The following is a 263,920-nucleotide window of genomic DNA, read 5'->3' as shown; positions in this document are numbered from 1 at the left end:
AAATTGATTATACCGATTTTGGTTTTCCCGAAAATGAGACAAATGTAATCTGATTAGGTATATGTATGTCAAATTTAGTACAATTTCATCTTGGAGTATTATCTACATCCTTAAGTAGGGCATACCATCACGTAAAAAATTGACTTTTTGGAAACAAAATTAAATCAGAAACTTGAAAACTTTGACCCAAATTTAATAGAATCACATTTGGAAAATTAATATAGAAAACATTCGAAGCATTGATATTAAGGCAGAACTCGTTTGAAGAAAAAACATGAACAGCCTTCAAATAAGGGACGCAGTTTCCATGCTCTGTTCATATCGCGGAAAATTTGATATTTGCTTCCAACTTTCTCCTTTGGATCCTGCATCCAAGAGGGTCTTGTGCTCACGCACAGGACTAACTTTTTTGTTTATTATTTTTAACAAAAAAAATTCACAGAAATATGTATTCATTTTTCCATATTGACTGCTTGACGTCAAAAATGATTTTTCTAATAATATATTTAAGAAAATTTTCCATTGCTTAGCAAATAGACTATTTGTTTATTATTTCTTACAAAAAAATAAAAATGTTCACAAAAAGAAAACCGACTTCAAAAAAAAAGTAAAAAAAAAAAAAAAACGATAATATAATGTAGTTAAAATTATTGTTATTTTTGGAGTTGGTCAGTCAGTCAAGGGAGAATATACTATAAACTTAGAAGATGCTATTGCGTTAAAAAATGCAAAGGATAAACAATATTAATCAGGCCTAAACATATAGGCTTTAAGGCGTATAGCCCCGTATAGGTACACATACTCAAGATTGAACATTGGAAATGCTTAGAAATTGTGATAAATTGATCTATTACATTAATTAAATAAGGTAGAAAAGCGGTGCTTTTTTTATTCTGAGTAAATATTCTTATAATCACTTACACCGAACTGATTGAGTAAATTTAGGTGTAGTACCGCCTTATCGGAGAGCTGGCCTCTCCGGAAATGAGGCTTTTAATGATTAATAGTTTTTTTTTTTTAAATTTCCTATGCAATAAACAATACTCCACCGACACCTTCAACTTTTGGCACCTTCAAAATTTTGTAGGAATTTGTTAAAAACTACCCGTTTTGAAAAAAGATTATTTTGAGGAAAATCAAGAGATGGTACGATTTAAATGGCAGTACGTTTTAGCCTACTCTGGTGTCATTATTTTAACTCTAGTAATATCTACTTCGCAATACTTTATATACAGGAAAATATTATAATCATTTAATTTTAAAATAAAGAATAAAAGTTCATTTAACCTTAAAAGAGATCAAAAATTAATTATGTACATAATTCACAGTTGGGGGGATCAAATAATTTATATTAGAGATAAACTTTATTATAAATAATAGACAAATTTTAAATTGGATATGAAATCGATCTCTAGGTTAAAGCTTGCTTAAACGATTGTTCCCATGAAATAACCACAATCAAGTGAAGGGGTGCGGTAAAATTGGAAGAATTTTACCGACGAATTATTTTTTGTCTAATAATTAGTGTACCTATTAAAATGGAATGTCAAAATTTCTGTCTGTTTGCACCCTGTATTTGACTGTTTGACACCTTGTTATTAACATCTCTTTTCTAGTTGGCTGAGAGATTTAAACCACTTCTATAGGTAGAAATATAAACTTCTTCAAACGGCTGAGCAGAATTTCTTAAAACATAGCTAAGATCACTTTCGATCAAATTTCCTTCAAAAAAAATAAAAATACAAAATCGGTTCAACCGTTTAGGAGCTACGATGCTACAGACAGTCACACAGATATACAGATACACACCATTGACAATACCTAATTACTAAAGTATATATAAAAAGTATTTATGAATATACAACTATTATATATTAACAACAGATTTTGTGTCGGGATTTTGTTTAAATTTTTATACCATGTATATATGAAATATACATAGCATATTAAGTTTCGTCCCAAGTTTGTAACGCTGAAAAATATTGATGCTACGAAAAAAATTTTGGTATAGGTGTTTATAGAATCACCTAATTAATCCATTTCCGGTTGTCCGTCCGTCCGTCCGTCTGTGGACACGATAACTCAAAAACGAAAAAAGATATCGAGCTGAAATTTTTACAGCGTACTCAGGACGTAAAAAGTGCGGTCAAGTTCGTAAATGAGCATCATAGGTCAATTGGGTCTTGGGTCCGTAGGACCCATCTTGTAAACCGTTAGAGATAGAACAAAAGTTTAAATGTAAAAAATGTTCCTTATAAAAAAATAAAAAACTTTTGTTTGAAACATTTTTTTGTAAACATCACTGTTTACCCACGAGGGCGTTAATTAGGTGCAAATTTTATAGTATGTATTAATATAGGAATATCTTTGTGTGTGTCTATTTAAAAGTGAATATCTTTTGTTATTTACGTGACGTCAAAAAAACAAACGATTGCGCATCAACACTGTCTATACATAGTATTTCAACAATTAACTCAGTCAATTGTTTGTTTTCACTTGTTAATTTGTGTTTTACGTACTACAGATTTTAATGAACTATGAAGAGAGTCGGTTTGCAGTTAATATACTTGAAAAAGTTTAAATTCCTAAGAAAACCATAGCGGTACACCTCCCCGTTTCTTCCATTTTCCATATCCCATTTTATGACATGTTCTGTACAATGTTTGTATTGTTAAAAAAAGAATGAATAAAAATTTAATATAAAATTATGGACAGAGAAGATTTTAAATTATTGATTCAATTTGTTTTAATTCAATTCAAGATTGAGATGTACGATAACAAAGGTCCTTTGCTTTATATATTTTTGTTATTTGCGAGTAAAGATATGAATAATTCACCCATTTTATGTCAGAATCACTAAGCTTATTTGAATGAAATCAAAAAGGGATGTTAATTATTTTAGAGACATCAATTTTGCTTATCAAATAAATAATACCATTTTGATGTATAGTATATCAAAACCTAGTTTTCGAACAAACATATAACGGTATTAGAACCTATATTTAACATTATAGGTTCTTAAGAATATATATTGATAAAAAGTAATAATAATTAAAAAATTAATTATTATATTAATTAAAAACAAGCGTAATAAATCATCGATATACTAATAAAGATATTTGAAATCGTGTGATTACAACATTTTGTGCCAAAATAAACATGATAAATATTTATAAAAAGAAATAAAAAGAATAAAAAAATTTATTTAAACATATAGTTAGTTATAACATATAGTTTTCTAAGAATAAAAATTTTTGAAATTTTCACAACATTATATTTACATTTATTAGCAATTTTATCAGCGCACACACAATTAAAATTGTTTACAATGACAACGATTTTATTTAAGTCCTAATATTAAATCGGTGAGTGACCTGTATGATACAAATATTTTAGAAAATATCACTAAACTACTTTACAAAGAAAAAAAACTGAAAATTATCTATTTTGTATAAATACCGATTTTATAAATACTAAATGGTCCAACAGAAATGAAATCTATTATGTCCTAGCATGTTTTAAAGATGATGTTAAATTTCCTTAAAATATTTTTAGAAATTAAAAAATTGGATTTGTTCTTAGGAATTAAGATAAAATAGTGGGATAAAAGTTTGGGTAGATGTGTGTAAGATGGTTAATCATAGGGAAAAGAGCTACGTATGTATGTATTTCTGGAAATATAGTCTTGTAAATTATATCGTAAAGTCATTCATTTAATTATATATATCAACAAAACACTTTTCAGTTTGGTAAAATAGGTTCTTTTAAGATAACATACAGATCATGATTGCATACTCAACCTCGATACTCCAAGTCTGGTCTATATAAAAATTTTGTGAAACAATCATAAGCTTAAAATTTATAATGATGACGATATTTATCTGTTCTCAGCTTTAAGAGTTGATTGTTAATTACATTATCCAATTTCGTGAGTCGTAAAAGTCAGATTGTAATTTTGCTATATATTTTAGATATTGATCACTTTTATTGGATCACTCTGTACACACAATAAATGTCAAATCATATCTACAAAAATAAGACATATTTTAATTCAATTATTATTTTTTATTTTTAGTATTCCGTCAATTCTAGGACAATACTCTTTAATTATCGATTTATTGATAAGACGAAAGAAAAATTTGCAAAATAGAATTTAAACTTGTTAAATGTTTTAAACTCCAGAAAGTTTCTTAAGGAAAATAAATTTCATGTGAAGTTCTATATGGGAGGTTTGAATCTTAATTATTCAATTATATAACATGTTGTGTAAATGTAGTCCTTAGAAAGTTTAATAATATCGAGCGTGATCAACCTTTTTAAGCATTGTGGTAGGAAAACTTTTAATTACCTACCAGCTTAAAATTTTTCCTTATATTAATTAAAAATCCGAATGAATCCGAATAAGAAGATCCGATCCAAATTGACTCTCCCACACTATCGATTCGTACCCGACACTGTGAGAACTCGAGACATGGAGACATGGAGAGTTCGAAGTCAGACACTTTGGAATTTTTGAAGAGTCCAACTAGAGACACACCCTAATTTTGTCTGCCCAACCAAAGTCAACAGTGTCGGAGAGTCGATTATTATCTTATAAGAATTAAAAAAAGATAGTCAAACATGGGGACTGTCGACGGAATTGAAAACTTAAAACTTAAGGAATTAGTCTTTGGACAGTGTCTATGAAAAATTAATTATTTTTGCTGAAATTTTTCAAAAAAATTATTGGTTTATGAGTGTGTTTATATTAATAAAATTTTTATATGAACAACTCACTTCAAAATTTGTGTGTGAATTCATGTAATGTAACTCATTCAATTCTCTTTATATATGAAATAAATCAAGGCATACTAAGTTTAGTCCCAAGTTTGTAACGCTTAAAAATATTGATGCTACGAACAAAATTTTTGGAATAGGTGTTCATAATATCCTTATTAGTCCATTTCCGGTTGTCCTTCTGTCCGTCTGCGATCACGATAACTCAAAAGCGAAATGAAATATCAAGCTGATATTTTTATACCGTGCTAAGGACTTAAAAAGTGAGGTCGAGTTCGTAAATGAACAAAATAAGTCAATTGGATTTTGGGTTTGTAGGACCCACTATATAAACCATTAAACAAGGAACAAAAGTTTAAATGTAAAAAAAGTTCAATATAAAAACAACTTTTGTGTGAAACATTTTTTAGTAAACATTACTGTTTATATATAATATGTTTGTGTGTTATATCATAGGAATATATTCTATATTCATTGAAGAAGTGAGAACAAAGATACATTTTAACACTGTCTATACATGGTATTTCAACAATTAACAATCAATTGTTTATTAGACACTTCATTCACACATTTGAACATTATTGTTGTAAATTACTATGATTTTTTAATACACATATTTTTATTCAGTGCCTACTGGCATCCAATTTGAGACTGTAATCGTACTTCTGTTTTATGCCACCGGTTGTTTCATGGCAAAATGATTTTCTCAATACTATTCGAGATTCGTCTTGTTCTCTTTTCTTACTATAGCTCAGTGATAAACTTAAACAGTATTTTTTTTTAAAATATGACCACAAGCCAAGAAATATTCTTGCAAGTCAGAATTATAAATAAAAGCTAAAAGAAAAATTATCGTTTACCCTTTAATTAAAGCCGTATAATAATGGAATGTACGTATGATAGCGTATGGGAAAATATTTTCTACCTCATCGTGATCTGATAAATTCACAGACAGTTATATAGTTGGCAAACAAAAATTAATGGCTAGACTTGATTTAAATAGTATTAAAATAAATATTATCTGATTTATTTTGTTCCATATAAACAGATAAAAACTTCACAAAGTTGACAACAACATTTTCATTAAAAAAAAAAACTTACTGAACCGTGTTCTGTTTTTCACAAAATTATAATTATATTTAAAATTAAATTCATAAATATAATAATAATAATAATAAAAACAATATAATGAATGACATCGAAATATAAAATATTTTAAAATTTCAACATTTAAAATCATGTAGTAAGCGCATGAGAATCGAATGACCGGTTATGTTTATTTACATTTACACATCTTCATAAAACTTTACAAGTATGAAATATTATTTTAATTACATGTGTGTATATGTGTGTATTTAACAGTACATATAGGGGACAGTTGTCTAGATTAGCCCCCTATCTAGGTTAGCTCATTGCAGTTCTTTTAAATCATTAAATGGCCAATAGATTTTTTGAAGTAAAAACTTCTTTAGCGACGTTGGACACTTTTTGGTAGGGGAAAATATGGACGCGCGCCGACATGCTTATAGCAGTATATCTGTACCTATACAGCTGACATATTGTGTAACATTAGTGCTGCGTATATTAATTGTTATTTCAATTGAATTGTATTTATATTTTGTCATAATCTTGTATAGCCCGTAATATATTTAAATAATAAAAAAAACCATATAAACATGCATATATTTGTTGCTCGGAGTGTCAATAGATGTGAAAACCAGATTGATGTTGATTATTTTAATTCAAATATTACGAAATTTAAAATTTTTATATTAAAAGTTCTAAGTTTTCACTTCTGTCGGCAGTCCCTATGACTGCGAATTTTTTTAAAATTTCAAATTACGATTCGTCTCGTTTTCGACAACATCTTAAAAAACCACTCCAATAAGAAAAGTACAAAATATTTTGTAATATTTATTATAAAAGAAAGATTGCCACCTCTCCAGACGGAAGACTCCCAAAATCATGTAGTCCTTCCCGAATCCTGATATGAACATAAATTCTCCAGAGTACAGTAACAAAAATATATTTTTGATTATTTGTTTCATTTTCAGTTTATTTAATTATGGTAAAACTGGGTACAAAAAACAAAATTATCGAACAGCATTATAATTCGGTGGGTAATTAGATTAATTTCATTATCTCTTGACTTCCTGGTTCATCTCCCGACTGTCCGGAACTTTGAGGTAGCAACCCTTCAAAACATCTTTTATCTTTATCAAACACCCCTTTTTGGCAAAAGTACTTTTTTCAAAAATGGTGGAATACCCTATTATGGCCAACCTTAGCCTCTTTCCCATATCACACCAATAACACAGCAGCAAAGAAAGACTTACTACATTAAATAAACTGACTGCAAATTCAAAAGTTTTATTTATAAAATTATTTCAACACATATTTTTACTATCAGGGGGTCATATTATGTTCAACTTTCAAAGTAAAATTAACATACACATTTAATAATAATAATAAACTTTTTTAAATCTGTTCGAATATTAATTACAAAGATCTAATTAATACTGTCTCATAGGTAGTAGAGCAGAAATTTAGTTAATAACACGATGATCAAAAGTTTTTTGTCTTTACACTAAATAATTTCTTTATCAACTTTTAAGCCTAAGTAATGACGGAAATTTATTTGACTGGCTATTTTCTGGTACGTGGATTTTTTGACAGCTTAGACAAAATAAAGTTACTTTTTCATTTAAAGAACATTACCAGAAAATTTTGGTCGCAGAGAAACTTCTATAATAATAAATACCAAATTTTCTGGCAGAGCTGATTAACATTTCGACTAATGGCTAGCCATTGAACTTATGCTTTAAAATTCACCCAGTCTAAGTTCTGATGTCAATACAAAAATAGGATATTTAGTTACATTTGGCGAGCTGGCAAGAAAAAAACAAACTGGCCTAGAATGTAAATTTTAATAAACGCGAAAGTAGAATAAACAACAAAGAAAATTAAATAAAATTTGTTAAAAAAAAAGAATAATTGGCTTTGGCGTGGCCTTCGTCACGGCTTTAGCCTTCAACAGTACATCATATACATATATTGAAATAGCTGTTCATAATTTAATAAAAATATGGTGGGAGCGCAAGTAAATACATTTGAATAGTAAAATGTAATGTAATATATATATTTATATGCGTTTCCACCATTTATTTCATGGGTTTTAACTTTTTGTTGCAGAACACTCAAAAACATTTTGTACTTGACCGAATTAAACGGTAGTGAATGTAAACCAACCTCGCATCCACTTGAACATACACACAAAATTTCATCAAAATCGGTCCATCCCTTTTATTACGAGTTCAATTACAAATACGTGATAACGTGAGTTCCATGATTTTTGTTCAGACAAAATGTGCTCAACGTGCAAAAAGAAATTTTCACTTCAAAAAATTAATTATAGAATGATTTTTTCGGCTTTAAGGCATTTAAAAAAATTAGAAATTAGGCTGAGCCTAAGAGTGATACGATTTAGAAAACTATAGCTGAATAATTTCTATTTAGAATTATATTATTCTGTAACACAGAATTGTACGAATTAGATCATTTCCGGCTACATCATACATTTAAGAAAGAAAACTCGCTGTGTATACTAATAATATTTAATTATTTACCACCTGATAGGAATGTTTATCAGTCACATACGTAATTTATAAATATCTTGTGATGTATGAAGTATGAACTTAACACCTGAAATACGATCCTCATTTTGTCTATTTTATCAATGTTTTTAAACTTATCGTTTGATCGAAAAATTTTTTTAATGAATGAAGAATTGTTTAAAAGACCTACCTATCTAAACTATCTAAAAAATCACGAAAAATTTGTGATAGTGCTTGGTCACAGTGAATTTTTGATAATTATTATAGTTTTTTTTTTTTGAAAATTATAATTCTTAATTACTATTAATTAAAAGGAAGTGGAAAATTTATGAAAAGGAACTAATAGGCGATGCAAGGCCCAATCGTTTTATCGTTGAAAAATTCACGTTTAAGGGAGCTAACTTCATACACCTCTGATTTACAAGTAGTTACATTATCCTAGGTCAGACAATTATGCTAATTAAAATGTATTTGCAAGATTATTGTAAATAGCTATTTTTATTTTTCACTACGGGCGTGAAAAGGCGTCGTCAATGTTCAAGGTAATCATTTATTGGCAACTTAATCGGATTTAAAACAAAACATGGATCTTCGCATTATTTTATTTGGTGAAAATTGTAAACAATTACTTTTTATTACAACCTTTTATTTAGTTTCATCTGTCCCGTTGTCTGTCTGTAATCAAATCTTGCAAGTCAAATTTGATCCAATTCCCGGTTTCCGATTAAGCTGAAATTTTGCATGCACATTTGTTTTGGATGACAATGCATACATAAGCTTGGAGCATCAAATTTTTGACGACGAGCACAAAATAATCTTGATTATTGTCAATAAAAAATTTTCTGAAAATTTTTTTTCAAACGCTGATATATCAAAAACGGTGAGTTTTAGCTAACACTATCACGAATCGAAAAACACTTAAAATCGTCCAACATATAATGCCAATGACTTTCAAATTAAATTTTTGATCGAAACAACAAAATAATCTTTATTTTCGTCAAAAATGGGTTGTCGGTGAAAATGTCATGGATAAAATATAAATTTTGGGAATCGTCCAAAATATGAAATCCAATTGTTTTTTTTTAATGTTAAATAAATATAATGTAGTGTCTGGAGTTAAAAGACTTCTGTTCCACCCTATGGTTGTAAATCGAAAAAGCACAATTATGCATGTATATGACTTTGTTGAGTACACTCAGACAAACACATTTTCCACTGGCTCCCATAATTTAAACTGACGAGGAGACAATTTTGTTCTTGGTCAAATGCTTCATTTCCTGCAGTATATGTCATTATTGCATATAATCGGAAGAAAATATGCTTGCTTTAGAAAAATGTTTTGGACGAAAGGTATCAAGGACAATAATTGTCATTCGTCAGTTTTAGGTAAATTAGTCAGGTAAATAAATCTTCAAGAATATTTGAACGAAACCTAATAGAGCTAGGTTAATTTTGACCAAAAATTTGAAAAGTATGGTCCAAATTTAGTAGGATTACATACTTGGTTTATCAAAATTGGATAAAATTTGGATGTGATAGAGCAAAATTAAATTTTTTGGATTCTGATGACGTCATAAAGTTCAAAAATTCGATTTTTTTGATAACACAGGCAATTTTTATCCGATCGTATTGTAATTTTTTTTGAAACCCACTAATTTTGGGTCATTCTTTTCAGCTGTAATGTCAGTTTTTCGCCAGCTATCACACATGTGCTTAATTCCGGAACCAGGTGACCACATTCTTGAAATCTTATAGAGCTAGGGTAATTTTGATCATAAATTTGAAAATTATGGCCCAAATTTAGTAGGATTACATACTTGGTTTATCAAAATTGAATAAAATTTGGATGTGATAGAGCAAAATTAAATTTTTCGGATTCTGATGACGTTATAAAGTTCAAAAATTCGATTTTTTTTATAACACAGGCAATTGTTATCCGATCTTCTAGGAATTTTTTTTGGAACCAACTAATTTTGGGTCATTCTTTACAGCTGTGATGTCAGTTTTTCACTAGCTATCACATATGTGCTTAATTCCGAAACCAGGCGTCCACATTTTGAAATCTTATAGAGCTAGGGTAATTTTGATCATAAATTTGAAAAGTATGGTCCAAATTTGGTAGGATTACATACTTGGTTTATCAAAATTGGATAAAATTTGGATGTGATAGAGCAAAATTAAATTTTTTGGAATCTGATGACGTCATAAAGTTCAAAAATTCGATTTTTTTGATAACACAGGCAATTTTTATCCGATCGTATTGTAATTTTTTTTGAAACCCACTAATTTTGGGTCATTCTTTTCAGCTGTAATGTCAGTTTTTCGCCAGCTATCACACATGTGCTTAATTCCGGAACCAGGTGACCACATTCTTGAAATCTTATAGAGCTAGGGTAATTTTGATCATAAATTTGAAAATTATGGCCCAAATTTAGTAGGATTACATACTTGGTTTATCAAAATTGAATAAAATTTGGATGTGATAGAGCAAAATTAAATTTTTCGGATTCTGATGACGTTATAAAGTTCAAAAATTCGATTTTTTTTATAACACAGGCAATTGTTATCCGATCTTCTAGGAATTTTTTTTGGAACCAACTAATTTTGGGTCATTCTTTACAGCTGTGATGTCAGTTTTTCACTAGCTATCACATATGTGCTTAATTCCGAAACCAGGCGTCCACATTTTGAAATCTTATAGAGCTAGGGTAATTTTGATCATAAATTTGAAAAGTATGGTCCAAATTTGGTAGGATTACATACTTGGTTTATCAAAATTGGATAAAATTTGGATGTGATAGAGCAAAATTAAATTTTTTGGAATCTGATGACGTCATAAAGTTCAAAAATTCGATTTTTTTGATAACACAGGCAATTGTTATCCGATCTTCTTGGAATTTTTTTTGAAACCAACTAATTTTGGGTCATTCTTTTCAGCTGTGATGTCAGTTTTTCGCTAGCTATCACATATGTGCTTAATTCCGGAACCAGGCGTCCACATTCTTGAAATCTTATAGAGCTAGGGTAATTTTGATCATAAATTTGAAAATTATGGCCCAAATTTAGTAGGATTACATACTTGGTTTATCAAAATTGAATAAAATTTGGATGTGATAGAGCAAAATTAAATTTTTCGGATTCTGATGACGTCATAAAGTTCAAAAATTCGATTTTTTTGATAACACAGGCAATTGTTATCCGATCTTCTTGGAATTTTTTTTGAAACCAACTAATTTTGGATCATTCTTTTCAGCTGTGATGTCAGTTTTTCGCTAGCTATCACATATGTGCTTAATTCCAGGACCAGACCTCCACAATCTTGAAACCTAATAGAGCTAGGTTAATTTTGATCAGAAATTTGAAAATTATGGCCCAAATTTAGTAGGATTACATACTTGGTTTATCAAAATTGAATAAAATTTGAATGTGATAGAGCAAAATTAAATTTTTCGGATTCTGATGACGTCATAAAGTTCAAAAATTCGATTTTTTGTATAACACAGGCAATTGTTATCCGATCTTCTTGGAATTTTTTTGGGACCAACTAATTTTGGGTCATTCTTTACAGCTGTGATGTCAGTTTTTTGCTAGCTATCACATATGTGCCTAATTCCAGGACCAGACCTCCACAATCTTGAAACCTAATAGAGCTAGATTAATTTTGACCATAAATTTGAAAAGTATGGCCCAAATTTAGTAGGATTACATACTTGGTTTATCAAAATTGGATAAAATTTGGATGTGATAGAGCAAAATTAAATTTTTTGGATTCTGATGACGTCATAAAGTTCAAAAATTCAATTTTTTTAATAACACAGGCAATTTTTATCAGATCTTATTGGAGTTTTTTTTGAAACCCACTAATTTTGGGTCATTCTTTTCAGCTGTGATGTCAGTTTTTCGCTAGCTATCACATATGTGCTTAATTCCGGGACCAGGTCTCCACATTCTCGAAATTTTGAAGATGAAGGCCAAATAACCTTGAAACTAGAATTGTAGGTCAAAATCATGGGTACAAGAGAACGTCCACTATTGCCTTGACAAATTTTGTCCAGACCATTTTTCTAAAGCTAGAGTATATTCTTTTGATTAAATGCAATAATAACATACTTTTAAGTTACATTTCCTCAGAAATCTAATGATTTTCCAAAAAATGTCAGTATTTTAATGATAATCAACTCTCTAATTTAAAGTGTTATTCTATCTCTTACTGTTTAGGATCTGAATTAACTATTAAAGCAACCTAGACAATTATGTCCAATCTGATGTCAGAACATGATGTTCCCCATCAAACTCTGCGGTTTTTATTAAAGTTATTTTTTGATTGGTTAATTACCAAACGAACTATTAACCATGATATATTAAAATGACCCACCCTGTACGGTTTTAATACATAATTTTAATTAAATTATGGTTCAGGACAATATAAGCTGTAGACAATAATGGATGACATGATTTAAATGGAACCAATAAAAACGCATTTGCAGTCATAATGTAATATATACTCTAATTGCAACAAATGCATTATTTATAAACATTTATTTTCGATATATGTCACATAAGTCAACGAACTATTATACCCTGTATATGAAATATACCAAGGTATACTAAGTTTAGTCTCAAGTTTGTAACGCTTAAATATATTGATGCTACGAACAAAATTTTTGGAATAGGTGTTCATAAAATCACCTTATTAGTCCATTTTGGGTTGTCCGTCTGTCCGTCTGTCTAACAACAAGATAACTCAAAAACAAAAAGAGATATGAAGCTGAAATTTTTATAGAGTGCTCGGCACGTAAAAAGTGAGACAAAATTCGTAAATTAGAAATATAGGTCAATTAGACCATGGGTCCGAAGGACCCATCTTGTAAACCGTTAGAGATAGAATAAAAGATTGTGTTTTCCTTATAAAAATAAAAAACTTTTGTTAGAAATTTTTTTTCGTAAAAATCACTGTTTACCCATATAGGAATATCAGTTATATGTGTGTGACTTGTGTGGATATCTTTCTTTACTTACATGACGTAAAAAACAAACGATTACGCAATCAACACTATCTATAAATGGTATTTCAACAATTGACTCAGTCAATTGTTTGTTTTCACTTATTATTTATAAGATTACCATACAGACCCGAACAATTTATCTGCTTTTAATAAGCTATTACAGCACGTATTATGAAAATTATGATAAACAAAATAGTTCAATAAAATTCATATCAGAGCCAAATGATTTTAGTGAAGATAACAGAAGATATATATAAAAAAAAATACTTTTAACAAAAAGAAAACCAACTTCAAAAGAAAAATTTTTCCAAAACAAATTAAAATGCACTAAAAAGTAAACAAATAATGATACTATAATGGAGTTAAAATTATTGTTATTTTTGGAGTCGGTGGCAGCCAAGGAAACAACTCTGACAGAAAAGTTTGCTACATTAGCTTGGCCGACACCGACTCCAAAAATAACAATAATTTTAACTACATTATATTATCATTATTTGTTTACTTTTTAGTGCATTTTAATTTGTTTTGGAAAAATTTTTCTTTTGAAGTCTGTTTTCTTTTTGTTAAAAGTATTTTTTATTTTGTGATTTTTAGTGAATCTGAAGTACACTAACTAATTTTTCACAAAAAAAGAATCATCGAATGTATATAGAGTTATTCGTCCTCTTGTCGTACATACTTAATGCAAATTTAAGACTTTCATGATTTTCTCATGGATGCCGTTGTCAGAACTAGACCTGACAACGAGAATAAAATGGGACCAAACGGGAAGCACCAGCTTTCTAACAGATACAGAATCATCAAAATCGGTTCACCCAGTCAAAAGTTCTAAGGTAACAAACATAAAAAAAAAATACGGTCGAATTGATAACCTCCTCCGTTTTTGTTTGAAGTCGGTTAAAAAAAAGGTAAACTGTAAATTTTGGTTCATTGAAAAATAATTAAATGTAAATTAAAGCGGACAAAACTGATTGAAATAAAACGTATGTGTTTATGTATTGAAGTACTTTCATTTATAAGTTACTATAAATAGACTTTTTATTTGATATAATATAGACGTATCTCTTGTGATTGACTGCACGAACACATGTACGCAATATTAATATTTAACGCTGCTGGATGATGATGTATTTTAAATTATCATTTAAATACAATTAATTTTATCAATTTAAAGGGGACTTACTTAAATAAATTCAATGGATTTGGATGAGTGTTTATTTAAAATTATGAAATTATTATTTCAATACTGGATATAATTTTAATCATACCTATAATTATATCCACAACAATCGATATATAACAGTGTTTTTCTAGCGTCAGGTTTCACTTTGGTAGCTCATTCAATCATGGACTAAGAGCCAGCGCCTGCCAGACATACGTTAAAGTATAAAAGCTGAAATTTTTTTTGCGTATTCTCACTGGTGTAGGGACCAATCTTTGGGGGCTACAAACCTTGACTAACGGTTCCTTCGGTAGGTAGCAGGTAATCAGGGGCAGTACTCGAGCTCTCTCACGTTAAAGTATAAAAGCTAAAATTCAAATGACCATTTTAAGTCAATATTGAAAAAGACAGATCAATTTGAAGGGGCTAACACTCCCCCAGACGTGGTAGAAGGTCAAATGCAAAAATACACAATTATCTACATTTTCTTCCATGATTTTGGACTTATTTCACTGCAAGAGTTATTTTATTATTTAAATATGTTCAGTATCACGTACTGAATGTAAAAGCACAAAATCCTTACAAAAATAAGCGGGGGAAGTGCCTCCATTTTAAGGAGAACCGTTTTAGGCTATATCTCCATAACCGTGCGCTTTAGACCAAAAATGGTAATAACTTTTATTTTAGATAATTAAATTACCTACTTTTTTGTAAACTAATTTTTTTTGTATCACTAACCGTTTATGACTTATACAACTATGACGATTTACTTATTGAATATTTGACCGATATGTCTTCTATAATGTTAGTTGGATGGATTGATCTGTCTTTTTCAATATTGACTTAAAATGGTCATTTGAACACTCTGTGTGAATTTCAGCTTTTATACTTTAACGTGAGAGAGCTCGGGTACTGCGCCCCTGATTACCTGCTACCTACCGAAGGAACCGTTAGTCAAGGTTTGTAGCTCCCAAAGATTGGTCCCTACAGAATACGCAAAAAAAATTTCAGCTTTTATACTTTAACGTATGTCTGGCAGGCGCTGGCTCTTACTCTACAAGAAAAGAAATAGAGGCTAATTTCAAAGATGCGTATTCAACCGCAAGGTTATTTTCAAAAAGTTGGGTCTTAGGTTAGTACGGACACCAAGGGTATTTTAGATTTAGGGTTGAAATTATCTGTACCTACATTATTTTCAACTTTGATGATGAAATTTGTTATAACATCATGAATGTAAACGAAAAATAAGATAAAAAATTTTTGATACCTGCCTTGGTTTTCGAAATATCGAAAGCCAAATAATTAAACAAAATTTTCAATTTTCAATATTTTGAAAATTACTCCAGATATCGAAAAATTTTATTCTTACTTTTCGTCTTGTATAATTCACCATCAAAATTGAAAAACTATATTTTTTTTTAAGTTTGTGTCTCCACTACCGTGCTTATACATCCATAACCCTCCCCGCTAAAATTTTCAGAATTGATTAAGACCAAGCCTCTAAAAACCAAGCCTTTTATCTAAAATTGCCCTGGCGCTCGTACATCCTTAATTATGTATTTATTTAAATACACTGTAGACACTATAGACTGTAGTTTATACTGTTTTACCTCTCGATTATTTCAGTATCTGATTTGATCAAAATCGAAATTTAAGAGGTTCTTGTCAGGGCCGAATTCCTTTTGATAAAATGAGATGCCAAAATGTATTTTATTGTAATATTGGCCGGACTTAGGGCATCTTTTTTACAGAACATTTGTAATAATATGCGTTATTTTGAAATCATTATTTGATTAGTATAAACAAATTAAGATAAAATGTAAATAAATAACAATAAATATGATATTTATTAATTGTATTTTGTATACAAATAAATATTGCAACTTGATTCACTTTCTCTACATATTAGTAAAATATCTGTAGCTTTTTTACCTCTATACGCAGGCTAGATATTATCACCCTTAGAAATAAGTAACAATAGCCCTTTTTCATGAAAAACAGAAATGCTTTTTGATAATTTTTTATGAAAATATAGGTCGAGTAGAGCCTGTAACTCAAAAATCACGCATTTTTAACAATAAATACACTATGAAAAAAATTGTTAAAAAGTCACAATATTTGAAATATTCATTCACATCGCACACGTGATCTGTGATGTCAATCCGACAAGCAATGACAATAAAACAGTGTCAACAGTTGTATTAATATATCATTATTATCAACTTTAAATGACGTCAAACCAACCTTGACGTGAAACATCGTGTGTTTCCGGATCGTTTTCGCCAATTTGAATTTTAATGATTTTCATTGTCCGTTTTCTCGTTCAAAAAAATCGGGGAAAAAAATTAGCCCATTTATCAAGACATTTACTTTCATTTTAAAAAAAGAAAAAAAAATGTGAAAAAGGTCTATTATTAATAAAGAAAATTCGTGAGTATAAAGCTCCATCGCTTGAGTCATATTTCACCCTCATTTAATGTTTCATACTATTATAGTTGCTTCTTATTGAAATGGAATTTTTGTCTTCTATCAAAACCATGAAATATCTTCAAACAAAACTGCTTAAAACTAGGATTTTAAGGTAAAAAGAGGGTTAAGGGGCTGATAAGTTGACAACCTCAAAAGGCACACCCTTTACTTTAAGCTTTCACTAAAAAAATATTTATCATTTTAGGTCTGAGTGAGTAGCTTTGAAAATTTATGTACGAAAAGAGGCCTTGCTCCTGGAAAACAAACATTTTCATCCGAAATTTATGATATCCGATTGCCTGTTGGTCATCTTCGATGTACAATTTTCTTGTACTCAATTGCAATCACCTATATAATCTAGTGGTTATATAGAGGTCGTGATGCTTTTAAACCATATTTTAATACATATTTATCAGAGTAAATATTTTAATATCAATTATTCTTATTTATATTATACCATGATATGATATGAGCGATGAGTGTCTAGAATCTAATACTTTAAGACAAATAAATAAATCAAACAGAAGTATTTGTCTGAATTCTTAGGTAATAAATATTTTGTCTGCATATTTTATTTACTTTCTCAAATTATTATATCAAAAAAAAATTTGTCTGTCAAAAAATTGCGGGTAGACAAATACTAGAGCCGATATAATGAAGTGAGTTTTGATTCTTTTTAACCGACTTCAAACAAAAACGGAGGAGGTTATCAATTCGACTGTAATTTTTTTTTAATGTTTGTTACCTCATAACTTTTGACTGGGTGAACCGATTTTGATGATTCTTTATCTGTTTGAAAGCTGGTGTTTTCCGTTTGGTCCCATTTCATTTTGGTCCAGTTCTGACCATGAGAAAACCATAAAAGTTTTAAATTTGCATTAAGTATGTCACTTTTTTAGTGACAAATTAGTTAGTGTACTTCAGATTCACTAAAAATCACAAAATAAAAAACTAAAAAAACCGGGTTAAAACTTTTCATTTTATTTATTACGAAACTTACATTTTTCAATTCTTTACCAGGCAGGTCATAATAACACGGAGAATTCTGCTTAATTATGAGTTTACGACTCTAATTAACCAATAATAATAAATTATCGATTTCAATGGATTATTGCAGTGAAATTGACGAAATAAAATGGGCCTAAATGGGCCCCTAGCTAAGTATCTATAAGTTTTTTTTTAAAACCAGCAGAATAACAAAACAAGTAACATGAATTTGAGGAGTATATAATTAAAATTTCAGAAAAATCAGCGTATTAAGATCCGAGATTAAATCATTCTAATCAAAACTTTAGTTTAGGAAGGTTTTGTAAAGAATATTGTTTATCTAACTTAGACAAAAAGCTAACTCAATGGGCGATATTTTTCATTACACTCAGGTTGCGCTTAATCAATTTCGTATTCGTGGTTGAATGACTATTTTCTACTTTTTTTTTTGGCACAATATACAATTATAGGACGATTCCTGAAATATTGACGTCCTTACGACCATTCTTCTCGGCTTTTGCATATTATACTGTTGATTTGTAAGTGGCATTTTTTGTTTTTATATATAATAAGCAAATGATTAATACAATACATGTGCGTATAATTTAATGAAGTTCTTGAGCCACTTGAAAAAAAAATTACAAAATGTAAATAATTTACAAGTGTATATTAGTGGGCTACAGAATTCATGGCCTTCGATTGGACACAAATAAATAATTAATTTCAATTAAGTCGTTGAGAAACTTACAGAAATGCATGTTTTGCGGGGATAAAATAATTCGTCATTTTATTTAATGTCGTCATAAGGATTCACTTTTCATTCCTATTGACTCATTTTTATATATGACATACCGTAGTGACCGCATTCAGACACTACAGTACATATACAATATACTATTAACCAAACTTAAGTTTTTATAATAAGCAAAATTGTAGAAAACAAAAATTGATACAATTTATCGTTTGCCTATTTGTTCTCTAATTTTAGCGTTTATGGAGTGAGATATATTACGTTGCTACAATACAAATGAATAAATTTTTCAAGCAATATTCATTGCTGACTGTAAAAATTAAGAGAAAAAATGGTTTAGTTAGATGGTAAAAACTTTTTTTATGACGACTTTGCAAGTTTATTAAGAATGGATGGCATATAATAATACGAAACTATCGACTTGATATTATAGCAGAATTCGAAGTTGCGATGCGAAGTAGAACTATGAATGTTGTAGGTGCAAGGAAGTCATATTCTTAGCTAGCGTTAGCATTAGGTTTATCCTCAAATTTAAAATGTCGTTTAAAAAAATAAAAAACCCGTATCATCATGTGGACTAATAAGCACAAAATAACTTTCATGTGTCTTTCGCTCAACACTCAAGGCGTTTTTGAAAATTGAAAGAATCAGGCCAATGTAGATGTATTTTTACAATTATTGTGATTAAACTACCTTCTTATTAAAATAACGAAAAAAGCAATTATTTATCAATTTTGTTATTTATCAAATGTACGATGGCTTTATACCTACAAAAATTTTTATTTTTAGCCGTTTTTAGAGTGCCAGATGACAGATGAAGGTTTCCAACAAAATGGTTTTTGCAATTTACAGATAGATTTTTATATTAAATTCCTGTTAGATTTACATGATTTTCAAAAAAAGGGTTAAACTCTAGATAAAATCTTAAGAATTACTAGATAAAATTTAATTCAGATAAAATTCTTCACACCATGTCCTCTTCAAAGCCTGGCGCAAGCTCAATAAATGGTATAAATTAATCTCGGCATTAAAAAATTTACGAATTTTAACGCTTGAGACACCATTTATTGGAACTTATCTCAATTAAAACAAATCATGTATATAATATAATATATTTGCATTTCAAAAATTCTACCATCATGTTAAAACAATGAAGGAAAATAATTTTTTTCTAAAAATGCCAAAAAAATAAAACCCAAATATCTAAAAAATAAAATAGGACAAAATTTTAAGCTCAACGTTGTTAAATTACAGCATTTTAAGAAAAGCACATATTTTGATCGCAAGTCACAACGTTTTGGCGTTTTTATAAATCATAAAAATATATACTTTTGTCGTTTTTGTAAACTACAAACATTGCGGTAAAAATTTTTGTAAGTGAAACCTACACTCACCCCTTAAAAAATAAATACAGAGAGTAAATCGGTAAAAAAAATGTGTCGTTATCATATTGGAATGTTACGAAACTTATGTATCAAGTCCGTGCACTTTTTTTATGGCATGTAACGGGCTATTATAGAGAATTTTAGATGAATATTTCAAACATGACTTTTAAGAATTTCTTTTAATGAAACAAATTACTTTACCTATATTATTTGATAATATTAAGCTGCCACAATATAAATTTTTATGACCAAAATGTCAATGAACACTACTGTACTTTAGCTAATTAATTATGCACAAAAAAAAATCAGAATAAACAAACTTGTTTATTCATTTAAACATTTTAGATTATGATTCATAATTATCGAGTACATTTTTAATTTAAGCAATTTAAAGCAATATTTGTAAACTTGACCTTATATGTTTTTACACAATCTATTTTTAATATGGCGCTTATCTTTCTTTATACTGACTGGGTGTAAAAAAATACTGATTACCCAAATTTATACTAGGAATATAATAGTTTTACAAAAAAAAGTTAAATAGAAAAGTCGAAGGATTCAAAGAGTTGCACAAGGTAATAACCTTGAAGTCTATTTTCAAGGTTATTTTAAATCCAACTTGAAAATTTCACATGGAAACGTTCCTTTTTGAAATAGAAATTGAATCAAGCATAAGTAAAAAGATGTACATGTGAAAGAGTAATATTAAATCTCTAGGTCTTGAAAAAGAATTGTACTAAGTGGTGGTTGGCTTTTATGTATAATAATTTTCGGCCTTTTATTATATTTAAAAAATTCTTCTTGAATTTTGCTCAAATCGTTGTGTCTAAGCACAAAAAAGGATTTCTACTATTTTCTAATTTACAGAATTTTAATTGTATAGAATTTAGAATATCTTTATTTCTTCTTATATACTTTTCAAATTTTTGATCTAGAGGATCTTTCAATAAGAATGATGAAAAAATTTGAATAAAAAGAAAACAACTGACGGTATCAAAGTAAATTGAAGCGTAGACATTCAATTTTTGTTGTGAAAAAAATATGTTGAAAATGTCAATCACTACCAAAAAATTGGACTAATTTAGATATTTTGCATTGGGCTATTTTCCTTGAATTTATCTGAAAAGTAAAAATGACGATAATAAAACAATTGAAGAACTAAAAATCAAAGTGCAATTCAGGTCAAAGAATTGGCGAAATTGAAACACTTCAAATGTCCTGCAAAAAGGCTATGGAAGATATTTGAACGGTATTTTGTGCACAATATAACTTATAAGCTATAAAATAATGTACAATTTGCTTTGAAACTTTGAAATGTTTCTTTTTATTCAAATTATAAAAAAATATCTGAATTTCTTATAAGACCAGCCCATGCTAGAATTTTTCGGGTGAAAAAACCCACCAAGAATCATGTTGAAAAGGAGGCTCCTACATGTAAAATACAAATTTAAGCACCATGGCGTCGGCTTTGCACGATACAAGTGAGAGTACAGATGATAATATAAATGTCACACTCCTTGATGTCTCACCCCTACAGTACTTCGATTCAGTACTTTAAAGGCTCAGAAATCGTTCAGGACAGGGTCTAAACTCTAAAGTGTTCATAGCATCATATCAATCATATCTGACTCGGAAAGGTCATTGATTTTTTTATGATTTCTCAGTTTTAATTTCTCAGGCCAGTTTCTCAGACCAATCTATGGAAATAACTAAAGAAGGACCAAATACGACCAGATTTACGTATGAATTCAAAGTTCAAGAATAGTGAGCTGCACGATAAAAATACAGACTTTTTACTGAATGTTTTCACACCTAGAAGCACATACAAAAATATATTAGCAAGTGAAAATTTCAATTTTTAGAATGATATGTGCAAAATATTATTTTGAATTTTTTTTAACAAGAAATTTAACAATGTGCATCGAGAACTAAAAATTAAATATGAAATCATTTTTTTATTTCTAACTTAGACTAAATTAAATTTACTACCTACACTAAATTTTCTTGGGCAAAACAACTCGCAGATGCTATTTAGCTATATGAACTGTTTTAGACTTTATCTATTATTTCTTAAGTGTTATCAAAAATGAAGCTGATACCATAATAATACCCATGCATACACACCTACTGTTTATATTTGCGAGTACAAAAGTGTATCATAATAAGCCATCAAAATAATTATTGATTAAAAAACTAAATTAATTACTGATTAATTAATCCATAATCTTGGTCATTGAAATTAACTACATACCAAGAGAGTCATTAATATACAAATACGGGGTCATAGGATGTGAAATTATTAACATTTTACTCAGCAACATTATTTTTTATGTTGCAGAATTTTAAGAAGCGGGTTGGATTCTACCCTAGCTCTTTATTTAAATCAGAAACGTAAAACATCAGCAGAGAGAATTATGTCAGAAACGATAAGTTTTTCTAACATTAGGGCTACGTGCACCATAAATAGAGCCCAGTCTGCAAAATGAGAAACTGTAGAAAAGTTTATGTTCGGAATTATAAAATAGAGATGCATTTCAAGAAACATTAAATGACAAGATCTTGCGGGAATACAATGGGGGCAATGAGATATGGTTGGCAAACCATGAAGATTGTGCTCTATTTTTTTGAACCAATAATAAAATTTTTCTGACAATAAATATCTGCGAAGACGTTGGGGAAATAGATATAAAGAAAATAATACACTTTTCAAAAAATGGAAATGTTCCTAAGCAAAAGTTTAACATAACTTAACAATTTTAAATCCGTGGTGGGTCTCAAGTTTTCGAAACTAGACACTGATTATCAAACTCTTTAATCTAACTTAATATAAGTATACTTAAGCGTTAAATTTACAGTGTCCCTTAACAATTGTAAAATCAAAACTCATGATTAACCTACGGCATCAAAATCCAAAAATAGATTCTTGTAAAGATTAGCGAAAGTTGAAAACATTCAAAGTCTTGATTAGTTTTCCATATATCGAAACCGAATATTGAAAATTTAACAAAAGATTCTTACAAGCAGAAATCTCAAAAAAATATGTGTGTAGGCGCTTTAAGTTAGAAAGTTGTTCTTTATAAATACGCAACCATTTTTTGTTTGAAATATTTTTTGTAAACCGAATAGTTTGGTAGTAATTGATAGAAAAACATTAGCTTTTGTTCATTCAATTTGAACAAAAATGGTCTTTATATAAAAACAAACCACCAATTCCAATTTATTGGAAAATTATTTTCGAAGAGTCCCTAAATTTCGCAGAAACAAATATACGAAATAACAATTTTGGGGTAAAACTTTTCAATCCGTTTTTGTCTAAACTTAACGGTAATTTAAAGTGTTGATTTATCGATTACCAGTTATGGAGTAAAGTGAGCTTTCATTGAGCTAAAAAACCTATACGTCAAGTTTAATGTCTGCGTAAGGTGTGCGCCTACACAATTAAAGTTTTTCGCTTGAAGCATTTTTATCGATAAAAATTATTTTTCGAGTTTCAAGCATATGTAAACTTGAAAAAGCATCCTGTATTGACAGTGAAAATTGTGTATAAGGTGAGCCCACAAAATTTAAGCAAAATGTTCCTAAGCCCAGGCCAGATCCTTTATTAAACTGGGATATTTCTCTCCGGATATAGTAACTTTTTCAGCGATATTTCTTATATTATCATACTGTTATAAATATCTGGGACTTGTTTAAAAATCAGTCACTATTCGAAAACTCAGCGTATTCTTGAATTTACAAACTTTACTCTCACCGATTGTGGAGCCGTACAAATCAAATACAGAAACTTAAATTCACAAAAAGCACAAGCGAAAAAATTGCAATAATAAATGATAATTAAATAAATAATTAATTAAAAAATACATACCGCATTATATTAAAATCATTTATCATCATTAATCAACAATACATATTAAAAATTATTATTTATTTAAAAAAAAAATAAAAATATTTTTTTTTAATATCTTTAAAAAACAACAACAATTTAAATTATATAAATAAATTAAAATATTTTAAATTCACACAACAATTTTAATAAACATTCATTTATTAAATATATTTAACACAATTATTGTTGAGATATTTAGTTTTTAGTTGAGATAATGTTGACTATATGTAATATTGTGTGTGTGTAATGTTATTATGTTTTAAAAGGATTGAAGGAAAGAGAATTGAAGCGTTTTAAGACCGGCTTTACAACAATAATAATATAATAATCATAACAATAATTAAGAGAGAATATAAATACTTTGCATAAAAATTTTTTAAAATGATAGCACGATATATTTATTTACGTATGTATGTGTTCTGTATTCAACACTGTGTAGTACGTGCAACATTTTATATTATTTTATTTAGCCAGTTAATATTTAGTTGTTGAGTTGAGTATTTGTTCACCAACAGTCAGTAATATGGAATTTATTTTAGTATGTATGCACTTGTGAACACTTCTCTGTGTTCATTTTGTCACAGAGGCGTAGTCTAACACTTTTAACGTCCAGAGACAAGGCAAAGGTTACAGGTTATCCATATTGGTTCAAATCTGGGAACCGATTGTTATGGATTTGTCCAAGTTTTGTAGTTCAGTCCCTCTATCAGCCAAAAAACGAAATTAGCTTTTTTGTGGTACACACTTTGAACCATGGGGGATGAGTTCTTAATGTTATCAAAAACAAAATATTTTAAAAACGATCTTTTTTGGCGGATTAATCAAAGGTTTTGAAAAAAGGCGGTTTTTTGGGAAAAATATTGTTTTCGCTGATAACATTAAACAAGAAAGTTGAATATAATTCAAAAATACGTATTTTAAGCCAAATTTCGATCCTGTATCTTTAGCTGTTATCTGTTGAAGTTTTGAAATTGAAATTTTTTTCTCGGAATCGGCGGGGGTGGAGAATAATAATGTTATGAAAAGATAGGACTTTTAATGTACTATTTATGATATTTTTTTCGAATATGTATTAATAATAGAAACGGGTCTATATATTTGTTTTTGAAAATTGATTGACCGTCGCTGACAATTGAGGGGGTTAGCGACCGAAATGAACCCTCCCCCCTCAGGTCGATGTATGACTAAATATCTACAAAATATCAAAAAATCATTTTTTTTACTAACTTGCCTAGCAGTAAACGCAGAATTAACATTTTGGGCACTTTACAAAATTAAATTACAGCGCCTCTAGCGTCGGATGGAAACAAAATGGTACATTTAAGTGCATTTTTGGTAAGCTTTACCATTCTTATGTATTATAACCATATATAATCTTTATATGGAGGTCTCGTGGCACCCACTTTATATTTTTCAAATTTCTCTAGCTGAGCAGTACTTTTAATGGATAAGATGGTACTCTCTTAATGGATAAGTTCCGAAAACTTTTGATAGATTAATCTGTTTCTGGACGTTAAAACACATTTCACGCCTGAAGGATAATTTAATATTTACACCGTTCCTAATATTACATATTTAAGACGATTCGACCAATGCTATTACCGTTGTTGGATTGAAATTGAAAACACGTTGTATTAATTTAGCAAATCATACAATGCTGCCTTAAATTTGCCAGTACATGCCAAATAATTTATTACAATACTTTAAATATTAAAATAGGTAAAGGTATAGAAATAATTTTCCAAATTTTGTTTTCGAAGCAACTTTTTGCCCAGGTTTTACGCAATTTAATTAAGTAATACCCATTATGAAGTAAAAATTTTATCAATTACACTGAAATTAAAATACAGGTTTTTTCAATGGATTCGGTTGCGTAGTTATAGAGGGTTGCAAAAAAAATACAGTCAGTCATGGGGGCTGTTGACGGAAGTGTAAACTTAAAACTTTGGAATAACTGTGTATTTTTAAAATTTTTTTAAATTATTTATAGTATAAATAAAAAAGCAATAACATACAGTGTTTTCAAGCGTTCATCCATCCTAGAACTAAGTGTGCGCCGTGTTGCTTAACTTCAGTGATCGGGTGAGAACCGTTCAAAAATTCTATTTTGTGAGATTTTGCAGTACTTATTTTTAATATTTATTTTTCGTAATATTCATTGAAGGTAGAGCTCAACTAGTGCTATAGTTGGCAAATAACATTAGAAAAGTTTGAATTTGTGGAATATATTTAACCCTATTTTTTTCATGCATGGTAAGTAGAAGTAACTATATTAAAATTGGGAAAAATTCCTACAAATTCTATTAAGATACTAAACTAGTAATTAATCATAAAAGGCGGTAGGCTACAATATTTGCTTTTCGGGAAAGTAATAAATCAATTCATACTATTAAATAAAGTCGCTTCAATCTGCCTTTCTGTCTCTAATCCCTATGTATGCTAGATCTTTACAACTACGCAACGGATTTTGATGCGATTTTCGGTATACCCGATTTTCTAATAAATTGAGTGATTCAAGAAGAAGGTTTTTATGTATAATACATGCATAATTTATAATATAGTAGAGTAAGAAGTTGAAATAGGGGTTGAAAGGGATGTGCTTCAAAAACTTATACAAATATTGACAAAATATACAACCAACTTCAAGGATTGTTTGTATCTATTTTTAACCTTTGGGGAGAGGAAAAGTGGAGCGAGAAAGTGGGAATGAATAATCGAATATTTTCAAATATACCCAAGTAGGGTATCAAATAAAAGAGCAGGACGTGTACATAACTAGTGTCGGGATAAACGGAATATCAGAATTACCCTTTACTTCATTAGACTTCTCGCCTTCACTACAATATTACTTATATTCTTGAGGCAATCTCTACTAGATGCGAGAGCGAAATTGATATCTTTATTATAAAAGATACAACCATCCGTATTTATGGGAACTTACGTGAATCAAATAATTTTCATCCCGCCTGTGTCTTGTTGCTAAGGACATTTTATAGGAATTTGTACTCTAACCAAAAGCAACAAAATATCATTCACATTGCTACATAAAATAATAGAAAAAATCAAATTATAAATATTTATTTAATTTTTTTTTTAATGCAAATAAAATGGAAAAAACCAATACAAAATTATTCACAAAAAAGAATTATTGATAAATTGATAATAAGTTCATCTCTTCAATTGACATTGTAAACTTGTAAAACAATAGAATGTCCATAAATACAAGTTAATTATCATCTAATTAATTTAGTTGAATATCCAATGTCCAATATCCTAGGGCCACTCAATCTTTTACTAATAAAATATCAATAAAATCTAATAAAATTATAAGACAGGTTGTTGCTTTTTTTCTCCGAAAATATAAACTTATATGCTGTATCGAATGCTTAAAGGGGAGGGGGGGCAATGGGAGTTTGTTATATCACCTAGCACCCCGCCCTCGAAATATTATGTTTTTTTGCGGCTTTTATGGCTTTAAATATCTGTACAACCTCTCTTAATTAAGTCAGAAAATTGAAACTTGGTATGTAAGTTGGGCTAAGTATGGGTCAAGGATATGCTTTTTGGAGGTATCTTTTCAGCCTCTCTAAGCGCTTTTTAATGTAAATATTAGGTACATGTTTTCAAAAACTTGAAATATATAGGTAAATTCCATTTCAAAAAAAAGAGTTTTTTTTTTATAGAAATTTATCATGAGAGAAACTTTCGTGATGGAGCTCACGATTTTTTATTCTTAGTTGCAAACAAAATACCTAACTTTAAAAAAGTCTTGAGCTGTCAATCGTAAGCTAGTTAAATCCCATCGCCTTCGCTAATATTTAACAAAAAATTTTTAAATTGTTCTACTCGACGGCGGATTGAAAAATATGTTTCCAAATTAAAATTACACCAATAAAAAGATTTTCAGAAGACATAATAATATTTAAACACAGTCTTAAACTTTTTGAAACGAATTCGTTATACCCTAAATTGGAATATAAAATTTTATAATACTTTGCCAATTTCCATTTAAAATATCAGACATAATTAAATTTAAGAAGAAAACATGATAAAAGTAAGCAAATTGTCTTGGAAGTCCCTATTCATTTTAATGATTTTTTTTTTTTTGTACAATCCTAAATGTACTCCTATTTACATATTTGAGATAAATAAAGATTATTATGATTAATATTAGCTAATAAAGTAAACAAACATCCCTATTGTTAAAAAACCATAACTAAGCAGTTAGCTTTTCAACGGATTTCATTGATAAGATTAAATGACTAAAAAAACTTGCTAAGTTCGTTTGCTCAAATTTTCATTTAATAAATCTGATGCGCACGACACAATTTCGCTCAGTTTAGTTATAATAATCTTAGCTTTGGTTTATCTGCCAAAAGATAGGTTGTATTATTTAATAACGTATTTGGTTAAGTATCGATGAACCCCCATAAACCTCCCGTATTCACGGACATCTCAAATCACCTTATGTGCAATTATTGATACAAAATCAAGCGGCCCATTAGCTCAGTTGGTTAGAGCGTCGTGCTAATAACGCGAAGGTCGTGAGTTCGATCCTCCCATGGGCCAAATCTTTTAAATCAGTATAAGTTTATAATTTTAAGAATAAATTTTTTTTCTCTAAATTTTTGAAAACGTCTTTTGGTTTTCATTTATTTACACGAAGTTTCTCAAAAGTTTTTATAATCAGTTGAGTAACTTCTTATTTGATAGAGTCTGGAACAGCATGACTGACTCTTAAGTCCAGAACCACACAGAAACTGCTTAATATTGACTTGGAAATTTTGGATCTTTAATAATTGACCAATGGGCTATGGTTGTCTAGAAGATCGTCCCCCATTGCTCTTATTTATAGTCAAGTGACGGGAAAATGATCTTAATTTTGCATTCCTTATTGTAAAAGCGTGATGAAATAAAATTGAAAAAGCACGTTTAAACAATATTGCAACCCACTTCAAGGTAGCAATATCAAATATAGGATCAAATTTGGGTTTATTTTTAAAAAAATTAAGAATTTATTTAAGTTTTATAGAATTTTCTTTTAGTCAACAAATTTTCTATTCGCACCGTGTGTGAGTTTTATTGGAGGTTTCCATGGTAACGATACACTACTTTAATTATAGAATTTGTATGTATGCATAATTATAGAATTTGTATGTATGTGATAATTTACATTTGAAAAATAATATTTGTGCAATTTGATTTCTTATTTTCACAATTTTTAATGCATTAGTGTTTAATTAATTAGTGTTTTTCAATAATTTAAATTTGACATTTTCTATAAGATTAACATGTCAAAAATTGCAAATTAGCCATAACAGCCTCCTTTATCGCCAAAATTTTTCCCTGGAAGCGTTGGCATCGATTTTATTGTCGCTACCATGACACACAACGAATAGTTTAATTTGAATTTTTGTAGAAGTTGTAAATAAATGGTGGAAGCGCAATTAAGTTATGCAAGATATCAAATCTTAGCACACAATATACTTTTATTTGCACTTCCACCATTTTTCAAATTTAATAGAATTTTATAGAAATATTTTATTTATCAAAATCTCGTAAAATTTCATGTGAACTATATCATACACTCCGAACTTCACCGAAAATTAGATTGATGCAACTGAAGTTATATGTAATTGCAACACAGGAGGAAAAGACGATATCGAAATGTCTTTTAAGTCAGTATTGTTAACACTGATACTGAACAATTTTTAGAAACTTAGAAACAGTATAAAATGTTTAAAACTTGTGATATACTTAACATTTCTTTCAAATATCAATTGCATCTGTTAATTTTTCGCAATCAACATAAATTTTGTCGATTACTAAAAGGATTGCAAAAGTAAAACGATTGTGGGTATTGCACGGAAGCCATTATCGTTAACTAAATAAAAAATTTTTAAATAGAAATAAAATACTTTGCAAATAATGAATGTCAAACATTATAAATTAATTTTTTCAAGGATAAGTTTGTTTATAATCATAAATTACAAAAAATTACGTATTACAGAGAGGAATAAACCATTTAAAGTATGAGCCTTAAATGTCAGACCAATAATTGCATTCTGGTTTATCTTCCTATACTTCCGGGAACTTTGAGATGGCAGCCCTATATGAAACTCCAGAATCAACCAAAAAATTTGACATCTACAATGGCATTCAAAATTACAAACCTTAGATATTCAAAGTTATTATCAATAAATTTTCAAATTTTAATTTTCGGAGTCAACAAAAAACTTTCTGCTACGATTACTACAATTTCTTTACGCTATCGATTTCTTTAACACGAACAACAAATTTTTTAAATGTGTATCGAACCTCACCATAAAAGTTCTTATATATATAGTATCTAGGTACCAAGTAAGAAATCCTATAATTTAAAAATATGTTCGTACATCTGCAAGACAAATTTTTGGCCGAAGGGCCTGCCCGTTGGGATCCCAGGTATATTTACGAAGACTAAATAAAAAAGAAAAATAGGCTTAATTCTGACTGACATACAATTTGTCAGGTGCCGTGTTACCATAAACTTTATTTATACATTACGTCACAAAAATGGCTGACAGCGTTTTTGCGAAAATATAAAAGGTTTAAAATTTAATTTAACTTTATGGCAAGAAAGCGTGTTTATTTTACCGAAATAAATATTTTGTGGCTTTTTTTTATTAAAATCAATATTTTAAGTACTTTTTCAAAAATAGTAGACTACCCTATATTTTAAATTGGTCGATGACTTTTGAGTCATCTTGTGTTTAGAACATCTTTAAACAATAAACTCAGTTAATTATATTTATTATGTGAGTATATATCTAGTGTTTGATGCTTATTCCAATAGCTCAGTCTGAATTGAAAGGATTCTTCCAGCTTAAAAACAATATATCATTTTTAAGATTTATATCGTAATGATCACAATAAATCATCTTTAGATTCTAGTGAATACTTCATCCTAAACAATAAAAAATTTTGCTAGCCATATTCATTAACTTACCTACTCAACCTAAATGAAACTTTCAACGATCAATTGAGTCAGAAAATTGATCATTATTATCTTTCAGTACAGGATTTTAGTAATTATTCGTCATACTAAGGAGCGAATACAGTTTGTCCATCATATTAATTATAAAATGTACAATATAACTTAAGCAAATTTAATCAATTGAATCTGAAAACTACAGATAAAAGTAGTTATTTACCTAGATGGAAAATTACTCATCAAAGAGGTCAAAAATGTTTGCAATAAGTTTGAAACACAAAAATTCATGCTTCGACTTTAACATATATCGTAAACCTCAAAAATAACATTTGAAGAACTCCATAAAGAACCCGTGAGACTCGCCTGACATTTGTATTGAGCAATTAACTGGCCAGCCAGAAAATTCAGGGAGGGGTTACCATGAGAATGCCCCGCGATTTAAATTTAAATCGCAAGGGAGTAAAAAGCTCACGTCTTTTATATTTTAAAAATTCACATTTGTAGTACCTGCAAAGGTCACGCTTCACGAAAGTACGAGTACTTCGCACTAAATAATCAGATTGCTTACATACTAAAAAACATTGGCTACTTCAAATTTAACATTACCTCCGACAAAAAATCGATTTTAAAGTAGTATAATGCGCAACAAGGGTAAAATTTTCGTTTGCCAATGCAAACGAATTGTATAAAATTTCTTCTCAAACAATCCGCACAAATTGATACGAACAAAATTTTGGTATGGGTGTTCATAAAACTACCTAATTAGATCTTTTCCCTTTGTCAGTCCTTCTGTCCGTCTGGAAACACAATAACTCAAAAATGAATAGAGAAAATGAAATTTTTATAGCGTGCTCAAGCCATAAAAAGTGAGTTTGAGTTAATAGGTCAATTGGGTCTTGGGTCCGTAAAACCCATCTTGTACCTAAATCATTAGAGTTAGAACAAAAGTTTAAATAAAAATATTACCTATAAATAAATTCACAACTTTTGTTTGAAACATTTTTTCGTAATCTTTGTTTACCCGTGAGGGTGTAAATTAGTCAAGGGCATAAGTTTCCACTTTCTCCAAAACTATACGATAGATAGAAGGTTGAAAAATTGTAGATAGCTTCAAATACTTAGTCTATTGATTCTAATTATAGCAAATCTGTCGGATACTATGGAAGAAAATTTCGAAATAGCGTAAAATGGCTATCATTTTATTTGACATAAATGTTTTTGCTTTTTAAAACTTATCTAATTTATAAAACAATACAAGATCTGTTAATGAACACTGTCTATACAGGGTATTTCAACAATTAAGTCAGTCAATTGTCTATTTTCACTTATTTTTAATACAAAAACGAAATACGAGATCTGTTTGGGTTCGCTTTCTTTTGCGTGGACAAATAATAACTGATTGCATGATGCAAGACCCAAATTTAAATGAGGTACGCAATAACAGAAAAGAACTTTTCCTGCAAGAGTACTAAAAAATATTTTACATTTCAAAGACATAGCAAAAACCTTCAAAAGTATTAAAGAAGACATTTCTTAAAATATAATAATTATGAAAACAAAACCACTCATTGTCTATCTATATTAATTAAATTATTTTGTTGTTAATTAATTACAAAAAATGAACAAAATAGTACAAACATACTAACCTGAGTGGAAGGAACTATTTATTATAAATTGTAATTGTTTTAAAACAAAAAGTTATATTTTTAAAATGAAAAACTACGTTTTATTATTTTTATAAAAGAACATTTAGAGAAAATAAGTATAATATATTATTTATTTAAGAAATAGAATTGTGAAAATTTTATTATATTTAAAAAAAAATAAAATAAAAAATTGGAACACTGTGTCCGTTCCTTAGAAATGAAATACCTAAATAATAATAATAATCATATGATCTAGTGAAGGGCATACAAGGTCGTTAACGATGAATATAAAATACATTAGCGAGACGTAAAGATGCGCACTCATTCAAACAACGACGTTACATATTACTTAATAACCGTTGTATTGTGTATATGTTTGTTTTGTATACTGTGTTCTGTTTACTGTGTGCTGTTTTAATAAATTAAAGGCATATATAATAATCGTATAGCATATAATGACGATGATTCTTGTAGACGCCAAACTGTGTATAGACCGAGCGTTTAAGATTTTAACAGAAATAATGGATTGGCAGAATACAGTTTATCTACGCTCCTGAGATAAGAAGTACTTTTCTCACTCAGTATGCGTGGGACAAAGCAGAAAAAAGAATCAGAAAAGCCAAGGCAGCGTTTGCGCAGCTTCTGGAGATTTGGAGATCCCATCTGGAGATCACACCAACTCAGAAGACACACTAAATTGAAAATATTTGAGAGTATTGTCAAAAGTGTTCTTCTGTATGGATGTCAAACCTGGAAAGTCTCGCAAAGCATCACCAGACAACTGCAAGTCTTTATCAACAGCTGTCTCAGACACATCCTAAACATTTATTGGCCCAACACGATTTCCAATGAAAACCTGCTGGACACCTGTTACCAAACTACAGTAGCACACACCATCAAGCAACGCAAATATGGTTGGATTGGTCACACACTCAGGCGAAACAACAGCATTGCCAAAGAAGCACTTGAGTGGAACCCCCAAGGAAAAAGAAGGGTGGACCGACCTCGTTCATACCTGGAAGAACCCTGGAGTAAGAAATTACTGAAGAAGGCAAATCCTGGAGAGAAGTCAAGTCCATGGCACAGAATAGAGTTCGTTGGCGAGCATTTTTTGAGGCCCTACGCCCCCCTCGGGATCACAGGAGATAAATATAAATATATGCGTGGGAAAAATAGCTCATTTCCTCACTAGGGTGGTAATGAATTCATTCCCGCACTTGTAATGAATTTATTACCGTACTCCAAATTGCTGCCAAACTCGACTTCCCTTTTTTACGTCCTGAGCACGCTATAAAAATTTCAGCTTGATATCTCTTTTCGTTTTTTAGTTACCGTGTCGACAGACAGCAAACAGACAGACGAACAGATAATCGAAAATGGACTAATTAGGTGATTTTATGAACACCTATACCAAAATTTTGTTCGTAGCATCAATATTTTTAGGCGTTACAAACTTGGGACTAAACTTAGTATAACTTGATATATTTCATATATACTTACATGGTATAATTATCGTACTATTTCCGCATTTTCGAGCCGTAGATCGTACAATAAACGTGTAATAACGCATTATTAACATACTTCTGCGATTGTCCAACTCGTACTACGCACTCGTTGTGCAAATTTTGCAGGCGTATGATAATAATGCTGTTAGCCCACTGGTATCGTAAATAACTATCACCTTGCCTTTTTGAATACAACAGACAAGAAAGACTTCTGAATGTAAAATGCGAAATTTTTTATCATTTATGGGTGTTAAGTAATTCAGGGGGCTAAAAATATTATGTTTGTGACGGGTAAATTGAATTAGATTTGAGTAAGAAATAAGTCTTATGATATACCTTATACTGTAACCAGTTTGATCTATTATACTTCCTTTGCTTCCCAAAGGACTCCAGAAGTCCTACGGCTTTAATAAATTTCAGGATATTCCTGGGCAACACTTTGCCTCAATATTTTGCCTCAACATTGCGTTGTATAACACCTCAAAAAAATCATATGGAAGATGTATGCAGCCATTCCATTATTTTTGCTAAAATCGCTCGGCCCAATGTAGCACTATTTCATACAGACGTAATAATTATCATATATACAGAGTGATCTCTTCACATAGTTAAAATATGGTCCCCTGGTTATTAATTATTGAAACTTTTGATTTTTAATACATAATTTATAAGAAAATTCGGAACTTTTACTACGAACCCAAGACCTAATTGACTTATGTCGCTCATTTAATTTCAGCTATAAAAATTTCAGCTTGATATCTATTTTCGATTTGAAGTTATTGTGGTTAGAAACGGACAGACAGACAACCGAAAATGAACTATTTAAGTAATTTTATGAATTACTATAGCGGAATTTTGTTTGTAAGATATTTTTAAGCGTTGCAAACTTGGGACTAAACTTACTTTCTATACATGGTATAAAAATGTTAAATACTGATTTCGAAAAATAAATTCGTTTTTATATTTTATCAAGGCGTGTTTATAATTCGGCCCAAAACACATTATCTTACCTAATTTTTTACAAAAAACGAACAATGTGTGTTTCTTGAGGTATTCACTTTATGCCCAGCCCGTATATAAAAGATATCAAATTAAAAATACCACACATACAACACATAAAGTGAAATAAAAATCATTTACGTATCTTCACTATGAAAACTAGAATTTTTGTAATTAATAAGTTCTGGATGACGGTTAACAATTTTTATGTTATTAATCAAAACAGATATTAGTCTGGCGGCCAACTTGGAATTATCAATGTGAATGTCTTGTTTATAAATACACAATTTAGTATTAGCCCAGATACATACGAGAAGAACTTTTCTCCAGTAGTCTCCCGTAATCTAATTTTTTATATTAGATGACTGTTGTATCTTTGGATTTTGGGAAAATAAAAACTTTCTGTCACGTGGTGTTACTATAAGGCGCAATAAAGCTTATGATTAATTTCTACATGGTTGAGTGTAATAATACCTTATTAAATGTACAGAGTTTTAATTAAACTTAAAAATTAATTGATAAGCAAAATTAAAAGAAAATAAATTAACTTTCCTAGAATTTTTTATAGTAAATGTTGTTAAAAATAGTATATCCATATTTGTAAACATGATAAATATTTATTCAATAAATAACATATTCCAAGAGTAGACTAGAATGTGTGGAAAAAAAACTATTAACCAAAGTAAAGACGAAAATATTATTTCCATATTTCCTTAGTAAATTTCCTGCCGTTTAAAATTAAGAATATCTTGTGAACAATAAAACTTCTTAAGGATGTAGGACCAAATTGGCAACTTTCAGTCAAAGCCACAAGTTAAAAAAATGATTTTTCAATTTTGATGGTCTTGAGATATGAGGTCTTGATGATAAGACGAAAAGTAAGAATAAAATTTTTCGATATCTGGCGTACTTTTCAAAATATGGAAAATTGAAAATTTTTTTTAAACATTCAATTTTCGATATTTCGAAAACCAAGGCAGATATCAAAAATTTTTATTCTTATTTGTAATCCAGAATCATGAAGTTGTAGCAAAATTCATCATCAAACTTAAAAATAAGATAAAAATAATTTCAACCTTAAATCTACCCTACTCGATCATCCCTTATACGGACGCAGACACTTGGATTTTTTCTCTTCTATGTCATTTTAATATGTTTACTTTCTATTAAAAAATTTTTGTTTATTCGTCTTTTTTATATCAAGTGAAAATTATAAAAAAACTTTCAAATTATACCGTTTTTTTAGATTTCTTCATAAGAGCAATGCATTAAAACTCGAACTTTAACATTGAATAATTAATTAAAGCCTTGAAACTTTGATAATTGATTTGTATATATTTCAACTACATATAAAAAAACAACCCTTAATCTCTAAGTAAACCTCCCGGTTATGAATGCTAATAGCCCATTTTAACAACCTAATTTTCCATATATTTTTGATTGCTTAAGAATCTTTAATAAGATAAGTAAAACTGAATATTTCAATACTTAAATAACTAGTTTTCAATATTTCCCTAAATTAACTCTTTCAGTTGAAATTTTCCAACCACAAATTCTGGCTGTCCAAGTTCTGGCAGCAAGCTTCCCTGCTTGTTTGGTAAATCCGGGCTTAAGAAGATTTTAGTTCATACAAAGAACGGTTAGAGAATTTTATTAATTTAAGAGGAGTTAACGAAAATAATAATAAGTTCACAGATATTAATAAATGTTACAGAGATGAAAGAGATGAATCATAGATATGTATATAACAAGCCTATTAAATGTCTCTATACATATCTTATGTAAAAAAGTTGTGATAAAAAACTATTTTCCTTACTTACCAATACTGTACAAGATTACCTCTGATCTCCATGTTACTTCATTCGTTATGAACTGGGGTTGCATCTTAAAGTGTTTCATCGATTTTTTTTTAAATTATATAATTTTTTCAAACTTTTTATTTATTTTTTATTATAAAGATTCACTAATTTACTCCAAAAATGGAATTTTTAAATAGAGCATTTCTTTGCCATACTTTATTTACTCTAATCCTACGAATCAATAGGTAACAAACATCCCTTCTAAAATGAAATTTTAAAATCATTCTGCAAATTACGTTTTCAATTTTATCTTTCTCAGAGAATAAGTTATTGTTTTCATCCCGAAAATCGAAACAAAAAATTTTATGATAGGTATCTATGCCTTTGGAAGTGTCGGACAATTTAAAAAGGCATGTGTGACTGGCTGTGGTCAAATTCGTCTATGGCTTCTATGAGACTTGAATCTTAATAGATGCATAGTCAACTTGGCGTTTCGAAAACAGGCTGTTTAGAGAGAGTGGCATTCAGGCCTAGATTTACATATTGGGCCTGATGGATCATGGCTTTAAGCGACAAATTGATCGAAAAACGAAAAATGTTGAAAAAAATTTTGAATTTTGCAAACATATTCTCAACCAAACCTGAAATAATGACGAATTCTTAAGCATGTAGCATCGATAAAAACGATTTGCGTGGAATTTTTCACTTTAGTTCAAATTGTATATGTAAGAACTGTATACTTTTTATTGTATCAGAACTAGCTAAAGAAAATTAGGGCGGTATTTTTTGATATTACCCAAGGGTGGTGTTTTGTGTAAATCCCGCCCTGGGGACATTGAATTAAGAAAATTAATAATTCTTCGGTTGCAAAGAATAGAAATTACATTTTTCTAAAATTTATCATCAGACCATTTTTTCTTTAAAAGAGCTGGAGAAGTTGAGCTGATTGAATGTTGAATTAATAAAATAAACCCCCGCCACCTGTATTCCCCTTAGAGTATGTTCTGAACGCTGCTCATTTCATCTTTGGATGTCACAAAGGGAGATTCTCCAAAATCTACTTTTTCTTTAACATAAATATTTTGTTGAAAAGTAAAAACGCTTAACGATAGCATACTCTTGTAGAAAATGAAAAATATATATTTTTTAACTGAAGAATATACCTAAAGTTATAGAACTGGTTTCTAAAGAACATATTCCTCATAGCTTGTTTAGCATTTGCGTTAATTAGTACGTGTTTGTTTAAGAAATTTACGCATTTTGTTTTTGTAATTAAAAATCACATTATTATTGTTTTATTTTCATCAATTTTTATGGAATCATTTATCGAATAGTTATTTCAAAAAATATAAATAATTTAAATATTTTCACGGCAATCAATAACAAATTTCGTAATCGTTGTTTCTATGTCAAGTTCAAGTTTAATGAATAAAATAATTGTATTTCATAATATTTTGGAAAAGTATGCTAGGAAAGAGCTTCTTTGTAAATTAGGTACTTATATTTTTGTGGAGAAAATTTTTTGAATGAATCTAATTAAATGCTTTACAAATAATAATTTATCTAGGTATTCCTTAAAGCATCCACAAAAATAGAAGCGGGCACAATCAGAGTTTCCAGATTTTTTATTGTCATAATTCGAGGAAGCAAGAACTATTGTTACCTACATATACACTTAAAAAGTTAACCAAATATTATTACAAGAAAATTATTCAATTGAAATGATGAATCACGCGCCAACAAAACATGATATCGACTTCGTTGAGGTGTCGATCCAAGCGTATTAACGACAATATGATCCGAAAGAAATTTCATTATTTCATTTCTGGGAAGTTCGATTTCGTGTGAACCACAAGGGTCGCACCAGACTCTATCCACGACTTGTTAATTTTAAATACATAACAACCACTTTCCTACCCATGAAGTTAAGAATTGACCCATTTACTGCTTAATACTACATACATCATTTGTTATGAAATTTTACCAATTTAAAAACTAGTTAAATTATACGCTATTACTACATATAGTTACCCATTACATTTCTATTGAATGGAAACATGATCATGCGCCGTCTAAAAGCGTCACGACGCATAGAGACGCATAAGGTATATATACAAATTATTATGTATTGCATTTGAAATTTTGACAAGAAAACTAAAAAAAATGATATTAAATGTATTACTTAATTTTAATGACACGTGATTTTTCAAATTCGATACTTTTGTTTCACAAAAATAAAATGAAACATAATAATTGCAGAAAACGAAATTTCAATAATAATTTATAAATAAATAATTGGAATATTATTAAATAATATTTATTTTTTTAATGTTACACAATGAATTTCCGAAGACTTCCTGGAATATTATATAATCATCGGAATACATTTTTAATTTTTTCTGCAGTTACTTTATTACTAACATGTATTCTTCTGCATTGGGGGATCATTTGCACTGATTTTTCACCATGGCGTTATGTGAAACAAGTTGTAAGTATCTGTTGTATACAGTAATCTATACTAATATTATAGATATGAAAGTATGTTTGTATATTTGTTTGTTTGTTGTTAAATTTTTGCGGATATTTTTTCGAACTTGGCAGCAGTGTCAATATCGGAATGCTGCGGGCTCTCTGGAGCGCCCATAAACGACTAAGGGCCGGTCATAGATTCACGATGACTAAAATAAAATTTTTAAATTCGTACCTTCCTTAAATTATTTTTTAAAAAACGTTTCATTTCTATGAAATTGCAAATGTCGCTTAATTTAGAGGCAAAAATCTTCATTTGTCATGCCACGAAACGGTATAATAATATTAAAACAAATTTTCATAAAATTCATAGTTGATTTTTCAATGGGTTTTTGTTTCGTTCTAAAGTACTTATATTATAAATTAATATTAATTTCTAATGGAATAGAAAATTGTTAAACAACGGATCAAATTTTGCGGTTTTTATTCTCAATTTATGACGCATGATCGATTTAATATGATATAGAAATAATCAATAAAATTTAGAATTCAATCAGAAATTTGATCATGTAAATTTATCATTCAATAATGAAAAATTTTTCGTAATTAATTTTCGAAAACTATTAATATATTGTGGTACTTCAAAACTTTTGAAAAATATTAGACCATTGATTTTCTAGTCTCAATTAACCGGACCATCAATTATCCGGACTATACTTACAAAATTGAGTGTGGACGAAAAGATCTTGTTTTTTATTATCTTAATCTGTAAAACTCTTCCAAACAAATTTCCACAATCTATTTAAACATTATAAAATTTATTGATTAAACCATTGAAAGGGCTTAAATTCGAAAGATTTAATAGTCTAAGTTATTATAAAATATTAGGCAACTGATTATTTCGAAAAACTGACTAATAAAAACCTTTGAAAGTAATAGATGATCTAATTGTAGAATAGTAGCTTGCTTCTTATAGGCAACTTATGTAACAAATATGTAATAATAAAATACAACTTAGTATGTTTTAATTATATACCAGGTGTATCAGAATAAATCGTCAAAATCTGGGCGATAATAGGTACAATATACAATTTGGTACAAGAAATACTTGTCCAGAAACGCTCCCTTTCAGAGATACAGACATTAGAAATTTTTCATATCGTATTAAATTTCTGTCGAATTCGTTGGGTTTTCGAAAAATTGTTGGTATTTTATATGAGAAATATTTATGCTACTTGAAGTTTTGCTCTATCTAGCTAGATAAAAAATATTTTTTTGTAAAAATACCAATCACTTTCATTTGAAACAATTTTTCGAAAACCCAATGTATTCAGCAGAAATTCAACATGGGATGACATTTCCTTTCAATTTTCTATTCAACACTGACAACCAATCCCGTTAATCGCAAATTCAACTATTTGAACCGTATCTTTTTAAACATAGTATCTGAAAGAACGAAGGACTCTCGAACGTCGAAGTGAATCAATTTCACGCGGAAATTGATGTATAAATTAATACTACATGTTTTACCTGCCCAAAAATCTGGATCACTCAAATTTAACACATAAGTTATGTATAATAGAAGTATGCAAAAATAAGCATAAGCTTTTACGTTTAACCGGGAGTTGAACTTAATTTATGTAACTTGCGGACAATAAAAGTGTAACACAATCTATATGTCAGATATATTTGGTAGTTGAATTATACACATTATTTAATGTATATTTTAATGCCACCAAATAGATCTGATGTACAGCAAAGTGTTGCAATTTTATTGTCCGCAAGATAAATATTTTCCAATTCTTTAAATATTTTCGTTCAAGACATCCAGAATCTTTTTTAAATGTACAACTGAAACTCTTGAATGTAGAATTTATGGAAGAACGCATTTTAGGGGGCCAAATCACCCAGTAAAGTAGACCAATTTTGTTTTTAAGACTGGTCTATACATATTTTTTACTAGCGTGAAATCATTCTTGAGTTTTGAAGTTTACTCAAGAATCTTCTTAAATATGCATTTGTTATGAAAATATGCATAAAAAAATATTATATGCATATGAAACAAATTTTTTTTAAGAAAAGTGGTTTCCCAGTTAAGAATCGTTAAAGCTACAATTGCCAATCGCCAATCAAGAATGTGTATAGAACAGCCTTAAAAAATAAATTTTGTGAGGTATTCATACCAGATTTTTTAGTACAAAACACTACAGATTTAAATTTAACATAAAATTCTTATTTCCAGTGTAATGAACATCAAAATGGTAACGCAATTGGAAATTTATGTAAAGCCCTGTGTACATCTGGTGATATCAATTCTCTTACATGTCAAACATTTCATAATGGTAAAGAATCCGTATTTATTGCTGAATGGCATGAAACAAAATTGGTATTTAAAAAAGTCAAAGATATATCGAAAAGTAATCCACTATATTGGATTGATACAAACACACAAACAAAACATTATCCGTCCGAGAATGAATTCAAAGTAATGATTCGTTACACAGTCCTTACTAAATTTAATATATCGATATCAAATAGTAATTTAATTAGATTAAGTCGATTAAAACCATCGTATCAAGAGAAAGATATTGTAAAACGGCGTAACGAAATGATGAATGCTTGGGCATTGCTACAAGATCACGAATATTTATGTTCCACATTATTCATAGATTATGATCTATTTCCACAATTAATTGGTACATGTGGTCCATATTTTGCCGTGGAATATGTGGAACCAATTCAATATTCATCATTATTTTCGTTAAACGAGGATAAAGAAGAATGGAGCAAACAAATAAAATTATCATTATTGGTGCTTAAACTTATCGAAGAATTAGAAAATACATTTATTGAGCCTTTTCATTTATGTGATATAAAATTACAACACTTTGGTTTAACTAAAGAAAAGAATCGTTTAAAATTTATCGATTTAGATATGGTGTACCCGAGATCAGTAATTAGTCGAATTATATCCGAAACGGATTCGTGTACAACCGATGATCAATGTGATTTCTTTGATTGTCGTGCACGATGTAATACAAAAACGAGAAAATGTGAAAATCGTGTTGCAAATAATAATTTACAAATTGTGTGTGAAAAAATATTCCTTGGATGGAAAAATCCCCATAAAATTATTGTGCCTGGCTTACTAATGTCTCAACATACACCATCATCCTTAGCCGCTGTTCTTAGACAATGTGCAAATCCAGCATCTGAAACCACAAAACCTAGAGAGCCCACATCGGAAGAGGTACAAAGTCGTTTAACAGCTATTTTGAGTGAAATGGATTCAGAAATTGATAATGAAATGCTGCTTTAACTATATTTTGTAAATGAAACTTTTTTTAAATTGTTTTTAAAAATAAATTTATAATTATGTCAAATTTTTATGAAACAAATTCAATTAAAGACACAATTCTAATGTTACAAAATATGTGAAATTTATTAGCAATAAATTATGTTGAATGAATTTTCTTGTTTATTTACTTATCGAAGTTCTATAGTCTACATAGAACTCTTATAGATTTAATCTCCCTTTAAAACCTTATAAGGTCACCGAAATATCTCTTTCTTGGTCTACTAGTGGTTTACTTTAAGCTCAATACTATAAACACTAGTGGTTTACTATTCCAATAGAGAAAACAGGGAAAAACTTTAAATATTCGAGATGTACCATGTTTTCTTTGTGACTTATCTACTTACAGAGGTTTAAAAACGAATAAAATGATAAACACACATTTTATAAAAGTATTTATTAAAAAAAATATTAGACGAATATTTTATCGATTATAAAAAATACAATACAGTCGTGTCCAAATAAAACAAACAAACAGGCAATGGATATAAATAATAATTAATAATAAATCATGCATTAAAAATTACAATTTTTGTATTCTGCCATTTTTGAACACAACGAAATGAAAACGTAATAATTACTTATCTAAATGGCTCAAAAATAAAACAATAGAACATTAAAGAAAACAATAATGGTGAAAATTAACATTAAACTTGTACTACTGAAATTATGAAGTTTATGTATCTTTCCATTTGTCATTTCTCGAATTTCGTGAAGGTACGAACATGGAGTTCGAAGTTAATTTGTTATTTGTACTTTAACAAGTTAGTTTCAAATTGCGCAATAAAATTAGCCACAAGTTTCTTTCCTTTTCTGAACATGGGCATCTTGGTTTATTATAAACTATCAATACACTTCTGTAAAACTAGTTAACAATTAAAAAATAATTACAGAAATTTTAAAAACAGTCAGAAACAAAGAATTTAAATATAAATTTCAAAGAAAAATTAATTTAAAAAACAATCCTGTATTTTTTTAAGTAATTTTGCGGCGATAAAGACATTCAAAAAGACACTATCCGGAACGATTCCTTCAAACAACCATTCTAGTTTACAACTAGAGGAACCGCCCGGTATCCTTATTCAAATGGATTTTAGTCTTCACAAAGGAATCTCCGAATTTGTTTACGAACTCAATTACTTATTGACTGTTGTATAAAACTATAGATTTTAAGAGAAATTTCAGTCAAAAAGCCAAAGGAACCTGTAATTTTAAATATCTTCAATATAACTCGCCATTGATTATTTCACTTCCCAGGAGTTATTCCAGTTTTTTTTTTTTTTTAAATATAATAACAGACTTTTTATAAGAAAATTTTACGTAAAAATTAATGTTTTAAATGTTACACATTTTTTATTGGCGAAAAACTTTATAATTTTTTTAAAGAAATTTTTTAAAGAATATTCATTGGTGGGGAAAAAAATTTATAAAGAAAAGCGGTTTTCTAGATAAGAATGGTTAAAGTTACAATTGAATTTCAAGCACTGCGATTATACCCTTTATTCAATCGATTTGAAATTTGGATATGTTATAGATATTCATATTCTATCTGCCTTTTATTTTTAGAAAATCTTTTTAATTTTTCCAATTTTATTGTTCCCATCCAGGTATAGTGGAATAAGAAAAAGTACTTGAGTGTAAACAATGAAAATTGGGAAAATTGCTTGGAATTTAATTGTGACTTTAACCATCCTAATCAGGAAAACCGCTTTTCGTATTTATGATGATTCTTAAAAAAGTTATAAAGAATGATTTCACCCCAATCAAAAATGTGTAACAGCCTTAAAATAAAATTTTAAAAAAACACAAACTTCATAATTTCTGTTTTTTTGTCGTGCGAATTAAAAATTAAATAATTAAAATATAGTTTAAAAATTGAAAACCTTAAATATAAAAATAAAATCGTCATCAGTCGCCCGCTTTATCTTTTGCTACTTTTTCCAGTTTATATAATACTTTTGTCATATCGGTATCCTTCGATAACTTAATAAAAACAGCCTTTCTTATTTCATGAAACACAATCCAACCAGGTAACAATTCACATAACAATTTCAACAAACCTTCTATTTCTGATGGAGTGAAGCTTGTCTTAAAACTGTTATTTAATTTATTAATAACACTTTCAATAGGCAACACCGATTTTTTCTCAGCAATAAAAATATTTCGAGTATATTTTGCAAGATCTGGCAATTGTGCATATTTACTAGCCTCTTTATCTTTGGCAGGTGTTCGTGTCATTGCTTCCAGAGCTTTTGCAGCTTGACGTGCACGTATTTTTTCTACTAAACTTTTAGGAACACCTTTTAATATACTATCAGTTTTGGTCTCTTCATTTTCTGTTTTGATTTCAGTCGATTTTTCTTTTTGATCTTGCATATCACTAAGTTTTTGTAAAGCTTTTTCCATCCTAGAATTACAACTAAATAAATTACGTGCTTTGGATAAAACATCTTTGGCTGATGAAACAGTCTCTACATTTGGTGCTTGAGGTAATGGAGTACGTTCAATTTCAGGTATTTTTTCAATATCGAATTCCGGATGCCAACGAACTATCTTATCTCTGGGTATTTCCATCGGTTTTTCTAATGATGATAAAAATTCTTGATGATAATCTTTTACTTTTTCAATAAGTAAGTTGAATAATTTTCTTCGGCGTTCAAGTAAAACTGATGAATTCATTCGATTTTGTCCGTTCGCTTCAATTATAGGAACAATAACTAATTGATATTTATCTTGTTTGGAAGTTGAACCGAAATTACGAATTTTTTCTTGACTGAATGTAAACGATTCTGGATAAACATTTTTTATTTGTTCAAGATGAATTTCATTGAAATTCTTTCGAAGCAATTCTTGTACAGCAGGTTTTATTTTTCTGAATGTTATTACTTCGCCACGATTTAAAAACATTGCACAAACAGAATCTAAACAGCGGAAAATTTCAGCTAAACATCTATATTTGAATGGTAAAGTGAGTGTAGATTTTCCAGGAGATGCTAAATGTGCATATCGTTGATACGCAGCCAATTTGCTGGGGCTTGATTGTTTGGTTGGTGATGTCAAACCCAATATAGATTTTGTTGGAGACGCTGTAACGGATTTTGAAGGGCTCAAATATTGTTTCTGCGGTGTACTGGGAAGTTTCCTAGGGCTGAAAAAAGAAATTACGATTATAAATTTTTTTTTTTTAAATTCCTTAATATTAAATTTTTGGGTTTGGTTAGGTTGGGTTTGAGTGCCTGTCGTGGGGTGGGACACACTTAGACCATAGGGTCCGTTGTGATACCGTAAATGGGTTGGCCCATCCCCGGCCACTACTCCATGAACGATTTGGAGCTGTTTAAAAACAGCAGGAGGGCTTTGACGTCGACTGACTTTAGGTCGGAGAGGTCGTCAAAGAGAGGCTGGCTCAAGTAAGTCCATCTCCTCATGACAAGAGCTGGGCAGTGACAGAGAAGATGGGACATTGTCTCCTCCTCGTCACTACTGTGGCAGCTCCTGCAGTATTCGTGATACATTGCCAGGCCTAAGCGTTCAGCGTGCTTGCCGTCCAGCCAGTGTCCTGTCATAGCCGCAACAACTTTGCGAACAGAGGCCCTTGGAAGTGATATGAGAACTTCGGAACGCCTGCGATTGTACTCAGACCATATCTGTCTTGTACTACCACAAGTACGTTCTTCCCTCCAATTTTTTGGTTAGAAATTAATGATTATTTTCACTTGTACCTACTTGTTTATACTCAAGAACAAAATCGAACTCAATTTTTAGATCGCTAAAGATAAAAAAATTTTTTAAAAAACGGCAGAAAAATGTCAACAATAGAATTGTGGCCTCAAAAATATATAATTTAGCAAAAAACTATGAAAATACTATATTTAAAAAATCAGTTTTCTCCAAACGCAAGCCTTTGACAAGCAGACTAAATGAATCTTCAAAACAGACAAAAAAATTTACCTTGCAGGTATTTGCAGGTCGATTTGATCGAAACTTTTTAATGTTGCACGTCCCGATTCTAATTTAGAAGTTTTATTTTGAATTTCTTCTAATTTTGCTGCTGATTTATTAATTTTGGCAAGAGAAGCTTTTAACTCTGCTAATCTTGAGCTACGAGTTAATTTCGATTTAATTTCAGTCAAAGATAAATTATCTGTATTTGAATTAATTTGTTCAAGTGTTGATTGCTTTTTGGTTGGCGTCGAAGGGTATTGTCCCGTTGGTACATTTTCTAAAGGATCGGTTTCTTCTTTGATTTCAGTTTTGGATAACTCTTTTTTATTTTCCATTTTTTGAAATAATTTTGTAATATCATGCTGTTTTGTATCCGTGGATGTTTTTCTTGAACGTGTCACTGCTGGAGTACTTTTTTTGAAAACTTTTGGTGATACCATTGTTTCTGCTGTATCAAATTTTAGTCTTGTTGTTACTTTGCTTCGTTTTAATGCAAAATCAGGTTCAGAAATTGTTTGAAATGTTATCTTCAAATTTGTATCGTTATTATTGAAGTTTTTTAGTGTATCACTTGAAGTTTCATTTTCATTTAAAAGTAAAACTTTAGAATTGCGTCCTATTTGCTCAACTGCTGCACGTTTGCGCGTGTTGAAAAATGCTGCGACCGATGGTTGAGCCATTTTTGAAGTGTTAAAATTAATATTTTTTAATAGATATGTAAAATTTTACATAACTTTATTACTAAACTTAGTTGTTGACATGTACTAATCACATATTTCCCTCCAAAACTAAACATACGTTTGAGCTACGAAAATCCAACACATATGTTTTTTACTGCTACGATTCAATACTACCAACCACAAAAGTTAAATTTTACTAGCTACAAATATGATTCGTGATTGATTGTATTGAAAATTATCATTTACGTCCTCTGTCCAATGTGTTCTGTCTAACTAAAAACATACTAACAAACTAATAAGAAAGACTGCTATAAATGCCAAATAAAAAAAACTTGAAAAGCTAGAAAGTATGTAGCAATGATCTATAAGATATAATAAAATAAGTGCGCAGAGGGAGGAGAGGAAACAGTTCTTAGCGTGACGTGACGTGATAAACATGACGCCTTATCTATGCATATATCAATAATTCTCTTATCTCGTGTATAAGAGAATAATTAAAGTTGGTATAGGTTGATGTAATTAAAGCCGTAATGGAATTCATTTAAAGTGATGTTTACTGTGGTAATTGAGTTTACGACAGCAACAACGTAATAACTATTCCGTCTAAACTAAACACAATTCCGAATTTTTTCGAAAGCTGGTAAGCGAATTCCACTGCAGAAGCGTTTAGAAGTTTGTGAGTATTTTATGCTCTTATTTGTATTTTGAATATAAAAATCCATAGATAAAATGAAAGTTAGCCGGTCGACAAATTTGTTACCTGCCAGAACGCTCACTTTAAATTTATCCCCAGAAGGGTGTGCTTGGATAGTTTAATTTTTCAACAGGTTTCATCTAATTTTAAAATTTATAACGGGAGTTAAATTAACAGAATGCGTGACCGCGTTTTCATAAAGTGCATTTTATACCTAATCGAACCCACGGTATTATGATGCAAGTAAAAATACATTATTCAACATCGCGATTTTCTTGAACAATATATAACGTAGAACATGCAACAGTCTATTATCTATTCGACAATTTTTAAATAAAAAATAAATTAATAGCTAGTTTGATTTCATGTTGCCTTTGTTTAAAATACTCGTTCAGAATTTTCTCAATTTATACTTTTGTCCAAATTTTATAAAAATTATAAATACTTAATAGACAATTTTTAAATACTATAGTTTCTTTTTGGAACGAATTATTTATAAAAAGAAATCGGCTTGTGAATTTATTATTATGACTTGTAATTCCATCTATGTAGTAAAATAATAATTAAAACGGAACGCAATACAATAAAAAAATGTTTTAAATGAATTCGATTAATTAAAATAATTAGAATAAAAACATCAGAGTATGCTTTTTATAAATTCTATTGTTCCATCGCACCGTTTATTGTGATTTACAGTTATTTAAATAATATTATATTGATGAGATTTTTCTTTTAATAATGTTTTTATTGTGTAAATTGTTATAAAGATTGACGTAGCTGTGTGTTGCCAACTTTTAAAATTAAAGTGTTTATAAAAAAAAAATAAAATTGAAAAAAGCATAATAATTTTAATAATAAAATATATATAAAATTAAGGACTATCAATAATCGAGTTGATTTTAAAAAATAGGTCAGTGTCCTACTCCTAGAGTCAGTAATCGTTTGTAGTTGTGTGTTCGTATAGAACTTTTCATCATGTCATATGCGCAAGTGCAGAGTTTATTTTTTCGTACTGACAGCAATAAGTAGGACTAAGATAGATGATATTTGTTATGCATTTTATCACATTGGTTATAAATCATTTAGTACGAAACAAATGTGAATCGTGATTTTAAAATGAAAAGCCCTATTAATAATGATATTATTGTGAGAGACGTAGCAATAGTTAGTGCGTTGCGCCACAACAGTCGGCATATGAACTGCCTGAATGTCCGACTTGTACCCCGCAAATGAGTGCTATTTGTTCCGAAGGCAGCCGCCATACTCAAACAAAAGTGATCGTAATGAAAAGATAGATTTTATACGTAACAAAACTTTTGTTAGTAATAAATTAACATTCTAATGAGTTCCAAATCAGATGTGAATAGAAGAGTACTCGCTATACAAGCGAAAAAGAAACGTCATAAGCCAAATAAAAAAAAGGGTAAAACGGAGGAACACGGTGGCGGTGGAGGTGGTCAGAGTACGGGAAATGGGAATCGAAACACAAATAATAGACTGGAACCGTGTCATAGTTCTAGCAACGAGACAGTGGAAGATAATGAAGATGAACCGTATACAAGTGAAGAGGAAGAACAAGAAGACAGCTCCGATTATTGTAAAGGTGGTTATCATCCTGTCAAAATTGGTGACATATTCCAATCCCGTTATTTTGTGACCCGTAAACTTGGTTGGGGTCATTTTTCAACTGTTTGGTTATGTTGGGATGTGATTGATCGACGATTTGTTGCACTCAAGGTCGTTAAATCGGCACCACATTTCACAGAAACAGCACAAGATGAAATAAAAATATTAAAAGCGGTACGTGACAGCGATCCAGCAGATCCAAAACGGCATAAAACTGTTCAAATGTTAAATGATTTTAAAATATGTGGTGTGAATGGTACACATATATGTATGGTGTTCGAAGTATTGGGACATCATTTATTAAAACTTATTTTGAAATCAAATTACCGAGGTATACCTCGAAATAATGTTCGTACCATTATTCGACAAGTATTGGAAGGTTTAGATTATCTTCATACAAAGTGTAAAGTCATTCATACGGATATTAAACCAGAAAATGTATTAATTTGTGTTGATGAAGTTTATATACGGAAACAAGCGACTGAAGCGATGGAATTATATAGTATGGGGCTACGTTTGCCAACATCATTAGTTAGTACTGCATCCAAAGAATTTCAAGAACAAAATCCAAACTCGAAAATGAGTAAAAACAAAAAGAAGAAATTAAAAAAGAAAGCAAAACGTCAATCTGAATTGTTAAAAAAGCAAATGGAACAAATTGTAGAATTAGAAGAACAGCAGCAGCAGCAAGCGCAACAATTGCAACAGCAACACATACAACAACAGCAACAACAACAGATATCTACGTCTACCACTGTAGATAATGCACCAGAACAAAATGAAAGCAATACCAATAATGCATCACCAGATGCTGCTGGCGATGATGGCCAAACAAGTAATGTAATGTTATCGTCAACTGAAGAAAATAATGTGCAACATGTGAATGGTTGTGAAAATGTTGACGTTGATGAAAGTGGTGAAGGACAACATCCAAATTCACCACCTCCCGTGCATACAAATACAAATAATGTAACAAAAGCAGGTGGTGAACCACCCATAAACACGACAAATGCGATTCCAATGGTTGAAGAAGAAATGCAATGTAGTAAAGTCCCTGACCCCGCTCTAGAAGAGTGTGATGTCGAGGTGAAAATTGCTGATTTAGGTAATGCTTGTTGGGTTGACAAACATTTCACTGAAGATATCCAAACACGTCAATATCGTTCATTAGAAGTGATCATTGGTGCTGGTTACAATACATCAGCTGACATATGGAGTACGGCTTGTATGGCATTTGAATTAGCAACTGGTGACTATTTATTTGAACCACATTCTGGTGAAGGCTACAATCGTGATGAAGATCATTTAGCACATATTATTGAATTATTAGGTGAAATACCACGCCGTATCTGGTCACAGGGTAAATATAGTTGGTTGGTATTTAATAAAAAAGGTGAATTACGTAATATAACTGGATTAAAACCATGGGGTTTAGTCGATGTGTTACGTGAGAAATATGAATGGAGTCAAAAAGATGCTGAAGAATTTGCTGATTTTTTGAAACCAATGTTAGATTATGATCCAAATAGACGGGCCACTGCGGCCGAATGCTTAAAGCATCCCTGGCTGAATTCTCAATAGTGTATTTGTAACTTGTACCTAATTATTTTCGTTTAATGTCTGCTATTATGATTAACAGCTTATATAAGTTTTTTTGTTTTTATTTATATAATTCCTGATTTGCTGAGTGTTTTTTTCTTTTTTAAATTTTTTTTTTATGTTACTTGATAATTTTCTTAAAATGATGTTTAAATACTTGTTTGACCGAAAAAATTATCTAGTAACTACTCGAAAAGGAATAATTATACAAGTTCATTTGCGCAGTCATTATACTACATTTCTCTCTAATATTGTCGGGTTTTTACAGGGCCTTTATTTAAATACAAAAACTGATTATCATCTTGTACAGTTCAAACAAGTTTTTATAAACTTATATAAATTGTGATGTATGTTTTTAAATGAATAGACAATATTATTATTATTATTACTATTATTATTCTAATTCAGCGTTTACACGAGTTCGATAATCGATTTAGAACGCAGTAATAGGAACTAAATGAGTGTGCTAACATATTGCGGTTAATTTCGTTTGATAACAAAGAAAAATGGATGATAAAAGATTGAAAATTGTTCAAGAAATATGATAAAATTGTCATTTTAATTATGGTTAACCTCACAACTGTTTCCTCTATGAAAATTCTAAACATGACGTTATATTTTAATGGTTCGAAAATTTTTTCATTGTACCACAAGTTACAAGTTGCCGAACATCCGTTTTATTTTTTAATTCTAAGGGAAAGATAATCGAATAACAAATGCAAGAATCACTTTGCCGAACACTCGGTAAAACGTGTTCGCCCAACTCCCTGGAAAATAAAACTTCCAGTCTGTCGGACGAAAACTTGTTTTGTCAGAAGAAGTTTTACGTTTGTTTAGTTATATTAGAATGACAAAAATTTGATATCGGTCAATTTTCAGCCTTGTAAAAATGTTCACTTATTTTTCAAGAGAAAATAGTTGATAACGTACTAACGCAAAAATATGACCCAGTTTTTATTTGCTTAATTCCTCATGTTTTGATTCACAGCTCTACTTGAAACAATTATTATCGATAATTATTGTTCATGAATTAAATCAGTGACGGGGTGTGGTCGAAAATCTGACTCGTGTAAAAGCTGCATAACTCATTATTATTCTAATTAGGTCGATATTCAACAATCTTCAATTTGATTTGTCCTTTTTTTTTTCTAACATAAAAAGTGTTTTAGATCGATCAACTATGGAAGCTCAAATCATATAAAGAATGCATATCATTGGAAATACTGCTTATCAAAATAATTGAATGGTTAAACGAAGATTTTTAAAATGATTATCAATTTTATACTATTGAATCGTATTTTTTAACATTATTTATAATCGTCGAATAATTCTTTCAAAAGTATTTTAATTAAAGATTTAAAAGTTTAAAAAAAAATTACGGGAATTTTTCAAAATTAGCAAATTGCTAAAACATCGCTTAAACGTCGAGTTTTATATTAGCTTCAGTTAACGACAAATTAATTCCAGTTCTTCAGGCTACAATTCTAGTCTAGGCCTTTGTTTGGCCATTTATACCAAGGATAAATAATACAAAACTAAAACTTGATAAATGACGTAGGTGTTGGTCATTTTACCTTGAATTTATAGTAAATTTTCGTTCACGATAAAAAAAGTCGGAAATTTATCTATATAAAAGGCGGCTATATTTAAAAATTCGCTTTCATAGTACAGTGACTAATTCGTATGCCATTTACCAATTTTGTCTTAGTTTTATATTGTTCGTTATTGATATAAATTCCGAGCGATCAGATTAGTATATTAAGTTAAAATTATCGGATTAAACAATTGTAGACCGCAGACATATTCCGAAGTAAACATCGATGTACTCCTCGAAAATTGACTGTAGCTAGCATTTTATCAATTAAAATAACATTTTTAACCAGATTTTAACTTCTACTTATTAAAATAATTTTGAACGAATATTATAATTCATAGTATAAATTTGTATGAACAGATAAAAAAGGACAAACCAATGTTTGAAATTATATAGCACGTGAGACAACCCAAAAAACCAAATCACAACATGTAGATGGTCGTCTTCGACAATTTAATCAGCAGCAGACATTTTTATTTAAATCCAAAAAAATCTGCCAGGTTTAACATACATCATTTTGTCCATAAAATTGTGCCTAAATATATAAAATTGCACAATAATTTGTACCGTAAAAAATGTACAAATACAAGTACTTAAATTTACGGAAGATCAGTATAGATCATTCGTGACGTCACGTTTGTGTAATAAACAAAAAATTATGTAAATATATTAAAAAAAACACAAATTTTTTTCAAATGTTAAAACTGACAGATTTTTATTTTTTATTTAAATTGAATACAACAAAAAAAATACTTTAGATCATAGTTTTCGCACGAATCATTCAATCTAAATTAAAAAGCGAACCTAAATATAGAACCTTAATAGGGATGGCAAGAGATAGTTGAGACAATTCCAGTTACGTATTTTATTAAAATAATGTTCAATGTCTTAGAAGCAGTTTTATAAATGTGTAAAAAAAAAACAATGGCATAATCACTATACTTGTACTATTTATAAAATTTACAAAAAAAAAAAAATATTTATAATAATCGTCCTTTAGTTCAACTCTTGAGGCATGTTGTTTTTGATAAAATTTTCAAATATTTTAATAGCAATTTAAAATTAGGAAAACAGAAGAAATTGATTTTGTTGTATTAAAAAAATTAAAAGTTATATCAGATGTATCATTTTAATGAATCATCATCGTCTATATTTCTTCGGAGAAGTTTTCCCATCTATGAAGTTGTTGGGTTGAAAGAGAGACTATCCTACTAAAACCAGTTCATGTTTATAACCTTCAGGAGATAGACAGTTCAAATTAGAAAGTTATTCCTTATAATATGGCTATGTTAACATTTTTCGAAAATCTAATAGGTTGGTTGATTAGAAGAAATCTAATTCAAAACTATTTATGTTTTGCATTCGGATTTGTGGAGTAAATAATATCTAAATTTTAAAGCCTTCTTCGAACCGACAACTTCTTTTAGCCATGGTGTAACTTAGCACCCCCGTAATTATAGTTAATTATTCAAAACAATCTGTTTTAAACCGCTTATTTTCGAATATTACTAAGTAGGATCAATTTGAAGAAATTTTTACTAATTTAAATTAATTTTCAGAATTTATATTCTAATTTTATTGAAATATTGTCGATTTCTTTTTAGTTTTTTATCTAGTGTGGCTTAATCGTAATTTTACTTAAATAAGAATTTTTAATTAGGGTTAAACTGACCGTGCGTGAATAGTTCAATTTAAATTCAATGTCATCTTTCTCTGCCGTAATATTGATGATAAATTAAAATAGCACACCTGATATATAATTGTATATAATTTAATAACTTTAATTGTTTCAATTTTAAAATAATGATTTTATGTATTTACCGTATTCATATTAACATTTTATAGCTCACCCCAAAACAAAAGGCCATTGTTTCCAAAATAAAAAATATAAATAACCAAATAATTTTAATGTCCTCTAGAGATTATTAATGAAATTTTTGATTCACAAAATATCTGGAAGTTATCAGACATCTCATGTATCCCAAATATAGAGTGACCTGTTTGTTATAAAAAAAACAAGCAGGGCCAAATGTATAGTTACTATTATAAAATTAGTGATATATGCTCGATATAATAATAATAATTATATACATATTTAGTAAAATATTGCTCCACGTGGCATTCAAATAAAAACATCAATTTATTCAGAGTAAAGAAAATTATTATATTTTGTCCTTAAAAAATTTAGTGAGCTCGGAATATTGGCACCAAAAAATGTTTACATTATTTATATATAAAAAAAAATTGACAAACGTTTGATTTCCCTTTCATTTTCCTTTTAGTAAATTTGCTAAACAATTTTACTTGCAAAATTTAGATAAATTTAATAAATTCCTCTCGTTCATTATTTGATTTGCTAAACGTAGAAGTGTTAATTTTCTTGTAAAATAAAATCAAATCAATTTATTTGCAATAATTAATTTAATATAAAATATTTACGATTAAATCAAATAAAAAAAAATTATAAATACATTTTTTAATTGGTTTAATTTGAAAAAAATAAATATTTATATTGTCTCTTTATGTCGAAGAATGTCTTTTTTGTATAGAGAGCTCGGAAATATTTAGCACTCATGTTTATATTAAGATTAAAAAAATCAAAAAATTTGACAAAAAATTGATTTTTTTTCGTTTTTTAGTTAATTTTACAAAGTAATATGCTAATTTATTTTATTTGCAAGACGTAGAAGCATTGATTTTTTATAATGACGAATCAATAAATTTCATAAAAATAAAATTGTTTTTTTATTTAAAATATCTTATTATTACATTTACAGCATCATCTCGAATTTGTTACTAAAATAAATATAAAAGTATAATAAAAGAACTTCTAAAATACTTTGTGCTTTTCCATCTGAAAATTCGATGATTAGTTTATATCGGATCTTTACGTTTTATGGTCCTATCTACGCCCTCTCGATCAAATAACCTAATTAAGAATTCATTAGATTATGAAACGGAAAAGAGAGCTATAAGGTAATTCATTCTTTTTACCTTTTTCTACATTTTTTAGCGTATACTCCTAGATTTTCTGAAGGGGAAAGAAAAATATTTGCTGAAAATTTCGCAGGGGTCTCAGATTATCCGATTCATTTTTTATTCTTTTCTCTCAAATATAAGAGGCGTTCACACCAGATTTTTTAAAAATTTTCGTGAAAAATCCTCATAAAAATCCTACTTGTTGGAGATATACCAAATAAGAATCTTTAATCAGTTTACAGGGTGTCCAGAAATTAACAATAAACGTAAATTAAGAAGAAATACACCCAAGGAATACGTGTACGAATATATAAGTATGTAAAATTGTTAACGGAATACGTCTCAGGGCATGGAAAAATTTCATACTTAAATAAGTAGGTACCGTTATTTTCAATTGACTATTTTTATTGTCATTTTAATAGACACGCAATAACAATTAAATAAGTGAGGTAAATATGTTTTTTTTTTTTTGTAATTGTAATTCAATATTTTCAATGATATAAAACTGATATATGATACTAAATATTGCGAGTACATATTAAAAAAAAAAATTATTATATAAATTACATTTTCTGTAAAAATTATACAATACTGTAAGTAAATTTCGGTCAGTTATGTTTATTGTATTACAAAAAACTACCACATTTTAATATAGTTTATATATTTATAACATTATAAAGGAAATCTTTCCGTAGGCCGTATGTAAAATATTTCTAATCATTCTTAAAGCCAATTTAACAATGAATACCGTGTGTCGTTAATGAATGCCAAGTCCGTCGTCAGTTTTATGCATGATCTTTGGATGCTACTGTATAAGTATACTGGAGTTGTTTTATCGACGCCAACATTTACAAAAACAAAGAACATTTTTAATGCACACTGTTTAATTTAAGAAGTTCGATCTGTTAATTCTGATTTAAAATAACTTATATTTAGCAAAAATATAAATTCGAACCAATTGGTCAAGGAGGCCAAGTTGGCCTCAATAAAACAACTAAGTATAGTCGAACTTCGAGTTTTTTAGCTTTTAGCATCATTACGATGCATTATAATCATAGAAGTAATAACATAGAACCGTAATGTGGCCATTCCAAACGGTTCATCGTTATAGCGAGAGACCTAAAAAAAGTACGCGTATAGCTGTCTTCCATAGACATATAATAATAATAATAATGGGGTTTAACCTCCGTTTTTATGGCATACGCCTTATCAAAGAGGCCACCCACATCCTTATTTGTCCATGGACATATAAGAATAGACTCAAGAATTGGGCGTGATCAGCCCAGACTCGATAAAAAGAGAACGATGCTCTGACGTAGGTTTTGTTCTTTTTATCTGCGTAATTCAAAATATTAATATTCGCGCTTTGTCAGGCTGAGAGACAAAGAGGGAAGACGGTCTCCTTTTTAGCGGTCAATATTTCAATAATTCACTTTTTGCGTTGCCCATGCTTATAAGCCTCTATGTTGTATAACCGCTTTGATTATAATGAATCTAGCCGAATAGAGCCAAGTATACGCTTCATTTTCGTATTAGCTTTGAAAATGATATGTGATGATTTATTGTCACCCGTTTTATAAAAATTGATTAAATCCGCCATTTCGTTACCAACTATTTTGTATTTTTGAAGTGCAAAATTAAAACACATAAATTTTTTTATTTATACATGTGGTGGAGAATGGAAACCTCTAGAAATCTCGTATAATTCAATACAATTACCAAGATCAAAACTTTGCTAATTTTCAAAGGCGATCTTGAACCTCATAAGGTCATTTTGAGGTTAGCTTTTGTTTTTCTAGTGGAATGTATACCAATTACCAATAAACAAAATAAAGTTTCAACTCTGCATTCGCGTTCCCTTATCTTGTGAGATGATATCCCTCCAAGTCGACTCACCTACTAAGGGCCACTTATGACCCCTTTAAAAATTCTAACCAATAACAAGTCAACTTCAAAATTGTCAAACAAACCAATGACATTTTTGATGTTTAAATGTGATTGGTTTAAAACTTAAAAAAATTAGGCTGAGATAAAATGGTAAACATTTCCGTTTAAAAACTTTTCTTACGACAAAATTGCATTTAAAAAACAATAAAGACGAAATTGAATTTGTTATTACTTTAATATACGATATAAATAGAAGCTTTTAGCGTATCTTCGTATCTTATTAGAATATATAAATTAATGCATATAGGGTGCCTCAAAACTACCGTATTAAATGAGCATAGTAATATTGAGGACGAAACACTAGTAAGAAAGAATTCCTTTTCAATTCAATCCGATATATCCTTTACGAAATACGGCTTCTTTAACTATCATTTTGAAGTAGTTCAATTGAAATTTTTATAATAAACAAAGTTGTAGATAATAATATTTGTTATAATTTATCTTTTAAATATTTTTCTCTAACTATAACAATACTAACAATAACAATATAACAGATAGTTTCAGGATGTCCCATATATCAAACTCGTAAATAATCAAACTAAAAAAGGTAAACCTAATAACAAATCATGTTTTGGCTAAACCTACGCTAGAGACGAAGGCGAAACCAAACAACAACAAAAATGGGCTAGTAAGCCTAGTACCAAACAGTATATGACATCGCAAAGTGAGTACAATCCACTCATTTTGAGATGTACATCTATTTGATACTTGTCTACATTTGATGTTGTTTGGTGTCCGCTTTCGTGTCTTAAGAGACCACCTCCTTTTTTAACAAGCTTTTAAAATTAGCTTGGTAAGCATATCTATGTAAAGGTATCTTTGAATGTGATTTTCACCCACTTCGAAATATCGGATTCATTTGAAACTTCGCGCACTTATCAAGGACCGATGACAATACATTAATTTAATAAGTTTGTCCGACTATCCTGATCAGGATCTTCAGGATTAACGATTTAGGTAGTAGAACTAAAAAGTAGAAAATAATTTCTTTCAAAAAAATAGAGTGATTATAAGAAAAAATCATTTTATCAAAAAAAGCGTGATAATGACTTTATTCTTACCAATATCTGCCAATAACATATTTACAATAATTGAAATCTAGCAGCCCCCGCTTTTTTACGATAAAATGATTTTTTTCTAAATCACTCTATTTTTTTTGAACTGGAAATTTTTTCTCCCTTTTTGTTCAGCTGGTTACAAATGCGTGTTCTTTTAGTTTTTTTAAAATATTATTTATTCATAAATTATCTGATTATGAAGTATATTATCTCTCAAAATAAATAGTTAAGCACTCAATACATATTAAATTTAGAAAATTGTCTTAGCCAATAGTATACAATAAACTAGGTATATATTATCTTTATAATTTATGATAAAGCTGGAAAACTTTACTCTCTATACAGATAATACTAATTATGGCACACTAGAATTGTTATTTTTGTTTTGCTTATAACTGATAATATGCGATAATTATACACTTTAAATAAAAATATAAGATTTTTGAATAAAATCCTTCAATTTAACAAAATAATTTAAGTAAATTAAGATATTAATTTTACATAATCATCCTTAAAACAATTTTAATTTTAAGAATATTTAATAGAATAAAGCATAATGAGTTTTGGAGTACTTGGAGCAGGAGTTGTTGGTATAACAACTGGTTTAGAGCTACAAAAACAATTCCCTGGAGCAAAGGTAACAATATTAGCTGATAAATTTGATAAAGATACAACTAGCGATGGCGCTGCAGGACTATTTCGGCCGAGTACGAGTTTTACAGGACCTAATGAATTCGTAACACGGTATTTTTAATATATTAAATACTTTGAACTTTCTCTAAAATGTAAAATTTGTTTGTTAAAGAAAATGGATCAAAGATGCATATGATCACTGGGACGCAATCAGGTGTACATCGGATGCACCTTTGGCTGGAATTGCACAAATTTCTGGATATATATTTTCTAGTGAACATCCACATGTTGTTCAGGTAATTCAATCGCTGATTAAGAAAATTTTATATAGGGCTTTTGTTAGTTTTTTTATGAAGATAAACTTTCTAAATTAAAGTGTTATTCTATCTCTTACCGTTTAGCATCTAAATTGGCTATTGGCTAGGTCCAATCTAATGTCAGAACATGATGCCCCCATCAAACTCTGCAACTTTTGTTTAAGTTATTTTATTATTGGTTAACGAGATATTTAGGTGTATAGATTAGGATGGCCCACCTTGAGTCTATATATTTAAACAAAAGTATAATTTTACATTAAAAGTTTGTTTAGAATTCTAGAATTGATAAACTCGTACCAATATATAAACGTGCTACTGAAAAGGAATTAACACTTTGTCCTGGAAATTGGAAATATGGTACTTTCTTTACTACATTAATGATCGAATGTGGATTATATTTACCGTGGGCGTACCAACAATTCCAAAATAATGGTGGAAAAATAATGAAACGCAAAGTAAACAGTTTCCAAGAATTAACATCAGAAAATTTTGATGTTGTAGTTAATTGCACAGGATTAGGTGCCCGTTATTTATGTAACGATACACAACTTGTACCTTTACGAGGTCAAGTACAAAAGGTAAATTTTCAATCAATTAAAACAGGATGCCGCAAAATGAACGATATGGTTTGAATTCTTTGAGGCTTTTGTATTAAGGCGAAAATTATAAGATATTTTTTCAGTCAGTGTTTCAAATTGCAAGTGTTATGGCCTCGATTGCATTGTTATATATTTGAATGGTTTTTGGTTTATTAAACGTCTTTCTTTCAAATATCCCGAAACGAAACAGTTAGAGATGGTAAAAAGCAATAAAAGGGCCTAATTGAAATAACTTCAACCTGAAATAGTAGATTTGCGAAAAATATTCCACTGTAATCATGTTTCAAATTTGTAATCATGCGGTTATTGGATATGACGGTTTTTTTTGTAGTTCGATCGTGTATATGTGTATATATTCATGGATTTCATGCGCTTAACGAAATCTTTTCACTCGAAAAACTGTGGTCCACTATGATAGCCTACATAACTCATAACTTCTTTTCCCTCGGTTTTAAAGTCTTTGGTATAACATGCCTCTACCTTTGGTATAACAATTTTTGATGTTATGGTCTTGTTCCCAATACGTTTTCCATTAGCCTATGGCCTATGGCTACTTCTGAATGGCTTATTGTTTTTCTTTACCGGCCTATTACTGCAATTAAATTTAAAAAATATAAATATAAGTTATAAGAAATTCAAACCATAACCATCATTTTGCGCCACTCTGTATTATATTAATTAAAAACCAATGTTTTTGCACACAGGTACACGCACCTTGGATAAAAACATTTTTCTTTGGTGATTATGATACATACATTATACCAGGATTTAAAGCAGTTACATTAGGCGGTTGTAGACAATTAGATAGTTATAATTTGAATGTATGTCCCTATGATTCAGCTTCAATCCGTTCAAGATGTGAATCATTATTACCTAGTTTGAAATCAGCAAAAACTATTCGTGAATGGGTTGGACTCAGACCACATAGAGCTGTGGTACGCGTGGAAAAAGAAAAACTGATTTACAATGAAAAAGCTTTGAAAGTAGTACATAATTATGGCCATGGTGGCTTTGGTGTAACTACAGCTCCTGGAACCTCGATATATGCTGTACAATTAGTAAGAGAAACGCTGAGTGGAAATAGTAAACTGTAGACAGGTTTCTTATTTAATGAGGGTCAGATTTGGAAGAAATGTACAAACAACCATCATCCATGTTATAGTCTAGGTGGTTAGATCACTGGTTCACAAATCTTGAATTCGATTCACCCAGATATCTTTCTTCATTATTTACGACTTTCCTGTAAATTAAAATTTAAAATGAAACGTCAAAAATGTTTTCTCAAAATATAATGAAGAAAACCTTTATTATAGTTCACTAAAAGCAAAGTTTGATCTTATATTTAACGAGACAGGCAAATTTTTTAAATATTACGTAGAGAGGTTGGTTATCACACGCTTAATTATTTTATCAGTTTAAAATTTTGAAAATACGTCCAATTTTAATGACAATACAATATTACGGTACTATCTATAAAAAAAACGCTACAAAATAGAATTTAAAATTTGGTGGAGGCTATAAAAATAATGTATTAGTAAATTATATTAATTTTTTATGCCTTGTTATCTGCCAACATGGTAGATGTGAAATTTTTGTCTGGATAATATATAATCTGTATGAATTAAAATTTTATTTTAATAATAACAAGCGTTTCATTTTAGATAGAAATTCTAAGTATAAAGAATTCTGGAATTAGAAACAAAAAATGTAATAAATTTTTAACGTTAAAAATATATTTTTTATTTAGTTAAACATTTCATTATATTACTTTATTTAAGTACAAATTATTTTTTACAATTTTCAAATATATGTTTAAAATAAAGATTTAAGTAAAAAGATATTATTAACCAGTAGTGTCATTTAAATTTACCGAGACAAAGGGTAGTTTTGATTTGATTTTTACTGCCCTAAATTGAATTAGCAGCTATTTTGAAAAAATGACTAATAATCAATAACTATTGTTAAAAATATTAAAGAAGTCACACGTAATTAAATTTATATAACTTTCTTTTTCTCGTAAGCGTTCACGAAGTACTGCCTGACAATTGGTTCATCACTTTTATAATTTCTTCAGTTTTAATGTGTTACAGCGGATCAATGGCGTAGTTCGCTTTGGAGGGGCGCTGTATAAAAGGAGTTCTTTTAAAATAGGATCATAATTAGATAGTAAACGTAAAATTGACATAAAATTTTCAGAATCAGAATCGTGGTCTGTTACGATGTATACAATGCAATACATCTTCCAGAATGTAATTTTACTATTGATTACATTTTTCAATGTATCGATGGTATTTGCTTCTAACCAATTATTATAAAATAGGGATGCATTAATATGTTGCTGTGAGTTTTCATGGGCAAATATGCGTTGCGAAAAATTAGCCCGGAGGCCCCGTATCATTGATACGGGTGGTACGGCGGTAACTACGCCCCTGCAGAGGATAAATTATTGGTGGCAGAAAAAGTTTACAGCATAAAACTTGCAGAGCATTTTCTTCATTATAATATCAAAATGGCAATCTTCTTTATTATTAAAAAAAAATCAAAAATACTCATTCATCTGCAAAGTAAAAAGCACTTCACTACCGGAATATTACGTAACATTTTCTTTTCACAATAATGATTATGAAAAATATCAGTCGTATCTTTTTTATAATATACCGAAGTAATAACATACCATAAATTCGAGAAAAAATATAATATTTTTCATTGACTGTAAAATGTATAATTTTAAATAATTATAAAATATAAAAATTTGATAAATATTAGGGCATAGATAGATTCATTCTTTTCTTTTTTAATTTAGTGCATGTACTTACACCGGAAGAGTACACCAAAGAACCTGATAAGGGTAGAATGAAATAGGTTTAATATTTTAAATCTCTTAATTATTATAAATAACTAAATAACAATATCAGTTAACCGCTAGTTATCAATTAACCGTTCATATGAGCAGCTACCAACTCTTCTGCCGATTACAAAGGATAGCCCCCATAAAAAAAACTCATATAAAAAACTCGATAGTGTGTGATGGCCCAATAGAATTTGAATATAGTTATTTAGATATAATTAACCAAAACTATTTATAATAAAATAATTATTATTAGCTAACTTTATTAAATGCTTCTCACGCCTATCGAAATTGAATTTTATCAAGATGAATTTTTTGTAGATTGCCACCTTTTTAACAAGCCTGTATATACATTTTAATATTTTTTGGTGAAGTACAAACTAAAGGGAATATCATTTGTATTTAGTTGTGCGTACTTAAATGCAAATGAAATCGTAATATCTTCAGATCTTTTTTCCTGTCATGCAGTATGTAAAGTGAGATTCGTTGATTTATTAAATTAATGCTAAATGAGAAAGTTTGAGCTTGAGCTTAAATTGCTTTTATAAACCGTATTATGTTTCAATAAACGAATAAAGAATGATTAAAATTATAACGTTCGATTATAGACTTTATATTATATATATGTCGCAGCCAACTAGCTTAATTAGCCGTTCTATTAACATTCTAGCCTTTTTAGTAAGCGCTGCCGTTCAAATAGCGAACGATAATAAATTCAATCAAAGATCTAGGCAAATTATTTTAGTTCCACTTTCTGCCATCTGGCGCTGAAACCCACACACTGTCAATATAGCGTCGGCAACAACAATATTGTTGGTGTTTCTCACAATTTTATTGTGTTTACGCAAAAAAAAGTACAATGGCAGAGTGTGGTGACAAAAAGTTTGAACTAAATATGGTACTATTAAAATCTGGTTTTCACGGCAATAGTTTCAGTGCCTGTTCGTCTGCTTGACGTATTTCCTTATAACAGCATTAGCAGTCTATATTTTAATACGAGTCTGTGTGTTCAATTGTTCATAAATTTGTTTATACCGATTAATTAAAAAAAATTGTTATAAAACATTTTAAATGAAAAATTATTAGTTTAAAGCCGTCTCTACCGAACATATATATTGGCTCTATGAACATTTTTTATTGAGTTTATTTTAAACAAGTTTAACGAGATCTTCTGTAATGTGTACCGACTAGCTCCCGGTATAACGCACTACCGGCGTGAATGTGATCCGAACATTAAAATGATCACGTGACACAGATGAAAATTTCTCCTCTTATTCCTCTTCTGAGGTATTCCGTCTTCACGGTTGGGACAGTTTGACGATAAAATTTCCATTCCTTTTTTAAATTATATTTAACGTAAGCAAATTTTTGTTTACTTAATTTTAAACGTAAAGATAATGTAATGGTAAATCAGTTGTAACATTTGCTTACTTTAAATAAAATCTGAAAAAAGGAACGAAATTTTGCTGAAATTTGTCCCATTTACTTTCAATGATAGAATTACACCTCGTATTAAAAAAAAAAATAAAATTTTCTGCAATTAAAATTTACAAAACATACCTATCTATTGTAGTAATAAAAATAAAATATTTATAATATTAAAAAACAAATATAAATGCATAATTTGATAAAATTATATTTGATTTTTTTTTATTTCTTTTTAAAAATACCTTGAAGATTTGTAAAACTATTTGGTACATTTTTAACAACATTTGGTGATAAAATTTTACTCATCCTTTGACGCATATCTTCAACACCTAAATTTACATTTTGTGTGAGAGTATTTGGACGTTCGTTATGTAAAGTATTCGACACAGTATTACTAGTATTTATTTCTAAACGAGATTCAACATCTTTTATCATCATTGTAATTTGTTCTTGATGTAAGTTTGTTGGTAAATTGATTTTTTCCAAGCCTCTGTAAAAAAATAATGATTACAGAATGAAAAGTGGTTATTTATTAAAGCCACAGAGGTAACTAAAAAATTTTATTTGATGAAATCCGAACACTCAAAGATTTTTTTGGTAACTCTTTCTAATAAAACAGAAATTAGTATAGAGTAGATATGGTCGCATATGGCGTAGTAGGCTCTGACGTCACAGATTATGTCAAGGGCGTCTGATTTTCACGTCATTATTATCTCTCTGTCTAATATCTGTCTACTAAGTAAGTAGTTTAAAATGCTTTATTCGTATTTCTTGGCCGATTTAATTTTAAATTCATTTGTTGTTATCTCTTTTATAGTATTTTCATATTTTGTTAAAAAAGATCATATATATCAAAAAAAACTCCATATATATACCCTATTCACAACTATAAATACAGACTGGAAATTTTTTATAAATTGCCATACCAAAATTAAAATTAAACATACATCACTGTCTCTAGAATTTCTTGGAGTCCGGGGATCTTAACCTATTTTAAATTCAACAATTTACAGCAGATGAGATATCACCTAACGAAATTAACTATTATCCTGACAGAGATTATTACTAAAAATTATGAAGATAGTACTTACCTTAAACCAGGTAACAAACATGTACTTAACGTTTGTCTTGACATTGGACAATAAATTATAATTGAAAATGACTCTAACAACTTATATGTTATATCTTTACGCCGTGTTTGGTTTGGTATTTCAGATGCAGAGGTTGCTAAATTAGCTAATTGTGGTAAAATAACTGAAAAAAATTATTAAAATTAAAACTAAAAAAAAAAAATGTTACGATATTTTTATTTACCTTCTTCTCTAAACCATGGTTCGGAAGCATTAGCTATATGCCCTAAGGTAGTAATAATTTGACAGAGTAAAGCATGGTCAGATTTCGTAGATTGATCGGACAAAACACTTTGTAATTGCATGTAAGCTTTATCATGTACTTCACGAATACTACATGATGTTATTAATGATCCTATACAAGGAACAGCAGCTATACGAACCGAACTAAAACAAAAGAAAAATTTCGTTGAATATAGATAAGCTTTTTTTAAACTTCAATGAATTTTATAAAATTTCTAGATATAAACATAACTTTCAAAAGACCCATACAAAAAATCAAAATAGGTACGAAAACTGAACGAAGAAAAGCATATGAAAAGCTATTAGCTATTGTTAAAAGCAAAGAATATACTTACACATCGGAATCACTAGATAACGTGACTAAAGCAGGACATACACGATTTATTAACAAATTCTCTTCAACTTTGCCAATTAATGACGCAAACAGTGTACATGTAGAACTACGCACAACAACACGTTGATGTATTATACATTCCCATAGAGTACCAACAATTACATTCTGTAATTCCTTATGATCGCAAAGATTTTTAATTGCTAATTCTAATGCGGTGACTGGTGTACCACTTAATGATAAGGCACACACAAACTTTTTTATAAAACTACTAATATCATCAATAAATTCAATATTATTTATAATGCCATTCAAATAGATTGGTATCAATGATAGTTTTGGTGATGAACTATGTAAATGTGCTAATGAATGTTCCAAATTTTGTATATGACTATCAAATAAACGTTTCAATTCAATTTTTGTAAAATTTTTACCAAATATTATAGCAATGCTGCGAAATAAATTTATTGTTGTTTGTAGAGCTGCCTCTTGATGAATTTCTACGTAATTTGAAACAGCAATTAGTTCTTGTAACCTTAAATAAATTAGAAATCTATTTATATTATCTGTTTTTTACAGTTTTTATAAATAAATCTACAGTGTTGTTCAATGAGATGTTCACACTTAAACGGGAGGGATACTTTGTCCAAAAATATCTTACCTCTTAAATGGGGCGTCTTATATTTAAAGAACATATATTAGGCTAGGCTAGAGTGGCTATCCTAGTGGGGCAGAACACAATAATAACAAAAATAGGGGTACTGCAAGTTGGTCCCTAGCACCTAGACCAAAAGTCCTCTGTGACCTCCTTGAGAACGACTTCTCACCCAAAGACCATACGTCGTTGGTATTAAGGGGCTATTAAAATCGGATGAAGCTATAGGCCAGTATGTTGTTTGTGTATATTAACTTACATAGTATCTTTAAACCAATCAAATTCAGGCCAACTTTCAACATTTTCTTTAATTATTAATTGGAATGTTATTATCAGCTCTCCCACAGACGGTTGTCCTTCGTAAAATAAATTCGGGTTGGTTAATGGTGAACATAATTCAACAAATTCCGGACCTGCAAAGTATTAAAATTTATTAAAATCGTTTTTACCTGTTTAAAGTCTTTAACAGCGAACACATTGCTAGGAGATTTGGAAAAATATATACAATGTCCTGTATACAGGAAGCTTTCAAAAAAGGTCAATATCAATTATGTTTTATCTTGTGATGGATAGATAAAATTGTGAATTGTATTTTGCGGTGTTGTTTCAAAAAGTTTTGCTCTAAATTAGTATTATAGGCAGTGCCGGATTAATCCATTTCGGAGTCCCTAGGTGATGTGAAAATCAAACGGCACAGTATATTTTATTTTTTTAGTCTTCGTAAATCACATTGATATTCCCTTGTGGTGCCCTTCTTGCACAAATTTGTCCTTTTCTCTTTTGAACTTTCCACGAAGTCCCTAGCCGTTTCGGGGCACCTGGACAGTTTTCTAATACACCTAATGGTAAATCCGTCACTGTTTGTAAGTGTTAAAGTTAGTTATTTAAAAAAGTTATGTTCTACTGACATGTTTTCGTTTGCGCCAACATTGTTAAATGAATACTTACGTAATGTAGCATTTTTAACACTTTCATCAAAATGGTTTATCACATAACTTGACTTAGCAATTGATAATATTGTAAAAGGTAACAATATATAAATTGAATTTAAACTTTGTATAATGCGTTCTTCAGATATTGTTTCCGTTCTTGTAAATACATGACGCAATTTTTTAAATAATTTTTTCATTAAATTTGTTTGAAATTTATCTAAAATAAATAAATATTTATTAGGTTATGTTTAAGGTCGTTTTTAAACCAAATCACTTAAATTTGACCCCCATTTTTGTATATTTATTAAATCGGTGCTAGTATTTTTTAAAAACGCTTGTGTATCAGTACTTTCAAAACTTGTTCATAACGTATTGAGAGTTTTTTTAAGAGTTTAGACTATTATTCATATGTTGATGAAACTAATCAAATCTTACCTGTATCTAAAGCCCACTTTGCAAGAACTGGTAGAAGTAAATTATTTGCTAAACTTACAACACTTGGTACAGAATCATTTAGTGCATGTACCACTAATTCTTCACATTGTGTATACTTATCAACATCTTCACATAAACCAATTATAAATGTTAACGCTTGTACTGTTACTTCTCTTACAGACGGTTCACGATCTTCAGTTAACATTTGTTGTAACATTGAAAGCATTAATGAATTTCGAATAGCACTCTAGAATTGAAATTAAAAATTTTCTTTAGCTCATTAAATCGGCCCTTCAAATATCAAAAACATATCCAGATATGAAATTTCATTCAAGTCGGGCTTTTTTGTGTCCGCTACAAAGGTCACAGACACATACAAACACTAACGAAGCCTTGCTGCGTGCAAAATATAAAATATAACACTTAATATGTAATTAAATATAAATATACGTACCGAAATATAAGGCACTAAAAGAATACAAGTTTCTACAACCAGTAAACGTCGTTCAACATATTTATGAGAAATTTGCTCCCAACATTGAGTTAATAATTCATTTTCTATTACATTACTATCAATATTTTTTACAAAAGCTAAAATTCCTGAAATATAAATTGAAATTATTTTAAAACAAGTGGACTTAGGGCTTAGTTAATCTACTTTACTTTAGTATTTATAATTTTTCTTAGGGCAAATATAATCTAAAATTAGTTGGGTAACCAACAAAATTCAATATTTTCTAGTAAGTAGGCTGGAGATGCAAATTTTCATAAAATGCAGGTGCCTTTCGTTAAGAAACGGCATGTCTACTTTTGTCAACCCGAAATTTTTGTTTGCTCACCCGTCAAAATAATGTTATGACAAAAAGAAAATTTTACCCCAGAATTCTCAAATTTAAATTTTTCTTCATTAACCGGTCAATTGCGGGTTGGTCTTACTTATTGAGAGTTCCGTACCATCGAACAATTTATAATACTATGTACTTCTTATTAAGTACTTTTGTAAAAGAGGAAAATTTACATTTGCTAATGTCATAATTTTTAATTGCATCGTAGCTTTCAATTAAGAGGTGGGCAGACCAAAATTTTAGTTGGGCAAATGATGGAGAAACGAATCCAATAAGATTGTTATGATAATTCGCATTTGGGGATGCTATTTTCAAACAGACTTATTAATAACGAAGACAAAATTATAATGTGAATATTCAGCTTAAACAGCACGAAACTCTACCCATAAAAAATTTAAGTTTTACTATTTCCAAATCTTTGGATTAAAGGGAGAGTAGATTGACCGAGTATAATTGACAAAGAATAGATATTACTTTAGAAACAAACCTGCTAATATTTTTTTTCTTTCTTCTGCCGATGGTCGTTTTTTTAAATTGAAAAGTTGATGCAATAAATTATCTCTTTGTGCATTATTTTTCGATAAATACGCTGAACATAATAATAAAGGAATTATTTCTTCTCGCTTATTTAAAATAATATTTGGTATAATTTGAGGAAGACAATTTGAAATAACAGACAAAAATTTCTCTTCTGTAAGACCATCCTTGAATGTATTTTCTAGTGTTGTATCAGATGTTGTACAAATATTTTTATAACATTGAGTTAATAATTCTTTCTTATATTCATCAGGTAATTTCCTAAAATTTGATAGTAAAGATTTTAAAAACAGATAATAGTTAATCTCACAATAATCATGGATGCGAAGTATATTTTAATTAGTGGTATTTTAAAATATGGTATTCTAATTAACTATTTTATTCTCTAGCTTCATTTGCTGTCAGGCCCGTGCGTAGAAACTATCAAATGGGGGAGGTTCAAACTTTTGCTCGCCATGTTAGGTTATAAAGTAAATAAAAAAAAGAAATTCTTTTTTCGAGTAAGAGAACATTTAATTAGGTCAAAATGTGATATTCATTTTTCATTTTGTTCAAAAGAGACAAACAAAATTTGATAAAATATTGCGATGATTCAAAAATCTATCTATAATTTTCAACTGAATCAGTCTGTATATTCGAGCGTCGAGTCAGTTATGACGCGAACCTTGGCTTCCCAAATTCTATTTTCCTAAACTCTTCTCCAGCGTTTCCCCTTCTTTCAATCAAAATATGTTTCGCAGCATCAGCTAGTTCGATAGCCTCGCCACGATTCAGGTTTTCTGTTTAAAGTACTCGACTCAAAGACAAAGTCAAGAATGTAGTACCGTGCTCAAAATATGCTTGGATATGGATATCTGACTCGTCAGTGAAAATGTGCCTCATAAATGGGTGCATTCACAGGACTATATTGTTAATTCAAAATGTATGTAGACAGATTCTCAAAGAAAATTTAAAAACTATTTTTTAGCATTTCGAATATACCAAGATAAACCAAACAGAAAGTTCAAATATGTTATGCTCACCTGTTTATTTTATTTAACGAAATATCAATTGAATCAGTTTTTAAACTACTTATACTCTCATTGTCCAGACTTCGTTTAGACTCTAACTGATTATGAATTGTTAATTTAACAGGTGACCATTCAATATCATTCTCATTAATACTGGTTTCTCCTGAATATTCATCTTCATAATTTAAAACATTATCTTGAACTTTATCAGTTATTGAAATCTTTTCAGGTTTCTCAATCATTTCAAAACGTTCTGGAGATTCACTACTATGTCCTGAAATTGTTTCTGCTTCAACCGTATTTAAAAAATATTGTTGATTTTGACTAGATATTAGTTTTTGATATTGTTTTTCCAATTCTTGTTTTTCATTTTCTAATTCTTCAACAAGTGTTTTGTAATTTTCCATTTGTGTAGTCTATTGTGGAAAAAATTTATTTTAATAATTTTTTAAGTAACTGAGTCTTTCATAAAAAGGAACATTTGATATTATTGAACCCAATAAACGCCAATATTTTCGGCTTTGTTAAGGAAGAAAGTCCCCTATAAAAAATTACTGCAGTAAAGCGTCAATAATCCGAATAAACAAGATTTCCACCCTATTCGAATTGGCGAAGCGTTCGGATTATATTATGTAGACATTTAAAAACACATTTTTATAGTACGTGGAAATTTTAACCACAAATAATAATCAAAGATCGACCCACTACAATGTAGTGGGTCTTAAATCTTATTCTACCACAATAAATCAAAGTCCCAGGGAAAAATATCTAACGGATTTTTTTTATTAAACTACATAGAAGTATTTTATTTTATTTTTCGTCCAAGCCAATAAAAGATTTGGAGTTGGGGAATTTTTTAAATGGCAATTAAACATAAAATATTAAATACCAAAATTGATATTCGCTCTTCTAAAATTTCATCTCGAACGGGTAAATTAACTTGACAACTTTTTTCCACCTGATTAAAGCTTGCATGCCTTATCGCATCACGATACAGTACGAGTAATTCATATGGCTTAGGAATATTAAGCCCAACATCATCCCAATCTTCAAAATCCTAAAAATTATACCAAAAAATTCTTCAATATAAAGGTAAACTTATTGATTAAAACAGTTTATTTCTGGTATGTTTTTGAATTCAAAACTCTTCCGCTTACGTCTCTTAAGCGGATAATAAAAAAAATTATTTCTACTAAACAGATACAATTTTAAAGATAAACATAAAAAGTGTTTTGTATTTACCTGATCTTCATTCTCATCTGCAAAAGTAATCGATGTCAATTTATACCCATAATTAAGCAAATATTCATTAATTAAAAAATTTAAGGCTCTTTGTTCGTGTGGTTTGATGGTATCAACAATAACACCTTTATTACTTTGTTGTTCATTGGAAGGAGAATTATCAGATTCAGTTGCTACCGTTAAATTTGTTCTTAATGCATTAATTGTTTCCTTCGCTTTTCTCAATTCAAATTCAAGGACAGCAACTCGATCATCTGCTGTTCGCTCTCCATCTTCCGAAAATCGAGTGAGATCTAATGAATCTAATGTTGCTTGACTACCCGATCGAGCTACAAATATCCTCCACATAAATTTCATAAATACGATAAAACTAATTTAAATATATACTTACCTATTGGTGAAAATTCTTCAAATCTAGCTTGTTCAAAATTCCCTGGATTAGAGAAAAATTCTTTAAGTTGAATGATTTCACGACCTGACTCAACTAATTCCGTATGTAATTCTAAAGCTGATAATAAAAATCTATCCTGTAGTAATTTCGAAGCAATTTCCGAGTATGTTATTTGTGGTGTTTGAGTTAAATCACTCTTTTCATTAGAATCATTTGTTGTTTTGGGCATATTTATGATTATTTTTAAAAAGTCATTGATATACTTTTCATTTTGCTTTACAAGCAATAGTTTAATTTCGATTTTTCTTTTTTATTTTGAAAAATTTTAACAAAAGTTTATTTGTTTGTGAGAACTGTCACTGAGTCACAATTGTCAGAAACGTCATAAATATTTTTTGCATACTTGTTTTCTTTTAAAAACCATAGATAATTCAATTTGCTTTGAAATCATAAATAATAATTTTTTTTCGTGTACAGGGATGTTCAAAAATGGCAAGTATTCTTCATTCCAGAAAAAACCCAACAAAAATGTTTCAAATAATGAGGGCTGTATAAAGCCTGTGAATGGGTTAAATAAAAGAATGCAATCAAAAAAGGCAGCCATAAGCAGGCTTAAATGTTAAAAAAAACAGAAGTTTTCTATGAATATGACTATATTACTACACTATTAAAATAGTAGACTATTTTTTATTAGACAATTAATTCATACATTTGAACAGCATTGTTGTAAATTACTTTCAGCAGGTGTTGAGTAGAAGGATGTTTAGAAACCATAGTAATTTCCAAAATACTGTTCAAATGTATGGACGAATTGTCTGATAACTGTGAGTTATCAGGGACAATAAAACGTATTAATTAAGATCGAAACTTGACGCATTTTGATTAGTTCCAATTTATACCACCAGGTGGCAATACTTATACTTAACATTTATCAGAGAAATGGGACTTGTAACTCCGCCGTTCAACTGGCGACAATAATTCGTACTAATAAAAACAGGAACCTGACCCGTTTTGAGTAGTTCCAATTTAGACTACCAAATTACATTCCATTTATCATTCTTAATGGTCTAGTCATTCTGTATATTGACTATTTGACGTCATTAGTCATTTTCCCAATATATGGATCACAGACTTATTAATAAATGTAGATTGCTTAATAAAATACCTCGAAATTTAATAAAACAAAAACGCTCTCAACTTAAATTACCATCTAATATTAATTATCGGACTTAAGTACAAGTTTAAGACAAAATTTCAATATACCGATTTGCAACGGCCGGTCAGGCGTAATTTTCCAATAAAGAGTATGAAATTATGATTGACAAATTTTTTAACATTTCTACTACTCATTTAGCGTCGTTCTTGTATGAATTCACTCTAAAATATAACTTGCAATATTTTAACGAAACGCCATAGAAGCTTACAAATAATACAAGTTAAATTTGAAATTCATTCCTGTTAGATATTAAACACCATAAAATTAAAAAAAAAAACATTAAACTCGAATATTATTTTACTGTACAATATTTATTTATTTTTTGTTTTAAAATTTTAATATTAAAATTCCACAAATTAATGTTCTTTTATGACTACAAAGATAAAAATCACAGTTTTGTTATAGTATTCGTTTAATTCTGTACATTTTCAACATTTTTATCTTGTTTGTCATTAATTATATTTCCTTGAGCATCGATTGCAAAGTTATAATTTACGACATTATTTAAAGCTTTTTCAATTGCAGCATCAATATTTTCTGGGGTGATATATGTTTTTGATCTTTCCTAAAAAATGAATATTTATTTATTATTATTTTGAATTAACAACCGTCAATTTCTACATCAACTTTTATTATAATAATATGTATTTCGAATAAATCTTCGTTTTAGTTTCTTTCTCTTTGTTTTCGTTAGTTGATAATGAATCGCGTAATTGTTCGAATCACGCGATTCTGATATTTAAAAGTATAAATCTATATCTGGTAGACCGTAAGATTGTTTCTATAGATGTAAAATGAGTGAAAGTTTGCTAGTGAAAAGCGTAGATAATATATTGAACAATTCGTTTTTCATTTTTTGATTGAGTCTTGGGGATGTTTTTTCCTAAGAATATCCACTTTCATTCTTTCGATTAGCAAAAACTTCTAAAAAGCAGAAAATTACCATATTTTCTATATTTCTTGCACCTTTAAGTCTATTGTTTGCATATGTTAATTACCAGACGAGTAACATTGGTACATTCTGTAATCAATTCTTTCCGAAGAATAATTATTAATTACGATTGCCCGTTTATAGGTACTAATGAATTTCGAATATGGCCAAAATACATATTTGCCTTTAACTAATTGATCTAGAAATTGGGAAAAATTGGACCACAACACTAATTTAATGTTGTAGCCACTAAAAAAATTGATGAATACCTTTTCAGCTCTTATAATTTGTTCACTAATATTTTGTTTCTGCCTTAAATTTTCTTGATGTGTAATCATGCGTTGCATAACGATATCTTGTGCTAATTTTTTCTCAGCTTGAATTCTAGCCTCTCTTATTGGTATAATACTTGAATTCCATTCCTCATTAATTTTTCTGCATTTTTCAAAATCGATGTCAAAATCTTTTTTTACTTGAACTTCATCTTCTTTTATTTGTTGAGCCTCAAATTCTTTGATTAAGAAATGTCTGTTAAAAGAATTTATTAACATCAATCAATTTTTAATTAAATCAATAAAATACAAGTTTGCTTGGTCTTTTTTAATTTTTTATTTTTGGAGGTTCAAATCTAGACACCTTAATTTGAAACATCTTTATATGAGTCTTTATAACTTCTTGGGACTCTGGCGGTTTATGGTTTTGCAGCCTTTGTAGTAACTTTTTAGTTTCTTTCAAATTTTCAATTTATTCGGTTTCAGCACCAATAATAAAAATTAACTTAAAAATTATAAAATATACAAATTTCAACACCTACCTAATTTATCATTCAACACCTAAAAAATGTTTCAAATTAGGATGCTTCGAATCGATTTTCCCGAACATTTGAAATTTGGTAATTCGGGCTTATTCTATAAGCATAACTATAGTAATAGATATTTTAATGTAAGTCTGTGAATTTTTGCATATACAAGTTCATCGTTTATAAACGTTTTAATCGTTTTTATTAGGGAAAACTTTCTATCACATTTACTTAGTATATCACCTTCATGCAGCTGTGGAAAATTCTCAAGCTCTGTTGTTTCTGTTAATAGATTGTATAAATCCGATAACTGCCCTTTTCCTACAGGATGTTTTAATTTAGAAAAGCTTCTTTCACCTGTTGCTGTTGTAATAAGAAATATGAAAAGCATTTTGCATAGCTACGTATTTGGTTACTTGGAAACTGGGAATTAAGTTCATTTTAGTATTTGATATTGTTTACTTATACATTAGTCGGTTATCGATCAAAGTTTTCTTCAATTCCTTTGATGTGTGGATTTCTTCCACACATTACTTTGAAGTTGATGTATTATAACAAACATTTTTTCTCTTCACAAAAGTGTGCCTGAGTTTAGATGACTAAGTACTAATTTTCCAGAGAAATGTAATAATAGATGTAAAAGAGCAAAACCAAGATATTCGTGAAATACACTTGTCATAGTAGCAGTTTAAGCAATCTAAGAATCGAAAATTTTAATTTTACTCATGAAAGAAAGATGCTTTCATTAGAAATATTCCTCGTATTCATAGAAAAATGTAAAAATGTGTCGAGAATTTAAACTTCCAGCCCAGATATGAGCTCTGACAGCCAAAAAACTGAAGTAAGTACTTATTACTCTATTATGGATGGCAGATCCATAATTATTACCAAAATGATATAGTACCATGGTAGTAGACATTTATGCACGCGTAAACAGTCTAATAGTTCACGTATCTTACGACAAAGAAAAAATAAAATATATACTTATAAAACAAAATATGAGATATTGAAAAATTCATTTTAAATTGATCTTTCAAATTTCTATTTTGTAAATTATGTAAAAATATCAATTTGTAATAAATAAAATATTTAATAAAATCTTAAACTAAATATTTACATAACAATTACAAAATTACTTTTATACGCTTTTTATTTAAATTTTATATATTTTTTTGTACGACTTTAACTTAATTATAAACAGTTATAAGTTTAAGGATGATCTTTAGTAGCATCAATCAACTTTAAAACGGAAACATCATATATCCAAAAATCACCCACAGCTAACGTTAGTGTCATTGCAAATACTAAACGTTCAAACATTCGCATTTTAAGTATGTACGAACAACCCTGCTTAGATAAAAACAATGGTGCACCGTATGATTCACAATCGTACATAAAATACTCATCTTCAGCACCTTTACCGAATGCAAGAATTCGTGTCTTCCGTGCATTATTTACAATTATAATACCATATTGCTTTTGTTTTTTATTAAAGAAAATTTTTAATGCATCACATAAATCGGGTTTGTTTGCAGTACTATACATTTTACCTTCCACAATAGGTTCGCATGATATTTGTGCGACGTACGGTGGTACTTGTACTTCAGGTATTAAATGTTCGATATTAAATTCCTGATTTTTATCTTCATTTGACATTGCACGCACACAATACACATAATATTGATTACCAGCTTTTAAAATGGAATCCAATAATATTGGATTCCATTCAATAAAATCATAAATACGTGTCATTATAATACAAACAACGCAATTACATAATGTTTGTTTACCACGTGTTTGTTTTGAAAAATATTTTGATTTTTGATGTAAAGTACCCCATAATGACCATAAATCATTTGGAAATTCTACATCCCATTCATGCCACATTGCAATTGGTGTACCACGTCTATCTCCAACATGATTTACAATTTCAAAACGATTCCAGGGAATTGGATCAATATCAAGCCAAGCTTTCTCTTCCCAAAACGGTATTTTATACGGTTCTTTTGTCTCTTTGCTCTTCAATTGTTTTTGTTGTAATTGATACGCTGAACGAGGATTAGTTACTAAAAATCGTTTTCGACGAATGTGACTAATACAAAATGAATAAAACGTGCAATAATCTTTGTCACAAACATGAGCTTTAAAATATTCTATTAAGAGTTTCCGTGATTTAAAACGTATCCAACGGGCGTTATCTTTTCCAAATTTATATGGATCAAATAAATGATGATCATCTCCAGTTACATATAATGCTACACATTTTAATGGGAATTCAATCATTAAATAACTGTGTTTTTGTAGAAAAAAATTCAATAATGAAACCATATCGTTCTGTTTAATTGTTATAGGAGCTTCTAATCGTCGAAGAATTACATCCATCGAAGTATTTTCAATAAAGAGGTTACTAATAACTCGTTTTGGATAATAACCACGAATTTTTGCACATTTAAATATTTCACGACCTAATTTTAATGCTTGATCTACAGTTGTTGTAGTCCACGTATCGATTGGATGATACATCAATAATAAAAGTGCGCTTAACGAAGCAAAATGGCAAACTTTAATTGTATTACTGGCAGCTGTATTCGGTTTTAAATAGTCTTCACCATTTATAATATACCTAGGTGGCTTATCTTTAAATTCGTATCCAATAAAATTAGGAAGTGTATTTGGAACTGCTTCATGTACTTGAATCGTATCAATTGAGAGTTCTTCAATAGCATTAACATCTGAATTTTTTGGTATTGGTTCAACCCAAACAAAGCATACAACAAATCGTTGAGCTTCATAGCTAATATCACTCTCACGTTTACTTTTGTTATATAATATGCGTGCAACTAATTGATGAGCATTTGTAAATCGTGCAAAAAAACATGTACCCGGTTGATTATCACCTTGGCATAATCCAACCAAATTTGAATTATATGGATCAAATAAATAATAGAAGAAATTTTTTTTAAACACCGCACATGAATAATTCGGTGAAATAAGTATAACATTTTCATAATATCGTAATAGTTCATCAAGTAGTTTAGGTTTACAAACAATACTGAAAATATATTGGCACAATACTTTAAAATCTGTTGATCCAAGAACAATACGTCGAAATTGTAGCTCAATGAATTCATCGAAACGAAATGGACAAACATCTTGTAATGAAGTCCCACAATTGATGATATAATCTAATATTGATTGATCCCATGTATCAACGGCATATTTATGAGATACAACTTTTGCCATAAGAACGATAAATGGAGCTAATAACGATACATTTTTATGTTGATAATTCATGATAGTATCATTACCATTAATGATTTCCGTGCCATTGGGCATTGGTATGAAATTTGTATCTTTGAGTAATTCTTTAGATAATGTTCTTGGAACATTATCAACATCAGACTTAATATCATTAGGATGATAACAAACCGCAGGTTGAACTGGCAATCGAGGTGGATTTAACACACGTTTCTTTAATATTTTTACTTTATGTGCCACCGTGTCACCCCCTGAAGTTTGTGGATCCGAATATCGAACTTCAACATGTGTTTCCTCCATATCCGAATAATCTTCATCCCTCCATACTCCCAGTTCATGTAACATTTTCCTTTCGAAATTCAACATTTCAATGTATAAATTACCAGAGAAATTATCATCTTCAGGTGGCATAAGTAAATCGTATAATGTTGACATACTATACATATCATCGGATATTATGCTAAATTTATCATCTTCATATGGACTTGGAGGACGAACAGGTTCTAAGTCCATTGTCGATAATTTTGATGAGTTTAAATCACAAATATGCAGTGATATTTGTGATGTAAATTGTTCTGGAAGTTTTGCATTCAACATATGATCATGTATTAATCGAGGAACATAAGCATCATCAATTGTATTCACTGACGATGAAACACTTATATTCGATTGACTAGGTACTGTGTTTATGTCAAACTGTTGAGCTGCTCTTGAATTAGGATCTATAAAAATTAATTTTTTCTTTGGTCTAGCGTTTTTGGGTAATGCACCACCTCCTTGTAATCGACCAGAACGAAACTCATCTCCACATAAATTTATTTTTAAGTCCTTCAACGCATGAATTGAAAATCTGTAATTATTCTGTCTACCTAGATTCATTTTTAAGGTCTGTTTAAGACTGTTAATTGAATTGTGCATGGATAAAATCGCGGTTCCATTCCATTTGCGAATACCTTCGGAATCTCTAGGATACGGATCAAACATATAATAATATCCTCGTTGATTCCATATGGCATACGTGAATGTGTCAATTTGAAAAATTCCCAATGAACAATTTTCAAAAAAAGTCACAACGCCTGCATCTATACTTAAATATTCTTCTTTTGCATAGGCAACTTCAGCAACTATATTGGTTAATATTCCAATTTTTATTAGATATGGACCGATTGAAAATAGTCCTGGCATATTTTTTAAACTTACTTTATTAGTGTTATGCGCAATCGCAATTTCACAATATAGCATATTGCCTAGTAAAATAATTTTATCCAATAAATTTGTATTCCAGGCAGCCGATGGTAAAATTTTCGAGAATATTAAAGCGATTATACATATTGGCAAGGCCTGTTTGTTGCTTGCCCATTCAAAACAAGGATCAGTTAAACTATAACTAGCATTAAGTACCGCTTTATCTTTGCCCAAAAGACGATAATCCTTTAACATTTCATCATTCGTTTGGGAAATAGCACTAACAATTTTAGTAACACATACATTGCGTAACGTAAATTGACAATTAGAAAGTTGGGTGCGATCAAGAAGCATTGATACAATTGTTTTTAAATCGAAGAAACTGATGATAGAAGCTGCACCGAATTTATCTGGATATAAATCTTTGGCACGCGATGTTGGATCAAACACAAAATAAAATTTTTTCTTCCATATAATTAACTGCACACTTTTTGTTTGTAGTAAAGCACAATTATAATGCTTAAAAAATATACTGAATCCTTTTGTTAAATTAAATACTCTTTTATCTTTGGATTTAGTGTAACCCACAATAATTGGATCAGATATATGATAAAAGAATTTTCGATTTTTAATTATTAAGACATTGGTTGTTAAACTATTGATTGGGATTTCTAATTTTTTTAGCTCTTCCAAGTATGATTTATCGGTGTCTTCTTTAGTTTTCGGACGAATTGTTTTTATTATGCTCAAGAAGTATTGATCACCAATCTCAAGAATATCGTCAATATCTTGAGAAGACCATTGGCAAGGATTTTTAAAAAATGAGAAACAATATGCCACTATTAAATTAGCTAAAGTTTGTCTATTTACAGTTTCAGGACTGAAATGTCCATCAGATTGGTCGTAGCTACCTAATTGTATACCATATTTATAATTCGCAACGGTAGGTTGATTAATGTTCGTTAAAGAATGACTTTGCAACGTTTTACGTTTAATTAGCATATCATCGGTGACATACGAATTACCAACTTTCGAACCTTGCGTAAGTTTTTTAAGCCAATTAAGAATTTTTTTTGGTGGTTGAATTTGATGAAATTTTTGTGCTCTATATCGGTGAATTGATATCTCACTTTGACTGTGTGTTTCAACTTCGATTTCAATATCAACATTATCCAAACCTTCTTGTTCATCAATAATATTATAAACTGTATGAGGAGACGCACTTTCACCGAGTTCTAAAGACAAAGAATCGAAATTTCCATATCTTTTAATTAAATCTATAGCATATGGTCGACTATAACCTAAACTTATTAAATCCGCTAATGTTGTTTCTATACTACCTTTTACTTGAATTCCACTTTTAGGTTTACGCAGTTGTAAATTTGGTGGTTCTTCATCCATCCAAGTTCTGTCATAAATATTTAGCTCGCTAGATTTTCGTGGTTTCACAACGGGTCCTATCAACACAGGACTTTTATATCGAATTATATTTTTAGTGATTTGTGTTGATATAGGTGAAGGAACTCGGCATACTGGTAAAGACACATCAATTTTCACTTGATTTTGTGATTTTAATTTATTTTCAAACCTTTGTCTACGTTGTTTGTTTGTATTATATACACTACATGGATCTTGATATTTTGGAAATGCACCACGAGTCTTTAATGGAGGCCAAATATCAGAAATACCAGACAATTGTTTATTTTCATGTTTTTTGGGGTTTAAAGCTTTCTGCCATCTTCTTCGCCTTTGACATTCTAACTTGTATTGAACAATGGGATCAACCATTACCTCATTGTTATAGGGGAAATGATACATGCATGGTGAACAGCATTGGACAGGGTCTTGCATTTTTCTGGACTACACTAAAAGTTCTTGTCGCGTAATTTTTACGTGAAATGAATGTTTGTAATATTGATGATTACATAAATTGTTTTAATGAATTAAAATATTGTATTTGAAATGAAAATTCTCACTGAAAATTTGTATATATAATAAATGAAGTCTTAATTATAATTAAAAACAAATGATTGATTCTAGTAACTGGGCATTATTAAACAATTTTTACCTTATAGATTTTACTTGAGTCTTGTAATTTGTATGAAGACGAAAGAGTTCGTTTCGTTCACTTTCTGAAATTTCAGGTCTTTTAGGTACTTTGTATAATTTACTTTTTGCCACCGGTAACCATCGTGGTTTTCTTCTCCATCTTACAATTTGTTGAAATAAATTATTTTCAATTACATTAGGTGATATTGTTAATTTACATAAATTCCACATTTTGTACAATTTTTTTATATTATATTTATTTATATTACACTTCAATAACCTTACTTTCTTTCTTCTTAACAACTAAACTTTTATTAGCTTAAATGGTAAAATAAATGGGTCAGTTCAAAGGTTTTTTTTTTTAAATGTAAGTCATAGGTAATATTCAATATCAGTAAAAATGGTCAATATTTAAAGGGGTTAATAGAATTATGCAAAGACGTGATCAAAACAAGAATTTTGATACAATAAACATAATCTAGAACCGATCCCCTTCGGTGATACAAACCTCAGAACTTTCCTCATGAATCTGAAACTTTGTACATCGTTTCGTGCAAATAATTTGGATATTTCTTAGAAAAAGTTACATTTAGAGCAGAAAGAAATACCTATTTTTTACAAAAAGTTAGAGATGCAGTCACAGATTATAGTTTTTAATTTAAAACAGATCTGCAACTCCCTGTAAAATTTTTACTATTTTCGTTCTCTGAAGGTACCTTTATTCAGGTGGCTCTACACGTTATATTCGTGTAAGTATTTTGGCCGTTTTCATTGTGTCCCTGTTTATTAATTAATTAGTGTAATTTAGTCGTTTTAATATTATTTTCCGATTTTTTTATGGTATGTACTGAGTTTATTTTAGCGCTTAGGTTTTCTTAACCGTGTTGATTACATTTATGTAGTGTTTATTTGTGATTATAATTGACTATTAACGAAATAAAATGGTTTTACATTGCATTTAACTTACATCAAACTAATAATTAATTGTTATTAATTTAATGTTAATATTAAAATAAATGCTATTTTATTTCAAATATTACAATAAATTATTATTTTATTAATATTTGTTTTTTTATTTAAAAAACTACATTTTATTTAGTAAGAAGACAAATAAATACAAAAAAATTTAATAAAAAATGATAAACTGAATAGAAGTATTTTGAATAGTACCTAATTCCCGCCATTTTTTAAAAAAAATAATTTATTGTAAGTGCCTTTCTCCAGGGGGATTTTGTACAACATTTAATGTACAGTAGAGTTGCCTATCTATTTATGTAATAAATTATACTCTGTGATTAGAACGAATCCTAATTTCATGAATAGAGTTTGTTGTAAAAAAGTTATATCTGTCAAATGATTTATTTCTTATGATTTCTGCATTGAATTTAGAACGTTGTATTTTCTATGTCCTTAATCCTGCGTGGACGAAGAAAAGAAGTTAAGTTAGCATTAAATCATTATCTTGAAAGCTAACGTTTTTTATATTATTAATTGTAATATAATTTGTTGTAAAAACATATTTTTAAAATTAACCAATGGATAAACATGAGTTACCTTCAGACAGTGACGCCAGTGATGAAGATTATGTTCCGAATGGTGTAGAAGCCGAATTGCTTTCAGAGGAAGAATCTGACGGTGTTGATGACGAACTTACAGAAAATGTACAAGGTAATAAAAAACGAAAAAGTCGAACAAAGAAAATTTCGAAAAAGCCTAAAATTGATGAAAACAATGCAGAAACTGAAAAAGCTGAGGCCGATAAGAAATTTGTTGAAATGTCAGAGGACGAAAAACGAAAGCATGAAGAAAATTTGTGGGCAAGCTTTTTAGGTAGTGATGCAGATAAAAAAGATAAAAATAGTTCAGAAAATAAAGATTCTAGACCTAAATCGAATGGAAATAGTGTTCCTAATGAAATATGTAAAAAACCTGTACCAAAACCTGTTACCATCTTAGAGTTTGCGGGCGAGGAAATTCGAGTTGATGAAACACCTCATGAAACTGTAACGAATCAGCCGAGTGATCCACGTGTTTCAAATGCTAGTGCATCAACAAGCAGTAACAATGAGATAAGTGTTCCAAAAACTAGCTTACCTAAAGGTCGTGGGAAAGGCGGATTAGGTGTGTCAGCGTTACTTAGCCAAATTGGGAAAAAAACTAAAATTAGCACTTTAGAAAAATCGAAACTGGATTGGGATAGATTTAAGAATAAAGAAGGATTAAACGAAGAAATAACAAATCATAATAAGGGCAAAGATGGGTAAGATACACGATTTTTGAAATTTCTTGCATTAGTTTTGGTTTATACGCGGGATCAGTGTAATGTTTATACAACCACTAAAATTTGTTAATATTAAAAATGTCTTGTACGTTCCTTGTGTAAAATGGCTTTCGCTCAAACTGAGCATTCCAGCATTTCTCAATTTGTAAATACACATTTCTAAATATTAGGCACACGGAAATTCATTAACCTGTCAGCACTCGCGTCAACCGTTAAGTAATCTTCAGTTGCGTGATGAGAAATTTTCTCACGCGTTCTGCACATGCGTCAAATATATAATCTCGACATAATTATACCATGTATATATGTAATATGCAAGGTATACTAAGTTTAGTCCCAAGTTTGTAACTCTTAGAAATATTGATGCTACGCACAAAATTTTGGTATAGGTGTTCATAGAATCACCTAATTAATCCATTTCCGGTTGTCTGCCCGTCTGTCTGTCAACACAATAACTCAGAAACGAAAAGAGATATCAAGATGAAATTTTTATAGCGTACTCACAACGTAAAAAGTGAGGTCGAGTTCGTAAATAAGCAACATTGGTCAATTGGGTCTTGGATACGTAGGACCTATATTTTAAACCGTTAGAGATAGAACAAAAGTTTAAATGTAAAAAATGTTTCTTATAAAAAAATAAACAACTTTTGTTTGAAACTTTTTTTCGTAAATATGACTGTTTACCCGTGAGGGCGCAAATTAGGCGTGAATTGTATAGTATGCATTATATAGAAATATCAGTTACAAATGTGTGAAATGTATGTATGTGTAATGTGGTAGAGTAATCAACACTGTCTATACATGGTATTTCAACAATTAACTCAGTCAATTTTGTTTTCACTTGTTCATGTTTTAAATCGAGCGAGAGCAAAATGCTCATAACGTAAGTGCTAATGAGTCATAACATTTCCATCGGCAGTGTATTTTCTGGTCTTGGGCACACTATCAGAACTTATAAAACCCTGTGGGCGTTTTTTAAGGACACTAAAAGAACCATGCATTCTAAACAAATTATTCTTTATCGTATTATCAAGAAGATTTTACTACGATCGTCTTTTGAACCACTTAAATTAAGAATTGTTGTAAAAAATTATTGGCTTGCAATTTTTATAAAGTACTTTAGCTACTATTTTATTCAATTTATTTTTCAGATATTTGGAGAGACAGGACTTCTTACAACGCACTGATTTAAGACAATTCGAAATAGAAAAACAACTTCGAACTGTTACCCGTAGAAGTAACAAATAAATTGAAGTGTAGTATTTATTAATTTTCATAATTATTTGTACGTTAATTTAAATAAAGTTTTTGTACGTATTTTTGTTACACAATATTTTTTATTTTGCTATATTTAAATAAATTTTTTTTTTGATATTCATCCTAATTTTCTTTATTATTTAAGAAAAATGTTTGTACTACTTTTTGAAGAAAAATATTAAATAAATTGTATGCATTTTTTTGGTAAAAATTTTTGCTCGTAGAGTATAATGTTATTTATTTTTAGAAAATATAAATTATTCATTTACAGTGTGGTTTGGATTGGTTTGGTTTTTGAGAATTGGGTAATTTTTGGCTCGCATATGGTTTACTTTGAGAAAAATTAGACGATTTAGTTAGAATAAAATTTTTTGAGATGCTATTTAGTGACTGAAAATGAAAGTTTGATTAATATTTATAGTGAGAGAGATGTACATATGATTTATTGATGGTCATGGTAACCGTCTGCTAAGCCTTAAATATGATAGTAGGTAATGTTCAAAGTCGTCCTGTAAGGTTCCTCGAATTTCTATGTGTCATATTCCCCACCAGGGGGAGATTTGAAAAACTGTCACTAAGTGGTGGTTCGGGAAACTGTCTGCTTGTTTCATAATTCATTAGATGTGATTCTGAACAGTCATCCTGCAAAGGTTGAGCTCAACAAGTCGTCCCATTCCCAAAATATTCCAAAAAAAAGCGAAAATGTCGTTACGCGGTAAAAAAATTTGAAGTGATGGTTCTGGAAACTGTGTAAAATTTGTTTGGTTGTGTTGAGGATGTCAAAAGGATCAGGAAAATATGTATGGCAGAAAAGCAAGTGGTCAGGGATTTATTTGGCAGCACTTTGAAAAACACGAATTATTCCCTGGGCACTTGTAACATTACCTACTATCATATTTAAGGCTCAGCAGACGGTTACCATTACCATCAGTAAATCATATGTACATCTCTCTAACTATTATGTGGGGTGTTTCAAAACTACTGTATTAGATGAACATACCGATATAGACAGTAAAATTTAAAGCAGAAAGTTCCTTAAAGTTTTTAAATCCGACGTACCATAAAAGAGATAAAGTTTCGTTAATTTTCGTTTACAATTTTGAGAAGAATATCTCGTTTAGTATTAATAAGTCCAATTGAAACTTTTATATAAAATGAGTTCTTAAAAATAAAGGATATTCTTCTTTTGTTAAGGAGATAATTGGATCTGTTGATTAAATGACTTTGAATGTACAAGATATCTCGTAACTACCACATTTGGATGGTACAGTGATGTAAAGTAATGAGTTGATTTTTTAAGGCCTTGCGAAGAATAAGACAAAGTCAGTTCTCTTCGTACACAAAATATACGTTTATTAATTTTTTTCTGGCTGTATATTTTATGAGATGGTATTTGGATCTGTCTATCAAAATTATCACTTTGCAATTTGTATACTATTATATAGAAGTGAAAATTATAAACAGGGAAGTGGTTTTTATCAAATATTTACTTGCTGATATGACCAAACTTTTATCAATAATTCCTTTGTCATATGATTTCGAATTTTTTCTGTAAAAAAGTAATGTTGTCAGTCTTAAAATACTTATAAATTGTATTATTATTGAGTGATTAAATTTAATCGATGTAAGTTTTGAATAAAATATTCTTTAACTAAAAATATAAAAGATAGAAAAAACTATGAGATCAGAAACTAATTTTTCCAAACATGTTATATTAGAAGAAAATATGATAGCGTGATTTAATTTCTATCACAGGTTGCCTATCAAAATTTTAAATATCTTTTTTAAATGTAGTAAAATTTTTCTTGTGAAAGCGAATTATAAAACATTTGTACTGGACTCACCGTAAATAACAGTCCAACAGATTATAAGTTTTCAATGTTACGCTTTTAAATTAAGTTTTCGAGGCGTTGAGTTTTTTTTCCTGTCTCAACTAAAGATAAAGAAATTTGTCGAGAATTCTAGAGCAGAAACCCTAATACAGTCTCATTTCGTTCAACAGGAACATAATATTGAATTCCTGTGCCTGATGTCATTTGCAAATTGATCTGAGATAAAAATATATGGATAAAAGACTCTTTTATATATACACTATAGTATGTTCCAGGAGACCTTTGCCACTCTTTAATGCGAACTTTATTGTATAGTTAGACTCAGAAAAAAGTTTAAAACAAAAGTTGTTCGGCTTAAAGGGGAAGTTCTCTGGAGGAAAAAACAGTCAATAGTATTCCGTAGTCAGTATTCCGTATTCCGTCAATTCCCCAGATACACTTTTGATAGTAAATTCATAGCTGCGGAAACTGATTGATATGTTTAATTTTTTATACATATCGGTTAGACGTTCAGATTCATCGAGCGGGCTCACCAGTGTATGGCCCACATAAGAAGAAGACATCCGGTATTTTTGAAATGTGTTCTGTAAAACCGAAATTCATAATTTTCGTTTTTTAACTTTTGTAGATGGTGGTTATAAAATTGAAATATATGTTAATATGTGTTATTGTTTCTTTTGAACTTACACAACAAACATCAATTGTTCAAAATGATGAAGTTTTGGATGCCCGTGTACCATGTAAGTCTTAAATAAAATCATCTGTTATATTATTTTTTTCCCAATTTTCTTTGATGTTTAAACTATTCAAAAATAATGGATGTAGCTGAATACTTGCGTTTTATTTTGATTAAAAGAGACAATTACTTACACTTATCCCGTGAAACCTTTCAACAAGTGATTTTACTTTTGTTATTAAAATTGTTATTACTATCGTTATTATTATTGATGTTGCTAATATTATTATATTATTGTTATTCATATTATTGTTATTGGTATTCTTATTTTTATTATAATCGATTTTCATATAAAGCGCCCGGTATAAAAAAAATATGAAGAGTAAAATCTAGTGATCGAATTACACACTTTTTAGTAATGCGTGTGTATAACTTGTATACTTGTGTGCTATCGACAAAGCATCTATTGTTTGAAACTGACAATATAGTGGCACAAATTATATGTAAGCTCTTCGTGTTTTTATTCTACTTGTGTGTTTGTGTATACTGAACACACAAACGTTTCGTACTATTATACAAGTCATACAAATTACATATTCTTAAAATGAAACTAAACTTCGAGTCCTACTCTTTTTCCTCAAGAAAAATATATTTCTGTAGTGTAGTTTTATGATAGCAAATTCAAAAAAAAACTCAATGACCTTTTCAGTTGGCTACTGTGATACTACTGTACAAACGCTTATAGAGGCCTTCAGATCGGTAATGCTAACAGGCTCTGAAAAATGGGGAATACCTAAATTATCACCATATGAAATTGATCATATAGGCGTAGATGTTACACACGAAGTTGGAAAGTAAGTATTATCTACAGGTAATCAAAAATATGTCACAAATTCTACACATATTATTATATCTAAGCGTTACAATTTATGGGTAAAGGAATAATGCAAAAAAATTATGCTCGAAAAATTAAATGCGATTTGAAATCAACACTGTAGCTTTCGAAGGCGTTAAGAATAATGATGGATGTTACTTTTGAGTCCATCCATAAGGGTCATACATAAATAACGTCACACCAATTTACAATTTTTTCTCTCTTGTCACAGATGGTCATATTTTCGAAGCCCCTCCATATTGTGTTATTTTTAGTGCTACTGGATTTTTTAAAAACTTTAAAATTGAACAGTTACATACATTTGAAACAACGAACACAAATTGTAAATTATTAACCTATAGAAAATTTCATGTGGAAATTAATGCTACTGTACCGACTGTTAATATTACTGGTGACTATGATCTGGACGGTTTTGTACTTGAAATGATACCTATGTATGGAAACGGGCCATTTAGGTAAGTTAGTTTTGCAAATAGCAACAAACGAATAATAGTAATTGCTTTTGTAATTGCGAACATTTTCGTTTTTTACTCGACTTTTTAGCTTTTAAATTAACCAAGATATGCCAATTTTAAGATAATAAAAGGCGTACAAATTTTATGTAGTCTGCATTTCGGCCAAACTTTTTCAAAATTTTGGGGAATGATAGTTTAAGTCATTTTGAATAAAAGTTCCCATGGTCACAAGTCATGAAAATGACAGGATTTCAAGTTATCGCTAAATTAAAATTGGAAAATGTACTCATTTATATTAAAATAACTATTGTAATTTAATAGTCAAAAATAATGTACGTATATATGTAGCTGAAAATATTGATCTTAACAATTCATATAATTGATCTGCTGAACATTTAACACTGCTTCTTCTTTGAACGTAACATATTCTTCAAAAAAACAAGAATTAAAAAACAACACCCTTACATTAAAAAACACACGTATGCATCTAGTTATACATATCTGTATATGGAATTGCCTACATACAAATATGTAAGTATATTTTCCAACTATAGCTATAACATGAAATCCTGTCATTTTCATGACTTGTGACTATTGTAGCACATCTATCTATAAATGTTTAAATTTTTCAGTGTAAACATAACTAATTTGCATATTGGAATAATTGCAAATGTATCAATAATGGGCGTAAATAAATTTAAAATTCAAGACTTATCTTTATGGTTGACTATGGACGAAACTCAGGTTTGTCAGTAAATTTATAATTCGTAAGAAAGATTTGAGCTGGTTTGCTACTTGCTATTTTTTAATTCCTTAAATGTGTTTGCTTTCCGTTTCAGTGATATTAAATCAGACAACAAACATCTATCTTGCCAGCTTTCAGGGCCGGATTTATATAAAGCGCCGCCCTTGGACAATGGCAAACATGTCTAATACCTAATACAATAGAACCTCGATAACTTAAACCTCGGTAACATAAAAACCTCTGTTACTTCAAAAAATACTATGTTCCCTTCCCATCAGAGCCCAAAACCTCTATAACTTAAAATACGCAACCTCTATAACTTAAATAAATAATCTCTGTATAGGCCCTCAGTAACTACATAGAAACATGTACATATACCTCTATATTAACTAGGGTACATAGAAACATGTACATACCTCTATATTAACCTTTACCTAACATAGACCCTTGATAACTTAAAACCTCTATAACTTAAAATATTTTGTGTTTCCCTTGGACTTTAACTTATAGAGGTTCTACTGTATCAAATTCACATGTACGCATAAATATTTTGAATTTTCGATAAATTTGCGTCTAGGGCCATGGCCCATGTGGCCTAATATGTTTCTTTAATTTTCTTTTGGTTATCTTTCTGAAATAATATTCTTTTTTCTCTCAGTCCCATCCAGAAGTTTGATTGATTGTTTAATTTTAGAATTATTTTTATTTGATTGTAGATGTTCTTCGATAATCTATTGAATGGCGATGAAGAGTATCAACCTTTATTTAACAAAATGTTTTCAGAAATTGGTCCACAAGCAGTTATAGATTTATGGCCTGATATAGAGCCAATATTAGTGCGAAAAGTTATGAAGGTTGGTATTTGTTACCAAAACAAAAAAATAAATTCCAATGTGTGTTTAAGAATCAATTTTTGAATTATGCATTTTTCTAGTCCTTTAGTTTTTAAAAAATGGATTTTATTTATTTTCAAACCTACGTTAATTATTTTTTACCATAAAAAATGTATTGTAAAATTTGTCAGAAATTTAATTCTCATCCCTATAATAATTAAATTTGTATATAGGGTGGTGAATTAATTTATAACTTATTATTCCTTCGTAGTTAAACTTTGCGAGACTTCCTTGCTTTTACATCATAAAAATTTTCTAATTTTCGTTACAAAAAGGTCTAATGTATTACGCCGAAAGTTTAAAACATTGCAAATTTTGTTAATTTCGTTATTTTATTTTTTGTTTTTAGGCCGTAAATGGGAAAAATGAAAAAAATAGTACTTTTTGATCGGTACTAAACGATATAATAATAATAATAATCTATTGTGCATTAAATTCTGAATTAAAGAATCAAATTATAAAAAGTTTTTAATTGAAATATGTTTGTAGTTTTATTTAAGCTTACCTAGAACCATTTTAAAGAGACTGATTTGTGTAAAGCACAGTCAAAATTGTCTGGATTGAGCCTATTTTTTTTTTAATATCAAACTAAGGAAAGCAAAGGTGGTGAAAAAGCGGATGAAAGTTTTTGGATACAATAATATAGGTGTACATTGAATACACCTATAGCTGTATTATCAGCGAGTAACATTGGATGTATTTTATTTTCAAAAAGAACTCGCACCAAAAAATTAAAATCAACGAAATTAGCGGGGATAAGTGATGGCAATTGCCATTGGCATTTAAATGAAGTGAACTTTTATAACGCAATAGTCTTTATTAGCCTTTGCTAGTTATTAATAAAAACAAACAATAATAAATAATGCATATTTAATATTTTTTTCAATTTATACATAAATATTATAAATAATAATAATGAAAATGTTGTGAATAATCGAATCATATACATACTTACAAGTGTTATCAAAATTTAAATAGTTTAAAATTACTAATATTTAATGCCTTTTTCAGTGAGTTTTACTTGAATTTCATAGAATAAAATGGAAAACTTTTCAAAGTAAAAAGAAAAAAAAAAGGTGATCAATTTTTTACTTTGTAAGAAAATAACAAGAGAACATTGACTTAGTTACAAGGATAAAGAAAAAAGGCTTAATTTTTAAAGAATAAAAATCCAACTAAATAATAAAAAAAAATGTTCACAATAATGCACTGAGTCCTTATTATTTTTTGTGAAGTATAGGCAGTAAATACACCCACTACCGTGAATCGATGTACTATAGAAGACATAATTGCAACTATTTTCGTGAAATAAAAAGAGACACTGGAAAACCGCGGGGATTGGCATGTAGCCCGGACTGTAATCAATAAAGATAAAACTGCTAAATTAACAGCGGATTAAGTGAAGCCAATTGAAAACTTATTGTGGCATTGAACAGAGTCGGAAATTAAACGCTCTATTATAAAGGGATTTGTTTTCTAAGCAATCGTAGATAAAGGTCACAAAGATCATGTAAAGATAATGTATATAAGTATCGTAATAGTTTCACAGTAAAAAGGACACGTATGGCGTAAGATTATTAAAAAATCTAAAACTTATGAGTGAACAAAGTGTCATTTAGTATATCATTAATTTACATAACAGGGCGTATTACCCAGAGGAGTTTACTTTTTATATTTACCTCAGCAAAAAGATGCAATTTACTTCAGCAAAAAACAGAAATAAAGTTTGGAATGCAACTCTCTAGTACAGGAATGAAGATATATTTATGGAACGCAACAAGGAAGAGTAGAATAGAGTATCTTTCTCCAGACCTAGAGATAGAAAGGTTTTGAAACGCAGCTATGTTGATGTAGATGTAACAAGTAAACTCCAGAAAATAAGTTTACGGAATGCAGTGTCCTAGTATAAGAATGAAATTATGGAAAACAGAGATTCTTTCTCCAGATCTATCAGATCTTTGAGTGTAGGGTAGCCTTCTGAAACGCAGCTATGTTGAAGTAGACATAAAAACAAAAACTCTAAAGATATCGTGTGGGACATTGAACCATCGCTAATATACCAGATAATTTCGTTCACTCCTTGATTTTGGAACATTTTAAAGAAAAATTAAAGTAGCCATTCGGATGATTTGTGATTGAGCAGTGCGCTATGGCAGGACACAGATATGTTAGTGACGGTAATACATTTTTATAACTCAAGCGTAACCTTTAACTGTCACATCACCACAGCTTGTATCAAGCAAATTAAGTAAAAGATTGGGCAGAAACGACGCGAAGGCATTCAAGTGTACTCTTTGCCAACTACAACGTATTCCTGAATGAAACTGTCCTAAAAAGGATAATAAGAGAGGCAGTTATTATTAGAATACAATCGAGTGCCTTAGATTTGATATAGATAATATTCGAATGTGACTTCAAATTAAATCAGAGATAAGGTGAGGATTACCGAGCGTAGGTCGCTAAAAAGATCTCAGTAATTTATATAATTTGTTAGGGGACAGTGCATATGTGAATTTGACAGTGAACTTTTTTTTCTTCTTCTTTTGACATAACACAAAAACAAAACTTATTTACAGGTAACTTATTTTATACAATTAAATAATTTAAAAAACTTCTTTTCTAAAACTGAATCCAAATTGGTCACATTTAACTCGAAGAATTCTAGCTAACTGCGGAGGTCCACAATAAAATACAGTGATTTTTCCTTTTTTCTGATCTTGTAATTGTTTAAAAACTTTATCCCAATTTGGACGCCCTGCATTTGTTCGAGTTTTTAATCCAGTGATAAGATCTCGTTTTTCCTAAAAAATTTTTTAGAGAATAATATGAAATAAGCGTAATTAAATAAATATAAATAAGTTTGTATACTTTTTCATGTAATAAATCCAGAGCTAATTGTAAACCAACAGCTTTCATGTCAGTTTTTTGTAAAGCACTGGTTATATACATGTGCATTTCTAGAAAACGTTCCATGGCTCCACCTAATTCAGCTTGTTCAATTTCTAGTTGGGATAGTAAATTTACAAACCATTCAAATGATCTTTGATCACGATTTATCCAGAAGAAATCCACCTATAAAGACAGTCGTAACAAACAATGAATTATTGGTAATAATTTTGTTCGATTCAACAGACCCTTAGATCTTACCTTTCGTAAATTCATAATTGTTGGTGGAATATCACTAGCCCATGAAAATTTACATTTTGGACAACAATGTCGTGCTTTCCAATATCTATGCATAATTGATTGTAATATAGAAGCAAAGGGTGTAACGCCAATACCAGTGGCGATCAGTACAGCATGTTGGGCACGGAATATATGGCTTGATGGTGCTCCATAAGGTCCATCCAAGAAAATCTGTTTCGAATAAATATCACTTTTTAATTTATAATTTAAATTTTTAAACCGTGAGTATATTTTGATAAAGAAATAAGGAATTTGATAAAGGAATAAGGAAAAAAAGGGTAGGACAGAAAAAAACTTGCTAGAGTAATAATAAATAAGATTGCGTAAGTACAAAAAAAAGTTTTATCACGGCTTTATGGAAAAACTCTTCTGTTTATATACTGCTTTATAGCTTTAATTATTTATTGTCTAAGACCTCTTTCCGGTTTGTCTGTTTGAAGTAATAATTCCGTGCTTACTTACTTCTAATGGTTTTCCAACAGGATAGTTCATTATTCTTGGTGAAGAGCTATGTGAATCCATTCCAAATTGCCCTTCTTCTAATGCCGTTTCAGGGCTAATTAAACGAAAACTGGGTCGTCCATTTCCTGCAAATTACAAGCAAAATTCTATGATATTGTTAAGAAATCTGTTTTTTTTATCGTTTTATGACGTCGCGCCAAAAGATTTGTAAGAAATGCATTGTAATAGATTTATACCTACCTATAGAAGAGCCAAAAGATGATGATGAATCTCGTTGTTCACAATTTTCTAAACTTGGTGTTTTAAATGCGATAATAGTTGGTTTATTACGCATATATCGAAAACTTTGAGCGAGCGATTTATTTTGTGGACTCAAATATGCCAGACCTAATGATTGCAATCTGGCTCGTCGTATTTGACATTCATCGAAACTTTTTTCGGATTCTGATCTTGTGTATTCTCGCAATCTAAAGTACAAATATTTATATTATTCTTAAATTAATTTTGTAGGAGGATGCCTAGGAAAAAGTGAAGTGTTATGGGTATTCGCAAAGTGGTGCAGATTTAGATATCTATTAAATTTAGTAATATATATCTATAAACAAAAATACATAAACATACTCACGCTAGTAATCGTTCTCGTTTCTTAGCTTTTGTTTGCATATCCGGCATGGATAAAGATTTTTCTAATGGTACTTTCTGTGATAATAATAACATACGCAATGTTTTATCAGATTGCATTTTTCTAGGGCGTCCTTGATAATTTAAAATGTCCACTAAAAATTGTTTAAATGCAAGTTACATTACTTAATCGATTCTATATTAATTTCTAATTATATGCGTTAAAATTCTTAAATAAATTGTAATTTTTTGGATTTCTATATGAAAATCCCCTTTTTTTTCTCAATATTTTATTGATTTTTGGATTTTCTTTTCTTTGAATTTAGAATCTTTTTCTTTGAAGATAGGTACACATTTTTGCTTAAAATAGAATAGGGATTGTCTTTTATATTTGTTTAGGGTTAGTTGTATCTTTGCCATATTTCCAGTGGTAAAAATGAAAGGCAAAATTAACTGTGACAAACAAAATATTTTATCTGCTCCAAACAACCAAGTTGCATTTAAACCTAGTTAACCAAAGTTTTATCAAAATCATTCAAGAATCCACAGCGAATAGGATATAAATGGTAAGCAGAAGAGTACCACTTTAGGCTAAATGATTGAAACCTTGGCTGGAAGCTGTAGGTTTAAAAGAATAAAGAGGCGTTTATTATCTGTGGGATAAGCAGGATGTTAAACCTCTCCATAGATGCTAAAGAGGTATGACTTCTTAGGAGCTTACTTTATTTGAGAAAGGAATCTCAAACAGATCAAATTGGTAGTTATATTTGCGCTCGCAAAAATATCGGGTTGAGTCGTTATAACTTTCAAGTATATAAACTCGAGTGTCTTTTTGTGAATTGGATTGAGGAAATAGCAGATAGGTCAGCAAAATCGAAAAAACATGAAGATAAACTTTTTCGTCTTTTCCCCCACTATTTCACTATTGTCGATATCAAACAACAAAGATGGACTTTTTTTCGATATAAGTAATAGAGTTCAAATTTAAGCTTATTAAAAATAACCATAGCAAAGATTTACATTTTGAAGAATTTCCGCATATATTTAGAAAAAAATGGTAGCAAATCGCAACATACCATTTGCATTATCATTAGAGCCACCGCTACGATGGTGATTATGTAATTCACCATCAGAAGCAGATACTGGAGGTATATCATCTGAACAAAACGAATCGTTACTGTATCCAGTCATACGTTTTAAACGATTACGATCATTATTAAATTTACGTTGTATTGACGCTTGAATCTTTTGCATAGGTGTTGATGATGTAGATATTGTTGATGGTGATATAGTAACAATGTTTGGTATTTGCATAGGGGTTGTTGGTGACATTGTTGAATTATTTCCATTATGTTCCAGGGAACTTAAAACAATGTCACCTCCAAGTGGTGGCACTTCACCTTTATGTAAACGTTCTTGTTCTCTTTCAAAATAGCTAAATAAACGATTAGTCCATTGTCCAACAGCGCGAATATGTAACCACATATATCCTAAAAATTAATTGAATTAATAGTCACCAGAAAGCTTTTCGACCGTGTATCAAAATTTACTTAATCCTACCTTCTTGTTCTGGTGCACTACTAATTGTGAATGGATGCCATTCATATTTGGCAATGGCAGGAATATTCACAAATATATAATCACCAGGATGATAATCAAAATTTAATGGTCGTTTTATAACAAGATGTGTAACCATCGATGGCAATAACAATCCAGAACTAATATACGTCTTTCCACGTTCTGTACGCATCCATATAAAACGATTTATTCGTTCAACAAAATATATAAAAACGGGTATTAAAAACCATTTCCAAAAATTTGGACCATGTAACGTAACCAAAACCCAAAATGGAACATATAATAAATGTGTCCAATAAAATATCTACAGAGATAATACAATTTTAGTGTTTAGTGTTACTTTATTTGATATCTAATATCGAATTTTTGATTTATACAGTTCCAAAAGTCAGAGCCTATTTTAAAATGACATAACTTTTTAAAATAAATAAATTTTAATATTTTGACTTTAGATTTTTAAAGCGTTGGCCTCAGATATTTTTGAGCCTTTGTTAGTAAAAATTTGTTTCAAATAGCCGCAAACGAAGGGTTTTTCGAGAAACAGGTATCCAAACGACTAAATGAAATTTCATTTATTAAGTCATCGTTCTTGACCCACTAAGCGCCAAGAAAATAAACATGCTGGCCGTATTATTTAAGGTATTTCGACACCCTAAAAAATGAAAATGGTACAAGTAATTTGAAATTAATCACCTTTAATAAGTCTTTTCTGAAAAATTTTATCGATTCTCTGTATGGTTTATGATAAATTAACTATCAAAGTCAGTGTTTTTACCAAAAATGAGCACATTTCTCATAAACCGTACAGAGAATAGGTGACAATCCTACTAGGAAGACTCTATCAACAGATTTTAATTAAAACCCTTTCTAACTGACCCAACTAACCCTTTCTCTGCGGTCAAGTAAAAACAAATTTAAACTAATATATGTTAAAACAAATCCCCAAGGCCTACGCTTTAAGAATTTGAAGTCAAAATATGAAAATTCGTTGTGGAAAGTTATATCATTTTAAAATGAATCGCTGAAGTTTGGAGTTCACAGTAGAATCAACAATTGAAGAAATTTTACCCAAACAATATCAATAGCTGCATTTTCTTTAAGAAAATTCATTAATAAAAATATATGACCACTTTCCGAGATGGCGTAATAAATTCTTTCTTACCTCAAAGCAACCACCTCTGCGAACAAATGCTTGAGAACATACAAACATTATAGTGAAAATTATGACTAATATAATTCCAGTAGGATTTGCGAATCCTGGTATTAAGCCAAATAATCCTGGTCTTGTTGTTACAAGCCACTCAGCGGTTGTATAATTTTTTTCATTAACCACGGGATCATTTACCACAATCAGACCTTTTGAAATAGAAAAATTACTTTAATTAAAACCATTAACATGATTGTTATTGATACAAATTTTTCCAAATTTGAATTTCATGAATATTCTCTATTGTTACACTTCTTCTTGAACATTTTCCAGTAGTTTTTTTTTTTAATGGAGAAAATTTGGAGGAAACTTTGTTGATTTTACTTACTGAAATTTAGTAGATGACTTATAGTATGAACGACACTATAAATTGCAATCAATGTACCAGTTAATTTATGAAAATAAATATGTTGATCTAATGGTAAATATGAACTGAATCCTCTGGTACGTAAAAATGTTATACTTTGCCGCAGCATTAGAACAAGAACAAACATACAATTAAAATTTAAACATTGCCCTAAAAAACATAAAAAATTTATATTTTTAAATTGATTAATCTCACAAGAATATTCTTATTAAAATAGGACAAACAAACGCCAATAATTTTCACTTATTTTTTTTGTATATAGGCAACTTCTACTTTTTATATGTTATACAATTGCCTGTAGATATGTACCTTTATAAGTTATTGTTGAATATCAGAATATTCAAAAATATATCATTTTATTTTTATTTTATTCGATTTATTCGAAAGGGTATATCAGATATTTCTATATAGAATAGTGCTTTTTATTACCAATTAAAATAAAATAATGGCATATTCCGGAAAATGAAATGAATTTATGATCACCTCATTTGTGACCGGATTACTTAAATTGGTAATTATTATTATTAATCGATTACCCAATCCGCATAGCAACTAAATTTGAGACACAACTATTTTAACTTTCATCAGACTAACACAAGATATATTTTTAAAAAATTGGTCTTTGACTGCGCCGTCTATGAAAATCATTTTAAAGCTAAATGAAAATTTCTGTAAAAATTGTGAACGAGATACAATTTATGGCCATCTGTTTTGATATACTTAATAAATTATGACTATTTTACATTTAAAAAAGAAATTGAAAATTGTGCATATATTTAACCTGTGTAAAACAATATGCTTATTTCCAGTGTTATGGAAAGGGGATAAGTGAAAGCAAGGGAAGGTGAAGGCTATAACGCAGTGGTCTTTACTTTTGAGCCCAGCAAAGCGGATCAAGCTAGTACGACGTATTATTAAATTTTAGCAGATAGACTTCATTAGCGTTTGCTGACCATTTGCTCGTAACAAATTACTCTGTATACAATATGTTCAACATATAAAGCACTAATGTTTTTGATTAAAAGGTTCAAGATAGTATCATGACATTCCTTTTAACATGGTCCAGAGTTTTCAAATTAATCTATTTACTTACCGCATGCACGGGCAACGATTACATAACCATTGGAGTTCTTGTATTGTATGGCCCTAGATACGAATAAAGCGATATTTACAATAAGAAAAAGAGCTAAAAATATTAAATAAATATAATTATTTTTCATATATGGTGTTGATAGTTGATATGGCCTAAGTGCGAGAATTTTTCCTAAAAACGATGCTGGTGGTGGCTTTGGTTTTGGTGGTACAAGCCATCTGTCTATACTGAAACATAAATATAAAATAATTTTATTAAATTAAAATAAACCGTATACAGTACAGGAAATTGGTCGGGTCCACGATTTCTGCTGAACTTATTATATTTCTGAAAAAATGTCTCTTACAAAAGTTGTTTGTTATTTTATGAACAATAAGTTTGTCCATCCTTTATCATTTCAGAACATGAGCTCAATTTAGAACACTCTTAAAATTTCAAGTTAAATTTACCAGAATTAGGTATTACACGAGAAATTTTCTTTAAAATTTTTGAAAAAATTTATAGAGTAGCCCACATTGTATTCTATAAAGAAAACACAACATTTCGACCGAAATAAAATATCCATATGACCTTTTTTTGAGAAGAAAAAAAATTAAAAAGAGATTGTTCTTTTACAAAATTGTTTAAATACACTCCTACATATCTCGGGTGATCTCTTGAAACGTTTCCCTTATTATCTGTTCAAAATAGTCTACACTTATAAACGGCCATTAACATTCCTATCTAACTTTCTCAATTTGAGGACACCCTGTTTATTCGATGTCAAAAGTGAATAGCTGAATGTTAATATTTTTGAAAGCAGAGCTTATGTTTTCCATATGTAGCCAACTTAGCTAGACGGCCTGTATAAAGCTACTACGCTTATTAAATTCCGAAATAATCGAATCTTTTCTGAATTATTGGCAATTTTACAAAAAATTTAAGTCAAATATTGAGAATCTTTAAATAGAAAAATCTACTTGCTATTGGGTATTTATAATATAATTACCTAATTGATAAATTTTCTAAAAGACCACCATGTTTTTCCAATTGATTTTTTAATGCTTCATATGTAATAGCACCACGGTTTGTTGGATCAGCATCTTCAAACATTGCAAATGTTAAATCATCGATTTGATCTTCACTAAATTGCATACCATTTTCTTCCATACATGCACGCATAACATGTTGCAATTCTTTTGGTTGAATTAAACCATCGCCTGTTAATGAATTAAAATGTCAGTAATCATTTGTAATAAAATAAAGTGTAAAAAATAAATAAATTTGGTTTTATCTTACCATCTAAATCATAAACTTTAAACAAAAATTTTATTTTATCATCCGGTGTTTGACCAGCAAACTGATGCATGGCATCAATAAATTCTTGTAATGATATTGAACCAGAATTGTCTTTGTCAAAAATTTGAAAAACTCGTTCAGTAAAAAATGGCTAAAACAATAAATAGTTCTTAAAATACTGTGAATATTTCCTGGCATGTTAATAAAAGGGAATGGGGTGAGTAAACCCCAGTACATATCTCCTAGAAACAGGGAAATCACGAATTACATTTTTTACAACTTGTATTAAAGGATTATCCCCTACTATTTTGAGATAATAGGGGATAATCCTGATTTCGAATTGGCCATATCACCCATAAAACTGTAAAACTAGACTTGACACCATGACAAAATTTGAAAGTGAAATTAAAATTGATTAAAAAAACGAAGTAGTTATAAGCAATCAAAGATTGCATTCAAAGGTTATCCATCTCCTTTTAGCAAAATAAAGTTTTATATGTAGTCTCTATGGCGATACTCACGTATGAAGTCACTAGTGGGTATCTTCCTCTCTGTTTAATAATTAATTTTAAACGTTCATATCTTGCATACTAGTAAAGAATTTTAAAAACCAACTTCACTTTTCTATTCGTTAAGTGAAAATTATTCATCTGAAGTGATTTTCCAAAATAATAATTTTTGAAAATGAAGTGAGGAGAAAGAAAACAATTGAGGGTGTTATCTTGACTACGGGTTACGTAAATTATAGCCGAAATATACGTCATTCATATTGTATTTAGAGTATACTTTAGGATACTGGAAAACATTTTGGAATTTTTAAAGAACCTATAATTTTATTGAAGCTTACATTTTTTGATAAGACAATTTTTTTGAAATCTTCACGTCGAATTTCACGTTCATTACCAACCGTTTGTCGAAATAGTTGTTCCAACCATTCAATACTCTTTTTATCGAACCCTGTACGTGCCCTAAATATAAATTATTAATAATTAGTCGTTTATTTAGAAGCAACAATCCTCCTGTTTAATATTTACCTTGTATTCGTAATATTTGATAAAAATTCCATAATTTCATCGTGGTATACAATTCCGTCCGCATCTTGATCAATAATACGAAACAGTTTTTCAATAATCTAAAATATTCAAATTGTATTCATTATAGTAAAAAGTAAAAACTTTTAAAATGGTTAGGTATTTTTTTAATGCTAATTAAAGCACAAGGGAGTATTTAATTATGAAATTAACAGTTTAACGTAAAATTAGTTTAATTTCATGATAAAATTTTTCTTGGTTGATTCCTATGTATCAAAAATTTGTACAAAAGTACAAAAAAAAAAAAAAAATTCATGTCCCATGGATGTTGCTAACATATCTAACTTTATGAGTAAGCATGCAAATGTATAGAATTGGATATATAAATAACCAAAACACCCCTCTTGGTAGATTTTGGGTCTCAAATAAATAAAAATTTCAAGTAAAAATCATTATAATAAACAGGTTTTCGAAATTTTGGGAAATCATTATACAGGCTGATTTTTTATCGATAAAAATGATTCAAGCGAAAAATGTTTGTGTGTATTCGCACATCTTACGCAGCCATTAAACTTGACCTAGGCTTTCAAACTCAATGAAAAGCTCACTCTACTTCAAAACTGGTAATCGATATATGAACACTTTAAATTAGATAGTTGTTATTGATTAAAAAAGTAACATTTTTTGTTCGAAACATTTTTCCGCAAATCATACAGTTTAGGCAAAAATGGACTGAAAAGTTTTCCCCAAAATTGTTTTTTATCAAAATTGTTATTTCGTATAATTGTTTTTGCGAAATCTAGACACTCTTCAAAAAAAATTTTCCAATAAATCCAATATAAGTAGTTTGCTTTTCTATAAAAGATAAAAATATATATCTAAAGACCATTTTTGTTCAAATTGAAACGCACAAAAAGCTAGATTTTTGCTATCAATTACTGTCTAAACGATTCGGTTTACAAAAAAATATTTCAAACAAAAATTGTTTACGTATTTATAAAGAACAACAGAGTCTCAATCATATGTTAACTTAAAAAAGCACCCTGTATATATATAATAATTAATTAAAATTTGCTTACCCCTTTGGCATTAAATATTTGGTAAAATTGTTGAATATTGATTGGATCATCACCACATAAAACATAAGCCACACTTTCCACTTGTTCAGCGAAATCAATTTGTATTTCATCTCTAAAAATAAATAAAATTATTGAAATACCCAATATTCTTGGATTCAGAAAAAGATATTGTTATGGCATCTGTAATATATCATATATAATAGAAAAATAGGTTTTTTTACATAAGACGATATTTAACTTCCAAATTAAGAGAAATATCGCTAATTTGAATTTTTACAAACGCGTTCTTATCCAAAATGCGATATTATGTGTAAAATAAATTCTTTCCAAAATCTCGAAAATTGTGGAATTTTAAAAATAAAACGCTTGTGAGAACAAAGACTTTATTTAAAATGGTATTCATTGAGTAGAAGTTTTCTCATTTTGGAGTATCTTCTTTTGCTTTCAAACTCAAAAATAGTTTTATGAAATAGGTTGAAATTTTTTTTTTTGGTTTGAAAGTCATAAAGTTTAAAAAATAAATTTTTTAGAGATTTTGGCCAAATTTTATCGTATTTAAATTAGTTTTTTTTGAAACCCACTGATTGGGGTCATATTTTTCATTTTTTGTGGTAGTTATACGTTTATATAAGCCCTTATACCAAATGTGGAAACAAGAATGCTGGATTTTCGTTATTTATTGAAGACATACGTTAAATATGACCAACTATTTAAAAAGTATGACCTAAAATTTGTATTATTACATAATTGATTGGTTAATTGATAAAATAATTTTTTTTTTTTGGATTTTTATGACGTCATAAAGTTCAAAATAAAATTTTTTTTAGACATTTTGGTCAAATTTTATCGGATTTAAACGAATTTTTTTTTGAAACACACTAATTTTGGGTCATATTTTTCATTTTTTGTACAATTTTATTTTTCATCAATAAAATGCATGACTTTAAACTAAAATCAATTTCTTTCATAGACGTAATAATTTTGTTTATTTAACTTCAGTGATTTTGTATCAATGAATTCATATTTTAAATAAAATCTCATTCTATTGTAATTGTTTGAAAGTATTTTTACTTTATTTCAAAATGAAAAGGCCAACTTCAGAATGAGGTTGTCATTATTTTAATTTTTTTTTTCAGTGTAGATGTAGTTGAAAAGTTAATAAGCATGTGATTGTAAACATTAAAAATTAATTGGAATCAGGAAGGATTTACAATGGTCAGCGTTTCTACTATGATATTTAAATATAAAAAAAAAGTAAATTTATGTTATTGCTTACGTTACTCGTTCTTTTAAAAATTCAATCCAATGATCTTGTTTTAATTGATTATCTCTGTCTTGATCAAATAAATGGAAAAGTTGTTTTAATAATTCCTGTAAATAAAACAAAAAAAAAGTTATTACTTTCATACTAGAATAACTAGCTTTAAACAAAAATATTTATTATTTAAAAAATATACTTTTTCTTATCTAAAATTTTAATATTAAGTTTTGTGAAGATATCAATGTAGAATTTCTAATGACAACATTTATTATGCCATTATATAACATAAAATATTACTTATTTTCATTTGAACAAATAGAAATAACCAAATAAATTTTACAAAAGCCGGAACTCGAACTCGGGCCCTATAGATATCCGCTCTAGGACATAAAATATGCCGTCATTCAGTTCTATGTGAGTGACTCAAATTATATGCAGCCTTTTCGTGTCTTTGTTTTATTTGCGTGTGTGTCTATAATAACATGTAAACGTTTCACACTGTATATAAGTGATACAAATTACATATTTTTTTTATTTCAAATTTTTAAAACTTTAGATCCAAGTCCAAGCGACACGTTGGAATTAGAGCAGAAGATTGAACAATGCAAAAATAATTTAAAGATACAAGTTTAAATTATCTATTTCATTCTGCTCAAAGTAGTCTTCAGTCAGCTTACATATTTTTTTTGCTGGTGGTAATTCGAATCACTGAACTCTTTCTTTGACTCCGCAAGGGTGAGAAATAGGGTATTCCACTATTTTTGAAAAAGTACTTCAAAATGTTGATTTTGCTAATAAAAAGCCAACAAAAATTTATTTCGGAAAAATACCCACACTTTTTTTGCCAAAAACTTAAATTAAATTTTAAACCTTTTTTAAACTGTCAAAAACGCGGGCATCCAATTTGATGACGTAATATGGGTATCATTATACGAAATAACACAAATAAGTTTGACAAATATATTCATAAACATCTGATTATAATAAATATAAATACTTATTTTCTATGTATATATTATACCCAGCTGTCTACACTGAACTAACTGATGGTCTATGACTCATACCGCTATGACATCACAGCAGGGCTTACCCGCGTTTTAGATCACGTGATATACAGTTTAAAAATTACGATTTTTACTTTTAATATTTTAAAAGAAAAATTTCCTTTTAGTACTCGAAATCAGAATATTTAAGTATATTTTTACATCAATTTTAACTTTTTTCAAATTTCATAATTTATTTTTGACTAACGATAATAATACCTTATTGAATAAAATAATATGTATAAAATGTAAGTGTTTATTTGTATGTAAGAACTTATATCGGCTATGTATTAAGTTTTTAAAATAATTAATTCAAGTCTTCTCATTTTAATTAACTGTTTGTATGTATGTATGCAGTAAGTACATTTAATGTGTTTTATTTCAGTTTTGTATTTAATAATAATAATAATAATAATAAACAAGCTGCGGTGAATATGATCTATGCCGGTCAGACCAGTACGTTTCTAATTATCTTTTTATATATTCATTACGAATCGATAAAGAGAAATAAATTTCTATAGTTCAAGTAATTCTAATAAAATCAATCTATCTCACAACCAATCTTTCTATGGGAACCATTATTATTAATAGAACCTTTCGGGTCATTACTTCTTTTTTTTTTCTATTCCGTGATAACAAAATTCGTTTATACGAATATTTCAGTTAAATCATTTAATTCAATTCAATTTATACATTTTTTTTAACAATAAAAGATTGTACAGAACATGTCATAAAAAGGAATAGGGAAAATTAAAGGAACAATCCCGGTATCTACCTTAGTGCAAACCCAATGAAAAATCATTGAAACCATAGGTAGTATAGATGGCACCTGATACTAATGATCAAATGACGAGTATCACTCATAAAGTGATTCGGTTAAGGATGTCGAATACATTTATTACATAGATGAAGTACATAAAATTTTAAACTGTAAATTACATTAAATTTAACGATTATTCCAGTTGAATAGATATGTAATATGATAAATCCAATAATTTATTTTTAACAAGTGAAAACAAATAATTGACTGAGTTAATTGTTGAAATACCATGCATAGGCAGTGTTGATTTCTTTCTCACATTACACATACAAACATGTGATACATACATAACTGATATTCTCATATGATACATATTACAAAATTTCAGCCTAATTGGCGCCCTCACGGGTAAATAGTGATGTTTACGAAAAAATGTTTCAAACAAAAGTTGTTTAATTTTTGATAAGGAACATTTTTTACATTTAAACTTTTGTTCTATCTCTAACGGTTTACAACATGGGTCCTACGGACCCAAGACCCAATTGACCTATAATGCTCATTTACGAACTCGACCTCACTTTTTACGTCCTGAGTACGCTGTAATTTCAGCTCGATATCTTTTTTCGTTTTTGAGTTGTCGTGTCCACAAACGGACGGACGGACGAACAACCGGAAATGGACTAATTAGGTGATTTTATGAACACCTATGACAAAATTTTTTTCCTAGCATCATTATTTTTAAGCGTTACAAACTTGGAACTAAACTTAATATACTATTTATATTTCATATATACATGGTATAAAAATGAAACCAATATGCCATTAGAATTATTACCTTAAAATTGAAATTATTTCTATAAATGGTCAGAATATTCAATAAATTAAGAAAAAGATAAGTTATAGATTTTTTTCCAACGCTTATATATCTCGAGGATAGATAAAAAATGCCAAAAAAGAGTCAAAAAGTGTTTAAAATCGTCCAAAGTATAACATCGTTTTTCAAATTTTTGATCAGAATTAAAAGAATAGAAAAAAATTTTCGTCAATAACGAATTTTCGGCAAAAACTCGTACTTTTCAAACGTTTGTATTTCAAAAGCAGTGAGGTTTGGTAAAAATTGCCAATAGTCAACAAATACTATAAACTGTCCAAAATAGAATATCTAATGAATTTTGAATTAAATTTTTCACCGGAACCACAAAATAATCTTTAATTTCATCAAAAATAAGTTTTCGGTAAACAAATATGCGGAGTTTTTGTCTGGGTCAGACTGTTTTTTTCGATTTTATTATTGATAATTAAATTTCGATTTTTGGGGGAACACAATTACTTTCTATCAAAAAGTAAATAATAATAAAAATAAAAATAAGAAGCAGTACCTTAACTAATAATGTATAGTTACCAATCTATAATAATGAACAATAGTATTATTAATTACATTTGATATTTATAGATAAAATTAATAAATCATAGTTAATGTTACAATCAATCAAATTTAATATGATTCAATAATATTATATTAAAACATGGATGGATGGATGGTATATACGTACTTACGTCTGTCTGTCTGTCTGGCCTACGTTACGTTGCGCTCTTTATAGATATAGATAGATATATTATGTGTCTTAAGATTAATTTTATTAATTAATACAATAGTATATTATAATTATTTTTTTAATCAATGTTCCATGTATAATGTTAGAAAAGTATATTGCAAGAAAGAAGTACTTCCGATTTTTATCTAATGGTTTCTTTAAATCGAAAGAAATAAGCAGAAAACTACGTTTTTACTAAAATAATGTATAAGACGTTTCGGGTAGAGTTTCAGTCAGACGAGAGTATATCTCTTGTATTGTATTCCTTTCTAAAAACTTTCTAGTACTTCGTTTTGCTTGACTTCTACAGTTGAAGATAAAAAAAAAATACAAAAAATCTAGTTTCAGTTCAAACAATTACTCTCGTCAACATTTGAAATGACACAATTTCAAGTTTTTAGCATCCTTTCCGGTATTCAAACAACTAAAAATCATGGAATTTGGATTACCCATAGATTATACAAAAGCTTGTACTTAAAATTATGTCCTAAAAATTTTATAATCTCCTATCACATTGTGTTTTTTATGGACTTTGAATGTGTATGTATAGGGGATGGATGTATAATTTTTGTTAATTTCTCTTTAAATTACGTTTTTATTAAGCTCTGAAGGAGCTTTTTTGAGTTTTTGGCTGTGAAAGCGAAATTGACATTTTTACGAAACAGCTCATATAAATTACCTTTCAAATCCTTTTATTCGATGTCTACCAAACAAATTTTTGCATTATCTGTACTCTTCCAAAGTTTGTAGTAAATTTATTTAATGTGATTGTCATTTCAATTTTCGGTGCATTAAATGAGAGAGGTTGATATTTGATTTGGAAAAAGAATTTATAAGATTTTAAATAAGATATGGGTGATTCAAGGATGGGTGATTTAAGCGGAGATATAAATTTTTGAATGTTGGCTAGCATATTAATGGTCAGTTCAAACAATAAACAAAATTAGATTTTACCACCCAAATCGATTAGTACATTTTAACAGATTAAAATTCTTTTATCAATCTCTGCGTCTATTTTGATATAATTTTTCACAGCGCTTCCACCAAATTTTAACCAATGTTATAAAGCTGAAGAGTTTATTTTGTTGAACGCGCTATTCTCAGGAACTACTAGTTCGAATTGAAAAACTCATTTAATTTTGGATAGCCCTATTTATCGAGAAAGTCTATACGGAATATAAAATCAAGCACTAGCAGGTACCCGCCTGTATTGTTGGACGATTTCGATTTTAAAATCAAAAAATTTGGTTTCATAATAAAAAATAATAAACATATATTTCGAATATTATGAATGGGGGGATAAGTGAGCAAAAGAGAGGCCCGACGAAGCGGACGATTAACGGCTAGTTTATAATAATATTAATTTATTTTGAAGTGCGTAATGTAATTATTTTCAAATCTGGTAGGAGAAGACATAACTGAAAGTAAGGGTCCTTGATAATAAAGCTTCTTAAAAATTCAAATTGATAAACTGAAGTTGAGCTTCCTAATAATAAAACATTATAAAAATGATGCCAAAACCAGACCAAATAGAGATTGAATGAAACGTGACTAGTTTTTTTTTTCAAATTTATTGCGCTCAGGAAAGCAGTATGGAATCATGAATTTGAAACATAAGTTTTGGAGCAGTATCTTGTGTTTTTATTGGTAATATTGTTAGCACAGAAGTGTTATTATACACTAAAAAAACGTAAAATAAGAAGTAAAGACTGCACGAGAACTGACTAAGTCGTATGTATAAAATAAAACAACTTTTAATAATGTACAATTTATCTTTACAATTCACAATAATGTAATAAATTTTATATAACGACATTTAAAATGTATGTTTCAACAATAGTGTTTACACTGTTTACAGACACACACACACACACACAAACTATCAAATTTGGTATATTATTGGATGGTGTTTTTACTTCTGTATACAGATTTTTAGCAGTTTTCAAGAACTTATTCGAAAACGAGAAGACCACAGTGGTGGTGTACAATTATTTTCAAAATTTAATAATTTTGTCGAATATTAAAGATTATACGAGCATCAAGACAATTTTAGATTTAGAGTCGAAATTATTTGTACCTTATTTTCAACTTTGATGATGAATTTCGATAAAATGAGAAAAATGTAGATGTAATAAGAATAAAATTTTTCGACATCTGTCTTGGTTGTCTTGGTAAGATGTTGAAAATTGCATTCTTAGTTTTCCTCTTAGATTAGTCAAGTTATAACACAATTCACGAATTCATTAAGGTTTTAGCTTTAATTTGAATAATTTTTTTTTTTAATTTCTACAGCCTAGTTTTGCAGAAATCTATGAAAAAATGTCATCCATCTACCATTTTATCATAGAACCAATGGGCAACCTTTGAATGCAATCTTTGATTGCCTATTACTTCTTCGTTTTTTAATCAATTTTAATTTCACTATCAAATTTTGTCATGATATCAAGTCTAGTTTTACACTTTTATGTGTAATATGCAAATTCTACTTGAAGATTATCTCTTATTCTGTATTTAGATAAAAATTTAGTTGTACAAAACATATTTTAATATTAATAATTTATTAAGGTTTACAAACTAGAAATTCTCTTTGAACACACTGTATTCAAAAAATATCCTGCAACTCATGCATTGAGCTTAACATTATTATAAAAATGGTTTTTTATTTTTTAGTCCACATGTTAATGAGAATGTTTTCTTATTATTTTAAACCCTATTTTAAATTTTAGACTGAAAACTATCGCTCACGATTACTAACTGTATGTTTTCTTACACCAAACAAGTTTCTCCTTCGGAACGTATTTTCGAATTAATTTATGATAACAATTGTATTATTGTATTATCTGGTTCGTAATTTAATCGAAAAATTTTAGATAAAACATGAAAGCTCGGAAGTGGCTATAAACTTAATTGAAAAATATCTTTACATTCATACTTATTTAGATAAAGACCAAGCCAAACTTTCGTTCAAATATTCACCTAAATATTGATGAAAAAACGAACACGATTTATTTTTTACACCCGAATAAAAACTAGAAATTTTCCAGTGAAGTATTATAACATAATGCCTGAGTTTTTCATTTCAACTTTTAGTATAAACTATACCTATTTTTGAATTATATACAGAGGTTGTGTAGCTTTTACCCTATCATTTTATATTTGCAAGCCACACATTATAATAGTCTGTACTGTCGTTTCAGATCCGATGATCTTTTCTTCTAGTCCATATTTTTTGGATTATGTAGGTTTGAGTATCTATTCCTTAAATATAGGCTTTAATTAGACAATTGATAAAAGTATTGTATCGCTATGAAGTCACATTTTTAACACGCATTTATTAGCTTAGTATGTATATCTATGTAACGGAATCTTTGAACATGATTTTCACCCACTTCAAAAAGTCGTATTGAAACTTCACACACTTATCAAGGACCGATGACAATGTAATAATTTAAGTTTTCCCGATTATCCTTATCAGGATCTTCACGATTAATAATTTTATAATATAAATAATTCATATAATTCTGGTGGAAGCGCAGATAACATTCCATCATATTATTATTATTAAATAATACTTAAATATATTAAAAAACACATTTTTATAGCGAGGTGAACTAAAAAGTAGAAAATAAATAATAGTGTAAAAATACTAAATAAAACACTGGCCTTTGTAACTAGCTCTACTCAACAGTAGAAAATAATTTTTATATAATTAAAAAAAAATCTTAAAAAATATAAAAATCTTAAAAAAAATAAATAAAGGGTTTTAAAGGATCCGTCTGAATAATTTCCACGGCATGGAAGCCACATATATGGCAAACATCGATTACCGGCAATTATCAAATAGGGTATATAGCAACGTAAATTAATGGATGGTAATCATTTTGCGATGTGATATACCTATTTGGTTTTTACAGATATTCGTTGTTTAATTTAAATTATATGATGTTTTCCGCAGTTTTTTAGGCACGTCTTTTAACGTTTTAAAGTCACCAGTAGGTTAAGAAATTATACAAATGGAGTGACAGTTAATAAAAAATTGAGGTGATAAGCCTTTGATGTAAATTCGCCATAATGAGTTTATTTGCTTCCTACATTCAGACTTCATAAGGAGAAATCATAAGGAGTAAAAGTTTATAAAATAATTTTAAAATACAGTTTTAACGAAGATGTGATGTATAGATTTGCGATAAATAAAATATGTATGAAACTTCAAGCTACTTTTTTTTAAATAAATGAATACATTAATAGTTGCTCAGATGATTATTATAGCTAGGGAGATGTTATAACAAAAATGAGACACGAAAGGTGCACTTATGCAGGAAATTCATTTCCCAAAGACCGTCCTGTCACATTCGCAAGAAACGATACGAATTTTTTACGAATGTTTTTGACAAAATAAAGAAATTATAACACCACAACATACTTATGTAGTTATAGCAAACTAGCCTAAAAGGTCGCTGTATTAAGTGAACCATAAAACCCATCTAGTATATTTGTCGATAACTGGAGCTTCCGCATGGTCAAATTAATCGTTCAACAAAAACGTTCGGCAAAAATCAATTAATCGTTCAGTAAAAACTAAAAGTAGGTATAAAATTCAATTCTTTAAAGAATCAAACAATTATTTGACTTCTAAAATTAATACCATAAATTTTCAGAAAAAATATCTTTGTAAATAAAAAGTAAGCGAAACATTTATAATATATCAAGGTACGAAAAAAAAAATTGTTCCTACTGTGTGTTCCACGGCACCTTTCGGTCTTTCTTCTTATAATATCTCCCTAGCTATTAAGTAGCAAGATACACGTGTAAGTTGAAGGTTTTTTGATACAAAAAAATTATTCTTGTCTCATACGTTGTGAATCAGTAATAACTACGTTCTACTTGTTTTATACGACACTACCAATATTACGGTATCAACTTTGAAGTAAAAAAAATGAAACAACACACACACAAAGATGATAGTTTGATCGAAATATTCGTAATAATAATTTATATTGTGATTTATACACATGATAAACAGGTGTATAAAATACAAAAATCTTATACCTTAGGTATGACTAGATTTATACAACGTACAGGCCTAGTCAAGCTTGTATTAAGCTCAATCACCATTGGTTTTGAGTTTATTTTATGTAAGTAATTGTCTACTTAGTGGTGTCAACGTTGTTTAGCCAATGTGTTAAATTTTAGAAGAATCGCGAGAAGGTACTTACGGAGAAATTAGAGAGAAAAAGAGAAATTATTAATAAATGAACTACTATCGGAAGATGTATACTTTTAAATATGTATGCTTTCATAGATTCATAATTTTAAATATTTCTTCTTTCAAAAAAACGCTACTCCTGTAAAATTCAATTCTACAATGTGTCACAAAGAAACTTAAAGTGTAAAATAAAAATTCGCCAGAAACAGATAATTATTTCTCATCAATTTATTAGCTTAAAAATCACCGCCAATAGTCTTACACATAAATGGCTTCAACTCCAAATATGTGACATTTGTAATAGAAAAGAGCCAGAAACCATTACTCACTTCATGTTAACTTGTCCGATCTATAATCCCTTAAGAAAATACTATTTAGAAAAATGCTTAGTCTTAAACCTCAATTTAGAAAACCAAATAATTAATCTTCTGACAAACCCTACAGCTAACAAACTAAATGACATATATTATTATGTGTGCAACGCATTAAGAATGAGAAGCTTCATCCAGTTTGAATAACTAAAAATAGAAAATAAATAAATAAATAAAAAATTATTCAAGTACAAACCCAGAAATTTAAACAAATTAAAAAAGGAATAAAAGGTATCCAAATAACATGCAAACGAGTCGGGTTACATACGGGGGTATGTAACCCGAGGTTACATACCCCCCGGGGTACATCGGGTTTTGCGATTTTAATGTAGTTTTTGACTGGCGTTAAATTGTAACTAATTAACTATTGTCGCTAAAGAATGTTGGATTTTTATCTTCCTCGTAAGATAAAAGTGTGCTATCCTTTCTAGCATGTATACATTTTCTTATTTTGCTAGAAAAGTCATTCAGGCCCTCTACGGTGTTTTATTTTTAGCAGGTGAGGTCTCCCATTAATTTTCGAAGCCCTAAGTGATTTATTTGTGTACCGCATTTATGTAATTCGCTTCGAATACTTATGCAGAGTTAGTATTACAGCAACGCTGTACATATTTTGATGCAAGGTTGAGATACAAAGTGGTGTGGCATTCAATTTTCATCTGTACTTTTACATATAGGAGCATCTTTTTTAACATGATTCCTGATGAGTCATTTTAACATGAGCTTATAGTCTATTATCCATTTGCAAAGATAGATTTCTCATCTCTTATGGATAGCTTTGAGACTGAATCCTAAAAAGTATCGACAAACACATACACATATAAAACAATTCAAAAAATAGTGGTGCATTCTCAATCGTTATTCGTTCCGTCTTTAATAACAGAGAGAGTTATCCAAGCATAAATAATTGGCATGCAATAAGCAGACAATGGATAACATCACATAAGTACATTGTAAATTTGCCGGAAGGTATCCTTCATCCATGTGTACGTACTGTGTAGTTTATAAACAAGAATAACGCAAATAAACAGACATGCATACATACATAGATACAATAGCCGTGTTATTATGAGCCGACATGAACGATCCACAAGCCTTAATATAAATGCGTGGGGTTTATCACCATAAACGACACATAAGTCGATCGACTTTATAGATTCGTGCACATTATATAATAAATATGTTTGTTGATTCATTTGAATAAAGATATTTTAACAAACAATATATTATTATTATTCATTTTCTATACTTTATTGGTAAATCTAATCATGGTCCGCTCAAAACTTATTCAAAGGCAAAGAAAAACTAAAAAAAGGAAGGTTTAGCATCTTTTTTAAGACCTTACTAACGCGCAGTCTCAAAAGTGCTAGGATTGCGTTACTTAACGCTATGTATACATAAATAAACGATTTTCGGTCAATATCTCGGAAATCATCAACTTTATGAAAAAAACCATCAACTTTATGGTAATTGCAGGTTATGGCATCACCAAGTGTTATTTTCCTTTCTATCTAATTACACATTTAAGTCCTTCATATTTTCGTAGGTATTGACTAAAAATTGATTGAACACGATATTTTGGCTCGATAACGAACGTCTTTTGAAGCAATGAAAAATTTTTAGAATAAAGCCCCAGTAGGAATAGTATAAATAAGTTTTTATATTCGCTTCAATTTAGTAGAAATATGTTTCTCCCGACTTTCTCAAAGTCCTATCCTGGCAACTCTAGTTGTACCGACCTCGTTTGTAACATTCACTATTTTTAGTCTTTTTTATTTTATTTTCAACCTTTTAAATTTTATTTTTAAACCAAAAAAAAATCACATATCAGTTATAGCGGTAAATCTTTAGCTATCGAATTCAAAATAATTTTTTTATTATTATTTTTATGGTTTTAAATGCAAATTAGTCTATATGACCATGTATCAATTAGATACCGGTTAACAGTTATCACGACTATCGCATACAATGACCATAATTGTACGGTTCCTTAAATTTTAATAGAAACGACTTCGAATATTTCCTAATGAAAAAATTTATCTTATTCATTTTATTTCATTTACTACTGAAAGTTCCAAATTTTCCGAAGGAAAAAAAATCAATTGAACTTTGAAACTGAATTTTAAAAACATTTTTCGTGGCACTTTATAAGTGTTTAGAAATCAGCAACTTCGTAAAATAATAAAATTGTGAAATTAAACTGGATTGTTATCAGGAACGGTTGACTACAATCAGCATTAACGTTCTAGAAGAAACAAAACCCTGCAGTTTGTCTCTTTGAAGATAATAAATAATTCAATGATTTAAACTTAATATTATGAAAAATTTACCATAAATACTATTCTTTTATCTATGACCATAAAATATATATTTTTAATTCTGAAACGTGAAACTTGCACATGAGTTGATACTACTACCGGGGTATAACCATCATCTTGGTTGGAAATGAGAGATAGTCAATTAAGAAAATTGGCAATAATAATTATTGTCAGTACAAATCTTCAAGTAGTTATCAAAATATCGAAAAACAAAAAGAAATTTCTTAGGTTCGATGTTAAAAATTAAAAATATTTTCAATATATCGCTACTATTTGAATCTATTGACAATTAGCCAATTTATTAGATTATTAAAAAGCGATCGATGAATTTTTCCAATTTGATTTTGAATTGATTTAATAAGAAATTATTTAAAAATGCAAAATTAAAAGCTTTTATTTATAATGAAACGCGAATTGGCCGTGTTACGGAATTCTATATTTATTGTAATTAAATTCTATTTAAATATAAAAATTGAAAAAGAAATAAATTGATTTGATTTCAAACACGATTAAGGTAAGTATTTTAAAGATAATAATTAAATATTTTTTGATATTAGATATAGAATTCATTCGATTATTTTTGTACAAGGAACCGCAAAAGTACCTACCCAATTTTGAATCAATGTTTTCAGTTTTGTAAGTGGCTTGAACTAAATATATGTTAATTTTTAAGAATTTAAGAAAAGCATGCCTCGTTTTTTTACGATTTTATCTTATAGAAATTATTTTCTACTTTTCAGTTTAGTTAGCAATGAAAGCGTGTGTGTAAAGTTTTTTTAAACTATTATTTACTTTCTACTTTTTAGTTCAGCTAGCAACAAAAGCGTGTTTTTTAAATTTTTAAACTATTATTTATTAATATTATGTAATGTTATCTGCGCTTCCACCATCAAAGATTTTTTAGTTAATCGTTAATCCTAAACATTATGATGAGGTTAATCGGAGAAACTATATTGTATTTGCTTCAATTCTTGATAAGCGAGTGAAGATCCAGTTTAAAGTGAGTGAAATTCATGCTCAAACATTCCGTTACCAAGCTAATAAAAGCGTTTTAAAAACATTCCGTTACATAGACACATACCAATCTAATAAAAGCGTGTTAAAAAAACATAAATTATCAAATTGTCAAGTTCCCCTAAGAATTTAGTTTACGTAATAGTAAAAATAGAGTTTGTCTTCTCTAATCAAATATAAAAAGTTATTTATTTTTTGCATAGCATCTAAAACTGTTCAGTAAAAATACACTTAATACCTATATCTTTCTTGTTCATGATAAGAATTCTTAGTTTTATTGGAGGTTTGTGACCTTAAGGGTCGGTTAATTAATTAAAAGATTGAAATCATTAGTGAACATTATTTTTCTTTTCTTCTAAATTAGGATTTTGAAAATGACCAAAATCGATAGTTTTTATATACTGCGAATAATGTAGAATCTATCTTTCAAAGTTGGGTAAATAGTTTTTCACCATCTTGTATTATAATATAAAGTCGTAATATGATATGTTTTGTATATAATATAAAATGATTAAAATCTAAAAGTTACATATTATATAAATTTTTTAGAATACAATATAATATTTAAAATATGATTACACAAGTAGTATCAAAGTACCTACAATTATCATCGAGAATTATTTATCTATTTATGTTTACAATGATAAAATTGATATAATTCATTTAATATTCAGTGAGATTCATTAATTTTTATAAACTAAGATTCTCATTTTAGTTTATAAAAAAAGTTTTTCTTATTAGATACGAAATGTACCTCTACAGTACAGTGGAGGGTATGCTTTCGTGACTAACACACTCACGAAATTTCGTAAGTGACTCCATTTCAGTGTAGTTTTCAACATTTTTATTTACGAAAACTGCGGAAATTGGGGCGTTAGCACAATAAAACATATAGTCGTTAAACTAACATGTTTAAGGCGTAGGTCAGAGAAAAAGGCTCATGAAATATGTAGGCCAGTATTCTCGTTTAATTTTACTTATATTTATTAAACAATTGGTAAAAATTAGCCGGTTGTTCATAAATTTTTGTACCCAAGTTTTTTGCCATGTTGGGGGTGGACGTCCTAACCAAATGGTCCAATATTTTTGTACGCCACTATTATTCTCTATTATTATATTCATTTAAATCGCATTCAATAAAAAAGCAAACGGTTGTTCATATTTTTTAATAGGTCGTTTTGATTGACATGTTTTCCGTCTTCCCCATATTGAAAACGCCCCAATTTCCAAAGTTTTCGTTAGTAAAAATGTTGTAGGCTACCCTGTACGTACTGTAGACTCTAAAAAATCTATCTAAGGATACTTATTTTTATTTTTATGAAGAGTTTTTGTTAGTTTAAGTAAAATCGAAATGCAATTTAACACCATTTTCATTTTATTTATCATTCTCCTGTCTTATTGGCCAATTTTGTAAGTGAACGTCTGATATGTCTTTACTCTATTGTGATCACATTGTCATCAAATATAGCTTTAAATTATCACCGAGCTATTACAGATAAATAAAAAAATTCACAAGTCTTCAGCCATGAAGATAGCAATGCTGTATAGATACAACTAAGTATACTAGCTTAAATATTCTGAATAACCTAGTTATGTTCTCAAATTTCTGATTTTTGTAGCATTAGCATTATTTATTCCTTACTGTTTTAAGGTTCGTATATCTAACATCTTATAGAAATCACAAAAGTTATCTTGTAAATTGAAAATTTACGTAGTTCTACCAATCAGAGGTTTTTCCTCTAAATTGAGCCTAAATACTACCTAATTAAATGATGATGAAAACTGTATTGACATCGATACTTAATGAAGTTTAGAAGAAATAAAGAATGAACAAAGCAACAGATGCTAAAAGTGCATCAGATTATAATTGTCATCATTTTAATATAGTGATGTTGTATCATTAATCGATAATGTTGCAACCGCTATTAAAAAATATTAATAACATAGCACCTGAGAGCAATACACCATGTGTGTGTGTGACCTTCTTAGGATTAATATAACCCAAAATAATGGGATTGTGTGTGATATTTGATCATTTATCAATTCATCTTTACTATTGTATAATATAATATACTATTTTTTACATAAAAAAGCTGGGCAAAACGCTTTAAAATGGGACATATTGTATATTAAAAATAATTATATTTTACTAACAATTTCCTGCTTACTTCGCTGGGCAATTTCAACTTTAGATTGAAAGGCAAGACTATCGCGTCTTAGACTTCAATTCCGACATAGAAAATCGACGACATATTATTGATAAAAGACAAAAATTTTTCGGGGTATGTAAGAAGTTATCCAACATTAAGAACGCTATACATATATTCTCAACGGTGAAATAATCCCAATATTTTTTACAATCCCAATATTTTCACATCATATTTTCTATCCTACTGACTAGGCCACGATGTACCCTACCTTTTTAATTAAATTTTGCCCAGCTATTATAATTATATCAGATAATCTATTAAAGAGGAATGTGTACATATCGATTTGTTAATATATTATTTGTGTTATCTATTATTGAAATAATTTGAATTGTTATTTAAAATTAACATATAGATTAAAATTAAAGCTATTTTAATATTATACAATTGTATTATATAAGGTGTATCATTTTAATTGCGTAGCCAAGAATTTCTTGCATGAAGTGATTTCGAAAAAAAATGTTCCAAATAAAATTATTTTATTCAAAAGGGGATATCTCACTCCAACCTTGAATTTAACCTGAGTGAAAGGATTTGAAAAGAAGACGAAACATCAACTCATGCTCGTATCCGATATAAGATAGACGAAACGTTTAAATTGATATTCATAATTTTCGATATTATTCGGGATATATTCTCTTGAAGACGTGTCTATGTTAGAGCTTTGATCTTCATGATTTTCAGGATTTTTTGACACAGAGGTAAATTCAATTTGTCTAACTAAAATCCATTTTCCATAAAAAGCTTATATTTGGCATATCAAAAATATGAATAATTTTAGTGATTCAAAAATTTGAATCCAAATACCTGAACTATATAAAGGAATGAAACTCCTATTTGGACATTGATCGATTGGTATTGACTGTTGATCTATAAATAAATAGTTGATTGAAGAAGAAATTTCTTAGAAATTAACATGTCAGACTTTTATATATTTATAAAATACCAGTTGATCGTAAGAATTTAATATAAGAATAATAACTGAAATAATTGACAAATGATTTTTATGCCTGTTTTAACATTCTAATAACTATAACTACAACGTAGACCTACCAATCAGTGAATCTATGCTGTGATGATGATACTTATAACAACTTACCTGCAATATCCAGATAATAGGTAGGTACTGATTATTTGAGATATAAATTGTATATCTTAACAATCATAATTTAAAGCATGACAGAGGAGAAAACTATATCCACAATAATTTATAGAAAATAACTTTATTTACAAATAATTTATAATTCAATTACAATGATTGATGTGCAGACAATGTGAATCAGAATGCAAAAGAAAACATTTTAATCAAAAATTCGCTACGCAAGAGCTGCGTAAACTATATACATTCCTTCAACTATAAAGCAGTAATAAATGTAACAGATATTTTCGTAAAATAAATTATACGATATTATAACATCTTTGTTATTAAATAATTATTGATATTCATCATACTGATTAATTATTTTAAGAAAGCTGCGTTCAGATACGAAGGCACACTATGAAAGTGGATTAATGAAAAATGGATATGCCGCAGTCAAATGGCTTATTTAGCCGTTCAATTAACAGCCTAACCATTTTACTAAACATCGCCGTTCAACTAGCAACGTGAATGATATCAATCGTTCAATCAAACAGCTAGCCAAATAACTTGGATCGTTTAATTACTTGCCTAACCAAGTTACATAAATCACATTGCGATATTGTATAAATTTTGGAAGTTGCCTATTTTCGTGATTGTTTGGTGTTCGCCTTCGAACTTGACCGTAGCATTATGGTCTAAAAAAGCTAGACCGCTTACACACACATTAAAATAATGTAAAATGTTTTTTAACTGCGTTTGGAGAGTTTGAAGCTTGTGTGACTTAAACAGAAGGTGTCTGAGTATTTAGTACATCGAGTAATTGAATTATTTTACCACTTTAGGTTTATAAGGTTCATCCTCCAAATACTCTTGAGAAATTGACTACCCTTACATGTAGTAGCATATTTATCCAAAAAAGGAAAATCACTAATAGTGAAAATTGGCATAATAAAAGCGCAACTGTTGTAACACACGCATACATATATTACATAGACAGTGTCTTAAGTAATGTACAGTTATTTAGCTATTTTTGCGGACACCCTTCGTATGACAAAAGTTGAAAATTGATGCAAACTCCGAAAAAAATTCTTTTTACATGCATTAAAAGCATTTCTAGCTTTCCCCGGTTTAATTATTCTAAGAATCGTAGTTTGGCCTTGTAAGAAGTTAGATAAATGATAATTTAATGGATTTGGTTGATTGTAAGAGAAGACGATTTTTGCTCGTTATAAGTCCTGTATATTAATTACTTTTTCTTTTTTTTTTAATTTTTCAAAACACACTCATTTAAAATTTCAATTCATAATAAAGTTTACGTTTTTCAAACTTATTTTTGTTGGAGAAAACTAGATATTTGCGTTTCTCTAGTCATGTTATCTACCATTTAGAGTCAGTTTTTATGCTCCTAAGAGCATTTTAGCACTAGTGTTATCCAATTAACGACCTATCAATCATTTATTCCATACAGAAACTATATAAAAGTACAAACCATATATAATGTCAATTGACAGTACATGTATTGTCACGTATATTTTACTAAAAACATATAATACATTCCAATCCAATATTACTATTTTTAATAACTATAAACAATAGCTTGTTGAATTCCAATCTTTGCTGATAATTTGTTATTATTTTGACACTTATAATTTATTGTTGATTATTTGTATTTGCTACGAAGTTTTTGAAAAACAAAACTAAATAACATGTTTCTATCATATTTAATATGTAATTTGATATTTTTATCTTGTTAAAAGAGTAAAAACTTTGTTAATTTCAATTCAGTAGTGAATATGATTATATATTTATACAATTTAAACCAAGATTTACAGTAGCACCACGATTTATTTTGCAGATCGTGACAACATGAAGTATATTACGTTAATGTATAGCGTGTTTCAAATTCTGTTGTTTTTCTAAACCCGAACTCAATTGAACTTATGGAAAATATTTGCAAGTATAATTAAAGTAGTGTCCAAAAAAGAATATTAAAATCGATACAGGGGTCGATATTCAACAAATAACCAGATGAGACCTATTTTCCTATTTTTTATAAAATTTTATTGATTTTTAAATACTCCTCTGATAGTTTTTCTTTCGAAAAGTGTTCATGGCTGTTTTAAATTAAATTAATTTTAATTAATTTTTTCCATGGACGGTTTTTTTAGACACGCCTACAAAATTATTTTTGTAGTTAAATTATTTTCCTTCTGATACCAATTTCGATTGGTTAACAGATGGGTGTAGTTACTTATATTGACTTACCTGTTCATATGGTATGAACAGATCTACACCGATCTGAATTTAATTACGAAAATAATGGTATAGGCTTGCCTGACAAAAACTATATCATGGAAAAAATTGATTTATAATTAAAAATAATTTCATTAAAAATTGCGATGAACTCTTTTCGATAGGAGTGTTTAAAAATCAATAAAATTGCATAAAAAATATGTTTCATCTGGTTATCAGATGGGTGAAAATTGACCTTATACTGTTTCTTGTACTATGGCACTAATCGAACATGAGAGTGAAACTTAAACTTATTCGAATGTTTACAAGGATGAGATTTAGAAAGTGGACCATCTTAAGAATATAACCACCTTAAGCTTTGGTACCTAATATAAAATTTTAATAGGCTTAAGTACATAATATAAAAATCGTTTTTTATCGTTTATTTTGTAAATCGTAATTATTGAATAAAAAAGCTAAGCGGGTTTTTATCCGCGTGAGTAATTTCATAATTGATACAGACATGGTTAAATGTTAACTACACTTGTTATTTAATAAACTTGCATAGCCTTAAGGACTACGGCTTAATGAAAACATTCAATTATCATGAATATCAATCAGCTTAGGTATATACTAATGAAAAATGTAGGTTAATCAGATCTACAATATACCTATTAAAATGAATGGATTTGGAGAAATATGATTTATATTGTATGTTAAAAAAAATTACAATAATTGCAAAGCTAATTAGCATAGATCCTGATGTCCATTAAAAAGATTTTAAATAATAATAAATCTAATATTTTCAATGAAACTTACTTAAAGATAGGTATGTGGTTTTGTTTATTTATATTTATTGATATTATTAAACTCAAACATATAATTTTCTAAATCAAATAAAAAATCAATAATTCTTGAAATTATATTTATTAAAAACGTGAGTTATATATTTATTAACTTACTTCATATGAAGTTTATTTACAATATATTTTTAGTTTAGTTAACGCGATCTATACCTACAGTATGGCAAACCAAATGAAACGGACAATCACAAATTAAATATTTAATATATTACTTATGGCTAGTAGCTCGTTTTGAAGTTAATCATTAAACAAGTGAAAACAAACAATTGACTGAGTTAATTGTTGAATACAAACATGTGACACATACATAACTGATAATCATGTATAGTATATATTATAAAATTTCCACCTAATTGGCGTCCTGGCGCCCTCACGGGTAAACAATTGACCTATGATGCTCATTTACGAACTCGACCTCACTTTTTACGTCCTGTGTACGCTGTAAAAATTTCAGCTCGATATCTATTTTCGTTTTTGAGTTATCGTGTCCACAGACGGACGGACGGACGGACAACCGGAAATGGACTAATTAGGTGATTCTATGAACACCTATAGCAAAATTTTGTTCATAGCATCAATATCTTTAAGCGTTACAAACTTGGGACTAAACTTAGAATACCTTGCATATTACATATATGCATGGTATAAAAATAAATTAAGTTGCAGAGCTTGACATTAATAAGCTAACGATTTTTATAAAAAATGTTAGTTTTTTATGAGAATCAATTTTCTAATTTAAAGTGTAAATTCCACTCCAACTAGCGCTAACTCAACACCTATTAACGAAAATTAACTCATTGCTTTATGTTTAGTTGTTTTGGGTCGAGTAAGCACGGGTTGGGATGGTTTTTGGCACTTTTTTTTTTAAGTCAATACAATTTTAATAGTAATTTTACAATCTGACGGAAATTACAATATTACGGTGACATATAGGTATGTTAAATTTGATAATTACGTTCTGATGAATGTTTCACTAGGCAATTAATGATAGCCACTTTGTATACACGGCAGAGGAATATATGAATGAATAAATAATATAATTTTTAACATCTCTACGTGTATGAAATGTTTTGTGTGCATAATTTACAATCACGATCATTGCTAATTTGGGTAATTCATCCAAATATACAGAGTGTTCTAGTGAATAATGTTCGTTTTTACTTTTTATGGATATTACGTAAGTAGTTAAATAGATAAACTAAACGAATTTGAGCTTTTTCTGATAAATCAGTGATATTGGCCATAAAATTTTCCTGAATTTCTCTTTTTTAGCTACAATTTTCAGTGAAAAGCAAAAAGAATTGCTAGAATTTTAAAAACAGAAAATCATGCTTTTAATCATAAATGAATTTAAAAAAAAAAAAAAATACTTTATTTAATATTTAATTTTTAGAAAGGAGGGAAGGGGGTATTTTAGGGTTTGTTCGGGGAGGAAATCTTAGGGGGGGAGTTGGAGTTAATTTTTCAGGAAGGCGTTCTTTAATGCTCGGTCACTCGGAAAAAGCGGAATGTCTTAACCAATTCGCGTTCTGTATACATATTTTAAGCTTATTGTAAAACAGTTATTGTAGAACAGTTGGCTGTTTGTTCTACAGTGTTTAAATTGTAAATTAAACTTCCATTTGTAAAACTAGTATCAAAAATATTGTCACAATTCTAAAATATTCCGTAATTTTACTAAAAATTTACTATAATTTAATATAAAAGTTATATACAGGATGGATTATGACTAACAGCTCATTTTGAAAATATCAAACAAAAGTTGCAAAGTTTGATGAAGGACATCATGTTTTGACATGATATTGGACCTCTGGGTTGCTTTAATAGCCAATTTAGATCCTAAAAGGTAAGAGATAGAATAACACTTTAAATAAGAAAGTGTTAGTCTATATCTTTACTTCTAGGATCAAAATTGACTATTAAAGCAATCCGGGAAAGTAGGTCCAATCGGAGTTCAGAACATGATGTCTCCGATCAAAATCTGCAGCAACTTTTTCTTTTTTGATTAGTAATTGGTTATTTTCGTAAAACATCATTCAGATTTATTAATTTATATATCATTTGGCTCGAACTTTTCAGCTTTGATGTCAGTTTTTTGCTAGCTATCATTTAAATGGCTTAATTTCGGGACCAGGACTCCAAATTCTTGAAATCTATTATAGCAAGGTTAATTTTGACCACAAATTTGAAAAGTATGACCCAAATTTATTAGGATTACATACTTGATTTATTAAAATTGGATAAATTTTGGATGTGATAGAGCAAAATTAAATTTTTTGTTTTAAACCCAACCCAACCCAACAAATATATAATTTCGGTATATAAATTCGATTTTTTTGATAACACAGGCAATTTTGATCGGATCTTATTGGAATTTTTTTTGAAACCCACTATTTTTGGGTCATTCTTTTCAGCTGTGATGTCAGTTTTTCGCTAGTTATCGCTTATGTTCTTAATTCCGGGACGAGGACTCCACACTCTTGAAATCTTTTATATCTAGATTAATTTTGACCAGAAATTTGAAAAGTATGACCCAAATTTAGTAGGATTACATACTTGATATATAAATGATATATATTTTTGGTAGCTCAGGGATATGCCGACATTACAAAAAAAGGTTAAATGAATCATATTAATCGTAAACTATGAACTGTTACATTCTGTACAAGTATGTTCAATAAAAGTGAACAAAAATCTACACACATACACATATTCACTTAATTAGAAATAATAGTGATTGAGTTTGCGAGTATAGGTAATTATTATTTACTATTTATTCAATTGAGGTCATAAAGAATATACATACATTACTTACCTATATTTTTTTAAAAATGGAAATGAAGATATTTATATTTTGAATTCGTTATAATTAAAATACATCATAAATAAATAATATTTTACTGTATAGAGAGTTCGTAGAACTTTGTTAGCCGAATTATTTCATTTTTAACAATAAATTATTTCCAGATATATACACATTAGACACGTTCTTTAATCTAGTATTGGGTAAGTAATACTAACATAACGTTTATAAACATTTGCATAAAGTTCCACAAATAAATTTTGCAAAAAAAATTGTGGCCAATTTGTGCTTTGCAGCTCGGAAATACTGTATTTTATAATAAGCGAATTTCCTCAGAGATTGAAAAAGTAACGCATTATTCTTAAAATCCAATATTGCATTTTTAATTTTTCAAGAATTTAACTTTACATAATGAAAATTATTTTTTCCTTAATTTCAACAGAGCAGTTTCAACATACTACATGCGAAAGGAAAAACAAATTTATTTGAAAATTTTTGTGGGAATTATTGGTTGTATGAAAAAATCTTTTAAACAAAAGTTGTTTGCCTTTGTAACAATTATATTTTAAAATAATTATATTTTTCTTTTAAAAGATCTAATAATCTAGTGATCGGATGCTTACTAGTAATGTTCAATATTTGACATTGTAAAGACCACTAGTGCAATTTAGGTATTGGGATTTTTTACATGTATTAAATCTTGTCGAAAGGGGATTAAAGTCTTAATCAGTGTAATTTTTATTAATTAATCACCCATTTACTATCGGTTTTGAATTAAGAATTGAGTAATGGTTTTATTAAAAATTTGTTCTCAATAATTTTTTCATTTTTTCATTGGGCCATTATGTTATCAATATTTTTGATATCCCTTTATAAACTATGTAAAATATTACATCATAAATATGTTTGTCGTAGATTGACAATTGACCTATAGATAGATTTATGGTAGGTTTTTGCTTTTGTAGAATATAAGGTGTTCATTGCAGGCGTCAGATTTTAACATGGTTGTGCCATTCTAGTAAGAAGTAAATTATTTTTATTCAGCAGAAAAATTTAATGCTGTATATAAAATAAGTTGTATTGATTTGTTATCATATTTGTCAATAATTATGGTTTAACAAAGATAATAAATCTATGGTATTAACTTTTAATGATATAAATATTAATTAAATCAGATATTTTATATTTTCAATCGAAGGAATGGGACACATTTCGAAATTTTTTTTTTTGAAAGCGTATCTTATACAGTGTGTCACATTAATGATGAAGACACCCTTTCATATCTTCGTTATTTATAGGATTATCGATTAGAAATATAAAAAAAAAACTATTTAAAAAAGTTTCTTAGAATATTTTTTTTATACCCATGAACTGGTATACTTTCGTTATTTTGGTTTTTACTCAAAATTATTACGTTAAGTTTATTGAAATATTTGAATATATAACAGTATTAAATTATCAATTTGTCCAGTTTTTACATTCCATTGCACAGTAGTTGTTATAATTTTGAGTGTGGAACAAAATGAAAAAAAAAAAATTAAAAATGCTCCATGAAAGTCGGTATATAAGTATAAAAAAATATTCTAAGCAACTTTTTAAAATAGTTTTTTTTGATGTTTCTAATCATTTCTGAAGCTAGACAAAATATTAAGAATCAGCCCTATTTTTCAATTTGTATTAGGCTGAGTTTAAAGTTCTGCTTTGGGCTAAGTATCTTAAAAAATGTGACTCATCACCTTCGACTTTTTCAAATCCATATTCCTATAAATAACGTAGATATCAGGGTGTCTTCATCTTAAATGCGACACACTGTATAAGATACGCTTTTCAAATAAAAATTTCGATATCTCATGATAAATAGCTCCATGTCCCATTCCTTCCATTGAAAATATAAAATACCTGATTTAATTAATATTTATATCATTAAAAGTTAATACCATAGATTACAATCTTTGTTAAACAATAATTATTGACAAATATGATAACAAATCAATACAACTTTTTTTAAATACAGCATAAAATTTTTCTTCTGAATAAAAATAATTTACTTTTTACTAGAATGGCGCAATAATCTTAAAATCTGACGCCTGTATATAGAATAGATCTATATTTATCTAGAATTCATTTATACGCATATCACGTGCATACACGTTCGTCCGTACACACACATACATATACCAACGTATGAACTTGTAATTTAAACATAATAATAAATATTTACTAATAAATATAAAAACTTGATTTATCTTTTGAATCATCAAGTATCTCTAACCTCCGACAAGGTATAACATTTTATCACTTTGGAGCGAAAAAAATTCATATCTGTTACGATCACTGAGAAGTTGTAGACAATTACATCGTATAGACAGTTGAAGACAATTATTTTTAAACTTTTATTACTTTCGAGTGACTATAAGAATGAGGAAGTTATTTAAGCAACATACAATGGTTTTTATGGCACAAGATTTTGATCGAAAGCAATATTTTTTTTTTTTTACTTTATGGAACTTCTTGTGTAAGATATTCGATGTGTAAAGAGTACACATTGAGTGCGGAATGTAGAGATTTAAGACCCAAGTTGGATAAACTCCGATAAATGATAAATATAATTGGCTCTTTGCAAGTAGGTGCATTATTATTTCAAAATCCAGCACGGAAAAATATAAATTCATTATTGAGGCAAATCTTACATTGCTTGTTAAGGAGGGTCTTTCCAGTAAAAGAAAAAAAAAATTAGTAGATAATGATCCGAATTTTGAAGTGAAAACTTTTTTAGCGACGCACTTTTCGGTAGGGGAAAATGTTATGGGTTCGTTACAGACATGCGGTGCGCGCGCCAACATGGTTATAGCAGTATTTCTGTAGCTATACAGTTGACGAGTTGTGTAACATTAGTGCTGCGTATATAACAAGTTGAAATTTATGTAAATACAAATACTATCCACAAATCATATGATTGTATATTAATATTGTTATTTCAATTGAATTTTATTTATATATTGTCATAATCTTGTACAGCCCGTAATATATTTAAATAATAAAAAACCATATAAACATGCATATAATTGTTGCTCGGAGTGTCAATAGATGTGAAAACCGGATTGGTGTTGATCATTTTAATTCAAATATTATGCAATTTCAAATTTTTATACTAAAAGTTCTAAGTTTTCACTTCTATCGACAGTCCCTATGACTGTCAATTTTTTTTTCCTTTACTAAAACTTTCAGGAGAAAATTTAATGAGATTTAAAGGATAAAAGGATAAATATTAGATAGTCCAAGTCTTCGATCGTTATATTCATGAATCATCTTGTAAACTTTTCGTATGGTTTCAGAATATGAACTATACATATACTGTACTTGACCTATGTTACTCAGTTACGAACTCGACCTCACTTTATACGTCCTGAGCACGCTATAAAAATTTCAAATAGATTTTTGTTTTCGTTTTTGAGTTATCGTGATGACAGACGGCCAGACAGACAGAAAAACAAACAGGCAGCCGGAAATGGACTTAGGTGAGTTTATGAACACCTCCTATGCCAAAATTTTGTTCGTAGTTTCAATATTTTTAAGCGTTACAAACTTGGGACTAAACTTAGTATACCTTTATATAAACTGCATATATACATAGTATAAAAATTTAATTATCATCAATCAAATTTAATTTCAACTCATAATTTAGTTAAAAATTCGGTAAAATGGTAGAACTATAAGGCTACTTCTATATGTCACATAATCCATTTTTAATCATTCACGAATTAATTTTCAATGGATATCTAAACAGGGCAAGATATCTCCCCAGCCTTTAGATACAATAAGCATGCCAATTATTAACTAAAATTGAAGCTCTTTGAAAAATATATTCATAAATAATTTAAATGTTTTGAAATTTTCTAACGATGTGGACCTGCTCGAATATTGCAAATAATTTTTTTTTGTAATGTTATGTTACAAAAAAAAGTAAAAATTTAATTTTTAATTTCCTATCTTTACTCATTTGTAATTTTTGTATTTTTCAATAAAAATATTTGAAATTTCGGGATTTACTACCTATTATAAAGATTTTCAATAACGAGCCAAAAGTTCATTGATCTGCCCAAATTCTAACAATAGATAGTCCTATAATTCAAACGGCATTTTGTAAAATATACATAAAACGTAATTTTTTAGTAATTTCTTTAATGGCTTTATTTTTAACAGTTGCTAATTTTATCAATTCAGAGTCAGGTATAGGATCTATATTGCAGTTGAGAGTCTTTTTTTCCGGCTTGTAGATTAAAATGCTTTCGCAAGTATCTAAACGATTGTGAAACCTAACAGATTTTAGTAATATTGCAGGTACATTTGGATTTTCATACTTAAAATATGATCTGCAATAAAAAATGTATTCCATACTTAAAATATCAAAAAATTGATTATTTTTGTTGTGATAAAATTGGAAGACATGGTTATTGAGTTTTGGTAATTGAATAAACATTAAAGTATATCAAAGGTTCCAAAGAATTCATCTAGTGGCACTAAACATTTATTTAACAGTAATTTTATTCGGTCGCTACGCTTTCAAATTTTAGCTAATTAAGTAGCTGAATATATTTGATTTGTACATTAATAAAGTGCGGCTGTTATAATTTCATGTTATAAATTTATGAAATTTGTGTCAAGATAAAATTATGGAAAATTATATATTTTAATAACCGTTAATATAATCTGATATAAAGTTATTTTTTTAAAGTTATATTAAATACAATATGTAATTGGCATTGAATATAAATATTTTTATTTTAGCATATAAGTGTGTTACAAAAATATTCGTCACCTGATACAAGTACATATGCCTTACGGCTCCATTCACGTTTAATGAAAAATAAATATGACTTTATTAATCATCAATCATCAAATTTGCATTCAAATAATGAGTTTTTTATAATCGACTTCAACAAAGGGTAAGTTAACGATTTCCATATCTGAAAATATATGCATCTCTTTGCGCTTCCACCATATTTATACTGAATTTTTGATAAATTAATAATAGTCTTAAAAACTAAATAATAGTTTTAACAACTAAAACTTTGTAACTGCTGAACTAAAACGTAGAAAATAAACTTTTCAAATTCAAAAAAATAGTTTTATAGTAAAAAAGCGTGGGGTACTTTTTGAGATATTTAATGACTTTACTTTTAAGAATATCTGCCTATAAAATATTTACAACATTTGAAATTTAGCACCTCACGCTTTTTTTACGATTAAATAATTTTTTTTGAATTTAAAGAAAACGTTTTCTACCTTTTAGTTCAGCTTGTTACAAAACCGTGTTTTTTTACTTTTTTTAAACTATTATTTTTATTTTGCAAGGCTTATTCTATTTTCATATCCATATCAAAACTAGACCAAACAGTTAATTTTTGTGGTTGTAAAAATGATTAATCAACAGTATTTTTAACTCCAAACCAGAAATTTCTTTTTTTCATGGAGGATCTGTGATGAATGCATCTGTTTGCACATAGAAATTATGCCCCCCCCCCCCGTTAATTAAAATAGGCATTTTTTATTTCTATAGTTTCTTGTTCTTTATTTCTTAGAAGCTGAAAAATCATCTCGTTGGTTGTTCGGGGCAGTTCTCCAGCTCAAGTTATAGTTGTTAAAAAGGATCGTAGATGGATTAAATCGATCAAAAAAGCACTTTTCTTAATCATCGAACACATCGTTACTTACATACTTGTTCTATTTTTAACGTTTTTAGTTTTCTAATTGATCATCATCCCCTTTTGAAGTTCAAGTCTGTCTATAATTACTAAATATTCTGTCAGTGTGAATTTTTCCCGACCAGATAATGAAGAAGAAATATCTTTGGCAGATTCATCTGCGGTTCCTTTTTATTAAAAATTTTCTTTTCTGCAGAAATTATATGAATTAGACTGTCATATATTTGAATAACTTTACAAATATTCAAATCAACGGACTGTAATCTTTTGCATAATAACTTCCAAAATTATTCCTTTCAAACTTCGCACCGGCAGGCACGTGCATTCTTTGCCTTCTGGATAATCCATCTCTGTTTTTCTGGAATCATTTGCAGTGGTTTGTTTATATAAATTTTTTATTTTTTAGTGCTATCTGAATCAAATAATGCATTTGTTACACGTAATCTGTACACGTCATCAATTGTTATCCTCAACTAGTATATATTTAGTTGTAAAACTTGAATTTCTTATTTTAATGAATTCTGAACAAAACAGATGGTCGATATAGTAGTCATCTATTTATTTGAATTGTATTTTAAGATCACGTAGGTAATTAAATTAATGTATAATTTATTTCGAATATTAATTGTTCTTTAATGTAATTAATAGAAGTCTTATATAATTCAAGTTTAGTAATACGTATTTACTTAAATTACTTGTTAAGTACTGAGTAGTATTTAATTCAATGTTTATTTATATATATTGTTAAAAACAAAACAATGGTTTAAATTTCAATTCATTAATAATTACATAAATATATTCAGGTTACTTGAATGTTGAACAACAAATGCATTGGAGAATGGTTCTGGTTATAAATATGTGTACAATGTACCATACATGATAAAAACTGCATTTACTTTTGGTTACTTTCAAAATGAAAAACTGAGTGTTAATTAGTTACATATATTGTAGTGCATTTTTATTATTCGATTATAAAATGAAATATGGATTTTTTATTACAAAAGCTTGCTTTATTTAATTTATACATTGATAAAATGTATTGGAAAGAAGTGATGCTGAGCAAATATTACAAGAAGTTGTACGCCAGTAAAATATTACAAAAAAAAAAACTACTAAAATGGCAAAAGCTGATGTAAAGATACCATTTTTGTTAACACCCGAACTAAAAAAGGGGTGTTATAAGTTTAACCGCTATGTGTGTGTGCCTGTCTGTGGCATCGTAGCGCCTGAACGGATGAACCGATTTTAATTTTTTTGGTTTCATTTGAAAGATAATTTAACGGAGAGTGTTCTTAGCTATGTTTCAAGTGCGGATCGATCCAGTTTAGAAAAGGCATAACATATAACTTTAACTTATAAATAATAACTATGGAAATGAATGGTCAAATAAACCTGGCTCACTTTATTTTGAAAAGTAAAATGGTAAAATAATTGGGAAATTCAAAACAATAATTCAAAAGAACAAAGTCAACTCAAATATTTCAATTAAAATATTTCCATATTTGTCCCAAAAAATGATAGCTGTCTAAGTACCTTTTTCATCTCATCTGATGCGCTTGACCATTACTTTGATATTGATTTAAGAAGGAGTGTTATAAATTTAAACTGTTTATCTGTGCGTCCGTGTGTTTCTCAGTGGCATCGAAGCCTCTAAACGATCGAACCGATTTGATTGAGAACATTTTATAGCTAAGTTTCCAAAAATCGGTTTACAAGAAATAAATCGCATTTAATCGGTTTTTTAAATTTTGTAAATTTCACTTGTATGTTATTTAGATCACCTAGGAGACTGTCAAACTACGTTTTGAAACCAAAAATAGGTTGTGCTACCTGCGTAATCCGTGAAAAACTGCAAAATTTTGAGACTTTTTACAGCTTTTGTAATTTAGTTCAAAAACTTTGAGCTTTTGACATTAGGTGCTACTATTATTTTGAAATTATATTGTTGAAACAATTTTAGCCAACCCACAGCTCCCTCCGTATGTCTAATAGTTTTTGAGATATGATGCTTGAAAAATTTACATGGTTTTCAAAATTTAAATGTAAAAAATGTTCCTAATAACAAAATGAAGAGCTTTTGTTTGAAACAATTTTTCGTAAACATTATTGCTTTCTTGAAAGGGAAATAACTAAGGCAAAATTTTGGTGTCCATTTTCTCCAAAAATATATTATATGGAGAGATGGAACTTTGTACGTAGCTTCAACTAGTGAACCCTTTGAAATTTTTTTGAAAAAAGTAAGAAAAAAGTGTTCTAGAAAAAACTTTCGAAAACTAGTACAAATGAAGGGCGGAAGGCAATGTAAAGCTGCTTTTTTGGTATGCTATTTCGGCCACTTAGGGGAGTGTGAAACTACTTTTTGCAAGCAAAAAGTAGTTGTGCTCCAGATATCGAAAAATTTTATTCTTAGTTTTCGTCCTATATTGTCAAGTTGTAACATAATTCGGTATCAAAATTGAAATATATTTATTTTTTAATTTGTGTTCCCACTACCTTACTCATACATCCTTAATTAGTCGTACGCCTTTTTTTTTTAAATTTCCACCGACCAATTTTGGAGAAATCTATGAAAATATCATCCATCTACCGTTTTCCCATAAGACCAATGTTAAATATGTCCACTCTAGAAAGCCATTAATTTTTTTAAATAATCGGGCCACCGACGTTTAATATTTCCAGAATTTATTTAGCCTTTAGTTCAAATATTAGAAAAATAATATATATTAGAAAAAAACCAAGCCGTTTATCTAATGATGGCCTGGCGTTCGCATATCCGTAAAATCATATCCAACTCTTATTATATTCAACTCTTATTATAAAAAATAAATATTCAATACCTATCTACTATTGCTCAGCTCTGATTTTCAATTACAAATAAACAAACAATAGCCTGATTTAACCAGATGCATATTATAAAATTTAATTATGATAAAAAACATAAATTTAATATAAAATATATTTGTGTAAATTCGTGACAGAAATGTATTATTTTATATTAATTATAATAATATAATCGTACACAGCAAAAGCAAGACTTAGTACATGCGTCTTGTAATAAATTATTTATATTTCTTATATAAATAATACAAAAATAATAAAAATTTAATAAATATAACATATAATGTTTGTCTTATAAATATAATATGTTAGTTTATAGATACTGTTATTTAAGTTCATAGAGACTATATAAGTCATTATATAGAGTTATAGATTGTATATTGCTGGATTATAGTTTATGAGACCGTATCAACAGAATCTGGTTTTGAACGCTACACGAGCTCGAATTGCTAATTAAATTTTAGACATGCAAGAAAAAACCTATAGTGCTGTAAAAATTAAGATTTGTTATTATACGGTCATTTAAACATACGAATGTACAAAAGTTTGCACCCAGCTGAAATTTACTAGTTCAAAACACCATTATAAATGAAATCTAATAGGTTTTCATCGATCCGAGATTTGGAAAAACATTTACGAAGGATCAAAGGTCACAAAACGAGCTTTTCGCGATTTTCTGCGAAACTTAATACTGTAGATAATTAAATATAAAAAATGTCTCAATACTTTTTTTTTAAGAGCCATCGTTTCCGAGATATAACGATTCAAAAAGTTGAAAGAGTTGTAATCTTGATGTGAATTTATGGATGGACATTGCAAATATTTTCTAACAAATTTAAATCAGTAACTATGTCGAATTTACATATAAAAAACATTATTAATACAATTTCATATCTCTTATTTTCTACAATTTCTAATGCAACAAGTTTAATTAATTGCTATATTTCAATAATTTTAATTTGACATTTACTATACCAATTACATGTTAAGAATTGAAAATTAGTCATGGCAGCCACCTTTACGCCAAAATTATCCATTGCAAGCACTGGCGTTGATTTGATCCCTACCATGACTACCCACCCAGCGGATATATGTAAGTAAGCATTGTATATATGTAAGTTACACTCAACGATAGAAAAATATTTTTACTTGTATTACAACTTCAGTGATGTACGTTGCGTGCTTATACATATTATGACGCTTGCAACTTTTCCAACTTTTTAAATCGTTATATCTCAGAAACGGTGTTTCTTAAGAAAAAAAGTATTGGGACATTTTTACATTTAATATTCTGATCTATGTCTTGGATCGATGAATACTTTTTAAATTTCATTTATGATGGTTTTTTGAACAATTCTACCAAAATTCAGCCGGGTGAGAATTTATGTACCTTCACTCATATTTTTTTGTTTAATTTGATCGGATAATTAACTTGGCTTTTAGGGAATTAATAAAGATTGTTTAGATAGAAATTTCATATTTTAACCGTGGCACGAGTATGGAATTTTCACTAAACCAGGTATATTGTCGGCTGTTTTCACAAAAGGAAAACCACTATCAATACATTACCTATAAAACATGACAAGAAATTTGCAAAGTTAAAAGGTTCTATAAACAATTCTTTAATCCTACCGATAGTTACAATCATAGTAGTTTAGTGAAAATTGTATGGATGTCTGATAAGCGCCATTGAAAAATGTATATTTATGTATACTGTATTTATTTTATATAATAGAAAAATAAAATTATATTATTAAATATAAAATGTTCTTAAAATGTGGAAAATTGATCGAAAAATTACTTAATATAATTAGAATTTATTTAATAATTATTTTAATAAAAATATTATATAAAAATGATAATCATCGAAGATTGCTGCTTGACAACCGTTTAATTTAGTCTAGACAAAGTATTTTTTAAGATCCATTGAGCTAGCATTGATCAGTTAATCAGACACAAATAACTATTCACTTTTAAGAAGGTTGTTCTACCGACCATTATTTCCGGAGTGTACGACTTATTGATAATTGTAAAGTTTGTCGAATTTTTCTACTCAAACATTTGAATAAAATAACTATTATATAAAGAGTGTGGAAAATTTGTACATCCATTTTCTCATAACTCCTAAACTATTTATCATCAGTTGATATATGAGGTATCGTTGGAAGCGTATTGGTCGTCCGGTAGTTATATGATATGGGATTATGACAACCATTAAAGGACATTAAATCATGTTAAACTAAGCAAAATTATAATTTAATGATACAGTGTTGAGCATCAAAAAAAGTGTCACAGATAGACAAACATATTATAACTGTAGTTTACGTCGGAGATTTACAAAATGTGGAAATGGTAGATCGTGGAAATGGTAGATTTTCCACAAATTTATGTATGACAAATCTATTTTATGAAATAGCCTACGATTAAGCCGATTATACTCTTAAATAAAAAAATCGCATTGAATTAAATACTCTTTACAGATACAAACTTATATTAGAAGATACTATCCAAATAACTGTACGATACTTCTAAGTAGATACATACTTCTGTACTTATCTCTGCTAGCTTTCTAGTTCTTATTTTATTTTATAGATGTTTCTATATTAATAATAATATGAAAATACTACAAAGTTAGTATCTATTGTGAAGGAATTCTTGAGACTGTCGTACGATGGTTATAGCAATTTCACACGTTTACAGTTTTTATTTAATATAATTGTAATTCAGTGCACATAAAATGCACGATTACTGATTAATTGCACTTTGTTTTTAACAAACTTTTCTATTGATTTTTTCCCAATAACAACAACGATCCTGATTGTCGCTTAAATGTCAACTATTTTTGTAATTATTGTCAATTACGATATGCGTAAACCTTCAAACCTCTTAACTGAAACTGAACAATTACTAATTAAATAAATTCAATCGTTATTAAAGTAATTTCATTTCGTACGTACAAATATTTAACTGAGTCCTCATCATTTGAGTTCTCTATTAAAATGGTTGAATTATTTTTTCTCAAAATTTTGATTTGAGAAAAAATGATTTTTAGGCAATTAGGAACAATTGTAGGTTAAGAATAATGTTATCTAGAAGAAAAACAATTATTTTCATTTATATAGAGAAAAGTTACTTTAAAAAAGTATTTTTGTCGAAAATTACTTAATGAGTCTTAATTTAAAAAAGTTTAAATTTACTCTAAAATTTAAAAAACATTGGTAAGTTTATTATTTTACAGTATGTTACATCTATGTTAATTAAAAAAAGAGAGCTAACAAGCTTGATTAAAAAGTAAAAACACTATCTGTAATTTTAAATTTTTAATCTTTATATTTTAAGTTATTGCTTAAATTGCACCTTACGTTTATGAATTATTTTGTAATTTTAAGACCAGATACTTCGATGAAAGCGTATGAATTGATTAATAAATTTTTAAAATTATGTTTGAATATCAATACTTTTCCCATCGCTTACATCAAATTAAAATTTCTTATGAATTTCTATTATTGGATTTTTACGATAATTGTTATTATACTTTAAAACAATCCGCAAGGGATGTGATCCTTGCGAGCCATGCCAATAACTTTCATATAAAGAAAACTAAATATTGTATACATTGATGACTGATACTAAATTTATTTTTACAATTTTGCTGTTGATAACTGCCTTCCATTCTTATGCATTCCAAATTATGTATTTTAGGATATTATTATTATTTTCGAATATTAAAGAACTTATTATACCATGTATATATGAAATATACAAAGTATATTCATATCGTTTGTCAAAAAAACAAACGATTGCGCATCAACACTGTCTATACGATTGCGCATCAACACTGTCTATACGATTGCGCATCAACACTGTCTATACATGGTATTTCAACAATTAACTCAGTCAATTGTTTGTTTTCACTTGTTTTTAAAATAATCATAGCATATTTATTTACATCTTATGATAAATAGGTACTTCAATATAATTGTTCTTAACCAAGAAATTTAATCGAATACAAAATCATTAATATCTCTTTCAATTGCTCAAAATAAGACAATAGAAGAGTTGAAATGAAAATGAAAACAAAAATTTAAAATTTTCTTTATCAATTAATTAAACTTGTATCGGTCTTTTGTGAAAAATTCATATCGATTCTGTATGGTTTACGGAAAATGTGTACTTTTTGGGTAAAAACAGTGACTTTGTTAGTTAATTTCTCATAAACCGCACAAATAATCGATGTCATTTTTTAAATTCTTAGAAGTATTCGCAATTTTCAGTACGTTCAGTACCTATACTTACATATTTTTGGAAATATTGAATGTATAGCAAGTATTTGTATTAAAGATACAGAAGAAGTTGATAATAATGGTTCATTATTAAGAAAAAATAAAATTTGTTAGAAAATTCACTCGCGATACAAATTTAACAAATTAGAAGAATGTTATTTTCGTATTATGGGCAACAAAGATATTCATCAGTCCATAAAATTAGATTAAACAAGTGAAAACAAACAATTGACTGAGTTAATTGTTGACATACCATGCATAGACAGTGTTGAATACTCTATCACTTTACACATACATACATGTCACACAAACATAACTGATATTCCCATATAATACATACTATAAAATTTACACCTAATTTGCGCCCTCACTAGTAAACAGTGATGTTTACGAAAAAATGTTTCAAAAAAGTTGTTTATTTTTTGATAAGGAACATTTTTTATGTTTAAACTTTTTTTCTTTCTCCAATGATGGGTCCGACGGACCCCAGAACCAATTGACCAATGTTACTCATTTACGAACTCGATCTCACTTTTTACGTCCTGAGTACGCTGTAAAAATTCAACTTGATATCTTTTTCGTTTTTGAGTTATCGTGTTTACAGACGGACGGACGGACGGTCGGACGGACAACCGGAAATGGACTAATTAGGTGATTTTATGAACACCTATACCAAAATTTTGTGCGTAGCATCAATATTTTTAAGCGTTACAAACTTGGGACTAAACTTAGTATACCTTGCATATTACATATGTGCATGGTATAAAAACATATGGTCTTTTTCAAGTTAAGCAAGAAACCATGTCACAACTTACAACCTACGCTTAGCATTTTTAGAATTTGGTACTTCGCTAAAATCTTATGCACTATACTTACAGATTTACCAACTTCTTGGGATACATGCCTTATTAAAGAACGTAGATAATCTTGATAAAAAATTTTTGCTTTCTCTTTTCGGGATGAAAACTAGCTTTTAGTTCAAAAAAGCTAACAAATCAATGTGCATAGGATCTTTATCTGACTTTTAATAAAATATACATTTATGACCATTTAAGAACAATAAATATAAATCATTTAAATAATAAAATAAAATAAGAAAACAAAATGTATTTATAACAATTAAATATTTTTTGTTATAGATTAGAAACAAAAAAAAAAGTGCAATATGTCTAAAATGTCAGTAAACTAAAAGTCATAATTTATATTATAAAAAGACGTGTACTACCTAATCATCGTATTAAAGATATATTGTGCGTTGTTTGATTTGAAAGGGTTTGACAGTTCTGATATGTTTTTCGTATGTAATATAATCAATTTTCTATTGTATCCCTTTTTTTATTGGCTATAGCAATAAATGTATCTAATTCAAGTTAAACATCTATTATATCGAACCATATTAGTAATCAATATATTATTATATACTTAGTTAGCCAATAATATTATATTAAGTGTCTCATGAATAAGGGCTACAATGTATCATCATATTGCACATAAATTCTGGGACGTAGAAATCGTCCGATATGACGAATGAAAGAAATGAAACCGCCATATCAGTCTTAACAATGATATAGGATTCCCACATCCATCAGAAAAGATCATGAACTTTTAATAAAATTGAATGAAAAATTAAGTTAATATATGATTTATTTCAAAGTTGATTTATAAATAAAAGTTCATCCCTTTTAAATAATTAAAGCGCCCAACTGTCTCAATACTATGGCAAAAAGTGGTCCAGGTAGAAATTATGATATGGGGCCATCATAGTCAGTTACACCACTGTATATAATTCACTATAATACTTTTATTTGACGCTTGATTAAATGCTCCGACATATTGGAAAAACATTTTACAGCCTATATTTTAGGTAATAGGTTATCTTGAAATAGAAGCATTTGAATAGTATACAGTGTGAAATTCTTAGCAGAAGAACCTCTAGAAGATTTTCGATACTTCTCAATGACATAAATTAATTAATAACATAATTAATTCCATTATTTGGTGTGATTGACTACGTGACCGCCACATTTGGCTATAGAAAATAATACTAGCTAAATGAAAAGAAGAAAAAACTGAATATCGGTCATTCTATTTCCGTATTTAAAAATGTACAAAAAATATACAATAATAATAATAATGGGGTTTAACCTCCGTTTCTCTGACATATACGCCTATAACAGAGGCCACCCACATCATTATTTGTTAATCTTTATTTATTTAATTACCAACATATTTACAATTACATTTTGATGTGGGTGGGGTCGGTAACTTCGTTCTTATCCAAGCGACGACAATGTGATCAATTCTATCGCCCTCATTAATCATAATTGTTCACACTGCCGCTGCCTGGATTCGAATCCGCAACCTAAGTCTAAGTAGACAAACGGTCAAGATTAGCGCCTTCGACCGCTCGACCACTTAGGCTCTAAAATATACAATAATGCAAGCTTGTAGTCGCATAGAGGAATACGTAAAATAGTCATTCATAAGTTGTCAACAGCGATTTCGATTATCTTTTTTTTTGGTTATATTTCTTAAAATCAGAAACCTTACAGAGGGGAGAAATAATCTGAATGGAGTAAAGGCAATGTCCCGACTGATATATAGACGACCAGGCTAAATCGCTTATGATCTAGAAGTTTCAAATTTCAAGAGGATATTTTCTCTATAGTGTAGATGTCATTTAAGAAAGGATTTTTTCGAAATTCGTCTCCTAATGGGGTGGAATAGGAGATTAATGTTTGTATGAAAATATATTCAAACCGTCATTTTTGCGTTCACTACTTTAAAAAAAAAAATTATCAAAATCGACGTTGCTATTGAGGACTTCCGAGTAAAAATATTCATTGATGCGACTATTGGTTAAGACGTGTATTTTTTTATGATCGTACGAGTGCCAGGGCAAGTTTAGACTTGTGGTTGAAATTATTTGTACCTTATTTTCTACTTTGATGATATTTCTCTGTACTAAAACTTTTAAGGAAAAAGTCAACTTGATAATATGTCTGACATATCTGATAAATATCGGATAGCTCCCAAGTCCTTGATCATTATATTCATGAATCATCTTGTAAACTTTCCGTATGGTTTCAGAATCAGAACAATGCATATACTGTATCTATTGATATCTACCTGTAGTGTTAACATTTCAAAGATAATTGGATAGTTATTATTACATTACCCTATTTCTTTACCTATAAGAATATTCAATCAATATAATTATAGCACTTTATATGGCTACATCTAGTTTATAAATATTGTTATTTTATTTTATCGATGCTTATTAATAATATATTATACTTATTGTATGAAATCAACAAAAAAAAAAAGAGTAGACATTGATACAAGTTGTTCACTATTGTGTACCATAAGAGTCGTCATAGTATGTGTATTTTTTTATATTCGTAATATTCTAATCAGTACGACAAGTGAAATTTACAAAATTAAAAAAAAACTCAAGACAAATGTAGTTTTCTTGAAACATTAGTAGGATAGAGATAGATAAAACATAATTAGGGAGTCCTCAATGACAGCTCCGATTTTGATGACTTTTTTTTTCAAAATGATTCGTTCTGTATATTATTTAAAATCAGAAACATTCCAGATGGGGGAAATAATCTAGGGGGGGAATAGGCAATTTCGCAACAGATATATCGACGCCCAGCCTGAATGGCTAATGATAGAAGTTTGAAATTTCGAGAAGATATTGATTTTATACTGTGGGTGTCACATGAGAAAATATTTTTCGAAATATGAAATAGGGGATGGAAGTTTGTATGAAAAAATATATATAAACCGTCATTTTTGAGTTCACAACTTAACCGATTTTAAAAGTTCTTTCACCTATAGAATGATACATTATCAGCAAATAAAATGGGCTGTATTTTATTTTCAAAAAAATTTACTCGTTTTATACTTCCCCTTTCTCTTCTATCTCGAAAATGGCCGCCCTGGCACATATATGTCCTATGAAAGAAAATGCACCACATGACTCGAGAGCTTATTTTTCACGGGGCAGAAAGTCAGGATTCATGAATTTTTTACATGCCATATAAAATGTGAAGCAGAAATAAATGCTCTGATATTTTACATGTTAAATGGAATGGCATGAATATAAAAACTATACTACAAAATATCATATAAATGTCACGATGCGATGTTCAAATGTATAAACTTTTTAAATTGAAGGCTACAAGGATCGTATCCAGCGGTGGTAGTTAAATATAATGATTGCTCTTCATTCTTCATCATAAATCGTATGATAATTGGCTGAAATGATGGTAGTGTGAAATTACACAGATATTTACCAAATATGACTAGCGGCAATAAAAAATTTTTTAGAACAATCTTGCTTTTTCCAAATTTAAATAGTATATTTATTTATTTGCTGATTGAAGCTCCCACTATCGCTAAAAGACACCCCTAAAACTACCCTTTTCATTTCTATATTCACACGAGATTGTTGGAATTTTTTCCGTTTAAGGAGGAAAAGGCTCGATTTTTTTTATATGAACTTGGAAGGCTAAATCAATTCTGAAAATGAAAAGAAAAGTAGGCATATTTAATATTGGTCTTATGGTAATGTAGGTGGATGATACATTTTCATAGATTTCTCTAAAAATTAGTCGGTGAAAATTAAAAAAAAAAAAACAATTTTAATTAAAGTTTCAATACTTAATAAATTATGGCAAAAATAGGAAATTATTTTTTTTTTTTCCATTGAACATTTTCTTTATTCCGTTTAATAAATTGTAACATCTTGAATAATTGGTATTGTTAATTGATTTAATAATATGTTTTTATATATAATGGTTCTATAGTCTATAGATAAAATCAGTTATATAATTAAATCGATAATCTATTTAGTATCATGTCATGGGAATTGTTGTTTTCTGATGGACATTTATGATGACAAATTAAAATGTGATAATTATAAAAAGTTTTACTTTATGCATTATATATTTATTAAACAATTATATCAATACAAAAACACTCCTCTACATTAAAGAGAATTGAAAAAAAATACTCTTGCACTAGGACTCGAACCCGGACTTCTTAGATTCATGCCAAGCGCCTTATCCACGAGCTGTAGACATAGAATGGAATTTTTTTCCATGATGGAAATTTAATTTTGATGTTTTTGTCTACATTCAATCATTTACTTACTAATTATGTATTTTTCCCTATATATTTTCTTTATTGATTTTCATCCAGTCTTTTTTACACAATTTTAATGATATTTAGAATGCATCTAATTTTTTCGATAGCTTTATCGATAGTGACAAGTGTCGATAGCTTTGATTCTCATTCTTTTACTTTTCGTACAAGCATTTTTTTTTTGTAATTTATGTCTTAAACCATTATTCTATACATATAAAATGCTTTGTTCTGAATGAATAATTGATTGACTGACTGACGGATCAACAACGAACAGCCTAAATTGCTGATCGTAGAGACTTGGAGGGTGTGTTCTTTGAATGACGTAGGTATTTGATAAGAAAATATTTTCCGAAGTTATATCGCTAAAAGGATGAAATTGGGAATGAAAGTTTGTATGAAAATCCGTTATTTTCGAGTCCACTTAACTGATTTTAAAAAATATTTCACCTATGGAATCATACCATTTTATTTTAATAAAATTATTGTCCGACCTAAAAAAATTAAAACTTATTAAAGGGTGATAAAAGGGGAATTAAGTGAGGATAGTAGGTTCTATGGTTTATTTGTTAAATAGTTTATTTTTTAAGACTGGAGCAAACCTCATAAACTTCTAAAGTTGGTCTGTAAATATGGACGGACCCAAAACCAACAATATTACGTAATTTTTAAATGGATATATTATATATTTTTATTACACGTTTTGTTCAAATAATTTGACTTTTTGATTTAAAGGCGGTACATACTACGTACAATTTACTGTATACCTATTTTTTTAAACTAAATAAAATAATAATAACTAAACGAAGTGTTTATAATAAAACAGGTGCTAGTTGGCAATGATTAAGCAAAACTGGATTTTGAATATTTTAGGTTGTTTAGAAAAGACCCACAAATTTATGAAAACTATACTGCGTATCTACTGCATAATCACTGGATCCATTTGCAGAAGGAAATCGAATGTCGATCGGAGGGGTTTAAATTGTCGATTTAGATATATTGCCTTTTTTTAAGCAAAAATTCAGTTTATTACATTAACATGGAAAGATCAAAATTTACTTGAGTCAATTTAAAAGAAAAATTTCAAATATTGTATATTACAACATTTAAAGAAAGTAAATATTTCTGAAAGTATTAACTTAGATAAAAAATGACCGGATGATACATTACAGAAAATTTTTAATTTTTACAATAATGTCTCTTAAACGGGTCTCGAGAATAGTGTATCGCATCCAAAGAATTCTATGATATTTGGATTTGGAATAGTATATTCTATTTCTATATGATCGTACTGATCAAATGCGGTTATTATGTATCAACCTATACAGTTATTCGAAAAGTTATTTGTCGTTTTATCAATGGCTTAAAGTTCTTTATTTCGAAAAGTTATGTCAAATGATTTGAACTGAAAATTAAACATTATTCAATAAAAACTTTAGGCTGGAAGGAATTATTTCGAATATTTTCTGTCTTTTTTCAACAAATTAATATTCAAAAAACAACTGGCATCAAAAATTCGCTTTTGCGAAATTTGGAACCATACTTACATTTTTATTATCATAAAGCATTGGCCAGTTTTCTTGAAATATTTTATAATCGTGAAATATACCTAAAAATTCTGTTGAATAAAACGATGCAAGACTAAATAGTCATAGTAACATAATATGAGTATAGATTAAGTAGGATTGGACCGAAATGGTTTATTCACCCTTATAAAAGGTCTTGTATTCCCGATCTTCAATTCTGGACTCCAAGACACTATAGGTGACTCTATAATGGCAGTTGATATACCATCTCCATGGTATAAAGAAACAAAAAACCATAGAACACATAATTTATCATCCACAGATCTATTTCGTACGTCAATAAGTAGAAATTTGTTCTTTATGCCATTTATGTTCTAAGATAAAGTTTAAACCCTCCTCCGTATTTCAAATTTTTAAATCAGAGTGTTTTGGAGTCAGGAATAGATGTTTAAAAGATGGCAGCTCAAAAAAATCAGCTCATCGGGCTTACTCTATGCGGTTTAGCGACTGCATTATTATAAACACAACGAAACAACTTAATTTAAATTTTGATTTATTTCAAACATTACAATTTATATATCTACACATTACATGAGAAAACACACCCAAAATAAATTTTTACCTTGCACAATACAAATCATTTTTTAAAATATGCATGTCAACATTTATTTAAGTAATATACAAAAAAAAAAATTATTCTAAGAGATTGTAATTAATGGTTTAGAATAGAAAAAAATTATTATTATTAATCAAACTTAGAGATGAGTTACCTCAAAATTATCAAGAGAACATTTACTTCAATTGTTTTCAAACAATCGTTGTTTGTTTTAAGCATGTAAGATCGCCAGGGCAATTTTGGATAAAAAGCTTGATTATTTTTTTATATGAAGTTGAACTAAGTCTAAATCAGTTCTGAAAGATTTAGAGGGGGTTTGCCCGATTATTTAAATATATAAATGACTTCAAAAGTAGGCATACTTAACATTGGCCTTAGAGGAAAACGGTAGATAGCTGATACGTTTTCATAGATTTCTCCAAAACTAGTCGGTGGAAAGTAAAAAAACTATTTAAATTAAAAATAAAATCTTAATAAATTATTGAAAACAAAAAACTTGTTGTCCCCGACTAATTAAAGATGTATGAGCACGGTAGTGGGGCCACAAATTAAAAAAATATATATTTTTAATTTTGAGGGTGAATTATGTTTTAACTTGACAATACACGAAAAGAGAGAATACAATTTTTCGAGATCTGAAGTAATTTTCAAAATATCGAAAATTGAAAATTTTGTTTAATTATTTAGCTTTCGATATTTCGAAAACCAAGGCAAATATCGAAAAATTTTATTCTTATTTTTCGTCTACATTCATGAAGTTGTAACAAAATTCATCATCAAAGTTTAAAATAAGGTACAAATAATTTCAACCACAAGTCTAAACTTTCCTTGGTGCTCGTAATACCATAATAAATCGACAAATGAAAAACTTTTGATATTTATATTCCAAAACTTGATGATCGTATAACTTGAAATTGTATTAAATTTTTGTAATAGAAGAAAGCTCAAGGAATTATACTTATCATTTTCTTTTCTTGTTCAAAAGCTGTATAATTGTCTCGAAAATTAAAGCCTTCAACCTTATGCTTCTTTGAGCGCGGCGTTTCATAATTTTTGTTCTAAGAACCCAATTGTATTTTTTGTGCAATATTTTGGGCACACCCGATATAGTCGAATGAAAACTTACTTCGGATTTGAGAATGAGTTTATTTTTTAGAGCATGTAGGTTGAAGAATAATATTGTGCTTCGTTCTGTAATTAATGTTTCGATGACATTGAATTTAGAATACCTATACCATACGTCATTTCTGTGAGAATGGCAAGAAATATTATCTAGTTAGAGAATTAATTATAACTGAGATATGATTAAGTATGATTGAATATTTACGTTACTGTCATTTTATTATAAAAAAAAGTTTTTGACGCCAAACAACATCCATATACAGACTAAAATACTAGATTAGATCTGTTTTAGTAAATCAGTCTCAAGATATCTGTAGATACAGAAAAGTAGTCTCGATAAGCGGGACTCAATAAAAACTGGCGGTTTTCTGATCACTGGAATTGTATGAAAAAATTCATTACAAGAAAAATTTACAAAATTTAAAAAACCTTCAGAAATTTTTCGGGTTCATAACCCTTAACTCACATTTGAAACATATCTAAGAACACTCTTCATTAAATTACCTTTTTCCTTAAAGCCTTTTCCAAAATGAACCGATTTTGAAGGTCATCGCCAATTTTGTATTTGTTTCGGGTACGGAATCCTTAACCCGCATTTGAAACATAGCTAAGAATACTATCCATTAAATTACCCTTCAAACGAAACAAAAAAGTCAAAATTGGTTCATCTGTTTAGGCGCTACGATGAAACAGACAGGCATACAGACAAACAGACAGATAGACAGACAGACCCACACAAAGAACTCAAACTTATAACAGCTCTTCTTTAGTTCGGGGGTTAAAAGCTAAAGTAAAACAGCATTGGATCTAGGGTTGAGGCTTACGATCATTGTAAACAATGCTTTTCAGCTATACTTTTGAATATTTTATCAATTCTTAATTTTTTGGCTCAAAGTCCACATCGGGTTTTTGTTGCTGGCTTGAATCGGGTTTTATTACTATATAGAAGTTAGTTAATTCCGTTCGTTTAATAATGTGCCAGTGATGATTTATAGATGATCTACATTGCACACATTAAATTATTATTAACGAATAGTTCACAAACTTATTTCTAACGACGCTTGCTACTATAGATTATCAATATATATAAATTCAATTAAAACCTGCTTTTCGATTACCTACAGCCACAAATCATAAATATAACGACAGTATGATACAGAAAAAAGAAGATGTTATTAGCAATAAACTGTCTACGTTTTTACTGCTGGATAAAGTTGTAAATCATTGTATATACATTGTATGAATAAACTGAAAATTTTAAAACGTAAATGTACCTCAAATACATAAAGAGTAAACTGTGCTAAGCGATCAGATTTCGAAAATCTCGATATTTTCAAAAGTATTTTTTTGTTTTTCTTGAATGTTTCACAAAACCACTAATTGAAGTTAATCTGAAAATTTTCAACAAACTATTTTTTATAGTTTTGGAGAAAATGCACAGCAAAGTTTTTTCCTAAGTTGCGCCCTCACGGATAAACAGTGATATTTACAAAAAAATGATTCAATCTATAAAAGTTGTTAATTTTTTGACAAGCAAACAATTTTTTGACAAAAAAAAAAAAAATAGTATATGACGTCAACTACTTATATGATCCGTATTTCATGGCCGATTTTGGTTTTAATTTTACTTTTTGTCAACTCTTTTTAAAAAGAAATTTTATAACAATAAATATTTATTATGCTGGGAAGTTATTCGAGTAGAATTGAAGGGTCGCACTATACCCTGCCCACGGCTTGTTTGTCCTTTCCTTGAATTTCCTTTCTCAATTTTCTTAATTCTTTATTAAGAATAAATATTAGTTTTTCAGAGCATTCCTAAAAAAGGTTTTAAGATTGCATGTTATAATTTAGTGCGCTTTAATTATAAATATCACGCTTAACAATTGTAATTTTTTTTAATCAAGTAAAATTTTACTAGATTAAATCTATACCTTAAACTGAAAGTTTACAGTCAAACCATCTTAACAAATTATATCAATATACATTTATTATATCCTTAAATTTCGTTTTGAAAACTGGATGATGTAATTTATTACATTTTTAAGAAGATCTAATTTTAATAAAATAGTGATATATTAATCAACTTTGATTCTTTTTAAAATATTGAAGAGTGTAAGACGTTTTTTTAATACATTCCATCTTGTTTGATTATGTTACTGATTGGTGATTATATAATTTGATAATCTAAATTTATAATTTAATAATAAAAAAATAGAACCTACATCAAAAAGGCACTAAAAAGTACACAAAATATTTTATAGTTAAATCTATTTTATAACGGAAAATATAAATATGTTAAATTGAAAATAAAATAACTTGGACTCGGAAAAGTTAGCTCATTTAGTTAAATTTTCTTATTTCGTATGAATTTGACATATAATAAGGAATCTTTTATAAAATTTACGTTCGTCACGTTAAGTCAAAATTTTCTGAAAAAGGTGTTAGTGGCGTCGAGGGATGCCATAAGACTCAATAAATTCTTGAACATGGCGCAAAAACCGGAACGGTTGGTAACACTTTAGGCAAGAAAATATTGGAAAAGTAAAATAAATATTTTGCTTTGACTAACTTAATATAAATGCATGAAGAGTAAATTGAGAACCTCCTTTTTTTTTAAATAGGTATGAAAAAATCTGATCACTGATGAGACGAAGGTTATATAGAGATATTATCGGAACTAATCCATCATCAAATTAGCACATAATATTCTCACATAAGATTTGAAAAGTTAATTATTGATTGATTCGTTTCGTCTTTCTTCATCATTCCAATTAAGGTAGTACGAGCGCCAAGACAAGTTTATTTATAAAAGCTTAAAATTATTTGTACTTTATTTTCAACTTTGATGATTTATTTTGTTATAAATTCATGAATGTAGAAAGCTAAATAAATTTGCAATTTTCGATCGAAAAAAATCAAGGCTTTTATCGAAAATTGCTCTGGCACTTGTTCATGCTTAATGCTTTCGACTATTAACTCAGAATCTATAGACCGCTTAGTTTGTAGACTAATAAAGTATTAACTTATAATATAGAGCTCATAAATAAGCGAAATTTCCATAATAATTTTTGTCTTTTCTTTTTCTTTTTCTTTTTCAAGTTATTAGCAACAACAAAAAAGAAAATGCCTGAAAATATACAATACCCAGAAGGGTTGAAAAACGGAATACAATAAAAAACAAAACCATTTTTCAGCCATTTGGACATTTGTTATTCATTTTTTGAACGATCTATTGTGTTGGTATTGAATTTCTTTTATGCACGTAGTCAAAAATAAATCATCGAAAGACTCGATTTCCAATAATTTGACGTTCGATACATATTACCGAGATTGTAAGTAGATCGAAGTCTAAACGACAATATTAAAATTAGTCGATAGTGAAAATACATCAACAACAGATCTACGACTACTGGGGAGAGATTAAATATTATTGCTTTAAATCATTGTAATAGAATCCAATGGCGTTGAAAAGCTTAGGTTCTTTGCGCTGACTATTTAACGTTAGGTTTAATGAAATTTAATTAAAACTGCATGTGCAATCAACATAAATTGTTTTCTGGAACTAATCGAGTAAAAATATAAAAGGAATTATTGTACAAAATATGTAACCAAACTTATATGTAGAGACGATATGATAAAATAGTTTATTCTCTATTAAGAACTGGTTCCATATACTGCAGTGTGATGATATATCGGACCGCACACAATGGGGGTTCCATACTTGTGATTCTAGAAGAGCACATACATAATATTTTTGTTTCAATGTTTTTTTAAGACCATATTATTATTTATTATCTAGTTCTATTCTAGAAATGGAATTACATTTAATTCTATTTATGTGTCTGTAATTTAGTATTCAAAAATACACTCCTCAAAAATGAAACCGAGACACTTTTTGTTTCGTTTATAGCGTTTTTGTTTATCTTTTGAAAATTTAAAAAAAAAATGTATGTTATTTTTTAATTATTATGAAAAATAAGAAATAAAAACAGTTTTTCTCATCAACTCAATTTACTCAAGCCTCGATTGGTTCTTGAAATTGAAAGCCTATTATTCTCATGTTTCATGTTTTGCATAACATATTAGACTTTTTTGCCATATATGTATAATGATCTCTTACAAAATCGGCCCTAACTTGGCAACGAAAACATACGACTAAAAATCGTATCTATGAAATACATACAAAATTATAGAAAAATAGGGTTCTCTAAATAACACTATGCCTAAGTAACGTTTGTAATCTGTGAATTCTTTTTTACATTTTATTTATTTGAATTAACTTATAAGTTAATATTTAATTATACATAGATTTTAAAAAAGTTTTCTTGGCGAAGTTCAATATTATTTATGGTAAATAATTAAAATAAAATACCAAAATTGATTATTTTTAGGGGAAAACAACTCATTTGTAGGGGAAATGCATCTTTATGGTCACTTCTTTATCCATGTAAATATTGTGTATTTTTAAGTGTTGCATTTTAATATTTCTGGAGTGTATTAATTTATACTATGAGAAATTGACAAAATATATAAAGAAGTTATTTTTTAATAAGGTAGAAACTGCTTCCGGTACACAAATCATATTATTCATATAATTTTATATTGTATAAACAAGTGCGTCAAATTAAAAACTTTGAATTTTAATGCAAATTTAAGTTAAACGACATTTTAACACTTTAAAAAAAATTTTCTTTGGATTTCATCGTGAAACTTATCGATGGTTCAAACTTAGATTAATAAAAGAATATAGTTTTAAGAATGAAGATATTTAGGTAATAGAAATCATTATATAATTCGTTAAAAAGAGATTCATCAACATCTCCTCATATATAAAAATTAAAAAGTTTCTTTCTCTTTTCTTAATTTAAAATCATAATAAAAGCACCTCTTTCAATTGGATCTGGTTGTAGTAGAGCTCTTTAAAACACTTTTGGCAAAATCTGGAAATGTTTGAAAAATAATCAAAATTAAAATTGCAATACTGCAAATGTAAAAATTATAAAATCAGATTATATAAATATATGACAACGCACATATAATTAATTAATGCATTAAAAAGCTCCCCTTTATACGTATAAAGTTGGTTATCTTTTATCTAGAAACGAATTAGACATTTAAATGCAGCCATTCAACACAGTGTCGAAACATTTATCTGTCTTTTCTTGTATCCACACGACGCATTGATATTTGAAACAGTGCGAGCATACCTTTATAGATTTTATCAATCGTCTTCGAAATACGAACACTCATTATCTTTCAATTGAATTATATTTTCGTAATTAAATATCTTTTACATTAGATCCATTGAATTCAAACTACCATTTACAATAAAATAAAATGATAATAATTTCATTAAACTTTGGAAACAATAAGTACTTGAATTTAATTTATAAAGTGGAAAAGTGATTTAAACAGCTGTAGTTTAACCGTGTAGTCAGTTAATTACAGTACAACCGACGCGATATATTTTCAATAACGTAGTGTAATAGTTAACTATAAACTAGAACTTCGTTAATTCAGCTTCAGTTTTTCTCATTTTCGGAGGAATTGCAACGAAAAAGTTAAAATTTGCATCGGTAAGAAAATCTGCCAGTGCATCAGCTTCAAACGAGATAGACTTTTGTCTACTTTCTATATCAGTTAAAGTTGAAAATATGAAAAAAAAGACGTGAAGATATTACACAAAAGACACTTAAGTTTGACTTACCTTCGTATAAACGTAGTGACGGAAAGATATCGTTCTAGATCTAGACCAAATAAAAATAGGACCCGGATTAGTTTTATATAGCTACTGTTTAATTTTATCCTTTATTTCTATTCTTTTAAACAAAGTATTGTTCTAGATCGAATATCTAGAGAACCCGGGTTTGATTCCCATAGCTACTGCTTAATTTTGTCATTTCTTTCTATTTTAACTCCCAAACTAAAAAAAGGGGGTGTTATAAATTTAACCGCTATTTGTGTGTGTCTGTCTGTGACATCGTAGCGCTTAAACGGATGAACCGATTTTAATTTTTTTGGTTTCATTTGAAGAGGTAATTTAACTAAGAGTGTTCTTAGCTATGTTTCAAGTGCAAGCTTAGGGTTCCGTATCCAAAAAAAATAAAAAATTGGCGATTATGACATATAATTTTAACATATAAATAATTACTATAGAAATGAATGGCCAAATAAACCTGGCTCCATTCATTCCAAAAAGTGAAATGGTAAAATAATTAGGTAATTCAAAACAATAATTCAAAAGAACAATGTCCACTCAAATATTTCAATTTCAATTAAAATATTTCCAAAACTTTGTCCCAAAAAATGATAGCTCTCTAGGTATCCTTTTCATCTCATCTGATGTCCTTGACCATCACTTTGATATTGATTTAAAAAGGAGTGTTATAAGTTTGTGTTTAGAGTGTTTACCTGTGCGTTTATGTGTTTCTCAGTGACAAAGTAGCCCCAAAACGGTCGAACCGACTTGATTGAGAATATTTTATAGCGAAGTTTCCAAGAATCGGTTTACAAGGAATAAATAGCATTTGTCGGGGGTTTTTTAAATTATATAAATTCCACTTGTTTTAAACAAAGTAGTGTTTGTATTAACGACGTTTAACTATATGAGTATATAAATTGATTATTACTATTCCAACTATACATATACCTAGTACCTATAGCTAGTTATAGTGTTGTGTCTACCTATACAATTGTTAGTAAGTACGTAATAGTGATGATGTGATTAATAATGCATTTATATTCCGTATTTTCACATAAATAAAATGTAAACAAAACAATAATATTTATAATATTGAAAATGTTATAAACTATGTAATTTTATTGATTCTACACGTTATTATTACTTATATTCAATAAAATAAATATATGTTTATTATTATTATTTATATAAAAATTTTGTGTGTATTTTAAACTATTGTATTCTGATATTTACTTACTTACTTTAACCAGTATTACACATACATATAATACATATATTATGATTTAATACTTATTACATAATTATATGTGTATTTAATGTACATTACATTATATTACATAAGATGCTTATTATATAATGGTAAATATATTCAACAAACTTATTGTGTTTATATCATAGATAAATCATTTTTCATATTTATTACATCTTATTGTTTATGTGTCTAAAAAAAGCACTCTTTATGGTTGTGAAGATATAAAAAAATGAAACAATCGTATGCAATGATTGGTTTTGATAGGCAACTAACTTTTTTCAGTTAGTTTTAAATTTCCAACATAACTAAAAACATAATAAAACCAGTGAAAACAAACAATTGAATGAGTTAATTGCTGAATACCATGTATAGGCAGGGTTGATTACTCTATCACATAACACATACATGCATGTCACATATATATAACTGATATTCCCATATAATACATACTATACAATTTGCGCCCTAACGGTTTAACAGTGATGTTTACGAAAAATGTTTCAAACAAAAGTTGTTTATCTTTTTACAAGAAATATTTTAACATTTTAACTTTTGTTCTATCTCTAACGGACTACACCCAATTGACCTATGTTGTTCATTCGACCGAATTCGACCTCACTTTATATGTCCTCAGGAAGCTATAATAATTCAGCTTGATATCTCTTTTCGTTTTTGAGTTATCGTGATGACAGACGGACAGACGACAGACATTATAGACATACGACAGACAGACATACAACTGGAAATGGACCATGTGGTGATTTTATGAACACCTATACTAAAATTTTGGTCATAGCATCAATATTTTTAAGCGTTACAAACTTGGGGCTAAACTGGTATAATCATAGCTATGAAATCTGTTTCAGTTATGTGGAATGTACTCTTGTGCTAGAGATTTCGTTTATAATTTTATATTTAATAATAATTATTCTTTCTTTCAAATAATTAAATTTTAGAAATATGGTGGAAGCGCAAATAAAAGCATTGTAGGGGTATTGCAAATAAACTCAAGAATAAAATGACAAGTTATCGACAAGTTTTAGAATATTTTTGAATTTATGCTTCCCTACACATCACTTTGCTATAGTAGGTTCATTTTTATTTAACGAGACAGTCTTCACAAAAGTGTATTAAAATTTAAAATTAAAAGTGCATTTTCGATGGGCGCCAGACTTCACTCTAATACCGTTGCAAAATACAAGACAAAAATTAAAATCCTCAATTGTCATTTACCTTGTGTCTAGACTTCATTATTTACTAAGGAATTTTGTGTTTGCCTGTAAATTTTATATGTGGAAATTTAGTTTTAATAAGCAAGTTCAAAACTGACAACTTAAAGACTAATCAAACTAATATCAAAAATTTCTTGAATTTTTTATTGTGAACAGATTTTTCGTAAACAGTTTAAAAAAAAATTTCAAATAACAAATTTTATTTGCTTTGATGATTTAACCTAAAATATTAGTATGAATAGGCAATAATAAATTCCATTCAAATATTTTGCCATAACTAACTATTGTTTGTTTTACATTCGTTCCTTTTGAATTATGGTCGAAGAGACGGCATAAGGTCGGTCTTCACTCATCTGATAACCAGAGGTTTTCTATCGAAAAGTGTTCATGGCTATTTTTAATCTAATTAATTTTAATTAAGTTTTTCCATGAACGGTTTTTCCCAGGCAAGCCTCTACCATTAATTCCGTAATTAAGTTATCTTTCTTCTGATACTAATTTCGATTAGATGACAGATTGGTGAAGCTACCTCATCAAGTGTGAACAGACAAGTCAATATAAGTAATTACACCGATTTGTTAACCACCGAAATTGGTATCAGAAGAAAGATAATTTTATAACAAAAATAATGGTAAAAATTTACCGGAAAGGAACCTTTCATGGAAAAAAATAATTAAAATTAATGAAATTAAAAATAGCCATGAACACATTTCGATAGAAAAAATTCGACCTTATACCGTCTCTTGTACTATTGGTATTAAATATCGAAATCGAATTTTTTCGCTTGAAGTAGAGCGCTGCTTCACATGAGTGGATGTCAAGTATTTATTCGTTCCTTATTTTATTTGATCTGCGAGTATAAGAAAAGTATAATATGCCTGGAGCTCAATTTTTTATGCAACTATCCCTACTTTCCTCTCTGTTTCCGCGACTGTATAAAGCAAAAATTTCAAATAAACATTTTTGCTCACATTAAAATTGTTTAATAATTTAAAAATTCTTGACTTCGTTAAGTAGACATAACGACGAAGTAATAAAAAAAGTAACTTACAAAGTAGGGTACAGTGTTGTACCTTAGTTAAAAATCTAGGTACTTTGAAAAAACCATTCAGTTTCTTCAAAGATATTGTAACTATATGATAAAAAGTTAATTTACCAAAGAGCAAGCGACCGAGAGACCACACACCTTGTATAACCCTGTTCCCTAGAAAGACCCGTTGTATTTGGGTCGAGCGTCACCAAGTACAGTTTATGGAGACTAATCAAGATATTTAAGAACGTGGCACTATGGTCAGGTACCATGGATTGCCTTTAGTCTATAGCTGTTTAATATTTAAATAAAGGAATAATTAATATATCAAAACATTAAAAGATTATTTTCCTTGCTTTCTTTAACAAAATTAAAAATGGGGATTGTCGATGAAAGTCTTTTAAAACTTAAAACTTTGGAATAACTGGCCTTTGGCCTGGTTTTCAGCCTGGCTGGAGCCTTCGGTAGTGGATCTCGCTACTCTCTCATAGCTCCAATTAGCCCTGAATTATAATAAATAATACCTTAATACTATTTAAATAGCTGTTCAAAATTTTAGATAAATATGGTAGAATTACAAACACATGCAATGACGGTGACGGTGACGATGACGCGAGTTCCATGTTTTTTGTTTACCCAAAAAGTGTACAACGTGTCAAAAGAAGTTTTCATTTGAATAATGTATATAAAAACCATATAGCTATATGAAAAAATTGATCTAAGGTACAACAGTCGAATATGCATATGTATATACATTTTATACAAGAAACATGAAATGAATGTTTGCAATAGACGTTTTCCTAAACGATTGGAATGTTTTAAGAAATTCTACACGACAACATAAAATTTAATAATATTCAATAAGAAGATCAACTCTTTACAACTACTATTTATACTTAACAACAAACACACAGTATCATCAGCATCGGTCGTTCTGTAACTGTTCGGCGTGTATTAAAACTATTTTATTATCGAATAGAAATAATCTTTACGTTACTTACGTTGGTCAACGTTGCTAATAATATTATTCTGCTCGTTATGAATGTGAACAACCGATAAATGAATATAATACTATGTGTTTAAAAGTAGATTGTTAAATAACATATTCCCTATTAGAGATTTGTCTTATTTTCTTAAAAGTTAGGTTAGGTTAGGTTATATTGGCTGTCCAGGAAGGACACACTAGGGCTATAGAGCCCATTGTGATACAATATGTATGTTTTACCACCTTTTCCGCTGATAATTTCATTTATCAGCTCCTCAATTATTTTCAGAGGCTGAGTGCACCTCCTTCATGCGTATACCATACACTACACCAGCCCATCACAACCATTAATTAAATTCACTTTTGTTGTAACGACGGGAATCGAACTCGCTACCCTAGGCATACCGCTAACGAAATTGGTAACGCTTTTACCAACTGAGCTACTATGGTTGACTTCTTAAAAGTTGGAGACATAACTTAAAAAAAAGTTGTAGGCATCAGGGATCCAGCACTAAATCCTGTTTCTTTTATCATTTAATATTTGTTTATTGAATGATTTTCTAAGTCAACCAAACTGGATGGAAATTATGTGTAAGATTGAAAATTTCCTAGAAGAGTAGCTAAAACGTACTAAAACATCCAAAGAAACTAAAAGATGCCAAAGGATTTAACAGACAGTTAGTTTTTTTTTTTTATTTCCATAGAAGTTTAGACAATTTATAGATTGGTTGAATTCATTGATTGCAAATTGAATAAATATACATTTGTAGTTCTTGATAATCGTAAAATATTCAAACATGTATTTTATTAACAGAATCCGAAATAAGTTTCAAAATAACGAATCAAACGAATTACTTTAAAATTATCCAATTGAATTAGTTAAAAAATTTCTAGTGATCCAAATACTTTTTTTCCGCCGTGTGATACATAAACCTTAAATTAAGGTAATATATAAACCTTAAATTAAATATTCCCGATACACCCTGATTTTTAATGAGTCCGGATTAGTGAGATTGTAATTACCTTCATAAGCAGGACAACGAAAAGAGATATTAAGCTGAAATTTTTATAGAGTGCTCAGGACGTAAAAAGTGAGGTCGAATTCGTAAATGAGCTACATGGGTCAACTGGGTCTTGGTCTGTAGGTATCCATCCGTAGTACCCATCTTGTAAACCGTTAGAGATAGAACAAAAGTTTAAATGTAATAAAAAGAAAATGTTTCTTATAAAAAAATAAACAATTTTTTTTTATCCGTGAGGGCGCAAATTGTATAGTATGTATTACATGGGAATATTAGTTATGTGTGTGTGACATGTATGTATGTGTAATGTGACAGAGTTATCAATACTATGCATGGTATTTCAAAAACTAACTTAGTCAATTGTTTGTTTTTATTTATTGAGAATATTAGGTTGTTTATCGAAGGCGTGCATTCTTATTTAAAACGCTAGATAGAGTATCTGTAAGTTTGAATGCTCAATTGTGTGCTTTAAGGATGTAGTTCTGTTTTAACAGCATTATTTTAAACATCTATTCGTTAGAAATTGCCTGTTTTAAGTAATTTTTAGTTTTGTCCAGTAAAAAGAATAATATTTCGTAGTTTGATGGTATTAAAGACATAACAATAAATGGTGTATCATCTATATTATAAGATTCTTGAGACTGTCGTACGATAGTTATTACAATTTCACACGTTTACAGTTTTTATTAAATTTAATTGTAATTCATTGCACATAAAATGCACGATTACTTATTAATTGCATTTTGTACTTAACAAACTATTCTATTGAATTTTTTTTTTATCAAACAACCGCGACAATGGCAGCTACTTTTAAATAACAAAGTGAAAATATTATTCTATTTTCATGATTATTTGTAGATAAGGTTTTATAATCATCATAAATGATTTTTAGATTAAAAGCAATACAAATGATTACACAAATAGTACAATCGAAGGGGTGTCTAGTAAAATAATTTACTAAGATTAGAGAATTGCTTCAAAATATAATTTACTAACAATTATAAAATTTATTTTTTTCAACGTCCTTCCTAAAATTTTTAAAATTTTTATTTCCAATCGTATTTCCAATTTCTAATACGATTGAAAAATATGATAAACAGGGATGAAATGAGCTATTATATTTCTTTACAATTTATTTAGGAGTGATTTATAAACTATTTTGAAGGGAAAAAAATTGTGTTTTATCCGAAACGAATATTTTCGAAAAATTCAAGTGGTTAATGACACTTCGGTAGTTTATTGATCTTTCGAATTAATTAATTTGACAATTCAATGATTCAAAAATATTTTTATCGCTGACATGTTCATTTACAATTTTACAAATAGATTCCTAAATTTCTAATTTGTTTTTGTGTTACTAATTTTGAGCTCTTCAGACTAAACTAACAGATTTAATTTACTTTCACGCAACTAATTTCGATTATTGATAAAAATATTCTATCATTGATAAAAATAAATAAATTTTGAAGTGAGGAAAGAAAAAAAGAAAATTTGAAACCCTGTGTGCAAAATAATTAATTTTAGTAAAAAGTAAAAGTTTAAAAAAATTTTCTATCCTTCTATTTCGAAAACTAAATGCAAAATCATAAAATGTGAAAACATATATCGACTAATTTTTCTCAAAGCTAATGAAAATACATTATTTCGTTTTTCGTTTCTTCGTTTCGTTTCGTTTTCGTTTTTCGTACAGGGGTGTCTTTACGGTCACACAAGGGTCAACTTTTGTTTTTTGAAATGAAATGAAACTTTCGGTGCCTGACTTGAAAAAAACATGATCTCTGTTAGACCATGAAGGCACCTCAGTATAAAAAAACTAATTGCGCAGGTGAACAGTGATGTTTACGAAAAAATGTTTCAAACAAAAGTTGTTTATTTTTTTATAAGGAACATTTTTTATATTTAAACTTTTGTTCTTTCTCTAACGATTTACAAGATGTGTCTTACGGACCCAAGACCCAATTGACCTATGTTGCTCATTTACGAACTCGACCTCACTTTTTACGTCCTAAGCACGCTATAAAAATTTTAGATTGATATCTCTTTTCGTATTTGAGTAATCGTGATGACAGACGGACAGACGACAGACAAACAACCGGAAATGGATTAATTATGTGATTTTATGAACACCTATACTAAAATTTTGTTCATAGTATCAATATTTTTAAGCGTTACAAACTTGGGACTAAACTTAGTATACCTTTATATATTTCATATATACATAGTATGAAAAGTAGAATATTTATATATAAATAAGCAATTAGTTATAGCTCATTAATTTAATTTAATATAAACAGAACTTGAACATCTATTCGGTATTCTTCTTAATTAAAACAGAATATCTTATTTCATACAATTATTTTAATGTAAACTTTAAATTTGAATAAATTCATAGAACTTTGGAATTATTATATGGTTTCATTGAATATTCACAGCTGAGCAAAGTATTCTTAGCTATGATTTTATGTACAGATACAAGAATGACTTTTCAATAGTTGTGTCAAATTGATTTACTAAGTAGAAATGGATGATCATATATTTTTGGGGTACCGATACTGGCACTTTTTTCTAGCGAACGTTTAGTAAATAAAAAAAATAACTGATCGGTCACTTTTGCTGGCAACATTCAATCACTTTAGACTGGTCAATTTACGAGCCAAAGCCAAGATACAGCAAAACAATACATGTAAAAAGTCGGAAATATTCCGTAGAAGTCAATGCACTATGATATATATTTTTTACACTTTAAAGTGCGGAATCACATTGAAAATGGCTGCCAAAACCCGCTCTCGAAACAGAATTTGATTGATAAACTCATTTTCTCTCCTATTTTTGGACGAAATATCTCCCATGTTCGTAGCAACATCTTATTAAACAACCCCATATGTTACAGTTAGCTTTCATGGCCTTACATAGTATTTCTATAATGCTCAGCTTTATTAAATAAATATAAACATAAAGATTAGATAATACACGTAGACCCATATATCCGTCATTCAAATGCCATGTCCAGTTTTTAAAACAGTGAAGTCGTCCTACTCCATTGTATCCAACTTTTTTAATGATCTAAAAAATATATCTATCTTTGTAATATTATGTAGATTCATTTCAATTTAAAAGAATATAATCTGGTGTTATTCCCTCATGTCGCCTCTATATGTACAACCAAATCTAATGTTACTGCGAGAAGAAACGGGGACTTCGAGATGAGACGAGAAAAAATTATTTCGAGGGACGAAAAAGATAATATTTTCCTGTAAAAGCAACGCTAGATTTTTAGTTTTAACCATTGTATCTTAAACAGCATGAATAATTTTTCTAAACAGAAATACTTAGTTTATAGAATAAGATAGATTTTAACAATAAACAGAGAAGCAAAATACAACAACGGGGTGGAAATAAACTATCGGGCTGAAAGTTTTCTTAAAGCTTAAAATTATTTCAAAGTTATCCCTAAAATTGTATGAAAATCCGCACGTGTCATTCAATTCTGTTTCAGCTTCGCAGTTTTATGGAGGATAAAATTATGTATAAATGGTGAACAGCACCATTAGTTTCTTTATTTACATAAATGTAGTTTTTTTTGCAAAGTTATCTTTTTAACCCCTGAAAACTAAAAAAAAAGAGTGTTATAAGTTTGACCGCTATGTGTGTGTGTCTGTCTGTGGCATCGCAGCGAATAAACGGATGAACCGATTTTAATTTTTTTGGTTTCATTTGAAAGATAATTTAACGGAAAGTATTCTTAGCTATGCTTCCAGTGCGAGCTTAAAGTTCCATACCCGAAAAAACTAATACATTGGCGATGATTATCAAAAACGATTCAGTTTGGAAAAGGCAAGACGTATAATTTTAATATATAAATAGTTATAATGGAAATGAATGGTCAAATAATCCGGGATCAATGAAATTTGAAAAGTGAAATGGTAAAATAATTAGGTAATTCAAAACAACAAACTCAACTCAAATATTTCAATTTTATTTAAAATATTTTCAAAAATTTGTCCCAAAAAATGATAGCTCTCTAAGTATCCTTTTCATCTCATCTGATGTCCTTGACCATCACTTTGATATTGATTTAAGACGAAGTGTTATAAGTTTAAAGTGTTTATCTGCAGTCTATGTATTTTGCGGTATCATCGTCGCTCCTAAACGGTCGAACCGACTTGATTGAGAACATTTTATAGCTAAGTTTCCAAAAATCGATTTACAAGAATTCGATTTGTCGGGGGTTTTTTAAATTTTGTAAATTTCACTTTTTATTCAATATATAGAGGCCTGAATAAGAGATTTACACGATGCGCACATGCAACTTGTTTGAGATGAGTTTTGTATTTTAACTTTGTAAAAAAAATTTGTTATTTACTAATCTGTAATGTTAAATAGGACATGTTATGTATGTATGAATTCTAAATTTTTGTTTTTTTTTGTTTTCATCATTAAAATACTTACTTGATCGTTAGACCTCTCTAACATTTTATTTAAAAAAAAAAATCATTTACTAGACAATAAATCTTTTCAAATAAGGAATTAGAATTTACTTACTACCTATATTTACTTTTGTATAGATTAATATACTTTACTAAACTACATTTACTATATTGCTTCAACGACAAAAATTAATGAAGGTTTATAATATATTATACCAATATTTACACAAACGGTATATATCAACAAGTTAGAAGTTGACTTCTGTTTATTCTACAAATATAGGTATTAACTAGCTCATTTATCCAGGTACACAGAAAATATTTTAATTTATAACAAAAGTGGAATATGATAATCGGTTTTTGCGTGTTTAAGGGTGTACGAGCATCAAGGCAGTTTTAAATAAAAAGCTTCGTCTTTTTTTTATATGAAATAATTGACTTAAAATTGACCTATTTAATATTGGTTTTAGGATAAAACGGTAGATGGATAATTAGTTTTCATAGATTTCTCCAAAACTAATAGGTAGAAATTAAAAAAAAACTATTTAAAATAAAGTTAAAACCTTCATAAATTATTTAAAACAAAAAAAAAACCGTTTTGCCCGACTAATTAGGGATGTATGAGCACGGAAGTGGGTAAACAAATTTAAAAAAATATATTTTTTCAATTTTGATGATGGATTGTGTTATAACTTGACAAAAAAATAATAGAATTTTTCAATATCTGCAGTAATTTTTAAAATATCAAAAATTGAAAATTTTGTTTAATTACTTAGCATTCGATATTTCGAAAACCAAGGCAGAAGCTATAACAATGTTCATATAATCAAAGTTGAAAATAAGGTACAAATAATTTCAAGCCTAAATCTAAAATTGTACGGGGCTTACAAATAATAAAATAAAAATTCACAAATTTGATGGACCCAGAATGTATTATTGATGAGCAAAGCATTGACCTTTTGTTTTTGCAAGGTTGTTGACAGGTACAGTAATGTACATTTTTCAACTTAAAATACAAAAACTTTGATTAAGGCAACTATAGCACTATAACGTTAAGTCAAATATTTACTCTCAAAATACTTTCGTGGTATTTGCATAAAATTATAAATTACACCTCATTTCATACTCCAAAATTTATAGCAAAAAGCTCGGCTTGTAATGAAGTTTCAAAAAAACGGGTTTATTGTCAAGGCTGCGATTTCGAGGAAATAGTTTTGCAGTTATGTATAAAAACATTAAGCGATTAAGCGATAAAGCTGTTTAAAATGTTAAAAAGACGCAAGTTGCATTTATATATTTCAAAAAGTAAATAAAATTTCCTTGACATTAAAAAAAAATTTTTAATCCATAAATAATATCTCACCCATTCAAAAACCAATATCTCACATTCTAAATTTTCTTCAAATACTATTTTCCTACCTCATTGGCATCTATTAAGGTAGTTCCTCCGCGACCGTCCAGTCAAAAAGTTTTGGACTAATACTATCATTCAGTGGATTAACTGTGCTATCTATTATACATATACCATATATTATTTTCAAAAGACTGTAGTTCCTCACTACTGATTCTAGTATACATATAAACACACACACTATGACATATGCCTTTAACATTAGTCTTCATATCTTTTCCACAAAAATCATCGCTAAAACGAGTTATTTATTTAAGTTTTTTATCGAAACTATATGGTAAATAATTTTTATTTTTATTTATATATTTTCTAAATATAGTATTCTACATTATATTAGTTTTTCATAGAGATGGTGAACGTCATTCATTGATAAATAAATATAATATTTGTAAATTTGTGTATTTTTATACACTTCTCCCATGTACACGTACAAATTGCGTCACTTTTAATTGCTAATATCCCATGTATGGCATGGTAAATCATCTTCTAATTTTAACAGCAAGTGTATTATGAATTAAATATTTTATATTCTGAGTTTTGAGAAATTCTTGGAATATCACTTTCGTGTAGGTACTACCTTAATACATAAATTATCTTACCTAAAACAAAGAAAAATCAATATTAATCGATAATTTAAGGTATATGGTTTTTACAAAATTATAAATATTAGATATTATCTAAAACCTGAATTAATTAGATACTTACAATTTATTTACTTTTTTCATTTTTGAATTGTTTAATATTTTTTTTCTTTTTATTAATTGATATTAAAAAAAATGTTACAACGTAAAATTAAAGAAAATTAAAAAAAAAAACTATAAAAAGTTTTATTTTTTCTTTTGTTTAAGTTTATAACGATGAGTTGTAACCTGCAAAATTTTCCTATTGAATTTCGACACTTTATGCAGGAACAAACCAATGATTCAATATTAGCTCAGAAAACAATATCAGACTTAGTGATTCATGTGAAGAAATAATATTTATTGTAAAAAAAAAATTTTATTTTCCAATTCAAAGATACTATTTTTGAAGACAGGCCAATTTAACCATTCGATCCAAGTTTTCAGGTTCAATTAAATACTTTGATTTATAATTTGTTATTTATATTTACGCAAACATTTTTTGTTTGAAACATCTTTTTGCAAACCAAATAGCTTAGATAGTAGTTGAAAGCAAAAGTCTAGCTTTTTGTCTTTATAGAAAAACCAACCATTTTCATTGGATTTATTGGACATTTTTTTTGTAAGACAATTTTTGTAAGAAAAAACAATTTTGAGTAAGACTTTTCAGTCCGTTTGTCTTAACTGTACGGTTTGCGGAAAAATAGTACTTTTTTTATCAATAAAAACTCTTTAATTTAAAGTGTTTATCTATGATTACCAGTTAAAGAGTAGAGTGAGCTTTTCATTGAGCTTGAAAACCTAGGTAAAGTTTCATATCTGCGTAAGATGAGCGCCTACACATGCAACATTTTACGCGTGAAGCATTTTTATCGATAAAAGTTATTGTTCGAGTTCTAAACATATGTCAACTTAAAAAGATACCCTGTATATTCCACCATTAATAAATGAATGCATATTTTGCCTTGAATACTAAAAATTATTTTTGTATTAGATACAAAAACATTATTGATGAATATTGATGCATGATCTTCATTAATCATTTATAATGTTCACTTACTTAATTCAATACCTAATAATAATGATATTTTTACCTACCACACACAGATTGATTTTGAACAATCTATAAATAATAATCATAATAATTTTAATTTAAATTATACTTTTATTAATAAATAATCTGTAAACATTATCTTGTTTTACATAAAACTTTTACAACAACAATCAATACCGTTCAACTTACTTACTTATAGGTACATATAACGTAATTATTAAAATGATTAATTATCTATTATTGTTTTATATAGTTTATGTATTAATTGTTTTTTATTTCAAATTTTATGTTATTTTTATTTTTTTCTATTCAGAGAATTCTACCCACATGAAATGAACTCAATAATTATTTAAATTTTTAAAATTAATTAATTATTGTATGTATATCCTTGCGAATATATATCGTTATTTGAAAAGGCTTATCGATTATTTAGAATTTCTATAAATTTAAGACCATCTTAGAGAGTTAATCTATTTAGTTGCAAAATAATTGGATAAATTTAAGTTAAAAAAATTACAACAATAAATATATATTATCATTTTTAAACGGTTTGTTCTCTTAAAATATCTTAGTACACTTAATAAGCCGGAAAATGTGGAAAAATGGTTTTCGAACAGTATTCGATTTCAAAAATTCTTGTTTGAAATTATTATGAAAAAGGAGAAAATGAGGGTAGTTTTCCCTTCCCTAAATATTACAGTAAAGTTATAGATTGTAGTCTGAATCAAATCTGGTAGTTCTGATTTTTTCGCAGAATTGTTTGTGATCCAAGTTTCTCAATAATCCAATGAATGAATTATCCAAGTTTCTGATATCGAGTGTCGAACGCAACGTTGTCAAAAATCGAAAAATCCGTGAAAATTTTGGAATTTAGCGATTATAACCCCAAAGGACTAGTTTTTTGATAAAACCTTTTTTGAACGTTTCTAAAGTAGTCTTTGAAAACTATTGGGTCTACAGAGACGATTTTAGTCTCACATTGTAGCAAATAGAGTCTACTTTAAAGAAATCGGTACATCGAAAACTATCCTTTTAGGGTTAAAATCGCCAAATCTGTAAAAAGCTGAAATTTTCACGGGCTTTTTCATTTTTGACAAAGTTAAAAAATAAGTCTGCAAAAAATCAGAACTACCGAATTTGATGCAGACGACCCCGTACTTTCAAACGACAATGTTTCTATATTAAAAGTACTCCAAATAGTAATAATAGTAGAAGATAACTTAAAATATGGGAAAACTACCTTCATTTTCTCATTTTTCATAATAATGCAGAGGTTAGTACGGCTGGATATTCCTGAAGGTCTAAAAAACACGTACAAACAAGAATTTTTAAAATTGGAGCTGTTCCACCACTTTTCCACATTTAGTGGTATTTTTCAGCTTATTTACTGTATAATCTTGTGGTGATCAATTTAGTCTAAATGAACGATTTAAACCAGACGAAGGTCATAATAGTAACGTGAGCGAAAAATCCTTTTAGTTCAAAAATACTAATTTAAGTTCAACAATTTGTTTGTAAAATTCCAGAATTTCGTGGGACGATCGATACCAACTATATAATATTTCATGAATTAACACACACTTGTAGCCACAAGAGCTATATTAAAATGTGATTTCTAGATTCTATTATTTCAATCTACGTCCAGTTTACGTGATAACGGGAATAATATTTCTTCGTAAAGGTTTTTTGATGCGAAAATCGAAATTAAAAAGCTAATCGCCGAATTTTCTGTTACTTAAATATTTGAACGCTAACTGCCAAGTTTCGGCATCTAATACTTTTTTATGATTTTATATTTTTTTAATACTTTGAACGGCTCTATTTTATAGATTAATAGATCTACCAATTTGTGTTGAGCTTTACTCTTAAAATATTTTTATAAGTAATTTTTTTCTTAAAAACCTTGCTTTCCTACACGTGTATTATGTTCCAACACTCCTTCATTGAATACAAGTACAAATTACATATAAATAATGTTAACACATCTCAAACATAAATTAAGATAATCATTATTATATTATGTATAACATGATAAATGAAAAATAATTTTCATCAGATGTGATAATCCTATATAACAAATTAATATGATACAAATTAATTCAATATATTATATAAAAACAATAAATCACAATATAAAATATTGAAATAAAATGTTTTTAAAATAATATTTTATTTATTTATGTGTATATTAAATATAAAAACGAGAATCGACACATTACTGGTAGTAAAAGTATTATAATCATATCTACCAATAGGGTAAAGTATTGCACCTTGATGTCATTGTATCTTGGATCAATTTGAAGTAGCATCTATATGATATTAATTTTGTCTAGCGTTAATTTGCGGAATTCATTTATAAATAAAAGCAAAATTAATTTTCAAAATCCAATATAAACAATTGTTTGATCATAACTGAACTAGTTTAAACAATTATCACAAAATGTAATTATTTTGGTTAACTATATATGATATAGTGGAGAGCCGTTAGATATAGACCTCCCGATCCAGGGACAGTCAATGAATCTTTATAAAAACTGTTCGACTGCATTGTTTAAAGCTTACTTAAAGAAGTTAAAAACAAATTTTTGTGCCCCAGATGGTGGGAGCCATTCCTTCTAGTGTGTGGAAAAATTTATGTTGAAAATGACAACCTGAATCGATTGAAGGATGAATTTTAAGCAAAAAAGTCATTTAAGTTTATTTCGAAAAGTCAATACTTTCCGAGTTGATTGAAATTCGGAGTATTTAACGTCAAATAATTGACTTTGAAGTTTTTTGAAGAAAGTATATCATACACTTTTTAAAGTACGATGAATTTACCACTGGAACTAAAATTAATGATTGCCGCATTCCAATTAACTTTACTTAGGTACTGTCAACATGCTCAAAAAGTTCTAGCAATTACGGACATATATTTTTTGAAATATTGCAATTTATATAATAAAATAAAAAAAGAAAACATACTATGTAGGAATATAAAAACAAAAAACATATTTATTAAATGTAAATTTTGATCAAAGGTACACCATTCTCCTATACCTATATCATAGGTATTATGTTTTAAATTTAGAGAAATATATCAAGAACACTGCATATATAATAAACCTTACTATTCTTATTATCAAGAATCTACCAATAATATAGCTAGAATAATATACCTCTAGTTAGGTATAGCCATAAGTAAACTAATAAATAAAATAAATAATGTATATTATAATTAATGGATTTGCAGATCGTGGCATAAATTTTATAACTTAAGACTGCAAAAATCAATAATACAATATACTATATTATAAATATACTTTATACGGGATGTGTATAAACTTCAGGAACATTAATCAAAAACATTAAACCAAATTTAGAATCATAACGTTACATTAAATTTTAATTAAATGCTTCATTATCCAATTACATAAAATAATGTAATACAGTCTCTAAATAAACAACTTTTTAGGATTATTTAACTTATTCTTATTGATTTTTATCCCCTGAAACTGGGTATCATATTAAAAAACTTTTGTAAATCAAAATTCTAGGAATGGGAATATTAGGAGGGAAACTTACTCAACGTTTCAGAAGAAAAAAAACTTAAAATTGTGTATAATTCAGATAAATTTTTTGATTAGTTGTCAGACAATTTAATAATACGTTTAGTTCGTTCATTGTAATAAGGACAAATTCGTTTAGTTTTAGTTATGATTAATTTACATGTTGTAAAATGAATAATTACGTAAAAAATTACGAACACAAATACTTTCAAGATTTTGTACACAATATAAAATTATACAATAATTTATTCAATAGCATAGTAAATTGGAAAATTTTATAATTTAATGGTTGAAGCGCTTTGAAAAAATATATTTTATGGAGGTGCAAGTAAATTAAAATCTATTAAAATAGTTACTTACGAGTTTTATTTACGTACGTAAGTGAAATTTGCTTAACGAGTGCGTAACATGAGTTGGGCAATCGCAGAAGTATATCGTATTTGTGAGTTATTGAGAAAACTAGAATATTAAAATAGTTAATACAGTAACTTGTTATTAGTTAAGATTAAGCCAGTACTGCGATTGATTGAAAATGCATATTGTAGTAAAAATATAAAATATGTAGTTCTTTTCTTATGCACGTAGATAAAAAATTCTTTACTAGTAATAGAAAATTTTTGAAGGTACACTTTACCTCGTAATTCATATGAAATTATGGGTTAAATTGCATATTGATATACAAATGCAAAGGTTGGAAAAAAAATTTGCGCTAAATTATAAATTTTTTACTTCAAATTTCATAGCGATAGATGTGCTTTTATCCACAGAGGTACTATACTCCAGAACATTGTGAGTAACTATCGAAATTAAGTTTTGAAAAAAAAGGAAGTAAAACCTATACAAGAGTCCCAGACAAACGCATGAATACAATAACTATATAAAAAAACTACCTTTTTCAAATTACCTACTTTTAGAAGCAATTTCATTGAAATTCAAAACTTGAAGGATTGTTTCGAATATAATTGGTTAAAATTCTTTTTAGGTGAATTTAAAAAAATAAAAATGCTTTTATTATTTTAAAGATTATCGATATTTCAACATTCATAAACACATTTTGAAAGAGTAATTCACTTTGATTATTTTTTTTGTAATACGTATTCTTCAAAAAAAAAAAGGATTTGAAAAATTAATCTTGTTTTCGAAATTTTTTACAAAGTCATTTTATTATTTTAGGATTCAGTTTTTTGGCTTCCCATAATTCTGTAAGAATATTTTCACACATATTTTAAAATTATCTTATTGGAATAACAGTATTTACTGATCCTAAAAACTTCATGTGCAATGTAATCGACCAACCTGTATGTATTGATTCTATTGTATTTGTGTAGTGTATGTGATTATTAAAAACCATTTGTTTAATTACCTACATGGTGAATAATAATGTTGCTCTAGTTTAAATAGACAAAGTAAATGTTTTTGAGATGTTGATAATAATAATAATAATAATACTTTATACCATGTATCATAAATTAATTGGCTAAGACATGCACACATATAAATTCTACATTGGGCGTTTTGATTTTTACATTTTTTTTAAAATAAGGTTCCACATTTCAGTTTTAGTCTTGGAGATACTGAAACAACATTTACTTGCTAACAGTATGACAACCCTTAATACGTCAAATTACGTAATTAATTATAGTTGTATTTGTTGTGGACTAATTACACTGGTCAACACAATTTTGGCACAGAAGCATGACTTTACTTTTTGAAAAGTACTTGACTTGCTGAATATGAATCTGAGCGCAAAATTGCTTCATCACGTCACGTTATCGAGAAATTCGTCCCTTAACATGGAAAAAACTTGTTCTTCTTCTTAATTCGAGGTCATATTTCACCGGTTAATAGTTTTTTCTCACGAAAAAATTTACGCCATTAGAAAATACCATTAATTCCCCCTCAAAAGCCTTTTTGAAATTTTCTAAAATTTAACTATAATTAACTATAATAAATGTGATATGATTTCTCGAAGAGCAAAAAGGATATCGAAATGATTTAAAAAGTATTTTGAAGGAAGAGGGAAAGAAAAGGAAGTCTTTCAAATTTTCATATGAGAAAAGAAATATATAGTGGTGTTACGGAATTTCGAATATAACAAAAAAACGAATTTTTTCCTCTTTTACCTAAAAATATTTTGAAAACCTTACGTATAAGAGAAATTCTCAATTCGAATTCAGCATCCTCAAAAACTATAAGAAATGTCTCTCGCATCAATGTGGCAAAAAAAAAACAAATTTTGGTCAACAAGTGTTATTTTAGCATTTATGAATAGTCATTCACGAAATCATCATATTATACTATTTTATGAATTAATACTAAAAAATAATTGTGTAATAGTGAGCAAACAAAAAAATGCCTGTAAAAATAAAATAACGCTTGTATGATCTTTGAATCGTTACAACTTTTTGGCTAACGCTTTAGCCAAAACCACCATCAAAATAGTGGATGGATTCATTTAAAATTTTGACAGATGGTTGCATTTATACCCAAGAATATTTATTCATACTTTGCTTTCCGAATTTTTCAAGGGAACGAATATTTAAAAATAACTGAAAACAAGTGAAAACAAACAATTGACTAAATTAATTGTTGAAATACCATGCATAGTCAGTGTTGATTTCTTTATCACATAACACATACAAACATGTGACACATACATAACTGATATTCAAGTATGGTACATACTATAAAATTTCCGCCTAATTGGCGCCCTCACGGGTAAACAGTGATGTTTACGAAAAAATGTTTCAAGCAAAAGTTGTTTATTTTTTTATAAGCAACATTTTTTACATTTAAACTTTTGTTCTATCTCTAACGGTTTACAAGATGGATCCTACGAACCCAAGACCCAATTGACCTATGATGCTCATTTACGAAGTCGCCCTCACTTTTTACGTCCTGAGTACGCTGTAAAAATTCGATATCTTTTCGTTTTTGACTTATCGTGTCCACAGACGGACGGACGGACGGACGGACAACTGGAAATGGACTAATTAGGTGATTCTATGAACACCTAGAGCAAAATTTTGTGTTTGGCAAACTTGGGACTAAACTTAGTTTACCTTGCATATTACATATATGCATGGTATAAAAGGAGTGAATCCCATATAAATATATGTACATTATATTTACTACTCTAATAATCAATATCAAACAAAGCCACAACGAAACGTGGCAGGGTTTGGCTAGTGTGTTTACAATTTAAATTTTAAAATTATGCAAATATAGCAGTCCCCATGACTTCCAATAATATTTTTTTCTTCAAATTTTAAAAAGTAAAATTATTATTTGAAGATATAGAGTGCTATGTTCGTGACGAAATAAGTATAATGTAGTTAAGGCAAATAGAAAATTAAAATAGTTGTAATAAAACTTAATCTGATCTATTGTTGAAATAAAAAAATTTAGGTACAATTCATTCGTGATAAATAACTTGCTATTTTATGTCAGTGTCTCCAAGTCTATTTTTTTCTATATTTAAAATTATTATTATTAAGTCACAATATAGATTGTTATTAGTCTATCAAATCAAATCCAAAAATAAAAAAAAACAACAAGAGATATCAATCATCATTAACTTTAAAATCCTGTTTCATTAAAGTTTAACTAATTAACTATATAATTTTATGTTTTTATATTCTCATTAGTAATATGTGTCCATTAATGGCTTTTAAAAAAAAATAATTTTATAATGTAATAAAATTATTAATTATCACCACTTAATAAACGACTCAAATTATTTCGTATATGAAATGACTATTGTAGGTATGTAGTGTAAAAAACGGTACTTTTCACAAAATCAGTGAATTTTAGTGGTTTTGAAATAAAAAATTATGATTTGATCCCAACACAACTTCAATATACATAAAAATTACATACGAGTGGTCTCTAGGTCTGTTAAGATTTTTTTTTTTTTGAATTGACAATCTCCGCAAGAAAATGATTAGTTACCGAGAAGTGCTGTCTTACATTTGTCCTAAATACGTGACAACAAAGTCTGTTTATGTTGAGTTTCTAGCAACAGAGATAGGTAACATAGAAGCAGACAAACTTACAAGGTTTGGAAAAGATCCTCGTGAAAATTCTGCAGAAGACAAACTGTATCTCACCACTAATCAAATTGCTGAAAGATGCCATTGACGAAATTACAAAGAAAACGAAAGGAGAGATATACCGGGATTGAGATGTTCGTGTTATTGCTCGAAAATTGATTTAAGATTGATCAGACATTAAGGCAATAGATAAAAATCTAGGTAAAAAAATTTTGATATGTTATTAATTGCTAACTTAAACGTACAAAATAATTGTTTGAACATGCTATGAATAGCATGTTCAAATGCTGAATGAACACATATACATTTTCGATGATGTAACTCCACCTTCTAGATACAAAAGCATTTGGCAAAATTTCCTTAATGAGTAAAATGTTATTAAAAATATGGTGGAAGCGTCGTGAAAATCGATTAAAATTTTAATATCTATACATTTTTACTTATCATACAAATCTGTTTGGGCAGAAAATTTGTATGAGCTCCAACTTTCCAACTTCTTGAACAAGATATTGTGCACATTTTTGCTTTTTAAGTTTTGGCATCTAAAACGGCAGTTAAATAAGATTTTCGTCGGGGTGTTTACTTTTCCCAAGCCCGAAGGTTATCAAGTAGTCATAGCTTTAAAAATTGAGCACAAAACGCTTATTAAGGTATCAGGCTGTTCAGAGAGCCTCTTAGAAACATGGCCACCTCTTGGAAGACGGTTACCCGACGTTTTCGGGAAATTATTAGCAATCTTCTCTGTTTATTAAAAGATATCAAACCTTCATCAAATTAAAAATGATTTATTTGGGATTTTATCGAACTATATTAATCGAAATCTACCTAACGATGGACAGTTTGTATTGCTTGAATATGTAAGCTGTGTACGAAAGTTCGATATATTTGCACAAATTAGTATGTTCAAATCGATTTATATTTTAATTTTCCCATATAATTTGAAAGAGATCATTTAAAAAAAGTTGAAATAAAAAACAATCATAATCTGAAAAGTATAAATCGGGAAATATAAAAAATAAAAAACCAAAATAAAGCTTAAAATTCACTCTTTTTTATTGTCATAGGCATGGTAGTCGAAAATCAGCTACCGATTTTTCTCATATTTTCCTCTTAAAGATAAGAAGCGAACTAACCACTCATTTAATTTATTCACTTTAAAAAATGTTTAACCTATTTTTTGAATGCAAAATAGATTTAAATTGAAAATAAATTGTAACATAATACTGGATGATGCAATTTGAAAGTTCAAATGTCATATAGATGTTAAATGCTACCACATCAGTGGTTACAACAATTTAACATGATGACCCAACAACAACTTGATTTCACATCTCAGATAGACATAAAACCATATGTTGGACATGCATATAGATGTAACACAATATGCAATAGATAACCTGTGATGATAAATAATTGAACTACTGATTCTAGATAATTTTTATCCGACAATACTATACTTGCATATATTAAATTGGATAAACAATATTTATTATTTTCTCGATAAAAAAAACTATTTGAGTAATTCGTCATTTTCTAAGTGGAAAACTGAATTAAACACAATCCTCAATGGGGATTTTGGAAAAAAAAATTTTAATTTTCTTTTTAAAAAAAATGGAAAGATCATATATAAGTTTTATAACAAAACTGTTTTATTTTTTATTTTTTCATGATGTTTTAAAGTTACAGGCAGTTTTAAAAGAACTTTTCAACGACAAACGAAAACGCCCGAAAAAAAAAGTTCGTAAAAGATCGTGTAACGTCATAATGTTAATTAATAATTGTATACAGTGTACAGTATGTTTTGTTGTTCGTTTCCGTTTATTTTCGAAAAGTTCTATTAAAACTGTTTGTAACTTTAAAATTATCATCAAAAAATAAAAAATAAAATCAGTATTCTTATAAAAATTATCTTTCCATTTCTGTCAAAAAAAATTTGGTTCAAAATCTCAATTGCAAAAAGTAAATAAATAAAATATTTAGGTATATTTGATGCACAACGAATACAAACAAATATAGGAGAATTTGTAGCTACAATTTGGAAGTGTTTGAAAATATTATAACAAACTACCAGTTAAAGTCTCAATCAATACATTTTTATCGTTTTAGTTTTACTCCAAGTCGGATTTATCTGGAGGGATATATTTTTCTTCTTTTTTTTTATATATAATAAATTTACTTCGAAGTAACTTTACGAGGAAAATCGGAAAATTAAAGTTTTCCAAATTAGCCCTCTACTCTTAAAACATTTAAATAGTTTTCCAGGCTTGTTACTATAATAATAATTCCGTGTATTTATTAAAAAATGTTCATAAACAATTGAAGCTTTTTTTCCACAGTAAGCTATTTGACAGTATTTAAAATATTGTCATAATCACTGTATACCTATATAGACAATTCATTTTGAAATCTATTTGCTGTAATGTGACATTAAATAATGGATTTAACAAAAAAATTCCGATAAAAATTCCTTTGCTCTTTTTCGGGTCTATGCCCTTTTTCAAGTTTATAAGGTACTAACTTGATACCCGCCAGCTTTACTGGACTTAAAACTATAAACCACCGCTTTATAGCCTCCACCTCTCTTGATCTCACGCATTTCCCTCCCATAAAACTCGAAGCGATTGTTTTACACAGCTCAAATATATGCAAAATAGTCAGAATTCATTGAATATATCAAAAAAGATGGCCATGAATTGTTTTATATTTACTATTGTAATTTTTTACAGAAATCTTTAATTTATGGTTCAAAATGATGATCGTAGATGGAGCAGTAAATTGCCAGATTAACTTTAACTTTTTATTTTTTTTTTAAATGTTTTTATAAATTATAGCTTATGTGTTATTCTCATGAATGAGCTATATTGTTGGACAGTTTCATTCAAATACATTCGATGGTTTTTGTGTGAAAGCGTAACAAATAAACAAACAAAGACACAAACATCCTTACTTTCACATTTATAATATAATATCTGGATGACCGAGCTTTGCTCGGTTATTCGTCAATAGAAGTCAGCAAGAGTCATATTTTTCACTTTAGACTACTCAAACGCCTCCTTTTTGTTATGTTATAATTTGCATTGTATTTCATTAACTACGTTATACACCAATAGATGTCTGATGAATTTTTCATGAAAAGATGGATAAAACGACATTTCTGATAAATAAACCTAGCTAGATCGACCTATCGCCCCAAAAAACCCCTACATACTCATTTTCATGAAAATCGTTGGAGCCATTTCCAAGATCGTTGATATATATATATATATATATATATATATATATATATATATATATATATATATATATATATATATATTTATATATATACAAGAATTGCTCGTTTAAATATATAAGATAGGGATAATTAAATCTGAATTGTTCTGAACTCATCTGCTGTAAATACAGCAAAAGTTCAGTTTGAAGTTCAAATACTTTTGTCTGTAAGTTTCCTATGAAGGAGCTTGCAAAATTGGTTGGTTAAAGCAATATCAAATCCACAAACGGTATGCCTAAGATAACTGGTTCGATTCCCACCGTCATAACAAATATTTATTTAATTCATGACTGTGGCTGTGATGCAGTGCATGGTATATGCATGAAGATGGTGTACTCAGTCTCTTGTAGGGCCGCCGTATAATATCTAAGATGGTTTCCACAAACCTATGAAATATCTTATTTAATATATATTTAGTTTCTGTCTTCGAAATTTCGGAAACTAGTTCAGATTCCTTTCCCATTTTGATTGGATAATTGAGCAAAACCACAATATGGTGCCATTGTTTAAGTACACAGGAATTTTTTGTTCTTCGCGACATTTAAAATGTATACATATAGTTAATTCCAGTGGTATATATTCGAACTAATACCTAAAGTCCTAAAGTAAAGTGTTAAGAATTTCGTGCAATCACTAAAAAATAATTATATTTTTATAAACTAGATAATTATTATGCAAAGTTTTTATGCAAACACAAATTAATATCAAATTTGTTACATTTTTTTTTTTTTTATTTAGCCATGAGATAATTATTTATCCACCAAAAGTAAGTATAGTTATATACCTAGTGTGTAAAATATTAAATATAACTAATTACAAAATATACACACATAACATACAGCATCATTAAATAAACGAGATTATTATTGTAATTTTATATGAATTTGCTTTGGGCATGAATTTTAAATTGTACATACACATACATTTTAAAACATAGTCTAGTTAAAAATATTGTTTTATAAGTATATTATAAAATATTCTTTCTGATGGTTAAGTTTGTTAGTCGAAGAGCCAATGGCAAAAAAATTCCGTGACTGTAATGAAATTCTTTAATTATAATAATTAGAAAATGTGTAAGCCACATTTTTTTATTAATACTAGTACCAAAAAATACCCTCAATACTCTATGAATTGAAATGTTATCATACTCAATGCTCCAATCGCATTGCGATACACTACTTATGACATATATATATATATATATATATATATATATATATATATATATATATATATATATATATATATATATATATTTAAAAATGTTATGTTCGTTTGTGTATTGAACTCAAATATTTTCACGATATGCAACCTGCTCCGAGGATGGTTTTTATCTATATTTAACCTCTACAGTAATATTTAAAAAACATAATTCAAATTATTATTCTTACGAGCAGTATATTAGGAATATCTCTTTATTAATCCAAAAACTGAAACTATATTTTACCATAGGTACAGTAATTGTAACATGTAACATACAATATTTAAAAATATGTATTCTTTTGCGCAGTATATTTTATCGTTGTATGAAAAATTTAAAAGAATGATTTAAAGCTATATATGTATATTTCGAACCGGCAGAAATTGGCAAACCATTGAAGATAAAAATAGATTTCTAAAGCAAATGCAGTATAAAATATTTTTTACAATCAAATATCATAGAATGAATATTTGGTACAGAACTACTAATTGTTACGGTTCTATAAAATATCTACTAAATTTTTTCTTTCCAGTCATGGACACCTATGTTCTTCCTATTCATGAACAATCGAATATTTTCAAATATACCCAAGTGGTAGGTATCAGAAAAATCAGTTTAGTAGTTTGAACGTTGTGAACAACTATTTTTATTGGGAGTTTATCAAATTTCATAAAATTTACTAGATACTTCTCATCGATTTGTATGCAACCATAATGTCTCACGGCGGGTTACAGCTAGTATTCCATAATTTTATTATTAATTATCGGTTTATTCAGTGATAACTATGAAGACGATGCTTTCTTTCTTTTAAGTTGAGGTTCGGTGGGGTGTTATATATCCGTTTTTTTAATCCTATGATAGTGTCATTGTTCTAGCCCCCATTCATACCGTTTTGCGAATATCATTTGTGTTCAAAAACGTGAATAGTCAAGAATTCTATAATACAATTAACGTAAGTATATTACAAAATCAATAAAATTTCTGGTAACTATAGTACTTTGGTACTTTTCAAAAGTACTATAGTACTTTTTTTACAGTGTATAATACTTCAGAATAGTACCAAGATTATCTTAATTTTTCCTTGTTAATATGGCATTGGATCGATTTGGATAGCCATTTACAGGTAGCCTTTTTACTAAACTTCTAAAGTTAATTCGTCTGCACTAGTCATTTAAAAAATAAAAAAATTAGATTTAAATCTTTCTTTTAAAAGTCGAAATTGCCGCCCAGCGAAGGGGCAGGGTAACTGCTAGGATATAATGTTACATTTTATAAATTCTCCTAAACTTTGTGAAACTCTCACTAGAGATATGCTGAATGTATTTTAATATAACTAAAAAAATCTTTTGACAGTGCCACATTTACCTTTTATTATATACGTGTATGCCTGCAATTTAACATTTACACAATTTTTTGTAAAGAGCTTCTTTTTTCGGTCATAATTATGGTCACAGATGAGGCTCGCTGAATAAATCCAAAATTAATTTATACCTACTTAATTAAAGCTGTATGTATGATCAAAGATAGGTTGTGAATTTATGATATTATAGCATTTGGGTTTCCGCTGTTTTTTCTTTCTGCCAATTTGTTCATGCTTCGTACGTGCGCAAATCGGCCGTTCAAATGAATCATCTCCAAATTATTACAATCAAATAATACAGGTTATATAGAAGCTAGTTACTCCTGTCCACATGCACTAAATTACAGGAGTTATTCTTTTTAAATAGGTAGGTTCAGAATGTGTAAATGCACAAAATCCTTACAAAAATAGGCGGGGGAATTGCCTCCATTTTAAGGAAAACCGTTTTAGGCTATATCTCCACAACCATGCACTTTAACTTTCTTGTAAATAAACATTTAACTTATTGATGATTATTTGACCGGTATCTCTTCGAATATATGTTTAAACAAGAAAATGATAAAAACTTATCTTTAAGACCAAGCTTAGAAAGACCTAGCCCAGAGCAAGAGTTTACTTATAGAAAAAGTCATTAGACTCATGTAGAAACAGTTTTCACACTTTTGCACTTTTTCTTATAAACTATTATCATTATTATGCCGGTTTTTTATTAAACGGACAAACAAAAGGAAAACTCAAGCATAAATAATAACTAAACTTTTCGCAAACTTTTTGAAGACTAGCGTATTTTGCGACAGTTTAAAAACTCATATTTGATTGTTATTTATATTATCCAACTGTCACAAAACACGCCAGTCTTCAAAAATTTTTCGAAAAGTTAAGTTATTATTATATTATTTGAGTTTGAATTGTGTTTGCCTGTTTAGTAGAAAACCGGATTAAACGGAAGTTAGTTGTTAAGAATGTCTATAAGAAGTTTTTCGAATGTGGATTTTATTTTAAGTTCATATCTGCGTTTATTATCTAAAAAAAATATTTCATGTAATTCCATTGTAGGGCATTTTTTAGCAATAACTCCCAAACTAGTAACAACAAAATTGTTATTCAAAGGAATATGTACTAATTTATAATATTTTTTGAAAAATGACAGAATATTATAAGAACTAAACTAAATTGTATATTTTAATAGAAAAATGGGTGGGTGTTAATCTACTTTTTATATAATATTTATTACAATATGATAATAAAATGTATTTTATTTAATTGGTTACGACTTTATTTTATGTATTTTATTGAAAATAAAATATCAAATATTCAATATTATCTATTCTGTTTTGAAAAATTGAAAATTATTTTGTAAACTCTAAACGTTATATTTATTCTAGGTGTGAATCCACTTTTAGCAACCGACGAATGTGTCTGAGAAAGTTGAGAGTGTTATTTGTCTAAAAAATTCAATTTTTCCATTAGTTTAGACAGGGTGAACAAAGTTATAACAGCAGAAGTTTGAAGATATCATTATAGTAATGAAAATTTCTTAAAACCCTTAGTCGGGAAAACGAAAAGAAAAAACTAATTTTATGAATAATTATTAAAACTCCTGCTTAGAAAAATTGGAAATTTTACAGTATGAGCCAAGGAACTTTCATAATTTAAGGCTTATATAGTAAGTAAAAAGCTACGAAAACCAGCGGTAGACATATGTGTGTGCTATCACAACATATCTCGCCGCTGATTTTAATTCAAATCCAATAACGTTGTAAAATACATCATGTTTGGGTCATTTTGTGGAAATTTTGCAATTTTTTTAAGCGTTCATTTTAGCAATATTCACAAGAATAACCTTTTTTTATTTCAACAGTCTGTATCTAAAAAGTGCATTGAGAAATTGATATTATTTTTAAATTATATATCCCATTTAATTAAGTCCTACTATTAAGAACTTTGAACGTAGCTTTAGAGCCAATATTTGAACATTACCAATGATAAAGAAGCCATATAGAATACAATCTCATATTGCATATTGTGTACAGAAACTATGGTTTGAATATCAATATTTCATTGGGATCCATAAGTCTTTGAACTGAGAATTTGTAGGATGAGGATGAACTATATTGAATTGTGACGAAGAAATCGTCCATACAAGTCGGTTTGCATTAAGACAGTCAAACGAAAGTTGATTCTCATAAAAAATCTTCTCAGAATGTTTATAATCGTTATTATTAAATATAATGAATAATTGTTGTTATACATATAATAAGTATAAGTTCATATTTCATAAAAAAGTCTTGAGGCATTTTTAAAGAAAAATTGTTGAATTTTAGACTCAGATGTTTCCTATCTTTTGAACTTTTCTTCTATTCATTACGGCGTAGTGTTACGATAATTTAGTCTTTAAATAATTTTCTGTAAATCCATTTTCGTTTAGAAAGTCTATAGATTTTCAACTACTGCTGCTTTTTTCTCAGAAATGTTACTCTTCTTCCGAAATTTTACTAGAATATATAAAAAAACGGTTTTTCATATATTCATGCCTAAATTGTACTCTATTTATGGACACTGAAATTTCTCGAAGTTTATAACCAATTTGATGTAAAGCTTTCAAGGTTTTAGATTTTGTGATCACTTTTTAGATATTTAAAGATTGGCTCAAACTAAGAAACCTTTTGGTTCAAAGCATCTTATATTTTAAAATGTTTTATTTCTGAAACGCTTAATAAAACAGTTGAGTTTTCTTAATTATAATAAAAAAAGACTACAAAATTTAAGCACTTAGTGATTCGAAGGGAATCATTTATAACATACTTTTCTTGAGTTATAACTGTTCAATCTCATAGTGAACACTCGATAAAATAAGTATAAAATGTTGTAATCCATCTTTGGTCAACTTTTAAAAAATGCGATAGATTAAACTATTTAAATTACAGCTACGCACATGCCTATTTTAAGAAGTTTTATCAAAATTAAATTAAAAATTATTTCATATTGTGTGAAATGTAGTCAAGCAAGAGCAAACAGATCAATAGATAAAAATTTCGATACTTGTCAATTATAATTAGGTATCCAATAAATTATATAAAAATTTATATTAATTAGCAAAAAAACTTTTATGAAATCATGACGAACAGTTAATATATATAAAAACTTAATCATTACAGGCTGCACCAAAAGTGCAGGATCAAATAATGTTTTAAATTTGCAATTAGATGTTAGATGTTTACAAATATTTACGAAGTTAGAGTAACGCACATATTACAATTGAATTCATAGATCAAAATTTCATGTTAGATTTTCAAAATATCTTTCGGTATTGGTGTGATTCCAAAAAAAATTTCGTCCGAAAGTTATGGTTGATTTGATGGTTTGATGACTTAACAACCATGAAACTGAATCGTCTAAAGTTTTTCAAAATATCCATTTTTTTAAACTGTTTTACCATTTAGCCTCATCAAAATTTATTATTTAGTTTATATTAGATTAGTTTTACCTCCCCCAGTATGTTAAAAACTTCGATATTAACAGCTTTTCTAGTCCACTGACCATTTGCAAAACCATCAATTTCATCTCTCCACCTTGTTGGTGGTCGGCCCCTTTTACGCGACCAAAATTTTTTCCAAGAATTCATTATTCTTTTTTTATTTTCAATGCTGTTCTGATCTTGGAACGAGACTATTTTTTCGACCTATTCAAAGTCCTGATGTTATGATTTTCTGTTATCATCAAAATCAAAGCTATGACTGAATTTTCATCCAGAATTAATTGTTTTCACCTAATTGTGGTTATGTATGTCATCCCTATAAAAGATGGCAAAAATTTGGTTCATATACTCTCGGTGAAAACTTTCATATCCTCAAAAACGACGTAGGTCCATAAAAACGTCGGGATATAGGGGGAGGTTGGAATATCACAGCCTGCCAAAAGTATTAGTCTACCGATATATTTGTTTCATTCTGTACATGTTTAGCTTACATAGTTAATATAAAACTGTAAGGTGTATAGAAATGAATATATTTGAATGAAGAAATAATATAATATAGCTGCAGGTTTCACAAAGCTATGTTAAATGCTTAACATCTTGTTATCTAGTTAAGATATTGTTAGATCTAAATAGTTAAATACGGTTTTTTTTAACAACGCATTCAATTTATAAGTGGAATTATTTAGATTTCACACTGTGTTTAGAAATAAAAATTCAATGATTACAGAAATTTTCAATTTTTATATAATTTTAAATTTAATTTTAATAAAAAATATTTTTATTAAAACTTTTTATTAAGAATTTATCCGGTATAATCAAAAAAATATAAGTGAAGGTGCAGAAATTGGGTAGAATTATTCAAAACATGGTTCCCACCAGATAATAAAATATAAAAATGTTTCAATACTTTTTTCCCTTTTTTCCTTTGTTAGTTATACTGACCGATAGAAAAATATTTATGTGTATTATTGCTTCAGTGATAAACGTGGCGTACTTATACATATTATGACGATTGCAACTCTTCCAACTTTTTGAACCCTTATATCTCAGAAACGATGACTCATAGGAAAAAAAAGAATTCACCTTAAATTAAAGAACCTTTGATCTTCCCGAAAATTTGTTTCCACATCTCGGATCGATGGGGACTTTTTATCCTATTCCATTTATGATGGTGTTTTTGTCAATCCTACCAAATTTCAACCAAATGAATTTTTGTACCTTCGGATGTTTAAATTGACCGGATAAAATATCACCGTACAATGAGTCTTTTCACATAAATGTATTTTATAAATCAAACGCAGTTATAGTTAAATAATGTTTAAACCTCTGTCTTCATCGATTTCTTGTTGCGTAGGTTTTTCAAATTCGTAATTCAAGTAGCTAATTGTAATATATTTAACATTATAAACCTTACAGTACAAAATTTTTAGATTTGAGCTATTAAATTTTGCATTTTTTAACATACTTCAAAGAGATTTTCGTATAAAAAGAGACAGATTATTTTCCTATTATAAAAAATTATAGCAAACAGTATTCGGTTTTCCTTAAAATACGTTAGTGTCGATTAATAGCATGTTTTTTCTAAATGGTCACTTGTAAATTGCCATACTTCGATTATCCTATGGTATATGTATATCGAAAAACTAAAAATTTTTCGTCGTCTCGTATAATTAAAATTTTCCCAAGCTCTAACAGAATGCATAATCAAAATTCGAAACGGAAATGTACACTCACTTTTGGAAAAATACCTTAATCTGTGATCTTGTCGTCGATCCGATAAACTGTGTCGATATAAACGATGGTAAGACACGCTTTCAAAACATATAAAAGACACAAAATTTGGTAAGGTCTCCTAACTGGATCTTGTTGAATATAAAATTATTGAAATGTGACGTGTGACCTGTTAAATTAATTAATGGCCAAATATTTTGGATTTTACACTCTTAATAAAAGTAAAATGTATATCAAAATTGATTTTTATTACTTTTGCATTTAAAAAATATTTGAATTCAACCTTGAAAAGAATTTTTAAGGTGGTGTAGTACTTACTTAATCAGAATAAAATTTATTATAAAAATATTGATCAAAAACAAACAAATCATATTTAAAATGGTGTGTTTATTTAAAAAATCGGGTTCGAATACCATACAACCTCTATATACAAAATATAATATTTCTATATTTAGCTAAAAGCTCACATCGAATTCATTGGGACCGTTTCTAAGTGAAACTTCCTTTCCAATGGAAGGTTACGCTTAATACAAAGAGGTTGTGTGGCTATTTACATTTTAAACCATATACTGCAGATATATTAATTCTACAATAAATTTAAATTAAAAAACGAGCTATTAAAAAAAGTTTTCTTGTATTCTAAAGTACAAAATAAATTTAAGTTAAGAAATGATAAGACACAAAAAGTTCTTAGAATAGGCCAAAAAATAATACGATAACCGTCAATTTTGTTGATGACAAAATTTTATCTTAAAAAATGCGAACGTTTATATTTTAAAAAAGGTAGTGAGAGGTAAGAGCCAAAAGACAAAAATTGTTTAAAATCATCCAAAATATGAGATACAATAAGTTTCAAGTAAAATATTTGATCGAAACCACACAATAATCTTTAATTTTGACAATATCAAATTTTCATCAAAATTAGGTTTTGTTTTTTTTTTTTTTTTTTCAATCACTTGTATCTCAAAACAGTGAGTTTTAGGAAAAAATATCATGAGACATAATATAGCTTATTATTGGATCTTATATCATGAGACATAATATAAGATCCAACGATTGCTTTCTCAAATTTCATGATTTTTCAGCATAAATAGCTTGGACGAACGTCCAAGCGGGCGCACGCGTGCGCATAGTAAAAGCACACTTTCTAATAAATATGACTTTCTTCTACACACTCATTAAAACATTTAATAATAAAATCTATATCATGTGCATATAGAGGTAAAAAAAATACATTTTTATTTTCAAAACATGATATATACATTTTTTAAATAAGAGACGTTACCTGTAAAAGTTAGTTCTTATATTTAAAGTGTTCTCTCATGGCAATGTATAAAAATATTGTGCCTGTTGATAGTTCTCAACCATTTACAGATACTTTGGTTTACAACAGTTCTTTAGTTTAATTCTATGCTGAAAAAGTCTTTACGAAAAATTCATATTTAAAAAATAATAATATTCGTAATCATAAAGCTCAGTTGTAAAAGCATTTCCTTATGAAAAGAATGCTATTAAAATATACTCGTTTCATTTATAACTACATACGTAATTACTTTAGAGGCTATGAACCTATAATCAAGCGAGAACTCTATGATTCGTTGGGGCTTTAACGGTGGCTTCTTCTTCTTGAATTCATAGAAATCAATTCTGTCGTAATGAAAACAGGTAGCAAAGAATTAACTTATGAAGGTCACTGTTTACAACTAGAAGAAAGTTTGAAATTATTAAAAGACTGAAAACAGTAGCAAACTTTCTTCTATTTTTACTCCCTTTCTATTAATTCGTAGTGTCTACGTTTCTGCTTGTCTATCGTAACAACTTTGGATCGATTTTTAACCCCTTTCCCGTGATCCAATCGAGCTCACACTTTGCGGACAGATTTTTTCATTAATGGAACGACTATTGCGCTTTAAATATTACGTAATTTTTCTTTTGATTCCTCAGTCTGACTTGAAGATTTTCTACTGAACTTTTGTAATCACGCCACTCATGAAACTCTTTTCTCTTTCATCTTTTTTTCGCTTTCTGAATTCTAAGAGCTTTGGGTATATCAAAAGTGATTTAAGATAAAAGTTAGACATTGATAATGCAACATGTAAGCACCAATTGTGGGAAGTTTGGAAATTTTGTAGTTTATAAATGATTATTGTGACAAGTGCAAGTCATTTTACAACTCTTTTCTCATTTTATTTTACTTACAAAACAAACCTCGAAAAACTTAATATCCATTTAACCAACACTCGGACCACGGTTAAGTCCCAGCTTTCCTAATTAACAATCTTCATTATACAGTTTGGACCAAGTGAACACAGGAGGACTTAAGAAAATGGTATAATGGTAATTCCTCAATACACTTATATCCGAGCAAACTTCCTTTTCTTAATACACGGTGCTGAAATTTTGGGGAAAGTTTGAAATTTGGCAAACAGTAAGAAGGATCCTTCATGACTTGAAGCCATGATCATAAATTACATAAACCAGAATTGAAGATATGAGTGTTCCATAACTCACTCATTTCAACTTGTGGGAAACATTCAATTTTCATAAGACGATAGACCCTTATTCTAAAATAATAATTATTGCAAAGATATCGAGAATTATCGACAAGAATATATCTGATGTCGGTATTTATTACTAGTTCACCTGTTGAACAGTTGACTATATGTGTTAAATACATACCTAAATGGACGGACGTAGGTGATCATATTTATAACGATGGAGAGAACTAGTTTTGAACTGAAGCGAAGTTAAGAGTTAAGAGTAATACCACCATTCAAAGTCCACACACCATAGTCACAATCACACAGACATACAGACACTCAGATTTTAATCTTTAAAAAGAAACACTCTTTAACGACAACATTACAAAATAAACATAAACCAAAGAAAAGAAAAGAATCATGGTTTTCATATTATTATTTATATAAAATATATATTTATTTGTGTATAATACGTTAATGTATGTTACACTACATTTAATATTTATAATGCATTTTAAAAGTTAATTTAACTGATGTTGGTTTGTTGTTGTTGTTTTTTATTTTTTTTTTTGTAGATATTTTATATTTATTTTAATAAAATGGTAGGTTCTATTCTTATCTACTAATAAAAATCCCGAACCGGTTTACATAATAATTATTATGAAAAAATGAAAAAATTATGTAGTTTAACAGAAATTTAATTGTAATAATAGAGTATACTAGCTGTGAACTACCCGCTTTGCTGGGCAACATCCCCACTTGCACCCCTCCCTCCACATTTCCTTGCGTGGGATAACAGTTTTGTAATGTACACGTCATGCTCTTTTATTTGATACCCTACTTAGGTATATTTGTAAATATTCGATAATTCCTTCCCACTTTCTCGCTACACCTTTCTACCCTCCGAAGGTTAAAAGTAGATAAAAACAATAGATCTTTGAAGCTGGTTGTATATCGTGTCAATATTTGAGCTTAATCGATGCACAACTTTTTTAGTTTTTGAAGCATATCCCTTTCAACCCCTATTTCAACCCCTTACTCTACTATAATATGGATGTATTATACATAAAAACCTTCCTCTTGAATCACTCTATCTAAAAACCGCATCAAAATCCGTTGCGTAGTTTCAAAGATTTAAGCATACAAAGGGACATAGGGACAGAGAAAGCGACTTTGTTTTATACTATGTATTGAAGTAATTTTTGAAAATTCATTGACATGAGACATATTAAGAAACGTCATCACACAAAGTAAGAATGGATACGAAAAAAGTGGTTAAAAATTAGTAAATGGTAAATCATGCTGGATTTGTAATGGGTAAAAAGCTGGAGCCAACAACGGAACTTATTCTCCAGGAATGAGAACTCTAGACCTCCAGGATTATATTTATTTGTTTCAATTGCCGGGAATTCCCCGAATTGAACATCGGCATATTTTAAGAAACCTATACAAAGCAGTGGCGTAGCTATTGTAGGGACAGGTAATCGCCAGGGCCCCGAAGCTCAGAAAATCCCCTAAGCTTTGCTTAAAAATTAGCAGCCATCTCCCGAAGCTAAGAAACCTCGAGTCTGCTCACTATAACTATTTGTTAATTTATTCCTATTTCCCTTCATTAAACCCATAGGGATTCTAGCCCTCATAAAGATGACGTATAGACTTATACTACTAGGAATAAGTTCAAATCACTGCATTAGTTTCTTATTTCTATCTATAAGATTGAGATTCAATCGGCCAATATAATAAGTTCAACCTACTTGAAAAAATTAGAAAATTTTGAGCTTTTTCAAAGTAAAAAATGTTTTTGAATTTTTTTATCAGTTTTAAGCAAAAAAGTACTCTTATTATTTTAAATTCTTGAAAAATTAAAAATGCAATATTCGATTTTTAAATTTTTCAAGAATTCTCATCTGTAATCTCTCTGTCGCCCGAGGGAATTCGCTTAGTTAACGCAGCTAAAATTTCCAGAAAGTATTTTTATTTTCAAATTTCTTCTTCTTATTTTGTCAAGAATATTCTAGACGTGAAATTTCTGAATTCGAAGTTTACAGTTTAATATTTATTTATAATTTTCATCAGATTAATTCATTAACTTCTACAACAATTTATATAATGCTTTGTTTATGTTTTTTTGTCTGAATATCTATATAAATACTAGCGGCCCCGACGGACGTTGTCCCGTAAAAACGTAACTCCAATTCATGAATACCTATACTACGTTTAGCCTGTCCGCTAAACCCATCCCGCTAAACCCCAATTTAACTCCTATTTATTGGAGTGGCCTGACCTTTGATAGTAGAGCTCGCTGCGCTCGCATATGGCTCTAATAAATGCCTATTGACAATACCTGAATACTATTAAAAATACATAGTACACATAGTATACATAATGTGATATGATTTATATGCGCTCCCACCATTTAATGAAATTTCATTTTTTTGGTACGGAGCCCTCAAAAACAGTTGTACTGGACCAAATTGTAAATCTAAACCATTCTCGAATCTCCACGAACACACACAAAAAATTTCATCAAAATCGGTCCAGCCGTCTAGGAGGAGTTCAATTACATACACACGCACACAAGAAATATATATATTAAGATTACAAATTTACAATTCAAATTCAAGATTACGAATTTACATGTACAATATCTAATATAAAAACGATTCTTAACACTAAAGATGGAAAATAGATAGTCCAAGAATATATTCCAGGTAAAAAATAGACAACAATCTGCTTTTGTAAAACGTATCGATATAGTTACGCAAATATGCGGGTGGCTAATAATGTTTCACATCGTTTCTATTCGTTGGGTGCGTAGTCATGGTAGGGAAAATAAAATCGATGCCAGCGCTTCCAGTGAAAAACTTTGGCGATAAAGGACGCTGTTATGACTAATTTGCAATTTTTTACATGTTAATGTTATAGAAACTGTCAAATTAAAATTATTGAAAAACACTAATTAATTAAACTTAATGCATTAAAAATTGTGAAAATAAGAAATCAAATTGCACAAATATTATTTTTTAAATGTAAATTATCATAATTATTTATTTAAATTTGTGAGATAATAATATTAAATTTTCAATGTAAGTGATAAATGGAATCCATACAATTATATTTGCATCCATACAATTCTATAATGAAAATAGTGTATCGTTACCACGGAAACGCCTCCAACAAAACTCACGCACGGTGCGAATACTGAAAAATAATTATTTGTTTTGTCAATCTTCCATAAATAAAAAACCAAAAATATTGCTACTTATTCGTATCATATTTGGCTCTGCCTGAGACGAGAAAATAATGTACGCATACATACTATATATTTTATTCAAAAGCATTTTTTGATATCCTAATAAATGTAAGTATATAACGATTATTTAAATACATCCATAATTGGACGGCAACTCTTTAATAAGTACAGATAAATAATATAATAACATGAATATAATCATGATTTAGTCAATATATTCATCCATTGACCATGTGATATAACTTTATATATATAATTGTATTCGCAATACATTGTCTTTTTTTTTTGCAGGGTTGGCTCTATAACATGCCTTTTTGTTTTCATTTGATTTGATTCACTAGCATAATATTGATCGTATGTGACATTCATCATCTACTTCGTACCCTACAAACTAAGCTAAAATATATTCTTTGAAAACTTTTAGCAAAAAAATTGAATCGTTTGGCGCATACAAATATTTTATAATACAAAAGTTATATAGTATTTGCCGTATATAAAGCTTTAATGTATGATTATTCTAAAAAAACCAATTTTTGAAAGTTCGATAAATTAAACTTCAGTTAAAAAATGTATATTTGTAAATTTTAAATTAAATGAAGGTAGTAAAATTTCATACAGAAGAAAAACAGTAATATTTTTGGGAACATAGGAACCAAGACCAAATCGTGAATCAAATGGCAGCCGGAAATTCACAACTTTTGGGTTCAACACTGTTGTCATTTTTAATCTTACTGGACGAATCTTCAAAAACAATATAATTATTTTTAAGACAATTATCTCCAAATCAAGTAGGTAATTAATTCTTTACTCTGATTAAAACTTAAGATATTTGTATGCAAACCTTACTTAAAATCAATATTATCCATTTTATAAATGTGAAAGTAAGATTGTTTGTTTTCTTGTTACGCTTCCACGCCAAGACTACTGAATGGATTTGAAAGAAACTTGACAATAATATAGCTCATAAATCAGAATATCACATGAGCTATAATTCATAAAGATATATTTTAAAAATGTATATATTATAAATGTGAAAGGAAGGTTGTTTGTTTGTTTGCTACGCTTTCACGCAAAAACTACTCATAATATAATAATCTTTGCTTTTAAAATTGAAGTTCCCAGCGAAGCGGGTGGTTCACAACTAGTCAAAAAAATCTTGAAAATAAAATTTCCGACTTTATCCTTTTTATCTGACGCCATGGCGAAGATTTATACATGTATATCCTTCAATAAGTAAAGTAGGCGACTTGCTTTTGTACTAAATTGCTTCGCTTTGAATCTAGACGGACTAAAAAACCACATAATAATTAAGCTTATCCACAATCCATTAGCTTAGAACGTGGGTTTTAAAATTGTTTGCCCCTTGAATTTTTACGTCCACGGAGAACAGCGCATATTTATACAAGTATATTCCTTCAATGATTAAAGTTGATGAATATTATACCGATTGTAAGCTATCTCCTCAGCCATATAAAATATATTCAGTAAGAAGAGTTTTTATGGACGTTATTATGTATAAAACAAAGAGGGAATGTGTACGGTATGTTATGGTGCGTTATGGTTATGTGTTACTGTGTGTGATTAGTATTGCACGTGTAAAACTTCAAGTAATGAGTCTGACCGACTGGATTAATGAATACACATATACAATCCTTCTTTGTTTTATTCATAAGAACTTACCCTAAGAACTATTCTTTCTTCATATAATATAAACGGCTAACGATATGATTTACAAATTGTATATCAATTTTATTAATTACAGTCATAAAAGGTACATATTTTTAGTCAATTATTTGCGAATTAAATCTGTATGTGTATCAGCGACCAAAATAAAAGTACACAACGATGACCTACAATATTCTTACACAATGGCTCATCAATATTCATCATTAAAGTTGTAGGACTTGCCCGTCCGCCCCTGTGAGCATGTATTTCACAAATATATAATATTATACTTGAAAAACTGATTATGTAGGCTTACATAATCTAGAAATGTATCTATATTTTGTGTTTTATGTAACAAAACAAATATGTTATTTACATACATAGGTATAGATAGGTACAGGTATGCATGCATGTGAATTACATAAAGTGACACTAAGATATAATATAGGCTTTTAACTTTAACATTGTTATTCTCATTCTAGCTATAGTTGATTGTATTGAATATGTGGGCTAGAAAACACTGATTCTTGCTTCTTATATGTATATATTATTGTAATGTAAATATACATTTATTTATTTAAATATTGTAAGCCTAATGAATTTAAGAATACAGATATATGACTGTAGTTAAGATCCATGGAACACGATACACGACATAACTAAGTCTGACATCCACAAAATCACAAAATCTGGAGTCGACTTTACCGAAGAAAAGTATCCGTTTTTAATTATTTTGAAGAAATATAGTTCTTGTGTACTAAATGAACCACTCCGTATTCATTTTAATAAACATAAGACATGAGAATTGTCATATCTAGTGAATAATTATCTACGCCGATTTCTTACATACATAGATACTGCATTCTAAAAAAAAAGAAAGAATTTAGTCGAATTTAAATTCGACTTGAAAAATTTCTATTGAATTATTGATTGTATGAAAAAAACTTCTTCCCTGTTTAAACATTTTTGTTCTTTGTATGCCTCACCGTGTACGAACACCTTGGTGAGTAAAAAAAAATGAAAACTTTGAGTTTAAATTAAAAGAAATATATAATAGTTATAGGAAAGGTCGCCAAAAAATTGGATTTTTTCAACTGTTGCCCTAATATCTCAATTTCGGATAGTCTAAAAGTTGTAAGTATTCGTTATTGTACAGGTAATGACAGAAAATTTTAAGAAATTTAAACGGAAAAAAGTTACTACTTTTTACATTTTTTGTTGTTTTTTTTTCGGAAATTTTACTTCAAAATACTATTAAACAAAAATAGTCACAAACAATTATGGTGCCGAAAAATCTTAAAATTATTTAGGCCATGGGGCCATAAGTTTTACTAAATTATGGTCTCAAAAAATCTCTCCGTAGAATTAATGCTCATTTTACAATACAATTTTCTCTTTTTGAAATCAATGTACTATTTCAAATACTATTATGCCGAAATTTTTTTGATTTCTTTCTAAAATAAATAGAAATAAATAGAAATATTTATGTATTTTGTATATTATTTATTTTTAAACCATGCAATACTCACAAATAAGATGCCCGATATATTACCGACTTCAAAAGTAAACACTTCAATTTTTTAATATTAAGTTATTCTTCTGTAGGTACTATTATTCTTTTAATGAGTATTCGTGTTTGGTCTAGGCAAAAAAATGATTAATAAATTTTAAAATACTGTCAAATCCTATTTAGTTAAATAAATAAAATATTAAAATTCTATTCTCTCTACTTAAGTCAATTGAAATAATAATATAATATTAAGAACGCAATCGCATATTGTATTGAATTTAAGAATAGGCAGAGTTAAATCGAGTTGTCATATCGTAAACTGTTTTATTTATGAAACACACGATCAAATAACTCCAGGATTTAACTAAGTCGTAATTAGGTGTATCGATATGAAAAACCCGGATAATTATTCCTGTGCCATTGAGACACGCAACGGAGATTTTTACTCTGCGAAGTAAATTCAATGAGATGAGCTACCGACTCTGGTATGGCAGAATTGTTTTCACATTCTCTTTTCCATTTGGCCAGAGTCGGTATTCATTTATAACTGTTGATTCATTGTCGTTAATAAATATGCGGTATATCTGGGCCACTTTTTTCACTGTCTCGATATCGATACTCTAGTTCCGGACAGTAAAATTAGGTAGTAAAATTCCTAACTTAAATAGATCGGGTACCTCCGGAGACAATCTCTGCCTCAAATCATTAATAAAGAAATCTAATAAATGTATGTACTCTTCTCATTAATAAAGGAGTCGAATAAACGTTTCAATGTTTCTAGAAAGCATGCATTAAAAATGTTGTTTCAAATTTTAAAATAACGTGAAAATCATCTTCCGATTTAAAAAATCTTTGTTTCTTGGAATTAGAATATGAATAACAATATTCTTCTTCTTATAAACTATATCGAATGTAATTTACATTCGTGCTTTGTAATTCAATACATAACATTATATCACGGTCTCGATATTAAAATCTGTCATGTCTAAGTCTAAGACCATGCTCTTGATAAAATCATGTCTTTTGTAGTAGAGTTGAAATTATAAATATCAAAGAATATGTATATTATGTAGAATTACAGTCAAACCCCAATAGTGCAAGCAGAGAAAAATTCCAAGGTACTGATCTTAGCGACTTAGCGATGCTTATATTGTTGCCAGGTTTGAGATAAATCTAACCATACGTTGATAGTAAATGATTCCTATGATATTATATGTTTAATAGCTGAGATGATAGGCCTTTACTTACTTTATCAACTAAGTTCTTGTCAACTTAGCTCAAGGTTCTTCTCAACTAAGCTCTTAAGGATATACAAGCACCAATGTAATTTTAGATAAAAAGCTTGATTTTTTTGTTTAAATTGAACAAAGTCTAAATCAATTCTGAAAATTTGAGGGGGGAGTTACCGATTATATAAATATATAAATATTTTCAAAAGTAGGCATATGCTTTTATAGATTTCTCCAAAACTAGTCGGTGGAAATTAAAAAAAAAAAAACTATTAAATTAAAGTAAAAAACCTTAATAAATCAAATTTGAATGAATAGAACCCAAGATATGGGATAAAACGTTAAATAAAGGCGGTGAAATGGTTAATTTCTCGAATACGAAAAATCAGATTTAAGGTCTATAAACAAACCCCTATTGAATGAATCAATAAAAAAAGCTAGTGTCTGAACTTTTGGGTCATTCCGTCCCAAATTCCAAGTGCACTAGACTTCAATGTTCGTACTACAGGAGTTCGAGTTATTGAATGAAGTTCGACTGTACTTTCAGAATCAGTATGTGAATATGATTTTAGTGTTGAATCTTAAGGCATGCATATTGTATAATTTATATTTTACATACAATTAGAAATAATAGTATAATCGTATAATCTGGGTGGCCGTTCAAGAATATTATAAGTTGACAATTTGTTGAGTATTGTCGACTTTTGTAGATTTTATTTATAGATAATTATTAAGTAAAATTATTTTCAATTCCATATTTACTCGATGCAATGCATACTCTAACATATAAAATATATTTTAAAAATTACATTTTGTCTAATATATCTTTGATGTCATATTGCATTTAATTATTTTCTTAAGTCGGGTACAATATTAGAATCAAAGACGTATGCTAAAGAACCGTTAAATTTTCCATAAAAAGCTTTTACTTAGAAACTTTTGCGTTTTACTCGATATCTGTAAAAAGAAGCACAAATTTTGGTGAGAATCAGATTTATAGAGAATATTTCGTTCCTCAAACTAGTGTCGTATAATTTTTTTATATTTTGTACATTTTTATAGACTTGTTTAACTTGTCTTACAGTACCAAGTTGCTTTTGAGAGCTAGATAATTTTGAAGTTTAAATTTTGGAATTGTGTTTTTATAAATTAACTCCACACGCGAAATGTTAACATTGTTTCATAGGACAAAAAGTATACATAAAAATTTAGTTTATTATTAATTCATGGGCGTAGATAGTGGAATTTTTAAATTTGAAACCCCCTGGATTATAAGATCCAAATGAAAATATGAAAAATTACGTTCAGCTTTAAAGCACTTTGTTGAGAATTGAAAATACATGGATTCATATTCGTATACTCATTTGACGATATTTTTAGATGTAAAAAATATCCGGGTTTAGAAGTTTGCCGTTCCTAGGCAGTTTCAAAAACTATTGCCTCCTCCCCGTTAAACTTTTTAAATGCGACAAAATGTAACGGGTGGGTTTAGTAATTTGAAAAAAGTATTGCACTATAAAAAATTGAAATCTGATCGTTAAAAAATTAAAAAATAGAAGATAAATATCTAGTCTAGTTAATGCCCAAAATGAAACGTTATTTACTGGTTACATAAACCTCATTTTTTTCACAATTTTTTATGGCACTACCGTATGTTCTAAGTGTCTGCAAGGTAAATTCAGGCCTGTCTGAAATAAATGAACGAAATTTCAACTCTATATAGTACACAATTTACTTAATTGAAATTAAACTCTTCCAGTCCTTTACGTCCATGGCCCTAGAGGTACGGAGGTTATGAAATCTAAAACCCACACTCTCTACGCCAATGAATTGATGATAAACTTAAATATTGCAAAATAGCATTTCGCTTATTTTAATTTATTTTCAAACGAATCAAATTGTTGCCTACTACTAAGATAATTTTTGCTAAATCGACTTGTTTTGGACTAGTAGAGTGTATCTTTGTGTGCGTAGTCATGGTAGGGACAATAAAATCGATGCCAGCGCTTCCAGTGAAAAATTTTGGCAACAAAGGAGGCTGTTATGACTAATTTGCAGTTCTTACATGTTAATGTCAAATTAAAATTATTGAAAAACACTAATTAATTAAACTCAGTGCATTAAAATTGTGAAAATAAGAAATCAAATTGCACAAATATTATTTTTCAAATGTAAATTATCATAATTATTTATTTAAATTTGTGAGACAATAATATTAAATTTTCAATGTAAGTCATAAATGCAATCCATACAATTATATATGCATCCATACAATTCTATAATTAAAGTAGTGAATCGTTACCATGGAAACGCCTCCTATAAAACTCAAGCACGGTGCGAATACAGATACCCTGCATATTCACACAGAAGTCCATTTTTCTTTCTTTTCAACGCTTAAAAATTACAGCTAATACAATGAAAATAAAAATGTATCCATATTGTTTTACAATTATATACCTACCTACATCTATAAATAGACAAAAACCATATATTTATTACAATAATTGAGAGGTGTTATTAATATAAATGTAATATTTTTATATAAATGTTAGTTTAGTAACGGTAAGTATTGTAAGGCAATCAACATTTTGATGTGACTGATTTAAATCAGCTGACGCTGACGATGACGACTGGTGTAATAGATTTTCTAATGGTTTATAGTAAATGTAATAATATTCTTATTGGCTACTGTTTTAATGGAGCACAAATCGTATTGGTGCAATACATTATTATTATTATTTTATTTTTTAAATATATTATTTTATAGTCTTTATGTAATACATATATACATATACAATTATACATAGAATCAAATATAAAACTTGATTATAATCAACAATATATGAGTGTACCGTACCGTTCTCTTTTTAAAATCATTGCATTCATCATATCTGTATCTGTTATACAAGGTGATCCGAGAAGAATAGGCGTAAAATCCACTATAGAATAGGACGGAAGTGATGAATAATACTAGCGGCTAGAAAAGGACAGACCGATTTGTAGGGAAACATACAAGGGTAAAATTGACTTCCATTTAAGAAGCTTTTATAGAAGTAGACTAAACTACATAAAATGCATTTAAGGTAGATAGTGCAAGCTCCAAGGCTAGTTTAGGATTGAAATTATGTGTACCTTATTTTCAACTTTGTTGATGAATTTAGTTCTAACTTCATGAATGTAGACGAAAAATAAGAATACAATTATTCAATATCTGGCTGGGTTTCCTCAAAATACAGTATAATTTGCTTAAAAACACAATTAATTAACTTCAGTACTTAATTATTGAAGTAAAAACTTCTTTTGGCACGCTGAGCATTTTTTGGGTGAACAAAAATCATGGAACTCATGTCATCGCTACCGTCACCGTTATCGCGTGTACTTTTAATATAAAGGACATTTAATTAAGCTCGACTTAACCGGTGTGTTTGTAATTGAGCTCCTCCTCAACGGGTGAATCGATTTCAATGAATTTTTTTTCTTTGTATGTTCAAGTGAATGCGAGGATGGTTTGGATTCACAATTCCATCCACAACGAAATGTTTTTGAAGGTTCCACATCAAAAAATTAAAACCCATGAAATAAATGGTGGAAACGCATATAACTTAATATTTTACATTACATCTTACTATTCAAATGTATTTATTTGCGCTCCCACCATATTTATCTAGAACTTTGAACATCTATTTAAATAATATTGAGGTATCATTTATTATAGAGCTTTATGTGAGGTGAGTAAATTCCACTGCCGAAGGCTCCAACCAGGTCGAATGCCAGGCTACGTAGGCCAGGTCAAAGGTCAGTTATTCCAAAGTTTTAAGTTTTCATTTCTACAGTTAGATAATTTTATTTTGAGATTTAAAGATAAATGTCCGTTTTGAGTATACCCTGAATCAATTTTGACTAGTTCTGGTGGTACGTATATGTGTACTTTAAGTGTACCTACGTAACTGAAAAATTATCAGCCGTAGTATATTTTAATTTTGAATCGGGTAATTTCAACATCCAGTTGAATTCTTACCAATTTTCTCAAAAGTAGAGCGTAACAAAGTACAATTTACAGAGTGATCAAAATGAATTTCAATACATTTCAACCGTCGAGTGATAAAATTGAATTTTTATCATATGTAAAATTGTATAAAATAATTTTAACTGCATTATTCAATATTTGAAGAAGCAATTAATAGTTTCTTTTATTATTTATGTACAAGGAAGTCATACGGTGTTCACATCTGATTTTTTATATAAAATCGCAATAATTTTATTTACTATACTGCATTAAAAATTGCACTTACCATATATTCTGTGATTGTATATACGGTATGGTATGTATATCAGAATTAGTAATGGTACAAGGCTACACAGAGACGCCCTCGAGAATTACCAAGAGCCTACTTCACAATATGCGATAATAAAATATCATATACATGAAGTATTAAAAACACACAATATAATAATATTAATAATAATAATATGTATTAATAATATTAACTGAACATACCCCACCTATTTTTTATTTAAGATTATTATTTATTCATTCAAATATAAATCACTCTCTTTTTTTATTTTTTAAATACTTAATTAAAATAAATTATTATTAAGTTTATTTATTTATTTTTTTATTAGTATTTATATTAAATTTCATTGATCCAATTTATTTAATTTATCAAGTGAGTCAATTTATTGACCTGAAATTGTTTTAAAGTATTTTATATTAATTATACTTAATGTGTCAATTAATAAAATATCCATCAATATACATGGTCAATAAGTTATCCGTTACCGCGTTGAGATATGCCTTCATGTAATTGGATGTAAAAGAAACTATCATCTAAGATTCGTCTCTGGAACTCTGTGAATAACACTGCTAGACTGATCTGGATACCGTGCCAATCTTCCGCTTGAAAAGGTGAGGAACCGGACCTCGTTGGCATGAGAGACGTCGTTTCAAACGTCACTTTCACATGAACCTGTCATTCCTATAGCAAGAGGCTCCGTAAATACGGCAAGTCCGTTTTGGTTACTGGAAACTTGCGCAAGGCATGCGCCAGTGCAAGCTGTACATAGCCACAATTAGGGTATATGACGGACTGTATTCGATTGAAACTCACTGGAATTTAGTTGAGAATGATGGTGGGACTCTTGACAGGACACTGTCGATTGAACTACCATCTTCATAACTTAGGGATCGGAGATTATTCTACTTGTACGACCTTCTTCGATAATATTATTTTCACCTGAAGAAATCTACAAAAAGTCAGGTAAAGAATGATTGGGTCCGAAATCTTGGATCCGCCAATCCTAGGAACAATTCTGATTGAGAGCCTCCGGCTTCCTGTCCCATGTCAGGCCTTTCATAATACTACAGTTGCATCTGATGAAAATACCACCTCTTACCCGGTGACGTTTTTTCGTTTGGGGAGCTGGCTATTCTCAAGGAAGGCACAACGAAGGCTCCTTAGCCTAGGTAAGAGGAACTAATTTGAAGTACGTCTCTCATCCATATTATTAAAGCGTTTTACTTAACAGCATTATTGTTCAATTATTATTAGTATTGTAAAAAATATTCTCCAGTTGAATTTTTTGTATAGATATTTTCCTCGTAAAATGACTGAGAAAAACGATATCGTCAAAAAACTGTTTTACGACGCCATTTTTGAAGTAGAAATTGGAAAAGAGCATGTCAAAATCTGTAAAATTTATTTTCAAAACTCTCGGAAATCTTTCTAAGTAACCCCTTCTTTTTAAACCAAATGACTATAGTATATGTGTTAAAATTTTTTTTTCTTAAGTTAGAATTGAGGAAAAGTAGATCAAACCGTTTATCGAAACCACGATCTCTGACATGTTATGAACCAAAGCTTCTGAGCAAAGCCAGCTCAGCTACCAAGTGGATGATAAGTTTGTAAAGTTTATTTCTGAACATTTATTGATGTGTTGAAAGATCACATTTTTTTCGAACTAAATATTGTTGCGTCGAGGTCAACTAAGAATGTTGACTACAGGATTCTACTTACGAAGGCATTTGTTAATGACTCCAACAAATAAATTTCAAAACAACTTCACTAAAACCATTATTACATTTCAATGTGTAGTGTCGTTAACTATACAGAATATTTTTTTAAATCCCTAGCTGACTGGGACCTCCCAGTTTGTTAAAAGATTCACAACGAGAAATATTGCATAATACACGAATCTCTAGAAATTCTTCCAACTATATGAGAAACTGTTGATACAGCTGAAGTAAAGATATCATTTCATTGGCCAGGATTCCGTACCCATTATAAGTGTCGAATAAATGAAACTGTATGATATTTTTTTATTGTTGGAGTAAAGCTCTCAAACAAAGAAACCAATAATTTTTAGAGCATTAATAGTTACTGAGATCACTCTAGAAAATCACACGTTTCAAAAAGATAAAATTGCAGTAGATCCATCTATTTGAGAGCTAGGTTACTACGTAGAGAAACGCAATCATCGAAATGTTTAATTTTGTAATATTATTACAGTGAAAATATAGGGTATATTTAGCTTTTTTGACACATGTGACCTTGTTTAATCGATTCTTAGCAAAATAATGTCTTTTATATTAACAAAGCTAGAGTAATTTGGTAAAATACTACCACTTACTTAAATTAGTTCTTTAAAATTGATAAATTAATAATACATACGTTTAAATTAATTAATAGCCATGAGACCTGCCTTAATTAAAATTTCGTGTTTTATTTTTCCCAAAACATTCGTATTTTTCTTCGTACTTATCATACAATTTCGCCAAGTACTCTTATTTGGAGGAATATACTCCAGATAAAGGGCTTACAAATAAAATTTTATTGTAGGAGATTGAAAGTTTATTTCCCTTTATTCAAAAAATGATAAGACATAACATCCAATAATTTTACCAGTGAGAATGCGCTGAAATATTTTCTCTGGAACTAACAAACGTATCGTGTTTGGAAGATCACCCTCGGCTTCGATATACTGTGTATAACAGAACCCTGGATGAATGGTCAATTTGACAGTTTTCTAACGTATTTATTTCTATAGAATAATAATTTATTTTACTTGAAAAATACAAATAGCTATAAATATTTATAGGTAAATTCCTGCAATATAATAATTATTTATGTAGATATTTTTATTACTCAATTAAATTATTAGTTCTGACTGATGGGCATAAAAAAACTTATTGATCGGAAAGATATTTCATGTATGTGTACATAATTACAAGTTATAATATTTTATGCTAGTGTAATTGCATCCAATAATTTTAATTAGTGCATTCTGGTGTTAGTCAAAGCAATACAGGAATTCAGGTACTTAACCAGATATTGATTCTCAGGAGAAGATGCAATTAAAATAAGCTAGTATTGAGAAAAAACAAGCAAAAACAAAACTAAGGAATATCGTCTTAAACATTCTTGTATTTATTTTACTTAAAAATAGTAAATTGAATCAAAATTAATAAATTATGAAAAATTAAATTGAACCGTTTTTGTCTTCATCCTTAAAAATAGTTATTCATTGTTCACAAATCAAAAATTCATGTGTTAATAATTATTTTGCTAGAAGAAGAGACTGGTCTCGTAGCAATAGCAATTAAATAATTTTTACGAAAAAAACAAACATTCATGTTTATTTTACAGTTAGTAATCAAGTTGAATAATGTTTTATCGATTATTTTTTAGTTATTTGCAAGAATTTGTTCATGATGGCATGTAAAATCCAATTTGGTTTTTATTTAAATCTCGTTCAATTCTTCGTTTTCAAGATATGAAAGTTTTTGCAAAGTTTATGATCTTAAACATACAAAAACATTCATCAAAGTTGAAAATATGGTACAAATAATTTCGACCACAAGTTTAAACTTGCGGTGGCGCTTGTACTACCTGAAGAATAGAAAGAGGAATTAAAGAGAATCAAATTGGAACCAAATGTGTGATTTCTACTATTTATCAAAAAATTAATTACCTTCTTAAAATAAATACTAATAAAATCTGTAAACAAGGATTTTGTCGTATGAGGAAGAATTCAAAAGAATTCAAAGAGTAGTACGCTTCTTGATTTTTTTCACACCAACGCAATCAATGTGAGACCATAATTTATCTTTGGTATTGTATTTAAACATAATTTTATTATACTAAATAGACAATTACAAAACGGCAAGTCAATATTCTTATGCGTACAACATTTATCATAGACTCCTGGGGCCTAGATACACGATTAAAATATGTGAGCTTAAATTAAAAAAATAATAAAATATTCAAACATTATTGTATAAAAAAAATTGCAGCAGTTGCAGAATCGCCATACAGCACGTATAAATATATTTCATTTATATTTTACTTACAATAATAATATTTGTCAATAATTACAATAATCGGTTAACTCATCAGGAGGTCAATTGCAAACCCATGTTGATATAAATATATTTTATGACCCTCTTTTGTCCACTTGGTATAATGTAAATGTCATATCAGAAATTGTATTGAATATTTTATTTTATTCATAATAATTTTGTATTCACTTTCAGACAATGCTGAGCAAAAAATAAGTAATAATAATAATAATAATAATAATGCTCCAGACGAGTTCGAGTCCGTCGTCAAGAACGAAAAATGCATTATCTTCTGGAATTTCTCGTTTCCAACTACCAGCCAGCTCTCCGCTATTAAGCCTGATATAGAGCTTCGGGATTTCTCAACCAAGACTATGTACGTCATCGAATTCTCTGCCCAAGAGAAACGAACATAGTCTAGAAGGAGAAGCAAAAACGGACTAAATATCTTGATCTCTTACAAGAACTACGACAACTACACCCTGGATACACAGTCGAAATGGTTGTTCTCATTCTCGTTATTAACTTCATTATTAACTTCATAAATATTTATTTTAGAAAAAATGTTTTAAGTAAATGTTTTAGGAAATTTGTAGATTTATAAGTTAAGTTATTATCATTTTCTTGTTTAAACAAATATTAGAAGACATATCGGTCAATTAGTCAATGAGTAAACTGTCATAGTTGTTATTAGTCATAATCGGTTGATGATACAAAAAAACTTATTTCACAAAAAAGGTAGGTAATTTAATTATCTACACTAAAAGTTCCAACCATTTTTGGTCTAAGGTGCACGGTTATGGAAATATAGCCTAAAACGGCCCCCGCCTATTTTTGTAAGGATTTTTTGCATTTACATTCAGTACGTGATACTGAACCTATTTAAATAATAAAATTGCTCCTGTAATTTAGTGCATTATGGACAAGAATAACTAACTTCTATATAAACCTGTAGTAAAAGCCTAAGATATTATTCTAATTTTTTAACATTTTGTAAAATATTAATGTGTTTTTTTACAATCAAGCTACATACTCAGCTCATTCAACTCAAGATACATACAGAGCAAATATAGAATACATTTAAGATAAATGGATGTATGTATATTGCCGGTATGATTATTATTTAAATTATAATGTCTCATATAATTTTTCAAACTCATTTGTTCAGATTTCTTTTTATAATATTTAATTTAATGTTTATTATACACGCAACATCATTTAGTCTTATGTAAATAAATGTATCGATTCAAATATGAAATATTGACTTTATAATTACTATAAAAAAATTGTTTTATACATTGACATTCCGGAATAAAGGAAAAAAATTATAACAGACAAGCATTTTTTGCACAAAATATATACTTATACCTCCATTTAGATTTGAAATGTTTAAATAACATTTATTCTAAAAGTTCACCCTGAACATTGTTTTTAGATTCACGGGTAAGTGCACATATTGTGTTATAAGCGGCACTTATAAGGACTTTTTAAAATAAAATAAGGCGCGTCGTAAATTCGCAGTGCAATGCCCATGGCTAAAAACATGCAAGAGAAGTAATATATAAGTGAGTAACTTACTTTATTTTATTAACACGCTTTTATTAGCTTCATACGTATGTTAGTATGCTAGGATGTAACGGAATACTTGAACATGATTTTGATCCCATTCAAAACGTCGGATTAACTAGAAATTTGGTATAATTATCAAGGACCGATGACAATAAAATAATTTAATAAGTTTATTTGATTATCCTGGTCAAAATTTTCAGGATTATCGATTTCCATACCTGAAAATATAAACATTTATTTGCGCTCCCACCAAATTCATACTGAATGTTTAATAAATAAATAATTGTCTAAAAACTAAAAAACACAAAATAAAAAAAAATTTAAAAAAACTTAAAAATACGCTTTTGTAACTAGCTGAACTAAAAGGTAGAAAATAATTTCTTTAAATTCAAAAAAATTATTTGATCGTAAAGAAGGTGTTTTTTAAGATATTTTACAATAACTTTACTATTACCAATACCTGTCTAAAAATTAATTTATAATATTTGAAATTTAGCACCCCATGCTTTTTTACGATTCAATCGTCGAATATCGCTGGCTGTACGATCGTAGAATCCGTTACAAATTACTTTGCATATAATTTTAATATGAAGCATTATCACTTTCGATAATAAATGAGCATTTAAAAATATCAAACAAAAATTTTTAAATCATAATTATTTTAATCGTTTTTCGAGATGAGGTAAACACAAAACATTTAGAGTAATTTTTTAGTGATAAGGACGTCACTAGCTAAACAAAACTTCATCTAATTATATGCAAGAATTAACCCTGACCATTTCAAACTATAAAAAAATAGAAACCAGTGTATTTCCATACTACTTTGGCTTATATGCGTGTTTAGCTTGCAGCTAGAAGAGTCGAAGATTAAAGATGGTTATGTTGTGTGGCTAAGGGAATATGAACTTCATGGCCACCATTGAATTTGTCATGCAAAAGGAATTCACCACCAACTACATTAAATAATGATATTGTTAAATTTTTGGGTTCTAAAAGAGAGGCTTGTAATGAATTGGGAGAAGCGTTTCCTCAAAGAGGACTAGAACAGGCTTAATCTATCTATATACTATAATCGATGTATACTCACTGTCAAAAAAAATGCCACAGTTAAAACATTCTAAGCGTACTCATCATATGTTATGTTATAATAGTAACACTTAGAATGTTTTAAAACGAGCATTTTTTTTGACATTGAGTATACCTACTTTGTATAAGAGACATATAATAGTTGACATATAAAATCATGCATATAAACGACTAGCATTAGTTTTATTTTTATACCATGTATGAAATATATCAAGGTATATTAAGTTTAGTACCAAGTTTGTAACGCTTAAAAATATTAATACTATGAATAAAATTTGGTATAGGCGTTCATAAAATCATCTAATTAGTCCATTTCCGGTTGTCCGTTTGTCTGTCTGTCTGTTCGTCTGTCATCACGATAACTCAAAAACGAAAAAAGTTATCAAGTTGAAATTTTTACAGCGTGCTCAGGTCGTGATGAGTGAGGTCGAGTTCGTAAATGAGAAACATAGCTTAATTAGGTCTTGGGTCCGTAGGTCCCATCTTGTAAATCGTTAAAGATAGAACAAAAGCTTAATGTAAAAAAAGTTTCTTATAAAAAAAGTTTCATTTGTTTGAAACATTTTTCGAAAGCATCACTGTTTACCCGGAAGGGCGCAAATTAGATTCAAATATTATATAGTATGTATTATATGAGAATATCAGTATATAGTATGTGTGTGTGACATGTATGTATGGCTGGCTATCTCTCTTACTTATATGACGTGAAAAAACAAACAACTCCGTAATCAATACTGTCTATACATGGTATTTCAACAATTAACTTAGTCAATTATTTGTTTTCACTTGTTAACCAGGTGTTGTGCGTAAAAAAAAATAAATGTTTAAATTTCTTTTTTTAGATATTTTTATTTCCTTCAAACAACTTTTCACAGCTAGCAAGCACATCGTGATTGTAAATTATGCACACAAACATTACAAACAGATAGATATACAAGAACAAGACCCATAGGAATATTATTTTTAAATGAAGTTATAATGTAAAATAAATGTACATCTCACGATTTTTTTTTTAAATAAGATAATTTCACAAATTATTGATTTTTTATTTAATTCAGAAAATTATATGTTTGGATATAATAAACATATTTTATTAATATTTTTATTGACTAGTAAATATTTCTATAATCACTTCTTTACTTATTTTATTACTCAATCCATGAAAATTTATTCATTTTGGTATAGATTATACAAAACACAGTTATACCCCATCTGAGCACAATACAAATAAAAGCGCTACAGGGATTTAATTTTGAATACAAAACAGTCGACAATTTTGCTCTTAATTTTCTTTTGAAAAGGTAATCGGCACTGACGAGTGAAAATTCACTGTATTTATGAGTAAACAAACATATCAGTGTATTAGAATTTTGATTTGTAAGACTACGTACTGGTCTTCGACTCCGAAAAGGAATTTCTATAAGACTTTACGTCAAATATTTGACTTTACAGTCTAAAAATGATTCTCATTTTTCTCGAAATTTCATAAAATACCTAAAGGCTTTCAAGGCAAGTCATGAATCTAGTTTATTAAACTTTCGTTAAGTATCCATACAAATATTTCAAATAAAACATTTTTTTAAATCGAATAGAGTAAGAGCAGCTAGGGGGCGAGTGTACCACCTAACAGGCAAATAGTCAAATGTGCTATCAAATCTGTTTAGTTGAATGAAACTGAACCATTTTAATTTGCTTTGTTTTTAGATCAATTAAAAATGGCTATATTCCATTTAAACGCTAAGATATGTCAGCGCTACGAACAATTCAGCTGATTTTTTCATTGGCTCAAAAGGCAAAAGATACCGACTTTATTATACATTTTAATGTGTTGTGCTCTTTTCTATATATATATGGTTTGCAATCAAATATTTCGTTAAATATTATGTATCTATGGGCGTTGCAAACTATAGGTAGGGCCTATCATATCCTAATAGATACTAATTGGTATCTTATCAACAATACGACGATTTTAAGCATCAAAATTTAAAAAAAATAATAATTTCTTTAAATTTAAAAAAAAAAACCATTTAATCGTAAAAAGCGTGGAGTGCTAAATCTCAATTATTGTAAATATTTTATAGACAAATATTAGTGAAAGTAATTCAGTCATTATTAAATATCTTAAATAGCAATCCACGGTTTTTTACGAAAAAATAAATTTTTTGAATTAATTAAGAAATTATTTTCTACCTTTTTGTTCAGCTAATTACTTCAGCTAGTTTAGTTCAGCATGTTTTTTAGTTTTTTTTAATCTATTATTTATTTTGTGTTTTTGATAAGACTGTTATTTATATAACAAAAATTCAATATAAATTATGGTGGGAGCGCAAATAAATGTATTTATTTACAGATATTCAAATCGTTAATTCAGGAAATCCTGATCAGGATAATCAAATAAGCATATTAAATTATGGTATTGTCATCGGTTCCTTTACATACAAATGTGCCAAGTTTCGAGTAAGTCCGACGTTTTGAAGGGGGTAAAAATCATGTTCAATGTTTCCGTTACATACTAGCATACTAACATACGCATGAAGCAAATAAAAGCGTGTTAAATAAATGATTTTAAATACACAAAAGCTTTGTTATTTTAAACAACTTGTGTTTGAAGTAAATTTTCATTTATGATTTAAATTTGTTAGTCATAAGGGGCTTTAAGTATATGAATAGTATAATTAGACAGTACAGGTCGTTTTATTTTTAATTAAGAAAGTAAAATTGGTAGAGTAGAATAAAACTACACCAGCAGACATAAACTGGATTTCAGGAGGCGTTGAAAAAATAGAACACTGCTACTTTTTTTTTTAATTTTAGCCTGTTTATGGCTTGTCTAATATAGTAAACAAAAATTTTCTTATAACTTAAATTTACATCATATCAGAACTCCTTGCTAGTGATATGTACCAGCACAATAAACTTAGAAAAAAAATATATTGAAGGTATTTCCATCATGAATGCACTTGTCGACAGATTTTGCCTATTATATTTCAAAGAATCAGAATTATGTAAACTGTGATATCCCGTAGTAGCAGGAAGTATTGAAAAAAAGTAGTAGAGTTGTAAGGAACGATTCTAGGATAAAACATCAAACAAGTTTTGATATAAATTATCGTGTTCGAGGTATTAATTTTGACCTTAATTAGTCAAAATTGGGAACGTAGGCTTAACTATCTTGTGTTTTAAACGGTCAGAATTTATGAAACTTTGGAATTTATTAGTTAGCATTAGTAATTTCTTAAATTTAATTTCTCAAACGCAAATGCTATGCTGAAAATACCTTAATAAAGTATGCATACTTTAATTCTACAAAGCAAACGTATAAGTAAATGACTATTTCTACAGTTTTACATATTCTTTTACAAAAATAAAGCTATTTTAAAAGATACCAAATATAGTGAATAACAAATTATTGTTAAATACGTAAACATAATGGATTTAATGGATTAGGTGCTATTTTCTTTTGTGTTATAAAACATTATTATTAATCTTTATACATTCTTTGAATCACCATTACTTACTTATATAATTTATGTTTCATTACACCATTAAGTGCTAAAACGTTTATCACTACTGTTCAAGAATATAATTGTATTCGTATTTGATGGTGTTGTAAAAGAATTTTTTTTACATTTATTATAAGAGGAAAAGAGATAGATAAGCTAATGCTTTAATATTAAGTATCAGTTGAAAATAATATTAAATAGAATATGTCGTAAAATTAGCAATATATTTAATTTGAAGACATTAGATTATTTGCATTTGCGTAATTTTTATAATGCGTTAATACTCTATTAACGATTTTATACGAGACTTACTCTACTGAGTACTTTCTTGTTACACACATCATCTTTTTACCCGACTGTCAATGAGTGGTTATGTTTTTCGGGTGTATCTTGTATGTATGTATATTTGTAAATTTCTTTATTACGTCGTATCTTCCTAACTGCTCAATGGAGTTCAACATTTAAGTTATCATTATATTTGTCTCAAAAACTCAAATGTTCTTAGATAGGTGTTAGAAAAAACAAAACAAAATGGCAAAGTTTTGGAGCGAAATAGTAATATATAAATTTTTTTTAAATAACAAAATCTATCGAGTAGATAGATAAAATATATATAAATTATAGGTTTAAATTTATTTAGGAATAATAAATTGGCTTTGAAGTTTTCATATAGTATAATAAGAAGGTTTTTTAAGTGCTGCGACACTAAAAAGTCTAAAATAAAATAAATAATTAAAAAAATAAAAAATCCGACTACGTTAAATATAGTCTAAAAAGAAAGAATCAAGTCCAGTAGTTTACCTAGTGATTTTAAGAGTCGGGGCCCATTAAAATCTAACCGGCTCAAATATTTCCTATGATGGGCCTCGTCTGTCAAAGTCGCTATGTAAATTACTAGACTTGTTTCTTTCTTTTCAGATTTTATTTAACGCCGTCGGGTTTCTTAATTTTTAAAATGATATTAATCCTATACAAAATTATACTGTGTTCAACAAGTTTTGGAGTATTGATTTGCCACAGCCCTATTCATAAACAAAAGCCCTTTCAACGTTTGCACAATTTATAATTAAATGTATATTGCTGTTGGTCCAGTACGGAAAAAATATGTCAGGGCGGCTTTTTTTTTATATTGACATTTATTTTATTTGAGGTGCATAGTTTTGGGACTACCAAATTCCAAATGCTCGACACTTTTAAATTTAGTTTAAATATAAATAAATATCTATTTATTACTGTATTACTGTAACAAAATTTTAAATTAAAGTATAAATTAGATGTGGAAAAAGTCAAAATAAGATTTTTTTTAAATTATAAATAACTTACAATAAGCATTTGACTTGTATTCTCGGACAATAATTAATTCGGAGTGTTTGTGATTCTTACCTGTAATGAAAGAAAAAAAAGAATGAATATACAAAATATATGAATGATGTTATTACATTAATATTAAATTTAAAAAGTAAAAATCAAATCCATGATAATACTATATTATGCGATTTTTTAAGCCTCAATCTCGATTAAACACTGGAATTCCTCATTTTTAAAATAGTATACAACCCACGATTAGAATATTACACATGCCAGGAAATTCAACTTTCTATACTAGGGTCCTAAGATACTATATTGGCGACAATCGTTTTGAGATCACAATCTCTTCTCTTATAAGACTCGAAACCATTGCCGTCTCACAAAATAATTTATCGAAAAATTCAATATTGTTTTTTATTTTACATAGATATAGCATTGTATTCGTTATAAATAAAAATATTTTTTAATTTATTCATAACATTTAAAAATTGGTAATTTATTTTGATATGTAATTGTTCAATTAAGTATTAATATTTTTCAAGTAGCACAAATAATAATAATTTGGTTTTGTATATAGGTGCTGGATGTTTGATGCTGGGTGCTGCTACCACAGTTATTTGATAATTATCTTACTTAAATGGAAATCGACAATAGATAAATTTAAATTCATACTTTTATAAAATTATTATACAATAACAATAATAATAACATTACTAAGCTAATTTTGACTATTTAATTCATACAAGAAAAAAAATTTATCAAATAATTTCTTATTTGGATCTATTTTATAAAAATACTGTGTGATTTACTTATAGAAGTACTTCTTTTTCAATACCATTACTTTTGTAATCGATACTTTCTATTCGATTCGCTTAGAAATAGAGAATATTGGGTGAAAAGGAAAAATTTTTGAATTCAAATGCTCAGTAATAGATAAATGAAACATTACTATACAGAGTGTTTTCTAAGTAAGTAGTTACAAAAATTATAAAGCATGTTTAATACAGGTAATATAGAAGCTCGTTACTCTTGTCCATAATACACTAAATTACAGGAGTTATTTTTTTATTTAAATAGATTCAGTATCACGTACTGAATATAAATACACAAAATTCTTACATAAAAAAAGAGTGAAAGTGCCTTCATTTTAAGGAAAACCGTTTTGGTCCTTATTTTTGTTACAGTGCATTTTAGACCAAAAATGGTTATTGTTCCTTTATTGTAGATAATTAAATTTTTTATCATTTTCGTAAAAAAATTTTTTTTTTGTATCATTAACCGTTTTTGACTTAAACGACACTGACGATTTACTTATTGACTATTTGACTATTTGACCTACATCTCTTCAAATATTTGTTTAAACAATAAAATGTTAACAATTACTTAACTTTTAATTCTACAAATTTCCTAACCACAGGGATTAACAAAAAAAGAAACATGTAAGGTGTATAACAACCTTTTAGACTGTATAAATAAAATAAGAAATTATTTCAACGTTTAAAAACTAAATCCCACGACCACTTCACTTTATGGCCACCAAAATATATACTCAATTTTATAATTGAAATCAAACAGAAACCATGAGTAAAACTATCATTCGACAAAAACTAGCTTAAAAACAAGGTATTTTATATCGAAATTTATCTTACCATAGATCAAAAACACTAAAATTAATATATTTTATCCACAAAACACCACATAGTTCTTCTATAGATTTTAATAGATCACTCAAAACAACCGGGATCATTTTAAGGAAAGTACTTTTCGACTAATATCGCTTTAAATACTAAAGTCATGATTGTGTGTTAAAAAAACGGGAATATTTTATAAATTTTAAATTGGCATAATTCTTGACTATATTCATTCGATCCATATATATTATTCGGCATGTTTGTTCACTACCTACAAGTTTCTACATGTATGTTATAAGCGAAAATTAATATTTTTAATGCTTATCCAAAATTCGAGTCGGTTGTAAATTCTTGTCTTAGCGAGATATAATATGACCTGACTGGTTTTATTAATCTAAATTGATCATTGATTGATGAAATCACCGATTAAATGTATTATTTATTCAAATGGTCAAGATGAAGGTACAACATCAAAGTATATAGCGACTAAGCAAAAAGTAGCCAGTGCCAAAGGTTAAATATTTTGGCAGCATATTATAGGTACTTGTTTAATTGAATCAATCAATTAAAATCAACCTGTATTGATTGATATTTAAATATAATAATAGTGATATCAATTATTAAGCTTTTAGCTAAAATGATGACGTTGCAATTTAATATAATAACAACTAATCAATAATATTGTATATCATTGATCAATAATATAATAATTGTTGCATCAATTGTATAAGGTATGTGTATAAAAGTAGCAACAAATAACTAACTAACTAACCACAAAGAAAAGAGTCAGTGGAGAATCACAATCAATCTTTGATGAATGAACAATTATTATTATTATTATAATATGCGTCAATTGTAACAATTTAATTTAATACTTATAAATTGTATGTAATGCTTATGTTTTCCTGTACCTATGCTTTTATCTTATTGCTTTTATTTCTATAAAATACTTTATCTTTGGGTAAGGTGTCGTACCTAGCTAGGGTCAACTGACGTTGAATAAATAAATGACTTCAAACATAGGCATATTGAAGTCTAAATCAATTTTGAAAATTTTAGAGTTATTTAAATAAATAAATGACTTCAAACGTAGGCATATTTAACATTGTTTTTATGATAAAACGGTAGATGCATGATTTGTTTTAATAGATTTCTCAAAAACTAGTCGGTGGAAATATTTAGTTTACGCCTGTATGTAGCATATTACATCAAAAATAATCGAATAGACCATGATGTAAATATCGTATGCATAATTATAAGTAAACAACAACAATAAGTAATAATAATAAATAAGTGGATAAACAAATTTAAAAAATTCATTGAGTTGAAAAAATTGCATTCGTGTCTAGAACTCGAATAGCCTAATTGGTAGGGCGCTTGACATGAATCCAAGAAGTCCGGGTTCGAACTCTGGTTCGAGTGTATTTTTTTCAATGCTCTTTAATTAAGATTACTAGACAAGATATTTGTCAATATTTAGTTTACGCCTGTATGTAGCATATTACATCAAAAATAATCGAATAGACCATGATGTAAATATCGTATGCATAGTTATAAGTAAACAAAAACAATAAGTAATGACATATTTATTGTCGCTATTTAAAAGTTTGTCATTCCCGGGATATAATCACTACTGTAAAACAGGTTTGTAAAATAGAAGTTCAATAGAAAAATTTGATTTTATTTCAAACTAAAAATTTTAATTTAATCAGAATTATTTATCAAGATTTTATCGCCCTACGAGATTAACTTTTAAGTTTAGGTAGTATAAAGAATATTCTTTAGAACAGTTTGAATAGATTTTTTTTAATATGCATAGCATAATATGCATGAATAGATTTTTTAATATGCATATAATTTATTTATAATTCAGTAGTTAATCACTTCTGAAACCATCAATTTTCTATTAACGATCTCTTTTTTTTAACTAGACAAATTTTTATAATTAAATGGTTTTAAAAAATAATATTTTTAATACAAATAAAGAAGCAGATTTTTAAATGCTTTATGTAGTTGTGTAGTGAACAGAAATAATTAATTACAGATAATTCTCGGTAAATAGGAACCCAAAAATAGCTTATTTATACTAACACGGTAAGACTATAGTATAATTTATATAACAGTTTCGCTTAAAAAGCGGATTTATATTTTCCAAATTATAATCTCCTGTTCGAATAGAAATATTGAGTCAAAACTCTTATGAAATTGTATAAACAATTGATTGACGGCAAAATAAATTTATAGGTTGAAATTTTCTGGGTTAGAAGAGTGATCAAATATTTGAGAAAATATACTAAGATTAGAAATGAATGGATGAAAAACACGAAAGTCGAAAAACTAGATTTTCATAAATTCTACACTAGTGGTACGATAAAAAAATTATTTCCCTTTATCTATTTGTTATTACCAAACTTTATCAATTCAAATAGCACACACAAAGATTCATCGATTTTGCTTCATTACGGGCTTACGGTTTAATATGGAAATAACAAATTATACTTTGTAATAAACCAATGGTTGATTATAGTGCCTGGCTGCTTAGGACATACTCTGGCTCATGCAAGATTAGTGACTTACTTTGCGAGAAAAAGTAATGAAAATTTTTTTAAATTTAATTTTTTTTTTTTTTTTTTTTTTGTTATGTTAATAAAAATACAATTTTTATTTCCCGGATATTAATTATTAAAGAAACTCGAATCGGTTTCTATAAATAATTTAATTTTTTTCCCGAATAGGCTTACGTAAGCTTTGAATAAGCCTTATATTCTGTATTTCTTCCCATATTTTTAATAACTTCAATAAATTACCCTTAGAAATCCAAACATCATTTTTGCTTAACTGCTGGTAACCTTTGAGTGATTCTATCTACCTTGTATTGTTTTCAAATTTTTGGACTCAACAGCTTCCAAGAGAAAGGGAAGAGTGGTCAATTTTCGGATATTTTCTTAAAAATTTTTCAAAGTAAACATTTTAAAATTTGGTTTTTTTCAAAATTTTTAGATTCAATATGTCACATGATATCATTCAAAAAAATTTTGAAGTGAAAACTTCTCTTGGCAAGTTGAGCACTTTTTGGGTCACCAAATATCATAGAAGTCGCGTCATTGCGTGTTTGTACTTGAACTCCTGCTAAACGGATTCCACAACAAAATGTTTTTGAAAGTTCCGCTCCAAAAAATTTAAAACCCATGAAACAAATGGTGGAACGCATATAAATAATAAATAACATAACATTTTACAATTCAAAAGTATTTTTTTCCCACACATTTTTTCTAGAATTGCGAACAGCTATTTCAATAGTATAGAAGTATTATTTATTATTATTCAGGTATGGTGAATAGGTACCGCACCGCAGGAAACTCCAGCCAGACCAGATTCCAGTTATTCCAAAGTTTTAAGTTTTCTCTTAAGTCGACAGTCGCCATGACTGACTATCTTTTTTTTTTAATTTTCGAAATAATCTCCGAAACTAGACTCCTAAATCAGTATGCTTTGCGTCCGTGGCTCAATCACCAAACTATCTGACTGACAAATACAAGAGTGATTCTATAATGGCTAATATTTTCATCATTGCCGACGACTCCAAAAGGGGTAAGTTAAAAAGGTCGGAAAGAAAAGTTGAATATCAAATAATAGAATAAAAATTAAACGGTAGGATAGTGTCGTTTGTGAAGGTTTGCTTGTATTCATCGGTTAGAAAAAAAAACTTGCGTTTTTGACGACATTCCTTTACATTTTGTTTGTTAATTTCCTAAATTCAGTGTTGAGTTAAATGTGAGGGTAGTCTAAGTTGGAGACGCCTATGAATAACAAATATTTAGAGAAAACACATATGAGTTTTAATAAATATGTAAGGTATAAAATATGATTTCAATTCAATGTTGATGGTTTTGACACATGAATAAAATTTAAAAAAATTTAAATATAATAATTATTATTGATATTATTAAAAGATTATTATCATATGTAATATTAAAAGGGTACTTAAGCACTTTCTGATTTAATGTTTGTATAAATATTTTGACGAGACTCGAGGTTATTATACATATATGCGTATATAATAAAACCATTTTCGTTTTCATATAAAAGGCTTTTTAAAAAAAGTGGTGATGATAATTATAATGCAGATGAAAGCATCAATATACATTATTGATTTCAATTTTTTGAAACATAATTATATTCATTATTGTATGTGTATGGGTGATATATAATTACGATAGACTTATTTGGCAATTGCAACTTGTAACATGTGCCCACAAAGATAACAGTAAGTTGAAATTTACCGATAAACGATGACACAACAAAATCACGACATGTATTATTGAATTGACCAACTTGGTTATCAATCTATATATACTCAGTTGCAAAAATAAATTAAAGTAAATATAGTTTATAAAGTACATACTTTTACTGCACTAAAAATCAAATTTTCCCTGATTGGGAATAAAATTGCTATAATGCCACTGTCCATATAGCCTGAGCACCTCAAGCTTTTCTTTACAGGATGTCTAGCGAATTTGGAAAGTAACATTTAAAGACATTTCAAGGGTTTCCAGGACTTAAGATATTGTTATTTTTAGGACACTTTTTTAAAGAAAAACCATTTTTTTAATTTTCCATTTCCTTCCAATATCAAACTTAATTATTGATCGTAGCTCTCTTGATTTATTTTCTTTTTCACTTCAAGTTTAAACAGTTTTTTATGTCGCCTTTTTTCATTTGCATTATCCAATGCTGCTTCAAAATGCTAGTTGATACCAGATGCTTCTAGATGGCCGAGATAAAAAAGCGAAAAATCTAACATACTCGTTTTTAAGTAAAAAAAATACAATTTTTCAAGGACGCAAAAAAAAGTCAAAGATATTTCCAGGTCTTCTAAGACCATATTAAAAATCTAAGGAATTGACAAATTTTATATATTTTCAAGGTTTTCAAGAACCGCAAGACACCCTACGTATATGAGGTGGCTCAAGGAAAAAATATTTGTCACTGGCAATAAAAACTTAAGGCCACTTGATTCTTAAACGATCTTCCAAGCATGGATCAAATTAAGGATATCACTAGGGTTAAAAATTTATCTGAGAATTAAGTTAATGTTAAAGAAGTGGCTTTTGGTAATATGGACTTTCCGGTCTCCTTTCAGCCCTTTTATATAAACACGGGCGAGACGAAACGATAAAAACAATCGACAAAATATAAGAAATATGCTACTAAGTCTTAGCCTCACAAGACTTCCCAGGCGAGTACTAAGACTATTATTATGTACTAAAACCAAGAAAGAATCTCGCAAAACTCTTGTAAATGTTTTTATCCTTTTTTCAATTTAAAAATAAGTGCATAATTAATTGCAAATTAATAAAAGAGCATGCCAATGAGCATGGTCAAAATGTATTATATTTTAGTATGAAATTCGAGATTCTTGAAACAATATTAAGAATAAATGTATAAATCAAGAATAAGCCCAAACCAAGACGTTGGAATCTCGTCGATTTTGCTCACCACTTTTCATTCTAATTCCACCATTGTACTTTTTTCAACTTTAGTCTCTTAATTAGTCTCCCGAAAGAATGTAATATTTATCACTACATAATATAAAACAAAATCGCTTCCCGCTGTCTGTACCTGTCATGTCCCTATGTATGCTTAGATCTTAACTACGCAAAGGATTTTTATGCGGTTTTTAATAGATAGAGTGATTCAAAAGGAAGGTTTTTATGTATAAAAGATGCATAATATAGTAAGGGGTTGAAATAGGGGTTGAAAGATATATGCTTCAAAAACTTAAAAAGTTGTGCATCGATTAAGCTTAAATATTGGCAAGATATACAACCAGCTTCAAGGCTTGTTTTTATCTATTTTTAAGCTTCGGAGGTTGGAAAGGTGGAGCGAGTATGTGAAAAACTCTAGCACCTACACAAAGGGGTATGGGGAAGGGGTGAAAGTGGGAATTTTTCTCAGCAAAGCGGGCTGTTTACAACTAGTTCAGAATATAATTAAACAAACATACAAATAAATAATTAAACTGACTTATAAAAGAAGAATCAATATTCATTATACGCACTGTATAAATAAATGCTAAAAAAAAAACAAATTATGAACTAAATCATGCATAACATTTAATTAATTGTACAAGATTTCATGAAATAAATTTGTTATAATTCTGCATGCATTTATTTTTATTTATCTATCTAAACTTTATAATAATATTGATAATTGATTGATGGTTGAACTCGTTATTTTTTTTATGTTAATTTTATGATAATGAGAGAGATTTAACGCAATCATAGTCTGTCTATATATACTAAACTATATAGTATTTAATATTAAGTAGCTTAGATAATATTTTTAAATATTATAAGAACTTAAAATATATATTATGTAAGATAATAAATTGTATTTTTTTAATTATCACGTGTTAATAAAACAAAATTTTTATATATGTGTTATATATTATGACATTGTAAAAATTTATATTAAAAACGTTTTCGTCAAGTGCGTGTCGTAACACATACATCCAATAAGATTTCGTAGTTATTTAATTGGGCCTCATGTATCAAAAACTGTTTGGGCATCTATTTTTTAAATGAAACTATATAGATTAACTAAATATTTTATTGATTTTTAGAGATTTTTATGGGTGATCAGGATAGCCTTTGTGCCAGAAACACTTATGTGATTATGTGCGATTATTATTTTGATCTATTGTCCTTGAAAACTTTGGGCTAAAGCAATTTTCTGTAGCTAGCGTGTTTTATTTCGATTAAATGCAATAATGACTCAATTTAGGTCACATTTCCTCCGAAAGCCGACGATTTTCGAAAAAATGTTTTAAATAAAAAATGTCAGTTTGTATGAGGATCAATTTTCTAATTTAAAGTGTTACTTATTCTATCTCTTTACCTTTTAGGTTATAAATTGACCATTAAAGTAACCCAGAGAAGTAGGTCAGATCATGATGTCCCCCATCAAACTCTGTAACTTTTGCTTAAGGTATTTTTTATTGAGTCACTAAAAAGCGAACTATTAGCCATAATAGATTAAAATGGTCCGCCAATCCAAGGTTGGTAAGTATATACTTCGAGTCCATAGGCTTTTGGCTTCATACAGCTAAATTTAAAAAAGAAAATCATTGATAATTTATAATTATCTCCAAAGAATGCTTTGATCTCTTTGATTATTTGTTCTCTTAGCTCTTGTCATCTTTTATAACGCTAGCGGCTTTAAGGATGGCATACCTATGTGTCCCCAGATCTAGCACTAAGGAAGTTCTCGCGGTTGAATGAAAATTGTTATTTATTGTTGTGTTTGGTTTTTCGATCCAGCCAATCGGATTCCAGATTTCATCCAGCCAATCGGATTTTCTCTACCTAATCAATCGTATCTAATTGAGAAATTCAAACAACAGTATTTTTACTAGCAGCACATTCTTAAGGTCACACACATTTTGAAAATTCTTTAGTACAAATTGAAGATATATCTTTCTTTATCACGTAAGGATATAATACTTAATACACTACATTTTCCATATATACAAAACGTTCCCAATTAACAAAAGCCTCTGAACACTACAGGTTTTGTCAGCTTATATCGATAAAGTTTGTCACTGTGCCTAGTTATTAAATGAAATGCTAGCTAGCATTTTCAAAGGAGCTTCGAACATTAAAATATAAGCGGTCTTCACCGTTCATAAAACATGTTGAATGAGCCCTCACCGACCAGTCTCAGAATGACCTGATCACTTAATATGTTTCATGAGCGGTTGCCATGTCTTACACCACTCAACATGTTGAGTGATCACTATTTTCCAAAACGCAGTCATTATTATTGCATTGAATAGCATTTTCACCAACAAAATAAAGGGAAAAGGAAATAAAGATCAGGCATCAAATATAGTTAAGACTCAAGCAAGTCAGTCTATTCATTTAAGAGATTGTTTTAGGAAATCTGTTTTGTAAACTTCATATAATCAACCAACCGTGACCCTTATTGGCTCGGGTGCACATAAATGTATTATTTATTTTTTCAAGCAATGAAAAATCGCACTTTTGAAATTTACCGTTAAAAAGGTTAAAGGTATTAAGCATTCATATAGGTTCATATACAGTAATTTTATGTTTAAAAAAAATTAAAAATGTTTTAATACAGTCAATAAATATATTAAACCAAATTACTCGTACAAATAAACAGATTACTAATGGATTTAACCTAGTTTATAATAACCTAACAACATACACTCTTAGCTCAGTCTTAGGTACATGTATGTACCTACTACATAAGTATAATTAAATATACTTAATAGATTTATAGTTTATACGGATTAACAATAATTTATACAGGATGTTGAATGATAAATAACACCACAAATCAATTATATAATTATTATGAAGGTACGATACCAAGCTGGGTAGTGTTTCAACAGACTAATAAAGTATTTAAATATAGTTTTATCTTTAGTATCAAGCTTATTTTTTAAACACAACAAAAGAAGGAAAGTGAAGCACATATTCAGTAAAGAAACAAAATTCCTTAAAATGTTTCGATACCAAAACGAAAGTGTTGCCAAATAACTGAAATTTTGTGTGCCAATTAATAAGTATTTAATACGACGGCTTAAATTTTAAGTCGATTCTCTGTACGGTTTATCATAAATTAATTATTAAAAACATCCCCTTTTACATGATGGTATATGAAGAAGTCGTAATAAATGTTGGTTTTCTAGTCAATAAGTACTTTTTAAAATTTTTTACCATTAACATTAAAAACTTTTATCAATATGCCTCAAGTTTTAAGTTTTAAACTCATACCAAAAAAAATAAAATTTCAAATCGCCCTAACGATTAATATAAAGATTATACATATTCGCATAAAGATGTACAAGGTAAGGTGTAGTATCAAGAATCAAAACTTACATTAACGTGTTTTTCAAAATCATCTATTAAAATATTACAATGGAAATGGTGTCTTATTTTTTTAAATAATAAATATTAAGAAAGTTGTTTCTTATAAACGTGGAAACCATATGACATGATTTGTGAACCATGGTACAATGTCCTAGTATGTCATGGTTCACAACCTAATGTACCTAGAATCACCCCTGCCGATTGTATCTGAAGACGCACTCTTCAATATTCAAATGTTACACCACAATGTTCACCCTAGGCAACAGCATCATAGAATCTATGCAATGCAAACATTGAAAACGACACATTTCTATTACAGACATCCACTTCTCTTAGCGTCTTGCAAAAGCTGCAACTGGAATTTTTCATAACTCAGGATGAATTGAATTGAAACCCATGTAAAAAGAATATAATTGTAAAATTTAATAAAGCATATTTCCATGTATCAATGTTAGACTATGTTATTAGATTCAAGGTACATCACCTTTCGTATTTAGAACTGTATCTCCTCAAAATTAAACGTTGTGTTTAAAACTGGGGTATGGTATAACAACTGACCAACAAGTTATCATTTACGTTGAGTGTAAATTATAAAACAAACGCCAAAAAATTTTAGTTTTAGTTAATTCGAAATCAAAACTACTGCCTGCATTCTCATAAAATACCCTTATTTCAATGCAAAAACTATATCCTTATTCAGGACTCAAAAAAAAAAATATTTTCTAAGCTATTGCGAAATTTACACATGCTAAAAGATATATATTTTATTTTTTTTTTAAATTTTGCCCAGCTCTATGATATACGAATCCCAAATACGTTTTGTGTAAATGAATTATTAGGTTAATTATACCGATATTTTTTCTTAAATATATAAACATAATACATTATATGATATAGAACGGATGTCATTTAGACTACAACGACTTTAGTTCTGTTCTCATAACCATCATATTCAATAATATTCATTTCAACATAGGTAATATCATTTTTCACATATTATGTATCATCAGGTGTCTCAAAATTTACGTAACCAATAAAGTCACAAATTAAAAAACTAAAAAAAATAGTAGAGTGAAAACTATTGAACTTTGAGATTTCAATAATTCATATATTTTAGTTTCCTGTTGCTATTTTGAAAGTAAATTTCAACTACTACTATTGCAGAACAAAATTATTAAGAAAATATTTTAAATTTCCCTAAAATGGCCATTAACATAAAAACTATATCGAATAATAGTGGACTGATTTCATTAATAGAATGTCCGATTGCTCTATATGGCTCTGCGATTAATTGTTACACACTTTTTCTTCAAGAAAATCTCAGTAAAACAGAATATAGCAAGTTTCACCTTCTGATCTTCCAAATCGTTCAATTCATGAATCAAAACACCATTGTATTACGATAGATAATAAATCATTTCCGTTTTTATCGTGAATTTTTCTAAATTGAATTTTGGCTCGAATTTGTAACTTTCCATGAGTAAATTTTCATACTTCCTAATGATAATTGCTAAACCCAGAAAACTAAAAATAAATTTGAAATATCTTTCAGAATACCGTGGTCGAAGCGTTAGGGGCATTCGGTTTTATGTCATAGCTATGTTCAATGCATATGTTGAACATTCTTGCCATTCTTTGAATAGTAGCCATAAGCTCAAAATCCTTAAATGGAATGGTAGATTTTCACCAAACATATTTAAAATCCAATAAAAGCAAAATTGTTAAAACCACCCATTTGATTCGATCGTTTCATGCACAGGTTAAGATGCCATAGATAGATACGTAAGGATAACAAGATAAACTCGTAGTACTTCACTTTTTGGCCACTTTTTTGCCAGCCACAATAAATTGATGATGCTTTCAATATTCAAGAAATGATCAGATTCTTTCAAGAAGTAATATTTCCTTCAATTAACAAAAAAAATTTTATATTAAAAATTCAATTCAAACTTTTGGTTTATAAATTTTAAGATACCCGGTATTCATACATATTATTTATAACCTTCGATAATGGGAATTTTTTTTTATAAAATATTATATCTTCTGATTATTTATGATTAGCCGAGCTGAAGAAATCAAATAGGAGAAATGAAAAAAAGAGACCATGAATATAAATAATAATAATAATTATTGGTTATAGTTACGATGAATTATTGGAAATTGCAATTTAATTGAAAAATATTGAATATTAAAAAAGAAATAATTCAATTTAATGAATTGAATCGTGACAAGTAATAACCCTCATTTATTTACTTTATTCAATAACAATTTTTTTCAGGATATTTCAACATTTCTAAAATTTTACAAAAATATTATATAAATTCCAATCATTAGGTATTTATCATGATTCTAGGGCAGCATCTTTCTTCATAAAGTTTAAACCGGTTTCTTTAAACAAAATCATCAACAACAAAAAGTAATAGATGATGCTTAATGAGCCAGTCCGAAAAAATTAAGGTAAATTTGCCACCAATGCATGATTGCTTGGCTTTCAATATGGTTTTGCCTTCCTTTATCTAAATATCTCGAACACGGCACCTTAATCTTTTTTAAATTCACTAATTCGATTGGTCTTTTAATATTTTGATGCAGATCAGCTCTTAGAAAGGATAGAAAGTGAAAGTTGAAAATAGAAAATCTTTTGAGGCAGGGATCTTGGTACAAATACCTAGTTTTTCTTCATCAAGAGACCCTTTTCTGGACATGGCCTGATAAAAAAATTTCCAATAATACTTTCATGAACCAAATTTAAGCTACCGTACATCCAAATATTTGATTTGGGTTGTTTTTTTTTAAATTAAAACTAAAAAAACTATCGCCCACACTAACCAAAAATATATTCCTTCCCATGGCCTCCACAATTTTAATTTTTCTTTTATTCAAATTGTCGAATTATTTTATGGCATCAGGTATATATGTTTCCTTACTAATGTCATTGGTCAGTAATAAGTCTGCATATTTACCAGATCCTTCAAGCATACGAATGAAAACTGAATTGAAAAATTCCTTTTTAACATTGGATTTATTCCTTGTAAACCGATTTTTGGAAACTTAGCTATAAAATGTTCTCAATCAAGTCGGTTTGACCGTTTAGGGTCTACGATGACACTGAGAAACACACAGACGCACAGATAAACACTTTAATTAAATTAAATTTGTAATTTAATAAATAAAGATTAACAAAGAATGATGTGGGTGGCCTCTGTGATTAGACATGCGTCGCAAAAACGGAGGTTAAACCCCCATTATTTATGTATAACACTCCTTATTAAATCAATATCAAAGTGATGGTCAAGGATATCAGATGATATGAAAAGGATACTTAGAGAGCATTTTTTGGGACAAATTTTTGGAAATATTTTAATTCAAATTGAAATATTTTAGTTGACGTTGTTCTTTTGAATTATTGTTTTGAATTACCTTATTATTTTACTATTTCACTTTTCGAAATGAATTGAGCCAGGTTTATTTGACCATTCATTTCCATAGTAATTATTTATATGTTAAAATTACATATCATGCCTTTTCCAAACTGAATCGATTTTGAAGCACATCGCCAATTTTTTAATTTTTTCATAGTTGAAACATAGCTAAGAACAGTCTCCGTTAAATTACCTATCAAACGAAACCAAAAATAATTAAAACCGGTTCATCCATTTAGGCGCTACGATGCCACAGACAGACACACACACATAGCGATCAAACTTATAACACCCTTTTTTTTAGTTCGGGGGTTAAAAATAGAGCAATTGGATGTTCTTAGATTTTCCCGATTTAGCCCGAATTGAAATTTCTTTTTCAATGCTTTAAATAAATAATGTGACATCTATGTTACTCGCCACATTTGAAACTACAAACTGTTTTACGAGCAGTCTTTACAAAACTACATAAATAAATTACATATAGAATTATATACGTACTACAGTAATGTAAAAAAAAATTAGCATATGCAGCGAGTTAATTTATGTTCATAGTTGATGTTTGAAAAAGTAAATGTTAAGTGTAAGTATATGTATGTATGTACTCTTTCTTAATATATTCTTACGTCTTTTGGTGTGATAATAATTTGTATCTAATATGTTCTACGACAAACATTTTGGTCACGATTTGCTTACACAACGCTTAGCTGACATTTAATTGATTTAAAAATCTACTTTTTAGTGTTATTATAATATAGGTACAGTCTAGTTTAGTTAAGTATGTATGCTAACCCAAGCAATAGAATTATTTGCGTATTCATTGAGAATCATTTTAAATAAATTTAAATTGTACATTCAGTCGCAATTGAGGTGTTTCTATTAAAATTATTGGATAAAATTATTTGAAATAACATGACAATATATTTATCTATAGAAATAGCATAATTTATCGGTTATAGTCGCAAATTGATAACTGATTAACAATGCCTAAGAAATATATAACTTTAAATGAAGCAAATCCCTAAGATACCTACCATAAAATATTCCAAAATGAACAAGAGTCGGATAAAAAAATTCTTCATTTCTTATAATGTAGAATGCTTTTTCTATCTACCTTTGGAAGGAAAACATAAAAGAGTTTGATGGTAAGAGACAGAATAGCATATTAAATTGGAATAACGTTAGTTTTTGGAGGAAATGCGAATTAAACACGCTAACTACGGAAATTTGCCTATGTCCATGACTTTAACCTACAATTATCGATAAACTTTTTTTCGTTTCTTTCGATTAAATGCAATAATGATATATTGTTAAGTCGCATTTTCTCCGAATATAACGTTTTCCGAATAAACACTTTGAACAAAAATTGTTAGATTTTGGCTATTAAATTGGCTTTTAAAGGAACTCGAAGAAATAGGTCCAATTTGATGTCAGAACATGATATCCCCAATCAAACTTGGGATATTTAGGTGTAGATAAAAGTGTCCCACCCTATATACATACATTTTTTTTAAATTATATTTGAAAATAAAGATTTCAAATTAATTTTGTGAGGTGTAGAACAATATTTCGAAACTGTTAGTGAAATAAATTTCAGTGTTACATTTTTACAATAGATTACATAGATTACAATAAAATATTCTGTGAATGATACGTTACGCTTTGACAAAAAGCAATGCAATTCTCTAATAACAAAACGGACATTAAAAATGACATAAATGGTTTTATAATAAAATTAAAGTAGGCTTACGACACTTAATACGACGCTTCCACCATTTTAAGCATTAATCAAGTCAAAGACGAAAACCGTCAATAATCTTTCATCTCCTGATTTGATTCCCATTAAAGCTAGCTAAGAAACATCCAAATTACACAAATAAGTTTCAAATTGGTCTGAAATAATTATATCTTTTGGAGCGCAGACCGATAAGTGAAAAAATTTAATATTTAAGAATAAAATATTGAGAATTCGGTAAAATATTCAATTTAAAAGTGATTAAAAATATCATTAGACATTTAATTTAGCACTGGTCATCCATATTGAGTTAAATAATGAAACTTACATATGTGTTACAGAATTTTCGAAGTCTATTCGAAGTGAAACGTTACATATTTTTTTATTTTTTTAGTTTGATTAAAAGTTTGGTAAATGTATCAAAAAAATTTATGAGGCGTAAAGAGAAATTATTCAAAGGAAAGGATGTGACGGGAATATCACTCAAAAATGTTGGTAGTGTAAATTTATTTTATTTAATTCATCAATCTATTATTATTTCTATTTCATTATTTAGACGTTTATGTTATATTATACGTCCCCAGAAACGACGTCTGCTCAAAAACTAATTCTATATTATGAACATGAAATCTAAAATAAATAAACTTAAAATCAACATTTCAAATTGAATTAATTCAATTGTAATACAAAAAATGTAAAGTTAAGGAACAACCCAAAAAATATATCAACAGTTTGATTTAAACTTTTATAAATTGTATTTTTATAACCTGAAAACATTGTTCAATCAAAATGTTAAATATATTTTGAAGTATCTATTTAAAAATATTAAATAATTGTGTATTATAAATAAACAAATGGAGAATAGGTATGTACAGGATGGCCAGGAATAGTTGTTTTCAACATAAACGTTTTGTAGATTATAAACCGATTTTTGGAAACTTAGCTATGAAATGTTCTCAATCAAGTCGTTTTGACCGTTTAAGGGTTACGATGTCACTGAGAAACACACAGACACACAGAGAAAAACTTTAATCTTATAACACTCCTTCTTAAATCGATATCAAAGTGATGGTCAAGGACATTGGATGAGATGAAATGAATACTTAGAGAGCTATCATTTTTTGGGGCAAACTTTTGGAAATATTTAAATTGAAATTGAAATATTTGAGTTGACTTTGTTCATTTGAATTATTGTTTTGAATTAATTAATTATTTTACCATTCCACTTTTCGAAATGAATTGAGCCATTTTTATTCATTTCCATAGTAATTATTTATATGTTTAAATTATATGTCATGCCTTTTACAAACTGAATCGATTTTGACGATCATCGCCATTTTTTTAGTTTTTTTGGGTAGGTAACCCTAATCACGCACTTAAAACATAGCTAAGAACACTCTCCGTTAAACCGTTAAATTACCTCAATTACCTCCGCGAAATTACATATACGTTACCCTTTGGTTCATGTTTAACACTTCGGATCGGAAATCGCTAATATGTAAAATAACCTTTCGGCTTCTATACAGAGGACATTGTGGCATTCAAATCATATTTTTATTAAAATCGAATCATACATATCTACGTATATAACTATTTATGGTATGTAAGTATTATAATAATCTTGACAGATGAAGAAATTTGATTTTTTGTATACATGCGGAGATTAATAGCTATAAGCATAATAATTTCGATCATATTATAATTATTTTGTAGGAAATAAATAATTCTAATAAATCATTACGAAATTCACAGAGTAATGATTTTTTTAAAGATATATATACATATATTGTAGACTTCATTGAGATCGTACGTATAAGTGTGTATCAACGTATGCCGAGCAGACAAGACATTAAGGTAGTTTGGTCGTTTTATCATGACCGGATTAACCTTTAGATAGAGTAGACAACTATCTAGGAGCCGAAGCGAAAAATCAAAAGAGAAAAAGGCAAAATTGTACGAAAAGGGAACACAAAAAGGGCAAGGACTGTACATTTTATAACAAGGACTGTACGCAAGGGATGCCAAGGTGAAGACTAATAAAAAATGATATTTCATAGATTTTCACATTGCCTTTAGGGACCCCGACAGAGTTAATCCGGCACTGCGTCAATCTACTTATCTTAAGAAGTTGATGAAATTAAATTATAATGTGAAACGAAATATTTATATATTAAATGCATCCAGCAGATAAAGTATAAAAAAGACAGTTTCGAGTATATTTTAAAAACTGTTTTTAGGAATACCTACCCTAAAAAACTAATAATATTTAATAAAACAAAGAATGAAGAAAATTCTGTTTGTGTGTGTTATAGAGTATATGTATACACACTAACCACGTCTAAGTATTATGTTCAGTAACATATATATTTTAATCATGTCTTTTTTAGCATAACTTTAATGGACATACTACCTTAAATAAATGTTTATAAATATTATATTGTTGTAATGTAGACATGAATTTAAAAAATATAAAAATGTGTTTGTGTATTTTAATCCTCCCAGGTGGTCTGATTGATATTTTGCTTTAAATACTTTTAAATAAATTGTCAAAGATTATTACTGTTACTATATCATTGTATTACTTTTAATACTTTTATGGCCATTCTTCTCATTACCAACACATTTGTCTCATTAAAAAAAATCTTACATTTTTCTCTGCACTTTGTATTTTTCTGCCAGGTTTCAATTATTATAATTCCACATAAAAACCTAAGTGGGTTTCTCAAATGGTAAGTCTCAAGTATCTATAAATTATCAGAAAATTCTCAATTAGTAAATCAAAATGATAACATCAAAACAACCTCAATTACTGTACTTTATTTACTTGAACAGCCAAATTTTTGCTTGTGCAAATCTCAAGCAAGATTTACTTGTGCAGATTTGCATCAAAAGACAGTTTGTGTCAGTGTATTGGTGCAAATTGTATGGCCGTGTAAGCCTAGTGGCATACAAAAACGACCCCAAAAAAAATGAAAACAGCAACCATTTGCAGAGAAAATTCAATTATTAGAAGGTGGGCAATCGAAATGATGGTTGTCCATGTGTTTTTGTTTTCAAATAAAATTTTTAATGCAAATAGTAAACGATTTTGCTTTTTTTATTTAGTCACAATTTGGTTGTTGTATTCCTACATCACTGTTTAGTGATTGATAATTTGTTATGTCATATTTCACTTTTAAACATAACGTACAATGCAAAGGGAGAACCGGCTCAGAGGCCAGGAGAGTAAAGGCGCCTTGGCCTTTAACCGTTTGACTACTGACTGAGAGGTTAAAGGTTCGAATCCATGTAGCGGCTGTCTATATAATAACGAAGTAACTGACACCACCCTCATCATAAATTTAATTGTATATTCGGATGAACTTTAAAAATAAATAAATATTAAAAATCTGTTACTGATGAATGTATGAAAAATGGAGGTTAATCCCCCAATTATTATTCAAATGTAAAGAGTTAGCTTGCATAGATAAGCATTTTAAGTGGAAAAATAGATTTTTCATCTGAGTCAGTAAAAAAAGCAAAATTGATGTTGTTAGTGGACACTCGGAGAAGAGTAAGCACCTTAAAGTACAATAAGTGAAGGTACATTAGGATATAAACAATGGTATATTTGGATTTTGATGAAACGAAACTATTGTTGTCCATTGTTATATATTTAAAATATGTCTGTGTAAGCATACAGGCATTGAATACAAACTGATCGGAATAACTAAAGATCGCTATTAAAAACCGACATTAAATGGTGCTCTTTAAACCTTGCTAAACAGCTGGTTTACTCTGAGGTAGGTACAATATTAATATTTTATTAAACGCAAATAAAACACATAAATATCGTGCAAATAAATTTTATTAAAAAAAAAATTCATATGGTAATTATATGAAATGACCTTAAATTATTTATTTATCGATTAAAAATTTTTATATATATTATATAAACTTGTATCATTTTAAACGGTATTGCTCCAATTTCACAATTCAATAAATTTTTTATTAAAAATTGGCATTTTTATGTTATTTCTAAGAAAATCCGTCCTACCATTAAATAATACTCAGACAATATTTTATTTATTATTATAAGTAAAATATAAAATAATACCTAATAATATTATTTTAATGATTTGCTATAGGGGGCTATTTTTACACTCAAATTATAGTTCAAAAAAATTTAAACGCTTCTAAACAATAAAATATATATAAATGACCGAATCTTAGATGACTTGTGTAAATACATAGGTAGTTCAAGGCAAAAAGTCATAAAAATTTTATTTGAATCTATAAATTTTTCCAGGTCATTGTAACTAAAAAAATCGGTCGATTTTCAATCGGGGCTGTTCCGAATAACAACCTTATTTGGAAAACTGCTGAGATTTTTTTTACAATGTTTTTAAAATCGTACACTTTTCTGCGCTATCATCTATATACCTAATGGAATTTTTCAATTCACTTTCCACCCATTTCGGAACTTGACTAAATGATGAAAAATTTCCCAAGTTGATTAAGAGTCAATAGCAATACAATAATGCGGTACCAGCATCTACAAAAATTGACAAGAGCAACAGATTGAAGAAAAGCTAGAAAACTGAATATATAACGATATTTATATTTTAATTTATTTATTATTTATTTAATAAAGCTTTTAGAGACTTCATTGATATATATATATATATATATATCGGAAATGGCTCCAACCATTTTCATGGAAATGAGTATGCAGGGGTTTTTTGTTGCGAAAAGTCGATCTAGCTAGGTTTCATTTTTAACATTGCAAACTATGACTCTTCCTGACATCTATTGGTGTATATCGTAGTTAACGAAATTAAGTACATTACCGGGACATTCAAATTGACATTTGCATGGAGACATTTTAAACGGTTCTTATATAATGATAAAATTTGTATCTTTTTGATTCTGAGCTTTCTTCTTTTTGAATCTTGTGTCTGAGCAAAGCGGTCGGTCATCCAGGTACTAAAAATTGAATTTAATATGATAAAAATTATTTTGTACTTTTTAGTCCACACGTGAGGTATCATATAATCTATCTATAGTAGAACGTGGCCTTATTTTTTTAAATATTACTATAATACTTGCAAACAACATTATTTAGCTTCTAAAATTCATCCTTGAAAAATCAATGACCAATTAACCTTGAACTACTAATGATTTGGTTATTTTTAAGAAATTTGGTTTATAATAAATAATATACTGAAAAAGATAAAGTTCTTACAGCAATAAATCATTTTCAATTGGTTCAAGTTTTTATTAATTCAAGTGCTCGGTAATATACATATAAATAATAAAAACAAATGTACCTGAATCATAAGTATGTATAATCATATATGAATATGAATATTAACTGGGTGACAGTTCTAACACCAAACACCACCATCCAAGGTCTAACAGGCGGGTCCAATATTGTACAATGTTTAATATTAAACATTGGATCATACATATAGCATACCTCTCCTTTGGTTATTGCTTGCTTGCCACATTTTGACCCACTTTTTGTTTCGCTTATATGTATGATTTTATATAATAATTAAAGTATTATTTGAATATAATTGATATAATATTTAAAAAATATGTATACATACATCCACACATAAATGTAAAAATAATAAGCTATGGTGGATATTACCTTTAAAGTTCAGACTAATACTTTTTAATGAAGGGTAATCAAATTTGGAACATATATCTTATAGTATGAAATATACAGACGAGGAAATTTTACCGCGAAAAGTTCTCAAATAAGATGAATCGAGATGCCATTTTTTGCATAAGGTATTTCTGGAAGATATAAGTTTTGTTAACATTGCAGATTATCGGGAGATATTGTCCCTCGTTTATGCATTAAAAAAATGCATTTTTTGTACGTTTTTTGTACGTAGATACGTAACATAGTAAGTAATGGCTAGGAAATGAATTTTTTCAAAACTTTTTTTTTGTATAATTACGTTTGAACAGTTTACGTAATTTTTGTTTTTCAATATCTTTACGTTTCATGGCTATTACAACTTCATTAATATTTTTTTCAAAAATTTCCTCTTTTGAAATCAGGATGTCCCCAGGTCCCCAGATACGCCGAGGAATTTTTTTGACATCGGATTCCTGTTCAGCGACTTCAAAACCCCCGAATAAACAATTAGTGTATAGCAAGTAAAAACCTTTAAAAAAAAACGGCTATCAGTTTAGTCTTAATTTATTTTGGAATATGTAACTCAACCAATCAATTGATTGATTTCGTTTTCGATAAGAAAACAACAAGTTTCTATCATATGATAAAATATTTGACTCATGTATTTAACAAAAACTTTCCAATGTTGATTGTTTTAAATCAGCCACAAGTGAAATATATAAATCTGTAAAAAACCCCCCGCTTCAGATAGCAAACCTTTAAAAATCCTTATAGATTAGTTATTAACTATTAAGTTTTTTCTTACATAAAATATCCAATGTATGCCTCAGATTTTGGCACTTGATAAAACAAACAGACGATATTTAAAAGAGTGAAATAATCATATCACTCTTAATAATATATCAAATCAATATGTTCAATATACTGATTTGCGATTCCACCAAAAAGAAGATCTCTCCAAAAACTAAAAAATATTCAGCTTGTGCCTTATATATTAATATTCATCGCCTATCTTTCAAATATCTATCTCGGCTAAACCTATAAAAACGGTCATAACGGTTTAACGAAACAGTACTACTACTTTGAACCTTATAAACACTATTTTAAACCTTATTAACTTGATTTCAGATCTTATTCATTCATATATCAGCTATTGTGAACAATTGGCATTGCAATTAGCCAATAATAACAAGCACCATGTGTTCTTATGCACATACTTTTACTTTGATATAAAAATGTAGATACATATCGCTTATAACGACTATCGCTTATGCCGACTATCGATTATAATAATCAAATTGGTGGTCCCTCCAATGCCCTTAAAACCAATTCTGACTGTATAACTAAGGTAAAACTTCATCAACCTTGTGAGAAAATATGTATTTTCACGCATACTGATAATGATTTCTGATCGGCAAAACAGATTTTCGTCAAGGAAATAAATGTCGTTGAAAAAGTATCGGGCTGTTTACAAATTGTTGTTCATAAATGATTTAAAATCGAGATAATAATAATAGTTATGTTTCGAACTGGCCTCTACGAAATAAATAAAAATGGCTGGTGAAGAATCTAGATCTCTTAAAAATCTCACTGCAAAGTCTTCTAAATCTTATATAACTAATCGAATCTTCTAAATTTCTTTTGCTTTTAATCAGTTTATAAATGAGACATGTTTAGTTGAAGTTGGTCGCAAAATGTTTGTTTTGTTAACCAAGTTTTTATTGTTATCAAAAATAAAAATAGAAATATTAAAAATAACGTCGTGTTTAATTATAAATTCAAAATTTCTCGAAATACTCGAGAAACTTGAGACATCCTAATCGATAATTCTCGTACTTCGAGAAATAAAAAAGATCGAGAAACCAGAAACCCTATTAGACACACTATATTAATATAGCACATACCTCTACATCCACCCAACAATTTATTTTCTACAATAATGTAATGAGCCATACTTATTTAATTCTATTATTAGGTATATACAGAATGTTCGATTTACATCTAGGCATATAAATATCACGAGCATGACAGAGTAGAAGCGTTAAGCAATGCATCTAAGTGAGAGGAGGTATTATAGGTGTTATATTAAATTGCAAAAGTGACTCGTATGGTGGCTTATCTGTTGCAGTTCATCTATTCAACTACGAAGCTCCCACTCTCCAAGCGTCTTGCTACCATCTCAACGCATATCGATGCTTCAAAACATGTATATAATACCTCTCACATAGATGCACTGCTTAACGCATGTATTCTGTCATACTAGTGATATTTATATGCCTAGATGTGAATCGAACATTCTGTATAGTAAGTAATAAAGTAATGGGTAATGTATATTACTTTAGTTCATGTATGACTTCAATCAATCAATATATGTTATATGCATGTTTGTTTATTGCAATTTATTTAATTATAACAGGGTAATATGTTGTATCTTAGATCATAATTTAGTTTGTTGAAGGATATTACTACGTATAAGACAGCAACAATATGAAGACAAAGTTTACTTACCAGAAAAAAGAATGATTTTGGATTTGGTAAGATAAAAAACAAGAAAAATAGAAAACAAATTTTGATTGTGCAAATAGTTAAAATTTTGGTCTTACTATTATTTCATTTACAAATTAACTATTATGTTTTAGTTTTTAAATCATTTTCTACGTAAAGCACTATTTATTGTTGGAAACATTAACGCAGTTTGGCCATTATAGTTTATTTCATGAAAACATACCCATATGTATGTGAACTATGCTTGAAACTCAAGAAATAATTTTTATCGATAAAAATGCTTCAAGCGAAAAATATTGGGTGTGTAGGCGCACATCTTACGAAAACATTAAACTTGACCTTGGTTTTTTTAAGCTCATTCTACTCCATAACTGGTAATCGATAGATGAATACATACTTTAAATTAGAAGTTGTTTTTGATTAACAAAGTAACATTTTTTTTGTTCGAAAAATATTTTCGCAAACCGTACAGTTTAAGCAAAAACGGGTTGAGAAGTTTTACATTATAATCGTATACCATGGACTATGTATTAATAAAGTATAAATACAATAAGTTTTAATCGATAATTTAATTTGATAAAAATAAAACATAGATAATTTTTAAGAATAAATAATGGTGCTATATAAATGGAAATTGTGATTCAAGGTACGACACTTTCCCCTAGAATATAATCCACTATTTCCATTTATATTCATAATTTGTATAGTAACCTAATAATTTGTAATTACCATTAATTATTTCGTTATTTGATTAGACAAACTGTATTATTAAAATTATACTTGACTTTAAAAACATTTTTCATATAGATTAATAGAGATTGATTAGTGAGTCTGTAAAAGTTTTATTATCCGATACATATGACGTTTTTAGGGCGGGTAAAGAAGGTATGTCACCCCTTCTCATTTTACTTTACAGTATTAACCTGTTTAATTAAATAACCTTGAATTGTGAAAATAATCGCTAGGAAAATGACAATGTTTTGTGTTATAACGTATTTTACTCACTGTCAAAAAAATATTAGTTAAAATTTATTTAAAAGTAAATTTTTAATGCATACACTTTCGAGTGTTAACCGAAAGTTTGTTCCATCTAAAGGATAATATTGTACAAATTTCATTTGTAGAATATTATCCTTTTGGTGAGTAGGTAGGTAAAAATATAGATTCGAATAACTTTCAATAACCCAATGTTAACCGAAAATTTAATCCATCTAAAGGATAATATTATCCTTTTGGTTAGTAGGTACGTACAAGTAGATTCGAGTAACTTTCAATAGCCCATATAATATTACTTATTGTTGTTGTTTACTTATAATTACGCATACGATATTTACATCATGGTCTATTCGATTATTTTTGATGTAATATGTTACATACAGGCGTAAACTAAATATTGACAAATATCTTGTCTAGTAATCTTAATTAAAGAGAATTGAAAAAAATAGTCTCTGAGAAAAGATGGTTTCACCCGGCCCGAAACGCATGAAAACTTTAATAGGCCAATAATATCCCGTTGGCCGAATTTAAAAATAAGTATTTTAAATAAACATCAACAAGCAATTGTTAATTATATTAAATTATTTAAAAATATTCAACGATACAAAAAATAGTATTGAATTAAATCGTTAGATATTGGGGTATTGAATTAAATTCTAGTCTTTTGGAATTTGATATGTGTATACGTGTCCTTTAATATTTAGACATGAAGACTAAATACACATTCGTGCATTTATTCTCCTTAATTGCTGTATTAGGCTTTTAGACGAGACGAGTTTACTTTTTTCCGTCAGAAAATTGAAGAAGAAATTTTATTTTAACTATTTTTATAGAAAAAAATGCGCTGAAGACGATGGTGACATTTATTAAATGACGACTTCATTGTTCTAAGAAAAACGGTGCGCTAGGCAAAATAAACAGGAGAAAAACTTAAAATTTTAACAGAAAATGACGTTTTTCATTTCGGCCAGAATGTTGTCCTGTTGCCATTTTTGGACTTTTTTCCTCTCAATGTGTGTAAATATTAATAAAAACTAACAACATCGACCCGCCTATTTTAACCCCCGGACAAAAAGGGGTGATATAAGTTTGACCGCTATGTGTATCTGTCAGTGGCATCGTAACGCCTAAACGGGTGAACCGAATTTAATTTTTTTTTTGTTTATTTTGAAAGGTAATTTAACGGAGAGTATTCTTAGATATGTTTCAAATGCGAGTTAAGTGTTCCGCAGCTGAAAAATTTGTCTGAGGTTTTTTAAATTTTGTAAATTTCACTTGTCTTTTCTATGAGATACATATGTTACAAGCATACAAATTTTAAATATTAACAAGTGAAAACAAACAATTGACTCAGTTAATTGTTGAAATACCATGCATCACATTACACATACATACATGTCACACATACATAACTGATATACCCCATATGCGCTCTCACAAAAGTTGATTATTTTTTATAAGAAATATTTTTTACATTTAAACTTTTGTTCTATCTCCAACGGTTTACAAGATGGGTTCTACGGACCCAAGACCCAATTGACTTATGTTGCTCATTTACGAACTCGACCTCACTTTTTATGTCCTGAGTACGCTGTAAAAATTTCAGCTTGATGTCTTTTTTTCTTTTGAGTTATCGTGTTGACAGGCAGACGTACAGACAACCGAAAATGAACTAATTAGGTGATTTTATAAACACCTGTACCAAAATTTTGTTCATAGCATCAATATTTTTAAGCGTTACAAACTTGGGACTAAACTAAGTATACCTTGGTATATTTCATATACATGTTATACAAATTGAAAACTACTATTAAAATATGTAAACAGTCTTAATATTATTCGATTTAGAAAAATAAAGTTATTATAAAAAAATTTACTAAAATAATAAATTATTAATTAAAAATACTAATCACATAAAAATATTATATTTAATTAGATAATAATCAGATAATATAATCGTGAATAAATTGCATACCTTCACATAATATATCAACAATTTTTTTTTTCACAAATTTTTTTTATTTAACAAATTATGTATAAATTACTCTATAGAATCTGATTTATCGATTTTATATAAATCACTCTATTTTTTTTTTCTTTCTTCTAATTCTTAATTGTGATTCTATAATATTATTATAACTGCACTTACAAGTCGAGAGTATAACTGCATAATTTTAAGAAAATATATTCTTTACAGAGTATATCAGCAGATATTAATTTATGTGTTTTATTCTAGCGGGTTTTATAACCTGATTAATATCATATCCCTGAGGAATTACATTATCGTGTTAAAGAAGAATCCTTCATATACGGAGATCGCAAAACAAACCTAAATCATACAAGCATTTCAAAATTTTTTACCATTAGTAGTACATTTTGTAGAGTATATATAATTCATCGTTGTAACAGAACACGCTTACTATATAATAGGAGATCGGGGCTCGGAGTCGGGTCGGAACTTCACGAATAGAAAAGTGAAGTTGGTTTTTCATTAAATCTTACTTAATCTTTGTTTAAAATTCCTAATTAAACAAAGAGAAGGATACCCACTAGTGACTCATATCTGGGTATCGCCATAGAGATTACAAATAAAACTTTTGCTAGAACGAGATGAATGCAATCTTTGATTGCTTATAACTTCTTCGTTTTTTATCAATTTAAATTTTTTCAAATTTTTTCATGGTGTCTAGTTTTACATTTTCATGTGTAATATGGCCAATTCGACATATTTGGACTATCTGTGATTTTATCAGTGATTTTTATTAATAATTTTTAAGTCAAATTTACACGAAGATCTAATTATGAAAACGATATAACGTCCACCCAAGTCAATATTTTTGAAAAATAAAACATATGTGGTTCGGAGTTTTTTGAATCTTCGAAACTTCTTTGTACGGTTTTTGAACTTCTAAGCAAAAAAGGTCAATAAAAGATCGGTTCTCTAAAAATGACTCAAAGTTCCAAAAATATTTCGTTAATAACTTAAGAATTTTAAAGAATTTTAATTATGCTAATGTGATCCGACATCCTAAGCGAATAACGTCAACAAAGAATCGATTCTTTAGAAATAGCCCAAATTTTCGAAAAATATTTCATTATTAACTAAAAAAAATTATGAAGTATTTATAATGACATTATTGAGCTTCTTTAGGTTAACTTATTTAACAAAACTTCTGATTCGTATGTATTATTGTTTTCTAGTAATCAAATATTTGAAAAAGGATTTTAGAAACTTTAAACGACAATTTCAAGTAAAGGAATGCATTTAGAAACACCGGCATTATTTTGTTTGGAGAAACAAAAATTTATTCCAAATTGAAAACTTCTAAGGGTGATCTTAAAACGCATTAGAGAAAACGAAACACAATATAAAATATATAATAAACCGATTTTTTGCTAGAAATTGCCTGAAATCGAGCTTACTTTCTAAAACGACGATTTACGTGAGAATACTTACATAAAATGACCAAATAAAACTCAAGATGTTTGAAGGGAAAATAATAAGAAGAAAATATAGCAATGTTTGAGTTAACGCGGGGATTAGCATATCCGAACCAACAGATAAATCTTGGAAATTTTGCAGAATGAAGATATTGTGAAGTTCATCTAGTCACAAAACGCATTCGGTTGGGGTATGTATAGAGAAAATTACTCCATTACACAGAAAGTACTCCATGACATAGTATAAACCACTAGAAGAAGGGGAAGACCTTTCTTTAGATGGTTTGACCAGATTCTGGGTGACCTGAAGGTAATGCGAGTTACATGATGCAGATAATCCAAAGACCCGATCGTCTGGAGAAGCATAGTTGAGGAGGATAAAACCCAACCCGGTTAATGGCAAAGATATTAATAATATCTTTAAATTATGGCAAATATATATTTGTTTAAAAATTAATTTTATATTTTTATTTTTGTTTTTTAAAATATAATCTATAATCTATATGACATAACTGTTTATACAGGTTATTAACAACTAACTAACTCAGTGAATTGTTAATTTCCAAGCACTTTGATTTTAAGTTTCCTGTTAAATTTGTTTCGTTTTTAAGAGTAAATAGATATTATTTTAATGTTATAAGTATACTATAAACCATGAAGCATTCTGTACAAACATATGGTTTAAAAGTAGAAACCATATGCATAAAGTTGTTATAATAAGTATATCCTGTGAAATAAGTCTGAAAAGATAAAATATACCAAGAAACTCAATTAGTGGTTGATAGAAACACGTATGTAAGGCATTAATGGCCAACAATTACAGTTGGTAAAACTGATAACATTATTGTAAATTGAAAGTAAATCTACTTAGCTTTTATATACAAGAAATCAGTGTTAGTAATCAATACTTGTAGAATTTTATTTGTTATAATAAAAAATAAAGATCAATTAACTCTTTTATCATTAATTATTTATACCTTTTAAGTTGTAAGCATATATGGAATGTAGTCAAATCATCATTTGATTGGACATTATATTATAGGTACTTAATTTCAAAATAAATAGCAAAATAATTAATTAATTTAAAAATAAAAAAATTAAAAAATGAACTAAAAATATGAAAACAAGCCTTTGTCCGACAAATAGGCTGACTTTCTGATTTCGTAGAATTCAAATCAAAATTTTTATTTTACTGTATTAAGACAAAGATTATATTTAGGTACTCAAAATTATTCCTAACTCTCTCGGGAAAAAATGTACAAATAAAGAAAATTTGAGTTAGTTTTGATAATATGAATATACTGTCTAATACTTCAGGATATTCTAGAAATTCTCAAATTTCTACCAGTCTCTATTCAGTTCTCTATTCAGTTGATTTACCAGTCCATGTCTTGGGCAAGGCTAACAATTCCAGTTTCCAGTAACATATCCAGTCCAACGATTAAGTCTTGGTGAAGGTCAGAAATATGGGAAGATCGGAAACCAGGCTCGAGCTAATATCTAAGTTTCTAAGCTTGGCCTTAATTATGCACAAAGTTTTTCTTTTGAGAACATTAGAGATCCGTATTGGGGAATTTCAAAATTTTAAGGATAGTCTCGTTTGTGATTATTTTGGGAAAGAGGAATTTATACTGGAGTAAATATCTGAGTGTTTTATTTAAGTTTGCAAAATTTAACATGGTTGTAAGATCATAGAATAATTAGGTCAAATGATAATCAGAACCTATAAGAAACATTACTTCTTCATGTATAACTTCTAGAAAGTAATCATTATCTATCCCTATATATTATAAATGTGAAAGTAAGGACGTTTGTTTCTTTGTTAAGCTATCACGCGAAAACTACCAAATGGATTTGAATGAAACTGTACAAAAATATAGCTCATACATAAGAATAATACATGAGCTATAATTTGTAAAGATATATTAAAAAAACAACAAAAAATTCAAAGCTTAAACTTATTCTGACATTTTACTACTCCACCTATGATCATCATTTTGAACCATAAATTAAAAATAGTCAATGTAATACAATTTATGGCCAACTGATATACTCAAGGAATTATGACATACACTTTAAAAAATTGTAAACTGTGCATATATTTTAGCTGTGTAAAACAATCCCTCGAGTGTTATGGAAGGGGGACAAGTGAATCAAGAGAGGGAAGGCTATAAAGCGATGGTTTTTACTTTTAAGTCCAGTGAAGCTAGTAATAGTATAAATTTTCAAACAGATGATATGTACCACTATTTTCAATTATTTTGACAAATATGACCAAAGTAAATTATTATTTGTCTGGTTTTGTTTTAAACTTACACCATTTAGAAGAATACATTTACTTAACAAATAATTTTCTATCCATGTTTTCTAGTATAAACGATATTACCGACAAAACAATAATCCCAATGACGTATAAAACTAAAAAAACCTAAAATTAACTATAGAAACATTAATTAACTTAAAAAATAGTTAAAAACAAGCTTTTCTAGACAGAAAACTAACATGAAGACATGTCTAATAAAAGTAAGGGTGATGAATTTATCACCATGCGTATAATGTTAGCCGCTAGACGATGGTTAAACGTAGGTATTTCTGTCCTGCAGTGCATTAGCGATGTCATTGATTAAAAAGTTTATTCAATAAAAATAATAATAATAAATTATCAATTAAAACAAATAAAAAACCAATCACATAATATTTGAAATTAATGACAGCATGTAGTCCTTGATGTTTATGGTGGTGTTAACTGATTTAAGGATTGATTTCAAATAAAGTTTCTACGCCTCTTAACTTTCTTTTTTCCCTCCAACTTCCCCAGTACTACAAGCTTTCAGTTCTTCTCTAATTATCTTATACAAAGACTGCAAGTTTTCGTTTCTCGTTTGAGAAGTTTTTTAAAACTGTAAGTAACTTTCAAATTATTATGAAAAAGTAAAAAATAAAAATAGTTTTTTTTATAAAACTTATATGCGTTCTTACCATTTTTGTCAAAAAATATTGTTAAGCAATTCAATTAATTATATTCCAATCATCTTAGGGTTTCATCTCGGAATTTAACGAAATAAGCTGAATTTTTGTACAAACCTTTATTTTGAAAGTACAAATGTTGTCTCAAAGGTCAAATATGGTCACACGTGCGCATTTTTAGATATTGAAGGTCATAGGTCACGAAAATCAGTTCTTTGTGAATATCTCGTTTCCTTTTTCCTTCAATCGTATTATCATTTATTGTAGAAGTTGTAGAGGATAAAATTTTCTACAAATTTTGTCTGAAATTCTTTTTGTACGTTGAGTCATTTTTGCAATAGAGGTCGCAAAAGATGAAGCGCTCAGCTTAACGTACTTCAGTGCTGGGTCAATATTTATAAATCAATAACTATTTAAGTAGTATTTAATGAATAATTTAGATAAAAATCGAATAATAGACTGAAATTCACAATTAACTCTGTATATTCAGTTTTTCCTTAATTATTCATTAAATATTACTTAAATAATTATTTAATGCTTAATATTTATAAATATTGATCCAGCACTGAAGTACGTTAAGCTGAGTGCTCCATCTTCTGCGACCTCTATTTCAAAAACAGTTCAACGTACAGAAAGAATTTTAGACAAAATTTGTAGAAAATTTTATCCTATACAACTTTTATATTTATTTTGATACGAATGAAGGCAAAAGAAACGAGATATTCACAAAAATTTTTTCGCAACCTATGAACTTCAATATCTAAGGACGCGCAAGTTTCTACAAGAGCATAAAAATCGAATTATTTTTATGGAGCTGTGTTATTTTTTCGATAGATATGCATCGATATGAAAGACATAAGTTGTTGAATATTTTTAATTAATGTTACGCAATTTTTGCCAAGCTCTGATAGCAAAATACAAATTAATAAATAAAGAAATAACTCTCTTAGGAAGAGAATAGTCTAGGCGAGAAGGTGCATGAGAAAAAACTATTTTAATCAAAATTTTTCTTTTGTATACTATTCAGAAAGTAGTGAAACAAACATATCGTTGTATTACCTTATTGATAACGAAGTTTATTTCTCACTGAGCAAATACTTTTCGTTGATTATTGAAAATAACCTCATTTAATCGACTTTAGATGTCCTAAAATTTTCAACCACGATGCTCAGGGTGTTTTGTTTTTATTTGGAGTTACTTCAAATTTTGAATATAACCCAACTTGATTCAGTCAAACCATTTTTGGTTTCTCAATTACTTTAATTTCAGCAATAATTTAAAAGTAATAAATAAAATGCAATAATGTTTTTTATTTAAGTGAAAACTTCTTTTGCCACGTTGAGCACTTTTTGGGTGAACAAAAATCATGAAATTCGCGTCATCGTCATCGCATGCGATTGTAATTTAACTCCTCCAAATTTGGATGAAATTTTGTGTGTGCGTTTAAGTGGATGCGAGATGTTTTTGATGGTTGCGCACCAAAAAACCCACGAAATAAATGATGAAAACGCAAATAAATAATATATTACATTACATCATTGCTGGACTGGTTAGGAGGTAAACACGGTGTACGTTTGTGCCTTTCAATGCATTACGACTTTTATAGAAGCTGCAAAGAAGGCTGCTAAAACGAGGAGGAAACGAAAACTCATCATCTCTGCCATTGACTATAGCTCTTGTTTTAAGAAGATTGACCCACTTGAGTTTTTACGGTTCCACTCCGATATGGAATCCGCTGACGATAAAACAATTTGTTTGTTCTCCAACAGTTCTAAATGCTTCAAGGGATAATGGCTATAAATGAGCCAGCATTTTTCTAAAAGACATTTGAACGAAACTTATGGTCTAAGGTAACCTTAAGTTATAATGGCTGATGTAAGCTTGCATTAACAGATTAAAATGAAAATTTCTAGAATTATTATTATAAAAAATTGAATAATTCTCCATCATCGACTAGACTAGAATCAAGGTTCAAGAGTAAAATAAGTAATATGTTTTGTGAGAAATCAATCAATTAAAAATAATTATAAAATAATATAAACGTAATAAATAAAAAAACACTATAAACTACTCATGTAATATGTTTTTAATTTCAAATATTTATTAATAACGTTATGAAATTAACACATTTTCTTATAATACCTTATTTGTACCTTTAACTTAAAACATTACACCGACTGTGACTGATTCTGTGTTGTCTGTGGTGACTGCGTTGTGAATGTAAAATATCAATTTAAAATACCTACCGAATGTTTGTTCATTTTGATTTTATATTAAAAAATTTTCAATTCAAAGTTTCACAAAAATACATGGTTTAGGTATTACATATTATTATTATTATTATCATGGAATTTTAAAATAAAAATCATATAAATATGCAATGAATTTTTAAATATGTGAACAAAATCAAGTTTTCAATATATCTATCTATTATGAGACATAACTTACATAAATTATAACTATAAATTAAAAATTATCTTTTAAAAAACCAGTTAGCACTGAGTACTTTGTGTATGTACTTACATTGCAGGCTGCATTATGCGCTGTATGTATAGGGGCTCTATCAAATTATTCTATTATATTATTCAGGTTAATTGTATTTTTAGGATTCCGTCTTCCGATCGAAAAACGGAACCCTTAACTTTTTCCGAATCTCTTTGTCCAAAACAACTTAATGTTTTCGTACTAATGCAATTTCTGATTTATATGTATCCGTTTCAGGGAGCAGTTTAACTTGAATTCTAATTTAGAAGATAAAGGGTGGTTGGCAATAAGAGAGATGAACTGCGCCTCGAAAAACTCCAAGATTCCATTTTAGGTATGAATGTTCGGATCATTATAAATAAAATATCATTTATTTATTCAAAAAGTCGAATATGATCAAAATATGGCATTAAATGGTCAAAGCAGGGACATAACTGAAGAGAAGAAGTACAAAAATTCAACTAGAGGGCTCAAAATTGGTAATCTACACTCCAAAAAACATAAAAACCAAAGGTCTCCTCTCGAATAAAGTCTGGTTTGCATACAGGTCATAAAAACAACGTCTTGATAAAACTGTATGAATTCGTTTGATATAACTTTATTTTTTACTATTCGCTCTGTGCATGGGTTTTATTTTAGGCATTTGCCATAGAAATGGCACACTACTTTGTAAATATAATTGTATGAATGGACATATAAATCTATGGATTGTATATATGGCTTACATTGAAAATTCTAAATTATTTTCGGACAAATTTAAATATACATTTAAAATTCACAATTCACAATTTCTAATAGGGTTAACAATTGGAACTCATTGTTATTTTTCAGTAATTTTAATTTGACATTTACTATACCATTTACAAGTAAACAATTGAAAATTAGTCAAAGCAACCTCCTTTATGGCCATAATTATCGACTGGAATCGAGCAATTTTATCTTTATGTATAATTTGAGCCAATGTGTACTTCAAAACTTTATTTTAACTGGACAGTGCTACGCCTTTTCGCTCAAAGAAAAAATAAGATCATAGGTAAGTACCTCTAAAAAAGGAGAATTTTTTTTTTAGAATTAGAAAAATTTTCAATTATGAATAGGTCCTTTAGGAACAAAAAATGACTTGAATAATGTAAAACGCGGGGCCAACTTGAAATTTCTTTTCATTATTATAGGGCCAAAAACCTGCTTATTGGCATACAAATATATATTTTATTATAATTTTAAAATGCATATTTTGAAAAATATTAACGAAAATTTATAAACTTGGTTATTCTGTCTCTTTCATTATCGATAAGAATAACATAGGTCTTATTCAAGCCTTCAAGAAAGCATTAACGAAATTTGTAAGCTTTTAAATTGTTGGGTAAACGCAATATATTCCTAAAAATCGCAGTCACAAATCTTCAATTCATCAGACTTAGCCTGTTTACTGAAAATAAATGCAGCAGTTCATGCCAGAACCCTCTCCATGTGAGTTTTGCCCGCGCTTAACCGATTTTTTTTTTACAATGTAAATACGATTTTATTATACCTATTTTAAGAAGAAGTCATATCGAGATATGAATATGGAAAATTATTTTTTATCCTAATGTAGAATGTCTCATCAAGGTTTAAAATTGCTTTCAACTTCTTGATTTATCCAGCAATTACACACAGGGGTTCATATTTACGCCCAAATTAGGATTATACGACTATCAGAACAATTTTATAAAATACATGTACGGATAAAGATCTGATTTTGTAATTTAATTAATCAGAAAGTAAATGTGAGAAAGAGCTGATAATTATCTAGCTTTTGTGAACGTCTATAATCCATAATCAATAAATACAGTACACCGGTACTGTATTTTTATTTATTATGAATGATAGTACGTTTAATCTTTAATTGCTTCATAATTTTTACTTGGTAAAGTTTATTCACTCAAAAATTCCAATTTTGAACAAATCTTTATCCTGATTCCAAAAATACTAAACTTTTTGTGGGTATCACTATGCCAGTATCGGTGTGAACGCCATACTATGTACTATATTGAAGAAACAGTAACATTAGAAAAAGTTATGGAAGAAGAATCAATGCAGTATGGGTGTCAAGCCCATATTAGCTGACATTAGCCCCAATACTTCTGGTGGATAGCCCTATTGAATACTGTAATATTACTTATGCCAACATAGATACTATAATATCTGTCTCTATATATATCATACCAGCATTGTAGTAAACGCCGGGCATTTCTTAACGTGTATCATCAAATTACTCCCAATCAAAATACCTTCAACGCTAAAATTTCACACACAAATGAAGCATGTCTATCTTGACGGTCCAGCCGGAAGTGAGCTCAATAAAAAGAAAGAAATATTTCGGGCTTTTTGGTGAAACTCTAACCAATAGCATAGCAAGTGATCATTTCCTTCCCCTCGTTATTGCATCATATCGTCTTTACTGTACAGGCTTTTCTACTTTTTTTGCTGAGGTAATTTCCGGTTTGATGTAAATATGTGGTTTTCTTTAGCTTTCGATCGATGAAAATAGTAAGACTTTTCACTCTAACAGGGGGACTCACTTTTTCCGAATTTTGCTAGTTCGCCTGTTTTGTGTTACATTTGACTTTCTATTCCCAAAAACTCAATACATGATGGTTATAACATAAGGATTCATTATAACGCCTACAACTATTTACCCACCATCTTTTTCGATGATGGCTTTACTATCTAATTAGCTTTATAGATTGAGATATTCCATGTTGCTCTTTTTTAACTCTAGATTTTGGAACTATGTTCCTTATCGCATGATATTTGTTTACTGGTTGGGCAGTTAAAACCAAATAAACTGCATCCGACACCAAAAACCAACATCTAGATTACCTAGGACACTAAAATTTTTCGAAGTTTCCATGAATCTTGAGAAAATGCAAAAATCTCTTATAACTGCCAATTTGTATTTTTTACCAAAATTTTATATTTTATCATTTAAAAAAATTGAGTAGTGAAAGTTATCAGAAGTTAAAGAAAATAGAGATAATTAAAGTAAGTACAATGCAATTTTTATGTTATGTCATAATAAATATCCTAATCAAACCAAACGTAATGTACTCACATATTGGGGTGACTACTAAATCTTTACTTTACTTTTAAGAAAAATATCTTGAAATAAAAAAAGAATTAAGCGCTACATTTATTATGTACCAAGGTACGAAAGGAATATAGTTCCTACCGGGTGTCGCACGACATCTCTCGTTCTTTTTTTAATTTCAGGTTTTTATTAATATAGATTTGAGATTTTATCATTTTGATACTACTAACGAATAACACTTGATCCGCTTATTGAAGCGTTTCGAAGTTTAAAGTTCACACACTTGACCCAAGTGGTTTGATTTCTTATAACATTTTTTTTAAACAAGATATAAATTCCTCACCTTATAAAGTCTTCTCCATCAACAAATGTTAAATTTTTATACCATTATAAAAATCAATTACAATTAAAATAGTTATTTGATTTGATCTATATTGTTTGAAAAATAATTGAAAATTATTGGCAATGGTTAGTAAATATAATAGAAAGTTTATTGAAAAAAAAAATGGTAACCTAATGTCTGTGAATGTTAAATCATTAACACAAAATTAATTATGAATAGAATCATTTATTTAATCCGGATTAGAATCAAAATCAAATATTTGATTTTCAACTCTATGATAGAAAGAGTTATTGATTTTACCCTGAAAAATCAAAATATAATATTTTATATTTCGATATCTTAGATTCACGAGGAATTTAATCCTTTGGGCATATGTCTATCCATTTTTCTGTACGATTTTCTATAGATAAATCATTACTGGAAAAATATCTAATAAGTAAAAGTACTTAAATTTAGGCACAAAACTTGAAAAGCCCCAGACAAATTTTTGGAGTACAGAACCCTAAACTCGCACTTGAAACATATCTAAGATAACTCTTCATTAAATTATCTTTTCTTAAGAGCTTACTCCAAACTGAACCGATTTTGAGGATCATATCCAATTTAATATTTTGTACGTTTAAATATCGTCAGCAGGGTCTGTTACAGGGTCATTGTTAATCACAGACAGAGCTGAAATTAATAAATTTTCCACAGGCTTTATAATTACTTTGCTGTAGTCTTCACTTCTCACCATCATTTTAGCAAAAAAAAACCACCCCACGGCTTCTCTAGTGCGACCCTTCAGATTCACATGAATAACTTCCCAGTATGATAAAGAGTAAATTTCCTTTCGGCTGGGAAGTTAAAAAAAACACTCACTTTTAAAGGTTAACTAGGCAGCTAGATTCCTTTGCAGGTATTCTTCTACTTGGCTTGATGCTCAATCCTGTTCTGATCACAACATTGTAGACCTCATTACCTATCAACGCTGAAACTTCCTAACTTAATTATCCGACATGACGGACCGACATCTAGGCTCATCAAATTGTAAAAGTCCGATCTTACATATCAGTCACGTGAGCCGTTATCGGGTGTAGATATAAAACTCACTAGTCTGACTGGATTACTAGAATGTCCGGATTAACTGAGATTGTATAAATAAATTCTTGATTAATAAAATTAGACATTTTTGAGTGAATAAACTCTCACTGACGTAGGAAGAGATGAAAAAAGCGCAGACGGAAGGTGTCGGATTACTTGACGCTTCGAAATACTGAATGCGTGGAATTAACAAGACTTTAGTAAGAATAATAATCCTCAATATCGTGAATTTTGCTACAAGTAAGACCCTGAAATCGATTTCAGATCTAACATGATTACCCAACGCCTCCCATATATAAATTCTTTGACGGTCTTGCCCAGATCAACTGGAAAGTAAGTAGCCAACATTATAAATTTTATGAATGTAAAACTCCATTATTATGTGGCCTCTAAAGATCATATACAGCAAGGTTTGTCTATTTTTTTGTTACCTATTGATTGGTATTCTAATTTAAATATTTAAATTTATTTACTTTTTTCTGATAATCGTGTAGTAAGTATGATTAAATCTTTTATGACATTCATGATAATATCTCTGGTATTTTTTTATTGCTTCAATAAATTTTGAAAAGTTGATAGACATTTTGATGAATACTATATTTAAATCGCTTAGCTGTTTAGATGCAGACGAGTTTTGGATATTATGGAATCATTCAATTTACATTTATAAGTATTCATTAGCACAGAATCGATTTTAAACCACAAAACCACTATAAAATAAAAACATAGGTATCTGGTTCGGATATGGTAAATAGGACTTGGATTTTATTACCTTAGTCGGTATGAATGGCCGTTTACTATTTGTTTATGTCATTTGTCATTTATTATCCGTAAATTCTCGTGAAATTGGAGAAATTAAGATTTACGAACAAACAAACAACAGACAATTGAGTTAATTATTGAAATACCATGTATAGACAGTGTTGATTACGCAATAGTTTGTTTTTTACTTCATGTAAGTAAATAAAGATAGTCACTCTTAGATAGTCACACACATAACTGATATTTCCATATAAAGCATACTAATGTTCTTATCTAACTTGCGCCGTCACGGATAAGCAGTGATGTTTAGGAAAAAAATGTTTCAACATTTTGAACCTTTAAAACTTTTGTTCTATCTCTAACGGTTTACAAGATGGGTCCTACGGTCCCAAGATCCAATTGACCTATGTTACTCATTTTCAACTTCACTTTTTACGTCCTGAAAATGCTATAAAAATTTCAGCTTGAAATATCTTATCGTTTTTGAGCTATCGTGTTGGCAGACGGATAACCGGAAATGGTCTACTTAGGTGATTTTATGAACTTCTATACCAAAATTTTGTTCGTAGCATTAATATTTTTAAGTGTTACAAACTTAGGACTAAACTTAGAATACCTTGATATATCTCATATATACATAATATAAAACGAAAAATATTATTTTCTTAAGGCATACAGTGAGTAATCAAACCTCACCTCAAATTTAACTAACTCTAATGTTTTTTTAGTAATTAGGAAGCTAAATTTAAAATTTTATGAACAATTCACGAATAAAGAAAAATTTTCGGTATAAATATTTTAAAAAAATTGGAGAAATTGTTTTATCTTAATCTATAAGCTCATAATGAAGTGAAATTTTTATAATTTTCTTTGTCTGTATTTAGGATAGATTTATGGAAATCAACATAAATTAAACACTTGCGAGCTTTTTCTTTTTTTTAAGAAAAGTGCATTTATCAATCATCCAAAATACAGACAAAGAATTTAACTTTATTATGAGCTTTCAGGCTAAGATAAAAGCATTTTCTCCAATGCCAATAGCGGAGCCTCTAATAACTGTCTTCATTGATTCGTGAAATTTTATGAAATGTTCATTTAATTTATTATATATGTATAACAGGTCTAGGACCAAGCGTAGTTTTTAGAATAGTCTATTCAAAACGACTGGCAATTTTAAGTTGCTTATTACCCTAATCACTAATACTTCACTCTACAATTTTTTTTTTATTCGAAAAATTATACTTAAATTTTTTTTTTTCGCGAGATGTAATTATTTCAAGTTATACAAAAATTTGTAGGGTCTTATGAGTCTCTTTGTTCAATAACTCCGGAAATGGAGAGTTTATAAAAAATCAACTAACTTGAGCTTTCAAAAAAAGTATTTTAATACAAAGAACGAAGTCTCAAGCGTACATTTGAACAAAAAAATGATTTACCATATACATTCTTTTTAATTAATTTGGTAATATTATCATACTGAACTCTGGAGAATTTATATATGAAACTTAACACTCGCCTTTATTACCTTTCAAGCGAAACAAAAAAAAATCGGTTCATCCGTTTAGGCGTTACGATGCCACAGGCAGACACACAGACAGATGCACACACGTAGCGGTCAAACTTATAACACCCTTTTTTTAGTTCGGGGGTTAAAAAGGTTGTAAGGCTCGACTTTAACAACAGACCCTCAAATTTCAGCCGTTTGGAAATCACTGTCAAATATTACACCTGGCCCCCGACCAATTATCTTGATCAATTTTTCAACATTGTTTAATATTTAAATTGGCTATAAAATAATTTATTCTTGTTGTCTTGTCTCTTATCAAGTTTGATTTGATTTTAAGCTACTTTTTTTTTCTTCAAAACAACTAATAAATAATATCAGATATAAATAAATTTGCAGAAATATAATAAGAGAGCAGAGTAGAGTTAGTAAATCGATAAGTAATGTAGTAAGATCAGATCAATTCATCATTTTATATTGAATGTACTCTCATTTATCATTTATTCATTATGTTTCATCTATTAAATTCTTAGTAGTTAATAATAAATGACAACCTGTATTTTATTTTAATTCATCATATTTAATTGAATATTTTATTTGAGATATTCACTCACTTACATATAAAAATTTTAGTACGAGAACCAAAAGCTACTCGTGTTTTAACTCTTGAATAATACTAAAGTTTATAGAGTAATAGCCAGCGCTTGCCAGACATACGTTAAAGTATAAAAGCTGAAATTTTTTTTGCGTATTCTTACTGGTGTAGGGACCAATCTTTGGGGGCTACAAACCTTGACTAACGGTTCCTTCGGTAGGTAGCAGGTAATCAGGGGCGCAGTACCCGAACTCTCTCACGTTAAAGTATAACAGCTGAAATTCACACAGAGTAGAGTGTTCAAATGACCATTTTAAGTCAATATTGAAAAAGACATACAATAATAGACAATCCGCTCAAGTTGTATACACAATTTTATTATGTAAGCGAGAATAGTTCTGTCTACCCGATTTTGACTTACATAAGCACATTTTTGCACGCAATTAGTGGTAATTTAAGTGCAATAAGTAAATTTGACGCACGTAAATTCGCTATTTGTTTACGTAAAATAGTGTAACGATAAAATAGACTTCACAGAACTTTTCACTTTAATATCCGCTGACTTAGCTATGATTGTTCCATTACATTATTCCAACTCCGATATTCAAAATATTCTCTATATGTTTTTAAATATTCTCGTATAAAAAACAGAATTTTTTATCAACATTGATTCAGGTACTCTCTTCCGATAAGCTCCTGTGTCTTTTGCAAAATCATGATAGTGTGTTCTTTATAAGAAATCATCTTCATGTCAATATCAATTAAGGTAGTCTTAACTTTTAAACGTTTAATATTTTATTTTTATTGATTTAAATTGAAAGTATTTTGTTACTGGTATATATACTTTTATCTTTTAGCTTTTGTAATATAATAAAGAATTAACTCAAATTTTCTCTTTAATATAAATAATATAAAATTGAAATAATTATAATTTGCCGTGTAAAATACAACAGTTAATTCGTTTATTATGGTGTAATAAATGGCTCGCAATTAAAACCTTTAAAAATATTTGGGTTATGAATAGTAGTATAATTATTTTATATACATAAAACTGTACGTATATTATATACTACTAATTAATTATTTATAAGGTCAACTTTTAAATCACTTAGCCCAGGCCAGAGCAGACACGAATTTAAGCTGTTTAGATCGCAGAAACGATTTTTTTTTGTCTATGATTGAGCCCAAAAAGGATTTGATTTAACCAACTTGATTTAAAATGTTTAAAATATTGAGGAATGCTTAGTATCAACTTTTATTATATTGATAAAATTATAAATCAAAATAATAAACTGAATCAATTCGGGAAAAATTCTGTCAGAAAGAAAAACATTCTGCTTATATTACATAAAAAAATTGGCATTTTTATAAATCATTCAATCACGTTTGTACTTCATAATCTTAGTGAATTTTCTTAATAAGAAGAAAATTCTGAATTATTATTAGGTATAACACATAAACTCGTTGACTTCAAAATTTACATAAAAGAAAAAAATTATTTCTGATGTTAGCTCTATTTATTCGAAAAATTTACTATTAAATTGAAATCTTCTAGGCACGTTAGACGATGTAAACTCTATCAAATATTATTTAATAAATGTATAATAAATAATATTTGTTAGGATAAACCTTATAGTACCGGCAAAATCCGTCATTGACATGATTAATTTTCGCATGGGAAATTTTTTCATGATCTCGTTTAAAACCTGAACGCAAAAGCGCAGGTGGGTTACCTGGTAGGATATTGTTTAAACTGATTTTCACAAATAAGTAATATAGACCGAATCACTTCGGACAAAATTTTATCATATAATTTTGGTCAAAGTTAACAAAAAATATGATTTGACATCTCTCCAGTTTTACGATTTTTATCCCTCAAAAACTGTATCAAAATATCTGATTTTTGTATGAAATTTTTATTTGTAGTGTAAAGCTTACTCAACAACTCTCGCAAAAGAAAGAGTTGTTGCTTAAGAAAGCGCCCAAAAAATCACCCAAAAATATCGATTTTCTGTTCTATTCTTGCTATAAAGATCGAATTTTCACCAATCGACTCCAAATAAAAGAATGTTTTGATTGTTAGAAGACTGTAAAAATTATATTGTCTGCCTGAAAATTTACAAACTGGTCGAAATACTACCAACTTAGAATATAAAATATCTTAAAATTAACATAAAAATGTAGGTACTTACCCTATTTTGAAAAGCACGTCGAAACACTTCTCGAGAAAATTTTCCAGTTGACTCTTCTTGATGCAATATTTCCGAACAATGTTTCAATAACGCAGTATGCATACGATCACGTATGCTTTCCTCTTCCATGCTAGAAATAGGTGGTGGTTTAGCAACCACTGTTGTTACCGGTACAACTTCTGTCGTACTAACATTATTATCCATAATTTGATCATGTTTCGATGTAGTCGGTGTTTCACAATTATTCAAATCGTATCGATGAAAATCGCCCGTATCCAAAGAAACATACGGTTCTTCATCAACAGTTTCTACTTGTTTTGTTAAATGTGGATGAACACCATTATTTAGTTTTTGTTCGTTATTAGGAGGTAAATCCTGATGATTCATAGCACCTCCTGGGTCTTGTTGATGACGCGCCTCTTGGGACATTGTTCAAAGTCATTCAATACACAATAAATTAAACGGTGTTTTATTTTAACAAGTTATTAACTTTATTTTTTTGTTTATTATAAACATTTATTTTGCATTTGCATTTGTATTTTTATTTGAAGGTAATCTGAAATTAGTATAAATTTAAACTTATATAAATAAATAAATTATTTATTATGGATGAACGAGCGCCAGAGCAGTTTTGGATAAAAGCACGATTTGTTTTTATATGAAGTTGGACTAGATTTAAATAATTCTGAAAATTTTAGGGGGCATTGCCCGATTATTTAAGTAAGCAAATTACTTCAAAAGTAGGCATATCTAACATTGGTCTAATGGGAAAACGGTAGATGGATATGTTTTCATAGATTTCTCCAAAACTAGTCGGTGGAAATTAAAAAAAAACTATTTAAATTAAAGTTAAAGCCCTAATAAGTTATGGAAAGCAAAACCCGTGGTGTCCGGCTAATTAAGAATGTATGAGCAAGAAAGTAGGGACACAAAGTAAACAAAATATATAGTTTCAATTTTGAAGGTGAATTATGGTATAATTGACAATATAAGACGTAAAGTAAGAATCAAATTTTTCGATATCTGGAGTAATTTTCAAAATATCGAAAATAGAAAATTAATTATTTAGCTTCGATATTTCGAAACCAAAGCTTATTTTTCGTCTACATTCGTGAAGTTATAGCAAAATTCATCATCAAAGTTGAAATTAAGGTACAAAAAATTCCAACCACAAATCTAAACTTTCCTTGGCGCACGTACTACCAATGAATATCATTAAGCTTAACCAAACAACAATTCTACGGCTCCAAAATTTTCGTAGATAAAAAAAGTTTTTAGGCAACAAATGCTACTCCTAACTCTATATATTAGCTGCGTTTTATGTTATTGCCAAAAATAACCTTGCACAAATCATATAGAATTTGCATTTCTGTCAAATTTGTTGCACAAGCTTTGAGAATAATTAAAACTAAATGAAAATTTCATGTAATTTGCGCAGGGTTCATTAATATGAGAATCCTTTCACCAATATAAGAAAAAATTTAATGTAAACATATATTTTCAAAAGCATTAAAGATGGTGAAGTTTTGAAGTTTTTAAACAATAATTATATTGTTTAATTTTTAGTTTTATTGTCTCAAAAAACAAGTTATTTGTTTGTGTCAAATCATTGTGTATTAATTACTATTTATAAGAATTAATATCGAATAATCTTTAACCGCCCAATCTTATTTGTGATATTCGTTTAATAATATTAAAACTATATTTCTTAAAAAATTTTATAATTAACTTTTTTATACTTTTGAGATTATCATTTATCATATCTTAATTATCATGATTGTCATAATGTTGAAGACAATAATTATATAATTAATGGCTATATTAGTGCATATCATGACGAATAGTTCATAATCATCAAACAACATGAGGTGAAGATATTTCACAGTTTTAATTACAAACTCTTTAATTAAGGATTAATAACCATTTTTCTGAATATTTTGTAATTTATTGAATGATACAAATGAGGACTGCCTGGTCATCATGGAAAAACTTTTGCATTCTACTTTAGATTACAATTCCAATTAAACTCCACAGAATGCATGAAATAAAAATTTAGGGGAAGGTGTCCTATTGCGATTCCCCTAAGAAAAAATGTCTATAGCCAAACTATTCAAGATATGTATAACGTCAAAATATTTTTGGTTTCTTTATTCAAGTGTTGCAATATTGGCATGCTAATTTATTTTGATTTGTTCAAATTTTTTTTAACTATTCAATATTTCTCAAAATGGATCATTTTATTGATCTTGTTAGAATAGGTGAGTAAAGAGATCCCATTGCATTTTTTACAACAGTTCAAATAAAATAAGCATTGTTCTTTTACATCAATGATTAGTTAAAAACAAAATCACTGGTCAAACTAACCCAAAAAAAGAAATTTTACGTTGAAATTTATCTTACCACACACCATAAGCAGTAAAATGTGTCAATTTGTTAATAAACAATAAATTATTAAGTTAATAAAACGATCAATGTTAAAGTTCACTTACAAGATTAGTAATTAGGCAACTTGTATGATGTAAATATTAAGTGTTTGTCAAATAATCGAAAACTATTATACATGTATAACGTATACGTAATTCAAGTTGACTATTTATTAATTTTGTAAGTCAATTTTAACATTAACCGTTTTATCGCCTAATAATAAATAAAAACATTTTCACTACTAACTCATGCGTTACTAATGATATTTGACACCTAAGAAACATCTACCGTGAGGTTTTAGCAAAATACGAGCCGTTTCTTTCATTTCCATTTATTTCTAACATCTTTAACTGTACTATACGTTAATGTTCTTTAGAAAAACAAAATAAAGAAATTTCCTAAAATAGCATTATTAACAAATTGTTTTTAAGGTGAGAGTTTTTAAAAACATGTGAATGATGCTTTTGATAAAATTCCTTAAGATGGTAAATAAAAATGTCAAATAATAATTTTACATCTTTTTATTAACCAATCATACATGTATAAGTAATAATAACATAGATATTATAATAGTAATTAAGTTTCTTCATACACTAAACAATTATTCTTTTCATTCCATTTATTCATAGTTCTCTCTACTCAGCTTCCGAATTTCATTTTTCAGACTAATTTTAATTAATTAATCTTTTTTAATAAGAGGCATATATTTTAAAGTTTCTTAGTTTAGTTTTCTCTAAACTATATTTAAGATTAAATTACACACAAATTCAGTAGGATTAACACCGTCCGATTCCCAGATTTAGCTCTGTAGAAATAGTAATAGTAATTAAACCATGTGCATATGAAATATATCAAGGTATACTAAGGTTTGTCCAAAGTTTGTAACGATGAAAAATATTGCCGTTAAATTTTGATATAGGTGTTCATAAAATCACCTAATTAGTCCATTTTCGGTTGCCTGTCTGCCGACACGATAGCTCAAAAACGAAAGAAGAAAGCTAGCTGAATTTTTTATAGCGTGCTCAGGTCATAAAAATTGAAGTCGAGTTCGTAAATGAGCAACATAGGTCAATTGGCTCTTGTATTCTATAAACCCTTAGAGATAGAACAAAAGTAAAAAATCTAAAAAATTAACAACTTTTATTTGAAACATTTTTTCGTAAATATCACTGTTTACCCGTGAGAGTGCAAATTATATAGTATGTATTATATAAAAAAATGTATTTTTTAAATTAAATTTATTCGACCAGTGAGTGTACTGCTGTTTCTATGATCATCATTTTGAACCATAAATTAAAGATTTCTATAAAAATTTAAAATAGTAAATGCAAAATAATTCATGGCCATCTTTTCTCACATGCCATCAGTGGTTTTTACTTTTAAGCCCAGGTATCAACGAGTATCAAGCTAGTTATTTATAGTTTTTAAGAAAAACAAAATACTTTAAAATGCTATTGTCCAGTCAGCAAAAATTATTTTAAAATAATTTTAATATTTATTTTATACTGTAAAACAAACATTCGTTTGACCTTTATTATTCTTTATAAATGATTTGTAGATAATTAGCAATTAAAATACAGTAATTATATAAACTTAAAGACATTAGTATTAGTAAAGTACCTAATAACGCTTGAGTCAACGGCTTCGTCCAAGTTCATGTTTAAATTTAATAAATATAATATCAAATTCGAAATAAGCCGTGCTTAGTGCCTCGTGCGACCCTTGAGGTCCACCCGAATAACTTCCCAGCATAATAAAAAGTTATGAAAATTTAAAAAAATAACAACTCTCGGTCGACATTTCAATGAATTCGATATCATTTTTTGTTCGCGCGATACCGATCAGGAAAAATTTTTTTAATAAATCTCACCCGACTCGAAACGGATCGACCGAATGATATAAAATTCTTTTCGGATCATATTGGCGTTAATACGCTTCGATCGGCACCTCTATGATAAGGTTAATAATTTAAGAAGAAGCTCACCCGACTCGAAACATATTGCCTTTATGAAATCGATATCATTTTCAATTCGCGGGATATTGACGACGAAAAAAATGTGTACGTGCGTGCACACACGCACACAAACACAGTATTACCGTCTACAGCCCTCACCAGGGGGCACACAACATTATAATACTCACAAATGATATATGATGACTTCTAGTTTACATAAAATCAATTTTTTTTCCAATAACAAATCTTTAACGATTCATTATTTGTAAAAGAAATAATGGTATTTGATATTTTTTTTAAATGTGTATATATAAATAATAATTAATAATTATTTGAATACGTAATAGGTACTACTATTTATTTTATTAATTTTCTATCTACTAATTAAAAAAAAATTTGCTTATTAAAAAAATATTATTTTGTTAAAGTTATCAAAACTATTAAGTTATGTGTAATAGAATAGACTTATAATACACGAATATGTTTCTATAGAAACAAAAAAAAAGGTTCAAATACATGTGATTTATAAACAATTTTATAACTTTTTATTATTACAAATCTAAATGTTGCTTAAACTCTACCCTTTTAAAACTCTGTTATTTCAAATTTATTTGAATTAATAGCTTTTATCTTAGCTTTTCTTGGATTTGTATAGAAAACCTATTTACTTTTGAATATAATAGTAAAAAAAGGAATTAGAAGAACACATTGACAAAACTGGGGGACAGTATTTTTTTTAAATGATGCAGAGTTGAAGCATTGAGAATGAGCATTGATTATGGGATCAAAATAGGCCAAAAATCAATAAAAAAATAAGACTTTATCTCGGTTGAGAATTCGCAAAAGCCATGTGAAGGTGAAAAAGGCGTGGAAATTTTTCTTTATTTTCTCGAAAAGAATGATATTTTCAGAAAAATAGTTCAAACAAATGTTTTTTTTTGTTAAAAAATTTTTTTTTCACTTTTAGAAACTTTTTTTATAAGTTTCGAAAGCCCTATATTTAGACATCAAGAAAAATGTGATGGCTCAAATAACAGCTTATAAAAAAAAAGGAAAGTGATTCGTTTGTCTTTTGTATCAGTAAAATCAATCCTGAGCTATGGGTCATTGATTGTTCAGTGAAAGCGCTTAGCGATTAATATCGAAAATTTATTTGATGTTGATATATTTTTAGGCTAGCTAAAGTAGGCTTCATAAAAAATCTTCAAAATAAACATTGGCGAAAGTCACTAGCATGTATTTCTAACGGAGCTATAACTAAAATAAAATTATTTACATCGATTTTTTCATCAAAATTATATAGAGTTCCCCGTTACTTTCTTTCTTTTACCGCGTCAATGAAAACCATGAAGTTCTATGTTCTAATATCATTATTTTTCTAAGTTACAACAACCAATCAAAAGCTATGTTAATTGTCGCATCTATGACGTCACAGTAAGCAAAGGTTTGGACTTTGCCACATAATTTGACACCAGTAGATTTCCCCTGCGTTCATTGCCAGATTCGGTCCTAGGTTCTTAACTAATAAATATATAAAAAATGCACAAATACTATATTAATTATTTAACGTACGACGTATTAGCCATGCCTCTAATGGGGTTGATTTCGCACTGACCTGCGAGTCTTTTGACCCTTGCGTTAACCTTGTGATTAAAATACTCAGACGTTTAACGGGTCGATCATGCCTCTAAGAGGGTCGAATTAGTAAGGTCCTTCAGATTATTTTGCCACTGCGTTAGCTCTAGAATTGAAATACACAGGCTTTGTACGGATTTTAAATTATGAGGGCTTTCGAGTTAACCATAAGTGTTACGGTTCTGATAAATTTTCTATAATTTTTAATGAGGACAGATTACTCCAAGGATGAATTTCTGAGGACGAAATGATCGGAAGATGGGGATGAATCGACATGAAACCTTACAGGTGAATATAATATCGACATGGAGCCTTAACAGAATTGTCGAAAAATTAACCGTAATACACTGTAAATGAAATTACGAATCATTCTGTATAAATCGGTATATTATTTATAAGTACCTATGTTTTTACTTTTACTTTCAAACGTATTTACGTATACCTACATTTTTCTATACAATCATTAGAGCAAAATTAACATCTGTCAAAATAATAATAATTATACATATATGCATAAAATAATAATCACGTCATTAATATTAAATTCATGTAATTGAAAAAAAAAAATACACAACACATTCATTCTATAAAAAAAAAAATCAAAATATTAACTGAGCTTGTGAACGAGTGACCTATCAGTCTCAGGACGATTGGAGGCCAAATAACAATCATCATATTTAACGCAATATTTTCAAAAGAAGATGACCTCAGGGGATCAGGTCATATAATACATGACATCACCTCAGGAGGCAAAATAAGTTTTTTACCTTAGAATCCGACTTCAGAAGACGAACTTGCATAGTTCTTATGTTTTTATAGCTCTGACTTTAGACTTTTTAGACTTTAAAGACATTTTTACATTAAATTATATTTATAAAAAAAAAAAGTTCTATTTTTTGCTAAAATGATAATTTAGTAAGTAAGTAAAATTTAGATTTACTAGTACCTAGCTTAAATTTTTCACGAACTTACAAATATTATCTATAAAGTAATTCAAATTTTGAATAGAATTTATCTTTGGTAAAAAAATTTCATACCATTACAAGATTATATTCTGTTCTGTGAGTAGCTGGAGCTTGAGCGAGCCTGGTACTAAGTCATGCTATAGTTTACGATCCGTTGTTTTTCTTTACAATATTTGTTTAACATATTGAAATTTTCAATTATTTTTTATTTTTCTAGCTAACTTTAGTGATTTTTTTTATAAATATCGTATAATTAAAATCAGAGTCAGGAAAGAAGTGAAGTAAAATCAATTTAAAAAATGAAATATATGCAGATTATTGGGCTTGAGATTTGAATGATTTTTAGTTGGAAATTTTTTAAAAGTTTATAATTACCCCCAGTTCTCAAATAAAATTATTTCTATTTAAAAGCTTTTATTCTTAAGTAACTCACCATTATTCCTTTTAGAAAAATTTCTTTTAGAAGAAGTCTGTCTAGCGAGCATTATTTATATTATCCAGAATAGAACTGCTAGCTGCCATAAAGAGGCTTACTTTTTTAGTTCCCACAATCCCTTTAAAGGGAAGTGTTTATTCCCATTAAAGGAAAGTACCTATTTCCATTAAAGAGAAGTGCCTATTCCCATTAACGAGAAGTTATTGCAACGAATCCGAAAATTAAATCAAGTAGACATTTTGCTTTGAAATTGAAAAGTCAATTGGTAGGAGAAACATAAATCTTGAGAATCTTTAATATTTGTAAATTGTTAATTTGAATAAATAGTACAAATAAATTTTACAATAATTTATCTTACGATCATTTTTGTTGCAAGGCTATCTCAACTCAAGAAAAGCATAATGATTTTCATGATAATATAGAATTAATGATTAAATATTAATGAACAATTCGCTCGCGAAGTTGGTAAAATATTAGAATAGTGGAAGATGGTGTTGGTGCAGGGAAAGTAAACGAATTGTTTTGAAAAAATATTTTTTTAACTATTTTTTATTTTTTTTCAATGTTTATTCATACATTCGCATTTCACGATTTGAATTAAATTATTTAAGTGATAAATATGTAAAAATAATAATAATAATGTACAATTATCAATATGATATAGGATATTTATGAGAACTAGTTATTTGCAGTAAAATTTCATTTTCGCTCCAAGCCTAGTGAAACAATCACCAAATTAGAAATGAGTAACAATTCTTAGGAGAACAATTACGATTGCCTAATCCATAATACGTATAATTAAGCATTGACCCGAATTTAAATTTTTAAGAAATAATCAATTTACTCATATAATTTTCATAGGTGATGAGCCACTATCTCCCAGTTTATTTTTCACAGCAGTCATTTTAACAATCTTGTTGATTTCAAGAAGTAAGTTTTAATTTTTTTTTTTATAAACGTACATTTCAATATTAATTTTATTCACGTAATTAAATCATTAATTATAATATATGTATCTTTTGATTAATAAAGTTTAAAATAAAGAACTTATATATTATATTATATAGATCTACTAAGTAATTAATGAACATAGAAAATATCAACTATTACTTGTAATAAATCATTATCAAGTTGTGCATATAATTAATTTTTAATATTTTAATAACTTAAATACAACAGATGTGTTTATAAATTGTATATGTATTTGTATCATGGCAGAGATCAAATACGACGATTCTTCTACTGGCTAGTCGCAAATTTTTAGTATTTACTACAAGTTTGGCGTACAATTTCGGTACAGTAGATTTGAGGATCATTCACGTGACCATCATATCGAATAATTCGTTCCTAATTTTATAACAAAATATGGACATCAAATCGATTTTATTATTACTGCTTCTTATATTAATTGGCTTGTAAGAGTGCAAACAAGGAGCGAAAGTAGAGGAACAAGGCCTGCAAGTGATCAAAGAAAAAATGATCTAAATGATGAAAGTTTTTTTTATTTTTCTCAACTTATGTTCGCTTTTAAATCTTATGCCTATCCGTTTTCATCAATAAAATCGCGTCCATATTCTGGTATTTTAGAAAAGAAATTCTAGCCCAAAAACACTGAGCAAGGGCGTAATATAAAGAGAACCAGCAAGTATTGTAGTACATCAGCAGTACATTATTATAGATTTTGGTATACCCGTATTTTTATGCTCGGGAAATTATTGTAAGTATCTTAAGGCGTTTTATTTCATTAAAATCCATATTAGTTGATGCGTCGATAATGGCTCAAAAATACTAATAGTTTTACCAAATATTGTAGCTTTTAAAAACCGTAGTGAACAAATTATCGAGTAATTAAATTTTTCAAGTGAGTTTTTGCAAATCAATGCTTGAGAGAATGCCATAAAGAATAAACGCGAATTTTACAGAAATGAAAACAAACAATTGACTGAGTTAATTGTTGAAATACCCTGTATAGAAAGTGTTTAATGTCTGCAGTGCTACAACACAATTATATCAGCTTTTCAGCCATAATTGTTTTCGAAAACTTAAAAGTATTTTCTACAACTTTTTTTCTTTTTTCAAGAATCGTTCGTAAGACCACTAATTGAAGCTTTCTGCAATTTTTCAAATTCCTATCAATTTTAGTTTTGGAGCAAATGAACACCAAAATTTTGTCCCAATTTGTACCCTCATGGATAAACAGTGACGTTTACGAAAAATTATTTCTAACAAAAGTTGTTTATTTTTTTATAAAGAACATTTTTAACATTTAAACTTTTGTTCTATCTCTAACGGTTTACAAAATGGGTCCCACTCATGTTGCTCAATCTCATAAATTTCAGCTTGATATCTCTTTTCATTTTTGAGTTAACATGTTGACAGATGGACGTACGGACAGACCAGTGGAAATGGACTCTTTAGTTAATTTTATGAACACCTATACCAATATTTTATTCGTTGCATCAATATTTTTAAGCGTTACATACTTGGGACTAAACTTAGTATACCTTAATATATATTACATATATACAGGGAAAAAATATATATATAAAAAGTGAAAAATAACAACTTAATTTTAGCTTTCATAGCGAAAGAATGGCTCAAAAGTTCATAATTTTAATATAGTACATATATTGTAGCATTTCAAAGGAAAAGTGAACAAATTGTCGAGTAATTAATTGTTTCATGTGGGTTTTCCATATCAATGATTGTGCGAAAAATGTCATAACCAATAAACACGAATTTAAAAAAAAAGTCCAAATAAAATAAAATTAGCTTTCGTAGCAAAAGAATGTATAAATTAACTGGAATTCCTTGACCCAGAAATGAATTAAATCATTTCCATTATAATTCCTTTAAATCGCCTTATGCACTTTTAATTATAACGTAATAATCGTTAACAATGGACTTTTACCAGCGTGCCCAAAGGGATCGTCTGTCTACTAAGATGAATCATAAGACACACCTTCTCCAATATACTTTTAGTTAAAAGCCGCACTACATATCTTCATAACGTTATAACATTAACTATAGACATCATTTGCCATACACTTTTTGGAATTGTTAGATAAAGTGAAATATA

The 263,920-nt window shown here is 28.6% G+C and overlaps 9 protein-coding genes and 1 non-coding gene across 13 annotated transcripts; 6 read left to right on the top strand and 4 right to left on the bottom strand.

Annotated features, from left to right (window-relative positions):
- Positions 1 to 28,531: 28,531 nt before the first annotated feature.
- Positions 28,532 to 28,605, top strand: Trnai-aau. Its single transcript has one exon. It is a non-coding gene; the product is annotated as a tRNA-Ile (tRNA).
- A 10,691-nt stretch (positions 28,606 to 39,296) lies between these two features.
- On the top strand, positions 39,297 to 42,746 carry LOC123298765 (divergent protein kinase domain 1C). Its single transcript, XM_044880862.1, has 2 exons — positions 39,297 to 39,446; positions 41,670 to 42,746. Exons 1-2 carry the CDS (start codon positions 39,297 to 39,299, stop codon positions 42,744 to 42,746), a joined length of 1,227 nt encoding a protein of 408 aa, XP_044736797.1.
- A 1,635-nt stretch (positions 42,747 to 44,381) lies between these two features.
- LOC123297475 (DNA replication factor Cdt1) lies at positions 44,382 to 47,491 on the bottom strand. The gene is made up of 2 exons (XM_044879145.1): positions 46,734 to 47,491; positions 44,382 to 45,930 (listed from the first exon to the last, which is right to left on the bottom strand). The coding sequence occupies exons 1-2, from the start codon at positions 47,405 to 47,407 to the stop codon at positions 44,691 to 44,693; spliced, it is 1,914 nt and encodes a 637-aa protein (XP_044735080.1). The 5' UTR covers positions 47,408 to 47,491; the 3' UTR covers positions 44,382 to 44,690.
- Positions 47,492 to 48,934: 1,443 nt separating this feature from the next.
- LOC123297872 (SRSF protein kinase 3) lies at positions 48,935 to 51,423 on the top strand. Its single transcript, XM_044879683.1, has 2 exons — positions 48,935 to 49,055; positions 49,226 to 51,423. The coding sequence occupies exon 2, from the start codon at positions 49,443 to 49,445 to the stop codon at positions 51,306 to 51,308; it is 1,866 nt and encodes a 621-aa protein (XP_044735618.1). The 5' UTR covers positions 48,935 to 49,055; positions 49,226 to 49,442; the 3' UTR covers positions 51,309 to 51,423.
- A 6,237-nt stretch (positions 51,424 to 57,660) lies between these two features.
- Positions 57,661 to 61,892, top strand: LOC123297767 (D-aspartate oxidase). Of its 3 annotated transcripts, none has more exons than XM_044879539.1 (5): positions 57,661 to 57,678; positions 59,438 to 59,648; positions 59,710 to 59,833; positions 60,127 to 60,432; positions 61,158 to 61,892. In XM_044879539.1, the coding sequence occupies exons 2-5, from the start codon at positions 59,461 to 59,463 to the stop codon at positions 61,545 to 61,547; spliced, it is 1,008 nt and encodes a 335-aa protein (XP_044735474.1). In that variant the 5' UTR covers positions 57,661 to 57,678; positions 59,438 to 59,460; the 3' UTR covers positions 61,548 to 61,892. The 3 variants fall into 3 exon arrangements, with proteins under 3 accessions (XP_044735474.1, XP_044735473.1, XP_044735476.1); XM_044879538.1 differs by lacking the exon at positions 57,661 to 57,678 and adding an exon at positions 57,829 to 57,936; XM_044879541.1 differs by lacking the exon at positions 57,661 to 57,678 and adding an exon at positions 59,256 to 59,382 and having other exon boundaries at positions 59,450 to 59,648.
- A 3,059-nt stretch (positions 61,893 to 64,951) lies between these two features.
- On the bottom strand, positions 64,952 to 72,719 carry LOC123297606 (RAB11-binding protein RELCH homolog). The gene is made up of 13 exons (XM_044879346.1): positions 72,481 to 72,719; positions 72,090 to 72,418; positions 71,737 to 71,904; positions 70,860 to 71,263; positions 69,788 to 70,098; positions 68,910 to 69,055; positions 68,456 to 68,702; positions 68,037 to 68,237; positions 67,348 to 67,501; positions 66,438 to 66,968; positions 66,044 to 66,246; positions 65,821 to 65,983; positions 64,952 to 65,219 (listed from the first exon to the last, which is right to left on the bottom strand). Exons 1-13 carry the CDS (start codon positions 72,707 to 72,709, stop codon positions 64,952 to 64,954), a joined length of 3,354 nt encoding a protein of 1,117 aa, XP_044735281.1. The 5' UTR covers positions 72,710 to 72,719.
- A 1,341-nt stretch (positions 72,720 to 74,060) lies between these two features.
- On the bottom strand, positions 74,061 to 82,222 carry LOC123297537 (probable 28S ribosomal protein S26, mitochondrial). Its single transcript, XM_044879238.1, has 3 exons — positions 81,938 to 82,222; positions 74,897 to 75,155; positions 74,061 to 74,261 (listed from the first exon to the last, which is right to left on the bottom strand). Exons 1-3 carry the CDS (start codon positions 82,147 to 82,149, stop codon positions 74,109 to 74,111), a joined length of 624 nt encoding a protein of 207 aa, XP_044735173.1. The 5' UTR covers positions 82,150 to 82,222; the 3' UTR covers positions 74,061 to 74,108.
- Positions 82,223 to 83,273: 1,051 nt separating this feature from the next.
- Positions 83,274 to 85,494, top strand: LOC123298109 (craniofacial development protein 1). The gene is made up of 2 exons (XM_044880014.1): positions 83,274 to 84,178; positions 85,351 to 85,494. Exons 1-2 carry the CDS (start codon positions 83,454 to 83,456, stop codon positions 85,445 to 85,447), a joined length of 822 nt encoding a protein of 273 aa, XP_044735949.1. The 5' UTR covers positions 83,274 to 83,453; the 3' UTR covers positions 85,448 to 85,494.
- A 1,526-nt stretch (positions 85,495 to 87,020) lies between these two features.
- Positions 87,021 to 91,390, top strand: LOC123298196. Of its 2 annotated transcripts, none has more exons than XM_044880136.1 (7): positions 87,021 to 87,080; positions 87,917 to 88,028; positions 88,674 to 88,818; positions 89,114 to 89,314; positions 89,947 to 90,058; positions 90,776 to 90,913; positions 91,302 to 91,389. In XM_044880136.1, the coding sequence occupies exons 2-7, from the start codon at positions 87,917 to 87,919 to the stop codon at positions 91,338 to 91,340; spliced, it is 747 nt and encodes a 248-aa protein (XP_044736071.1). In that variant the 5' UTR covers positions 87,021 to 87,080; the 3' UTR covers positions 91,341 to 91,389. The 2 variants fall into 2 exon arrangements, with proteins under 2 accessions (XP_044736071.1, XP_044736070.1); XM_044880135.1 differs by lacking the exon at positions 87,021 to 87,080 and adding an exon at positions 87,491 to 87,854 and having other exon boundaries at positions 91,302 to 91,390.
- Positions 91,391 to 92,138: 748 nt separating this feature from the next.
- Positions 92,139 to 253,929, bottom strand: LOC123299099 (NADPH oxidase 5-like). Its single transcript, XM_044881327.1, has 18 exons — positions 253,428 to 253,929; positions 104,131 to 104,225; positions 102,855 to 102,966; positions 101,779 to 101,876; positions 101,592 to 101,712; positions 100,745 to 100,895; positions 100,455 to 100,665; positions 99,467 to 99,693; positions 98,335 to 98,523; positions 97,962 to 98,155; positions 96,782 to 97,103; positions 96,298 to 96,711; positions 95,226 to 95,376; positions 94,841 to 95,067; positions 94,601 to 94,725; positions 94,100 to 94,309; positions 93,821 to 94,024; positions 92,139 to 93,753 (listed from the first exon to the last, which is right to left on the bottom strand). Exons 1-18 carry the CDS (start codon positions 253,854 to 253,856, stop codon positions 93,556 to 93,558), a joined length of 3,678 nt encoding a protein of 1,225 aa, XP_044737262.1. The 5' UTR covers positions 253,857 to 253,929; the 3' UTR covers positions 92,139 to 93,555.
- Between the last annotated feature and the right edge of the window lie 9,991 nt (positions 253,930 to 263,920).

Source organism: Chrysoperla carnea, chromosome 4, assembly GCF_905475395.1.
Source record: "Chrysoperla carnea chromosome 4, inChrCarn1.1, whole genome shotgun sequence".
NCBI lineage: Eukaryota > Metazoa > Arthropoda > Insecta > Neuroptera > Chrysopidae > Chrysoperla > Chrysoperla carnea.
The sequence above is the reverse complement of the archived record's forward strand: the minus strand, read 5'-3'. Positions and strand labels throughout refer to the sequence as shown.

Bases quoted from the DNA above. Each gene is read 5' to 3' on its own strand.
- LOC123298765 (XM_044880862.1), top strand. From the start codon at position 39,297: ATGAATTTCCGAAGACTTCCTGGAATATTATATAATCATCGGAATACA. The intron at 39,447-41,669 runs GTAAGTATCTGT...TCTTATTTCCAG, and splicing joins GGCGTTATGTGAAACAAGTT to TGTAATGAACATCAAAATGG.
- LOC123297475 (XM_044879145.1), bottom strand. From the start codon at position 47,407: ATGGCTCAACCATCGGTCGCAGCATTTTTCAACACGCGCAAACGTGCA. The intron at 45,931-46,733 runs GTAAATTTTTTT...TTCTTTTTTCAG, and splicing joins GACCTGCAAATACCTGCAAG to CCCTAGGAAACTTCCCAGTA.
- LOC123297872 (XM_044879683.1), top strand. From the start codon at position 49,443: ATGAGTTCCAAATCAGATGTGAATAGAAGAGTACTCGCTATACAAGCG.
- LOC123297767 (XM_044879539.1), top strand. From the start codon at position 59,461: ATGAGTTTTGGAGTACTTGGAGCAGGAGTTGTTGGTATAACAACTGGT. The intron at 59,649-59,709 runs GTATTTTTAATA...TGTTTGTTAAAG, and splicing joins CCTAATGAATTCGTAACACG to AAAATGGATCAAAGATGCAT. The intron at 59,834-60,126 runs GTAATTCAATCG...AAGTTTGTTTAG, and splicing joins AACATCCACATGTTGTTCAG to AATTCTAGAATTGATAAACT.
- LOC123297606 (XM_044879346.1), bottom strand. From the start codon at position 72,709: ATGCCCAAAACAACAAATGATTCTAATGAAAAGAGTGATTTAACTCAA. The intron at 71,905-72,089 runs GTAAATACAAAA...TATAATTTTTAG, and splicing joins CAGATGAGAATGAAGATCAG to GATTTTGAAGATTGGGATGA. The intron at 68,238-68,455 runs GTAAGATTTGAT...TATTTATTTTAG, and splicing joins AAAGTGGGCTTTAGATACAG to ATAAATTTCAAACAAATTTA.
- LOC123297537 (XM_044879238.1), bottom strand. From the start codon at position 82,149: ATGTGGAATTTATGTAAATTAACAATATCACCTAATGTAATTGAAAAT. The intron at 75,156-81,937 runs GTAAAAATTGTT...TTCTTTTAACAG, and splicing joins ACTCAAGTAAAATCTATAAG to ACATTTCTTAATCAAAGAAT. The intron at 74,262-74,896 runs GTATTCATCAAT...TTCATTTTTTAG, and splicing joins AAATTATAAGAGCTGAAAAG to GAAAGATCAAAAACATATAT.
- LOC123298109 (XM_044880014.1), top strand. From the start codon at position 83,454: ATGGATAAACATGAGTTACCTTCAGACAGTGACGCCAGTGATGAAGAT. The intron at 84,179-85,350 runs GTAAGATACACG...TTTATTTTTCAG, and splicing joins CATAATAAGGGCAAAGATGG to ATATTTGGAGAGACAGGACT.
- LOC123298196 (XM_044880135.1), top strand. From the start codon at position 87,828: ATGGCCCACATAAGAAGAAGACATCCG. The intron at 88,029-88,673 runs GTAAGTCTTAAA...TGACCTTTTCAG, and splicing joins TTTGGATGCCCGTGTACCAT to TTGGCTACTGTGATACTACT. The intron at 88,819-89,113 runs GTAAGTATTATC...TGTTATTTTTAG, and splicing joins GTTACACACGAAGTTGGAAA to TGCTACTGGATTTTTTAAAA.
- LOC123299099 (XM_044881327.1), bottom strand. From the start codon at position 253,856: ATGTCCCAAGAGGCGCGTCATCAACAAGACCCAGGAGGTGCTATGAAT. The intron at 101,877-102,854 runs GTAAGCAAATTT...TGAATATTTTAG, and splicing joins AAATATTTAATGCCAAAGGG to ATTATTGAAAAACTGTTTCG. The intron at 99,694-100,454 runs GTAATTATATTA...TTTATGTTTCAG, and splicing joins TTAGAAAATTTATCAATTAG to TATAGACAGATGGCTTGTAC.